This window comes from Motacilla alba, chromosome 5 (assembly GCF_015832195.1).
Source record: "Motacilla alba alba isolate MOTALB_02 chromosome 5, Motacilla_alba_V1.0_pri, whole genome shotgun sequence".
Lineage (NCBI taxonomy): Eukaryota > Metazoa > Chordata > Aves > Passeriformes > Motacillidae > Motacilla > Motacilla alba.
In genome coordinates, this window is record NC_052020.1 from 18,103,627 (window position 1) to 18,391,984 (window position 288,358).

At 41.0% G+C, this 288,358-nt stretch overlaps 3 protein-coding genes across 19 annotated transcripts; all 3 read left to right on the forward strand.

Moving 5' to 3' along the window:
- Positions 1 to 8,199: 8,199 nt before the first annotated feature.
- On the forward strand, positions 8,200 to 28,999 carry C5H11orf24 (chromosome 5 C11orf24 homolog). Of its 3 annotated transcripts, XM_038139061.1 has the most exons (7): positions 8,200 to 8,357; positions 9,156 to 9,276; positions 12,634 to 12,730; positions 13,119 to 13,167; positions 24,678 to 24,916; positions 25,936 to 26,052; positions 27,211 to 28,999. In XM_038139061.1, the coding sequence occupies exons 5-7, from the start codon at positions 24,760 to 24,762 to the stop codon at positions 28,344 to 28,346; spliced, it is 1,410 nt and encodes a 469-aa protein (XP_037994989.1). In that variant the 5' UTR covers positions 8,200 to 8,357; positions 9,156 to 9,276; positions 12,634 to 12,730; positions 13,119 to 13,167; positions 24,678 to 24,759; the 3' UTR covers positions 28,347 to 28,999. The 3 variants fall into 3 exon arrangements, with proteins under 3 accessions (XP_037994989.1, XP_037994988.1, XP_037994990.1); XM_038139060.1 differs by lacking the exon at positions 13,119 to 13,167; XM_038139062.1 differs by lacking the exons at positions 12,634 to 12,730; positions 13,119 to 13,167.
- Positions 29,000 to 66,966: 37,967 nt separating this feature from the next.
- LRP5 (LDL receptor related protein 5) lies at positions 66,967 to 194,575 on the forward strand. Of its 3 annotated transcripts, none has more exons than XM_038136849.1 (23): positions 66,967 to 67,158; positions 97,959 to 98,355; positions 112,489 to 112,686; positions 116,231 to 116,427; positions 118,109 to 118,240; positions 133,424 to 133,820; positions 134,297 to 134,468; positions 167,471 to 167,687; positions 169,146 to 169,435; positions 171,418 to 171,644; positions 171,959 to 172,143; positions 174,383 to 174,706; positions 175,510 to 175,712; positions 176,008 to 176,219; positions 178,087 to 178,277; positions 179,883 to 180,092; positions 182,338 to 182,463; positions 185,417 to 185,653; positions 186,200 to 186,310; positions 189,015 to 189,251; positions 190,534 to 190,673; positions 193,521 to 193,618; positions 194,121 to 194,575. In XM_038136849.1, exons 1-23 carry the CDS (start codon positions 67,065 to 67,067, stop codon positions 194,380 to 194,382), a joined length of 4,857 nt encoding a protein of 1,618 aa, XP_037992777.1. In that variant the 5' UTR covers positions 66,967 to 67,064; the 3' UTR covers positions 194,383 to 194,575. The 3 variants fall into 3 exon arrangements, with proteins under 3 accessions (XP_037992777.1, XP_037992778.1, XP_037992779.1); XM_038136850.1 differs by having other exon boundaries at positions 67,007 to 67,158; positions 97,959 to 98,110; XM_038136851.1 differs by lacking the exons at positions 66,967 to 67,158; positions 97,959 to 98,355; positions 112,489 to 112,686; positions 116,231 to 116,427; positions 118,109 to 118,240 and adding an exon at positions 127,245 to 127,697.
- Positions 194,576 to 220,128: 25,553 nt separating this feature from the next.
- On the forward strand, positions 220,129 to 272,837 carry PPP6R3 (protein phosphatase 6 regulatory subunit 3). 13 transcript variants are annotated; one of them, XM_038137004.1, is made up of 26 exons: positions 220,130 to 220,281; positions 233,907 to 234,078; positions 239,639 to 239,766; positions 241,765 to 241,997; positions 242,998 to 243,184; positions 243,981 to 244,118; positions 244,651 to 244,716; positions 245,570 to 245,682; positions 246,146 to 246,259; positions 246,818 to 246,947; positions 248,049 to 248,201; positions 250,078 to 250,227; positions 250,721 to 250,785; positions 253,273 to 253,388; positions 253,779 to 253,864; positions 255,059 to 255,145; positions 256,738 to 256,835; positions 258,738 to 258,792; positions 259,470 to 259,600; positions 260,238 to 260,356; positions 261,679 to 261,832; positions 262,872 to 262,978; positions 263,909 to 264,059; positions 266,925 to 266,942; positions 267,273 to 267,395; positions 269,369 to 272,837. In XM_038137004.1, exons 3-26 carry the CDS (start codon positions 239,755 to 239,757, stop codon positions 269,418 to 269,420), a joined length of 2,658 nt encoding a protein of 885 aa, XP_037992932.1. In that variant the 5' UTR covers positions 220,130 to 220,281; positions 233,907 to 234,078; positions 239,639 to 239,754; the 3' UTR covers positions 269,421 to 272,837. The 13 variants fall into 13 exon arrangements, 12 of the variants coding, with proteins under 12 accessions (XP_037992945.1, XP_037992932.1, XP_037992940.1 ...); XM_038137012.1 differs by having other exon boundaries at positions 256,789 to 256,835; XM_038137005.1 differs by having other exon boundaries at positions 220,153 to 220,281; positions 233,996 to 234,078.
- The last annotated feature ends 15,521 nt before the right edge of the window (positions 272,838 to 288,358 follow it).

Genomic DNA, 288,358 nt, shown 5'->3' on the forward strand with positions numbered 1-288,358 from the left:
TTGCTGGAGAGCAAACGTGGACCAAAGGAGTTTCCACACTTCTGATCTGGGAAATAGATATTACAAAAGGGGTCAGAGCCCAGAGCAACAAGCAGGAAAGTTTAGCTTTTGACTAGATCTTTTTGACTAGATCTAGATCACACTAGGTCTCCAAAGTGGGGTGTGTGCACGCCATGGGATGCACACAACTATTCAAAACTTTTTTACTGATAGTGGTATGCAAGATCAAAAACATTTGGAGACCATGGATCTACATTTACCACAACAAACTCTCCTTCCATGCTTCTGTCTGGAGGGTCTTAGATCTCCATTTATGTCCAAGGAGCCAACAGGATTAGCCATTGCAAGGGCACTTTAAACTTGGTTATGAACATAAAGACCTCAGAGACAGGATGGCCACATGAAAAAGAGATGTCCAGGGCGATATCTCTGATGACTGAGTTTCTGCATATACACAGGACAGAGGCAATTATTTGCCCTGTGGACAAGCAGATCTCCAAGGGCTGGCAGGAGTCAGTGTTTGCCAAGTGGTTGTTTTCTGTTTTCAGGGTGATTCTCTGAAGACCTGAACATGAATGCTGACAGATGGTGATCTCTGATGTAGTGAATGTGAGTGTTTTTAGCATAAGAACACACATTTCAGTACCACTTAGAAAGCAACCTTCATGCTTATAAAGGGCAACAGATATCTTGCCCCATTAATACGGACATTTTTGCATACTTGTCGTTGGCTGTTGTGTTAGGCAGTACCACATTCTGCATTCACATCAAGTCTGTCATCTTAATGGAAGTAAAAGATGCGAGGCCAAAGAAGACATATATCTGTCCACTGATGATTTAGGGACATGGATGTACTTTAGTGTGGATGGTTTTTGAAAACTTTTCTACTTTTTCTACCATTATCTAGGCGTGTGGTTTCAGGGTAAGAAAATGGGTGCCACCTCTAAACAACTGACATTTTGAAGTGATTACCACTAGGTCTCAGCGTTAAATGACCTAGTTGTAAGGAGGGAGGCAGTGCACACTGTCTGTCAGTTTGAGAGAGGTAGAAGAGACACTGCTATGACCAGAGAATGTAGTGCAGCTGTAAGATCAAGCACTTGGAAGTTCATTGAAAAGCACTTTGCTAGTTCGGAAGGTATCACTATGGAGCAAAGGGGAAGGACACACCAAACCGAAGGAAAGGTAACAGAAGCAGTAGCTGGTGACAGTCTCTTTTTCTGCACTGTTTCTGTGAAGTGGTCTTTGGGAGTGTAGGTAGCAATGGAGGCCCATTTTCTGTGTTTCCAGCAGCACAGGGAACCTTGCAAGCAGCACAAGTTGCAATCTGAAGCTCAGATTTTTTCGGAACAATGTTGCAGGGCAGTGGTGCGACCGGCACAAAACATCCCATCTTTCCTCAGAAATGTGCCACAGTTGGTGGGGCACTGAGCAAGGGTCCCCTGCCAGCTTGCTCCCACATTACACTGGCCCCTTGGACAGCCTCCAAGTACTTATTAGCAGCCGCTCTGTAGTGATGTGCAGGAGATCTGGTGCAGCAGGAGGAGATGGTCTGTCACCAAAGTGGCACGAGGGTGGGCCTTTCTCAAAGACATTCATTTTGTCTGACAGGATGGCAATAGGTTAATCAAGCAGAAAAAGCAGTGAGCAGAAGATACTTTAACCCTTTTCTGCTTCCTTGCAGGCTCTGGAAAGGGGCACCTTCATATGGCAGCATTAGTGGTCAGCTCTCACCTCACTAAGGAGATGATTATTTTGGAAAATAAGCACCAGAAAGTATGCTAATGGCTAACTGCCCTCTCTTGCCCTATCTGTACCTGATCTCAGGAGGAGACTGGCACCATGCTGTCCTCCGGCCCCTGTGGATGCTCCATGGACCCCTGTTTAAAAAATGTGGATGTTCATGCATGTGCTGTATCATTAGAGCAGCTACCTGCTCTTCCATCAGTATTTCTACTATTTGGACTGTTGTGCAGTTTGTTTGGGCTAAGTTTTTTCTTTTTTTAGCAAAACCTACAGATACAGACTGTGATAGCTTGGTAATAATACAGTGCCTCTTTCTATGCAGAGATGTCAAAAGGCTTTATCTTAAAATAACCAGCTTTTTTTTTTTTTTTTTTTTTAGCACAACAAACCAAAACCACATCTGCTCCCCACTGAGTTAATTTGTGTAGGTTCCTCATCACTCATGTTTTAATATCATGCTTTCAAAGCTATAAACCCTGGAATGGAAAGGTGGTGGTCAGAATGGCGATTTGCAGAAATGCTACCAGACACAAGGCTGACAGGAACACTGTGAGGCATTGCTTTGATGATCTTTGTTTCTTTGGGTTGTGCAAATAGCTACAGCCTTTTCCTTATGTGCCTGTCTGAGGCCAGAAGGCTGGTGGCTCAATGGAGGCTGCTAAGGTGGCAAATAGAGAGAAAATGATAGAAAATTCATTGGCAAATCCACAGCTTGCAAACATATAGGCTGAAAATAAAGCAAACAAACACCACCAGCAACATTTGCAGAGTACTCATCCAGTTCTGACTTCACCTGTATATAATCTTCAGATCTTCTTAGTATCAGCTCAAGATCCGGGTTTGTGTTGTGAGGAGGGAGGGAGGAGGAGGAGGAGGGCTGAAGCAGGAAGTCCTGTGTTTGACTTGGATACGTTGGACTCAAAATCAGGTGTGGTGCAGTCTGCCATCTATTCAATTGGGAAAGCAGCATTTGAGCTTGACTCCTTATTATTATTGATGCTCTTTTCAAGCAAGAAAATGCTTTCAGCATAAGGGATATAGGCTCAAGTTCCAGATTATTATTTTTATGGACTCCTAATCCCTCAAGCTAAAAATCCCCCTGGCATAGCTTTAGGCAAAGATTTGGTAACTACAAATCTAATTTGTCTAATTTGACATTATTAAATGTTTTTGTCTTTTCATAATGGCAGTTCCCTGTTCTCTGCCACTCCACCCAAACCCCCACTTTTCCCACTGTATGGATTCTTGCTTCCAGCATTACTTTCTGAAGGGGGTACCTCTTGTTCCCAAATACATTTTTTCCACCAGCTTGGGCTGCTCTGCAAAAAAAGGAAGCAGCCGGTGCAGAGCATTCTAGCGTGAGTCAGAAATCCTTATGGATGAGCTGAATGGAGCGGAGCAGAAACCAGGTCAACAGCAGCTCTCATGAGAATTTAGCTGTATCCCTGGAGTGGCCATTCTGATCTGTCCTCCCAGCCCTTCTACTCCCTGTACGGTCACACCTATGCCTGGAAGGGCGTGCACAGCATCTTGGTATGGACAAGACAGATTGTACTGACCAGCAACAGCACGTTTCACTTTTCCTTAGGAAATAGCCATCAATTTACTTACTGGAGGTGTTTTCCACCCCCATTAGTGAAGCAAAGCCTGTCTACCCCCTTTCAGAATAGTGTTTTGCATGTGAAGACAGATCTTGCGTGTGTCTGTACAATAAGCATGGGACAAGTCGCACATCTCTCTCAGCACGAACATCACAAACCAGAAGCAGAAAACACCACATTCTCCCCCTTGTGGTGATGTTGGAGTCTCTGCGTCAGGAGAAATCCAAATGCTAGGACAGCCAACAGCAATTCCTACAACAATCCCACAAAGTGGATTTGGACACTTGGGAATTGGAATGAATTCATCTGGCAAGCTGCAGTTCTCGTTTATTATATAACCCTACAGGATGTATAGGTATATACAGGATCTATAGGTATAGGATGGCAGAAGTGTGTACCTGGCCACATAAATGGAGCACAGCTGCCAACTGCAGCCCAGAGATGAGCTATAACAGCACTCCCATCCAGACTTCACCACATCTTCCACGGGTGAAGCATGCGTTTGTGCTTGCTTCATAAGAGATTTTCCTGCAGGGTGTTGGCAGGGCAAAACAGTGGGGCTGTGGTTCAAAACTTCTCAAGAGCTGCTTTCTGCCTTGTGCCATGACCCCAAAGCAATTTTAGTTTTTCTGATACCCCCTTTCTGCCCTACCTCTTGTGCAGTTTGTGGCTCTCTTTGGTCCCAGGTTGTCTCCATTTTCAGCCAGACTTAGTTAAAAGATGGAAGAGACAGAAAGACAGCTAAGTAAAGACAGATGAGTGCAGGACATTGCAACACATTGCCCCACGATGTCAGGTACAATGCACATTCTGACAATGCACTGTTAGAAATATCTCTGACTGCTTCTGTGAGGAGGTAATGTATATTTAACTCGGACTTCAGAAATTCCCATGGCGTCCAGGAGGAAGGATTTCTGGCAGAGTGTGATATGCATTTTTCATGGCAAAGCTACAGTAACATGCTGCCAGTGGCACAGCTCTAGGAGTTTGAACATAAACAGGAGCATCCTGATGGGTCCCAAGTAATGTTATAATGTTGTAATGTTCTGTGGGTGCCCAGAGAAGATAATTTGTATCTGTTTGCATGCATTTGATGCTTTACAGTAATTATAAATCCAGGCAACTAGGTGGTCTCTGCTTGTGACCAATTCTTTAATTTGGTGTATATTGTTAAAATTAAATTACATGAGAGTCTTGGCTTTAAAGTAAGTTTAAAAAGAGGATTTGGTATTTAATGATGAAATTTTTAAAGTGACTACTATCAGTGGATGGAAACCCCTCTGCTCAAATATGAGGAGTTAATCTCAGTGAAATTTAGATAAGTTTATCCACATTATCCCTTCTAAGGGCATTTGTTTCACATTTCCATATGTTTTCTCACATACACCAAAACCAACTTAGAATGATAGTCAAGATTTGTATGCAGTATCTTGCTTAAGGAAGCTAGAATGCTCTGAAAAGGCTTAAAAATTAGAAGTGTTTGCCAGACTCATGATTTGGTGGGACTGGATTCAGGGCCGGGAAAGATGTAGGATCAGAAAGAAATCCAGTTCTCTTGAAGATTGTTATACCAAAGCAAGCCATTGTACACTTGGCTGCTGGAGAACAAGGACTCTCTTTCCCCAGCTAAAACGTCTCTTCTGCCAGCCTAGGAAAGCCAGTGCTCCTGCAGTCTGTGCTGCCTCAGTTGCACAGGGCAATAGTGCCTATTCCAGCACTGGTATTTTGCAGAGAATGTAATTCTCAAGGAATGTATTTCCTTATCACACCACTGTCTTTGAAAATAAAAGCTCCAAAGAATCACCATGGAAATTTTTTTTTTTTCATAATGTGATTTTCATTAGTAATTTATTCAGTCTGGCAGATGCCAGCATGCAAACTATGCAAAGAGCAAATCTCTTCCTCCAAATGTAAATATTTATAGATCATATTAAATGGTATTTAGTACTATGCAAACATATTGTCAACAGTTCTAGCCAGATTCTTCCCTAATCGCAGCCTGGGAGTTGGCACAGGCATGTCCTCCATCAGAAGATGGTTATCAGAAAAAAATAATAGCAGACTAAATAGGTTCTTGGCTTAATTAAGACTGGAGTTTATACCAGAGGTGAATCTGGCTTACACCAAGTTAAAACTGTTACAGCAGCTTGTACGTACCACACACAGAGCTGGAAAGATGATGCTCCCCTGGGGGGCAGCTTTCCCAAGCAGGCTGGGAACCTCTCTTGGCACTGGACAAGATGGGCCATTACAATGCAGGGCCAGGAGTTTCAACCTTTTATATATTTTAATGTAGTTCCACATTTTCTTAGACATAATAGATGTATGACTATTCTTTAATTTGCATTAACTGGCTACTTTTATTTGAATAGTCCAGAAGAGCAAATATTCCCCATTCAATCGCCATCTGTTCTTAAAACAGAAAAGTGTTTTTTCTTAAACACAGATCTGCCTTTTGGTCTCCAGCTCAGCCAGTGCAAAGTCCCTAAATGGGTTGATGTCTGGGACACAGCTGGACTATACTGAAGCCATTTGTGTTTAAACTAATATCCTAAAATCTCCTTTCCTGCCCAAAACCCTTTGATAGCATTTTGTTATATCCCATAATCTCTACTCTCCTGACAATCTGGAATAAATGCAAACCAACTGAAAGCTCATTTATATTCCATGAAAACCTGCTATTGCAAGCATGTCTTAGCACCCTGGCTTTTCACATGAGGCATGCTGCAAAGATCTCTAAACACTTCAAGATTGTCCTCTGGGTGTCTCAGACAAAACAGCCCAACTGATTTTCCCCATGCATGGCAGGGAGACAGGCGAGTGAGGGCAGGTTCAGGACATCCCATTCTCTTTGGCTGCATGATCACAGCTTTTTTTCAGTGCCTGTACTTTCCCATTGCACATCTGGACTTCTCTATGGGCATTTTTTTTTCCTCCTGGGACTCTTTTTCCCAGAAATGTGCTTGTTTTCCACTACACTACCCTGAGGGCCACATGCCCTTGTGCTTTGCTCGACAGCTTTACAATATTTCCTCCACCATTGTGCTTGGTCCTGCCAGATAATCTGTTCTACAGCAGAGTCCCCCTCCCCCTTCAACTGTCTCTTCGAATTCTCTTCCATTGCAGAGCTTCCTTCTCCCTTCCTCCTCCTCTGGAAAGGAGAGGAGGGAATATTTCAGTAAATGCTGGTATCCTACATGAATGATAGGATGATATATCTATACAGTGTATACAGACAGACATGCTTTAAATGGACTACTTAATGCCAGCTTTGCATTTTGTCTATTTTTAATTAACTGATGGACCAGGCTTTCAGCTCCTCCGCCTCCTCCTCCTCACTGCTCATTTTGAAAAGCAAATGTTTGTGTTCTAAAATTACATTGGGATGTGGGAATGATTTTGGCATCACTTTCATTTATGGCCAGATTAGCAGTAGCAGACAAATCCATACATGACTTGAAGGAACAAGGATTCCTTCCTCACCTGTTTAATGGTACAGTTACTATGTGAAGCATCCCACAGACTGGACTGTGTCTGTGTGTGCACAAGGCTGGTTTCTGCACGGGTTTTTTTGATGGCTCTTTTTTCATAGCATCACAGAATGGTTTCAGTTGGAAGAGATTTTTAAGATCACCCAGTTCCCACCCCCATGGCATGGACAGGGACACCTTCCACTAGACCAAGCTGCTCAGGGCTCCATCCAGCCTGGCCTTGAACACTGATGGGGATGGGGCATCCACAGCTTCTCTGGGAGAACTGATCCAGTGACTCACCATCCTTACAGCAGAGAATTTCTTCCAGAGTCTAATGCTGCTCTGGGCAATCTGGAAATAACCCAAAGGAGCTGAATTCAGGAAACAGTGAGCTTGCTCAGAAATGGGCCCCCATGGTTTCTTGAAGTCCTGCACCTGATGCCATCTCATGGAGCCAGCTCCATACTTCAGCTCCATATTTATATCATGTATGTGTCTGTATATACATGAGCAGTACATGGTCTATGAAAGATTCAAAGCTCTGTTGCTGGTAGGGTTTGCCCCAAGCAGCTCAGGGCTGCTGATGTGCAAACTTTCGCCACAGAGAGCAACACTAAAACCAACAAAATAATCGTTGAAGAGCTGATTTCTGGTCATTGATTTAGTATTTATTTCAGCAGCAATCTCTGTTTAAGCAATGCTGAGGGCAGTGGACTGGTGTGTCCATAAAGCAAAGCCTTGCAGTGTCGGGGTTACATGAGAACAGGTATGCCTGCAGTGTGGTGGAATGTGTGTTTCTCATACTCCGGGACAGCAAAACGCTGTTAGCCAGTACACTTATCTTTTTTTTTTCCCTGCTGGGTGGTGAAAATGAACCACAGAATGGTTTGGGTTGGAAGGGGCTTTAACGCTCATCCAATTCCAGCCCCGCTGCCACGGGCAGGAACGCCTCCCACCAGACCAGGCTGCTCAGAGCCGCGTCCAGCCCGGCGTCGGAAACGCGCGCAAATCGGGTCGGCACCACCGGCACCACCAAGGCCGCTCCCGCTGCTGTGCCACCACCCGCAGCCGGCGACGCCGGAGTGCACGGGGGGAGAACCCAGGAGAAGGAAAACAGCCCGGTGTGAGCACAGCTTCTCGCCGCTGTGCGCTAGACAGAACTGCACAGACACCCCTTCAGCGTCAGGGCGCGGGTCGCTCACCCCCAGCGGGGCCGCGGTGCCCGTCACTTCCGCGGGCAGCGCCCGCCCCCTGCCCCGGGGCCTTCCCGGGGCCTTCCCGGGGCCTTTCCGGGGCGACCGCCGAGGGGCGGGGCGGGGCCCGCGCGGGCGGGGCGGGGCTCGGACAGCCGGGCCAATGGGGCGCGGGCGGGGCGGGGCCCGGCCGTGGCATGTGGCGGCGCCGCGGGGCTCTGGCGTTCCGTCCCTTCCCTGCCCGGGGCTCTTCCCTGCCTTCCCTGCCCGCGGGGGCCGCGCCAGCGCCGGCCCAGCGCCTCTCCCGCCCCGCGGCCGCCTCCTCCGCCGGACCCCGCCACGTCGTGAGTTACGGGCGGGCGGTGACTCCCGCTGGGCCTGCGGGAGCGCGGGCGGGCGGGCGGGACGCGGTGCGGGCGAGCGGCCGTGCCGGGGGTCTCCGGGGGGCGCGGCGGCCGGGCGGGTGCGGCGGAGCAGGAGCCGCGGCCCGCGAGGGGGAGCGGCGGCTCGGCAGCCGTTCCCGTGAACCGCCACATAAGTTGCGAGTGCGTTTGTGGCACGAGTTGCGAATAAATTTTGCAGCGAGTTGCAGCCCTGCCCCCGCAGCGGCCGACGCTGCGGTCTGTGAACGCTTGTAGGTGGTTTTGTTAGTGGGGAGGCGGGAGCGGGGAAAACTGGGTCTCATTGCGGGGATGAGGTGATTGACTCAGCAAGTAACTCACCGGCCGAGTGTGACATTTTTAGGCCCTACGGGCCACCTCAAAGATCCGGTGTCTGTAGGAGTCGCCACCCTTAGGCACGGCATCACTGATATGTAAATATATCGTGTGTCCGAATAAAGAACGTTGAGCGTGTGCAAGTGAGGTTAGGCTGGTAAGTGGTATCCTGTAGTATTGCACTGAAATCTTTTTCAATTTATCCTACCTGAAGTGAAGGTTTTCAGAAGATTTAACTGTACCTTGTGCAATGTTAGCAAGATGTCAGCTGGTGTCTAGGAAGTGGCAGGAAGAATAAACACCGTTCTTTGACCAAGCTCTCAAATATGGCATTCCGTGGGGATATCCTCTTGCAATGAATCTTCTTCTGGAGGATACAGCAAATTCTTTAACTTTCCCTTCTGTCTCCCAAACTTTGTTTTCTAGGATTGGCAAAGAAATCCTGTCGCGGGATCGTGTCAAGTAATGTGCCTTGGTGTCCTACATGTTAGCTGACTGAATCCCTGCCAGACTTGGTCATGCAACACCACTGCTCATTCCTGATAAAGTGAGTTATCTGACTGCTTACTGGAGGGACAAACCCAAGAAATCCTCCCCACCTTAAGACAGATTGCCATATAGTTTTGATGAGCAATGTAAACTTGCTGATAGTGAACATTTGGTGCCCTTTAGTCCTCAGAGGGTTTATGACTGAACAGTAGCTTTGAAAAGTAGGCTACAGGATGCAGGCTGATGCAATGGTTCTGTCTCAAAAGTGCATGTATTTTTGTATTAATCTAATCTATCTACCATAATCAACCACTACTATGTATGTTAATGCAGTCCATTATGTGGCAATGGATAGTTTAGGAGAAAACCATCAATTTTTATTAGCTTTCATGTCTGTAGTAGATTTGTGCATGTGTTGGGCGTGTTTGCTGCTTGATTCTGGCTTTTATGTATATATAATGCATGCATACACACATGTATTGTTTTAGTACTTTTTTGGAAGAAATTCCAGGTTACATGTCTCTTAACATGTTGGTGAGGACATCTTTATTTTTTGTTTTTAATTGCAAATTCCCTGCCGGATTTGTAAACCCATCTGCCAGGAAACAGACTTTGCATCTGGTTAGCTATTATTGAAATTCTTACTGGCACTTCCACACAACCTGAAGCCTCTGCCTTCTAAGGGAAGGCATTCTAAGGGAAGTCTCCTGGCACAGGCTTTTTGAAGACTTTGGGAGTAATTTGCAAGCAAAATATCAAGCTTTGGTGATGAAAAACTTCAATGCTGAAGACCTGGCAATGTATTTAAAATGTCTGGATGCGTACCCTGGATTACAGGAAATGTACTAGCAGACTTTTCACTTGTGTGTTACTGGCTAAATTTTCAAGTGAGAATGTTGCAGGGACATTAAGGAATGGAGATGTTTGTGCATGGGAAAGCTGGAGGAAAAAGCAGTCAATTCACTGGGACTTTCACGTAGTTCCTCAGCTGCTGTGCATTGCAGAGCAATGAAAACCCACACCAGCTGGCCATTTGTCCTCGTTCCAGTTGGGATGGCATGCTTTTCTGAAGGAGATGTCTGTACCTTTTTCAGGTACAGCTGGTTCAAAGTTCATTTGTGAGGTACATGAGATACCCTTCCCGCCCCTGTCCAAGACAGTAATTGTAGGGTGAAACTCCACAGGTTGTGCTGAACCAGCAGCCAGACCAGTTGATCTTTATGACTTTTTTTTTCCTCCTGCCCTTAAAAGGACTGGGAGGGCAGTATCCCTGCTGTGTGTGCTGTTGCTGGGTGCCATCTGACACTGTGTGCTCTGGCCCAGCAAGGTTGGTTCCCTTCCCAGCTTCCAGCCTGTTCTGCAGGTGTAATCCTTTGTCATATCCCACATGTCAATGACACCCAGCCTGCCTCGGTGTGGGAAAGGCTCCCAGAGAGCTGTTGACTTGGTTGATAGCGGAGCCAAGAAGTCCTGTGAAATAAACTGCTATTGAGCTCTCTCTGGCTTGATGGTAGCAAGCATTTGATGTGTTCATTCCTCCAGTCATTTCTGGTTTCCTTCCTACAGCTTAGACTGGGGGGAGCTAGTGAAGGAGTTGTGAATTGGCAGCTGGAGTCTAAGGATGCTTCTGGCACTGCAGGGACAGTGACAGTGCTGAAAATTAGTGCAGGCAGCACCTGGTTGTGCATTTTGGGTTCACAGCTCCTCCAGCTTTTGACTGCTGGCAATCCAAGAGAGTCCCCATGCAGGTGAGGTGCTCAGGGTGCTTGTGGGGCAGCAGTTCATTCAGGAAAGGACAGCTTATGTCTGCCATGGTATGGAGACTCCCTTCTTGAAGGAATATCTGCACGGACATTTCTGCATGTTCCTGTGAATGACTTTTCCAATGAAAGTAAGTAGCAAGAACTGCAGAAGTGGGCTCTAATGCCCAGTGGAGCCACATTGTCTTGCTGGTGTGTAAAGCTGCTTGCTGTTTTGCTGTCTGGCTTGTGCATTGCTTTGGTTCTGTAGGTGAAAACCTTGCATTTAGCTGAGGGCTCTGCTTTGCTGTTCTTGCGATTTCACTGGAATGAGGTTTCCTGTGGGCAGTTTTCAATGTCCATCGCCATAGGTGCAAAAAGGTCTGAGAGTCTTCCGTTTCCTTTGCTGGCTTTATTTTTCTTTGCTGTTCTGGGCACCGCCTCTTCAAGGCTCATATCTTGGGTTTTAGTGCTGAGAGGTAGGTGTGCTGCTGCACTGGCACCAAGGTGCTGCTGCACAGTGCTGTCAGACTGGATGGGACTGAAACCCTGCCTCCAGTGGTGGGAAGACTGGTCTTTAAACACCCTCTTCAGAATGTGTGGGTCTGGATTCTTCATCACATCCTTTCCTCCTGTCACACATAACTTATCAACCATTTAGAAAGCATGCTGGGTGCTTGTTTGGTTGGTTGATTCCTTGCAGGACGATGTGCTGTGAAGACAGGAACAGAAGGTAGAGAGCCAGGGATACGGGTGCTTGTTTATTGGCAGCCAGCTGGACTGTCCCCCAGGGTGGCAGGACCCACAGTCCATTTGTACATGTTGCACCACCTGCTTGAGGAACCAGCTGGTCCCCCAGCTGAGCAGGAAGTTTGGCCTGTGCTGGGAGTGCAGGTTGCAGGGGTGTGCCTGGATTATCTCTGTGCATCACCACGGCTCCTGGCACCTTTGCTTGGGGAGACTCAGCTGGGCTGTGTCCAGTAAAGGACAGATGTGGCCATGGAGTGTCCAAGCCCCCGCGGCTACCTCTATTATTCCCTAAGTAGACAGAGAGGGAAGGAGGGGTGGTCTGTGTACAAGAGCCTTTTTATTAACTTTTTGAGACATTCAGCAAGTCTCCTTCACTGCTTCTGCTAGCAATGACTGTCCAGGAGGGCATTGGGACTGCCTTCCCTGGCTCCACCTGACTCTGACTTGGTGCCAAGCCCAGAGAACTACTTATGTAATAGTCCAGCAAAGCATGTCAGTATATATTTCTCATATGTCCTGGTTTCAGATTAAAAAAAAAAAAAAGGGGTGAAGGAGAGTGGCTGATAAAATGTGTATTGAATTTTACATGTATGTTTGTGTTGGATTTATATTTGTTCGGCTTGAGGAGACTTTGCAGCACTTTAACTAAATCTGTTTTTAAATCCACTTAAGTTAAACTCCTACTACAACTAGTGTGTGGAGACCAGGATGAAATCTCATTAATTTTAATAGGATTAAGCATGTTCTTTTGCTGAGTCTTGTGCTCTATCTTGTTTTTTTTTTTTTTTGTTCAGCTTTTCTATATAGAAAGCAGGATAAACTTTTCCACTCTTCACCTCTTTGTGAAAATGCTTTGACAGGCTCACAGAAATGTCTCTCTGGTTGCATACAATAACATTTTACACATTTTTTTCCTATGTTTTCAGCTGTAGTCCTACTGTATCCAGGCTTTTATTGGCTTTTGCTTTCCCTAAAGGCGCAATAATTCCTGACAGCAAGAAAACAGTTACAAGTGTTTGCATGGTAAGTTTCTACACTCAAAAGCATTATTTTTGCTTTTGGTCTCTCTGGATAGATTTGAAACTGCTGTAAAACAAGCCAATCAGTAGAGAGAAACTCTGTAGAAGTCAGCAGGAACTGAGCGTGTGCAGATGGGTGAGGGCAAAATTAATTTCTGTTCATCAACCAGGAATAAACTGAAGTACAGGAAATAAAGGTAGAAGTGGTCTGAATGCAAACTTGTTGAAGGGTAATATTTGGGGTCTGTCTAAGATTAAACAACCATTAACTAGAGAGGAGGCTGCTTCATGCATTTGTGTTACCTCTTTACTTCCACATTTCTCAGTGTACATCACGCCCTGAATATCAATAGTGATACAGAAATTTGATTTGTTTGCAATTTATGTTATAGGAACTCTCCTCCTCCCTCTCTCCATCTGAAAAGACAAATCCCACAGCAGGTATTTCTGGATGTTCCTGAGGTGCTCCTAATGACACATTTACTGCATGTGTGCTTTCATAGGGAAAGCTGACTGTCTTGTAGCTAAGCTGGATTTCCAGAGACTTGATTTACCTTTTCACTGCCAGCTCTGATCAGTTCCTCCTATAGCTGTACACAAATGACTCAGTCTTTTCACATCCCTTTTCCCACCCTGTGAGATAAGGGAGGGTTGATCTACCTTGCCTCTGCTCTGCTCTCTTGAGCTGATGCCCTGTTGTGCTATGTACTAACAAAGGTTGGGCTGGTGCTTTTGTGTCAGCAGAACTCCTCTGTACCATCAGTCCTTTTGATGAAACTTTACATCATCAGTGTTGTGTTGTCTTGCTGGCAGTAGCATCTAGATTGTAACTCCTGTATCTAATTAAAAAAGGAGAATGTGGTGGGAGAAAAAGCTTTCTGTTTTTGTTTTTTTTTTCCATTAAGATAAACAGAGATTGGCTTGTTAAGGGGGTTAAAGATGGGGAATTCTGACAGGTGTGAAATGCCCAGTGATATCTTGAAATTCTCTGTGTGCAGGCAAAGAGCATTTATTCCCATCATAAAAGGGTTAGGCTTGGAAGGGACCTTAAATATCATCTAGTTCCCCCCTGCCATGGGCAGAGGTGATAAAGTTGCTCAGGGCTCCTTCCAATGTGGCCTTGAGCACTTTCAGGGAAGGGGTATCTACAGCCTCTCTGAGCAACCTGTGCCAGTGCCTTACCACCCTCACAGTGAAGAACTTATGCCTGGCATCTAATCTAAAGCTCTCCTTGTCCTGTCACTGTCTTCTCCTGTAAAATGTCCATCTCCCTCTTTTTAAAATCCCCCCTTTAAGTGCTGAAAGACCACAGTGAGGTCTCCCCAGAATCTTTTCTCCTCCAGGCTGAACAACCCTGAGTCTCTCAGTTTGTCTTTGTAGGAGAGGTGCTGGACCCAGCACTCCAGGTGAGGTCTCACCAGAGCACAGTAGAGAGGCAGAATTCCTTCCCTTGGCCTACTGGCCATGCTGCTTTTGATGCAGCCCAGGCTTTCTAGGCTGTAAGCATGCATTGCTGAGACATAAATGATATCTTCATTTGTGATAATGACTTAAGGGATTGCCAGCAGTTTATATTGGCACTGTGGAAGTGGCAGGACCCATGTGTTGTGGCTGTAATGACCATCTCTGAGGTGGCTGGAGGAGGCACGTGCTGCGGCTGAAATGGATCACTGAGGATGTCTGGGATATCCCTGACTCCAGTGGGCACATTCTGGGTGGTGAAGCCAGCAAGGGAATGCAGTGTCATGGGCCTGCTGGTGGCTACACAACTCAGTTCTGTGCAGGTCCCACGTTCCATAGGTTCTGCTGGACTTATTCTCACATATAAAATTAAACATGGGCTTTGTGCGTTTGAAGAATCACTGCCTAAGACAGATATGCTAATGTGGAAACAGCTGACAGCATTCTTCAGGGACACTTGCATGAGTTTGAGAAGCACGTGGCCTGGTCTGAGCTCTCATGCAGATGGCTTTTGTTATGAGCTGACTTGGTAAGCAAAAGCATGAACTTGTGTTTGTTCACTGTTCAGCAAATAGCTTTTGACTGAATCCCATGCATTCATAGATTCCTGTTTGTTACTTTTCCGTCCATTGCAAAGGGAGCAAGGATTTCTAGGCTTTGAAAATCTTGTAATCTATAGAAGCTGGATATGGATTGATGCAATGAAATATGTGAATTAACAGCTGTAACAGAAGTGGGTTTCCAGTGCTAGTGATCCATCCTCTTAAGGAATATCTGAATGAAAGAGTTTTAAATTAAAATATAAACAGAAAATGCTGGGGAGTTGGGGGATTTTGGCTTCCTTTTTTATTTCTGCAGGTTTTGGCAATATTAGTAAGCAGTTCTTTCTGGGTGGTATGTTCTGCACTTGGTCTTTGACCCCTCTGAAAGTGGAAACAGATGTAATGCAAACTGTGGAGTAGGCAACCTGTCCCCTGGGAGCTGACTGAAAACAAACCCCTCTACTGAATGAGCTCTTAAGTTATTGCATGTCTTGGGACAAATTTGTTTGCAGTAAATCAGTAAGATAACACCTGTAGAGGTCCCTTCTGGAGTTAAAATACATGCTCCAAAACTATGATGAACAGTTGACTCAGGCAGTCACATTCACCGTTGCTTCTTAGCAAGATGCAGTGAATGCCATCCAGTGAACATTTGGGCTGTAACACAGGATTTCATACAGAGATTCATCTGCATAAAAGATGTCTGGGTGAGGGAGAGAATTTGTAAAGAAAATACATGGACAAATTTATTTCAGTATTTTTCTCTCCTCTCCAGGAATGTTACTGCTGGAGGGAAGTGCTCTAAAAAGCAAGACTGAAATGGTGGGCATGCAGTTTAAATGGTTAGAGATAGTTTGATTTTGTTTATCTGCATAGGTAGAGAGTTTTCTGTCTTGGCCTGTAGGTGCTAGAGGGTTTGTTAAGAAAGATCCTCTTCAGATGGCTGTCAGAAAAAAAGGCATATAAACCCAAAACTAACCCCAAAATCCGCAACACATGATCCTCACTGCAGTGCAGTTGTTCTGCTCTGCTGTCAGCTTGGGCAGATTTTCCTCATGATATAATTCCAGGCAATTGAAGTAAAAGTGCCCTTCTCCATTACATCCTGAGAAGATACTGGTGCTAAACTGACCAAAATAGAGAAGAAACCTGAAGAGAAGACTTCTGGTTCTCTGAACCATTGCTGTCTGGAATTTTCTCTGTTCTCTTCTGGAAACTTTCAGATTTCTGGATGATTTTTGGAAGCAAACACACTTCTCAGCAGTTGACAGTTGTGGTGCCAAATATGCATTTTGTCACTCTGAGATTCCTGATGTTCTGTAGGGATGACTCTAATGCTTATAAGGCAGTTCTTGGTTTACTGCAAACTGCAGCTTTTGAGGGAAGCAGCATTGGTGCCACTTCACCTTGTGTTCTGAGGCACTTCAGTGGTGAGTTTTAACCCCCCTGCTTCCTTAAAATTGACCAGGAGCAAGAGCAGCTGAGAGGCAGGCACAGGTTTATGGGTTTGAGGTCCCTACAACCAGCTGATGGACTCTTGAGCCTTCAAGTTGGATTTGTTAGTCTGGTCTCTAGTTCTGAGGGTCCTAAGCTTTGTTTAAAGGATGGGGCTGAAGAAGTGTTGTACCTCAGTGCTGGCTGCCTGGGTTCTCACTTCTATGCATTTATAGCCATTTCTCATTCCAGTCTTGCAGAGTCTCTAGCAGCAAACAATTTGAAACAAAAGGTGTCGTTTGATAGATAGAAGTGCATGTTAACTCAAGTGTGAGTTCTTTAATTCTTGGCACATCTTTTGTTTTGTATCTGATTTCATTCAGTCACAGTCTGTTCCAGCTGGTGATTCCTGACCTACAATGGTGTTATGCTGATCTGATGAGATTGGACAGGTTTCTACTGGAGTACACTGGAGCCGAAGTCTTCAGAACACCAGTCAGAAGCAAGCAGTGAGAGTTACTGCTTGTAGTATGGTTTTCACCTGCTTGTCCTTTCCCTTATTTTTGTTGTCAGAGCTTGGACAACCTCTCCTGGGGAAACTCTTGGCCTAGATAATTAGTGTATGGTGAGCTCATCTTTGAACCAGGGTCTCTCTTGTTGGTAGTTTGGTTTTTCTAATTCGCTGTTCCCCTCATTACAGGATCGGGGCATCTTTGGCATAAAATCAGTAGCCAGAAGTTTCTAATAGGTTCAGTCTTCCTGCTGCTTCTGGGTCACAGCTTCTGGAGGAGTACAAATAACCTCTTGGTTTTGTTACAAGTTCAGGTGTTAAAACTTGAGAGAGAGGTTTCAACTTTGGGGTTTTTTCTGTGTTTGTTGCTCTGTTGCTGAGCAAAAATTGAAGACTGATATTAGGACAGAGGCATCTGAGATGGCTTCTGAAAATAGCTGTATTTGTGACCCCATCTGTCCAGTCAAATACAGAACACTTTTCACATTCATGTCTGGTACAAGTTAGTTAAATGGATGTTTGTGGTGGTTGTCATCTCTCTTAGTGCGCTGCTCTGCTGACTTTCTGTAGATGCCCATGACATTCAGGTGACCCCCTGGAATAGCTTTGGAGTTCTTGTTAGCCACAAGCAGCAGACAGACAGACCTTTTATATGGAGCTCAGAAAGGTTTGGAAGAACCTGCTGCTGCCTGTGCAGTCCCTCTTCCATGAGTGAGGGGCTCTGGGGTACTGGAAGAGCTTTCAGAAGCTCAAACCAAGCTTATTTTACTTTGATTGATTAATCAGTTTTTGAGTATCAAGACTCAAAACTGTAATGAAGAGTTACTCTGAAATGGAAAAGAGGGAACCCAGAGCAGGGTACGAGAGCACAACTGCTGCCCTGCTGCTTTGTAGGAGATGAGACCCAAGAGCTGGGCTGAGGCACTTCTGCAGATGCTGCCTTGGCAGCTCATGAGGGTAAGGAAGAGGGAAGGATGTTTTTCCTCTAGGTTCTGCTAACAGTTAGGTTTAAATTCAGATTGGTGTATCACCTGGAGACTTGCTGGCTAAGAAGAACCTGCCACAGGGAAGACGAGCAAGGATGAGGAGAGCTGCTACTGCATTTGATTCTTTCTTTGTTTGGAAAAAAATAGATTTGGCTAAGCTTTCCCACCCACCCTGCTTTGTGATTTCCACACCATTCAAGCTGTCAAAATCACAAAGCAGGGATGCATGTGCCAACAAACTTAATTTGGTATTGCTGTTAGTGTATTCCTGGCTTGGAGACTTTAGAAAGAATCTCTTCTTTGTTGTAACATATGTATAGTGAAAACCTCCCCAGTGTCATGTTGCTTTGAGGTAAGCTGGAGTGTCTTTTTGCTGCATCTCACCTGGGAGAACTTCCATATGAAAATACCTTTGTTTTTTAACCCGAGTTGTTTGCTTAAGTAAGGGAAACCTCCTATAATCTAGGAGCCTTCAGGTTGTTTTGCTTGTGAGGATAACTGGAAGTGGAGCCACATATGTTTGGATTTTTTTTTTAAATTTGTATTTATTTTCCATATTTCAGGATATGCCCAAAGATCTTACTTCCTTGAAGAAAGGAGAAATAGCCAAAAATATTTCCCTTTCTTCCAGTTGTTTTAGGGCTGAGCAGACATTCCCTTTCAGTCATAGCACTGGGGTCATGTTTTGGCTGTTTCCAGCCTCTCTGAACTTAGGATTCCTGAGTTTCTGAGCTCCCACAGTTTTGCCTGATGCTTTTTTAATGAAAGGTGACATTTTTGCTGTGTATAACCCTGCTAAAAACTATGCACGGACTTAAATTCTTGATCAAAGATGCAGAACCTTGTTTTCTGGATGGTGGTATGTCCTGTGTTTCCACGGGCCTAAAGTTAGTATTTCAGCTACATGAACCCATAGAGGAACCTAATGATTTCTCAGAAATATCAGGAGTGGAAGATAACATTTCAGTGAAACTTGAGTTGATCTGGATTGCCAGGAATTTACTGACTGTGGTAAAATTCTGCAGGGCAGGAGGTGGGTGACCAGACTTCAACACACTGGCACTTGCTCCAGAAGTAACACTTGGCTATTTGTACCTTCAGGCTGAAGTTGCTGCTTGCTAGGTCTCTGTTAGCTCCACACTTGTCAGTTTTGGATTCAGTAGCACCTCAGGCACAGTTTATTTCTGTCCCTGTGGAATGTGCTGGTTCCATCCGTCAGCAAGCATGAAGCACCTGCACTGCAGAGCACCTGCTTCTGCAGGCACTTGGAGGAACCGACGTCGGGAGCTGGCCTTTCACCCTTCTTGATGAACTTTGCTCTGTGTTAGTTCAAGGGCTGCAGAGTTCATGTGGGAGCCCACTGGGATGGTTCTTTTGAGGGTCTTGTTGAAAGCTGGTTAATTTGAAACACATGGTGTGAAATGTCCTGCATATGATCTCCAGTTCCCATGAGACAGCAACACGTCTGAAAACTTCTATCTGCGTCGGGTGCACACCAGACTAGGGAAGGTTGCAGTTGAGCCACAGTACACATTTTTATTGCTTAAAGGTATTTTTGTTGACAGATTTATTGTTCAGCCACAGCTTTATGCAGTTAGCTTTTGGCAGTTTGCTTTTCTGTATATTAAAACTAGATTGTTTCAGATATTTCAAAACACAGCACATTTTCATAAATCAAATAGCTGTCTGATAATTTTTCACAGGAAAAATGTTTTGCTGAGTAGTACTTCTCAGCATCAGAACTGCAGCACATGGCACTAATATGAGTGAGAAGGAATGATGGATGGGTGGTGCTGGTTTGGGAGTTTTAGACTTTAACATTTATTTCTTCAGAGATGGAGTGTGATGGCCATGAATAGTGGCGGTGTGGATTGTCCTCAGCTGTGTAAGCTGTCTGCCTGGTGCCCTGAGAGAGGAGCCAAGTGAGCAACCAAGGAACAAAGAGATGGAGATGGGTAAAGCTGGTGGGAGCAGCTTTGCAGCTTGTCAATAACTTTGTTGGGCAGCCAAAGGAACGTGATGGCTCTAAAGCTGCTGTTCAGAGAATCATATAACTTCATCTGGTCGTACTCAGCTGGCACTGGGTCAGCCTCATGTGCCTTGGTGTTGCCCCTTCTGTCTCCAAACCTATCTACATGTGCATCTTCAGTCTTGGAGAGAAGCTTGGGAAGTAAAATGCATTTGAGGATTGCAGTGCAGATTCCCTGTCTCCTGAATTCTTGCCTTGATTTGCAAAATGAGATGTGCTTGTCTTGCCTTAGCAAAATCTGGTTTAATTCTGTTTTTCTAAAGAGAGAAATGTTGCACTTGTTCAGACAGCTGACATGTCAAGTGTTTAGCAGCAAATTCAAGTGGGAAACAGGCCTTATGCCTTCTCAGTTTGATGGGAGAGTAGTGTTCTTGTCTGCAAAAGGTATTCCAGCCCTGTTTTCCCTGCTTTGTTTTTATACTGAAGATAGAATATTTCTTTGCAACTCTAACCTTATTTCATACCTAGTCTATGCACACTTGTGAGTATGAATTTTGAGGCAGTGTCTACTGGCTGTTCAGTGACAGCTCAAAGGAGCATGTGTTGCCCTAAATGATTTGCTTTGCACACTTTGTACTTGTGATCTCTAACACCCACATTCCCTCTTTTTGTGATTTTTTGGTCTACTTCTGTATCTCTTCACCCTGGTGCAGTCATTGCATGCACCTTGCAGCTGCTTAACCAGGAACAGCTGAGGCTGCTGGAGGGGGACATGGAGGCAAGGGATTTACATTCCAAGGGCTTCTCTCTGCTCTTGCAACATCATCCCAATAATTGTTATTTGAAATAATGATTTTTTTTATTTGTATAAATTCCTTGCCTTAAGCACTGTGAGATCAGCAAGAAGTGAGGAACTCTTCAGAAACCCAGCAGGCAGTGCCCTCTGGGTATGTGTGTGCATTGCAAGGTCATCAGTCATTCAGTTGTTGACTCAAAGTTATTCTGGTTTGCCAGCATGCTTATTCCCTGCTGAGTTACAGCCACAGATAACAAAAGTGAACTTTGTGTTTTTCGGAATGTAGTCTTTTCCCAGATTTTATTTGTTGCTGTCTTTTGTGGTTTGGTTTTGCTTTGGTTTGGCTTTGAATTTCCTTGGGGATGTTCTGTAGGCAGAGAAGGTAGAGCTTGAGAAGTGAATTTTGCCCCAATTTCTCAAAATTATTTCTGAGGGGAACAGTAGCATTCATCTCTTGCACTGTGCTGTCCAGACAGCTTGAGACGATTTGGACAAGGTTTAGTGAGTGTTGTTTTGGGATGTGGGTGCTCAGAGGGGTCTCTGAGTACAGATGGAGCCATGTGGGACTAGCAGTGTGACAGGAAGTCAGAAATTCAGCTTATTGCTTGTGATAACAGAGGGCAGTTGTGAAGTTGGGAAAAGTGGTCTGCAAGTAGTTGTAACTCCTGTTCTGGATGAATGGAATTGGCTAAGGTGGAGGAGGCCAAAAAAACCCACACTTCTAGCTGGAGTTCCTGATATTTAATACAGCATCCCAAGCCTCATGTGTAGTGCATTAAGGTATGGCTGCAACTGGTTATCCTCTCACTGGTCTTGGAAAGGAGCTATTTCCTTGTCTGATACACTCACAGTCTGTGCATTGTGTTTGTCTGCTTCACACACTTGCTCTGCAGTCTGCAAAGGGATTTTTACAATTGGCTAAGGGATGTTGAAAAGTGTTTTAAGCTTGTAATCTTGTATTGAGTGCCTTAGGGGAGGTGTTTCCAGTTGGTCCCTGAGGAGACCATGTTTAGTGAGAGGCAAAGGAGGGACAAATCTCTTGTGCATGAGCTTGGCATGTCCCCCTAAACCATTGCTGACCTAATCCAGAAAGGCTGCCAGGTAGTTTGGAAGAGGTGAGAGTCATTTTCTGGGGTTTCGTTTTGCTCTGCAGTTGTTGCAGTTAAGCGGAACCAAAGTCAGCTGTGATGGGAAGGACTTCTAGTGAATTGATGTGGCTGGGGACACAAAGCATCTCTTTGCATAGGGGATGCATCTTAATGCAACAGCTTCTAGCTACTGGTGTGATCATTTGATCTTGCAAATATATGTAGTTCTTGGGTTGGTTGAGATTAATATTAATATTTTATTTGTCCTAAAACAGAGATTTTAACAATAATAATAATGATAGTATTTATTTATAGCTATAATCCTGTTATATCTGCAGTTTCAAAATGCAATGCACAATGTTTATTCTTAGAAGGTGGTTATTATAATTTCAAAATGATTACTAAAGGTATGAAAAAAAACTCCTATAATAAATGTTTAGTGTTTTTATTAATTGCTGTTATTCCTTAGTCCTTATTCCTTATTGCAGCCTAGTTTATTTAAAACAGTATTATTACATACATGCAGTTATTGCATATATTATTACACGAGTAATTAATTCTCAGGGTCACTTCTTAGGTTGTAAAATAATGCTGCTTATGAGCCTTGGACCTTGAAAAGGGGCATAAGCTGCACTCTTTAAAATGTGAAATACACTAATGATGGGGTTTTTTTTATTTTATGTTTGTGGGTTAAGTACTGCTTTCTGAATCTCTGCCTATGACCTGTGAACTTTTGAAAAAGTGCACTTTCTTTGGCACAGTGTGGTGGGAGTGCTGGTTGCCAAACAGTGCTCTGAGGTGAAGTACCTGTAGTGTCTTTGAGGGAACCCTGTTCATTTGTTTTAAGTTGAAGGATTTGGGGTTTAAAGGAAGTCCTTGCTGTCTGCTCTAGGAAAATCTCTCGTGGGCAGAATATTTCATGTTTTCCCTTGCTTTCCCCCTTGCTCCCAGTCTTATCAACTGCAGCTTTCAATGGTTAATCTACAACATATGCAAAGAGTGACAGTAAGAGTGTGATAAAGGCTGAGACAAACTTGTAAAAGTGCCCTGCAATTTGGGGCAGCGGGAGAAATATTGGAAGTTGGCTTGACTCAACCCAGATTTGAATCAACCCAAATTAGTATTGCCAATTCCCTGATGAGAATGTGGGGCTGCTTTCCTGAGCAGCCGATGCTGGTGTAGCGTGTTGCAAAGGCTGTGCTGCTATTGCACAGTCATCTCCTCTCCTGTCCTGATCCTTTCAACTTTGCTAAGGTGCACTTGGAAGAAGAAGTGATAAGGAAAGAGCATAGTCAGTCTGTGCTGTGCTTGCGCGGTGTGCAATGGGAGAGAGGCCCCGGTGGAACTGGCACCGGGCGTAGTCGCTGGTACATAGGCCTGTGTGGGGCTGCTGAGCTGCCTTTCGCTGCCAAGACTTCTGTTCTCAGGTCAGATTTAGAAATATTTCCAGCTGCCAGGTGAGATGACCCAGGCTTGAACTTGTGGCTGCACTGAGAAACCTGCTCGCACAAAATGAGCCTGATGCTATGCACACTTCCTCCTTTCCTGGAGAAAGCTGCAGAGGGGTGCAAGGGCCCTACAGTCATTTTGGGCTTCCTATCTCTCTGGGAGAGCAGAAGATCTAAAAACGGTCCATCTGTTTTCAACAGGTAAAATAACTCTTTTTACTAGAATAAATAGGCAGGACGGAGACTCCTCAGTTCCTCAGGGAACTTGAAGGTTGACTAGGAAAACTGAATTTGAGTCACTGCATTTTAGTGTCAAGTTTTGTCCCCATCTTTGGCTCTTTGACAGTCTAGTGTGGACCTGTATATTGTGTGTCCTCTGAGAAGCTTGGGGTAGCTGTTTATATTTAAATTCCTTTTCAGGTAGGGTGGTTTTGAAGCTAAAACGCTGTTGCCCTGTTTGGGGCTTTAGGGTATAGTAGAAGGAAAAATTGGAAGCATAAGTTTGATGGTACAAAGCATCAGAATATTGCAATCTGAGTCACAGCTAACAAACATTATTTGGGGCTTTTTTGGAGGAGAAATAGCTCTTAGATTCTTAAATTCACAAGCATGGTTGAAACTGGAGTTCTCGTGGTTGAAGCTGAGGCTTCTAGCCTGGCTGGCTAAATTAGGGTCTTACGCACATTACTGAGGGCTGTTGGATGTTCTTCACTGTGGTATTTATACCATTCACACATGCTGCTCATTCTGTGTTGGGAACTGCCTTTGCAGTCATCGCATCCATCTCGGAGATGTCACACAAAGCTGAATCTCAGCACTCTTTGAAGGCTGTCACATTTCTCTTCATAACTTTAGGATGGTGACTAAAGCTTGTTTAATTGATGAGGAAGAGGATTGCCCTTAAAAATTAGTTAGAGAAGAGGCTTACCATAGGTCTAGTTCAGACTGAAATGTTTGGAAGTTCATACAAAGCTCCCAAAAACCTCAGAACCAAGAGGGTAAATCCAGATAGGAGCTACTAATTTGCTCTGATGTCAGTGGGAGCTGTTTCAGTGTCTTCAGTGACAAAAGCCCCTCCATTGGGTCAAAGTCACATGCGTGCATTAATAATGAAGGAAATACATTATCTGTTGTTTTATGTGGGGAAATGAAGGCTTACTGTGGGTGTGAATATTCTTCAGTAACAGCTGTGTCTGTGTAATGACTTGGAAGACCAAAAGTACTGGTTTTTGCTTGTTTTCAATAAAAATTTCTTTGAGCTTTTTGTAATGAGCAGGAAAACCAAAGGAGAAATCAACCTTGGTTGCTTGGTTTTGACTGACTTGGTGTAAAGGCAGGACTAGGACTGTAGTTCCCTTTGTTACCAGTGTGCTCAAACTGATGAAAACCCTTCTGCTGAGCCTGGGCACAACATTAAGGGTCCCAGGATGAGTCCAAAGATATATCTGGGCTGCCACATGCTTCTGGGCTTTGAGACTGACTTTTTACACATAGCTTTTGACTTAAGCTGTTCTCCATTGGGACATGAAAGAAGGAGAGCAAAGTACCTTTTCCAAAGAAAGAGCTTCTCGGGCACTTTGGGAAAGGTCTTTACTCCTCCTGCCTCTGAGCCCTTGCTTGTTTATGATGTGTAGTGATGCTTTCCTGCCTGTTGTATGTTTTCATTTTCCATTCCTGCTCATAGGGATATAAATAGTTTTGTTGTTTTTTTAATAGGTATATTGCAGTGGATCTGAAGTTGATATAAGAGAGAATTTCTTCTGGGAAGAGAAGCTTCCCTGTAAGGCCAACCCTGAAGATGTGGACTGCCATTGTGTTCTTCCTGCTGATTTCCATCTGTATCTGTGAACACCGGTTTTCTGTCCTGAAAGGGAGAGGAGTCCATGTAGTGCAAATAAACAGGCTTACAAGTGAAGAGCAATGCAGGCAGGCTTGTCAGAGCCCAGGTGCTTCAGGTGAGGTTCCCTTGGATGGAATTCCAACTGCATTTTCTGCTCCTTGAAGGTCTCTGCTGCTCCTTTGACTTTCTTTTTTAATTCCAGTTGCTTGCAGGCATGTACAGTTACAGCTTCTCTGTGCAGTGCTGTGGTGCTGAATAACTTCTGACAGCTTTGATTAAATTGATTCCAGGACAACTGCTTCCCAGGGCCCTTCAAGCTTCCATAGGAAACAGCATGTGCTGCTGGTGTGCACTGATGGCGTGCAAAGTGTTAGGTCACTTGAATTGAAGAAATTATTCCCTGCTGCCAGATGTTTGCAAGTGAGCAGTGCTGTTGTAGACAGCTGCACTAGAACGAGTAATCTTTGCTCCTTGGCATTTGTGTGTGTTTTCTGCCTTAGAAGAGACCATTTTGTCCTGCAACCAAGTTAAATCTGTTGAGGTAAAAGCCTTCTCACTACATCTGAGATGTCTTTACAAAGAGTTAAACTTCTAATAGTCTTCTAGTTGTCCCTATGAAGGCCCTAATCCTGGCCAGGCAGATGAGAAAGCTTGTAGCTCCTACAGAAAGCTGATGATACTGTGGTGAAGATGAGACCTTGGCTCAGGTGGATGAATATCTGCCATTCAGATGGTTAGCAACCTAATAAAGATGCTGGTTTTAATGGCCATTAATGGTCATTTTCCTCATTAAGACATCTAGATGAATTTACATGGGTCCTAACTGTAGTGCACTTTTTTGTCCCTGTCTGGGTGAGTGAATTGCTGTTGTCAGGAGATGCTGGCACCAGAAGACACAGGTGGGTAGGCTACATTGGCAATATTGGTTTCATTGGCTTTCTTTAGTTATTTTCACTAAGGCTCAGTCAGGATCCTTTAAGGCCAGACCTTCTAGATATTGTGTGGTTTGGGGTTTTTTTTGGTTGTGTTGTTGTTTTTTTTTTCCTTTTTTTTCCCTCAGTTCTTGCATTAGAGCCCCAAAGCAACATCTTTAGTATCCTGTGTGCAGCAATCCATTCTCTCTGCTGTTTTCAGGGAGCCATCACTGTAATTGGTCTGTGCCCTACCAGAATCACTGCCTCCTCCTGCAGTGTCACCAGCTGAGCATGTGCCAGAATGCTGGAGAACAAGACATCAAAGACCTGCTTGCAGGTAAAGCTGAGTTTCAACCTTCTGGGAAATCCAGAATCCTGGTTCTTTTGCTTTAAATGCCTACGTTTAACCCTTGATAGGATTTCAGCTGAGGAAGAGGGGTTGTGAAATGCCTGCAGGGTGATTCTGTAGGTACAGTTCACTGGAATAACTGTTTCACTTTGTCCTAGGGACTCTGGCACTTGCATGAGTGCATGATGTGTCTTTGAATAGCTTTTGTAACACTTACTGAGTAACAGTTTGTCTCCATGTTGAAGACATCATTCATTCAGGCCATTTGCACGCCACACGCTGTCCTAGTGAAAATAAAGGCATAACAGATGTATTTATATCTTTTTTTCAGAGAAAGGAAAATGTCCTGGCATTGTTTTTCTCTCAGATTGCCAGGATTTTGTTCCAGAGTCAACAGACTGCTTCTTTAATCAGAGCAGCAATTGCTCATGGTGACTTTCCAGTGCCAGGGTATTCAGTTTTAATAAAGTGACACAATAACAAAATGGAGCTTATTTATAATTGGGAAATCAATCTTCTAAAGTTGTTTAAAGAGTTCACTGTACCCGAGTTTAAAAAAAAAGTTTGTTCATGGTTCTTTTGGGTTGGCAGAGGTTTCTCTGCAATGTAACAACTGGACTTGTGATAAGCAGATGGGATTTATGTCACTATAAATCTAGCTCACTTAGTAGTGAAGGAAGTTATCCTGATGTATGAAGGTGTAAGTAGAAATTTCTGTTCAGTTTTGACAAGTGAAAATTACGAATCCAGGCACAAAGGCTTTGTCGATGATGTGTAACTTTAAAAGCATGAGTCCTCTTCTCAGGAGCTGTCATTTGTAAGACTGCTCCTGTTGATACTGTGCTTCTGCATTGTAGCTCTCTACTTCATTACTCCCCCTTCTTGAAATTAACTCTCTGGCTAGGCAAATACGAGAGATCTGTGGCACAAAAAAAACAAACCGAAAAACCTCAAAGGGATTATGTGCAGTAAAGGCTGGGGGGTCTTGAGTTCTCATGTTCTTGCTGAATTCAGGACTGATTTATTCCACTTGTACTGTGTGTACTACAGAATATGTGTTCTGGTTTGCATGTTGGGGGTTGAGGTTAGATTTGAGCTTGAGAGTTTTTTATTCTTACAAAAGTAATTTGTTTTGTCTTTTGGAAGAAATTGTCAGCAGCAAATGGGAACCAGCACAGTTTCACCGCCAGAGCCATCCGCAGAAAACAGAGAGGATGCTGATTGACCAACACAGTGTGGAAAACACGTTTTCTTTAATTGCTCAGACTCACAATATTCATTTGAGGCATTTGTCTGGGGTTGAGAATACAGATGTCACAACAAGTACAAGAAAACTAAATGAAACCGATGCTGCCACCGCTGCCCCTGCCATAACAACAAACGTTACAAATGCAACTTTCTCTACCACTTACAAAGCAACTGCCAAAGCCTCAAACACCCCTGGAGGTTCTGATACCTTTACTACAACCATGTCATCCTCTGCCTTTTCTCCCCCTCATGGTAACATCTCTGCTCCTGCTTCCAGCAATGTCACCCAGATGGTGATCACCAGCCAAAAATTAGGAAATAGTAGCTCTGTCCCAGTACTGTCCCCCACTTCTGCTCCTGTCACTGTTCCTTCTAAAGCAGGTACCCAAGCACAGCAGCCTGGGCCGGGTACCACCAGCAGCAGCGCTCCTCACCCTGACAGCCTCACCACTGCTGGAGCTGGCCTGAACATGCTGACCACAGCACTGACCACCCCCGTCCCGCAGGGTGCAGGAACATCTTCCAGCGCTTCCACGCGTGCCACGGCACCCATCCCAACAGAGAGTTCTCACTCTGTGAATCCAGTGCATGCTAGCATGCCACCAGCTCTAAAGCCAGAGGCAAATACAGCCACAGCATCCTTGAATGAATCAGCTTCTCCTCTGGGCTCTACAAGAGGTGCCATAGTTTTAACTACAACCTCTACAGTAGCAACTACGACTGATCATGGGGTAAAGTCAACACCTGATGTCTTTTCAACAACCATGACTCTAACAGATGCAGCCAAAACAACAGCTTCAGGCCTCACAGAAACTCAGGACACAGACAATGAGTATCTTCTCATTGCTGCCGAGCCCCTGACTCAGTACTTAGTGGATAAAAGTTCACTACTTGCAGTGCTTTTAGTTGGTACGTTCTTTTTCCTAACTGTTATAGTTCTTTTCCTCATGCAGGCCTATGAGAGCTACAAGAAGAAAGATTACACACAAGTGGATTACCTGATCAATGGAATGTATGTGGACTCCGAGATGTGAAGAAGTGGGGATAAATAGTAGGCAAGAGATGGAAAGGAGACTCAAAGTCTGCATGACTTGTTTTTCCTTTCTATCTGCCTATAACACAAACTGAAAGTGCTTCCAAATTTATTTCTAGTGCAATTGAGGAGAAATGCCATGTACTGTATTAAGAAAAAATAATAATTTTTTTATCCAACTGTGCAACAGGTTGCTGTAAAACCATAAAAAAGTAATAATTTTTAACAGTTTCATAATGCACAGTAGCTTTGGCCATTATAATTCATCGCAAAGCAAATCTAACAAGGTGTAAGTTGCCATCATCTGAAAATGCTGCAGTGCTTTTCAGCTGTTTACAGTACAGATTGTGTTTCATTTGTTTCACGTGTGCTCCTCTGAAAACAGTGCAAAGGATGCTGTCACCTTTTGTGAAGTGCTCCCAAATAGCCAGATGAGAAGTGTGGAGTACTGTTGCAACAGGGGACTTTTAATCCAGTGTGTGTCATATTTCAATGTGCTTCTTGCTTGTGAAGAGGTCTGTTTACAAGGTATTGTAAACTGTTTACTGCTAACCCAAGGTATCTTTTCACCACGGAGTGGATTACTGTGCCTCTGCACTTAAATGATCTTATTTTTATATTCAGTTAATAAACGGGGCCCTGGAAGGGCAGATCTTCTTGTGTTTCTCATTTCATTGCTGTCCCTGCCAGTTCAGAAGCAAGCAAATGGGCTTTTGGGGCTTAAGTAATTTAGCTCCACTTCAGTATTCTAAGTGTGGGGGCTTTGAAGACCTTGCTGAAAGCATGGGCATGCCACAGAAGATACTGATCATCTTCCAGAGTACTGCTTCTATAATTTAAAACCATTATGCTGTCAGTCTCCCAGGTGTGCAGAATATATGTATCCCACTTACTGCTTATTATCTTTCATACCTAGAGCATCGGCCTCTGGTTTGGTTTTTCTTTTGTATTTAGGACCAGCACAGAGTTGTTAGTATTTTGGAAACTTAATTGCACGTGCAGTTGCAGCTTGGCTCTCAAGATCTACAGCTGAGAGAATGAGTAGAAAACACTTGATTTTTAGGCAAGTATTCTTCAGTGATTAGTGCATCTTATTTGGATGACACGTAAATATCCAAGTGCTGGATTGAGGTGTTGGGGTTTTTGTAACCACATTGATAGTTTGTCTCTCACTTGGAATTAGTTGGCTCTTTTTTAATCCAGCTTGCATGTAGTCTTGAGTGAGAGTTGATAATAAGCAAACCTCAGAATCTGAGTTGCTGAATTTCACTTTGATTATTTATTCAACGTTTTGGGCTGTTTAGAATTTGGAGGGAGCCTTTACCCTGGAAGAGGTTGCTTTGTAGACGACTTCATTGTCAGTTGAGAGTGCTGTGAAAACAGCTGCAGAGAGCACAAGCAGCAGCACAGCCAAGGGGTTGTTTGAACAAAATAGGCTGGAGAGATTTTCCTGAATCTTACCCAACACAAATTTTGAGGGCAAAACTTCAGCAAGTAGAGCGTGTTGAGGAAAGAGACTGCTTTGGAAGCAAGATCACTTGGTTTTCAGCATCAGGGTGCATTTAGCAGTACTTCTGCAGGGACCTCATCTGCATGCCAGTAGGCAATAGGTTAGAGCATCTCTCAGGGTAAAGGGCTAGTGTGGTTTGGGAAATCTACCTCCTTGGAAAGTTTGAAGTCTAAGAAGCATAAGCCACAAAATTTATTCCATGTTTTCCTGAGGGGCGGTGGGGCCAGAATTTTTGAGGGTCTCAGTTTTATTGTATTTTAAGATAACTGTTAATTGGTTTGCCCTGAGCAGAAGGGAACTGAATGCCGATTTCTCCATCTTCCAGGAGCCACCCGTGTAGAGCATCTGTGCAAACAGGGTGCTGGGAACACCCCCAGCACAGCTGGGGAGTTGCACCCTGTTGAGGTGTTGAGGTGCTTGGGATTGTGTTGAGCTGTTAGCATGTCTGGCAGATGCTGTTCTATACCCACCAAGTCCAGAGATTTATCTTTACATAGTGATTTCAGGTTTCACCTTAATTGCAGGTGAGTCACTAACCACAGACCTAAGCATGTGGTCTTGAGCTCTGCTCCTGATACTGTGATAAGAGCTGTCTGCTGGCTCCCTGCCATCTCCCAAGCAGGAAGATGAGCTTTACCTCAGACTTAGCTCACTTCTTTTCCTCCTTGTTTAGGCAGCTTGGATAAATGCATTTTGGTAGGACAAATCCAGGCAGTAGTGCTCTTCCTTCTCTGTCTATGTAGTGAATTCCTGCCTTTGGAAGTTCCTTCGTACATAAAGGGTCAGTGTTGCAGCTTTTCTGCTGGTTCTCTGCAGTATTTTTGGGGTTTCTTTTAAGTTGCCTGAGCCATTTCCACAAACACAAACTATGATCATCAGACTTGTGATTGCTTATCCTGAAAATGGGGAAATTTCAGATGAACTTTGCATTCACTGTGGCCTTTTATCTTTTGGTCTCTGTGGATCTATTCACAGAGCTGAAGTTGGACCCCAGATTCTGTGTAGTGGAAATTTGTGAAGTTGCGTTGGTATTTATTTTCCTCTTTGAAGAGGTATTAGACTCTTGTACTAATTTCTTTGAGAGACTAGGAATGGAAGGGAGAGGAAAGTGACATTACTTAAAAGAAACTCTTGAGTTTTTTTCTAAAACTTGAAGATTGGTATATTAAAAACAAATAAAACCCTTAAGGGATAATTTGCATGGGAATGATATAATTACAAGAGCTGGAATTGAGTTACAGCTCTATTTACAAGAGTCTTGGGGAGTTTCTCATGAACACAGTGAGAATATTACAAATACATCATGGCTAAATGAAACCACCACTATAAAAATCTTTGTGGCCTTTTAGCAGGTCCTTACAGGAAGATGAGTACTCATCAGAATCTTGATGCAGTTCCCACAGCTGTGGTATGTTTACATCCAGGTCTCCTCATCAGATACTGGCACAGCCTGTCTTTTCTGTTCTTACTTGAGTTATTGCACTTCCAGGTCTGAATTACTTTCTCAACAGAAACTGAGCCTTGTAGTGTAAGGATGAGCACCAGAATGAGTCTTGCCTTGTACGCAGAAATGCACTGAGGTGGAGATCTTTTGTTTGCCATGGAGTCATAGAATGATTTGGGTTAGAAAGAACCTTTAAAGGTTGTCTAGTTTTAACCCCCCTGCTGTGTCAGGGATATCTTCAACTAGATCAGGTTGCTTAGAGCCCTGTTTAACCTTTCTATCAAGGTTTCCAGGGATGGGGCAACCACCACCTCTCTGAATAACCTGTTCAAGTGTTTTACCACCCTCATAATGAAAACTTTCTTCTTTATATCTAGTGTGGATCTACCATTTTTAGTTTAAAACCATTACTCCTTGTCCTATCTCAGTGGTGCTCAAATTGCAGTGTCAGCTGGAGTAGGTTTTTCTTTGCAGCCCAATGGTCTCATAATAGCTCAGTTTAGGCACTTAAAAACAAACAAACAAAAAAACCCCAAATAAGGAAGACCTGGGCAGCAGCCTTGCCTCTGGAAGGCTAGGTGCATTTTCTGGCTTGTATGTTGAGACCCAGCTGGAAAGAATTGTGAGCTTTGATGTGTTGTGTCTAGCTACTTGTAAGCCTTGAAGAAGGAGAGCAGTGGGACAGTGAAAGGTGGGGTGCACGTGTAGTTTTCTAAAGGGCTCTTCTGCAGTGGTGACTTGATATGCAAATCTAAAGCTATTAGGATTTCTTTCCTTCTGGCTCTTTGAGCTGGAGGTCACCAGCAGCAAACATCCACTTGGTTGTTTCTACCTCCACGCTGTTGTTTCTCTCTGGGCTAAAATCATCCTCCTGGAATGGCTTCCCTTTTTTTGCTTTTGAGGTCCCCATGGTGGCCCGTCTGCTGCATTTTGTGGTGAGTGTTGAAGTAGTTAATAGTATCTTAAGGGAGAAAATGCAACATCTTTGGAAGTTTGCTTGCAGAATTCACAATGTAACAATAGATAGGGTCCTGCCAGGTAATCTAGCAGACATCTGCCAGGGACCTGCCAAGAACAACATTCTGCTGCTGTGAAGCATATCTGATGCACATTGGGATTCGACCTGTTGTATGGCCTAAAACAGGAACATCCCGGAATTAAATTGAGATTAGATTAATTCTAAATGCCACCTCCTTTTTGTTTAATTACCTGTACTAGAAGGACGTTGCTCTAGACAGAAGAGAAGAAAGGAAATAATGGCGTTTTAAAACATTTAAAGGAATAGTAGGAAAGAAGAAATTTACAATTGCAAATATGAGTTTGCAATATGCCATGTAGTGTCCAGAGAATTAAAGAGCATATGCAGAACTCTTTAGCAGGACCTTTAAATCAGCTATTGCATGTAGTTGGAAAATGCTCAGGAAGGTCTGGAAATGGAGGTGTCATGGAGCTGGTTTCTCTGGATTTGTCTGGTGGCTGCTTATTTTTGGCATCAAAAAAGGAAACCTGAGCCCTTCTCTGCTGAAGCATTTCTGAGGGCTTTTTCCACTGTGGGTTCTCTGGTATGCAGTAAGGGCAAGTGTCCTTAGTTCAGCTGGGTGAGAGTTAATTTTCCTTTAAGTAACTGGTACAGTGCCATGTTTTGGATTTAGTATGACAAAAACATTGACAATACTCTGATATTTTAGTTGTCTCAAGCCAGGGGCTGCTTGGTACTCAGTTGCCAGCTGGAGTTAAGCTGTGACAGCAAGTTCAGATTGCGACATCTCCCTGACCAGTGCAACTCCAGCTGCCTCCTTTCCATGGCCTCTGAGTCTCATGAAACTTAATTTCCTTTGTTGTGCTTGGCTGAAGTTGGCCCGTGGGTTCAAAAGCAAATGCTTTCATCTTGCGTGAAGTATGGGCTCGTAAGATTGTGTTTTTCTAGAAGAAACCAGGCTGAAGAACAGCAGAGCCTAGGGCGGTATTGATTCCTGTCTGCTGGAATTACTAGGTAGTTCAGGGTTAGGCACTGCTTTGGCTTTTTGGGCCTGCTGGATAGCTGGTTATAGTGGGGAAAGCTGGTCTTTGCTCTACAGCGTTTGGGGTCGATGTCCTTGTAGTTTCACGTCCTTGGATCTTGTCTTTCTGTGCTGCTGCTGGGCTGGGCGATGTGTTTAGAGCAGCCCTGCCTTGGCTGAGAAATGCCAGCAGGTTGTGCTGCGGGGCTCCACAAGAGCTTGTCTGTTCAGCCTCCCTCTGGCAGGGAAACCCCAAAGGATCTGGGAAAAAGTCTCCGCCTGATCCGGGGCTTCCTGGTTAGCCCTGGGTGATGTTCAGCTTGTGCTTTGGCTGGAGTTATGTTTGTATTACGATGTTTGAAGAAGAGGTTCTGCAAGCACGCAGAACTTGCCCAGCATCCTGCTGGTCCAAATTAAGAGGACTAAAGCTGTTTGGACTGGATTACACCATCTGTTTGAAAAAGCAAACAAATAACTTGTCTTCACAAAAAGTGGCTAAATTATTTTAACTCTTTCAAGCTGGGACAGGTGAAAACAATTACACTGTTTTTGAGGGTCATGGAATTATGCAACTTGTTCCTGTTCTTTACTGCAGATCATATAGCCAAAGCTTGTAAGTGTTACATGTTACATCTTTCACATAACTCTTGTAACATTGAGGAAAGGAAAAGAAAGGAGGAGGTATTTTTTCATCTGGAAAAAGCTCACATTTAGAAGTGACTATTGTGGCTAGTTAAAACAAAAACAACCAATCAAGATTTAACCACATTCTAAAGTTTAAATTAATCTCTGCTCTCAAATGTTGGGATTGCAGTCACTGCTGCAGATTACAAAGTGGGAATTTTCAAAAGTACCTATGTTGTGATTTCTCACAAGTGCTGCACCCACTATAGGCATTTTCCTGAGCAACTTTGTTCATCCTTGGTCACTGCAGTTAAGCTGAACTCAGCAGCTGACTAATGACCCACATGGGCTGCACCATGGGGCAGAAGTTCCCCTGCTCTTGCAAAACTGAAACCATTTACTGCAGTAGAGGAGTGGGGATGTGCACAGTGGCTGCCAGCTTGTCCTGCACCTTTGTGGCATCAGGCAGTGACAAGACTGTCCTTAGTCTGGTGTGGTGCCTTGTGTGATCCAGGTGATGCCAGGGAGCAGATGAGCCTGTAAAGTACCAGAAAAGAGAGTTTGCTCAGGGAGGAAGCTTTGCTGATATTGGTGCACAGGCAGTGCTGTTAGGGAGCAGCTGAAATCCTTGCTGATGACTTTTATCAGAACTAAGTGAAGCTTGTTACGTAGGGAGGTGCTAATATGGTTGTTCAAGGGACAGGGGGTAAATGGCAGTGACTTTGGATGAACTGTGGTCTTCTGACCAGCTCAGCTATGGGCACTTGCTGCTGGTAGAAGACAGCTCTAGGCTGATTCCTCCTGCATGCATCCTGGTGAGTATTCCCAGCAGAGAGAGCAGCAGCAGGGCTGTGTGTGCTACAGCCAGTGCCTACAACTTCCAGGCAAAAAGCTGTCTGGTCTGCAGGAAAAAAGCCAGCTGTCCTATCTCATTCTCCTGATTGCTGGGTCAAAGTGTACTACAGAGATGTCATAAGAGCTCAAGGCAAGTTGTTTTCAGCTAACCCCCCCCCCCCCCCCCCCCCCCCCAATTGCTTGATTTTTACATATTCCTACATCTTTAGTATTTAGACTGAAGTAGTATTGGGCTAAAGATCTTCAGAGCACCATGAGCTTCCCTGCTAACGGCACCCTGCAGTGGGTCAATTTTCAATGGAGCTTTTCTTAGCTGGAGTTTTAGTCCCCAGCATCTTGCAGAGGGTCAGGCAGATTCCTGTGATCCAAAACTGCCTTGGTAATTTTTGTGGAAAGTTTTATACTTTTCATCCTACTTCAGTCTGCAAGGAGAAGTAGAGAGACTCTTCTGCAGGAAAGAGCAATCTCACACACCAGCAGTTTGTGACATGCAGTGAGCATCCCATTTGGAAGGAAATGGGGAGCCTCATGAACACAGCCTCCATGCCTCTCCCAAGTCACACAGTCCTGGGGCCTTTTTATAGACAAACATAAAATTTTTTCAAAAGATGATCTCACCTGTTGAAAATCACATCCATGTGAATCAAAGCAGGAAGGGGAGCAGTGGCTGAAAGGGATGGAGGGCTCCACGTGGGCAGCACATGCACGTGGCTTGCAGTAGGACAACCCATGTGGTTTTTTCCAGCTGTGAGCCTTGGTTCTGCCATCAGTGTGTGTGAGGCTTGGTAGAGTGTACTTTTTGTTGAGTGTTTGCAGTTTTGTTTGACAGCGGGAAATGCTGGAAAATGTTAGTGAGAGCTGTCAAAGCCTGTAATGATCTCCCTAGGGAAGGAGTAGCATCCCTACAGGAGTTTAAATCCTTACAGACCTTATGTAGCATAGGAAAAATCCTGGCAATGAGAGGATGACCTAAGAACTATTCTGTGGAGAAGTAATGAATGGTGTGAGCTGAAGAGATCTGTGTGTGTGCTAGAGGTAAAGGAAGATCAGGCATTTCCATGAAGAACAGTCCTTCCATAACTGGACTTGGCCATTATTCTTCATGCTTCTGGGTGTACATGATTGCCTTTGAATGCATTTGTACAGAACTGTCTGCAGAGGGAATTAAAAACCAGAACAGAAACATTCTTTGAGATACGTGATATTTGTGGTCAGGTCAATTGTCTTCCCATTGAGTTGCTGGCTGAAAACACTGGGCTGAGTAGATCCAGAGTCACAGAGCCATTTCTGGCCGCAGGACTGGGTAATGTTTTCTACATTACCATGCCCTTCTCTTAACTTAGCTTTAAAGCTGTTCTGATGCCTGCACTAAGGAGAGAGCTCTGCAGCAGTGAGGTGAGGTTGCCTCATGTCCCCGCTATGGTGTGTGGATGCCCACTGTGTATGTTCGTGTGGGCATGTCTCGGTCTAGGAATTTCTCCACAACAGCTTTGAACTATTCTTCACCTATTGCCAACACAAATGTCACAGCTCTTTTCAAAGGAAAGTGCAAAATATCTCCTTTTAAGAAAAAGATCTCTCCTTTAAAAACAAACAAACAAAAAAGTCTGAGATGCCTCCTCCACATCTTGGAATCTGGCTCCAGCCCTGAACTGTGGGGTTTAATATTCCTTCATGGCTTGTCATTTCCTGCCAAAAATGACCAGTAAGGTGCCAGAGGGAGGCTAATTCTTATTCTGAGATTTATTGCACTACAAATCCTTTAGCACTGCTAATTAAGTCTAAGTTCCACTTATCAAATGGCCATGTACCTTTTTCCAGGACTGCCATGTGGTGTCTGTTCTCTCTCCATGGGTTTCCTGGGCATTCCAGTGGGATGAGGAGACCATAATGTAGATGAGACTAATAATAAACCTGCCCTAAAAGCAGCTGCCTTGTGGAGGAACTTTAAACCCCAAAGCAAAGCAGGCAGGGACAGTTTTAATGGCAATGTGCTCTTTAATTGAAACCTGGGCTGGAGCTGACCTGCCTGCCTTGTGATACTCTGTGGGCTGGGTGGGGATGCAGCCTGTGTTGTTAACCTACTGCTACAATATTTACACAGATAAATTTAGCATCTGACATTGAGAAAATGATTTTCTGTACAACCTTTTGGCTTGGGCCACCTATGTACTCTGGGAGAGAGGAGATTGCATGAGTGCGTTTGCATGGGTCCTTTCCCCTGCTCCTGACAGGTAAACTGGGTAGGAGTCAGCAGTACCTCTGGGGTGCGTTTTAAATCACTTCACCTTGTCTTTTGCTCATCCCCCAGCTAGAACAGCCTTGTTGAAGGCTTTTTTCCAGTGCAGACCCCTCTTGTTGGGTGCTTATGAAGGCTTCACAAGAGACCCTTACCATTAGCAGCTGGCTTTGAATTGCACTGCTGGAGCACAAGCAAGGGTGTGGGACAGAGAGAGCAACCTGTGCTGCAAGCTGAGGTGGGGCTGAGGTGCCAAGGCAGGTCAGTGGAAGGCTGAGAGGGACAGGTTTGTGGTTTGGGGTTTTTTTTTTTGCAAGATTTCCAATGTGCCTGCCCAATACATTTTATCTACAGCTGTCCCTTACTGGGAAGTGCTGCAGCATCACCTTTTTGAGCCACCAAAACTCAGAGAGAAAGGGATGTCTTGAGAAAAAGGCCCTGCTAGTAAGGGCTGTGGGCTGATTTGCTGAAACAGCTCAGGCAAATGAAGATGGTGCTGATTTCATTGGGACCTCCTGAGGTGCCTCCTTATTTGTTGGATCTGGACCACAAGCTATAGCAGAAGGTTTCTGGAGCACAGCTGCTGCTCAGCCCCCAGCAGGGGTGAGCAGTAGCTGCCCTACCCAAGCACAGCTGGTTTGTGTTACTGGGGCCTGATAACAACTTCCTCTTCCCCGTGTGTGTGCTGGTGGCCTGGCACTTGTGGGGCCGGAGCTGCTGGCTGTCCTGGGCACTGCTTTCTGGGGCATCTGTGTGTGCAGGCAGCAGAAGGGGGTCACTGGTATTTCAGCTTTGGTGTCAGGGGAGGCTTCCCCTGTTGACTCAGAAGAGAAGGGGCCAGGAGAACTGAAAATAAGTTGATGGGTGGCTGTTCTTTCTCTGTGGCTCCCACAGCTTTATTCGGCAGTCAGGGAGGGCAGAAAAAAGGAGTGTTCAGCAAGCTGTGTAGAACAAGCTGCGTTGAAGTAGGGAACAGAAGGAAGAGGAGACAGGTCCTTGAAGTTTTGTGTCAAGCACCCCATCTGTTCAATTTTGGCTGCCTGCTCAGGAGGAGCAGTCCTTGCATGGACAGGCTGATGAAGAGCACCAGGTTCCCTTGCTTGTGAGACTGGCTGGAGATGTGGGCCTGGACAGCTGGCAAAGCAGCAGCTGTGTGAGAGCGTGGAGGGGTGAGTGGCTGTACCTTGTTCCTCCCAGATACAGGTGTCTGAAAATGAGAAACGTGAGTGACAAGAGCCAGCCTTGCTGCTCCTCATGATCTGAAAAACCTTACTGCTGGGGTCTGTCCTCCATCCTTCTGTGGCTATCACACAAAGGCCCAGAGGTATTTTACATCTGGGGACAAAGGAATAAGAGCTGCTTCCTTAATGTTGCATTCCCAACTTAGCTGGCACAGAATTGTGCTACACAGCATTTACCCTTCAAGTACATAAAAAGAAGAAAAGCTGACCAGCCCCTCCTATACAATATGGGGTTTATTATTTGATGTTTAATTATTGTAAAATTGTAGCCATGGTCCCCATTGCATTAGGCTGGAACCATACATATATTGAGATGCTGCATGGCTTAAAGAGCTTGTGACCTGTACTGCCCAGACAACTTTGGGGTACAACAGAGAGGGAAAGTGGAGAAGTGGCAACAAACTTAGGGAGGCACAGGAGGAGAGTGGTGAAGTCAAGAGAAGTGGCTGGACCTCTCATGTGCAGTTTCCTGCTTCCCACCCCATCCCTGACAATACAGCTTCTCCTGTTTTAACACAAAAAGGATCTGTGGTAAGGGAGAAAGGAAAGAAGTTCTCCTGCTCTAGAGGCAGTATCAATCTGGCATTGCAGCTTTCCACAAGGCACTGGCTCCCCGTCAGAGATGTCAGCCCCAAACAAAGCTGTTCAGGATGTTTGCTCAGTGTGCTGTGCCACAGCAGTCCATGTTGGCCATTAAGCTGAACAGACCACTCAGGGTGGCTTGGAAGAGAAACAAACTGCCTGCCAGGAGACACACCTTTATTTATTTAAACCTTTATTTATTGCCAGGCCAGGTGAAAATGTGTACAGGTTTTGCATTGCAAAAAACAGTGGATACTTCACATTGCAGGAGAGAAAATATGGTACCAAGGCTCAGTGTGCCTTGAAAGGACAAGAGATGGTCTGCTGAGTACAAGGACCTAAAATCCATGGATTTTCATAAAGATCTGTTTCTAACTTTTTCTGGAATGGGGATAGTCATTGCAAAACCAGAGGACTTTTCACTGTTTGACATTCCCTCTCCTTCTGCTAGCTGGATAAGAGTCTTGAACCTGTGGCCTCGAGCTGCTGTTCCTCAGCTGCAGGCCCTTTTTGAGCTGTCACCTCATCGGGTGTTCCCAGGTATTGCTGCCTTATCTGCAGTGCACTGGTTCAGCTGTTTTTGCTGTTCTGTACTGAATTAACAGCAGGATTTTTTGGGGGTAGGTGCTGATTGCTTTTCTTCTTTTGGAAACCAAAATCAGGGACACATTTTCTTCCAGCATCATCTTGATCTCTTCAGGAGCTGGATGCAATATTTCCTTCAAATCACCTTTCTTTGACCTCAAGAACAGGCTTGGAAAAATAGAGAGTCTTTTCTAGCATTCAAGGGCCATGACCTCTATCAGCATTGCTGCAATTGAGTGGTTATTGCCTAAGACACTCATCTCTGGATTTGTTCCTGGATTTTAAGTAGCAGATTCTGGGTTGGTTAGCTCAGTAGGCACTGATGTGATTCAGCTAATTTGAGATGTGTTTTTACTGGAAAACTAACGAGTGCATGTGTGAGCCAACTTTAAGGTTCCCTTTTCTTGGTGAAGTGAGTGATTGCTCAAGACAAGGTGACAGAATATTTATTTTAACTTTTAAATCATAGCAACAGTTGTGCTTTCCCCCACCTACTCGCTGTCTTAAAACTAAAAAACAGCTGAACCAAACTTTCCAAAAAGTTTTCTGGCGGAAACAGGAAGGGCACAATTCCACCTGAAAAGGTTGAAGTTGCTTGTAACTGAAAAGAGCCCCTTGGGAATAGAAGTGAGAGCTGTCCATACGTGCTTCTCTTCTAATATTAACAGTAATGGGAGTCCTAGATGGTCAAGGAGCATTTTATAGGTGCTTTAGCTACCTAAGAAGATGCCAAAAAATCTGTCATGTTGACGGGCCTTGTCAGTATAAGATAGCATTGCACAACAGCTCTTCAGAAGAGGAGAAAACTGGTTTCTGGTGAAAATTGAATTGAGTAAAGGGAACTGTACTTACTGCAGCTGGAATATGGTCTGGCCAGTAAGATTTTTAAAATTTTGCTTGCTGTGACCTCTGTCAAAAGTGGTCTATTCTCTACTTTGCATCTCACACAGGAAAGAAACCTCTGAGAGTAAAGATTAGCTGGCACTGTGGAAAGGTACAGAGTTCAACCTGGGAAGGGAATCATCAAGTAAAATTCAAATGCCACCTTTGACAGCATAAGGTATTTTATTGGCAGCTGTTTATTCAAGTGTTGACTCAGCCCAGCTTTTGAGATCTAACAAGATTGAGAGCCCTGAGGGCTTATGGCCATGGGCATTAATAAGGCAATCTAATTAAGAGATAATTAAGTCACATTTATTAAATTCCTAATTAAGCAGCCAACTGTAAATTTGTTAAGTAAGGAATGCTCAGTTGGGATTATTCCCTTTCCACACCCTAGCAAAAGGTTAAAATGGGGGGAAAAGAACTCCAAAAAAAAAATCCTCCCTCTTCTGAAATATGATTTATAGTTTAGGTGTGGTGCTTGTGAAGGAAGCAAAGACTAAACATCTCTGCCCTGCTGAAGTAGGAGGAGAGCATTTCCAGAAAGATTCCCTCCTCCTAGCAGTGATAGCACAGTGGGAATGGATGTATCTGCATAGGTGCTGCTCCTTGGGAAGACGAGAAATGCAAATCTGAAGATGGGATCTCTGTTTGCTTCCCTCGGTGTTGGGTTAAGCTCAGCTCTACTGTGAACTCATGGCCTCAAGTCTTAACTAAGACCACAACCAGCCCTGAACTTCTCTAGGATATGGTATCTGACAAGGAAAAAAAAAAAAAGATGTACAAAAATAAGAGATTTTTCTATTCCTGTTTCACAGATGAGGAAAAATAGGATGTAAGAACTGATGACATACCTAAAATGACTTCAGGAGACCATAACTGAACACTCAACTGAAGGCTTCTGAGCAGCTTCCCTTAAACAGTAGGTGCTACCTCTGTCGTGAGAGGCCTGGCTTATCCTCTATATGTGACAGTTTTCTGCTCTAACTTTCCACTACTTCAGCTCTTCTCTCCAGGAATCCCAAGCAGGCCAGTTTTTCTCTGCTTAAACTCAACAACAACAAAAAAAGCCAGCTAAATTGGTATCTATGGACTTGGGAATCCAGAAGAAAAATGTGCCAGTATTATCTCAGGTCTTTTGTTTGCTGATTTGGAGAGGAGGATGACGGGAGAGGGCTCCAGCAGTGCCCATGAACCTTGCACAGAGCTGGCGAGGGTGCGGTGATTATGCTGGGTTTGGCCACACCTTGGGGAGTGGATGGGAGGCAGCAGCGTTTGGCCTGGGGCTCTGGGGCAGACTTCTAGCTGGAGCCTCGTAATCTTCCTTTCCTGCTCCTCCTAGCTACTGACAGCAGTCCTGGGAGCTCTTCTGGGTTACTAATTTGCCTCCCAAACTGTGCTTCTTTCCTGAAGGCTCTTTTGGACCATAGCACTAAGATAAATGTCTTGCCACAAGGTTTAGCTTCCCTCGCTCTGGTTTATATTTGAAGGGGTGGACACACTCATGACTGTAGACAGCTGGTGTGTTTGGACTGATTATAGGCATCTCTGAGATTTAGTTTCTCTTGTTTTTCTGTCTGGTTCAGTCTCCTCACTTTTCCAGAGGGAGGTAACAAAAATGCTGATGGACTTAGAGGAATGGTTAATGGTCTAGGGTACTGGCACATGTCCAGGTTTACCAACTGCTAAACTGTGGCTCAGTTTAACTGCCAAACTGGCAGTAAATTCCAGTTTCAAGCTATTTAAACACCTGGCCTGTCTGGGAGTTGTTTCTTTCAGCAGTCAGAGTCAGGAATATGCGATTTCCAGATCAAATGAGGATTATTTTCCTTTCTTGCACACACCATGGCTGGAGATCATATCCCAGGCTAGCACAGATCAAAATAGTGACTGAAGGATAAAAGCATTAGGCATGCAAGCACACAGCAATAACCAGTTTATGAATGGTTTTGTCCCTTCTGCCTTTCCTGGTGCCTCTGTCTTAGCCTCCTACTGTGCTATGGGTTCCTCAGTCTATGGCAGGACCTATAGCTGTAATGATATTTTCAGGCAGAGCTGAGTCTGCTTCTTGCTGTCCTGAGTCCAATAAACTACAGTCATCAAGTTTCAGGCTTTCTTTGGCTTGCCTAATTTTGAGAGGCCCCTTGCTTCTCACAGGCTGGGGTTTAGGGACGGCAGCAACCTCAAGGTGCTCCAGGGCTCTCAAACTCCTAAAGCCCATAGCAGAGAGCCAGTGCTGTGGGTGGGCTTCTGTAAAGCAGGCTGAGCTTACAAATGTAGGGGTTTAGATAAAGTTTCCAGTTAGTTTTATCATTTTTCAGTGTCTTTTGTCCTTCACCATTACAGAGAATACAGGCCAAAGAGAACTGGCCATGCTGCTTTTCTTCACCTTCCCCAGCTTGGGCGGTCTCAAAGAAGATCTAGGTTACAAGGTGAGTTGTGAAGATGATGGATTTGATGATTTTAAAAGTCTTTTCCCAACTGAACAATTCCATCATTTAATGATTAAATCCTGAGGATGGAGCAGAAGCACCATGGCGTGGACACGGTTTATGCTGCTTCATCAGCTGCATCTAGTCCAGCTTTGCATTCACCTTCAGACCTTCTCTAAGGAAAGCAGGTCTGGTCAGATAGGCTGGGTGAGGGACAGAACATGGAACTAGGGACTGAGATGACAAGGTGGATGAATGCAGACAAGGAGGATGTTTTCTTTCATCCTGTCCTTTCCCCCTGTCAAGTAGCAGCACCATCACTCAGAGCAGTATTTTCTTGGCAAAACTGACAGATCATTTTGCTCTCCTCTGTTGAGCTAGGTCCGTGCTTTTGTAGGAAGGGATGGTCTTGGGCAGCAGGCAGGGCGGTCTTTGAAACACCAGGAATGCTATCCAACACCGAAGCCTTCTTTCATATGAACTTGAATTTCCTGATATGAATTTGCACTTTCAGAAGCTGAGAGATTCTTGTCACTTTTGTAGATTTATATTCACTAGCACATACTAAGAGCACATTCTGTCCCACCTTTCCTTTTTGTTTTCTTTCTGTTAGCTTTGCTTTCTCCATATGAATTCTGGTTTCTAATGATACTCTTTCTGGTTATTAAGACTCCTTTTCTGTACACCCTTCCTCCTGCCTCTTTCATAGCCTAAGCCAAAAATATTTGTCTACCACAAGTGATCAATGCCAGATTTGTTGTGTGGGCAGGAATAACAGTGAGGGATAACAAAATAGAGGCAAATTGATGCTTCACTAAAAATAGACCTGCTGCAGAAGGTAGAAACTGTTTCCTCATGTTGAAGCTAAAGGATAATTAATAGAGCAATTGGGACAAATTTGGGAAATGATTCTTGGTGAACCACATCCTTCCTGCACTCTGTAGAGGAGGCAGAGGATGATAGAGATTGGAAGCAAGCACAGCAGTGGTGAGAGAGTCGGTGTTGGCAGCCATCAATAACTAAAGCTGCCTGTCATTTGGCTTTGTTGTAAGTGGCTGGAGCACTACTGCCCACGACAATGCTGGCAATTTTTGGCATCTTCCTTTCTGGATGAGCCAGCATCTATGTGGATCTCAGCCTCAAGTGGAGATGGCAGATTGTGCAGAGAGAGGGACCGTGACAAGGTTTCTTTCTTGCATGCTTGTCTGTTTTACATTCAGTGTTTTACATTCTGGATCAAGCCCTGAGACTTAATCCAGCTATTTAATTGCATTTAATTTAATCTGTTGTCCTGTAAATCATGTTCTCTCCTGTAAACCATCTGACCAAAATGATGTTTTCATCCTTTTAATACAACAGATTATAGCAGCCAATTCCCAAGGCAGCAGCTGTTATTTAATTATACCTAATAGATTATTACCTGCAAGCGCCACTGTTGCCATCATCTGGAAGAAACCTGTGCCAGAAATGAGACATTTCTGATGTTGGGAAACTGGAGGTGGCTGAAGGACAGGGAGAATGTCCACATAAGTCTGGTGCATATTTCTTTGAAGGCAATTCGCAGTGAGAGCAAGAGAGAAATGATGATATAAAAAGTCCTGGGATAATGTTAAAAATGTGCACTCCTTTGCTAGTCAGGTTACTGCATCGGGATATGGCATCTGGGGCCCCCAAAATAGGACCAACCTGCTGGAGTGGGTCCAGAGGAGGGCCACAAAAATGACCAGAGGGCTGGAGCACCTCTCCTGTGAGAGAAGGCTGAGCGACTTGGGGTTGTTCAGCATGGAGAAGAGAAAGCTCCAGGGAGACCTCATTGTGGCCTTTCAATATTAAAAGGGGGCTTATAAGAGAGATGGGGACAGACTGTTTAGTAGGGCCTGTTGCAATAGGACAAAGAGTAGTGGTTTTAAACTAAAAGAGAGGGCAGGTTTAAATTAGATTTTAGGAAAAAAATCTTTAAAGGTGGTGAGACACTGGAGGAGGTTGCTCAAAGAAGCCCCGTCCTAGGCAGTGTTCAAGGCCAGGTTGGATGTGGCTTTGAGCAACCTGGTGTAGTGGAAGGTGTCCCTGCACATGGCAGAGGTGCTCAGTCTAGATGACTGAGGCCCACCCAAACCATTCTAAGATATTAGTATGTGACAACTTGTGTTTATTGTATATGTCAGTAGTAATGACAAGCCCTCTATTTTGAAAAGTAGGTTCATCTAAACTACATCATATCACCCCTTGATCTTCCATTTAACAGCTTAGAGGAAAGCTGGATCCCACTGAAGCTGGTGGGTGAACCAATCACTACTAAAATAATTGATTTCCTATGATGATTCCAGTGATGCCCACTGATGATGAATTGGGCAGAGGGCTTGTAATGAGGGGAATGGTTGAGTGTCTGTGAATGCAGTGACTCTCCTGGGTGGGCAGAAGCAAGGAGCACAGGTTTGTGCCCTGAGCGGGGAGGAGGCCAGCAGGACTCAGCTGTGACACTGCCCAGGATCTGTTTTGCCAAACAAACATGATGTGGGCACATGTGTTAGACAGATGAGCAGCCTACACACAACTCCCAACCAGCAGCAAAGCAATATTTTTTGCTTGGTGGGCATGAAACTGGGGAGGTGAAGGATTTTTAACTGAAAGTATCACAGTGAACACTGGACATACATTACTAGAAAAAGAGTTGTGTCAGTTCTGCTCTTATCAGAGCAGTTTATCATCATCAGTGCAGATTTCCCTCTTCTCCTACCGCTGAGTGTTTATCAAATGAGGTAGAGCAGTTCTTTTGAACATTCTCACAAGGCTTTAGAAATGCCAACGTGATAAAATGTAACATTGTCTAAGGGCAGCTCTGACTCTGCTCCTGTATTGCCTTGTCTATACTTCTCATTCTTTAGTCCTTGCTAATTTCATTCTTGGCATCTTGAATCCATGGGAGTCCTAGACACGTAGGCTGGAAAAGACATGATAAATCATGCAATTCTACCTATGAGCAGAGGTGGGATCAACATACCTGGACCACCCTGTAGCCTTTATCAAGACATCTTGACAATGATTTGTTTGCACCTGTTCCTGAAGATCCGACATGAAGAGGATACTATATCTGTTTCTACTATAATGCTTAATTAACTTTACAATTAAGAAATTTTATTGGAATTATTAACTAAAGTCCTGCTTTTTATAAATGTAGACTTTTATATTCTTCTCCAGGCAGAGAACAATTTGAACAATGTAATTTAGTTTTAAAAGTTTGTAGTTGAAGTGTTTTACCATACAGTCCTAATTTTCTTCCTGTGAGGCAAAACAAGTGTGTTCTTTTGAACTTTTTTCTTTGGTCATAATTCCTCAACTATAAATATTGTTCATTTTCCTTTAACTAGATCACATTTTGAGTGAGAGATTAGAGAGAGGTTAAAACTCTAACGTAGAGATCTATCATTGCAGAAAGACCCTTTAATACCAACTCACACAAAACAGTGGTGAGTGTCTCATATGTCCAGTAATGAATAAGGAAAATTTAAAAATTGGGATAGGCCTCCTCCATAAGGCACACTCAGCTTTCAGCAATCAGTGGTTTAGAAACTTCCTGAACTGGAGGTTGCATTTCTATCACCGCATTTAATAGACCCTGATGGGCTAATTCAATTGACTGGAAAAGAGATTAGACAAATTTTATGGTTAATCTTCAAAGCATCTGGTGACATTGAGTTCCTCAATTTACGTGCTATCCACACGAAAAACATATTTCCCACAGCTTGTCTCAGATGTGTTTGCCTGGCAGCTTAACCACTGCTCCCACCCCTTTTATTCCCCATCAGCTCTTGCAATCCAAGAAACAGCAAGTGTCCTCTATATCATGCATGTTTGCAGAGACCTGTGGCAGCAGTGGCTTTTTTCTGGAAACAAAAGTATATCACTTCTGAAATCCTAGAATAAAATGGACCTTCTCTAGAGAAACTATGACAATTGGACAGCACTCCTGGCTCTCATCTCACAAGATATGCAACCAAAAGTTTGCTTTGGTGTTGTCCACTTCTGCTCAGAGTTGTCCTGTATCTTTGTTTGTTGTAACAGAAGCAGCAGCCTGTCTTCACTAAGGGCCTAAATGGACTCATTGCATCTGTGGCAGGGAATGAGAGCACGGATATTGTGGACAGCTAGTGCACATTCCTGTCACATGGGCCATGAACTTTGGGAAGTTATTCCTGCCTCTACTAGGCTAGACCAAGAACCTCTTTCATCCACTTTGTTTCATGGTTCTACAAGAGAAAGTAAATATTAAATGCTGGTCCCTGGCCAAATTAGTCTGCCAGTTCTTCACCTTAATATTCCATCCAGCTAAACAAAGAAGATGATCACTTAAGGATCAAGGCTTTCATCTGAAAATTTAAGGATGAGTAGATGTGCAGGGAAATATGACCCATAACAATTAAAAAATTGTTGGAAATGTTTGATTTCTTCAAAGCTTAGGGAGGACGTAATGCAAAAAATCGGTTTTTAGTAGTGCATTGTAAATCACTTAAATCCTTCTTTGCGGGGTCTCACAGGAGTGAGTGACTCCTTGGCATATGGGCTGTTGGGTTCCAGCAGCTGGCTGGGAGTTGGATGATAATCTGTCTCCTGGTAGCACCCTCAGCCTTGTGTCCCTGTGCTATGCTGTGCCACCAGAGGAAGATGGAGGGAAAATTTCTTGGTGGATCTCATTTGGGCTCTCCTGCTTGTCTGCAAGCTTTCCAGACCACTGCTGTAGGCTGGGGACTGCCCCTGCATGGTGCTCCAAGGATGGAGGGGTTCTGCTGCAGGTATTGCATGTGTGTGTGTGTATTTGGACATGTCAAGTTCTAAAACTAGATGACCTAAAACTCTTACAGCGTCACAAGGTCTTCAGCAAAGGTTACCATAGTCTCTTGCCTCTCTCCCAAGGATGACCTGAATTAATAGCTTTGGGTGTGACCATATAACCTCTAGCACTTAGTAAAAAGGAGTTCTTGCATCTCAACAAAGCAGCATGGCCGCTGGTGAGAGAAATGTAATAGCCTCTTCTCTTTGCCCCTTCCCTTCCTGAAAATAGTGAGTCTTTGCTGTTGTTTTTGTGTATCTTATCATTCACTCTTACTTGCATGTATTTAATACATACGCTTTTCCGAAACAGCAGAACGGCCAGACCTGGTCCAAGTGTTATCAGGGATGGCTCCGCAGGATTGTGGCTGAACTGAAGTGATCTGCACGTTTAACACTGCTCTGGAAGACTGAAGTGCTATGGAGTTCTGTGCCAGGACAAGTCCTGCTTCATGGACTGTTTTTAGAAGAGCACAGTAAATATATATTATGGGCTTTTAGGAGGTTTTAGAAAAGAGGTTGCACATCTTTTAATTCTTGAGGGTAATGGAAAATCAAGAAGCATATTATGATTATAGTTTGAAATCACCAAAGCTGTCTTTTCCCCCCCCCCCCATCTTGACTATTCCTTGACCTAAAACTTCTTGACCTTGATCTAAAACTTGTTTCCTGCACAGAAGAGTCCCACACACTTTCCTCCCAAAGAAATCCACCCTGACTGTTCTGCTTCAGTAATGTTATAGGTCTGATTCAGTAAAAAAGGAATTGCTGTACAGATGTGTCTATAGATAACATGAAAATGTTTTTCTTCTCTTCCTTTTCCTATTTATTCTCCACAGCTTACTCAGGAAAATGATGAGGAATCTCCCAGAGAGCGCAGCTGGGTGCTGGAGCTGGTAAGTGTAGGGTGGTGTAGAAATCATACAGCGGCCCTGCATCTATACTAAAGGGTAATAAAGTTGTGTGTAAGACAGGAAATCATAGACCAAATATTGGCAACCACATCCTATGTAGATTTTGCCGAGATTGGCTTTGATTGCCAACTGGTGGCCAGAAGCTGTCTCTGATTCAGTTCTTCCCTAAGGCCACCCACCTGGTGGCTCAGAGGCACTGGAGCAGCCAGACTGGTTGTGGCCACAGCAATGCTCTAGCCAAAGGTCAAGTGAGCATCTCCTGCCAACACAGAATGGGCTGATTCTTCTAATTGGTAGATTTGTGTTAGGTAAGAAATTAGGAATGCTGTGTGCGCTGTGGCACTAAAGAGTTGGGTATATTGATTTACCTCTTTCTGCCGGAAGAGTGCAGATATTGGGGTTTGCCAGTAGTTTGTGAAAATATGTTGGGGGAGGAGGGGTAGGAGCAAGTGTTTCCAAACCACTTCTCTGGGGACTTCTGTTAAACAGACTCATCAACTCACTGCAGTAAATTGGCCAAGGACCTTGTTGGGAGGTGGAATTTGAGATGGTGGTGGATGTGGCTGGAATTTCCCTGCTTAACAAAAATAAAGCTGCAGGTACAAGCTCTAGAGAGTCCCATGAAGGCTGGTGTTTTCTACTAATGGCCTGTGGTGAGATGGAGCTTCCTGGGATATCTGAGTGATTTTTGGATCACCTGGAGCAAGGAGGAGGTGGCAGGGGAATGATCTCTCCATAGTACGTGATCTATCATGCTGCTTCTGTAGCAAAGTAGCTGGACTGAGAAGGACAATCAGGTGGGAGTTAAAAAGCAGGAAGCCTTGCTTTTTGGCAGTCAGGCAGACAGAAGATTTTCTAAGCCTCCAGAATCCCAGTGTTATGGAAATTGTTGCCTGAAGACAGCTTGAAGGAGGACAAGCCTTGTGGTGGTAGTCTTAATACATCCTGGCTATTCAAGAAATAATGTTCTTAAAGGTCTGATGGGAGAAGAGGCTGCTTTTTGACCTTCCCCTGCTTTGCTTTGATTTCAGACTTTCCCTTGCTTCTTTGTATAACATTGGAGCAAACCTTGATAACCTAAATTGCTGGCCTGGAGCCCAAACAATTGGCAAAAAAGGTCAGGAAAGAAACTACAGTGCTACCGCTTTCCCCTGCCTGGTGACCACTCCTTCTCCTTATCACTGAGGCCATTGGTAGCTCAGATTGCCCTTGTTCTTGTGACAAAGGTTGCTGGGTAGGAGGAGATTTGAGCAGCAAAAGGCAGACAAGACCTCAGGAGCAATTGGCAGGAGTATGTATTAAAGCTCAGGCTAGACCAAGGGGTGAGCACAGCCTGTATAAGAAACCTTCTCTGCAAAAGGCTGCACAGAGTGTGCCAATATACATCCCTGTGCTCCCCTCGCCATTTCCAGACTGCAGTCTGTGACTGGTGGAGTGGGACCCTGCTCATGAGAGGCTTCCACTAACCTCCATCACCAGCCTCATCCTTGGCAGTGACTGAGAAGAGCTGGGAGAGGGGAGGAAGAGGAGCAGAATGGTGGTGTGGGTACCAGTCATCATCCGTGGAAAGATACCCCATTGGGTATCCTAGGACCTGTCTGGAACCCCTGTGTGGCAGCTGAGGGCTGTGTGGGACTCCATCTAGTCCACTCAGAGATCACTGTGCTACTTAAAGCCACTTCATTACACCAGCACACATAGGCAGGCGCTGCTCGTGCCTGAACTCTTCCTGTATGTCTTGGCTATGTCAGTGGCATATAGTGTTTTTTCCTCCTTGCATGTTTGTCTTCAAGCTTTTCAGAGTGCAATCTACAAAAATCAATTGAATTGCTTTTGTGTGTGCCAAAGCCAAGTTCAAGACCTGTCTCTTTCTTTGCAGTCAAACCAAAGGGGTAAAATGTTCATTGGTTCACAGTACGGCCCCTGTCCCTTTTCTTTGTATTGAAACCCAAGCTGAATTACTCAGACTGCTTCTCTTTGCAGAACCAGGCCTGAAATATCCAAAGTCCAGGCTTTCCCTCTGAATTTTGCCATGCTAGTTTCTGGGAAAAGCTGTCAGGAAACAGAATGCAAAGTAAAAGGCAGGAGAGGAGAGGTGTTTCCACCTGCCTGTTTTTAAACAGGGGTCCACCTGCTGAGAAGGTCCAGTACAGTTCAGAAGATTCTTGTTGTGTCACGGTGATTTTCCTATCTCTACTTCAAACCACCCTCTGCAGTCTTTTTCAGAGAAGGGAAAATGTCCTACTCTGCTCCACAGAAGCTACTTATAGCAATGTTCATGGTGCTGGAGAGCTGTCAACTTCGCTAAGTGGTGAGGCAGGGGGGAAGCAGATACTTGAGATAAGAATAGTAAGTGAAATCTTAAATTTGACAGGCTTGTCAAGGAGGAAATTACAGCTTGGAGGAGGAAAAGTGGTTGTGTTTTGAATTTTCTGTAGTAAATATAAAGTCTGGGGGTTTTGGCGGTGAGGAGGCAGTTCCACCAGGAATGTGTAAAGCTTTGTTTTGGACATGCCTGCCACAGCTGTTTTTCATTATAAGAGAGCAAGAGGAGGACTTGGTGACAAGGAATCCTTATTTGCTATGGTAGAGCTGGTATAGAAGATGCAGGAGATGTGTGGAGGGAGCCTGGAGGACACTGGAAATTTCTTAAGTCCAGGTGGCACCTGAATGAATTTGGCGTAAAGTTACCCTTTCTTCCCCATCTCCACTGAAATAAAAACTTGCTGACCTCACCTGGCAGTAACTGCAGTGCAGTTCCCAGCTGTGCCAGGGGCTGGGCACTTGTTTTTCATGGGCTGTGTTTAAGAATGTGATGCTTGTTTTTCAAATTTTATTCTAAATTCTGCTCTCAGGCCAGCTTGAACTTGTACAGTGGACGAAGTGCTAGTATTCATGGCTGCTCTGCTGGGTTTCCATCAAGATTTCTGCCAGAGGGAGTGGAGGGTAAAAGGGGAGGTGAGAGATGTGCAGGAGAGCTCTGTGAGTCCGATCTAGAAATGTGCCAGCACACAGGCACACACTCTCACCTGCTGCTCACAGGAGACAGAGGTATGAAACAGTGTCTGCAGGGCCAGGCAACAGGCTGCAGTCAAAGCATGAGCAGGGCAGCCACGTCTCAGCCCTTCCTGCTGGACTCTGCACTGTGCTGGATAAGCTGTCCTACTCACTCCCTGCTCCTCCACATGGAGCATCAGCTTCCTCTTCTGCAGGATGTGTTCATGTCAACTGAATGCAATTTGCAATGAAAACAGAAGAGAGATACACCATTCTTTTTTTCCATCCCCTCCAGTTCCTGAAAGGGTTTGGTCCTGTACCAGTAATACCAGTGATGAGTTTGGCAAAGGGAGGGTCTGGGGCACCAGAAATAACACTATTGCACTCACAGGATGTTCTGGTCTCACCTTTGAGGAAAACTCTCAGTGCATTGTCCTAGTGTTGGAACAAAGCTGTCCAGCAGGACTGACACTGAGACCTCCTCTAACTGTGCAGTGCGTTTCCTCCTGGATGGGACCTCTTGGATGAGCTCCTGTGTAGCTCCTGTGTGGCTCCTGTGTTCACTGGATTTCAGTAGTGACCCAGATGTGAGCCATCCTCACCTCAGCAGGTCTGGGCTACTTTGGCTGTTGGAAGGACCTTCCCCTGGGGAAAAGGGGACACTTCCCTGTGCCCCAGTGGAGTCGGGGCAGCTATCCTGATGGTATGAATGCAAAGCAGCTGGGCTCACATTTCTCAAATGTCCCCCAGGACCAATCTGTTAATACTTAGTGCACTCAGATGTTAAAGATACATTTATCTTTATTTTGATGCTTCTCTGACTGCCAGTCTAATTTAAATAGCTGTTCTCAAGAAGTTGATGCTGAAGCACTTCTGAACTTGGCTTGTTCAACTCGTAGCTAGTGGTTTGTAAGAGATTTAGCTTGTAGCTGCCTGGGCAGGTGTCAGAATGAATGTGCTCTCCTATGGATCAGCTGGAGCCTTCAGTGCCTAGTAAGAGAGATGTGATTTGAAAAGTTACCTGGACATGGGAGTCCAGTAAAGACTCTTGACCTCTAGAGATTCTCTGGTGTCTAAGAACAGTTTAGGTTCTGCCCCTTCCTTCTTCTTTGTGGGAATACAAGGCACCTATTTCTATGAACTCATGCAAATTTGGTATCTTTGAGCCCTCATTTCTTCTGTCAAGAAGGACAAAGAGTTTTAAAATATTTCAGGAGGAAAAATAAAGTTATGGGTAGCAACAGGCACAGGTAGAGCCCTGTCATGTAAACTGAACATACAATTCTCTTTCTGAGCACTTATGGCCATTTAAGAGGGCCATGATGCTCCTAGGATTGTTTGTGCAAGATATCAGGATATTTCACTGTTCCTAATTGTCTTCCTATTTAGACAGAAGGAGTGAATGACTTTTGTCACTTCTTGAAGTGACTCTCTTAGCAATGATAATATCCCTACATACAGGGGTATCGTGTTATTGAAAGCTGTTTGCTCCCACCTCTTCCAGAGTGGATTGTGCCCACCATTTCTAAGCTCTGCCAAAATCTTTTTGAATACTTTCTTATTGTTACAGAGCAAATAAAGGGGAGTTCTTAGTGAAGACAGCAGAGAAATAAGGTCAGAGCCCAAAGCTGTTCTGCTCCCTGTGGGCACACTGATGTGATAATGGGGAGCAGGGTAGCCAGTGGATAAACCAGGTCGGTGCCAGAAAACCAGCCTGATGACCACCTCTCCTACCAGGGGTCTGGTGTTGGATCCTTATGGTGCTATCATGATGCCAAGAGCCTGGGTCAGGGGAGCCATGGAGCCAAAGTAAATATTTTAGCAAAGGCTGATGAGCACATACTGCCTCTGTAACATCATGGGTTCTCAGAAATTTGAGTGCTAACACCTTTAGCTTTTTTCATTTCTGCCATAAAAAAAGTCCGCTCAGGTGACCTCTTTCTTTCCTCTCTCTTTTCCCTCATCCCTCGTCTTTCAATCCTTCTTCCCCCCCCAGTTCCCAAATCACCATTATTAATCACTTACAAGGGCTAAAAATAAAGGTGAGAAATGGGAACAAGTATTCTACTTTTCACATTCAGATTCACTTTGGGCTGGAGCACAAGGTAAGCAATGGGCTTTGTGTCTTTGCTCTTGCAGTCAGTGCAGAGGATGTGCCAGCCATGGTGGCAGAGGAGAAGGTGGTGATAAAGCACAGCTCAATTGAACCTGGATGTTGCTTCTCTAAATCTCTCTTCCTTTTGCCTCCCCAGTCTGCAATACTTGCAAAGAAGAGCAGGTCTGGCTTCTGCTTCCCAGCCAGCTGAAATGCCACAGGATGTGGCTTCTCGTTTTTGCCTATCTAGTCCTTTGGGAATAAAACCTTCATGTTCCAAATACAGGCACTTCAGAGAGGAGGCACAGGCAGATTTCCCCACGCATGCCTCTCTGTTTTCCCCCTTTGACCAAGCAGCACTACACTGGGTTCTTTTCACAGTTTCTTGCTTAATTTAACTGTCACAGATTTACCCATCACTTGCCTTCTTTTCACTTCAAATTATTCACAGACTAAAACATACCTTGTAGTTCAAACCCCGGGAGTTCTCGTATTTTATAGTAAGTAGACACATGGTCGTATTTCAGCCTGCAGTTTTTAGAGGTCTGGAAACAAACATTTGGCTTTTCTCAATGCCAAGCTGCTTAATAACCTGTTACAGCCTACACCTACTAATGCTCTCAGACATTATGCCCCTTCATAGATGCTTTTTGCCCCTGGCATGCCTTCTTGAGGTTGATTTTTTAATTTTTTTTTTTTTTTTTAATTTTAGGCTTAGCAGATAAAGTGCAAGGTCTTTTTTTTTGCAAGTAGCCACTTGAAACTTTCCACTTTGGCTTGTTATTGCCCAATTGCTAAGAATCTTACTTCCTGTTGTGTTTTTCTCTTTATTGCCGTTTGGTTTTGGGTACTTCCTGAGTTATGGTGTCTTCTCACAATAGCAGCAGACGTCAGCATGGCTTGTCCTGTGGCACGGACTGCATGGAGCAGAGCAGCATTGCACACTGTGCCCATTCCTATGAGCTGGCAGTGCATCATGAAATTCCTTCAGTGCACAAAAGGTAAAGAGAGGCAGATTTTCATGAGAGGAACTGATGGAACCTGTGTGTAGCTGTTGTGTAGTGGGCTTTACTGGTAGAATTGAGTGCATTTCAGAGATTGCAGATTAATTCCCACCCTTTTATGGGCAGGCAAACCAAAGCTCATACAAAAGTTATTCAGCAGATCAGGTGCTGAACTGAGAATACAATCTGTTTGTGTCAGATGAGGGTGATTTTAACTACCTCCAAATACGGGGTAGATGCTCCCACATGGTTTGTCAGTTTTGTTTTCTCTGAGTTGAAGTTTAACAAAGCAACCCACAATTCTGACTCCTCCCTTTCCCCTTTTCTAAGATGGTCATTGTCTTTACAACTCTTCTAGAAGCATCCTGGTCCTGCACAAGCTGTCAGTGCCACTTCTGATGGCTCTGAGAGTTCTTTTAAATTCCTCTGGATTAATTTTATCCAACTAAAAACTATATAGCTTATCTATTTTGTTCTTTATGAATTCTAACCTGAGGTTAAATATTACTGATATTGCTGGTATTAATTTTGTTGATTGCCTGATCTGTAGAGGCTTTTTAATAGACACTGAAACAAAACAAAAATTATTAAACACTTCCTTGCTTAGTAGAGTTTAATAAGAGCTTGCAATGCCTCTTAATAGATCTGTTCATCCCTTGTTTTCCTTTTACTATTATTGTAAAAATGCAGGCTTTAACATGGTTTTTCTCTGTTAGTTGTGTGTTACTTTCTGCCATGGCCTCTCTGATTTTCATCTCCGTACATCTATACCATCATTGCTTGTAATTTTTATCTCTTTTTCCAGAACCTTCCTCTCTGTGGAGGAGGTTGCTGAAGAACCATAAGGTTTAGTTCCTTTGTCCATGCCATTTATGCATTAGGAGAGTTTGTGAGTTAGATGTGCTTTGTTTAAGGACTGGAGGCTCCTAAGAACTTTTTACCTCACAGGAGCTGAATCATTTTCATTTGATTTCATATTCAACAACTTATTTTGCTCGTCCCCTTTTTCTTCTCCTAAGATTCTGAGACTTTTATAGTTTGCTCCCTTGCTTTTCTGTTTCATTGCATTTCACTACTGTCTGCATCAAATACTCCTCTGAGTGATTTCAGAGATTTTGCATCTACAGTATTTCTTCTTGCATATGGCTGAACAACCTGTGGAGCAGCCTGTGCTCTTGTGTCAGCTCATTCCTTGCTTCCCCTGATTACAACAGGTAACCACTGTCATGTTTCAGTTTGGCTAAAGTTTCATAGTTTGGTTTCTAAATTGTTTTCTTATGGCCTGAATTTACCCCAACCTTCTCTGCCCTCTCTGTCAGATCTTATTCCAATTTACCAGCCACACTGAGGAGTGAAAATGCTTGTTTTACAAAATCCCTCAGGGAAGACAGCAGCAAAGAAAACTCAGAAATGGTGGATGTGTGTGTGGTGGAGGGTTGTGGAAATCAGTTTAGTAAAGTTAACTTCAAGGTTAGCCTGTTTCTGAAGTGAAGTAAACTGAAGATAGAGCTGATAGAAGTTTCTTGCGAAGACCCCATTTTGCTCTTGAGTGAAGAGGATGAAGACATTAACTCAGGCACATCCTCCTTGCCAGCAGTGTTCTGCTGCATTGGCTGAAACAATTGTTTTCATCTCATCGAAGTCCAACAAGTAATGAAACTTTAATCCTTCTGTTTCCTAAGCAGAACATCATGTGTTCTTTATTTTAATTGGATTGGGGCCATGCTGATACTTCATTAGTACAACTATGAACCTTACATAAATTCTTGTGCGTAAGTTCTGATCTCCTGAATGGTGTTTTAGCTTCATGTTCCCATGCCTGTGTGTGCCTGCTGTATTATTCTGTCAAGAATCCTGCCTAACGTGTGCTTGTGTTAGGCAAATATTGTATTTTTGACATGTACTTTTATTATCAGATGAAGATGGGTGGAGGAAAACTATAAGGTCCAGAATATGCCCAGTATCTGATCATAGAATTATTTGGGTTGGAAGGGACCTTTTAAAGATCACGAAGTCCAATGCCTCAGCATTGAGCAGGGGCATCTTCATTAACATCAGGTTGCTCTGAGCCCTAGATGGATCTGTTCCATGACCTTCCCCGGCACAGAGGTGAGGCTGACAGTTCACATGATCTCCCTTTCTACCCTTTCTAAGATGGGTGCAATGTTTCCTTTTTTCACCTGGAACTTCACCTGACTGCCATGACTTTTCAAGTACCATGGGGAATAGCTTCACAACCACATCCACCAAGTCCCCTTGGGACTTTGGGACACATCTTGCCAGGTCCCATAGACTTAGGCATGTTTCAGCTGGTTCTTCAGGTGGTCTCAAACCTGATTTTCTCTTACAGTGGGAGGGACTTTGCTCCCTCAGTCCCTGCCTTGCCCCACTCAAGAGGTGAGGGAAGAGTGATGAGGCAAAAAATTGAGCACCTTGTCTGTTGTTCCCAGTTTGCCGGTCATGTTCATCAGACATAGTACGTTTTTTTAATATTCTTTTCTGGCAGATATACCTGTGGAAGCCCTTCTTAGTATTCTTTGGGCCCCATGCCAAGTTCAGCTCCAGCCACACCTTGGCCTTGCTGACCCCATCTCTACACATACAAGCAATATCCCTCTATTCTTTCCAGGAAACCTCTCTCTGTTTCCACTGACTGTGCATTTCCTTCTTGCCCTTGTACTTTGACCACCAGGTCTTGACTCATGGATGAGTCAAGACCTTTCTGATTTCTCATGTGTGGGGATTGAGAATTCTTGTGCTCTTCTTGTGCTCTGTGGAAAGTGTTCTTAAAGACCTGCCAGCTCTGCTCTGCTCCCTTGTCCCCGAGGGCACTTTCCAGGGGATCTTATTCAACTTAGAAAGCAAAACTCAGGAAATTTGCTTTCCTAAAATACAGTGGCCTGACTTTACTCTGCCTGACCCACATTTCTGAGGACTGTGAACTCCACCAATGCAGGATCACTGCAGCCCAGGCTGACTCCAGTCTTGATGTCACTGATTAGATCAGGAGTGCTGGTGAATAACAGGTCTGGTATCACATCACCTTTGGCAGGGATGTCTATTACCTAGCTTGCCTGGCTTAAGAATTTACCCTCAGTGCATTCCAAGACTTTCCTGGATCACCCACAGCTTGCTCTGCTACTTTTCCAGCAGATGCCATTTGTTGAAGTCCTCCAGGAGGATGATAGTTCTGATCATGACTTTAAGTGTCTCTTCTGGATGCTATAGGTTTGTAAGGTGCAAACTATGTGAAGAACTTAACAGATGCAGAAAATCCAGTCCCAAAACCAATTTGTAAGAATTGATGCTTAGAGGGTAGAGAAGCTCACAGAAATAGTGTTGTTGTGTTTGCTTATCACTGTGCATACAGCTCAACATGTTCAGCTCCCCCATGCTGTTTACAACAGAAATTCATCAGCCACCTGCTGGCACATGAGAGTTTGAAACTCAAATTAACTCTAAAGTGAGAACAGGTTTTGTAGTTCTGTGTGAACAAAAGTTTGTTAATCTTATAATTCATCCTGGACTGTCTGTAAAAGAAAATGAACATTCTTCAAATAGCGTTGACAGGCCAATAGGAGCTCAGGTTTTCATCACTAGAATTATGACTCTTCCAGGAGTAGCAGCAATCCTTATTATAGCTGGATACTGCCCATTGCAGGGAGTTCCTTGTCAATGACCAGAGCTCCCTCGAGCTGCTGACACTGCTCTGATTTGGTTCAATGTGCTTTGTCCAGCAGGGATGAGAAAGGGAAAGCTAAGTATAAAAAAAAAACCAACCAAAACCAAAAACCAACCAAACAAAACAAAAACAAAAACCAACAAAAACTCCAAACCCAAAACCGTGACAAGCAAATGACCGGTGATAAACCCTCAGTGTTCCACCGCGGAAAGCATCTCGATCGCTGGCGGTGCCGCGGCGAAAGCCGGGCTGCGCGGGGCCCGGCGCGGTTCCCAGGCCGCCATCTGCAGGTGCTCGCTCCGGGCCGGCCCTCGGCCCCGCCGCTGCGGCTCGGCCGGGCCCCGCTCCCGGCGGCAGCAGCCCCGGCCACCGGGCTAGCCACGCAGCAATCTCAGCCCCGGCTACGTGCACCCCCAGCCCGGAAAGCCGGAGGTGCCCTGGGCTGCATCCGAAGCAGCGAGTGAGGGAGCGATTGTGCCCCTGTGCCCTGCTCTGGCGAGACCCCGGCTGCGGTGCCATGTGCAGCTCCGGGCTCCTCAGGACTCACAGGACATCAGCCTCTTGGGGCCAGTCCAGGGATGGAGCACCTGTCCTATGGGGAAAGGCTGAGAGAATTGGGGTTTTTCAACCTGGAGATGAGAAGGCTCTGAAGTGACCGAATTCTGGCCTTCCAGTGCCTGAGGGGAGCCTACAGGAAAGATGGAGAGGGATTTTTATGACAGCATATAGTAACAGGACACGGGGGAATAGCTCCAAACTAAAAGATAATAGGTTTAGTTTAGATACTAGGAAAAAAAAATATTGTGAGGGTGGTGAGGCACTGGAACAGGTTGCCCAGAGAAGCTGTGGATGCCCCATCCCTGTCAGTGTTCAAGGCCAGGCTGGACAGGGCTCTGAACAACCTGGTCTAGTGGGAGGCATCCTTACCCATAGCAAGGGCAGTGGTACTAACTCTTCTCTAAGGTCCCTTCCAACCCAGATCATTCTATGATTCTACATACTTTCATTTGTTACGAAGTGCAGACCAGGTACTGTTCAAGAGAATGTTAAATGCAATGAATTTTCCTATGTATTGACATCTAGGAACACATAAATCTTCTAGGAAATTTTATCAGGGATTTTTCCCCTCTGGGTTACACTAGCCTGCAGTGTAACCTTCCCTCACAGGTCACTTTTCTTTTTTTTTTTCCTTGCTTAACTTCTACTTTTGCCTGGTTTGGCAGCCACCAGGAGCATGCAGTATAATCCCAGCAAGAACTGCTCTCAGTGCTGTCAGTGAGCATATGGCAGGTAGGACTGATGTAACTGCAGTCAAGGTTGGTTTCGACACCCACCATTTTAATATCTAAATAGTCATGGCACCGAGCCATATCATAAGGGCCTTTCCCACTAGTGGAAAGATTTCTATCTTGCTGGGACAGAGCAAGTCTTGCCTGGCATCTTAACCACCCACAAAGATTAGTCAGATGGCAACTAGCATGGCTTTACCCCTACTTTACAAGATTTTTTGTGTTTCAAAAAGTAAAAAGTAGCTTTCCAAAGTAAAAGAAACTTCTAATGCTGAAAATGTCATAAAACCTACCTCAGTCTGTGACCTTGTCAATAATCTATTTCAGGGAGCACATCACCACCAGGTTGTTCTGATACTCTTTCTACATCTTCCAGTCCTACTTGGTTGAGGATTTTAATGGTGGAAGTGAGCTTTGTCACTGAAGGTATGAGTGGGTATGACAGTCACTTATTCATGTCATGCACTGCTATTTTACATGTGTAAACCTCATCTGGTTGGGGTGTAAAGTGAGGCAGAACCTGGCAGTTATATGAATTCAAATTGTGTTTATTCTTCCTTCAAAAAAACTTCTTGTTGCTCTCCTCAGTACCCAGACACTTGTGAAGTACAGATACGTTTGGAGCAGTGCAGGGGCATGCAAATGTGCTGCCCTAAATTACATCAATTTTCCATGACCCATTCAGCATGTGTTCTTGTATTCTCAAGGCGGTTCTTGTGATGACCACTGCATTTGGATAAAGCTCCTGGTGCTACCCTTTTTCCTGTGCTGTGGTGAGATTCCACCTGGGGTACTGCATCCAGCTCTGGGCTCCCAGGCACAGGAAAGGCTGTTGGACCTGCTGGAGTGGCTCCAGAAGAGGGCTGCAAAAATTATTAAAGGGCTGAAGCACCTCTGCTACGAGGAAAGGCTGAGAGAATTGGAGTTGTTCAACCTGGAGAAGAAAAGACTGGGCAGCCCTTGTTATAGCCTTTCTTTGTTATTAAAGGGGTCTTCTAAGAGAGGTGGGGCCAGACTGTTTAGCAGGGCCTGTTGCAATAGGACAAGGTTTTAAACTAACAGAGTATCCTCTGTTAGATTCTGTTAGTTATATATATAGATATATATATATGGTTAGATTCTGACTAGTTATAAGCATCCTGATTTCAGCTGGCATAGAGTTCATTTTCTTTCTAGTAGCTGGTACAGTGTTGTGTTTTGGATTTATTATGAGAACAGTGTGATTCCACTGGTATTGTCGTTACTGCTGAACAGTGTGACTCTAACTCAAGGACTTGCTGGTTTCCCATGCTCTGCCAGTGAGGAAGCGCACAAGAGAGGAGGGAGCATGGCCAGGACAGCTGATCCGAACTGGCCAAAGGGATGTTTCATATCTTAATGTCAGGTTCAGTGTAGAAACTGGGAGAAGTTGGCCTGGAGCCACCAATCACTGCTGGAGGACGGGGGAGATGGGCAGTAGTATTGTGCTTCACCTGTGTTTCTTGGGGTTTACTCCTCTCTCTCCTTCTCATTGCTATTATTAGTGTTGTTATTGTTATTATTGTAATGTTTTGTTTTAATTCACTCATTAAACTGTTCTTATCTCAGTCCATGAGTTTTGTTTGTGTTCTGATTCTCCTCCCCACAGGGTGGTGGGAGGGAATGAGCTAGCAGCTGCATGATACTAGTTTCAGGCTGGGGTTAAACCACCACAATATGAGAAAGAAATGTTTTATATTGAGGGTAATAAAACATTGGGACAGGTTGTCCAGAGAGGTGGTAGATACCCAAACCCTGCAACATTCAAGTTTGACTCAGGGTTCTGAGCAGCCTAGTTTAGTTGAAGGTATCCCTGCTTATTACAGGGGTATTGGACTAGATAATTTTAAAAAGATCCCTTCCAACCCAAACAATTCCATTATTAATTTAGTGGGGTTGTTTTGGTGTTTCTTCAATATTTATCTGTGATTACTTCTTTGATTTTTGCTATTGCTTTTGCTACAGAAATATTGATGTTGCTTGTAATAAAAGATAGTCCTTCACGATTTTTTCCTTTTCAGGGTAAAGAAGAGGACTCCTACTTTGAGACACTGAAGATAGTCATCTTCTCTCTCCCCTGCAATAAATTTCCATGTCCCTTCACAATATTTCCTCTTTCTGATACAAAACTTTGATGACTAATAGTTAATTTTGCAAGCAACCTTGCAAAAGTTGCTGTTGTAGAGGTTTTAAAGAAAAACTTTAGCTCATACAGTGCAGGGAAATGCAGTGACTGCTGTTCTGGTAGCTGTAGCAGGGAGTGTAGTTGTAACCAGAAAAGCATTCAGAGTCCAAGAATCACCACCAAAAAAACCCACTGAACTATTTTTATGTTTTCAGAACTTTTTATGGTGACATGTTTCTCAGGCAGTGTCAGCCCCTCTGTTCCTGACGTTGCCAGCCAGCATGAGGTTTTGGGAACAGGCTCTTTACACTCACTGTCTCACTTAAATGTTCTTTAAGTTAGATAGCAGTGGGGCCTCTGTCAGACTTTTTTTTTAATATTAGTTTTCCTCTTGCAAACCTATGTGAGCCATCTCTCTCCTTAAACTCGTACCTGCCAGGAAGCCTCTGTCCTGCAGCACTCTGCTCCCTTGGCTTGCAGTATCTCCTGATTTCCCTGTATTTGAGTTACTAGTGTGTGTGTCCCATTTACCCCTCTTGGAGCAGAAACTGCCGGCAGATGGGCCCTGGGTATTGCAGAAAATCTCATGCAGTGGCAAATGCCAAAAGCTGCCATTCTCTGTCTTGTTCTTTCTGTGCTCCCACCTAGGTTACTTGCAGCACTGTCTTCCCTTAAAACATGCCATAACTAAATGAAAACAACTTTTTTTTTTTTTTTTTTTTTTTTTTTTTTTTTGTAGATCTCCCAGTCCTGTTTGTGACTCCATAACTGACCTTGCTGGGGTCACCACACTGGAAATGCTGGGGTTGCAATTCAGGTGTGGCACTGGAGCCCTCTCTGTGCAGGAAAGTTTTCCAGCTTACCTGTACTCTAAGGTAAGATAACCATGGGCCTAGTGCTCTCCAGTTATACCTATAATACACCTGTGCTCTTTCACATGGCTGCCTGAAAAGTGTAATTTTCTTCAATATTTAACTTTAACCTTTCACTGCGGATCCTAAGAGTTTCAAGCTTTTTCAATCCTAAAGACTTCCCAACAAGCATAAAAAAGTTCTGTATAGAAATTTTAAATGCTATAAAGTTTGACTTCTTTTTCATAGTTTCTTTTAGGACTGCCTTAAAAGGGCCTTACAAGGCACAGGCTGAAAGAGCATTGATTTTAATCTGTCTGCATGGCACACTGTCTTGGTTTAACTGTTAGTTCATGTCAGAGTTGATCTGGGGAAGGGGAGAAAAACTGTCACACAAAGTTGGGTTGCTGGAATATTTCAGGGAATAAATAGTTTGAAAAAATTAAGCTGTTGTCCTTCATGCAGTGCCAGGGAAACTGCATGATACAAACAAAGTTATTTTTCTTACTGTCATTTTCTTTATGGATAAGAAGGTGGTGATGGTGACACTTTCCCTCCCTTTCAGCCAACTTAATGAGTGACAGTGCAGTGATTTAGGTTTAAATGTAAAGTATTATTTGGCACCTAAAAACCCACCTTTTCCAAAACAACACCTAAATGCCCCATGCAGCCTCAGAACCAAACCCACCCCTTCCCAAGACTACTTCAGATTTCTGCTTGGGAGGGGTAATCTTAATGCATAGGCTGAATGCATAGATATGTTTTTCTCAGTGTGTCTATTTTTTGGAGGAGATGAGGGACCTGTATCCAGATAATACTTTCTGCCATAATTTCTGACTTGTTCTAGATTACCTGTAAACCTTTTCTCTTCTGATCCAGGGTGATATAGAATAGAGGTCCCTACACACAATTTTTAACTGGAAGCTGGGAGTGAAAGGGTGAAGAGGTGTACTTGAGACATAAGTAAAGGAAAATTATTTTGTCATATGGCCTTAGAAGTAAAGAAGAAAAATATTTTGATGATGTCTTTGTTTTTTATTGATCACTTTACCTTTTACTTGCAAAGCACCAAAGAGCAGCCTCAGTCTATCTGGGCCTAGTGACTTCATCTTGACTGAACTGCTCTGCCCCAGAGGAATAAAGATGTGTGTCTGGGTACTGATATTCACCATGAAATAAACCTGGGTGTCAGTTGTAAAACAGTAGATTCACTTTAGGGCCTTCTGCAGTTGTCATTAAATGTTAGCTCCACAGGAGCTCAGACAGCTCTGGCAGCTGGGAGAGAAGGATACTGTAAACTGGGGTAGGAAGGAGAAATCCAGGAGGAGTAAACATACAGAAACATCTGGAGCATTTCAGTCAAACCAGGTTTCCCAGCTGTGGTGGGATGGCTACATTATCCTGGTGCTCAGACACAGCTCTTTGTTTTCCCTCCTTTATCTCTGTGTCCTTCCTTTCCCCACCAGGAATGGCAATGGAAGAAGGCAGGAACTGACCTGCTTTTACACCTTGGCAGGGGAGGGCTGGGCTCCTAGTCTGGATTTCCTCCCTTTCCTGCTTCCTACAGTCAGGCTCCAAAGTTGCTGCAGTTTCTGTCAAACTGTAAACAGAAATTATGAAAGTTAGGAAAATTATTCCCTCTGCTCCTTTTATCATAGGAAGAGAAACCAAGGAAATGTTAGAATGTTGCCCTGAATCACACAAGAAATATTAGATGAAACGGGGCCCTGGCTTTTTTTTTTTTTTTTTCATTCTTGGACACTGTGAGATGCAGCAGTATGAAAAGAGATCCCTCTTTCTTCAGTTAAAATAAAGGATAGAATTATGCTTGTGGTATCCTGATATGTGGGGTTTTTTTGTTTGTTTATTTTCATGTTATTTTTTTAATTTCTTGCAAAAATTTGTACATCAGACATTTTGGGAATGTCACAGCTTTGCCTCCCCTGGTTTAGCTGGAGGTATTTTTGCAAGGCTGGAAAATAGATGGAAGGCAGCTTGCTCAGCTCATGACTTCAGATTTGCACAACTTTAACTTCCTCCAAATTCCTCTTACAATATATTGTCTAAATTTAAGATGGTATCTTCTGGGTTGGAGAAAGACTGTGTTCCTGGCTGCCACTGCATTTGCCATTGCTTTAGATGACTGTTTTTAATGGTTTTTTTTTTAGCAGAGGTGTTACGGTCAAAGCCCCAAAGATGTGTTCTGGTAAGATTCTCTTCCCTGGTTCCCTGCCTCCATGGCCTGATCTCTCTTCTCATTTTGTTTTAGACTGTGAGTCAGTCTGTTACCCAATCTGTTAATTGTTCACATGCTGCTATCTCTCCCTTTTGGTACAAACTGCTGCCATTCCTAACTTGACCATGCAGTTTGACAGGGTCAGATAGGGGGATAATCACCTCTTGGATGGAGCAGGGATAGCAGCAGGATATTGCATCCTAGTATAGGACCTTAGGACCCAATTTACCAAGTGCTGGCAGCAGCTGCAGGCTGAAAGAGAGCTTGCTCCTGCCCTCCAGCAGCCTGTGGGCAGTCTCACCCCTTCCACATGGCTTGGCACTGGCACTGGAGCAATGGATAGGTCATGTCAGCAGCTGATCCCTGATCCTGTTAGAGCCAGGGCAGGAAGGGCAGGGAACCCTATTGCTCTGGTGCTGTTGAGGCCATCACAGGACAGCCTGGCTCTCCCTCCAGGCACACAAACCAGTTTTGTATATGGCCCCCAAGCTGCTTAGGGTTTGGGACAACTGCTTCATGCGCCCTTTCTCTGCCTCTAACTTCAATTAACCCCACTTACTGTCATGCCAGGACTGCTGGGTAATTTCCACAATGCAGGAGGTTATGCCCATCAAAAGTAAAGTCCAATCACTGTCTTCAACAAAGAAATCTTTCTTCCCGTTATTTGTCTGGTCTTGGGCAATTTCTTTAAGCAGATGCAAAACAAAACCCTCATTCAGTTGGTGTTCACTCAAAGTTTTTCCATTAATGATTTACAGCAGCCTAGATTTGGGTTCCAGTTTATTACAGATCTATCACCAAAGACCAACTTCTGCTTTTCCTGCCTTCAAGGAAGTTGAGATTTTTCTAGGTTTTAAATGCCCCCTAAAATGAGCCCTCTTTAAAATACATGTTCTCTATGTGTTAAACCAGAAGCAAGAGAGAGAAGAAAACCTTTCCTTTCCCCTTTACAGGTGATCTTTAATGTCAGCACTATAAGTCTTTTGTAACCCCTTGAATTTTTTAACTGCTTTCTGAGCTAAGTTGAATGGTGCTGACTTTAGAAACAAACCAAAACAAAACACTCAGCCTTTTCCCTTGCAGGGGAGGTCTGCAATGGAGTAATCAACAGGAACTAATTCTTGAATACTTGATCCTGGTATTTGAGTTGGATAGGGGTCCATGGGGCACCAAGAAGAAATCTCAGCTGCTGCTCTAGCACCTGCAGCAAGGCAGATAAATTAGTATGTGGCAACAGGGCAACCTGGAAGTCACTAATCTCTGAAATGTAATGAAACTACTAAAATGTGACATCCATTTTCTAAGTGCTTGCTTGTGATTTATGGCCCCTGCTCTGAGATTTGCAAAAACTATTAAAAGGGGATGCTGGGTGGACCCCTGTGATTTCCACCTCTATACAAGGCCATCTAGCAATCCTTTTTCTCATTGTCAGATCAGTGTCAGTACAAGGACACTGATGCCCAAAAATGGACACTTAAATGAAAATTCTGGACTTATGCCGTTTGGTTTTATCCCTGTGAGAGAGACGGGGGCAGTATCTGGCCTGTGAAAGGTGCGGGATGCCTCGGTGTGAGCCGGGTGCTTCCCAGCCCTCTGTACCTGGCCCCGGCACAAACCAAGCCCCATGTCACAGGGCAGTTTCTGCCTCTTTCCTGGCGGTGATGTGTTTATTAGGAGCAGGTGGCATGCTTAACAGAGAGGGGGGGAAAGGCAACAAAAGACTGTTGCTGAATGCATTTTCCTTTGAAAACTAGTGTTTTGTGGAAAAGTGACTTAATAAAACGTTTGTTTTGGTGGGAGGCGAAAGGCAAGAACGAATATCCATTCGGGAAAAAAACAACCACTCTTTTTCCTGGAGACAGAAAAGGGGGCGGGCGTCCCCGCTGTTAACTTCTAAATCCACCAGCGAATGGCTGCTTTTTGAACACGCAGCGAGCCACCTTCTGCAGCCTTCCCGGCTGGTTCTGGAGTGATTGCTCCAGCAGGAACGAGTTAACAAGATGAAGAAAGCCCCGGAGCCCCACCTCCTCCCCGCGCGGCCAGGTGTTCCCACGCGTGGGCCGCGCCGCGGCGGGACGGTGCGCCCCCGCCGGCTCCCGGGATGCGGTGCGAGCCGGGATCCTCCGTCCCAGCCCCCTCCCTGGCGGCGGCGTGAGGAGGAGGAGAAGGAGGGTCGGCTCCAGCGCCTCCCCCCTTCCCCGCCTCCCTGCTCGCCGAGCGCAGCGCCCCGAGCATGGAGCCTGCCTGAGTCGCTCCGTGCGCTCGGCAGCTGCTGCGGCGGCACAACATGGAGGCGGCGGCGGCCCCGCCGCTCCCGCTGCTGCTGCTGCTGCGGCTCCTGGCCGCCTCGGTGCTGCGCTGCGAGCCGGGCTCGGCCGGGGGTAAGCTCGTCGGGGCGTCGCGGGGCCCGGGCGGGCGGGGAGGCGAGCGCCGCTGTCCCTTTTGTTGTCGGACTTGGGCAAAGTTTCCCCCGCGCTCCGCCGGGAGTGCGGCGGGAGGGGCGGGAGCGGGGCCAGGCTCCCGCGGAGGCGCAGGACGCGCACATGGACGAGACGGGCCGGGAGGAGCACGGGAGGCTGCCTGCGCCGCTTTCCCCCCCAAAACTATCGCTCCTCGCCACTCTTTCCCGCAAAAAGGGTGCGCAGGAAAAGGAGGCCTCTCCTCTCTGTTCCCTCGGGACGCATCCCGTTGGGGGGCGAGGCGGTTTTCCCTCAGGGGTGGCTCAGGTAAACGCGCACAGCTGCAAAAAGAGAGACAAAAGTCGCCCACTCCCCTCGCCCCCCCCGCTCCCGTCCTTCCGCGGTCCCGGGCAGGGATTTCTGCGGAGTTTGGAGGGGTCGGTGTCGGGTGTCGCTCAAACTCTTGGCCGGGCCGGGGAGGGGGTGGGGGGAAGGCGAGTTTGGTGTGCGTGCCCTGTGTCTCCCCCTCGCCCCGGCTCCGATGTGAGGCTGCAGGCGGGGGCGGCGCTGCGGCGGGCGGGGGTCCGGCCCGGCCCGGCTCGGCCCCGCGGGCGATGCCGGAGCTGCAGTCCGGCTGCCCCGTCCCGGGCCCGGAGCCTGCCCTCCGCTTTCCCTTGGCCGTCCCGTTTTTAAGTGAGTGTGCTAATCGTTTTAAATCCCAAATAAACGGAGGCGGTGCCGTGCCTGCAGCGTCCGTGGGGAGCGGGACGGTGTCCGTTCCTCCTGCGAGCGGCTTCGCTCCCGACTTTGTCTCGCCCAAGACTTGGAGTTCGGGCTGCATGTGCGAGACTTCTGGTTTTTTGCTGCTGCATGTGGTCTGCCTGGATACATCACCTCTGTGCTTGAGCAAGCCGAAGCCTGGTTGTTGCGATTTCCTAGGTAGTTTAGAAAACTCGACAGTGTGGCCAAGGCTGTCAGAACATCACCTCAGGGCCTCTTTTTATTAGGCCACCCACCTTTTCAAACCTCCTGTAATTATTAGAACTGTCATTTAGAAGAAGAGAACAGACCATATTCTGCTGGCATCATCATTCTATATTTTTAGTTGGAGCCCTGTGTGGGTGTGTATTATGTATTGCTTATTGTGCCTGGATTATATCAAAAAGATACCCTTCGTATCGCAGGGTCCACCTTGTCCATGCACGCTGCCACAATCTTTTAAAAATGTTTCTGAAAACCTGAAATGTGGTTTGTTCCTTTCTGAACACTTCTGTTCGTGTGGAGATGTTCACACTCCTGCTTCACTGAATGAAGCTAATGTAGCTTCTGGGGCGGGGTGGAGGGTGGAAATTGACTTCTAGTTAATATATGAAGGCTCCTTAAAGGATTTCCTTACATTTACTTTAAAGGTTCTAACAGAAAAATCCCTTTTTAAAAAAGGGAGAACTTTGTATTTGGAATTCTGGGGAAAATAAGAGTTCATGATAAAACTAAGGAATAAGTTCTGACTTGGAGTTTGGTTTTCTTTCACCTTGTTTGAGAGACAGGGATTCATTTAATATAGTGTATGTTTGATATGAACAGTCACTTTCCTTAACATGCATGGGAGAACTGGGCTACAAATGTACAGTTTTTAATAATTAGTTAAGGAGTCTTAGTTACAGATCCTAATGACATTGTCTTTGTTCTGCCTACCTATAAGGAAGGTTTTGTTTTGTTGATCCTGACAGTACTTTTAAGGACAGTTCATCTGTCCTTTTAGAAGGAGCATGGATGTACTATGAGAGGCTCTTCATGGATTTAATTCCCTTTCTGAGAATCTCTACTCTGTAAGGAGATGCCTGACTTTTAGCTATTTAAAGTGTTTTGATGTGCTTATCTTACAAATATGTAAATGCATCTCTGCACGATTGGGAATCTGCTGGGAGCTTCTGCAGTGCTACAGCTTCACTGAAGTTTGGCATGTTGCAATAGATCTTGAATACTTTGGCTGTGAAATAATTTTGCTGTAGAGCTCTAAGTTCTTGCTCTGTATGTGGTGGTGTCAGGAGTGGTTTTATTTATGTGGCTTGAAATAATGATAAACCTGTTTCAGATATGGCTTGCACTTGACTCATTTCACTGTGAAAAGACAAAATGATCGTTGCATTTGGTCCTTCCTCGAAGGGAGGAATTTCTTGCTCATGCAAAGTATTTAATGCTTTTTCATTTTTGTGAAAATACTGTAAGTTATGGATTGTTACTATTGCACAGTGGGTATTTCATGTGGAGGTCTTGAAATGTTCAAATAAGTTGAGATAATTCTTGCTTAAGAGCTATCTCAAGCCAAAATTAATTTTACTTAAACTCACAAATGCTTGCTTTACTGTGTCTTGTTATGCACTTGAATGTTTCCCAAAATAGTGAGATTTGTATCTTAGTTTTCTTTAATGTAACAACTATTTGCCTGATACCAACAAACACAGGATACAGAAAGGTGAAGAGAGGAGAGTGACGCAGGGAAGTGTGATGGTTACAAATACTTGAAACTAGGGATGGAGCGTGAAATAAAAAATGCATTTGAGCACAACCAACCCTAAAATGACTTTTAATCCATAGTGTTTACATGAGATAACCTATAGCTAGTGAAACCTGTTGCTGTGGTTAATGTAGAAGGTAGCAGGAAAAATCACTTACTGATTTTATGACAGGGAAATGTGCTGTGTAGGAGTCCTCAAGTGCATTTCAGTGCCATTTCAGTCGGTCTGTAATTGATTTAGGGGGGTTAGTTACTCTTTTTTCCTAGTAGCTATTACTAGCATGATGTGAGGGTCTGTCACAAATTATGGTCATAAATCCACTTGAAATAGTGAGGAAATAATGAAAGTTCAGGTTGACTGTGAAGTTTAAGTTCATACTTTCAAAGCACTGAGTCTTCTTTCTCCAGGGAAAGTTAAGTGGGTTTAACTGTCTGTAGTATGGTATGTAAACTGTTTTGTTACTATTTCATTTTAAATTAAATTATTTAGATTTATCTTAAAGCACACAGAGATGTCCTAAAATCACTCATACTACAGATGCCTGAAATACGTAGATCAGCGTGACACACAAAGTTAGTACATAGAAGAACATGAATGTATTTCATCGACACCAGTGTAAGCTCCACCCTTGCCCCTTGCTGCTTTAGCTTAAGAATTTTTATTTTAGTTGTTTATAATGTAGTTGCTAGTAAAACAGGCTATGGGTTTTGTCCCAGCTGTATGTTTTCTCAGTCCTGCAAGTTTCTCAAATAAGGCAAGCCAAGGTAACTTTTTAGCAAACAGAGATTGTTTCTGGGAACTTGTTATCCTTTAGCATTAAGGTAAGATTTGGCAGGGTAACAAGAAATAAAGGTTACAAAACCTCTCCTGGAATATAGACACACCTGACTTACTATATAAGTGTCTACTGTAACTCTGCTTCTAGTTAAAAATTAACCAGCCCTGTACATTTCAAAGCAATTCTCTCTCTTTTTGTCAAAACAGAAATAAATTTCTCTTGGTGAATTTCAATTGGTGGTGCTCAGAAACAGCTATAATAACAAGGTTTAGTTTCATGTTAGATCAGTATTTCTTGTGAGCTTACTGTATTGTATGAAAGCAGCCTGCCATCTTGAGACTAAGGGCAATAATTAGGTTTAAATTCCTTCTTAGAATGAAGAGAAATAAAGTTACCTACAATACCACCTTCCTAAGAAATCCTCTTATTTTTTTCCTTATGTGTGTAACCGAAGGGCTATGAAACAGTCAAAATGTTTGGCTTTTCAGAATTTCTCTTGGGAGTTGATGTGGCTTGGAAAAATCCCAGAGCACCGAGAGCCCTTGAAAGAAATGGATGCTATTTTCTGCTCAAGACCTCTGTGGAGAACTCAAATAAGTACCAACCTGAGCTTCAGGGGAGGAATGACAGTAGAACAATTATCCCCCCCCCCTCCCAAGTTTGTGGCACAGACCAGCAACAGTGCAGCTCTACTGTGCACAGTGGGAAACAGCATTTTCCTTAGATTTTGTGGCATGTGGATTGTTCTTTTTTTTCATCTTCTTTCTGACAGGACATGTCTAACAACACTGCAAGTTCTCTTAGGACAGGAATAAAGAATTAAGATGACGGCTAGGGATGCTGGCTAGGCAAACCCATGTGCTGTTTGGACGCTGAGGTCTTTCTGAAGAAGACAGAGATGTGCCATCTCCTGATAGCTCTCATCTGGGACTTCTAAACTGGAAAAAGCAGCTCTGGAGAGTCCTACTGCCAACTGAAAGTTAGGCTATGGAAAAGCTTATGATAGAGTCAAAGGATATTTTTAGGAATTCTTGAGATTTTGTGTGATGAAACAGTTGTGGTGAGAGCAGGAAAGAAAATGGGAACTATGTCCCACAAAGTATTGTTCAGTACAGTTGGTTGTTTGGAGCTTATGGGCCAACAATTCTTCTGGTTTCTTCTCTCTCAGAAAAATTGGAATGTGGAGCTTAGCAGTGTCTCATCTTTGTGGTTTCTGTTTACTAAAGATTGAAACTATCTGTTAAGCCACACAATTTGACAGAGAAGCTCCAAAGAGTGTAAGGAATGGGTGATGGGCTGGTAAGGATGTTGAGGGTCTATGTAATAAACAAGATTTTTAATTTAGGTGTTCTTTCCTTTATTCTTGCTTGAGTCACACTTTGCCTGCCAGCACAGACAGATGTAAGGTGTCATTTTGTATTGATGTTAAATCCATGGGCAGCTTTTGCAAGGATGCCAATAAATTGACACATGCTTGATTTAAATTGGTGTGTTTGCTCTGGATGACAAAAGTGTTAAAGCAATTGAAACTGCTTTCAAACCAATAAATAATTTGTGGTGTGTTAGATTAACTTAATGGAAACAGCCTACTGGGAAAAGAGCTTTCTTGACTGTAAATCAGCTACGGAATTGTCTTCATTTCACAGTATGAAGGCTTTTTGGTATTGCAATAAACAGCACTGACAGCAGATGCAGTAGTAAGTTCTTGGTGAGATTGTCAGTGGTCTGAGAAGCTCAGATGTTGGCATGTGTGTTCAAAAAGTGCCTGGTTAATAATATATTAATTGTTGAATTCTGTTTGGCACTTTTAATTTTGTAAATGCTGTATGTATTTTTAGCTAATTTTGAATGTTCTGCAAGGACGGCATCTGTTATTTATCTATTATACATAAGGAAATTGAGCTTCCCCAGTTAAAGTTCATTTACTTTAAACAGTAACAAAAGTTGTCTTTGTGGCAGGCAGAATTTTTGAACTCTGGTCTTCCTGTTGAGACTATAGATGTAAACCAGGTAATTATTCAGTAAATCAAGTGTGGTGTTCCTGAGCTGTCCTGAAAGATGATGCAACTGGAGAAATGAAGTTGCAAGTGGGTTAGGGTGTAACTCTCCCTTCTACTATGGAAAGTAGAAAGATGGAAACTGTATTTCTAGTTTTTATTTGGTTACACAAAGGTCTTGATTTTCATGTTTTTCTCATGAATTCTTGTTAAAGGGCGTATGGTGTTCTGTGAAAGTGCAGTGGTTTTAATTTGGTATCTCTGTCTTACAGGACACCTGCTGGCTCGAGTTTTTTCTGAGAGGGAGATAAACTGAGTTACTTATCTTATATCTCTTCACGTGGCTTAGAATTTGATAACGTTTTGTAATGGTGATTCCAGATGTTCTCTCTTGCCCTTTCTTTAAACGCCATGGCTGTACATTTTGTTTATTTCACCATGTTGTTGCATTAAATGTAATGCATTCTACATTTTTCAATACAGGTTTTTGAACTTGTTGCACATGATTGCTAATGTGATAAATTAACCCTGGGGGATTCTTGATCCTCAGCCTTCAAGAATTAGACTGGAGGAAGGAGGGGGCAGTCAGTAGAGACAGAAGCTTGACCTCTTCTTTCTGTGGTGTTTTTAAGAGTAAAGCAAGGCCAGAGAGTGTGAGTGAGTGTTGTCTGCTTTGTGTTTCTGCACCTCTGGGCTGATGAGGAGTAGCAGTGGATTGAATGAACCTGCCTAGTGAACTTCTTGGCTTTGGGGTTTGGGAATCGAATACTGATGCTATAATGTGATTTAGCAGGTGTTGTTTTTCTTTTCTGCTGTTCAGTGCTGGTTTTAACTAAATTAAAAAAAAAAAAAAGGGAGTAGAGAATCTGAGAAGACTCAGATGATGAAAGTGTACAGTGCTGCTATAATGTATTGGTTGTTGATGCATCATTTGACAACTTTTCTGGAATTCTATATGTATTTATAGCTTAAGTCATATAGTCCATGGCTTGAATTAGGCACAGATTATGCCTAACAGCAGTAATACCCTTAAATCCTGGTCAATAACTTCAACATGCCTTTTCTGGAAATTATGATTCCAGTTTCATGGATGCTTTTTCCAGTTCTTGTACTATTTTTCATTAATTTTGCACAGACATTATTTTCTGTTCTTCCAAATTGAACTTGTCCTAGCTGGGCTTAAGAAGGGGAAAAAAATCTTTAGAACACAAGAAATATAATTAAATGGTGTGATTTGGTTTTGATTGTTTTGGTTTTTTTGTTATCACACGGCATCATGCTGTAGAGTATGGCTATCAAGTTGCTTCCTTTTGGCCCTGCTGTAGGAGATGAAATGCTTTTTTAGTGGACTTTCTATGATCAGAAACTGATCAGAACTACCTTGTTTGTCCTTAGTATGTGCTCCTGAAGTAAACAGCTGGGTTGTGCGTGGGGTAGGTGAACACTTCACCGGGCTCCCAGCACAACACATCTCTGGGGGCTTTCTGGCTTATGCCACCTGTATCTTGATTTCTCGTAGTTGGGATTTTTTCCCCCTTGTTTCTCAGACTTCCTAAATAACACATCCTTTAAATCTGTTCTTTCAGGTAAGACTGAAGAGTATTTTTTGTGACATTGAGTGAGTAGTCTGCCAGCTGCCTTATTGTTATGAGGTTTTGCTGTTCCTTGCACCCAGTGGGGTGCTTGGGCACTTTGTCATGTTGTTTTCTTTCAGCCCACAATTTCTAGGGTGTTGTGAAAGCTGTGGCATGTTCCTGTGTAACCAGACTTTGTCTGAAGAGGCTGTTGAAATCTGTGTGTCAAGTTTAAGAAAGTCTTCTATTTTGTAGTTTTAGTTCTAGAAGTGGAGCATAAATGATACTCAAGGCAATGTGAAAGGCCTTATGTCTTTACTGTAATTATTATTGTTCAAGGGTTATTTTCAAATAACTAATAAGGGGCAGTTTCTACAAGTTTTTGGGCAGATACAAAAATAAGATTTTTGGGGTAAAAAGTGATTGCTTTAGAAGGACAATTGCAAAGCCGTGGCATTTGGAAATATTTCTGCTGCGTATTTGTCTTCACAATACTGTTTTTAGTTCTCTGGTGGTTTGAGCTTGTCTGGATGCCAGGTGCTCACCAAAGCTGCTCTATCTCTCCCCTTTTTGACTGGACAGGGGAGAGAAAGTTGAACAAAAGGTTCACGGGTGGAGGTAAAGACAGGCATAGATCACTCACCAATTACTGTTACGGGCAAAACAAACTCAGCTTGGGGAAATTAGTTCAACTTATTACCCATCAAATCAGAGTAGGATAATGAGAAGTAAAACAAAATCTTAAAAATACCTATCCCTCACCCCTCTTTTCCTGCCTGGCTTATTTAATTTTATTCCTGTTTTTCTCCTTCCTCACTGCCAGCAGTGCAGGGGGACAAGGAAAGGGGGCTGCAGTCAGTTCACCACATGTTGTTATCTACACAATATCTTGTTTTTCCTTGTTAATTTCCCTGGGGACACTCCCACCATCATCCGTGGGCCTGACCTTGGCCAGCAGTGGGTCCATGCTGGAGCTGCCTGGCATTGGCTCTATGGGGCATGGGGGAAACTTCCAGCAGCTTTTCACAGAAGCCACCCCTGTTGCCCCTTCTGTCACCAAAACATTGCCACACCAGCCCAATACATGCTCAGTCACTTATACCAGTGTCTTGCTGATGCCAGGAAAATGTATTCTGAAATGGAGCTATCTTTTTAGCAGTTTTACATTTCATTATACAGGAAGAGAAAAAGTGAGGGTTTGCCTCTTGGATAACCGTTTGTCTCTGGTGATGACAGTGAACAACCCAAGGAAGAAAAGAAATGGGAGGTTATGAGATTTATTCTCTGTAGTATAACTAGGCAATGTCTATATAACATAACTTGGTATTCTTTCTTAGCAGTTGAAGCTAATACAAAAGTCAGCGTGCTGTTTCTTGAATTTCTCAAAGCAGCAGAACTTAAAAACCAAACCCCTAATCCTTTGTTTTATAGAAGGTGTCACCTTTGGCCACTGAATCATAAATTACCCAGTGTTGGATGTGTATTGGTCCCCTCTTATATTGTGTGTATTGTTCCAAGAGCTTTGGAGGTTTTGTGTAGCTAGTTATTTCAAATAAAGTGTCACTTATGTATTCTGTCCCCTTTAAGGAAGTTTACTAATGGCCACCAAGTTTCCTATTTTCTCTGTCACCTTTTGCTTTGTTTTCAGTTGTTGAAAACTTTCTGGTTTTAGAAAAAGCTCAGAGTAGAGTTGCCTGCCCTATAGGAATGAATTTTGACACAAAATATGATATAAATGATGCAAATAGTTTTGCTTTAGATTTTTTTCCTGATTGCTTCCCCTGCTTGAAATTCAGCAGCTTGAAGTATGAGGTGTTTAGGCATCTATGTTTGATTTTTTTTTTCAAAGGGAAAATGTTTTAACCTCAGAAATATATATTGCTGACTTACCTGGATGTGTCTATCCCAAAAGATATAAAAGCAAATTAAACTGCTGAGTTATTTGTGTTCCCAAGTGAGAGCTAAGGCGACGAAAATGTACATGGGTGGCATTTTCCACTTAGAAAGTCTGCCCAACTGTGGATGATTTAAAAAAAATCTATACATTATCTGCATCTTCAAAAGCTGAATAAAAGAAATATGTAGTTAGAGGGAATTTTGGTCTGTCTGGGTTTTAGCAGTATGTTTTTTACTGTCTGAATGTGTTAGATTATTGCTTATGTTCTAAATCTTCAGTTTGCAGGTGTTCAGTGATAGAAGGGGCATACTCAGAAGCAGTCACACATCTGGACTTACTTAGGCAAGCTACATAGTGAGAGTGGGTAGGGTGTGGCTAATGCAGGCACAATTATTGTGGAGCCTCAATATATTGGAATTAAATCATTTGCAGTCCTTCCCTGCCCCTAAAAATGAATTTGGATTTTCATCTCATCTGGCCTATCTTCAACAGCCCTCCCATCCTGAGGCACAAAACCCTCGGCTCGATGTCAGCTGTGGCTTTGGAATCTACACAGAAGGTTTTCTGTGGTGCTGTTAAAAAGGTGCGCTTTTCGATTGCAGAAGCACCTTTTGGTTCCTTCCGTTAGTGACCTTATGGTTACTAACATAAGGATCCATCCTCTGAAGAGTGAGGAAATATTCCTTGAGGCTTTTTGAATAGAGTAACTGAATTCTTAAGAGTTCTCATAACTTAGTTTCTGTGAACATTGTAGGTAATGGTAAAATTTGGAGAAATGCACAGATACCAGCAGAAATGTAAGTGTTGGATATACTTGCAGTGAATAAACCATGATCTGCAGGTGTTTGGTAAGAGTTGCAGACAGCTCAAGTGAGCTCTGTAGCTTGTGTAGCTACCAGACCATTCAGTTCTCCTGAAGCAGAGACAGAGTTGCTCCTAGTTCAGAAAAATGCTGACCTAGGCAGAAGTAATCTTCTTCAAGGTCCTGGCTAGCTTATGGTGAAGTATTTACACAGGGAAGGATGTGAGGCTCTGGAGGGACAGGGTGATGGTGGGGAGCTTTTCCTCATATGTCTGTGTGTGAGCATGTATGCAATAAGTATCCGTGTTCCCACATGCTTACACACTTGGTTAACCAGTTTCTCCTCCTCTGTTTTCCCCCTTTCATTCTAATGGGTGTGTTATTGAATAACCTCCTGTTTCTGAAAAAAAAATTTCCATAAGCTAGAAAACCACAACCATACTTTTTGTGTAGACTTGAATGCCTGATGTTAGTTGTTGACACAGAATTTTAAGGAGGAGAGTTTCACAGTTGCCAGGTATGTGACTGGAATTCAGTATACCTGGATTTGGTTTTGGTGGCGTTACCAAAGCATGCCCTGAAGTCTGTGAACTCTCAGCATTTTGTCTGAGAACAGGTGACAGTGATACAGAAATGGTCTCCGAGTGCATCTTGCAGTGTTTTACACAAGAAGCACCTTAGAGTCATCTTCTCCTGTGCATATGATTTTGAAATAACCATCTAGGAGTGAACCTGCTCTGCTGGACTCCATTGCATTGTTCTCTTAATGACTGTTGTTCCATTAGAGAGGAATGAAGCCTCAATCTAACAGGATCATAGGTAAGGTATTCCTTAAAAGGCAGGGCAATGAGTATTTATTCATCAAAATTGTATGCCTGATCAGTGTTCTGCACCTAAATATTTGACCTTGCATAACTACTTTCCTTCCCTTTTGCAGCCTTTACTTTACAATTTCTGCACGCAGTATCACTTTCCTATATTGGTAGTATTTCTTCTTAACTTCAAAGATCTTCTAGGCAGAGATCTTGTATATTGTTTCTAAAACTTCTACCTGCTTCCTTTGTGTTGTTTTCCCCTCTCCCCCAGCTGTGTGAAGAACCAAGGCTGCTAAAGGCTGAAATGTCTATAGGTGGGTAATTTTTATTGCCCAGTGGTCAAGAGAGCTCTTGGGAACTTCTTAGGTTACTTCCCTAAGTAGGATGGTGAGGCAGCATCATTGAATGAAAGGCAGAAAACCAAACCCTGAGCAAAACGAAAAAGCAGCCCCAAAGCACCCTTCTATTTCTGGCAGTTTGGAAAAGCTGCCTGCTGTCCCTTTAGCATGTGGCTCCACTGACATTGTCTGCCCATGACAGAATTGGTAAAACTGGAGAAGCTGCAGCTGAGTGTGTGTTTGAGGATTGCTGCTTTTCATTCGGTCTAGGGCACAATGGAGAGAGAATGAGCATGTGGAAATACTTTGCTTGTGACCTCTGTTGATGTTATCTCTCAACTTGCATGGTCCAAATGAAGGTTTTCATTGTTACCTGCAAAAGATGTAAGTGATCTAGGATTCATTTACCTTGGGTATTAACCACCCTAGCACATCTGGTCCTTCACCATCTTGTGACAGTAATTAGCTCATGGAAAAGAACTCTGGTTGCTGATTCCCAGGTTGTGGAACTCCTGGCATGTGGAGATAGAGCACATCTGGTGCTGGTCCTCAGAGGCAGAACACAGCCAGCCCAGAGCTTATTGCATGTGGGGAATGATGCAAGTGACTTGTTTTCTCTGAACAATGGCTATGGGATCTTTGTGAGTGTTGGCCTCTTGCCTGTTGGGTGTTTTGGTTTTGTTTTTTTTTTTCCTGAGGAAGTCTGTGTGCAATGAGGGAGGATGTGGAGTACTGTAAGGTCTTGGTACAGCTGACTTGGTCCTCCAAGCAGTCTTTGCTTCTTGACAATGGTGCTCTTATCTATGCAAAATGCCTGCTTCTACCACTGTAGAAAATACTTGGTAGATACAGGTAAAGATTCTGGGGTCCTGTCTTTTGTGCTTTTCTGGCTCCTGGGATTCTGTGCAGTCAGTGTTGCAGGGCCTTAGCAAAAAGTTTTCTTTCTAGAGCAGATGTACTGAAGTGTTCAACTTCGAGGAACTTACTTGGGGCCTGTTAGAATCTCTTTCCTTGTACAGATTATAAGGCTTTTGTAGGGTAACAAAACTTGCTTTGTTTGAGGTAGAATATGAATTCAAAATCTAACAGCTATTCCACAATTACTTCCCCTGAGGCGCTTGTATTTTGGAATGGTTCCCCCACAAAGATTAGTTCTGGAATACTTTATTATGGTCTTATATTTGTCTTGGTCTTGGAACTCATTTCACACTGTGGAGATTGAGAGTGAGTTACAGGCTCATGTTACTGAATCTGAGCATCTGCTGGTCACATCTTGATGTAAACTGTTTCATTATCATGGTTGTTTATAACATGTCACATTTCCATTCACTTGTTGATAGCCTCTTAGGACACTTTTATCCACAAATGGTGGTTTCTGAGGGGGGAAGCCTTCCAAGAGTCTGTGGGAACACTTTGGGTCACACGGCAAGAATATCCTTGAAGACACATTTGGCCCTTGATTGGCAATGAGGCAGAGGTGGGTGGGAGGACTTCTTTGAATGGACAACAGGAAAAATATTGATTTGCTTGGGAAGCCACAGTGTAGGACAGGTACACTCAACTCATGTTTACTAGTGTGGGGTAGGAATTTGTTCTGTTACTTGTAAATTCTGCTGTTCTTTTTTAAATTACTGTTAAATTCTCCAGGTGTTTGGATCCCTGACCATTAGTTGTGAGGAAGCTGCTTTACATATTCTTTCCTGCTTATTTTGAATCTGTAGCAGCAGGTTTGTTTGGTTTTTTGTTGTGTGGGTTGGTGGTTTTTGGGGGTTTTTTTTGGGTTGGGTGGTTTTTTGGGGTTTTTAAACTCATTTATTTTATGAATATGGTCTCTGTTGGAAACTGAAATGCCTACAGGTGTCTCTTTGCTGACGCACAAGGGCCACTGCTGTTGCAATCCACTGTGTTAGCAGGAAGTGATGAGTGGGTCAGTAAAGCATCGCAGCACTGAAGGGACGATGTTCCATTACTAATGAAAAGCTATTGCATGGTTTCTCAAGTCTTGGGCATCAACTGGAGATTGTGAGGAGGTAGTAGGGATAAAAATATAACTTGTCAGCTGCTGTGCTCTGAATTACAGCTGCATGCAGGGCTTTCTCCTGTGTAACTTGTCTTCTGCTTTATTGTGAGGCAGAAGCAGTACACCAAATTCTACAAAAATCTCCAGTTTTCTCCAGGACCTAATATTGATTTTTTTTTCTTTTTAATTGGAAGTGCTTTATATGCAAGAATAGAGCAGTCAAGCACAGTGGGAGATGTTTAAATGTTATGTGCACACACTTAAAACTGCAAAAAGCAATTTTAGCACCAGTTTGTTATTCTAAAGTCTGAATTAATGTTGGCTGTTTATAAAAGGGAATGGACTTCACAGGGTTATTTTGGTATTTAAACTTCAACAGGACACTGGGAACAGATTACTGTGAGTATTTGAGTAACTTGTGTTTGCTCAGTGTGCTTGGCAACATTTCTTTTAATGAAAGTTTAGCTTTTAAGCTATTCAAATTCAATTCCAAAACTTTGGCTTTCCCCAGGAAGGTAAGATGACTGGGAAGAAAAACCAGTGTAGAGTTTATTTGGTTGTTTTTGTTTTGGTTTTTTTTTTTTTTTTTTTTTGTTTGGGTTTTTTTTGGAGGGATTTTTTTGCAGTTATTGATGTGTACGATGTCAGTTGTAAGATCTCTCTTGTGTATGTGGCCAGAAGTGACTGTGTTTTATTATCTTTATTCAGAAACACTTTGAAACATGGAATGTTAATTTATTCAAAGCCTTGTCATAAATATTGCTTAATCCTGAGAGGAAAATTTTTGCTGGGATGATCCCAAAACACTGACAAATAGATGAGTGTACAGCAGATAGGCAGGCAGAGAATGCTCTCTCCCACGTTTGGCTGAGCATGTGCCAAATGGCTGGTCAAACTCTGCTGCATCCTACAGATCTCCCAACTTCAGCTTCACCTGTTGCACTGGCCAAGCAGTAATGGTTTCAAAATTCTTCCCAGTGTCTGAAATGGCACAAAACTTCCTAGTTCTGACAGCTGCAAGTTCATGTTAAAAAAACCCAAGGTTTCCTGAAACTCTTATATTGGCTACCTCAAAGCACATCTCTCTATATCTTTGTAAAATTGGCGCTACCAGAAAAGGCCTGAATTTGATTTATTTGCAGTTTATTTTTTAGGTTTTAGTTATTTTTTTACTCTTCCCCAGTGGCTTATTTGACACAGAACTCAGCAACTGATTCCCTTACTGCTTCTAAATCCTGGAGAATGGTGATGTGGGTTTTTTTCCCCCTCTAATACAATATATAGGCACAGATCATGCAAATGAAGTTACAACAATGGAATGCCACTCAGTGAAGTTACCAATTTTGTATATTTTAGAGCCTACTGGGAACTTTTGGTAACTGATGGTGTTACACTAAGCCAGAAGGAGGTTGTTGGCAACACCTGGTGTAGATTAGGACAAGGCTGTGTCTCAGATGGAGTGTTTTGCCCAGTGGTTTCAGTTGAAGCAGAATTCTGCTTCAATTCTGTGCTCCTTCTAGTGACAGCACAAAAATGTGTGGCCATGTAGTAAACTAGGCCTGAAAGTAACCTGGTTGGTTATCTTCTGGTTTGTGGGGTGTCTTATCCTTACTCATTGTTTTAATTATTATTTTATTTTTTAACTTCCTTCTGTTCCTCTGACACCAGTCTCCCCCATCTATCAAACATAGTATTAATAAATCCCTACATCAGAGAGAGGGAGTCTGATCAATGACATAGGCTAAAATGGGACTTAAATCAAATTTTCTCTAGTCTAATAAAACTGTGATACTGAAAGATCAAGGATTTGATGGGTCTAACATATCCAGCTTTGAAGGAAGGATGATGCCACATGTTTCTATGCAATTCACATGTTGCACAGCCTGTGGCGTTGGGGGTGTCGGGAGGTTCTTTTTTAAATAAAAAAAAATCTAATCTCTGTGTGTTATTTTTGCAAGTCTTTAATTGTTTGTGCTGCACCTCATTAGTGACGAGATTAGCATCTTGGAGAATCTTCTGAGCAATGCAGAAACGGAGCATGTGTTCGCATTTATAGTGCGATGTGATGTGAAGGAGGGTTAATTGTATGGATTAACTGTTCTCTGGAGTAGATAGATGTTTTCTCCTTTGATGTTGTGGTGTCCTTGGACAATTAATGTATGAGCTGAAGTTTTTGGTTTGAAAATTTCAGCTTAAGTAGCCTTTAGAAATGTTTGGTGTCATTTGATGTCAAGTCTTATTATCTCATTAGCATATATATATGTGTGTGTGTATGGATGTGTATACCTACATAAAAATGCCCTTTGCATTATGAGGTTTTATAAAAGAAACAACTTAATGCTATAATCAGTGGAAAACATTCTTGAGAGGTTTTAGATGCCCTAACTTCCTCCAAGTAAAACTCAAGAAAGCTGATGGTTCTCATATGTTGATAATAACATTGGGGAAATAAAGCATCATCTCATTACATAGCTTCTTGATGCACAACAGCGAATTGGTGATAATGGCTTGTAGTTACTGGCCCCTGGGTGGCTTTTATAAAGTAAGTTGGTGGTTTTGAATCTCCTTGCTGCAGAGGTGATAACATATATTGCATAGTGCTGCTCTACGTTGCAAGTACTGGTCACAGCAAAGGAGACACAAACCTCTGAACAGTCCTCAAAAGTGAATTACTTCCTTCACCCAAGTGAAGTCTGTTGATAACAAGGGTGTCCCATATTGCCCATGGTAATTAATAGAAGACTGACATAAGTAGGGAGTTCTGGATTTTAGGTCCCCTTTTTAAAGGAGAAAAAGTTTTCATTTTCATTTTCATCTTAGTTCATTTCTGTACCAGATGAGCTTGATAAAAGATTTTCCTGTTTCCACGTGGTGCTACTATTGTTGCAATATTACAGTATTTTCTGTAGGGACAAGGTGATTGCTGCCTTAACTCTGAGCAATTACTTAGTTACAGGAGCTACCTAAGTTTAGTATAGAAGGGCTTTTGTCAACTGTGCTTCGAGTTAGTGTTTGTTTGGTGTGGCTTGGGATGTTGTTGTTGTTGGTAGGTGCTTTTTTTGAGGAGAAAGCAGTTTTTCATAAAAAGTGAATGCTTTTGTGGTCTAGTTTACATCTAGTTTTTAGTGAAGGTAGGTTTTTGCTCTAGTTTAACAACACTCTGGCTGTCCAGCCTTCTCTTTCAGGCAGTACATCAAAGGTTAGGTGAATGCAGACAACATGTTCAATTTTCTTGCATTTCACAAATGAAATTTAAGATTTAAGATTAAGTCTTCTATTTGCTTTTAAAACTATTCACATAAGCCTTACATTTGGGGCATAATATATTTTTAAGCAAATCTTCCATCTTCAGTATGTAGGAAAAAAAAGCCCTTCCCTTTGCATGTAAAACTGTGGGTTAAATTTGGTTTATAAGCCCCTATTGTATTATAAGAGGGCACATGTTTGTTTTGTATTTAGTCATTGTCATTCATACCTGGAGGGAGTTACTTAAATTCAAATGCTCATTTCTTGTGTGCATTTCATGTTTATTAACAGTCTGCTGCACAGTCTTGGTTAAAAAATGTTAACATGCAGTTGGTACTTGACAGTGTGCTGGTGTCTGACATTTCTGGATTGGAAACATGAGTTTAGGCTGTGGGTCATACACAGCTTTTTGTATTAACAGTTGTATTTTGTGGTATTTTTAATAAGTAAAAGGATATGCACGTGTTTAATAGGGAGGATGGGATCCAGGACATTTTAACTCCAAACCAGTCTGCAACAGCTGGAAATAGAAGAGGTGCAAAACTGGTTGTAATAAGCTTGCTGTGCTAAAAGGCTTTCACCAGACAGAGGACAAATGGCACTGCTCCTTAGTCCAGCTGCGTGTTCAGTGCTGGGCAGAGCATTGCAGTGGTGAGTGTGTTGCTTGAGCTCTGCCTCAGACTCCCAGGCTGCTCTCTGAAGGACTGCAGTATTTGCTCGTTTTTCTCAACTGTTGTGTGTGGTTGAAATAGTTGTTTGGAATACCATTCTCTGAAATGCCCTGGATGTTTTCCAGATACTAAGAGAGAAACGTTCCTGCTGTGAAAGTCCTGGGTCATGTCTTCATTGCTGAAACAGGTGTTATTACTACACTGATACTGCAATCTTGATGTGAAATTCCTGATAGAGTCAGTGCAATTCTGTGCAGCTTATGAAATCTTGGGTGAGGAGTGAAATAATGCTGCTGACTTTTTACTTGATGTAAAATTTCCAGTTCTCCTCAGGCACCTTTACATTAAAATAGCTATCTCAATGGAAAATTTACATCTTTAGCAATGAAGGCACAGCCAAGCAGTGCAAATGAAGGGTGGAGAAAGGCAATATGGTGCATGAAACAGGATGATCAGATCACTCATGGCCATACATTGCTGGAGTTAGTTTTGTTATAGTATAAACAAATGCATTTCGTTCTGCCCTCCATGATACTGCTTCCTTCTGTAATGCTAACAGGCTTGTGCTCTTCCTTCTGCAGAAATCCTGTTGCTGTTTATCAGAAATCCTGTTTCTTATTTGCAGTACGCCTTGTCTAGGCTGCAAAGGAATGGGAGATTTGGGGTGGCTGAGATCATTCCTAAACCATTCATCGTAGTAAAATCTGTGCCTTTTTTACAAAAAAAAATGCAAGGTAGCTTGAGGTATGAAAAAAATATAAGTTACTCTGGCTGGAAAAATTACACTGGCTATGGTTCTACTGTGGTCCTGATTAGCACACTGGGCTCTTGCCTTGTATGTGCTGTGGACTGCATGACCCTTAATCCTGGTCCTCTGTGGGTTTCCTTTCATTCTTTGCCTTGTGTTTCTAGACAGCAGATTTGTCAGCTGTGACAGTCCTTCCCAGTGTGTCCACATGGAGTCTTTCAGGGTGCAAATCACAATTCTGGCTTGTAGGTGTCTCCCTAGTATGAATGACCACAGCTCATGTTGTGTAAAATTTGTTGTTTCCTTTTTTTCCCCCCACCTTGTTTCTCTGGAGGGACAAATTTGACTTTCTTCTGATCCCCCCTTCCCCCCTTTTATAATGAATTTCAGGTTTATTTAGACATTCATTTCCTTTCTTCTTTGGGAAAGGCAGATATGTGTTGGGTTAAAACAATAATTAGGCTTGGCTGTTTATACAGGTGGGGAAATCCTGTAGAAGGAAAAGGAAGAATTAAGTCTTGAAATGACCTGGGAAGAAAACATTATTTTTTTTCTGTTTTATTTCTTAACTCTCTCTGGAGTTAACCTGCTGTTGAAGTTGAGGTGCACCATGGTTTTCTAGTACCTCTCCTACTCTGTGTTTCTGTAATATGAGTGTATTCTACAACACTGTGGCAGCTTCTCTTGCCTGTGCAGTGCAGACAGTTAACTTCTTATGCCACTAGGATGTTATTGACACTCACATGAAAATTTCAAGAGGCAAATAAGGCTAACTTGAAAAATAGCTAATAATTTGTCGTAGCTCTGCATGGAAATATTTAAAAATATTTAGTTTGGGAGTTTGTGCATGGCTAGGTTTATGCATAAAGGAGTACAGCAGACCTGTGCATACCAATGTATTCCTTTTTATAAGCACAACACCTCTTCTAAAGCTCCTTCCCCTGAGCACTGTGTGGACAAGACACAGCAGCACAAGAGAAGGTGCTCTGCAGGTCGTGTGCAATATTCTGTCTGCAGCTAAGCTGGGCAAAGTAGTTGCCTTATTTCTTTTTATAAAAATCTATGTGCTTTTTGAAACCAAGATCCTTTCGACAGGATCAGCTCAAGGAAAGCAACTGTGTGTGCAGTCAAATGGGCAGATTTCAGGACACCAAAAGATCTGTGGTGTAGTGGGAGACTGGGGGATGGGGAGTAACATGCCGCTGGGGAGGGGCAGGAATGGGTGGCAAATTCAATCAGACAGCAGAACAAAACCCATCTGACCCAGCCCAATGCAAAGGGCGTATTTAAATCAAGATTGCTCCTAACACAGTGTAGCTGCAGTTTGATTTGCACAGTTTCTGGTTTTTTTTGCAGTTTTACAGCCTTCTCTTGGTTCACCATGCCAGCACTTCTTTAATATTGTTTTTAGTTTCTTTTTTTTGGGTTCTTCATCCTTGATTACACGCCACAGTATCAACAGATGCATGTCACACAATTCTGCAGACACCAAGGAGAGTGACTAGTTAATAATCTTGAGATGATACAGAGCAGTAATTAGCTGTAAAAACCACAGAACAAAAATGTTAAACAGTTCCTGTGTAACTTACCTTTTAAAGCCCCAAATTTCCATTGCCACTCAGTAATTATCTAGACTCAAAACCTTTTCCAAAATCCAAATGAGGTGTTCTGGGGCTGAATTTAAACCATGTTTCCCATCTTGCACAAACTACGTGTCTATAGATTTAGGTACAGAACTAATGCAATTTGCTTTCTTTTGAATATTATCAACACTTCTCAAAACTCTGGAGACTCTTTTATTCTGAAGGATTTGAACTGACAACTATTTTCTGGAAATGTCCTTAAATTCTTCGTTGTGGAGAGACAAATAACATAGATGATTGTTTTATATTTCTTCAGCTAAACTACCAGAAGATCTTATTTTTTGTAGTTCCATCGGTACAAACACTCCAGAAAACTTGGATGAAAAATACTGACCTTAAAAAGATAAAAGGAGCCATAAGGAATTGATTTGGTTGCATCTATGTTCTTGGCTAAAGCAGAGTCATCTTCTGCAAGGAGTGATCTGCAGAGCTTGGAACAGGTTGTTCCGTTTGCTGCTTTTGAGGTGGTAAATTAGGTGTTACCAGTGATATAAGTACAAGCACAAGGTTACAGATTTCATTATCTGAAATAACCTTTTTCACCTCATCCTCTTTTTTTTTCCTCCTTCCTAACACGCTCTCACAAAGCCTAAATCTTGAATATTTGACTGGAACGTAGTCTGCACAAAAACCAGAAGTTGTGTCTACAACTTGGCACTAAAAACTCCTCTTAACTTTACACCCTCTAAAGCTCAGTATCATGTAGCAGGTTCCATTTAACAAAGTGGTTTTATTTGGAATATTCTTAACTGTTAGAAGAAAACCATGACAAATTGTGGAACCTGCATTTGAGACTTGACTGCATTTTTGTTCCAATGAGTAACATTTGTCAGCAGCTGAATCCAGCACATGCTATTTCTGAGTCTCTTTTTCTGCAATTTGCAAATACAGTACATATTGTACCTTTGGTGGAAATAGAAATAAAATATCTTTTTTTCAGCTTTCTAAAGATTTGTGTTTTTTGGAGTTAACATGACATCTGGAATTGGAACTAAAAATTGGAAACAATTCAGATCAGAAACAAGCATACCTTTGTCAAGCCTGTATTTGTTTAAGTCCTGGATAAAATTTGCAAGCCAAATTTTCCAAATTATATAGAACCACTATTTTATCCATTAAAAGTTTGGAACCCTCATCACTGTGTAATCTACTATTATTGGCCAGACAGCTGTCTGCCAAACCGAGGAGGAATACTGAAAAAGAAAAAACAACAGAAAAGAACCTTGCTCCCTTTGACATCCAGAATCTAAAAAGGGGACACTGCAGGGTTTTTTTCCATTCATGGATTGACCTGAACTGTTGTTCCTAGAAAAAGCCATGTTTAGATGTTCAAGGAAGTCACCCTCTTGTCCGCATTCTTCTAAACCAGTTTATGCAGAGGTAGGACAAATCTTCAGTTTCCTCTGCAGTTTTAAAATTGTGGAGCCTATCATGGGGGTGGGGGGAAATCCACGCCTATTGCATTTAGAATAACAACAGGAAAATTGTTGCCATGTACTCTGCATCACAGAATGTGAAACATCCGAGTATATTTTTTTCCTGTCACATCCCCCAACCCTATTTTTAAGCACTGCCTTCGGCACTTACCCATTTTGGCAAAGCCCAACAGCAGTATCGTGTAAGAGACTACTTCAGTGCCACTTCTGCTTATTCTAAAATCAGAAAATACCAGAAATCTCAATGGACAGGGCTGTATCCCACTTTTGTGGGTACAAGCAGAGTGACATATTAATTCTCACAAAAAAAACTGTTGTGAGTTCTGTGTGGAATATGATGAACATTGTTATGGAATTGGAGCTATTGTTGGTGAAACTAATGGTATCAGGCAAAATGCATGTTTGTCCTTCAAAGAATCCTTAATCAAAATGTGAAACCTTACTGACAAAACAATGAACCTGCTGTTGAAGTGAATGTGCCTCTGATAAGAATCTCTCTTTCACTGATGATATCTTGTCAGTGACTTGCTGAGTGATTTGCCTCAGAACATGGTTGTCAGAGACTTCTGAACTGAGCTTCTGGCAGAGGTAGGGGCACTATGGGCTTTTGCATGAGAAACACTATAAAGCAATACTCCTCTTCCTTCAGTGCAAGTAATTTGTCATTAAAAGTTACCCATACCATTAGTTTTCTTGGCCCAGAGTTATAAGCTGTAAATGCTTAGCACATCTTCCACTCTTAGGGGCAGCAGCACCCAGACCGTAGCTTTGTACAGCTGGAGGAGGTGAACATCCAGTGCAGTATTCTGTGACAGCTCTGCAGACGTTGCTTGGTTCATCTTGAAATAGCAGGCGGTGTGTGGGAACTGTGACAGCCTTCCTTGTGTCACACTGTTCTTAATTTAATACCGAGGAGGGCTGGAGGCTGGCTGTGGTGCCAGTGGATCACCCGTGTGTGTGCGATGGGTCTCTGCTTTCCAGTTCCTCTGCTTCGACACCGTGTTGGACTCAAACATCCCAATGCAGACCTGTGAAGTACTGCTGCCTACCTGTTCTTGGAGAAGGGAAGTTTTCACCTTTCTTGTGAGGTTTACTGTCTTCACCTAAAGTGGGATTTTCAGCGTACCTTGGGAGCTTTGACCATCATCATTGACGTTTCATGGAAATTGTCACTTGAAGCTCCCGTGGAGTTCAGTGCTGGTTCTAATCTCCAACCAGCATCAAACTCAAAAGCTGATTTGTAAGATTGGAGAATGCTCAGTTTAGCAGCCATTTTCAAAGTATTAGTTTCCAGAGCTTGTTGGTGGTGTCTGTCTGAAGCCAATTCCCTAATCTCCAGTAGATGGTATATTTGTATTTAAGCTGTCATGTGCATTGTGGTTGTTGAATAGCAAATTGCAGCAGAAGCCTCAGAAGAACAAACAAGTGGTTGTGAACTGTATGCTGCTTTTGGGAAAATCTCATGTATATTTTAATCTCTGTAAAAAGCTGAGGTGAGAACTTTCCTGAGGTCAGGAAGATGTGGGGGTTCAGACTGCAGAGATTTTATCTGCTTAACATTAGCTAGTCGGGGTTGCATGAGCTGCAATCCTCAACACTGTTTGGCTGAACACCAGTTGTGCATTGCGCAGAGAGATTGCCAAGAACCAGTTTTGTAATAATGGTTAGAAATTTCCTCTAACAATACAGACCAAATAAAAATTGCTTTATGATCTAGTGAATCATGTTCCTCGCTAAATGTTTAAAGTGCTTGCAAGTCTTATCTGATGAGTATCTCGCTGTAAGTTGATGTGTCCCCAAATCACAGCTGATATTTTGGGTTTTGTTTAGTTTTCCAGTGGATCTTTAAATATGTTCTGTATGCTGCTTGGTGGTCCTTGTAGTTGTTGTCAGCTCACATGGGCTTGGCTGTCATCCTTTCCAGCTGCTAAAGCTGTGTTAGGAGATGAAATACGCTGTCCTATGTAACCAATTTCAGTATTTGCTACAGCAGTACTAAGGGCAGTCTGAGACAGCCATTGCCTGGTACACCAGGAGAGGCATTTGTGTGGTGTGCTTAATGGGTGGTCTTGGGAAAAGATAGAGAGTTTGAGAAACCTTCCTTTAAAATAATGTGTCCACATAAAAGTGGTCTTGAACACATGTAGCTTGCTTCCAGGATCTGCAGAGATGCAAGTGCACTGAAGTATGCACACTGAATCCACTAACTTGGCTTTTTTGACACGTGAATCTGTTTTTTACTTGAAGTAGGCAATATAACTAGTAACAGGACAGAAGAATAATGAATAAGTTCAGAGCCTGCTGTTGGATATTTTAAAAATATGTAACTGCCACCCACCTAAGTAGAACAAATCCTAAATTTCATAATTTGCGTAGAACACCTTTGCTGGACCTCTTCAGAGCATGCTCTTCAGGGACGTCCTTTGGCATCTCTTGACCAAGGGAAATGAACTAATTTCGGCCAGTGGAGATGAAATGGTATACAATCAGGGCTATATTTTGTTGTTACTGCTAACATTATTATTTAAAAACTAGGCTGCCAAGCAAAACCAGTGGTCTGAAGTAACTCTCATCCTCCTAAAACCCTGTCATTATTGTGTGTGTGGGAACCCTATGCAATGTGAAAAATATAACAGAATCTTCAAAAGGCTTGCTGCTCGTTTGTTTGAAAAATAAATCAAAAGTAGCTCAAAGTTTATTTAACAATATTTTAACATTATTAACTGTTTGATAAAGCTACTAAATTCATCTGTGAAATAGTGATGTGAGTTACTGGGAAGTTCAAAACTATTTTATGTAAAACCTGACATAAACACAATCAATCCCAAACCCCCTTAATCAAGATTTTTGGAGAAGCAGTGTGGGGAGTGCAGTCCACTGAGCTATTCTAAATTTTTTTCTTTAAATTTTTTAAATTAGTTTTTGATTTCAAGGTATGTAAAAGAAACTGCTTTCCTGAGGCAGGAATTAACTGTACGAAAACCATACCTGAGGAATGGCTATCCAACTGCTTTTAAAATTCACCTTTTGCAAGCAGTTTTGTGACTTGTCTAGTATGCTCCAGTATCTTCAGAGCATGTTCCTCTCTGCATTGTGTCTGCAATCTCTTCCCCATCAATGAAAGCCACAAAATCCTAACCTGATCTAGTTTCTTCAGTGTGTCTTTTCTCCACTGGCTAAGAAAAACTGAACTTCAGCCTCTCGTAAAAGTGTTTGCTGATTGGTCTGTTTTACTACATTTTTATCTCACAGCCTTCCCAGCTCCTCTTCTTGATGAGAACAAGCTTTATATGTTTTCTAAACCCCTTAAACCTTTTTTGTGTACTTTCTGTGGACCCTTTCCAGCTTGCTGCTGCTAAACCAGATGTCCTTTAAACTTGCGTAATTTATTTACTTAACCCACTTCCAATATTTGTGGCTAAAGCCATGTCACTTCTTGTAGGTACATTAGTGCATGAACAGCCCTGCTTCTACCTTAGCCTGATAGCAAACAGATCTGAGCGCTGAGATCCTGTCTGTCTTGTGGTATTCTGCAATGATACTCAAGATAATACTTAGCATATATAAACAAAACTTTTACCAAATATGTTTTATAATATGGGATATTAGCGTGGACTGGATTACTGCACACCATTGTATGCCTGGTGTGACCATGTGAATAATTTAAAATAGAGGCTGGTAAAGAGGAAAGTTTACATGTGTAAATGTGTGATATTCTTAGTGGTCACAACATGTGTAAATGTATGATATTCTTAGAGGTCTCATCCTGATTTTCAGACCTTGATTCTAAGTAAAATCCGATAAAATGGAAATGAATTCTTATTTGATAACTAGAACACCTCATGGTTTGAAAAGCAAAACTCCTATCAAATGAATGCAACAGGAAGGGTTAGAGGAATGGGATGTAATTTGGAGAAGCAGTGTATTTTCATCTTCAAGTATTGCTATAAACCAGCCATCACTGAGAGGATCAGCTCACAGAGAGAAGTCGTAGCTATTCAGGAATGAAAAGCTGAGTGCATCACTGAGCCTTTTGTTGGAATATCTTCAAGTGCCTTACTTGAGCATGAGTGGCTTCACTGCAGCCCTTTGAGATAATTAATAGCAGAGGGAAGGGTATGTTTGTAGCAGGAGGAATGAGTTTTACAGATTATTGGGCTGAGATTCCTGTTCAAGTTCTTTGCTAAAGGGGAAGAAATGTGTGGGAGTGAAACCAGGGAGTCCTGATTTTTTTTTGATTTTTTTTTTCGGTCTTGTGTCCTAAAACTGCTACCACCTACCTCTGTGTTGAAACAAGAATATTCTGTAATTTATTTATTACACTGGGAATTCACTTTATTTTCAATAATGTGTTTTGAGGATGACAGCCATAGCCCTGTGTTCTTCAGAGGACTCTACCTGGCAAGCTGAGACTTGGATTGAGTCTGTGCAGTTAGGACAGGAAGATCAACATTCAGTCTTCTCTTTTGACGTTGATGATTTCCCAGCACAGGAAGGATCTTGACCTGCTGCAGAGTCCAGAGGAGGGCACCAGGGTGATTAGAGGGATGGAGGAGCACTCCTACAAGGACAGGCAGTGAGAATTGGGGTTGTTCAACATGGAGAAAAGAAGGTATTGAGTTGACCTAGCTGTACCTGAAGGGGCCTACAAGCAAGATGGAGAGAGACTTTTTATGAGAACATGTAGTGACAGAAAAAGAGGAATGGCTTCAAACTGAAAGAGAGTGGGCTTAGATTGGATATTAAGCAGAAATTTCTTTACTGTGAGGGTGGTGAGACCTGTAACAGGTTGCCCAGAGAAGCTGTGGGTGCCCCATCCCTGTCAGTGTTCAAGGCCAGGCTGGATGAGGCTTTGAGAGACCTATTCAAAGGTCTCCCTGCCCATGGTAGGGGGAGTTGAAAATCGATGATCCATAAGGTCTCTTCCAACCCAAACCATTCTGTGATTCTATGACATTCAAGGTCTAAGCTTCCATATGCTCCAGAGAGCTAGAGCTGGACAAGAGGGATCACTTTGTGTTGTAGAAGTGGTTTCTGCAATTAATTTATGGCTTAGGACCCTACTTACACAGTCTTGTTTCTGTATAGCAGCTATTTTTAAGTGCAGAGAGCTGATGCATGCTAATTCCGTATCCTGCCTAAGAGTTTCCATAACATGGTGCAGCCTTGGGTGCAAAAGTTTTGACATGTTTGTTTTTTACCATCTTGCATGCCTGTGGTAGGGGTGTGTGGGGTTTTTTTCCTCTTTGGTAATAAATGTTTTTGTGGTTTGGGACATTGACTGCTGCAAGAATTATGCTATTCTCTCTGTCCAGCCATACAGATGGCTTAACCACAGAGATCTCCATTGCAATTGTCCTGTTAAGGTTTGAAATAATATTTAAAATATAAGTTGGTGCACATGCTATAATTTTGGATGGCTATTTTTGCTTGTATGCTTATTAAAATGAGACCCTTGTTTTGTGTTGTGTGCCAGGCTCCCAAGATCCTCAGTTGCTTTTCTTAAAATCACAGTTAAACCTTTCCATGAACTTCAGCCTAGTTAACCAGTTTAAGAACTGGTAAGTTAGGCTTTTCTCCTGTGCTATACATAGGATTTGTGTTTGTTCTGTGCTTCTGGTGCTTTCAAGAGTAGAAATCATGCATGTGCCTCAGTATTCTCATGTCTTTCTATTTTGGCTTTAAGGGGAAGGAGACAAAATGTAGGCATGTCAACAAATATGAAGCAGTAGTATAAATATAACTTTTTTAAGCTATTGCTCAACTTGTCTTAGAAGTGTTGCAGCTTTGCAAAAAACCAACAACTGATGACAAATACACTGTTGATTATCATTCATGATCATCTTAGTCTCAATATGTATGTTGAGCCCTGTCAAACTGGTTTTTAGAAAGCTATTACTGAAACTAATAGTAAAGACTATATAGCGCATTTTTTAGTTATTTGTTCCATGTCAGTTTACTGAGGCTAACAGGTACCCCTGAAGCACTCAGTAAAATTCAAGTGCTCTAAATAAGCATAATTAAAACAATGGAAGTTAATGACTGAATTCAGAAACTGATACTGTTTATGGTGGTGAACCAAATAAATTATACAAAAGTGTACAAGTCCTCCAGTCTTAAGTTATGTCTGCACAAAACAACTTTCCTGATGCAGGTGAAACAATTAAAACTTAGTAAGTGGCCACAGACAAGGAATGAGCATTTAAAGGATCAAAAGCAAAGCTGGAAATTGAACCCTTGCTTGATTCCTACCCTGCCTGATCAGGAGTGTTTCCTTTTCTGCAGTTAATGGACTGATGAGAAGCTCTGTTTTCACACAGTTGTACAATAGGCTTCTGTGTAGATAGCTCACTACATTGTCGAGTCAAGGGTGTTTTCCACTTAGCAGAAAACCACAGGAAAATTGGTGGGTTTTTGCACAGAAATAATATGTCTTTATAGAATGAAGTGGTTTTGATCAAGTACTGCACGATCCAAGTAAGATTGTAGAATTGCTGCAAGAACAAATTCTGTAGCTTTGTGTAGTTCAGGCTGTTATCTGTTTACAGTTTATTTGAAAATGTGTGGGATTTCAGGTTTTTTCTTCTGTTTTGACCAAAGACTGTGAACTGCAGCTATGTACAGATGTTTTAAATATTGCCTGTTATGGAAAAATATGAAGCGTTCTAATTTTACTGAAAAAGAATACTTTTTTTTTGTGACTACATTAAAATGTCATTTCAATTGGGTGGTAATAGACTGCATATAAACAGTTTATCCTCCGCATTCAGCGTTCATCCTTTCACTCTTTATTCTTCTATTTTTTCAAAATAGAAATGGTGTTTCCCTCTTCAAGCAATATGCAGTTGTCAAGAGTATTGCTGATCAAAATAGAGCATAACATTCAGTGTTCCTTTGAGTCTCTTAACCTTCTAAACGTGGAATACCTTCTCAAGGAAGGGATATGTCCTCCTGTGAAAGAAATAAGCTCACTTGAAGGTTAATGGTAGTCAGTTATTGCTGCTTTTTTTGGGTCTCCCCCATCCCTCTCCTCAGAAACTCTCATTAACTTGCTTTCCAGTTTGCTTTGCCTTGTCAAGAGTTGTGCAGTAAAGAATTAAATGCATCAAGGATAACAGTGTTCTGTGGATCATCAAGCTTAGTTCAGGACTGAGAAGACAGCATGATTTAGAAGGACATCGGTCTTCATATTCTTGAAATTAAGTTTTGATTGTCCCTTCATGTGGGATTCAAAATAGACTTGTACCATGTATGGGTGGGATGACCTTGGATCTCTAGCATGGTTTATTGATAGCACAGCAAATCAAGTGTTTTATCAATGCCATTTGTTTTTATGCTTTTTGAGCCTTGTTTCTCATTCTCATGCCTTAAAAACCCTGTTGGTTGTCATTTTGGAGAGTATGAATATATCTTTTGAATTGCTAAATTGTTGAGTTTAGTAATTTTATGAAACTAAATGCTATGTGTCTATCTTTCTAGAAACACATGTGTTGTCTCAGCTGCCTCTTTCAGATTTACTGCTTATTAACTGGGAAAGTTGAGAATTTGAAAAGTTCTGTGGACTTTTCTTGGGACATCTTGGAAACTGTATTTCCAAGCTGCAGAGTTACTATAACTAACTTTGCCTGCTCATGAGCCATCACATTCTGACCTAAAGTGATACATACAAGATGGTGAAAGCAGAGCATTTAAGTACTTTTCTGGCTTCAACGGCTTTCTTCAGCAGCATTTCAGGCAAGAATTATGGTAGAGAAGCAGATCACTGGTTTTTGTTGGAGTTTTTGTCTTTTTCTCATTTGTTTGCTTGGTTTTTTTCCCAACCAGTATTGCTCTAAAAGGGCTCTGTAGCCATTTAAAAATAAAAGTAATTTAAATAATATTAAATATAATAAATTTAAAAATAATAATATATTTAATATAATTTAATAAAATAGGCTGGTGGGGAGGAACAGAGAAGTGAATATAGTTTTCAGAATCAGAGTTCTGCCTTCTCTTTTTGTCTTTCCTAAAGGAAGTGGACTACTTGTTCTTAAAGGGAATAAAGCCTGGTCATTTTCAATAATCCATCAATTTACAGGAGTATAGTGCAGTGAAGTTCTGACACTCTTGCAAACAGGGCAGTGTGATTTCCCTGCTGGGTGCTCATGGCCAGCACAATGTGGCTGCACTTCAGTTGGGACATCTCTGAAGGACAGAAGTGACAGAGAGCACAGCAGTTAATGCCTTATCTGCCTGCTGCTGCCCCACTGTGTACATCAGTGGGGAGGAAATCCGTTGAAAGGGATGAGGAGCTGGGATAATGTTGATACTGATTGGATTAGACATTTTTCATGTCTGATCTTTAGTTAAGAAGCTGTTAAGTTCCTCTGCTGTTATCGGACTTGATATTTCAGGTTCGTTTTTCCTTTGTAGTAGCATTAATAATGCCTTCAGCATGAAAATGTCTAGATGAAAATCTATCTATTCAGATTCCTCTAAACATGTTTTTGGGAAAATATTAAAAAAAAATTGTACATAGTCTTTTTACAGCTTTGATCTATGACTGGATGTGGGGCTGGTTTTGTGAGGCAGTGTGCATAATTTGAGAAGGTTTCTGCCCCAAAGAATTTGTGACTTAGAGCCTTCTAACATGAAACTTCCCAAGTGTTCAAATGGTTTGATAGAGTGCCACTTAAAACAGACTTGGCTATGGGGAACCAATGAGCTGCAGAGAAGAAAACAAGCACTTGGTATTTTAGACTTTTTTTGTCTGTTTGCAATAACCTGTTGGATTTTCCTGATACTATTCCTAATGTTTTTAAAGATGACTGAGAGAAGGACTTGGCAAGCCAGCAAAATTAAATAGGAGGAATACTGAGACATCATTTCTCAACAAGTAATTCTCCTCAAGCTGTATGAACTTTTCTTGAGTTATATATTGTAGAGAAAAAAAGATACTACATCTTCAGTGAAACATTAATGATAACAATGGGTTCTCTTTGCTGTCCAAGACGCTCACTAAAACCACCAGGTGATGTAAATTACATCAGCACACTCTTCCTTCAAAAAGCAAAATAAAACAATGTCTTTACTGGCTTAGGGAAAAAAAAAAAACAAACATGGAGAATAATAATAAAAATTCTGAATTTTTATGCATGGTTTTGAGTTCTTCTGAAGTTGTGTTGTGTATTCTGACTGAGGTCCTTGGCCTGCACATAGACACGTTAGCTGTTACCAAAGATGTGCAGAGGCACACTCTCCAGTGAGAATGTGGTCAGAGCCAGAATTCATGAGATTGGCAATAGCATCTGACAGGGCTGCCAGCATTGCAGACCTGCAATTCAGACACTGTATAAACTCTTCTTTTTTAAGAAGTGCAGGAGAAATTGAATCTGAAAGGCAATATCAAGAAGTAACTCTTACATATTACATACAGTAACATGAATTTAAAACTGAAGGTATTTGTATGACAGGCTGAACCATAGGAGATATAATATATGCTGCTCTCTTTTTATGTGTTGTTCCTTGAGTAGCAAGGGATTGGACCTGTGCTGACTGTGCATTGGAGGCAGCACATGGAATGCAATGGTTGCCTGTCAAGCTGGGAGTCAGCAGGTGACTGACTGGTGTAGAGCTTCAGCAGCTACTGCTTGAGTTAGAAAAATTGGGATGAGACTGGGGAAGCTGGGAAACCTTTGTGCTTTTGCTCTCGCTGCCTGTTTCAGATAACAGTAGTCTTCACAAACACCCACAACCCATACCATTGTCTGCCTTCAAACTCTGTCTTGAATTTCTCTTGCTGTGGTGCAGGAGAGAAGACAGAAGTTCTGAAACTGTCATGGTTTTTGCTGTTTGGGAGGGTGCTTGGTAGGAGCATTTCAGGGTGTTGTGTCGAGTGCTGTTGGCTTTCAGCCTGCTGCTACAAGGCAGCAGAGCATGCTTTCTGCGTGTTGTTACTAATTCAGCTGGTTGAACCAAGCTTTTAAACCATAAACACTTCATTTCTTCTAATTGGTCTGTTGTTAGAACGACAGACAGAAGGTGTTGTTGAAGGTGTTGTTGAAAGGTCTTGATGTGAACTCCTGTGTGGAAGATGCTTCTCAAACCCCTCGATAAAGAATTGAGCCTGCTCTTCCATCTCTCTTTTACACCCTTGTCTGACAAAGGGAAGGAAGAGGTTTTTAGATACGGTGGCACTTCTCTACTCCCTGCCCTGCTGGTCTGGGAGAGGAAATCCTCCTGTGCCACATCCATAGTCAGCTCTTGAACATCTGTAGGTGCCTGCAATGCTAACGTGTTTTCATTTTTCCCTTCTGTAGCATCTCCCTTTCTGCTGTTTGCCAACCGGCGGGACGTTCGGCTCGTGGATGCCGGAGGCACGAAGCTGGAGTCCACGGTGGTGGTCAGTGGTTTAGAGGATGCTGCTGCGGTTGACTTCCAGTATTCACAAGGCATCGTTTTCTGGACAGATGTGAGTGAAGAAGCCATCAAGCAAACTTACATTAACCAAACTGGGAATGTGGTGCAGAATGTCATCATTTCTGGTCTGGTTTCCCCGGACGGCCTGGCGTGTGATTGGATTGGGAAAAAACTTTACTGGACGGATTCAGAAACCAATAGGATAGAAGTAGCTAATCTCAATGGAACATCTAGAAAAGTCCTCTTCTGGCAAGACCTTGATCAGCCCAGGGCAATAGCTTTGGATCCGGCTCATGGGTAAATATTAATTTGGCTTAAATGCTTAAATGGATACTGTGGTGATTTATGTTGAGTTATTACTTCTGAAAAGAAAAGGAACACATAGTCTTTTGTTTCACTTAACATTTTCCCGAGGTATTTTTCTCAAGATCTGTAACAGAACATATGTTTGAGCTTAAATATTTTGTGGCAAGAAATGGCAGCCCAGACCTTGAGCCAAAAAAAAAAAAATACAGCTGGTTCTTAGGTGCCCAGCCAAATATTCAACCAGTATAATTACCTGGCTTATCCTGTTGCACTTTGGAAAAGTAATTAATTTTCCAGGCATTTTATTATTATTATTTTCTCAGTTGTCTTGTTTAGTAAGTTAACTTTGATTTTATACGTGATGTCTATTTAATGCAGACAGCAACATGTGCAAGTCTGCATGCGTTGAAACAGGAATTCTTACTTACTATGCTCTGGTAAACAAAATTAGGATATTTTTAAGTGATGATGTTGAATAATAATGTTTGTGCCAGCAAGGGAAAGAATCCAGGTGAAACTGGATTCTCAATGCTGTGAAGTGACCATGTTAAGAAGCAGTAAGAGTGCAGGCTGCATGTGTCACTTTTAATGGTCTTAAAAATACTCAGGTATGTGCATGGTTCCTCCCTCCCTCTTCAATCCTCCCCAGGGTTTCACATGTGCTGTTTGCTCTCCCTGTGCACAAGCAGTGCTGGTGTTGTGTCCTTTGGGCCTGGCATTTATTGCAATGATGACTGAAGATGTGCTGTGCTAGATGGACCCTCATGAAAACAAGGAAAGAGAGCTCAAGTGCGTTTCTGTTGTGTGCAGGGATCCACACAAGTGCGCTGGTTTGCCACTGATCTGCTGCCATTTTCACAACACTTTCTCAGAGGTCACTTTATGTTCCTCTAGGGTATACATAGGTAGGTTTCTCATCTGTAGGAAAATCTGGTATTAACTGATATTTTCACTGAGTCTCCCCTCGTTGCAAAATGATGCTGAATAAATGCAAGGGCTTAGTATAAATCATAAAGTATTTGGTGGTTTATCCTGCTCTGGGAGATGGGCAGTTTCTTGACAAACTACCTGCTTCAAGTGTGTGAGCAGTGAAGATGGAAGCTAGGCAACAGAGGGCAATTTAAGATCACATGTCAGCACCTTCCGTGCCACAGGCTGGAGCTGTGGCTGTTTTTACAGTGTTTCCTGCGTAAGATTTTCCAGATGAATGTGAGGTGTGACAGGTACATTTATGATTAATACATAAAGGGCATACAAAGGCTAAATGAAACTGTGTGTACCCAAAGAAACAAAATCCCTAGTTTTGTTGACATGTCAAATGCTGGAGCTGCCTGTATCCTTCAGATAATGGCTGGAAAGGTACAGCCATTACCAGTGAAAGGGGAAGTGGAGTGACTTTGTTGGGCCAAAGGACTTTTCCAGAGGGGCCCTTATCCTCCTAATCCTGCCTTCCTTACAGGTGCCTTTAGGTGAAAGGAATTCTCCCCACAGCAAATTGTTATATAGAGGGGTTTTAAACAAATTAACAGGAATCCTGTTGTATCCTGACAGCAAGTAATATATGCAGAATTAATTAACTAATGTTGATTAATTAGATGTTGAGTTCATTAGTATATTTAAAGAGAGAATATGATGTTAAATTGAGTATTTCATGGGGAGGTGGATTACAGAGAGTGGTATGGCACTTTGCATGAAATGCCAATGCCAAGTTTACTTCTCCTAAGTGGATGCAGTTCCTTGCCTTTTGAGTGATTCTTTAAGCATTGAATCAGACAAGTTTGCCTGAAAAACTAATACATTAAACTTTAAAGATAATTTTAAAAATCAGACATCACATATATTTCTGGAATAAAACATTCAGGTTTGCTTTTACAACCATGTCGTTTCACCTGGTTGCTCTGAAATATTTCCTAGGTGCATCTGTGAAATAGTGATCATGACATTTGATTTTGGCACAGCAGGCTCTGGGGTTATCTCACACAGAACCATGTGTTCCTTGTTCCAAGTATTCTCCTGGGAAGAAACGTGGGCAACAGTAGGAGAAAAGAATAATTTAGTAATACCTTTTTATTTTTGTCTTTTTGTTAATAAATTTTTGAAATCAGGTGGCTAGTACTGATCCTACAACTGTCAGAACAGTATTAGATCAGAGCACCTGAGTAAGTCTGTGGGATTTTTTTCTGGATCGTGAAATGTGATGCAGCTCGGACTAGGGTTCTTAAAACTGGTTGAGGCAATCTGCCAGTGGCTAGTCATTTGCTTTGAGTTTGGAAGAATTTCCATTCCATAGATGTGATTTTGTCCTTTTAGCAGCTTCTACTAGAGAAGTGGGGGTGGGAAGCTTAGAAAATGAGGAAGAAAACTTTATTAGTCAACTTTGGTTTCCAGAGGCAAAATGGGACAAATAAGCAGTTTGCAATTGCTTAGCTGATGCTATTAGTATCCAAACATGGGTTTTTCTAGAATGCTCCAAGTCAAAGAAATCTAATCTCTCTTGAGATAATAACATGTGGTTGTGCAGAATGGTGACACCTTCTCTTGTCTTTTAGCCTTAGTAAGGCTGTTCTGCAGAGGTGGATGGAGGACTGTATGTTGTGGGGTGTTATGCCCAGAGTGGTGTTTGCTTAATCAGTAGATTTTATTCCATTTTGAGTGTGATTCTTCAAGACATAGACTCATTTGAGAGAATATTGAAAATACCGTCATCATCTCTCAGGAGCACCAGAAGTGTAATGACCAAGCCTTGGGAGAGGGAGAGGGATGGGGGAGGGGCTAAGCTGACTTCTGGAGTTTCCTTTGGAAGACTGTTTTTCTGTGATTTCCAATTGACATTCAGGGGTATGATTTTTTAGATGTTCTCATGGGCTTCCTAAGTACTAAGTCAGATGATTGTGGTGTAGTTACATTTTTTTTAAAGAGAGCTGCATCTTTTGCACACTCAGCCTATCTTCCTTCTTTAAGGGCAGTGATTATCTCATGGTTATGACTGAGACAGAGAGATTCCTCTCCCCTAACGATCATTCAGTGCATTCCTAAAATTTCATTTTTTAAGGCAAGCTGTGGGACATTTAAAGCTTGTCTGTGGGTCTCTCTTCTTCCCAGAGCTAGTGAAAATCATTCATTGTACAGGGTCTTCTGATACTCTTAAAGAGTATCATGATTAACAAGAGTTGGCTTAATATGTAACATCATTCTTTCCCATACACATTAGAATTTTCTTGCTGAATTCACTGTATATTCTAGGAATTAAAGGAAACAGACTATGTGATAGAGTTTATCCTTCATGTCAGGGAAGAATAATTGCACTAAGACAGAGGACAGTACAAAACATTTTTCTATAAATTTACTGATGCTTTGTTTTGAACAATTAGATCCCAGTTCTGCTGTAGGGTATGTTAAGCTGAGTTTATATAATGAAGGACATTAGGCTAAATTCTTGGTATTGCTTTGTAGAATATTAACATTTATGTAAATTCTTGATAGGTAGACCCTGATGGGGAATTCAGTAGTGTTGGTGTTATTAACTTGGAGTTTGACACCGTTGCATAAGTATTTACATGTTTTCAGGATAGCAACTTCTAACAAATCTGAATTTATTATATGTAAAGATTTTACTCAAGCCCAGCTAAAAGAGGTAGCTCAAATTCCCTGCAATGCCATGCCAAAAACTTAAGTGTCGTGAACGTTGTCTGAAGAAGGAGGAATGTATTTGAAAAACAAGTTTTTATCACGTGTCGTGGCAAGAAACTTCAGTTTCCTGAAAAGAAGTCTTCAAAAGAATGCATGAATGAGTAGCCAAAACAAATGGTTGAATTCTCAGTCCTGTGGTGAAGGTCTTAGATCTGAACACCCTACAATGTGTGTTGACAAGGGTCATTAAATCTGTGACATAAAAATCTCAATGCTTGCTACCTTCTCCATTTTACACAGGATTCTGAGGGTCTGTAGCATATCCATAATCCTCATACCTGATTTTCACTAAGTGCTTAATGAAGTAGTTAGCTCACATTAATAAAGTCTACAATGTATTAGAGATACTTACTTTGGTTAATATAAATCTTGAATTTGTTCCTACTTGTGTGATGGCTGCTGTATTGCCTTCTGCAGTGAGCTTACTGTCCAAGTCCAGGCTGTATTTTCTACAGCTTGCCTTGCTCAGCAGACAATAATGCTTGGGAAATTTCTGCCCCCTCTGTTTGCTGAAAGCACAAAGAGCTAAATGAGACATCTGTGAAATGTTTGTGAAATCATTATTTTAAGGAAAGATAAAAACTGCTTGCCTCAAGAAAAGGTGTGCTGTCTTGTGGGTTTTTTGGTGTGGGTATAACTTGGTGTGGTCACTGGGGTTGTTGAATTTGCCATGCCTGAGCTGGCCTGCTGACTCTGGTGGGATCTGTAGAAATCGTGTTTGTGAAAGAGGAGAATGAGGACTTTTGGACTGGTTTGACAGACTGAAGAAAAGCTGCAAACTGCTGTCTACATTTCCTCCCTCATTTTAATTCTTAAAAAATCTTCCATGGCATAGTGTGGGGCTGTTGGGCAGAGACAGTGCTGGTGCCAGTGGACCACCCCAGAAGCTGACTTCATTTATGGAGCAATCTTCCCCTTCTGGAATAGCAAAGCTTCGGGGGAAGGAAATAAGATATGAATTAGAATGCAGCAATAAGAAAAAAATTACTGAGTACTAAAAATAAATGATCTGTTTTGGCATTCTGCAGAATGGCTATTAGTTCAGAGATTAAAACATGTCTAATCGTGTCAGAACAGCATTAAGGGATTGTATGCCATAGCCTGGCTTAGCCATTGCCTCAGGTTGCTTATGGCAAATTAGCCAAAATCTGCAAGCGGTGGCTGTCATTGACCTAAAGAATATTTGGCACCAAAGAAAGGATTAGGTGGTAAATGCACCAAATGGGATACTTAAAAATGGATATGGAAGGGACGGCTATCACAATCAGAAAGCATTCAGCTCATAGTCTAAAACTAAAAGCCTCAGACATTCCTAGTTGTTAATCCAGTGCTTCCTCAGTGTCACAGCAAAGCCATGAACAAGACCTGGAGCTGTTGTAACTCACAACTGTGCTTATGTCAGCACTTCAAACTGCACTGGTGTTTGCTGATGGCTCACCAGGACCTTGGTCCACACAGCGGCATGGCAGGTACTAAAGGTTAAGCATGTTGGCCTGCTGTGTTGGAATTATTGGGATCTGTATGAGCTGCAGTAGACTGAAGCTTCCGATACAAGTAAGGGTGAATGATGACATCTTTTAAGCAGTGTATCTTCTGGTCTTAATCTCCTCTGGAATAGTTGAGAGGAGAGGGAATACTGAAGAAAAACTTGTGACTGTTGCAAGTAGTGTAGAAGAAAAGCAAGGAACATCCTCTGAGTAAAGAAGCCTGTGCTTTTTCGAGACCCTAACTTGTGTCTGCTTGGTTAAAATGCAGAAGATGCCCGGGTTTTGAGTGAAACATGCTTATTGCTGCCTGAAAGATAGAGATTACTTTATATCCTGTGTGCTTCTAGTTAGTAATTAATTGCAAGTATAAAATTATTTTGAAGCTTTTGGTTAGTTATTTGAAACTCTGTAATATATGAGTAGCACGATTATTATCTTAAAATGAAAGAAAAGTATTCAACTGTAAAATTGGTTCACAGTCATATCCAGTATCTTGGTATGGCAGTAATTTCTGGGATTTGGAAGGCTTTTGATATGTGCCTCCAAATAGCTGCAAATAGTCTCATGCATAAGAAACTTGAGGTTTTTGTGGGAATTGTTATTTACTCTAATTTTCAGATGATTGTCCTTGATGGTGACAGCCTTTCTTTAAATAGTTCATTAGTCTCCTCTGCTTATTTCTCCCTTTTCCTGCTCATAGATATGACTAAAGGGCATATGTTGTTCAAAGACCTTTTGCTTCATTTGAGAGCAGACCTGCCTGTTCAGAGATGATGGGGTAAAAGTAATTTACTTCTTCCCTACCCCCCAAAATTGCATGGGAAAGGGGTGGAAATGTGTAGACTTCTTTAAAAACCCCATTGAACTCCCTCCCCTGTTTGCACTCTTCTTTTGCTGCAGTTTCTGTGACTCCTCATATCCTGAGTCCTGGATATATATACTTCTTTGCCCTGTACACATTCACTCTTTTAAGTTTGGGAATTGTATTTTTATCTTCTAAATTTCTATACCATTTCTTGTGGGAACAGAAGGAACAACAGGATGGCTTTAGTTGTCACAGTGCCAGTGTGTGTTGCAGTGGTTTCTTGGGTGAAGTCAGGAATGCACTGGCACCAAAGAGGTGATGGAAGCTCTTTGATTAGATGATGTAGTTGGGTGCATTTTATAGCTGCATAATGTGGCACATACAACATGTTGGTCCACCTGGACTGGCACTATTCTGCTTGTCATGAATGAGTTGCTTTGGTTTAACTCAAAACATGTTTCAATTTTTTTTTTTTCACGTAAAATTAAGCATTAGTATGAGCTGAAGTAAGAATTTTTCCATGTAACCTGCTGAGGGTGTTCTCAGGGTTTTGTTTTTTACTGTGTTTGAAATTACAAGGGTGCAAATGAACACGCTTAAGTTCTGTGCCTTGACAGATTCCTGTCTTTAGAGTACCTTGGAGTGTACCTTTCCCTAAACATTTAGTTAAAGTGCATCAGCACAGTGAAACATAAAATGCCTTGGTTTGAACTAAACATTTAAGCAGTTGTGAGATCTGTGGATAAGAGAACCACCAGCACCTGACTTACACAGTTGGATTACTGTTGTTCAATAAATTTGCTGCACCCCATCTTCCATTAAGTCAGTCCAATGTGTAGATACAATCTTTCTTGACTGTCCAAATATGTTTTAATTCAGTGTTTTCTTATGAAGAGAGGAAGAAATCTAGGTTTTACTTCAGGTAAATGTAGTTAAGTAATGACTGGGTCTAGCTCACCAGCTGATGGAGAGTTCAGCAGTTCATTCTGCACTTTTTCATGTGAGGATACCCTGAATTTTGAGTGTCTGCAGTGTGTCTTAAAATGAGTTGAATGTATTTAGATTTGGACTATTTTTCCCATTTCTAAAATAAATCACATTTTATGAAAGAAGCAGGGCACCTGGGGTCAATGCACTGACTGTGAGACAGGCCTTGGTGTCAAGAAAGCCAACAGCACTCCTGGGCTTCATCAGGAGGAGTGCTGCCATCAGATCAGGAGCCTCCCTTTCTACTCAGCTGAAAGGACTCTTGAAGTGCTGTGCCCATTTCTGGCTTCTCAGCAGGAGAGAGACATGGACGTGCTGCTGTGAGCTGATCAGAGGGCCACAGAGGTCATTAAGAGCACCTTACCAGTGTGTGTTTTCAAAGAATAAATCAGAATAAAAGACGTTGTAGGAAAACTGTAGTGGAGAAGAAGGCTGTTTCTCAAGGGTTTTGTTTGCTTTATACACATTTTTGAATACAATGGGATTAGTTGTAATGGTTACCTGCTGTGGCATATTTTTGGGTTTAATGTAATGATTTTGTCAAGGACATCCAGGTCTCAAAATTCAGTGCTTGAAAAAAAGAAAAAAAAAGGTAATTGGGAAAAAAAAGAAGTAATTTGCAGCTTAATGCTATGGGAGATACACATTCTTTTCTCCTCTAAACAGTTGGGGATATTTAATTTCACAGTGGAGTTTTTGTAGTTTTAAAGGTGGGATGGGGAAGTAAGTTTTAAATGTGCAGGAATCTAAACTTCATAGCAATTTCCTGTAAACTCCTCTTTTATGCCATGGGCTTGTATAAGTTCAAGAGCATTGTTGAAATTGGAGAAGTTTGTACTGATTTATATCATCTGTACAACTGGCCCCTTTTGTGTAAGCAGGTTATGTAAGGTTTGGCAACTGTACTGCATTTTGGGAGATGGAAAAAGTGTTTGGGCAACGTTGGCTGCTTTTTATTTTGTCTGTGATACCTTCCAGCTCAGATGGCTGATTGGATACTCTTGGAGGGCACAGCCCTGATTTCTAATCTTTGTGAAAATGATGACCAGAGACATAAAGCACTGGGAAATAAGAAATGACCTGCAGCTTTAAGACTGAGGGGAAATGGGTCTTCATCCTGGTTTTGCTCCTGCACCTGGAATTTTAAAATGAGTTAAGCACGGGAAAGAAAACAAACCAACCAACCAAACAAAAAAAAAACCCACCCAAAAACAAAGCCAACAAAAACCCCACTGGGGTGCAGTTTGCCAACTTCAAAATCTGTTTGTTTTTACGAGGTGGTTTTCAGTCCCATTCTTCTGATAGGAGGGAAGCACCATTTAAGCCCTGATTCAATGTGGTAATTTATATGCCAAAACCCAAGGACTTGTTGGCTGCAGTTGAACTGCATTTAATTAAGTTCTGACTAGAAAGCTTGGTTGTGAAGCTTGCAGCTTACATATAGAGCTTACGTATTTGTAATGTATGTTACATATTTGTAATATATGTTACATATTTGTAATATATGTAACACATTACATGTATGTGCTTACATACAGAGCAGTAACTGAGTTTTATGTACTCTCTTGGGTCTGGTGCTTCTGGCCACTGGACTGGATGGACTGTTGGTGGCTGTGTGTTCAGAACAAAGTGTACATTTCCATCATAGCTTTGATGGAGCTTTGGCTTTTGCTCTGCTTTGTTCCAGCTCGTTTCTTTGGTGTAGCAGATCAGTTTAGGGACAGAATTGGTGCAAGTGCTGTGAAATTATTATTTGATGTTAGTTTCTTTATCGCCCTGCCTCTCCTTCCTTTCTGACTTGGAAGTCTGGAGTTAAGGTTTAAAACCAGTGATGGGGAGAGACACTTTAGCATCTCTGAAGAACTAAATAAAGTAACCCACGAGTTTGTCCAAGGTCTGCTTTTTGTTTAGAGCTTATGTAGTGCTGCTTGGTTACTTTTTTTTTTTTTTTTTTTAAGGATATTGATTTGCAATAGCTGCTTAGCAGTGGACTTTGCTCACAAGGGCTTTTTTTTTTCTCTCATTAGCTCTTTAGGAATTCATGTTTTCATTTTCTTTGACAGCCTCAGTGCTGTTAGACTTTTGTTGACCTGTTGCCATGCAAGGAGGATATAAAACTCCTCAGATGCCAGTCCTAAAATGTGATCAATCTAATGTGTACAAAGATACTGGTTTTGATATTTTTAGTTTCTTACAGTTGTTATGGTGTGCCCTGGCCCAGAGGTATTTAAAACTCTGGAATTTACATTTAAAAACACCACCGCTACCATCAAGAAAATCAACCAGACAAAAAAACTGCCCAAATGCTTGCCTTAGGCTCTTCATTGTTATTCAGTGTGCATTTCTTCAGCTGGCTTCAAAAACTGGGAGGCATAATAGCACAGGTAGTGCCAGACTGAGATTCTTTGCTTAGTCTACTTATTTTTCTGAAATGTTATCTGGGCTAAATACTGGGTTTCTTTTTTAAATGGGGAAATAAAAACGGTAGGGATTGTTAATATACTGGACACATGGAAAATAGGTTCTATTTGAAAAACAAAAAACCCCAGTCCTGAACCATCATTTGTCCCAGAAACATTGATGATGTCTGGACTGTTTGAAAGTGCTTGTTTTATATTGAGGTGGACTTTAAGCATTCTCTTAATAAGAGATGTGGACTTTTGAGCATTCTTTAAAACAGAAATTCAGGAAAGCCTTCCACCCACCTCACCCCCACCCCCACCCCCCACCCCCCCCCCCCCGAAATAATAAGTCAATTATCACTCCAGGCTCCTGAATGAAGGTTAATTTAAATCAGGATGAATCAAAATCAGTTCCTACATATAAACTGTATAAACTGTTAAAGCATGCAGATTGATTCCTTTCTCTGAGAAGCCACTTGGAAGCTTTTGCCATATTCTTCCCCTGCCCATGAAGTTCCAAACCAAAAGTGTCTGCTTTTGTGTAAGAATTGATCCTGTAGACTGGAGGCATTTGGAAGATGCAACCTGTAAGGCCTAATTACTTCAGGACATTACTAAAATCTTTAATTTCTCCACTGTTTTTCCTGTATTCCTCTTTCTCTGATGAACCAACTATTGCAAGCAGATTTCAGTACTTTTGACAGGAGACTAATACTTTTAATCAGATCCATGGGTTATTTCAAGGATAGTTAACCTTTGTCTTTTTCTTCATCACAAATCATAGCAAGGAGGTTTTCCCCCTGCCCCAGAAATTTCTCTTATTACTGTTCCAGTTAAGTTTGCAGTGCTGGTGTAGCTAAGCTTGTGTCATTCTTTCCATAATAACCATGGATGTTTCTTTTATTTAGGATTTATAATTTATGCAAAAAAATTTCTGTCTTCAGGTGACTCTGTGTTCCAGCCAGAACACTGCATTTTTACCTTAGTTTGAACTAGCTTTGTCACTCAAAATAGAAGAGGGCAAAAAAGGGAAAGCTTGACACTTTGTGCATTCTTGAAAATCCCTCACAGGCATGCAGTTAAAACGTGACATTGTATGGCCTGTTAGAATCTCACGTCCAGTGCTCTGTTGTGCCTTGTGCTGCAACAAAAAAAAAGTCAAAAGAGCCTAGATGTTAGGCTAGAGAAAAGTGGAAGAAGAGGGATGGGAAGGACTGCCCTAGCTAATTGCAGACTCAAAGATGAGTGATTGGCCATGGGGGAGTTTATGAGAAATGCCTCTTTCTCTGGGCAAGCTTCACAGGTGCCTTCAGCTGGCTGGTTGCTGCCATTCTTTGCTCCTTCTGTTTAAGCACCACTGCTGCAGAAACATTGGGAAGACTGATTATTTGCTAAGGTAACTGAAAGGTTTTGGTTTTTTTTCATTTTTTTCCTTGTAGAATGCTAATGTCAACACCAGGGGTGGGCACCGGGGAAGAGGTGCTTCATTTGGCAGTGGTATGGTTTTAAATGGGCTCACTTAGAGTAGAGAAGATCAGTCCTGCTGTAGGAGCAGCTTCTTACATTGATTTCCAGACTCCAAATTCAGTGTCTTGATGTGCTGAGAGATGCCCAAACCAGAGCAAATTTCCTAGAATTCTTGGCAATTCAGCACCTGCTGCCTGATAAAAGGACGGAAACCTCTTTGAAAAAGAGGCAAAAATTGTATTTGCCACTCCATGGCTTGGTGTGTGCTCCTGTGATGGACCATGGGATTCTGTGGAGCACACAGAGGGAAGGAAACCTTTACCTCTTTAGGTGTTTGATTAGTGCAGAGACTCAGTATACTCAGAAAAGTTCACTGAGATCAGCTTTATGATACTTGAGGGATTGCAGAGACACCCTGTTGTCAGGACAAGGTGGTGACAGGACATGTTGCTTTAGAAAAGTCCACCTGAGAGAGAAGCGCTTTGAAGAAAGGCTGCCTGCATTCAGATTGTTGTCCATGTTGCCTTAAATGCATCTTCATACTGCTGACCCTTCCTTTGGGGTGCAGCTACTTTGCTAATACCACGTAGTATTAAACCTTTGAGTAACACTGAGCTTGGTGCCTGCTAATGAGCTGAAATGTAGAGATGCAATTTTCCTGTAACAAATTTGTGTAGGAATTTGAAAGTACTAGTTTTGTACATCAGTCTCTGTGAGGCCAAGGGTAAACGCACATCACCTATGAAATTAACAACACTATTTTTTTGAGGAAGAGGCTCCTTTAATATCACAGAAAACCCGTGAGGGCCCTTTGGTTTACAGATTTTTTTTTTTTCCTTCATCTGAATGCATTGAGAGTGCAGGCTGAAATTCTAATGGAAGGTCTGAGGAGAGGAATTTTATTCCATGATAATTTAAGGGATGTTTTCTTATCCTTTTAACGTGCTTTAAGGGTTTAATTGGACTTAGCTAGTTTTGTCTCTTTTGTTTTTTCTTTTAGGTAACTTTTTTTTTAATTTTGGGATTTTTAATTTTGGTCTAAGCTCCTTTTTAGTCTGCACTTACGCATTTCAATAGCCACATGCTATGGCCCAAAGTCACTTCTAATAGCCACATTTTTCTTCATTCAACAGTCTATCTTTTGTCTGTCTTTATTCCTGTAGAGTTGGATGCTGGTGGTGCAAGTTAGTGCAGATGAGCTGGATCAGACAACTGATTTGACCTGACCAAAAATGAGTATTTGGCCATATCAGTTTCACATTGTGATTCAGCAGCTGGTTGTGCAGACAGGTTTTTTAAGTCTGCTTTTCTCTGTCTTCAGTTGTTTGTCAATAGCTGCTTCCCCACACAGTCTGAGTTGCCACAAATTACAGCCTGACTTGTTAAGGAAAACCAAAATGAGTGGCAATTTACATTCATAGGTTGTCCTCTGAACTGGGGCAGCTCTCAGCTACTGCTGCTGCTTTTTCAGGATCTGTCAATCTGTCCTGGTTGCTAGAGCCGAGGAAGCTTTGGGAAGGCATCTGGGGACATGATTGTGCCTCAGCCACTCTAATGTGAGCTATCTCAGAAACCTGTGGACTCACCTGCATGGAAGTCTTTTATTTCAGCTAGAAAACTTGTTTGACCTCACACTCAGGTGTACGTGTATTGCAATACAAGTGAGCAATTGCTATCTGTCTCCATCTGCATGGTTATCTACATTTCCCTCTTTAGTGGGGTAAACTGCTCATGATTGTATATGCTGCTGTGTTCGGTGCTGTGACTGCCCTGGAACTGGAGAGCTGCCTCACTTGGGGTGGAGGATGCCCATGGAGATCAGAACATTTTAAGGTTAAGTGTGTTGTGAGGGACATTTGCTGGTGATAGCTGTAGAGCTGCCTGTTCCTCCTTGGCTGAAATGATGGCCCAGCTGCAGGTAAAGCAGCTCCAGAGCCTCTGCAGTTTTCAGGGGGCTCTTGCTCTGCAAAGGGGAGAGCATGATCCCCCTGTAGAGGAACATGACAGCAATTACAAATGTAGTCCCTGCATCACCCCTGAAGTATGGACAGGATTCTCTCCCATAAAATAAAGCATAAAGCTTAAGTGTGTTTTCACAGTCCACATTCGTCTTCCTTCGTGGCTCCTACTGTGATTGCGCAGCGAGTGCTGTCTTCTCAGGGGAGCTGAGGGTCTGAGATAAGCCAGGTTATGAAACATCTGGCTAAGCATAGTGCAGGACTGAATAGATGTCTCTTTACCATGCTTTTCTGGAGCACCAGTGTTAGGAGGACTTAGCTCAGATGCAGTTCAGTGCTCTTGCCCAGCTGGTGCCCATCTGGAGCTCCTGTTGGTCTAATAGTGTGCGGGGAGCCTGGGGAGGTGATGGGTCCGGTGAACAGATCCCTGGTTATGTTTGAGAGCTTCCTCAGGGCAAAGGCTTTCTCACACAGACCCATGGCCCAAAAGGCTGCCATGGCATTGGGAAAGCAGCGTGTTTCTCTGAGCACCCCGAGGCAGCTGTGCTAGGAGCTGGCTGTGTTGTGTTTGCATGTGGAACTTGCAGGCTGCCTGTGTGGTGCTGGGTGATGTTTACCAGCTGTGAACTGGTTGTCCTCTTCTCACCAGACCATTTCTCTTGTAACTGTACAATCTCAGCTTTTCATGCAGATGTTGTGTGATTTGCCCCACTTTGATCTGGTCCTTTCCAATCGGTATGTGCTGTTAATCTATTGCGAGTCTATTCAGGCTACTTACATTGCCTGTAGGTGGAGTGACAGGGAAACTGGGACATGGATAGGAATGGGGGAAAAAATTCCAAAAATTTAATGTCTTTCTAATTCTTCATGGATTTGTGATTTATTTTTTGATAGAAACAAATTTCAGTACACTTGATTTTATTCTTTTTTTCTCCATGAATTTGCAAAAGGAGGTTAAGTTGTAGTCATTGCCTGCTTGGATAGGTAATAGTTGCTTCAGAATGTGATATAGGATATTAACTTGTAGTAACTGACCACACAAGGATAATACTCAGTTGTAAGTGCTTGTAACTATCAGGTACTGCTCAGCATTGGAAGAGAATGGTAAATACACAGAGGCAAAACTTGTGAGATGGTTTCATGAAGGACTTACTTTGTGCCCTGTGGGCCTGGGGTTTGATTTGCTGTAATAAGTGTGTGAAAGTTTTGGGAGTAAACACCGGTGTCTGTACCCTGCTGTACGTATGCACCATTACAGGCTTTGCAAAGAGCTGCTATCCCAGCATGTCTTGTGGCCTCATTCGTGTGTGTGTGTGTGTCTCTTTCAGGTACATGTACTGGACTGACTGGGGTGAAACACCTCGAATAGAACGGGCAGGAATGGACAGCAGCATGCGGAAGATAATTGTAGATTCTGATATTTACTGGCCAAATGGACTCACGATAGATCTCGACGAGCAGAAACTCTACTGGGCTGATGCAAAACTGAGTTTCATTCACAGGGCAAATCTGGATGGTTCCTTTAGGTAAGTTCTCTTTGATCTATAATAAGGTATAAGTTATTTCTCACTTTCTGTGTTCATCTTGAAATGGACTTTTTTCTCCCCAGTAGTCTAGGATAATGCAAATACCTTATTGGTTTTTTTAAACTGCAGTTCTTAATAGGCTTACAAAAATAACCTTACATACTATAAACTGGTTTTAAAAGCAAGAGTGTTTGTATCAGTATTTCACTATGGACTGTTCACAGCCTTCTTGTGCAGCAGGATTCTTCTTTTTTTCTTACTTGTCTTGAAAATAGTTGGAAATGCTTATTCTTGACCCTAGACAATATAACATTTAACTTGTGACTGGGATTTTACAGTATTGTTAATGTTTTGATTTTTTACCAACAAGAAATACACATTGAGGACCATTGGGTCCATGGCCCCATCCAGAGATGTTCTTTATGTCATGCCTATTAATTAAGCAAATTTGGGTTATTTCAAACAACAAGCAGTTAGGAAGCAGATTTTCCTAAAGCTTGCCGGAAAGCACAGTGTGGAAGTTTTTTGGTGGCTGCTGTCCAAGTGTGCTGTTAAGTTTTGGCTTCTGTAGACGTGGAGAAGTGACACTTCAGGCAGGGCAGACTTCGGCATTTGAGATTGCATCTTCAATTCTGTGTGGTGCTCAATGGGCTGGTTTTGTTGGTCCTGAAGGGTGAGTGTCACATGCAGTAAAATGTCCTGCCAAAGTAATCTCTGCATGTTGTCTGGCTTTGGTCTTCAGGTAGTTTTAAATTACATTTTCATGATTTCATAACATTTTAAATGCCTGTGTCAATAAATTTTTTTGCCTTGGTAAAAAGTTGGAGGAGCTCTATTTTATGCATTTCTGTGTAATAGAATAATATGCCTTCCCCCCAAAAATAATTTTCCATTGTGTTTTTCAATTTTTTTTTCTGAGTTACAGTCTATGCCTGATTTTCACAGTCATAAAAGAGCAATAGCAATATTGACATCCTTTATAAAACACTCTCAAGTTCCTTTGAGAGCTCTGTGTAAGAGCTGGATAATGGTGGCATTGTAGTGACAAGTATTGACTGACAGTCCAGAGTGGAGACGAGGGAAAAGGCCTTTGTGGAAGGCAGTGGTAGCTCCAAGTCTGGCTGCAGGTTTGTAGACAGAAAGAAAGATTTTCATACGATTCAGCATGAATGTTTGTCTGATTTGGGGGCAGAGTGGCAGAGTTTGAGGTTTCCAGGCTGTTTCTGGGGTTTTCATGCACATACAAATTGTACAGACTTTACTTGCATGTGTGTGTAAATGTTGAAGTTGTAATTGGCAAGCAAAATCTATTCTGTTCATTTCAAGGTAGAGAAAAAAAGCCACCTGAAAGGGAGCAAGACTTTGAATACACTAATTCCAGCAATCTATCCAAATTACTTTGTGATAGATCAATGCCCCACCTCCCAAACAGATTTCCGTTGAACCATAAATCAAATAGTGTTTTAGGAAAAAATAATGTGTTTTTCATTAAGAAAAAATTGGCTCACCCTTGCATATTTTACTGAGCTGCTAGAGCATGTAAATACACACTTCAGGTCAGATTATCCCTATACAGGGTGCATTCTGGAGGTTCCTGATGTCTGACTGCACGTGAACTTTTAGGTATTGTCCAACATAATAACTCTGAACATGTTACACATATTGATATAATGCCATGAAGATTGATCTTAATCATAACTCCTTTTAAATGAAATTTTTATTTATTCACTTTTCTATTCCACTGATCAATGTTGAAACAGATGTCTGTGAAGTTGGGACTCCTGGATTCTGGTGTTAAGGTGTATTTCAGTGAGGACTCAGACTAGATGGTAACTTTTGAAGTTCTTTCTGTTCCTTAAACATGGAGTAAGTTTCACTCATCCATGACAATAAAGAAATCTGTGATGTTTCAAATGCTTCCACCACTCCCATCCCAGAATCCATTCAGGATTACCTCAAAATCTAAATAAAAAGGAAATTTGCATTCTGTGTGGTGGATTAATGTTACTGGAGCAATCTGCCTCTTAGCAAGCTTCAATTTGCAACCACATTTTCTGGAACTATTTCAAGGGATGTAATTACAGGAGAAAGGGAGACTTGATATCTAAGAATGATGGAAATAGGGGCAATACATAGTGGAAAGCAGCTGTTACGATATTAGGATACAGCCACTGCTGTTATTAGTTAAGAGGAAAGAGCAATGATGAGAGTGGAAAGAGAAAGTGAAATTAGTATTTGTATTTATTATGTTGTGTTTTATGGTAAGAAGTAGAGGTAATTAGACAGAATTTCTAGAACAGTTTCAATTTTATCTGTAGAAGAGAAAGATTATTAATAATTTTGTTTTCTCATGTGTATGCCAATACTTTTCTGTATGTGTCAGTCTGTTTTAAACTTGTCCATGTCTGAATATATATCAAGAATTTTGGGGGTGTTTTTTATTCCCTTCTACCTTGGAAAATGCAGATAATTACCAAATTATGCTGCTCAAAATGAAACCGAGTCCTTTCCCTGCCAAATGTTAGCTGTTTTTTGTTTTTCCTGAAATATCTTCAGCGGAAAAAAAATAGAATATAGATTTAATAGAGGTAAAAGAAAATTAAGTTCCTTATTTTCCTTCAAGATGACCCTGAGACTTCAGCTTTCTCAAAGTCATATGATGAAAAATTTTGAATAATGCTTTGCTGTGTCACTGCACTGTTTGAAAGGTGTGTGCATACCTTTGTGTATACATAAAATGCATGGGTTTTGTGAAACTGAGTACCTAGTGGTTTGACTGAGGTATTGTCCAGTGTCTTTTCTCTGACTTAGTAAATATCTTCAAAACTACTGAATCTAAATATATACATAAATTATATACATTTATTGCAGCAGGTGTAAATTTTGGGATCCTGTGAAAGCATGTTAGAAATGTCATGTGTTTTATGGATTCCAGTTCATCTATTCTCGGAGGTGTGGCTATATGTCATTGAAAAACCACCTCATATGTTTCTGATTTGTATTAATTATAAATATTTAGTTTTAGGAAGAGTATAACTGACCTTTGCTCTACATTAAAAATTAATCTAAAAATACTTATTTCTGCTGTGGACAAAGTTAAGGGGGGGTCGTTTAGTGGGATTCATAGGTAATTTCTGCCTTTTTCTGCTAGAAGAAAAGACTGAGCGCAACTGAAGTTCTGGGCAAAGATGTCATATACTGCTGTAATCAAAGGAGGACTCTTTGGACCTAAGTTTCCTTGAAAAGTCACTTGTGTTTGGGTATTTGCACAGCTCCTGAAGTTAAGGAACTTAAGGGGTCAGTGTAGAGCCTGAATCAGATACTTTGATGCTCTGAAACCCAATATATTTGTGTCCTTATTACTGTGAAGGGGTAAAACCTTATTTTATATTTTTCAGCCTGCTTGTCACTTTTATCACCAGGTGAATCTCTTGAAAGACAACAATTCCTACATGAGTTTCTAAAGAGCCAATTTTTTTTCATGTGTGTATGGTAACAAGTGGAAGCAATCCATTTCTTAATCCTTACTTTTTCTCCCAAAAAGGCAAAAAGTTGTTGAAGGTAGCCTTACTCATCCCTTCGCGCTGACGTTGTCTGGGGACACTCTGTACTGGACGGACTGGCAGACGCGCTCCATCCACGCCTGCAACAAACGGACGGGAGAGAAGAGGAGAGAGATCCTGTCTGCCCTCTACTCGCCCATGGACATCCAGGTCCTGAGCCCGGAGCGGCAGCCCTACTGTACGTCCTGCTTGCCCTCAAACCCCTGCTTGACTGCTGCTTCTCTGTCAGGGGAAACGTCAGTCAGAAAGGTGGTCAGTGTGGAGTTTAATGTTTTGCACACTTGTCAAGGGATTGGTTGCTAAAGGCAGAAGTGCTTGAATGCTGTGCCTTGCTTTGAGTATTTAGGCTCGAGTTGGTGTGAACTCACTCACTGTCCTAGTTGGTAGCAAAATCCAAAATCCAGTGCAGTACTTCAGTGACTTTTTTTGGTTTGGAATATTTGAACAAGAATGGTACCAACTTACCTGGCATCTTTTTAATGCCATTGCTTTAAAGACATCTGTAATAAATGCTTATAATTACTTTTTTAAAAAAAGTAAAATTGCCACAATATATATTATCTTCATGTTGTACTTATAAGTGCCATTTTTGCAGTCCAAACTTGATCATGGTTATCTTCAATACATATCAAGTAGCTTGTGCACATCTTTGTATGGAAGAGTTTTAGTTTTGAGCTTTCATGTGAGCACACATGTGCCTCTGTTTTTATGTATATTCTCTGGTATTACTTCAAAGGAAGTAGAGTATTGAAAATTCAGTAGAGCTGCATGTATTTTGTATGTTCATGTGATTCCATGTGGCAGCTGGTTTTGGAGGTTTTGGAGTTTTTTTAGGATTGTGAGAATGGGACTTAAAATCAGTGTTGTAAAATGTGTATAGAGTAGCTCTGGGAAGAATTTACTCTTGTCCAGAGGAAATACTCTTGGCATTTGGACTGCTCCTTTCTTTATGCCAGCTGTAAAATCTGCTTCCCTAAAGATAACGTTTGTTATTCCAATGAAGTTAACAGGATGTGAGTAAACAGGCCTGAAAGTAAGCAAAAGGAGTTTGGAGATCATCTTGGGGATGGAACATGTGCAAGTTTTCCTTGAGGTTACTGGGTATGCACAGCACCCTGCTCTATCTCACAGCTCCAGATAAGAGTTTGTCTGTGCTGAATTCTTGTCATTGCTTTTAGCTCCAGGAATGTCCCAGCCTTAGGTCATATTATTTGAGTCAGTCACAAAGAAAATACAGCACACAGAGAAAGAGCATATGCTGAAAATAGCTCAGATGCCATTGACTTCATTAAGATCAGGCTTGGATTCCTTCCTCACCATTTTTTTTTTGCTCTGTGAGTGTCAGTGGAAATAACAAAAGTCAAATTAGCCAGACATTTTGTGCTTTTATATTAAAGTAAAGTAGTAGTAAAGTAGTTCATATAATGATTCAAACAACGGTTTTGCAGAAATCTTGCAAAAGATTTCTTGCAAGTATTTTTTATAAATGGCAATTTTTACCAATAATTACTTGTTATTACAGTTCCATGTCCTTTTTTCCCCATCTAAAGTAGAAAAGAGTGTTCAGTTGTCATATGTCCATCCTTGTCCTGTACATGCAGCAGTACTGTAATGTAGGAATTGTACAATTTGTTGTTTTCTTTTCTTTCATTGAACTGGTCATCCCATCAGTTGCATACATCTCAATTTAGGTCCCCCTAGAGTTAAGATGCCAGGGAGGGGATGAAATCAAGCATTTTATATTGTGATTCCTCTAAAGCTTATGCCGGTCATTTGGGATCTGTAATTTCTTCCTCATGGAGAAAACAGAGCTTAGGGGCTTCTAAAAAATTAAACTAAATCTGCTTTGTTTCTTGAAGTTCACACTCCATGTGAAGAAAACAACGGTGGTTGCTCCCATCTGTGCCTGCTGTCTCCAAGGGACCCCTTCTACAGCTGTGCCTGTCCCACTGGTGTGCAGCTGGAAGACGATGGCAGGACGTGCAAAGCAGGTAGGAACTTGGCTTTTTTCTACAGTCACGGTGTTGGTGTCGTTTGGGTTCACTGCTTCAGAGCTGATCCTTGAAGAATTGAGTTGAGAGGAGCTGCCTGATAAACTGAAATGTCATTTTGCGTACAGACCTCCCACCAAGCTACCAAAGGCAGTGGTTTTCATGAACTAAATAATCCCTTGTTGTAGAAATCAGAGCATTTTGTCTGTATTAGGGTTGCCAGTTCTCTGTAGGAATGAAGTAGTATGTGGAACCCATTGCTGAAGGATTTTATTAGAAGTAAGTTAATGTAGGACATCTTTCCATTTGGACAGTGGAGAAACTTCTGCTCCCTCCCATTCATCCTCCAGAACAGGTCTGTGATAAAGTGGTGGTGGCTGAGTTGTTAAGAGAACTGAGAAAATACTGTTCTAGGTGAGTTGTCCATGTCCCTCAGAAGTAGGAGAGGGTTGTTTATCACCAATAAAAGCTGTTTAGAAAAAAATAGCTAGAGTATACCTTTTAATTAGACAGTGTAACTAGATGCATATTTTGTATCCGCAGGTTGAATGAGCCTTGTGGTATACTTTGAAAACTTGTTGTTTTCATTGATTGAGAAGTGTTTTTTAAAGATGCATCTTAGAAAAGCAGGCAACTAACACTGATATGGTGATAGAACACTAGGAGGCAAGGTTTTGGAGAGTGTTCTGCTGACTCTGCTGCCTGTCTCCAGTGTGCTTTTGAGTCTAGTCAAATGATATAATCATTTTCTGATGTGGCTTGATTCCTCTGTGTACTAGAGCATGCTTAAGAGATGCCTTTCATTTGTAAACCAGAAGCACAGTTTAAACACTGAATCTCCAGGGTTTAAGGGCTGGTTTTATTAGCTCATCCTACTCTAATTGAAAGGCTTAGAAGGTAGTTTTGCAGCTGCTAAGAGACTTTTCCCTTTACTCCTTCCAGCTTTGGAAATTTTCCCTTTCACAGCTTTTAAAAACCCCTCACTGAATGCTCAGGACAGCCTTTTTAGACATTCATATTGACCTCATGTTTCTGACAGTGGGAATGAAGGTCAGCCTGCTTTTGGCATTTTGGCAGATAGCACAAGCAGGACCAACTGCTTATACTGTGCTTTCACCTTTCCATTGTCAGGCCAGACAGTCTGCCAAGGGTTTTCTGTCAAAGGAGGGCAAAAAAGTGGGATGAGAACAGGAAATCTGGTTTTGCATAAGAATGTAGCTTTTTCGTTCAGTTTTATGGATTATTTCTTTCCCAAGCCCCACATCTTTTGTTTCCCTGTCTGCCTCATGCCAACATCCATGTGCTTCTCTTTCCCATCTTGCTCATTAACTCCTTGGTTGCAAGGAACTGACTTTTTGCTCTCCACACGAGCCCTTTGTAGTGATCATGTAGCAGGAGCTGCAGACCCACGGGTGTTGACCACCTCTTCATTTTGTTCCCTGTTGGCTTGGGCAGAGGTGCAAAAGTACAGAGTCACTTGGGCATATGAGCTGCTTTGATTTCAGGCTGTTAAGTGAATCGCACAAAAGCTGCTGGGGGTTTATCTGCAGAAGGGAAAAGCATTCTGTTCTCAAAATCCCTGTCCACATGGGGAATTTACTGGTGCAAATATAACTATAGAATGTTACTGTGTATGTCTGTCAGAAAGAATTCTTGAGCGGAAAAGCCCTGGGGTGCTTAGGTGATTTTAGCTCTCTTGAATATTGAAGTTTACATACATTGGTAATGTTCAGAGATGAGAGCACTCTGTAGCTGTTTACAAATGGTAAAGGGCCTAGGTAATTAACAAAAAATATGAATTCAAGGACAGTCTGTGCCAGTATTTGCTTTGCTGAGTTACACCTGTATGTAATGAAACTCTGAAACTCTGGATTTTTTTACTTTGACTAAACTAATCATTGATATGATATTGCTTTCTCTCTGTTTCTAAAGAGTTGCTCTGAATAAATTTTTAAAAATTACCTTTACAGTGAATATCCATCACTAATAATAGATAGATAGATAGATGGAAAGAAACTGGCATCAAGTGTATGTTCTCCTCTGGGAATGTGTACATCTTTTGTGCAGGTAAATTTATTGTTTTGCAGACCTGTGGTGCTAGGTCTGTTTTCCTCTCTTGGCTTGAAAATGTTCTGCACTACCTTGAAGTTTCCATATCAACAAGCAAGGGAGTTAAAACTTTGGAAGGTAAATCAGCTGCTTCTGACCACATATTCCTAGCAAAGTGAACGTGCAAGCTCTGGTCTTTGAAGTGACTTAGGAGTTTGTGTTGGACCGCTGTGGTCTTGTTGGATGTGTCAAATACATGATTTTAGGTGGGTGTCTGAACCTGATCTTGCTGGCATAGAAGGTAATGAAGTCACAGTTTGTAAAGCCTGTCAGAGCCTGATGGTTCTGGTTGTGCCTGTGGAGAGTGGCCTCCTACTCAGCAGGAACTGGTGACACCTTGTAACTTTCAAGAATAACTGACTAGTGAAATTTCATGTCTCCAAATGGAGCTTCAGTTCTTAGACTAGGTAGTTTTCTTGATTTGTGTTTTGTTTGGTTGTTTGTTTTGTTAATTTGTTTGAAAGCCTTTCCTAAGCTGACTTGAGCAATTGCATGAATATTTGAGAAAGGAACCAAAATTTGGTTGCAGTCATTTAGAAGGGTTGTGTAATTGTACCAGCAAATAGGCCAGTTAAAAGCAGAGCAAAAGGGGGGGAGTTTCACAAGCTTTGGGAGCCTTCTTTTAGTAATTTTGCTGATTTAGGACTATCCTGAATTTTTTCTTGCTTTCATTGCTTAAGGATCAAATTTATTTTCTTTATGAACAGAATTATTTTGATTTATGAGTCTTCTGTTTGTGTGCAATGTCTCCTTTCAATAAGCTGTTCTTTCTCCTCTCCTGGGGTTCCCTTCCTAGGAGTTAGTGAGTTCTGTTGTTGGCCATGTGCTAGTTTGTAGTGTTGTGAGAAAGACAAATGTTTTAATGGCTAACTGCCTTGTCTCCAACAGTAAATTATTTGCTCCATTTTTACCCAGCAGGGCAGACAGGTGATACCTGTCACCTCTTTTGAGCAGATTGACCTTCCTCATGCTTCTCATTGTGCACAGTGAATGGCATGAATTTGTCTGTTTCTCACTCCAACTCCTGGTGCACCTTTGCTGTAATTTATACCCCTTAAAGTGAATGTTTCCAGATGAAATGGAGCCAGATCTTTGCACCCTGTTCTGCCTTTGTGGACCAGGTTTGTTTTGCTTTGCTGGGTGAAGCTGCAGTCTCAGAATATTGGATGACTCCCCCTGCTTTTTCCTTCCTTCTGTGAATTGGCCATGTGGTTCAGGTCAGTCACATTTGGGGAAGTCTAGATGTTTTTTGTGCATCTTGCCAGCTAACTGTGATTAAACCCTGATCCCAGTCTCTCCTACAGCAGCCACGTGTCTGCATCCTTCCAAGACTGAGCTGGTTTTTGTAAACAGCATTCAGCAGCATGGTTCTCTTGTGTTTCTGGAAAATATATAATTTCTTTCTGCTGTGTTCAGTGTCACTGGCATACAGCTATCACTGCAGGCCTTCTAAAGGAATGTCAAAATCTTCGTGTTTTTTCTATGTGGATATATTTCCTGTAAGCAGTCACTTGACTTCCTAAATTCCCTCTGCCTTTCAGAGCTGCATTCCCAAAGGTTCTTACTCTCATTGCACATAATTTTCTGATATCATAGTATCAAGTTAGTCAAAGTATATGAATTGGAATTAGTTGGATAGCATTTTAAAACCTATTACCCAGGGCTGATACCTGCAAGATATTTTCAGTATTCCATACCTCGCTCTCCCAAGTCTTTACTAGCATGGCTCTATTGCAATGAAGCTGTAATAGGTAGGATAAACTGGGACTTCAGCTAATGTTCTTTTTTATTCTATTTTTTTAACTTCAGCAAGGACACTCAGAGCTACACATTATCAGAATTAGTCCAGATCCATGCAGCTTCTGGAAGCTTCTGGACCTCTAGTTTTAAAAGATATATTTTTCAGGATTTTGTTTTGCTTCTCATTAAGTATGTAATGCTTGCTGCAGTATATAGATAAAATGTTTCAGTAAATGGTACAGAATTTTACTTTACTCATTATGCAAATTCATTGCAGCAATTCCACATGGCCTGGATATCATTAATTCTTGATATATTTTAGATATTTAAATTCCTCTCTAACCAAATTTAAATGTCTATTAAGAGGAACCTTTTTTTTACTTGCTCCCACATAAAAACACAAACCAAAACAAGCCAAGCCTTTCTGTGATGCTGGAATCTCTTTCTTGGAGATTTAATTTTACTCTGATTTATTGTTTTTCCATTTGTGTTGGGAAAGGTCACGATTCTGTTCCCTTTCTTGTGTTTGAAAGCAGTGTGAGAGGCCTCTTGGTAAGAAGGCATAAGCGTGGTTGAGGTATAGATGTATTTGCATGCCATGCAAAGAGTAGATGACAAATGTAACATCCAAGTTTGCCGTAGTTTTGGAGAAATACTTTTGATATTTTGAATTTTGCACAAAGAAGTGATGCCTGGAAGTAAGGGCAGTGCTAACTAAAGTATGTTCCTTTAATACACTAGGCATTGGTTCAGTAGAGATCTGAGCTGGGGGTGTCTGGGCAATGTTCTTGATCACAGGGTTTAGTTTTAGGTGGTCCTGCAAAGAGCAGGGAGTTGGACTCAGTAGTCCTTTACAGCTTGAGATATTCTGTGATTTTAATTAGACCAAGCAAAACTGTATCCAGGAAGGGCTATAAAAACATAAATGATCCTCTGCCATAGCTGAAGACAAAGAATTTGGCTGCAGAAGCAACTATATCAAAATGGTACTTTAGATTCTGCTCACACTGATGTTACTGAACTCAGGAAAAATGAATGCCCGTGTGCTGGGGCACAGATTTGTGAGCTGATGCTATCCATGCAATGCTTGGTAATGGATTGCTCCTGTAAAGGGTCTTTTCCTAAAGGCTATGCAAAAAATATATTAGGGATAAATATCCACGATTGCATCAAATCCTGCTAGTGGCTTGCTTACTGCTGAGGTAGCCGGCAGGTTTCACAGTGAGACAAATACCTGAATTCACAATTATTATGGTGGCTTCTTTACCACTGCAAATCTACCCTTACAGAGAAGAGAGTTTGCACTGCTTGAGATGCAGAAATTGAACTCTTGCTGTGCATCAGCATGAGCATTCCTTAAAGCCAGCATGAGAACCGCTGCGTATATTGAGCTTTAAGCATAATCTGAGTCAAATGAAAAAGTTACTCATTTTTAGAACCTTTTATATATTCAGTGGCAGGAGTTTTGCTTGTTTTGAAGTGGTAACGTGGAGAATTTCTTCCCTCTTCTGCTCCTGCTCCTCAAATGTACCTCAGCTGATAGGTACTTTGTAGAAATCTGGTTCCTTTTAGATGTTTCAGTCTAGATGTTGTAACTAGCCAGCTGCTTTTTGCAATAATATTGTCCCTGCTATGTCAGAATGTAAGTGGCCATTTGAGACATGGTTCATTGACCTCAGCTCACCAGAGGCATTTCTCCAGTGGAAGGCAACTGTTCTTTGCTTGAAAATGGGAGAGTTTGGCTGTGAGTTAGTCTTGTGTGGTCTTAGAAGTTGTAGGGTTCCTGCCAGGAAGGTGTGACAGCTGCAGTTTCTCAAGTAAGTGAGGAAATTCTGTTCTCCCAAATGAAAACCAGAAAAAAGCCCCCACATTTTCATAACTGGAAAAGAAAATACTTGCTTCAGGTGTTTGAAGAGTCAGCTACCCTTTTCTGTCCTTGATCCTGTTATTGAGGCAGTTGATCAGGGTTGGCTACTATTCCCAGTGTCTTATTTCTCTTTGCCGTTCTGCACGTTGCAGAATAGAAAACTGCTGGCTAATACTGCATAACATGTACATTGGTTTTTTAATATGCAGGAGATTGAAGAGTATTGAAGGAAGAAATGCTAAGGCACTTTCTTCTCATCTCCTGTGTATTTCTGGTACACATCATATGTTTTAAAAGTTTTGTCTGTGGTTCCTTGGTGAGCAATCATGAATTTATTACAGCAACTAAGCCTCCAAGCGAGACAGGCTGGCAGACAAATACCTTCATGGTGAAGCACTTATTTCATGCCATTTAACCACCAGAGAAGGTTTCTTTGCTAGCATGTCTTCCTGATAAATAAGAGGAACAGTGTGGATTAATCCAGGCTTTCTGATGAAGTAGATCAACCACCAATTTGAGCGAAACAGCCCTTTTGAGAAAGAGAAGGGTTGGAGAGATACTTGTTATTTGGGATAACTGCTATTGATTCAGTTCTTTCAAATACCTGATAAAACTTCTGCTGGCATTGTGTGAGTAACTAGCACTTAGAAGATGCTGGAAGAGAAACCTGGTGTATCAGTAGATAAACTCTGATTACATTCTGTTGTTGATTTGGAGCTGTATTGAGAAGCAGCACTCATGTCCTAATTTGTTTGTCATGAGATACAAAAGCAAAAAGAAAACTGTGTTTTACCTTATTGCCTAGACTGGATATCTGTCTCTCCCTGTTGACAGCTCTGTGATTGAAATGCAACTGTGGAAACCATCGGCTTTTGGTTGCAAGGTGCTTTGATTTCTTAGCTGTCTTCTGCCCTGTGCCTGGTGTTTGACTACTGCAGGGAGACATTATCCAGAAGCTGTATGACTTTTTCTTCACTCCCTCTCTCTCCCTATTGCACTCCCAAAGATGTATTGTACTTCCTTTGCTTATCCAGGAATTGTTGAAACTGCAAGTTTGTAATTAAAAACATTTCAGTAATGGATACCTGAGAGTCTGGGAAATGTAGAGGGAAATCTGTCTCTTCTTGTTCTACTCCATGTAGTGAGTGGATTTTTCCCTTTCATTCATGTGTAGATCTTTGTTTTGAGTCTATTTTCCCCTTGCTTTATTTAGTGTGTTATGTTTATGAGTTAATTTGATTTATATGAAAAGATTACATTATTTTCTATTCATAGCAACTTTTATGCTTCTGGATGGGGACTACTTTGTGTAGCGACAAAATGAAATAGCCTCATATGGAAATGGCCTTATTTATAATTTCACTGGATAAAAGCCATTAGAAACATGCCATAAGGGACAAACCTGGAGGGAGTGAGGAGCATTCTTGAAGGTCTGCCACATCATCTTCTAGTTCTGTTGTCGGTGGTTTTCCTGGGCTATGGTGAATGAAACTTTCTTTTCAAGCTTTGTTGGTGCATGTTTCAAATTGATGACTACTTTCCAGGGCTCTGAAACACTGTCTAGTTAGAGCTTATTTTTGTGGTTAGGGGGTTTTTTGGTTTTTGGTGGGTTTTTTTTGTTTTGTTTTGGTGGGGTTTTTTTGGTTTGGTGTTTTTTTTTGTTTTGTTTTTGTTTTTGTTTTTGTTTTTTTTGGTGTGTGCATATAAAGGAAATAGCAATGCTCTCCCTTTTCAGCACTGTTGAGTCTCTGGATTGAATCTGGTTTTGTGCTGCAAAAGAACCACACCCTGGGTCTGTACTGAAAAGGTTTACATGTAAACTTTGTTATCTTGTGTTCTCTTTGTGCTGGGAACATACACAGGCAAAGTCACCAAGACCCAGTGATAACTGCCTAAGCTGCTAGGGCTTGACTGCTTCTTCCAGCCCTGGGTGGCTGTCTCTCTGTTTTACTGCATCATTGTGAGTTTGAGACTCTTCCTAGATCTGCAAACCCTAATTTGCAGCTGTTTATGTCTTTTTTGTCTGTTTTGTTTTGCTGTTTTGCTTTTTCCTTGATTGTGTCAGCTCAGAATTGAATTTTCTGGGCCTTCATCAGACTTGGCACATAGTAAATAATGCTTAAATTTCAAAGCATTGCACAGTTTTCAGCCTCAGAGAGGGCTCGTGGGGTGTAAATATTTATTTCTGTTTGTGTAAAGGATGACAGCAGTGCAAAGAAACTTAATTTGTTCAAGGTCTCTTGCTGAATGGGAAACATCTGCAATTAGAGAAGAGGGATTGTAGAAAACCTACTGTATTTCTGTTCATTTTTGAAATATACTAATTATGTATCTTGTTGAATTGTAATGAATTTTTTATTCTTGTCTCTGTGCATTTGCAGTGTTACTGCCAAAACTCTGTTTAACAGAAACTAGGTGGTAAAATGGATGTCAGTTCCAAAGTCAGTGACTCCTTACTCTGAGCCAGTGGAATTGTGTATCTCCAGCAGAGAGCAGGTACACGTAAACTTTAAAACCTTGCTTTGTGAGGAAACACCACAATCCAAAGCCTACCCTTTTTTCTAGCAGTAGGGATTTTTGGCAGACTTTTTCTTGGCCCATCCTTCTTCCTATGGCTTGCAGTGAGCTGTTATTAAGAATTCTGTACAAAGGGATTTTTGTTTTTGTTTTCTGGGTTTTTTTTTGGGTTTTTTTTTTTTGCTAATAAAGAGTAGAAGCTGGGAATATGATATCCATAAGGTAAAAGATTTACCACTTAACATTTCCAACTTTCTCTTCTCCTTTTTTAAAGCACACAGAGAATATACAGACCCCAGGGCAGGGTAAGACTTAGTTGTTCAAGTGCTTTGAGCTCTTTGGATGAAAGCTGTTTGTAAGGGCAGCTCCTTTGCTTGGTACAGCAGTAGGCAGATGGCTGTGCTGACCTTTGAGTCTGGCTAATACCAATGCATTTATGACTTATATTAATGCTGTTTTGAGTAAATCTTCCTAAGAGTTGTCTTCTCCTCTGTCAGTAGTAACTTCTCAAACCTTTGTGCTCACAAGTATAGTACTGGGCATGTAAAACTGAGTGTGTCTCATAGAAGCTCCATTCTAAACTAGAACAGGGTAACTGTGATTTCTGTCTTGCAACAGCTTTTTCTGGAAGAAACATTACTTTTGTCCTAGTCAGCTGCTTTGTGCTAATGATCTTATCAGCTGTGCAGTTTAACTAATATTCCATTTGTGGGATTTCATTTTGATGGCTGTGTGAATGTGTCAGAACTCTGATTTGTAGGTGTTTTTTCTGGTTCAGGCAAAGCTAGAAGCCTGCTGCTATGATAGTGGAAGAAACAGGAGACAATAGCTTTTCCCTGTAACATGCAGACAGAAATGATGTAATTTATGAGTTACGTAAGTGCTCTGGTATTTCCGTTCTTTGTCACAATTGTTAGTTTTCCTTATGCTTACTTACCTTTCAATTAAATCAAGTCCTGTCTGAATGTGGCCACTCAAAACATTCTTTCAAAGAAGCCTTTCCTGTTGCTATTTTGCTGGTTGCACACTCCCACTGCATGCAGTCCTTGGCTTTAAATTGCATGTTCAGTGTCCAGTTGGAGAGGACATGGACAGAGCCTTTCCCAGCCCATCACTGCCACACAGTAAGAAGAAGCAGTCCCGTCTTCCTCTCAGACTGAAAGATAAATAAAGGCCTGGACTGGAATGCGTAGTGCTGTTCATGTTGCAACTGGCTCTAGTAAGGTAACCAAGGGGAAGGTATAAAAAGATTTTCCACTTATTTCTAGGTATTGCTAAAGTTTGTTTTAACTCCTTAAATATTACTGTTTTCTGGGAAGGTTGAGGAACAAGAAGGGGGTTTTACAGAGTTTTGTTGATTTATATCCAGTCAGTTTCATGACATCATTTTTCTTTTGGTGAAGAGTGACTAATGTTAAACCCTTGTGCAAGGTGTCGTAGTTGTTTTGAATATTGGAAAGCTTATTAAACAGCATGGCAGTGTTACCAGTATTCATACACACCATGTTTTCTCCCAAAACCATACTCTGGCCCTCATTTGCCATACACTGAAAGTTTGCCAGGTAATTCACTGTATTGCAGCAACCAACAAAATCCCTTGCTTTTTTGATAAATCTTTTTCGTTTATCAAGAGTGCTGAGGTAGCTGCGCTCAAACAGTTTGTAAGGGAGTTGCCTGCAGTCAAAGTACTTGTAACACGCTCTTTTCAAAAAGCACTTACCATTTTGTTCTTTGGAGCGGAGCTAAAACCTTTCCTGTTTTTACAGTGTAACTGATTTTCTCCCCGCGAGTCTAGAGATGGCCAGAGCTGTTTGTAATGAGACCGAGTCTGTGCGTGCAGGTGCATGCTCATGCATATACATAAAACTGGGGGATGAGTCCTACAATAGGTCATTGTTCTAGCCTAATTAGCAGACAGACAAATGGGAAAGGAATAGCGTGGCCTTTTCTGGCAAAGATTAACAGAGGCAGCCACTGCAGTCCGCATGTTTAGGTTGGGTGAATAAAATTGAGCATTTGTTACTGTGTTATAGATGTCTTGTTACTTGTCAAACATGAAGTGGGCCAAGGGAAGAATAAAAAAGGGTCTTGTCAAGCTGGTGAGATGGCCTGTTTTGCTGCTGTCAGCTCTGATTGCAGTTAGTTTTGCAAATAGGATACAGTTGCCATTTCCAGCAGCGAAGCATGAATTTTTAATAACAAAAGCCCAAACCAACCAAATCAAAGCAAGAATGATATGCTAGCTTAGATATTAAAAATACTGATTTCTGAGTATGGCAGGAAAGCATCTTGTGTAAGTGCCAAAAAAAAAAAAAAGGTCTCCTAACCTGTTTCTCTAGGATTTATTAATTGAAAATAGAGTTTAGAGTCTTCTTATTTGTTTCTTTTTGTAAACTCACGTATTGTTCTGATGCCACATCCGTGGAAGAGTTCAAGGCCAGGTTGGATGGGACTCTGAGCAACCTGATATAGTGGGCGGCATCCCTGCCTGTGACAGAGGGCTTGGAATTAGATGATCTTCAAAGTCCCTTCCAACCCAAACCTTTCTGTGATTGTGCATCAACCAGAACAGCTTGTCAGCTCTTATGGTTATTAGATCTACTAAAAATTTCTCTTGAAGGTCTGCAGAAAGCTTGAGATGAATAGAGTAGAGAAAAATAAACAGTTCAAAATTTAAACCAGTTGAAAAAAATAAAACAATTTGAATTTGGGTATTTTAAAATGCATTCTAAATGAAGATTTTAGATTGATCTAGTTCCTCCTGGTTTTCTATTTATGGTTTGCATAGAAGACTTCTCATAAACTTCTGCTGAAGTGTTTGGTTGCTGCAGTTGTCGTGTTGGAATAGCTTGCATTTCCCACTCCCCTCCAAAAAGGCTTTTGTTCATTGTGTGGTGTTATAAATGACCATGTTGTAACAGTTAGCAGTTCTTTTGGGAATCTCTTGATCATGTGGTTAGAGAAGTGACTGCAGTGAGAGAGGTTTTGAAGATGAAGTTAATTAAATGTATGTTACAGCACTTTAGGTAAATAGCTGGCTGTAATGTGTTAAGCAGATTCTAGGGTATCTAGGATAACACTGGGCAAGTCACAGCACAGCACTTCTGCAGCCTTGAAAACATTCCTACCAACATTAATAATCAAAATATCTCCATGATACAGATAAAACTAATGAGCCAGACAAGCGTGTTTGTCCAGGTTTTTAGAGAGAACCAGTGTCAAGTTCTCACCTCTTGGTGTTGTGCTCAGAGCCTGCTGCCAATTCTCTCTAGCAGAAATTTGTCAATGGAGTCAAATACAGTTATAACCAACTGTAATTTTAAACTGTTTTGTAATAAAAGACAGGACTTTTTGAACCTATCAAAAATTACCTCTGATAACAATCCATTACAGGCTTTCAAGTGGCGGGGTGTAACGTCGTGATACATGCTGTGGTAACATTTTCTCTGTTCACGTGTATTTTATTGTTCAAGTGTATTATTCAAGTTGTATATTTTGTGTAATATTTGACTTAATTTTAAGCATCCCTACAGAATTAGCCAGGTAGCTCATTCCCCATATTTCTTTTCCCCCACAAGCCTTAGTTAAAGATATGTTAGAAGAAATTACCAAGAGGCATCTCATTCAACTACCAACAAAATGTCCCACTTGTCAACTGAAGATTTTCGTTTTGTTTGCTAGATCAGCAGGGAGAAGTTTTCTTCTTCCTGTTTATTTTTAGCTGTGTATGTCCATGGGACAGAACTGAGGTTGGGGCTATGTCTGCAGTAGTGATTGCTTGGAGAAAAAGTCACAGCAGCTGAACGTGTCAGAAACAAATTGTTTCTTTTGATTTGGAAGAAGATTCTAGTCATGTAGCTGATTCAAGGTGTCTGGGCTGTCCTGTTCCTGGTCAAAATAATACTTGGCGTGCAAATATGTACATAGTCTTATGCAGAGGTGAACCTATCACAGAGATGGATGAGATAAATCTGAGTCTAATTATTGCTGCTGTGAGGAAGTGAAGGCTGTTTTTGGGTACTGCTTGTGAGTAGTACCCCCTTTAGTTACTCCCCTAACAGTGAGTACTGTTAGGGGATGCTAACAGTGTCTTTCAGCCTGTTGCCTAGTCAGCATTTCTAGACGGAATCTGGGCCTTAGACTGATGGTTGCTTCCTCTGAACTTGTTTATGGTGAACCAAGGTGACCCTGCAATCCCTTGTGTAAAGAAGCAAAACATATGCATTTGATTCTTATCTGTTTGTTCCCATGCAATGAGGCTTGTAATGTTGGTTATCCTAGAAATACATGTAATGTTGGTAATTGCTGTGTTATCACTTGCTAGGCATGTATTTGATGGTCCTCTGCTTCACAGTACTTGTACTTCAGTATTAAGATTATGATTGCAGACACATTGATGTAGCAGAAATTCAGAGGTTAAGGTGGATATAAACTTGAGTGCTCTTGGTGTATGAACAGCTGCCATGCTATTCCTTGAGTATTAGCCACCTCTCTTGGACCCCTCTTCCTTCTAGGGCATGTTCCCACAAGATTGTTTCAAGAAGATGCCTGAAGAGATCAGTTATCTCTTCGGGACCTTACTCAGGACGCTGTTTCTTTGCAGGATCCTGTGCTGCACTATGTCATTGTCACTGCAGCCAAGGTTGCCCCCAACATTCACATCCCAGCCAGTTCTTTGTTGTTAGTTAGTACAAGGTCCAGCAGCACATCCTTTCCTCTGGCCTCTCCATCACCTGTGTTAGAAAGTTGACTTCAGTGCTCTGCAGGAGCCTCGTACACTGTGTGTGCTCAGCTTGCCCAGCAGAGATGGGGGTGGCTGAAGTTACCCATAAGAATCAGGGTGTGTGACTGTGAGGCTCCTTCCCGCTGTCTGCAAAAGACCTCATCCACTTGCTCCTCCTCATCTGGTGTCCTGTAACAAACACCCACAGCAGCGTCACCCTGCATGGTCTGCTCTTTAATCCGAACCCATAAACTCTTGACTTGCTTATCATCCTCCCTGAGACAGAGGGCCATGTATTCCAGGTATTCTCTTAAATAAAAAGCAACTCCAACATCTCAACTGTTTTTAAGTGTATAATTGAAAACCTTTCTGTGTCTGTACAACACTTAGATGACCAGATACATCACTCTTTCCATGTTGAGTTCTGAGGCCTGAATTTTTACTTAACTTGCACTAAACAGTTTTCATTTTGACTCCCATTAGGAAATATTTCAGAAGCATAGAAGCTAGACATGAAACTTTGTTGCATGAGGTATTTGGTTCTGCTGTAGTTGCTGTGTCTCTCTTGCTTTGCTGCCATGAATGCATGGGCTTTCATTCCTCCCTTTTCTCCTGGGGGTTTTTCAGCTCTGAGTTGTTGTTTCTCTCTTCTGCCTAAGCCTTGTCTCAAAGTGATGCTGTCCTTATCAGACCTTGCCAGCTGACGCTGACTGGGAGAAGCATTCTTGCTGGAGCCCCTCACTGTGCCAGCACAGGTGTTTGTGGAGCTCTGCAGGTTTGGTTGTTAACTTAGGCTGATGGCTTCATTTCTACTGAGTTAGTTTTTGTTTGGATCAGCTCTTTGGTGTGGTTTGCAGCACACAGCCATGGTACAAGGCCATGCTGTGCTTGCATGTGAGACCGGGTGATACAGAAGTGAGAACACGCAGCCCTTGGCAAGGAGGAGAGCAGCACTGCTTCATCCAAGAGTTTTGATGGCTTGAGGTAGTTTGAAGTGCTTAAATTATATTTAAATACTGCTCTTTTATATCCTTTCTGACATTGTACACTTGTGCCCTGAACACTATTTCTTTTCAGAGCTTCTGAGATGATATGTGGAGGCTAAACCCTGATTTCCAAACTCAAATCCAGCACCCATAGTGAATGTAAATTTGGTTGTGTTGTACAATAGATTCAACTTCTCTGTCTCCAGAACTACATAAGCATGTCTAGGTGTGAAGTATTTCTAGAAGAATGTTCTCATGAGCATTTGAATTTCTGTTATTTTTAGATATGTTCCCATGATGGCCATTTTCATTCAATCTCAGCTGTTGGAGGAAACTGGAAATTGCCACCTCCTAGTGGTGTTTGCTGGTCTGGATGAAATACAACAAATGACTTTTATTTAGGTTTCCAGTTTTGGAGTATTGCTAAACAATAAAATTTCTTTGTCAGTTTTCAAAATACCCAGCATAAACTTGGTAACAAGGAAAAGCCTCACATACTTCTATTTTTGTACTGAAGCATACATGGGTGGATGTAGGAAAACTTTATTAAGCAACTGCACATTTGCTGTCTGTCCCCTTTTTTGCATTAATAAAAGAAGCTGCCACTTCAGTGTCAGTCAACTGAAGATGCCATTTGTCCTTGAAATGTACTCCAAATTGTTGTTTGGCACCCTTTCCACAAGCAGGAAAACTTTGCAGTGGGGAGAAAGAATAGGGGAGAGAAAAGAACAACAATCCTATTGCCTTAGAATTGTTTTGCGTCATCTGTGGCCAAATGATAAATACTTGCTGTGGTTGTGACTTGTTTTCTTGTTGGACTGTCTGGAGTAAATCATTAATGGAATTTGTTTACAAAATACTCCAGTCTTCTGTTAGCCCCTGTCATTTACTGTGTAGGGCATGTGTGAAAACTTGTCTAGTGTGCTGACAGACCTTGTGAGACATTTGGCTGAGCAAGTCTCTATAATGTGATGAAATATTTGGACCTGCACCCACCAAATTTTTTATTTTTTTTTTAGATTCTAGAGGCAGCTTGCTATGGTCTGTATTAGTTTAAAAGGCTGGGAGAAATTGTCATCTAAAATACAAGCAAGTCTATATTTTCATGAACGCTTGATGTCCTTATTTAAGGAAATCTCTTCTTGTTACAGCGACAGTAGCAGTTCACAGCCTGCTGTGCTCTACTGAAATCTTCACATCAGTAGCAATGGAAATGATGCCATGAATGCTTTTCTTCCCAGGTGCTGAGGAAGTCTTGCTGCTTGCCAGAAGAACTGACTTGAGGAGGATTTCCCTGGACATGCCGGATTTCACCGACATTATTCTGCAGATAGACAACATCAGACATGCAATTGCCATTGACTATGACCCTGTGGAAGGCTACATCTACTGGACTGATGATGATGTCCGGGCAATTCGTCGGGCCTATCTTGATGGCACTGGAGCCCAAACTCTGGTGACCACGGAGATCAACCATCCAGATGGTATTGCTGTGGACTGGGTGGCCAGGAACCTGTACTGGACTGATACTGGCACAGACCGCATCGAAGTGACCCGGCTGAACGGGACATCGAGGAAGATTCTTATCTCAGAAAACCTAGATGAACCTCGAGCCATAGTGCTCAATCCTGTCATGGGGTAAGTTTGGTGTTTAGGGAGAGTCCTGTGGTAGGTCTTGGGATCCAGCTTATGGTCTCCTGAAAGTGAAAACGTGCAAATTGCAGGGTGATGCCTGTACCGTTTGTCAGATATTCAGGAAATTACTGATTTTCCCTTGATTCATCCCTTTAGTAACTGTGTACATAAAAGGTGACTTCTAAATATAGTGTTCCTCAATGAACCTATACATTGGGTGTTTGGTTGAATTTTCTGTTCTTTGCATCTTCAGTGTTATCCCAACTATGAAGGAATTGGGCCACTGCATATTTTCAGTAGTTTGATTTATTTACTGCTCAAACTTTTTATTGTCTTCACTGATTAGTGTTTAAGCTGGTTTGTTTGCTGCTGTTGGGGTAGCAAAAAGCAAATTCTTTCAAAAGCGATACAGACTTTAACTCTTGTCTTGCCTGTTGCATGCATTAATTGTTCCCCCTTTTTTTTAAATTTATTTACAGCTACATGTATTGGACGGACTGGGGTGAAAGTCCAAAGATAGAATGTGCTTATTTGGATGGCTCAGAAAGGCGAGTTCTGGTGAATACTTCTCTTGGGTGGCCTAATGGCTTGGCACTGGATCTTGAAAAAAACAAGCTTTACTGGGGAGATGCAAAAACAGATAAAATTGAGGTGAGTAACAGAGCCATACTTGGATGCATTTGTCGAAAACAAGTGCAGTTCTCATATGCAGTTTTGTCTTGGGTACATTTACCCATTTTTGGAGGAGTCTGTTGTTTCATTAATATTAAAATGATACTTAAAATAACAAGACATATTTGAGAAGAAAGGAAGTACATTCATGTGGTTCCGAAAATTTCTGCAAGAAATGGTGTGTTTGTTATGCCTACATTGCTCCAAGTGTAATTTAATTGCTTGAAATCTCAGGTTTTACCTGAGGCTTTTGCAACAAATTGGGACACTCAGGTAAAATTTGTTTAAAAGATGTTTTGACTTGTCTGTGGTGCTTGGAACTGCTATCTAAAATTGCTGGCTGCAAAAGACAGTGCAAGGTTCATGTACAGGAGCCAGTGGATATGGAAGCCCTGGAAAGCCATATTTCAGGATGTTAATGATTATGTGATGTCCAGATTTGTGGACAATAAGTAAATTTTAATGTACCTACTACTTTGAAAACAGGCAGTCTGTGCCTGAATTTGAGGAGGGAAATTTCTACCTTGGTCACGGCCTGTGAAACTAATTGAGTTTTAATGTTGTTTGGGGTTGTAGCATATGCAACATTTTTTGATAAATAATTTAGATAAATAGACTTTGAGGAATGGCAGCTTTCTAAAGATTTTGCCATCAGGAAGAGAGGAAACTAGACTGTGTGCTAGCTCCAGAAATTTAATTTCAGTATTTGGCAGTAGCTAATACTGAGTTTGATGACTACCAGAGAGATCCTGTCTCCCCTTACCTTTCAGCTTGCAGGACAGGGAACATTCCAGATGCCACCTTTTATAGCTGGGGCTGCCTTGGGTTTCATGGGGTTAAACAATCTGTTCAAACTGTCTTACTTCACTGCCAGGCAGCAAATCCAGCAGTCCTGTTTGGTTTGACATCAAAGTCTAGGAAAACCAGAGAAACCAATGTAAGGGCTTTTTATTCACTCTGTTTTTCTTTCATGCTACTCTACTGGCCCTAATACGCACGAAACCTCACTGTATGTCATTTGAGGTGGGGCATTTCCAGTTTCACTTGCTGCTGCAGTCATTCAGCATAAACTCATTTTCCCGTGCTTGTGTTTTGTTGCCAAGAACATGGCATTTTAGTAGCAGCCACTGTGTCTCAGTGATTTGTTCTGTATGTATGTATGTTGCATCTGCAGCTTGTCAGAAACAAAAATCAGCTGACTTCAAGTTGAGGATACATATTTTTATTTTGTACTGTAGTTGACCCAGCTGGGTATTATAAAAAGGATTTCCCTTTTTTCCCAATGGACGCCTAAAACTACCTTGAAGCATGTTACTGGATAAATTTAATTTCTGTTATCACCTAAAATCAGCATAAATGGGATGGCAGGTAGTAGGCTCTAACTATTTTGTAGCTCATTAGGTAGCAAAAGAAAAAAAAAGCTGATGATGTTTTGGGTGGTTTACTGTCTTGCTACACTTCAAGGAGGGAGTGCTTGCTTCATCTTAAATGATGTTCAGATTTATGCTGAGCACTCCTGAAGAAGGAAGTCTTCAACCAAGTATTTTGCCCCTACACAGTTCAGAAAGTTGCACTCTGCAGCTGCATTGTACTGCAGAAGGCAAAGAAGGTGCTGCCTTGTCTGTGCTGAAGATGGGATCCCAAATTGCTGTTAGATGGTACTTGAGAATTGCTTTCATCAATGGCATGCCTTCAACTGCTTTCTACACAGAACAAAACACGAGAGTTAATATAGCTTGTGCATATTTGTGTGTATCTCTGTTTGGTATTCCACTCTGGTTTCTGGTATTCTAGATCTGCAGGGAGTCATCTTACTCTCACTGGGAAGGCCTGTTTGAATTCAAAGTTCTTAAACAGTGAATGAACTTTGTACAGCTTGGAAATTTGATAGGCTGATGGCATCTGTCCTGTTTTTCCTGGACCTCGGGTCTGAAATGCCCTGTGAATGCCCCTGGGTGGGTTGGTTGGATTCAGGGGTGGTTTTGTTCAGCTCTGGTAACACACTGTGACATTGCGTTTGGGTGCACTCTTCCTCAGTTAGAAAATACTCTCTGCAGAGCTGTTGAGGCTACACCAAGCATCACCCTGTACCAGGAGACCTTGTTTTATCTGTGCATGGAGAGCTCCACAGGGTGAAAACAGCAGTTACCCTTTCCTGTCAAAACCCTTTGCTAACCTTCCCATCTGCAGCATTCAACTGCCACACAAAGGGCTAAGTCACTTTGCAAGTAGTTTGCATCCTGGAGAAACCACTTGGCAAGGCTTGTCAAAATTTTGTGTGACAGGAGGCTATGGGGCTTTTGCTGCAAATTTGGCACCCTGTGGTAACACTGTTCCCAGGTTCTGAGTTTATTTTTTTAAATTACTTTGACAAAGAGTATGGCAAATAGAAAATAGATAGCAAATTTTGAGTCGTGTCTGTCAAAATCGTGTGTTTGTCCGCACAGCTTCAGCTACAAGTAAAGGGCATGGATTAATCCAACTGAACTTTGGATTTTACTGACAGAGAAAAGTTACTTTCCAGGAACAAACAGCAGATTAATAAGGATTACAGGATTCCAGCAGAGAGAGAAGCAAAGGCCCACGTGTATAGTTTCCCAATTCTTCTTTTAAAAAATTTATGGCAAGCCAGGTTTTCCCTTGTATTATTTCTTCAATATTTGCTTCAAGTGCCTAAGGTATAGTTGCACAATGTGCAATTATGAAATTTTCAGCTGCCTGTCATTGTGTATGCATTTTAGTTGAGCTTGTGCAATATTCTTGGAATAAGCATTCAGCAGACTATCCCTTTTGGCAGCTTCCCTTCCCTTTCCCCTCTGTTGACAAATGTCCTTTGTTTGTTTTTTTTTGTGGGAGATCCACAATCACATAACTATCACATACCCAATAACTTATCACATACAGTGAGTCTGTGCAAGTTTATGGGGTGTTTTAAGTGTAAGTCAGCACTAGATGATGATCATGGAGCTCACTGGAATTTCTTTCCTGGGTGCAGTTGTGTGGGCTGCCCTTGAGTTTTCAGGAAACAAGCTTTATAATTAGTGTGTTGTTGATCACATTCTGCATAAATAATGTAAAAGGCTATTTGGAGCAATTTAGAACTTAACTATCGGAGTAGGATTTGTAGAAGTCAGTTTTGCTGGGGAGAAAAAATAATAATAAACTTAAAGTTGCTTTTTCTAAACAAGTCCAAGTATACTTCACATATTACACTTTATTTTCCAGTTATTTGACCTAAAAGATGCAGTATTTAGTTTATACATTTTCTCATAAATGATACATTTTTGTGTGTGTGTGTTTCATTTTCCAGCAAAGGCTTAAAAAGAAGTATGCAACGTAATAAACTACTTAAAAGATTATCTGTACTGGTTTACTGAAACAGGCAAATCTTATAGGGAGAACAACTAATTTAAACTTATTGTCAAGTGCTAATTAGCTGTAAAAATCTCAAAGCATTGTTTTTCTATAAATATAAATGCATTTCAGAAGACCTAGTTTATACTTATTTTAATGTAAATAATTCCCACACTGCATATTTCTATTAATATATGAGAACAGAAAAGTTCAATGGATATAGAAATAAGAAATGCAGGGTCCCCTTAATTGAAAGAACAGATCTACAATCTTAGATCAGTCTAAATAGGCAGGTGCATTAATAAAATTATTTTGATTTATAATAGTGAGGGAGCCTTAATTTCAGTGGGGTTTTTTAGAAACTTTTCAGTGACATTCAATTAAATTCAATTTAAAACTGTGGCAAAGAAATGTTATGAATTGAAACTTACACGGTGGTCCTTAGATGAATGAGATATGTATCTCCTATACTTTTCATTGCATCCTATATTTTTTACTTCTGATAAATTGGTAGATGACATCCTTTCCAGCTGCCAATGCTACATATCTGAAGTGATATGCACCACATGATGTTGGCCTACAGTGTGTTAATGTTGAATAGCACATGTCAGAATTGGGCTGGCAAACCTCGTGCTCGTCCCTGCAGTTCACAGAGCTCTGTTCAGCTCTGTATTCCTGCAGCTCCTTTGGATGATGCCACTTCTGCTTTTTCTGTTTGCAATGCACTGCTCTTCTGACTGGCATCAAGCTGTGCTGTTGGAGGAGTGACGTGTGTGCATGTGCGTGGCTGTTGGGTATGTTTTTTTGTTGGGGATTGTCTGTGTGGTTTGTGAGCATTATACACCTCTGTGCTTTATTAATCTGAAGTAGCTGTCAGGCCTCTGTATTGCTCTGCCTTTCGCTTGAGGAACCAGCAAGCATGAATGCTGTTGTAGGTGGATGGGGATTTTTTTGTTTTGCCTGAAGGGAGCTGCTCAGCAAACTCCTATCACATGAGAGCTCTGTTTGTAGCAGTGTTCAAAGACCTGCTGTATAACCAACTGTCTTTTAAGCTTCTGGAGGGGTATAATCTGTACTGGTGAGCTTGAGACCAGATTTAGACCAGGAGCCACACAGCCATTGTAGAATGGATAGGAGGAGTCGTTTGGAGGAAGGACTACCTTGAAATGTTGTTACAGGGTTCTTTTTTTACTGAAGGAGTGATAAAGTACTGGAATTGTCTGCCTGGGTAGCTGGTGGAGTCACCATCCCTGAATGTGTTTAAAAAAAGACTGGATGTGGCACTCGGTGCTGTGGTTTAGTTGAGGTGCTAGGGCATGGGTTGGACTCCATGATCTTGAAGGTCTCTTCCAATCTAGTGAGTCTGTGAATTCTGTGACAGTTCTTAGACTTTGATAAGACTGATGATAAATCAGTTATGTTTGCTTTTCCTAGAGGGACTATGCTGGGATGGAACACAGACTTTCAGGGAGGGAAGAGAGCTGTATCTTTGACTAAAACAAATTCTATTTCTACAGAATTATGTACAGCCTCACAGGGTTATGCACCTGTAGGAAGAAGAAGGAAACCAGGCAGCCAGGGGAAGAGGATCTTAATTCTCTCTTGTTTAAGAATCCCTACTCTCTCATCTGTCTGTTAGCTGTGTTCTGCTTGCAGCACCAGATGCATCACCAGATTTGGGGTCAGGAGTAAGCACCTCAGTTCAGGCTCTCAGGGATGTCTCAACTTCCTCTGCAAGGAAGAATTTTCTGCACATGCTTATTTGGAACGATCTTAACTAATTTGCTATCATAGAAATGATGTTGCAGTTTGCCCAGCCTTGTAGACACAAGTCTGTGGTGTGGAACAGAGTGCTGAGATGACACACAATGATCTGTAATGTTCAGCAGGTCAGACTGGTGAATGATTTCAGATCTCAATAGCTTTTTGTGAATTAAACTCTTCTGAGTCTGTTACATGTTTCTGAACCCTGAACTGTGGTTCAGGATTTCCTGATGTGATACTACCTCTTTCTGGAACACAGAAATAAAGCCAGCCATGCCAACCAGCAATGCACATATCCTGTTCAGGAGCATAGAGCCTTCTGGCTCCATTCTTCTAATTACAAGATCATTTGTCTGTGTTTTGCTTACTGCTTAATTAGGCATTTCAATATATTATTTTATACCTTGCACCACATGAGCGTTGTTTACTTCTGAGAGGACTTTTTCCAAGTGTGGGAGCTGTTGAAGAAAGTGATATCCAGTTTCACAGAATTAGATGTTTTAGATCAGAACAGAAGGATCACACCTTTCTGCTCTAAGCTAAGTAGAAAGGAAGTGTTCACAGAGCAGAGAGACTCATTGACCAAAGGGAAGAAGATAAACTTATGAAAATGAATTTCCTCCTGTCCCTTTTCAGTGTTAGTTGCCAAGTGAACTTGTATCTGAGCCCTGAGCAAGTGAAAGGTATGACAGTGTTGAAGAAGAAAGTGTTTATTATAAGGAACACACCCAAGCTGTGGCTGGTTCCATCCTGTGTTCATCAGTGCTCTTGGAGATACATAAAACTTTCTATTCTTCAGCAAAATTTTCTTGAGAAAATGTTTTTCTGCTGTTCTGGATGGGATAGGATGGGGAGGGATGGTGGAGTGCCTCTGCAGATGAATGATGGCTTAGGCTCAATTAGTCTGGTCTTTATCACCTTTTGGCTGAAATGCAGCAGCCCAGTTGACAGGGGTGTGGGGGCTTCAGTCCTCAAGGTATGGACCATGTCTCCTTGGCAGCAAGAGGTGCCATGAGCACATTCTTAATTCTTTAAGCTGACATTTCCCAGATAACTAACTACAAATCAAATTCAAGATGCAAGTTCTTTTCTTCACTGCCTAGGCCATACATATGGAAAAGGCAGCTACGTGTCTGAAGTGAAGACTGTTGTCTGGGCTACTGTTGAGCATAAATGGATTTTCCATAATAAAGGCGAATCTCTTCTGTAGTAAAGAGAATTTTTTCTTAGAGGTTGTGCTGCGATGCTGGATTAGCCTTCTCTCTTTCCCCCTTCCCCAATTTTCAGGAACTGAAAAACATCAAGGAGTTCTGGTTCTCTGTTCCAAGTGCAAGGTTCATATTGTTGACCTTGCCTTCAGCATCATAAATAACCAGAAATTCTCGTCTGTAAAGAAGTAGAGCAAAACCAACCTTGCAGCAAAACCCCGCTGTGTAGAAGCAGATGCAGCAGGGACTTGTCCCACCTAGATGATACAGGAGATGATGTGGCCTGTGTTAGTCCTGTCACATAATGCACTAGTAGAAAACTCTCAAATAATGGGTTGATTGAATGAGATCCTTCCATAGGATAGTTTTGATCAGACATTCTCTTAAACTTTTATATGCCCTGCTTGATACTGTATCAAGTAGCTTCAAAGGGAAAAACATATACAGTTTAAATACGCCTTTGAGTCTTTCCATACTCAAAATTTCTACCACTGTGAACTTACATTAATCTATAACAATTTGTGATTTATTAGAGCTGCTGAATTGCCATAAAACCCTTTATATCTTGTGTAATTATCCGGGAAGTCTTTTGTTTTGTTGTTACTACTCTTTTAAAGGGACAACTTAAAAAAGAAGCAACTGACAGGCAGCTTCTAAATTTGGTCTTTGTGGAGTGCCCAGGAATTACTTCTGTATGTGCAGCTTTTGCCATATTTATCGAGAGGAAATCCTGAGGATGTATTAAACTACAAAGTTGAAGAATTATTTGAGTTTTGCATGTTTGGAGCTCTCCTTTCTCCCTGGAGAATTATTTTAGGTTATCTGATATCAAATCACCCTTTTCCTCTTGCTAGGGAGAGAATTCTGCTTTACTTCTATTGCTGGGATCAGCTTCCTGTATTTAAAAAAGGGATTTTGTGTGTGGTGGCACAAAGGCTTCTGTACCTAGGAAGTGTGGAAATGAGCCCCCCTTTAAGAGAGCCTGATGTATATTCTAGCACAGAACAAGTATGTGTATTTCCAATTGCTGCGAAAATGTTGGCTTCTATGGAAGTTGGAGTAATTTTGAGTTTGTCAGACTAGCAGGTAGGATAGTAGAGAGAGGTTTTAACTTGGTAACCTTCTCGAAGTTACTGGCTATATTGTTTGTCAATAGCTGTGAGTGAATTCCTTTAAATACTGTTACCTTTTACGATTTCATTTTTGTACTTTGTTCTGCATTTTCCCAAGAAAAATGCTGAATTTGCCATAGAGCTCACCTCTAACCTAGAGGGAAGGTGGTTTTTGCTGCCCAGGAGTTGAGATCTCATGAATAATGTCTTATAGCAGGTTGAAAGAGACTTCTTTCTCTGGTGTTTTGAAGATACTTGTGCCAATATGCACAGTTTGTGAACGAACTTTTCACTGGGAAAAAATTCCTCCCCCTTCTCTTGTTTGAACCCTTTCTTGGTGTTTAGTGACCTTAGGTGTAAACTTCTTAAATGAAGAATACAGAAATATTTTTTTCCACAAACACAAATTCCAGCCTCGTATTTCAGCTTTGTTGGGTCATATTTTAAGGCCATCTGTATTGGTGACGGTATTTCCCAACACCACAGAATATCATATTGGAATGTTCCAGATGGATTGTCTTGAGCAATGCTGGGAGGGCAGGTGATGGTACCACAGGTGCCTGTCAGCACAAATTTCTGCAGTTTTTGCTTGTGAAACACATGGAACGTGGATGCTGTAGGAAACAGGAAACCTGGCGTGCTGGGCTGGCCTGGTGAGGTTCCCATGCTTCTGAAGAGCTCCCTCTACAAATAAAGGTGCGGAGCTTGCTTTTCATGCCACATCTTATTAGTGAAATTTTGAAAGCTGTCAGTACCATTTTTAGAGTCATATCATCCAGGCCTAACGAGAGAGAAATCTAACAGACACACATGACAGCCACCAGCAGCCTACCCTAGTTTCTCCCAAGGTTGCTTGAAGTGGTGGGAAATTTTTCTGATAAATGTCGGTAGTGTGGATGAGACCAAAGGTTTTTGTGTCTATTTATCCTTTCTAAAAATTCTTCAGTGCACTGATGGGATAGCAGTCACTCAAAGGAAGACTTCCTTTGCTTGGCTTGATTGACCAGAGTCATTCTGTGGGAAAGGATGCTAACTTATTCTAAACTGGAGGTGACCCTGGCCTTTTTGTGAGCAATAAAGACATAATAGAGGCCCAGTTAGGGTTCAGCGGAACCCCCACAGCCATCTGCACACTTCATTGGCAGAAGTGGCTTTCACTTGAACTTGCATTTGACAAGTGTTTTCTGTCTCTTTCTCATTCAGAAGGGTCCTTCAAAGCCAAGTAATTGAAATGCTTTCACCCCTCACTCCTTTTTCTCCTTCCCCCAGACTTGCTTAAATTGCAGGGCAACTGGCATTCAGTGTTAAATGAGTAAAAATGCATCTACTTCCAAAGCAGCTCCCACTTTCTTTCCCTTCCCATAGGGAAATTTCTAAATAAAAACTCACCCTCTTTTCCACACTCTCCAGCACCAGCTTCATAAAGGAAAAGTTGGGAGGAAAAAGTGTTTCTGTTGCAAGACGCGTACATTTTTCTCCCTCCCTCTTTTTTTTTCCCCCCTAGTTTTTGTTGGTTTTTTTTTTTTCCCTCATCGGGCTGGACTTTTTGAAATGAAACACAAATCAGGTCTCTGGAATAAAAGGTTGTGAGTATGCCTTGTGGCATTTGGAATGAGGCTATTCACTGCCTGAATGACTATAAATAGAAAGCAAGGAGCTGCGTATTTCTCAGTTCAGACTCCCTGCAAAGAAGCGCCCTTCCCAGTTAAAGGGTGACTTTTTGAAAGAAGCCTTGTTCCTTGAGCTGAATTGAATTGCTCCAGGAATTCTTCTCCTTGCAGCTTGCATAAAAGGCGTTAATCTCTAATTTATTTCTCCTTTTAAAAGGCAGTGTACTCCATCATAAATGTATATTCTTAGCCATGTTGCCAGATATGCCTGTCATGTCTGTACAGAGTTGCAAGTAAAAAAATTCTGAGTGCAGAACATTGTTCTGGGCAATTTTTGTGCCTGAAAGCCTTCTTTTTGGCTCTGGGCCAGCTGTCGGCTCCCTTTTTATCTGGTATTCATTCTTTAGTGAGAAGGCTAAATTAGCAGCACTCAGGTTTTTGTGGCTTTTTTTTTTTTTTAAGGGATCGAGGAACAGAATGGGAATTGTGATTGATTTTTATAATAAAAGATTTGATTCTCCCCACACACTTGTGATGTTGCCGATGGTAAGAGCTCCAATAGGTTACTGTTGCAGTTCTGCAGACAATTTCTTTGGCTGATTTGGCTGTTAAAAAATGCTGATAAATCTCCCGTGTTGTGCAGTTATGTAAATGTAGTGCAATCATTTTTCTTCTGCCTCCCCTTTTCAGAAAGACTGTAGTATTGAAGAAAGACACATAGTAGATGGGAGGAAAATGTTTGACAGGTTTGTGAGTTGGCAGCTTTAAAGATCCTAGCACTCAAGCTGTTGGATTGGCTTTTTTTCTCTTTTTCACCCCTTTTTTCTTCCCCCCCCCTTCTTTTTTCTTTTTCTCCTCTCCTTTTTTCTTCCACCCTTTCCCCTTCTTTTTCTCCTAACACAGTGGTGTTTTGTGTGGTGTTATTTTGAAAGCTGCTTCTTATTTTCTCCTCAGACCTTTTGTTTCACATTTTTTTCTAGTTTCAAAAACTAGCAAGGGCAGCCTTTTTCATAGTCTTCTTTTCCCTGTTCATAGTTTTTAAGAATGGGTCTATGGATTCTTTGCATTGTTTTTTCCATTACTTATGGAAACCTAGTTGTGTGAGTGTTTTTTCTCTTCCTTTGTTTAACAGAGGAATTAAAAGCTTGACAAATACCTTGTTTTTTTAAAGCCCAGCCTGTGCATGGTTTCCAGTGGTTTTTGCATTAGTGCTAATGTAAAAATGAGAGCAGCAGCAGACAGGAAATAAGGAGAGCAGTATGTCAGTGCTGTTCACATTTCTAGTAGAAGAGAGGAAAAGCAGAAAAAGAAATGTGCTCTTCAGCAAGACCAAGAAAGTAGTTTTTAAACAGTTGCCAATCGGACTAAGGAGATAAGAGATTCTATAATATTTAATTTCTTTGTAGTTTTCTAAACTGTAAATTTCTTGGCTTAAAACTGATGGTCAACGTCAGTTGATTTTTTCATAGCTGGACAAATGAATAACAAACTTTGCAGAGAAATATAGTCAAGTTGGTAGTTTCCTTCTCTTGATTCCAACTATTTGGGACATCTTGATCCTTGTTATTTCTCATTATCATTTTACCTTTGTAAATCTCCTTGAGCAGAGCTCTTAGTTTAGAAAGACAAGTGATTGGTCAGGTTATATTTTGCCAGTTATTCATCTGAGTTGCCTTTGAGTTCTTCACTTGACTTAGGGTTACTTTCCAGATAAAAAAAAAACATGCATTTTTTCCTAGATCAGATATTGCATTGGTTTATTTTTAATTATGTTGCCCACTAGTTCATGGTTATATGAAATTTTGGATCATGTGTTTTTAAATTTATTGGTAAGATTATTTTATGTGTTTAAAAGTAAAACATCATGATTTGTAAAATGGGTGGCAAGGACAGAGTGCATTTTTTTCCTAGTTATGGATCTGGTTTTATTCCTTGTTAAAATATCAAACCTTTTTGGCAAATTTAACGCAAGATGAAACTTTTTAGGAAGGACATCATTAGAACCTAGGTAGTTGCTTCTAATGTAAAACTGGCCTCCTTTTGTCAAATACTTTAATATTTTAGTCTTATTTTGAAAACTGCAATGCTGTCACCTAGCAGGTGAAGCACTAGAGAGGCCCTAGTCACAAAAGCTGTGTCCTTGGAGAGAAGTCAGGTGAGATCTGTCTCTAGGAAAGTAGAACTGGTTTTTGTTCCTCTTCCCTGGGTTCCTCCTTATGAGGCTGGTTCTAGCAGTGAGGCTGTGGGCCCAGCTACCCTGCTGTCACCTTCCATTCCTGTAGCCTGTCCATCTCTTTAAGGCCCCAGCTGTTAACACAGTTCTGCATGGGCAAAGTCCCCACTCAAACCCCATGCCTCTTGAGAACATCTCAGAATGGATCTTTGTTTTATCAGATAATCAGAACTGACAAACTCCAATGCTCAATTTCACCAGTGTGATGAACGATCTGGTTTGGTTTCAGGTCTTGCTTCCCTTAGCAGTTAGAAGAGTTTTACAAATTGTGCTCAAACCATGTGGATGGTCAGTCCTCTAATTTACCTTCTGATCCTCTCTGTTTCGTATGTGAGTGTTTCTTAACCCAGAAACCATGGCTGTTTGTCTCATCCAAATTCTCTGCTACCTGTGAAAAATAAAAGTGATGTCATTGCCTTTTCCAGTGAGGTAAGATATAAATAAAAATGTTTCTTTTATTTTACCGCTGTTTTTACTAGATCTTTTTGTGTTCCTTTGGTTTTGTCTTTGCTTTACTTTTCTTCAGTCTGACCCTAGGAGGTAGCAGTATTGTTAGCTCTCATGGCTCCTGCTGTGATCCTGCAGGAGTCAGAAGTTTTCTGAGTCTTGTGTGTAACCGAGAAGACCTATTCACCTTGGCCACATCTGGAGGCATGACACTTTTGTCTGAGGTGATACAGAAAATCCTTTCTTAAGAGGTGCTTGATGTGCCTTGTATGTGTATGCAGACTCAGAAGGATCTGGGATTAGGAAGGGATATTCCCTGTAATTTGCTGTCCAGCCTGATGTATGGTCCTGTTCTTGTTAGCAGGGTACAGAAGTGGGAGCTGTGCATCTTTGTGGCAGTGTAGGTGTCATCCACTTTGCCTGTGGCATGTGGATAGGTGACATTCAGTGCCACTAGAGGGACCTCAGTGTGAAACAGTGTATGAATTTACCTGTACCCTCTGGTCTTAAATGGTTTTGAGATGGACATCTGTGAACCATTTGATGAGTTGGTGATTTGGCAGGTGTCAGGATTTTTGTTGGAAGAGAAAACAGTTGTGTTTCTTTTTTGAAAAGCAGTTCTGTGCTTTCCACTGATAAATGGTCTTGTCATACGGCAGCATAGGATAATCTACATATACCTTGTTCTAACTGTATAACCCTTTCTAAACACTCCAGTTTCTGGTGCAGGTTCATCCTCACTAGGAATAATAAAACTACCCAAGTCTGTTGTCAGATCAGAATATTAATGGATGGCATGTTATTAAATCAAAGCAGTAAAAATGGTTTAAAGAGAAGCAGCAACCAGCAGCTGAATGTAGAGCCAGTACTCCCTGCATGTAGCAACATGAAGCAGGACGTGGACGGAAAGCACAGAAATATGTCTTTGATATAATGCAAATGAAATATTTGTCATGAGCATTAAAAAGAGAATTGTTTGGGTTTGTTTGCACAGCTCCCACAAAAATAATGTCAACTTAATCAAATTTTCAACACCGAGCTTGTCACTGCCTGGACAGCTTGTGTAGAAACCACTGCAGCTGGGAAATCTCATGCCTGTGAATTTATGCTTAGATTGGAAGTTACTCTTGAAGGCTGTGCTGGGCTTTGGAAATTTCTGCTAGTCCAAACTAAAAAAAAAAAAAAAAAAAAAAGTACAAGAAATGTACATTGCCCTGCTGAATTCCTACTTAAAAATGGAAAGACCAGCCTAAGGTCTGACATTACCATAGCGATTCAGAAATGTTGGGCACAGAAGAATGAGCAATTAATGTCAGATTCCCTGGGGAATCTTGGAGGTGACAGAGGTCAGAACCAGAACTTCCTGAAGATTCTCCCAGAGGAGTATTTGCAATACTCCTGGGTTTGGGGTGTGGTTTTGTTGTTTGTTTGTTTTTTTTCTTACAGGCTGGTTGTGTTTAGCAGAGGTTTAATAAGGTCCAGCCTTGGATTTGTTCCCCTAGGGAGAGACTGTGTTTTGCAGCAACTTTCTAGAGCATCTTGTGAGGCAGTGAAACATAAGTACTTCCCATTAAGAGACGGATTAAAGTTTGTACCACACAGTTCTACAAAGTTAAAGAGCTCTTGTGAAGGGCAGTGATGTTCCCTGCTTAACTTCACAGATTATTAAATTGAGACATTAAGTGAACTGCTGGGAGATGGTCAGATTTGGGTCTTGGGCCAGGTCTAGGAGTTGGGCAGGTTAGGAGTGTAGAAGAAGTTGTGTCCCTCAGTCTGTGCAGGGGCCAGGAAGGTCATTTGCTCAGAGCACTTGTTATCCTGAGAGCACCATCACTCCTCCTTCCTTCAGCGTGAGATGTTCCTCTGCTAGTGGGTGTTTCTGACAGAGCTGCACTGGGGAAATCTTCCAGCATAAAGTAGATCCCCAGGGGACAAAAGTAGGTGGTACTTGTACTGACTTGCTGCAAGACCTTTGGCTGAGTGTTCCAGCATCTTGTGCCCCTGTGGTGGAAGGTTAGTGTTTTCCAGCTTGTTAAAGCCTTTCTAATTTAAGGCTTATGAAATGCTACATAAATGCAAACTTACTGTTGCCAGCAGATGAGATTTAAGGCATCTTTGCAGAGTGCCACAGCCTCTTCTTTGGGCTCTGCTCTTTCTCCTGTATGGGTTGACTTACGCTTTTAATGTTCTGATCTTGTGAATCAACCTTAGAGGATCCAGCCGCAGAGCAAATGTCAAGATTGTTCTCAGTAGAAGCATTTGCCTTTTGCTTCTGGCATGGCCACACAGGCTAGAAAAGCAACATTGTGTTCTCCTTGTCTTTGACATTTTGTAGTCATGCCATTATGGAATGTGGGCCTGTGGACGTTGTATGGTGCTTATGCATGAGTGGGGTTTCGTTTTGGTGTGGCCATAACACCCTTGGGACAGTTGTACCTTGCCTGTCACCTGTTTGTTCCCACTGTGGAGACAGTTCACAGGGAGGAGGAATCCATGTGTTCCACAGAACTAGTGCACCTGATGTCATCCCTGTGTGGTCAAGAGCTGCTCATCCTTGGTTTTTGTTGTCTTCTACTTGTGAGATCTGTAAGACAACTGTCCTTTTATTTTCCCTTCCCTTCATTTTCATAGTTATCAGTTACCTGTTGATTGTGCTACAATGTATGAAAATCAGTGCTGGCTGTTACCATTTTTAAGAACATAGTAAAGGTCATATCAGTCTGTGCCTTCATTATCTATTTCCTGGCTTTTAAAAGTTTGGATCTGTGATTGTAATAAAGCACCCAGTAGCACAGGACAGCTTTGGTAGTGCAAAGTTCAAGCTGGTTTTGTTGGTGGGAATCCCATCTTGACAAAAGAAATTGAAAACACATAACAAATGAATCTCAAAGGATTAAAAGATTGCCAGTGAGGTTTGGGAAGGGGAAGGTGGCTGAGGTCAAAGCTAATTTGCTGCTATAGATTGATAATAAAACACAAATAATTTAGTGATGGAGCAGCGGACAGACTACTTAAACATGTCTTGTCTCCAAAGTGGAGTGTGATACTCATGCTATGAGTTAATTTCTTTCTCTCCAGATTAAACTTGGTACAAATGCACATTTTTCTGTGCCAAAACAAGCATTTGTACAAAGGATGAAGAGGCTCTTTGGATTTGTATGCTGTTAATATCTGACAGGTTTGTGTCAGCACGTGAGACTCCAACAGTTTATTCCAGTAACTTCCAGGTCCTTGAGTTCTTGAGCAACAAATCCATTGGCGAATCAACTTGAGAACCATTGTCTTTTTCAACCTTGGTGATTTAAAGTAAATTGACTCGAGCTTTTCCATTGAGAGTCCATCAAAGAGTGAAATGAAATTCATTTCAATAAGTTCTCAGATATGTTCTGCTTTGGAGAGGTGAGTACTAGACAAGCCAAAAGCATCTCGCTTGTCAACTTCTCACCCTGGTACCTTTCCAAAAAAAAATGGGTTGAAGTTTTCACCCTAGCATTTTGCAATTACTTTTGTGTCCATGTTGCAGCTTCTTTTGACTGCTCGTTAGAGAATCAATGGAGTAGGCAGTGCCAGCTGCTCACGCTCAGGGGGTAAAAAAGAGTTTCATGTGTTGAATATGGAGTTGGAACTCTGACATAGGCATTGAGATACAGGCAGTGGAAGGTCATGGGAAGTCTCCTATCTATGATCAAACCAGCTTTCAGCTTCTTTTTTGAGAGGAATTTCCTCTAGTATCTAATAGTTTACTGCATAACAGCTGCATAGTCCAAGCGTTTCCAAAACTTGAAATATTTTTTGTGTGGAAATGGCCAATTCTTTTATAAAAAGAATCAGGGTTGGATATACTGAACAAATTCACCACAGGCAGTCTTTGAGTAAATTAGTTGATTTTTTCAGTCACAATTGACATGAAATTGGCAAATATAAACACTGTGATCCAAGTCAGGAAACTCTGTTATCCTTAATATAAACAAACAAACCAACCTTCCCTATATCCAGAGAAACTTCTCAGACGATAAGCCATCAAGTCTAAATACAGTCCCAGATTTAAACAGGAAACTGATATTTTTCTAATCACAGTGGCTGCCTCCTCCCATGTCCTCATGCTCAACCCCCAAACATTTCCAATAGATATGTGGAATCCTTGTTGAAAATGCTGTTCTTTTAAGTCAGCTTGGTATCTAGGGGTAAAACTTTCATTATTTTGGTCTGTTTCGATGCTCTCTCTTGCTTTCAGCTGCATATAATAAAACCAGGGGAAGAGGTTCTCCATGAGTCTGTACCTCTGCTGACACACAGAGTTCTCTGTGCATCCCTGTGACCAGGCTTGTCATTCCTGCTGCCAGTGAGATGGGAGCTCAGGCTTAGACATGGCCTTGAGCCATTTTCTGTAGCAGGTAAAATGTGTTTTATGTGTTCAGCTGGGGCAGTGCCAGGCACACAGGACTGGGGGGTGCCTGTCTGTCCTTACCCTCTGCTCCAGAGAGGCGCTGTGCCACTTCACCATGGTCCCTTGGGTGGTGGGAGAATGATTCAGATGAGTCCTGTCACCCAACAGTGCCGTGAGGTTTTGTTCAGGTGGTGTTTGCAGTCCCTAAATAAAGGAGCAATTGCAGGAGCTTTCTTAGTGACTGATGAGGATGTGTGCTGCTCTCACTGGTTCAGAGGAAAAGGCTTTCTCACACACCCATGAGTGGAGAGCACAGTTCTGGCACCCAGGGGCATCCAGGTTCCCCATGTATTGTCCATGAGCCTCTTCCTCCCGTAGTTCTGTAGTGTATCCGACTGAGGGTGCTGAAAGGTCGGTAAAAGTGCCTTTTCTGCCAGACCCGGAGTGTTGTCACACCATTGCTTTCTCTTCTCTCTACTTTCACCCTCATGACTTCTTTCCACCAGAATATTTTGAGTAACTAAACTGGTAAAAACTTAGTGTTGAATAAATATGAAGAGACAAAGCTATACCCCAAGCAGATCTGCCCTGAAAAGGAGGTTCTAAAGAGTCCACAAAGTATTCTGAAAAGGTCTTCTCCCCTTGTAAATGGGGTAATTTTAAAAGATCCTCATGTTAAAAGTAAATGGTTAAATGACACTGAGAGGAATTTGTGAAGCTGAGATGATAAAAGCCCCTGCAGCTGGGAAGCAAAACTCGGTTTAGCAAGACAGGTTTATTTTCCAGGCTTTTGTACAGTAAGACCTGGTACACAGTTATGCTTAAATTTACATGGGAGTTAGCTGTGTCAGAAACTTCATTTAGTGGTGAATTTGTTTCTATTTTCCAGAGCAGTTATCTCTATTTTGGGTACTAAGTACTTGACCCTGATGACTAGCACTGAGCTATCATTTTTCTATATTGTGGAGATGCAGTTTCATTTTTGCCTCTGGCATAAATGCCTAATTTCAAGATTAAATAATTGCAATAATTTGTATGTTGACTTTGAGCTTCTGAAGGGAGAAAATAGTAGTGCTGCAGTTTTGTGGTCTCAGCATTCAGAATAAGAAGGAGTAACAGGGGAGCCATACATAGTCCCTTGGTTAAATATCTTGTATTCCTTTTAAAAACATGTTCAGCCAACCCTTCCCTTCAACTTCATCCTTTCTACCCTCTTATCCACCATCTGTCAAGGATGTAAAACTTACATCCTTATTTTTGTTAGTTCCTGTGTGGTTTTTTAAAAATGTGTGCGTGGCAGTGTCAATCTGCAGGCAGCAGTGGCTCCTGTGACTTCACAAATGCTGCATTTACCACCCATGTGAGCTACAGCAGTGTGTGGTGCTGTCCTGACTGTTCTCTTGCATGCAACGTGGGGATAACTGATAGCTTTCTGTACAAAGTGTTTGGATCCGTGGATGGAAAGAACTGAGAGAGAGGCTAAGCACTGTAGTTTGTGAGTGGAAAATTGACCTCTAGTTAGCCTCCCCCTTCTTCTAAGTATACACTGTGTTTTGTTTGATAGTGGAAATCTAATCCTTTGGGAAGCACAAATTCCTATAACAGCTCTGATATGTATAAATAAACCCATATTCCTCATTACAAACAACATCAAAGCAATCACAGTATGGATTAAAATACACAACCCACCCTCCTCCGTACTAATATGCAGCAATGCAGAGTTCAAATGAAGCCATTAGCAGTATCTCCAAGTATTTGGCAAAAGCAACCACACTTGTGTAGCTACAGGCGATGAAAGTCCCTACTACAAAAAGGGAGGGACAGGGGGAGTAGCCTGCATTGATCTAATTAGTCAATGAAGCACAAAGAATGTAAAATCTCATTATATATCACCAGGAAAATTTGGCTTGAGAAGTAAAGACTGTGAAACTGATTTGTCCATGGGTGGGTTATTCGTGTCTTTGAATCTTCCAACAGGAAACAGGATTTCTGAGAACATCTTAGAAACACGCACATGCACATACATGCACACACAGAGAAATATATACATATATTAAAAAAAAAAAAAAAAAAAAAAATCTGTGTGGATATATAGGCACATGCATACATATAGCCAGATCCTGAAACTTCTCAGCCCTTACCCAAGGTGTGTTTTTATGAGACAGTTCCTGATAGGGAGAAATTGAAAAAAATTATTTTTTTTTTTAAATTTGGATTGCTGATGCCAGTCACAGCCTGAAAACACAGTGTGTGGGTGTTCCAGTGTTACTAAACCCAGACCTGGGGTTTGTCCCATTGCCCCAGGCAGTGCAGCTCATGCATGTAACAGCTCTTCTTCCTAAATATCTGCTTAAAAACGGGGACTTAAAATGACTTTTTGTAGCTTGCTTTTTGCCCTTATCTTTGAAGCCTTTCAGGGGATTCATGTTACATTTTTGGAATTTCTCTGAAACCCAGAGTAACTTAAAACATTTATATTTCAATTTAGGCCAAGTTTCTGTCCCAGTCATTGTCTCCCAAGAGCTGAAGATACAAGTAAAGTGCCAAATAAAAACTACAACACATTCCCCCCCCCCCCCAAAGATTTTAAAAACAGGAAAAACAACCCCAAAAACCCACAAACCTAACACAATACACAAGCAGCCACCCACAAAGCCCCAAAGCTAATAGCTAAATAGACAAAACAAAAGAGGAGAAGAAGAGACACAAGCACTGAAATGAAGAGAGAAGTCATCCTACTTCTTCCTCACAGAGTAAAACAAAAAGGTTTATGAGTCTCCAGAATTTGTAGAATCAGGAGGGGTGGCATTTGGAGAAAATAAATGTTAACACTGCAGGTGCAATTAGTGATTTGGCTCTCAATGGCTTATTTTTTAATAAATATTTAATATTGGCTGTGTTCCAGTTGCATTCTGCTCTGCCCCAACCAGACTAGTAGGCTCATTTTTGTTGGCCACTTTTTCATCTGTCCACACTGGTTCTGCTTTGCTTCTTTCCCTTGAGCTCTGCTGTGACAAAAGTTCCCTACTTCACTCATCTTTTACTCTGGTTGAGGGTGTAATGTGGATTGTGGTCATATCAGCAGTGACTTGATGAAGAGGAGAAAGATCTTGTGACTCTCAGCAGTCAAGGTGAGCACAGTCAGATCCCACAGTTCTGACTGGGTGCTGCGTGCAGTAAACTGGCAAAAAGATCTTCCTTTCTCCCCAAAACAAGCAGCACATAATCTGCTGGTCCCTCTCAGATACTGCAAACCATCCAGGTCCCATCCTGAGCTATTTCTGAGCAGTGACTACATCTGCCATGTTTGAATAGAGTCTAAAATCAGCAAAACTTTGTGTTTAAGTCCAGATCTGCACAAAGAAAAAATGTCCATCTCCACTGCTGACAGTGGCATTGGACTACCCAGGGGTTGTTGATGCTTCACAGCTACTTTGGGGATTCTCTGCTCGGTGGGGAAGGACGCACTGGAACACAGAGCAGCTCCAGTGCAAGGTATTTTCTCTTTTCTGGAACTAAATCCCTGGTCACCATTGCCCTATGCCTGTCCACAGATCATTTGTTTCTGAACACACAAGTCTGCTTTCTCTTTCCAAAAGTCAGGTGATTGGAGATAACTCTCAGAGTTGGAAGACGGCTGGTTTTTCAGTCTGTGTCAGAGTAGAAGTCTGTTAGGTGGTTTTTAGCTTACTGCTCCCCATTGCCATTGTTCTGTCAGCAATGCTGAAGGCACTGGGAGTGCCTCAGTGGGAGATTCTGCACAAAGGAAACTGATGAATTGGTATGTAGAAATTAATCCTTTTCACCAAGTTATAAATAAATAAAAATAAAACATGAGGACACAGAAAAACACATGTGCAGGTGGATGTCCAAGGACCAGGTTTTTGATGAGGCAAGTCTCATCCCTGAAACACACCCTTTCATCCGTGCTTTCCATAAAGCTGGGAGTGCTGTGCAAGGTGTAAGATTAAAAGGATAGCTGGAGCTAAAGCAGGAATGCTGAGCCCTTTCTGGAACAGGACTAGAATGCTTCACAAGTGTGGGATCCTGCCATTTCAACCAAAGTCTAAACCTAACTTCAGAAAAGAAGTTGAATATTTGTGTCCATCTGCAGGCCTGCAAACTTGGTGGTGATTATAATGAAAATAAAAACCATTGGCAATTACTGAGATTGCTAAATGAGAAATTACTTAAACATGATGCTGAGTTGGCAGAGGTCTGTGGTAAAGGGTGGAGGGGGAGGGTATCTCCATAGCCCAATCATGTTTTAGCTGGTACTGGCAGCTTAATACCTAGACCCCTGCGGGTGCCACATTTTCAAGACCTGGATCTCAGCCATTGTTCTCTGGAGCTCAACTTGACCCTTGAGTGAGAGGCTGGAGGGAATGGTTTATACTTATGAACTATGAATGCAGCACAGCGTCTCATTCTGAGTATCTGCTGTGCTCTTGCAGCAGACTTCTTAAATGAAAAGGCAGAAGGTAGCTAAAATAGACTGTCTAGCCTTTTTATGAGCTGCTTTGTTTTAAAGTTGGCTGTAGGAGTGAGTGGAATATTAGCTGTGGTATGTTGAGGTAGACTGCATCTTGACCACACCGCCGAAAAAGTGTGTTCAAATACTTAGTTCAGTTTGCAAAGAGAAGACAGTGACTGCAACATGAAAATCAGATGTTGCACTTCTTTTTTTGTTGTTTATTCCATTGCAAAAAGTGACCTCTTAGAGGAGCAGCACTTTTGCGTTGCCCATGTGTGTACTCATAGAGGAGATGCGTGAGCCTGCAGACACTGAGGGAAATAAGGAGTGCCATGGACAGGGCACTGGGAGCCACTGAAACCATGGCTTTGGTTAGGAAGCTCTCCCTGCCCCCCAGTTGTGTGCTTTTTCAATAATTCAAATGACAAGGCAGCTAAGTCATTTGCTTTCATTAACCACAAGCTCTGGGAAGAACAAATTTAAAGTATGCAAGTGCTTTCCTGAAATTAATATAAAATAAGAGGATGGTAATAATATATCTGAGGAACATTTGTTAACTAGTAGTCTCTTCTCCTGATATTCCAGAATCTGGGTCTGATAGCCATGTCTCAAACTCACAAGATCACAAGAGTTTCCTGAACCCGTGTAGTACTGAGTGAGAGAAATATATTTGTTTTTCTCTTTGGTAACAGTCTGTTGTTGTCAAGAACTTTTTTTTCATTACTGTGTCAAAATGACTTTTAGATCCAGGACATCCTTGGTGTGAAGTCTCGTGCTAGTCTGACATGTGGCATGCAGGTTTGCCCAACTACAACAATTCCTCACATTTTTCTAATGTGTTACAGTGAGGGTTTTTTAATTGAATTAAACCACATAGATATGACAAAAAGTCTTCTGTAATCTGTGATGATACTGCAGATGCTTTTCCTCTTCCACTATTAAATATTTTGTCAAGTGTATGAAAAGGTGTGGGGCTATGGAGAGAAAAAAGATTTCAGAGTGTGTTGTCATCTATTTTTACTTCAGAATATGCTTACAAAGACTATCTAGAAAGATGCAGCTTTAGGCTACATGTGGGAGACTTTAATCCTATGGAGGAGTAATTACCTCTAGATAGCAAAACCAGACAGAAATTTTACATTGTTAACTATTCATAAGCTTTAAACAACACTTGGAAATATATCTAAGTTTACCCTGTAAGTCTAAGTTCTGAAGTACTTTTGTTTTTTAACCTGGAAAAGAAATTAGAAGTTCTGTAATTTGCCACGGTGCAGCTTTTTTCCCCTTAATCTAATTATATCAATCTTAACAAAAAAAAAAAAAATTTAAAGGCTTATTTTTTTCCTCTTATGGTTATGTTTGAGACTTACTAACATAATTGTGCCAAAACCAGGGTTGAAGTTTCTTGTTTTATAACAGCGTTGCTGTTTTCAGGGCTGGCAGATTGTGTGTCCACAATGGATTCCATATGTGCTGGAGACCACAACGTGGAGGGATTTACAGAGTACAAGTTGGAGAGCAGCTAGTGGAGGTGGGAAGCCACCACCCTCATCTCCTTGTTTTTTAGTTTAAAAGGGCTTTATTAAACAGCAGTCACACAGAATCCCAGAATGGTTGATGCAGGAAGGGACCTCTGGAGGCCATGTCTAGCCCCCACACTCCAGCAAGGCCACCTAGAACTGGCTGCCCAGAGCACATAACTTGTGAGTATCTCCAAGGATGGAGACTCCACAGCTTCCCTGGGCAACCTGTGCTGTGGCTTGGTCAGTCTCACAGTGAAAAAGTATTTCCTGATGTTCAGGGGTATCACCTGGGTTTGAGTCTGAGTTCGTTGCCGCTGGTGCTGTCACTGGGTACTACTGAGAAGTGGTGTAGCTCTGTATTTTTGACTCCTTTCCTGCAGGTATTTACATACATTCATGAGATTTCCCCCTGAGCCTTCTCCAGGCTAAACAGACGCATCCCCTTCAGCTTTTTTTTCATAGGAAAGATGTTAATCACCTTAGTAGCCTTTTGCTATACTCACACCAGCACCTCCACGTTTTTTGTGCTGAGGAGCGTGGAACTGGACACAGTACTCCCAGGGAAACCTCATCAGTGCTGAGTAGAGGAGGATTGGCTCCCTTGCCCTGCTGGGCACTCCTCCTGATGCAGTCCAGATTACCATCACCTTCCTTGCAGCAAGGGCACGCGTTCAGCTTGGTCTCCACCAGGAGCCCCAGATCCTTCTCTGCCAAGCTGCTTTCCACCTTGGTGGCACCCAGCACGTGCAGGTGCCTTGGCATCCTTCCTCCCCTACTGCAGGATGTTTGATACAGTCTGTGTTGATTGTCATTGACATTGCCACAGAAAAGGCTAAATGAAAAAGTACTGTTCTATGGGCCTCAAGTTCTGCACAAATGCATTGTCCAAGGGTAATCAAACTACCTGTGTTCATAAGATGTAGTGTGCATTACACCCACAAAAATAAATGAATGAATGACCAATAGATGTAGTTCTTTACCGTATTTCTGTCATTTTAAGCAGTTTACAGCTTTCAATTGTTTTGGAAGTTTGAAACTGGAATGCAGGAGAAGAATGTGCTGTTCTTGTGTTTGAGAGTGGCTCAGTCTTAGGTTGCTTTGCTTCACCTGGACTTTAGGACAGGACAAGTTCCAGGTTTTACTCTAAATCAAATTCTTTGTCTGGCTGTACAGCCACAGAAAGGCATGTGCTGGCAGAGGAGGAAATGAGAGCAAGCTGCAAAGTTTGATGTGTAGGAAAGGTTTGTGAACTGTGTATTCCAGTTGCTAAAAATGATCATGAAGTTCTGTTGTGTAATAAATTTATAATCTCAGCTGTGTTAAGAGAGGCAAACGAGCATCTTAAATCTTTACTGCTGGCTTCAGTTTTCTCAAGTAAAGTCAAGCATTCACCTGGGGAAAAGAAGATTTAACACTTCTTTTAGATACCTGTGGAGCAACACTGACTTTGGTAGCTTTTAATCCAAAGCTAGAGGAGAACCAAATTAAGAACTTTTTTTCCTAGGCATATCAAATAGTGTTGTGCTGGTAGCAATGAGATCCAGGAGAAACAGTTTCTTGAATTTACATACCCCTCGAGAAGCAAGCAAAGAGAGCTGCAAGTCTTTATATGCATTTCTAGAAGTACTAAGTCGAGAAGAAATAACACTGTTCGAATTGCCACGCTTCAGTTTATCTTGGCTGAAAAATCCTAAGATTCCTCTTTCTTTTTACACAAAAATATTTTCAGGAAACATTCTTTGATTATGTAACTGTTTTCACAGAAACTGCTTTAAACTAATTTTCCAGTAGAATATGATTTCTAATATTGGGTATCTGACTTCTGAGGAGACTTCTGTGAATACCCTTGCAACATCTTCCGTTTCTGCCATTGGCTTCTTCTAAGCTGAGAATAGACTTGTCTCTAATTCCTTAAGAAATGAGAAAAAAGTTTGCATTGCCTTCATTCTGTGTTACTGAGATGAACTGCTTTTTTTGTTTTGTTTTATTTTGTTTTGTTTTGTTTAAGCCTTAGTTCAGGATTTCAGGAATTTCATGCAGAATTTTAGAATTTTTTTTTGTGTGTTCTTATAGGCAGCTTACCAGTGATTCCTTTTTGTTGCCAGGAAGACCATCACTTTTAAATAAAGCTTTAGTATGTGTTTCTGATTAACTGAAAACTTTCTTTACAAGTATTGGCAAGTAGACTGATAACATGACTGCAAGTAGTTTTGTTTAATTTTGAATACATGATTTTATAATGCTTTAAAAAAAATCAGCAGTGTTATGTCATAGATAATGACATGAACAAGTGCATAGTAGGGTTTATGTGTTTATGTTCCAGCCCTTAACATTCTGTGATTTTGAGTTGCTTTAACAGATGAAATTTGTATCCAGGCTGGATGCTGTTGTGCTCACTGCTGCATGTGGATGTCATATTTGGTGGAGTTCCTTCAAAGCCTGGAGTATTGGACAGCATTGGCTTGGCCTTTTCACCTCTTATTTCTCTATCTCTTGAAAGTATTAAGAACCAGAAATGTCATGTCCAGTCTAGAAGCAAACTCTGTCTACTGTTAATGTGAGTTTTGGGTTGACATGAATCAGTTCAAGCTTTCTCTCCTCTTGCACTTGAATTGTATTGTTTAAAGAGATGTTTGTAAGACCTCGGCAAGGAGCATTGGGTGTAGCTGGTGATCTCCTGTGATCCCTCTCTTTCCTGTAAGAGCCTGAGTACTGCTGAAGTCATATTTGACCTCAGGGGCCTTAAGGATTCCGATTTGGAGATTCTTCTCCTCCCAGTTAGCATCAGAGGATAGGAAATACTTTCCTCAGATGATCATTTCTTGCCTTTCTTTCTAAGTTAGCTTTGCTTCTTGCTCCTTTCAGGACTTCCTATTAAATTATTGAGTTACAACTTTAAAAGGGCATGTGGGCTGAGGCCAAAGTCCATCTGGTCCTAGTTTCTAACTCTAACAGTGAACCAAACCAGGTATCTATAGAAGAAGAGAGGCTGGGTGTGCACATGCTATTTGCCAGAATAGCTCTCTCATATTTAAATTATTTTTAAGCTCAGGGCTTGCTTTCCCTTGACATGGCAGGGCAACAATTGATCCATATAGTTTGGGTGCCTGGGAGATACGAGTTGAGTCACCAGCATTTCTGCCTTTGCCCTTTACCCATATTAAAATACACTGTTAGAGGAGTGTGTTCATGGCTCACACGAAATGCTTTATTAGTTTCATCACTCTTGCTCTAGCCTGAGCTGCCATGGGAGCAGGTGCTTGTCTGCTACAGAAAGAACTCCTTTAGAAATAAACATCCTTAAAAGAGCAAGCGCTCCAATCCAAAACAGTGAAAATGTTACTGGTTTCAGTTACTGGTGTTTCATTGTCCTTCTCTTGTAAGCTCAGTCTCCTGTAGTAACAGGTTTTCAGTTGTGCTGCCCTTCAGGGAGAGAAATACTGCCATTAATTAATAATTTTTAAAATGCAGATTTCCCATCCCCACCTATTTAAAACTGAATCCTGGTTTTCTGCTGGTAGGTTGTTAAATGAGGATAAAAGCATCCATTCTTCCAGCTGTAGTGCCGTAAATGGACATACCAGCCAATCTAGGGTCCATTGTTTAACCTTTGGCTTCCAGTGGAATTTCTGTGCATGACACTTGCGGTGACTTAGAGCACAAGGGATCATTGCTGTGCTCTTTGAAGCACTGTACGTGCCTGGCACGGTGTGAAGAGCTACAAGTGACTTCAGATAATTGCACTGCGGTGAGGCTGAGAAAAATAATATGTTATGATTCTCCAGGGCAATGCTAAGAAGCTGAGTTCTGAGCAAGAGGTCCCACTGTGCTGGACAAAACAGCAGCAGCTGAATCTCAGTTTGCTGTGGGCAGAGGCTGACTGCAGGAGACCTTGCATTGTAAGGCCTCTGGAGGGGGGCATGACTCAACCAGTGTTTCTCAATCAATTGCTCAGGAACCTCTCACTGGCTGTGACATAAAAAATTATTTTTGAAAAAAACCCCACTAAAATCCACGTATTGTGGGGTAAGGAAACAAAAAGGATTAAAATAGCAGTAGTACATACTAAATTTATCTTACTTTATATTTCGTTGCAAGTTAATGTTAAGCATGGTAACATTGGACAGAAGACAGGTTTTTTCTTTGGAAAGATTGACCAGTATTGGTGCCATTTTCTATGCCAAGATCTATTGTATCTGCTATTTTTGGCATCCTTTTGACTTTTTAAGAAATTCCAGTTGGCTGCTGAAATTGCTGATTGGTTTTTTGGACTCAAAAGTTTACCACAAATTTTTTTTCATATCAAGCTCATTGTGTTTCTTTTCATGTCTTTCCTCCATGTTGTACATGTACATTATAGATGTCCTTGCAGTCCCAGTATCACCAGCAGAAGAACAGCATGGTAGATATTTACATGATGTGCTCTGTCTTTAGACTTCTAGTGGTCTTTTGAGTTGAGAGAATGTTTGAATTTGGAAAGGAGAGAAGATGTTACTGGATTATTCCAGTTCCTTTGAAGAAATGGGAAATCAGGAGAGATGCTGGGAAAAATTAAGATACATGAGTTTTAAAAATATTCCTCTAAAAATTTAAATTCTTCTTCATTTTTCCCAGACTAGTTATCTAGAAGTTGGAAAGGCATATTGTTTTCATAATGGGTGTTAGCTAAATTTCAGAGTTGTTGCATGCCTCTTTAAACTCACGGTGGCCAGAATTTGAGAATGAAAAAGTATTTACAAAAGGTAAAATTTCCTTCAGGTCTGTCAAATAAGCGATTTCTACCTAAAAATAAAACTGGAATACTAATTCAGTAGTTTCTGCATGCTTTAGGGGCTAGCCAGCAGTTGCCATAAATTATTTTTGTGTTTAATTTTTTCCCTTTTTAAGTAGTTTTTAAGTATGTGATCATGTTCCTGCCTATGAGAAGTAAGTTACAGAATTGACCAGCTGCACCTTTAATCCTCTGATATCCTGCAAGCAGAAAAAAGTTCTGGAAATGTCAGGCTGATGTAACTCATGGAGAACATTAGCTACTCCTAGAAGAGGCTTATGAAACATAAGCAGGTTCAAAATCACAATCTTGTTAATACAGCCTTTTCAACAAGAAGATCATCCATCTATCAGTGTCCGCTAGAGCCTATTTCATGTGCTCATCTTTTGGAAAGTCTGTCTGAAAATGCAATACTCTCTGTGGAACTAAGAAATGTTGTGAAGTCCTAAGAGAACACTAGGTGTGATGGTGATTTCTTATGGAAAAATATGAACAGATCAACACTGCAGATAAATAACTGCTTCACATTCTGATAATATGAACACAAGGATAAGAATATGTTTTGTTTATATTATTCCCAGAGAAAATGGGAGATCACTATAAAGTACCACTTTTTATTCTGTAGATTTATATTCTGATGCTTTGCAGGTGGTTGGGTTGGTTTGTGGGTTATTAACAAGTCACTACTTAACTGTCTTACATTCATTTATAAGTGTAGATTTTATTTTGCATGAGTCAGAACAAAGTAATAAAGAAAATATGTTGGAGTCATTGCCTTTGAAGCAAAGTTTTAGAGTATTCTGTCAAGAAGCTGACATTGCTAGATTGTCGAGAATTTTGTAAGACTGTCAGAAAAATGTTTGAGTGTGGGCTCTTTTACCAATGGCTATACTTTGGTATTTCACAACACCTAGTTTGCTTTGCCTGTCTAAGGACTGGCACGTCTGCCCTGACAGCTGTGGCAGGCCACCACCAGAGCTTCAAGAGAGAGCCAAGCATCAGGGATGGTTTGCCACCACTGCTGTGCTTTACTCTAGGAGACTGCAAAGATACTTCTGAAGGGAAATTGTCCATAAAAAAGAGTATTGGCATTCAGTGATCCTCTTCGGAATTTTCTTTGCTGAGCATGTCAAAGTGGCTTTTGTATTATGAGTAAAAATATGGCCCATCTGTGTAGCCATAGAGAAGTATGTTGAGATGCTGTGTCTTCAGCAAGGTAAAATGACAAGTGTGAAGTGTCTCCTAAAGAAAGGAAAAGAATATGAGAGAAAAGGGTGGTGATGGGTCGCTACATGTATTTGCAAACAACAAATGGTTATTCACAGTTCAACAGGGATGTTGTACTCACAGTATTGTAGGGATTCATTCTCTGTGTTCTCTTGGTTCATAGCTTGCCCCGAATGTAGGTGGGTGATGATAGTTTGGAGCTGCAACCAACCAAGCAATGTAAGAATTCAGAAAATAATGAAATATAATAAAATATTTATATATTTATCTATATATATATAATATAATAAAATATAGATGTATGCTCTCATCAAAACTTGTCTGAAGGAAGAGCAACAATAGTACATGTAGGACTAATGCATGAAATGTAGTAGCAATAGAAACCTGATGAATGTTTATGAGGCAGCTTTTACCAGGTAGCCAAGATATTGTCAAGTGGGACAGAACTATGGACAATGATGAGAGAGTGCTTTACAAATTCTTCAGTATACTCAAGTGTGGGAGGCAGCAGCTTGCTAAGAGGCTCAAGCAGCCCATCTTTGTGGAAAATGACCAGATATGTCTGTTGTCCATCCATCTCTTTTAATATATGGGTTCTGGTACTGTTTGGTCGACTGTTATTCCCTTTTCTGCTTGCCAGTATCTGCCAATACAGGCCTGACATTACCCCCTTCAGACATTTAAAAAAAAAAAAAAAAAAGAAAAAAAAAAAGCTGTTCCCTTTTATCCCAAAGCATTGATGAAAGGTGGCTGTGTTTCAGCTGTTGGAAATATTAATGAATGGCTTACACTCAGCTGAATATAGACTGTGGTATAGACTGCTCGCAGCTGCTTCACTCTTTTCTTTTTGGGGCAAGCTTCTTTACCCATAGGAGTTTTCTATGTCATTCAATTTTACTTTGTATTTTTCTTTCCCTGCTGACTTTCCTGTTTTCTTTTCCATGCTACCTACCCAGTCTGTCTCACAAGTTCTTTCTTGAGCTAGAGAAGGCAGGGTATGTTCACTTGAGGTGCCATTCCAGAGTCTGCTGGTGAAAATCATTAGAAGCCATTCAGAGAAGGGTTGAGGTTGGAAGGGACCTGAAGCTCAGCTGGCCCAAGCCCTGCTCAGGCAGGGTCACCTGGAGGTGGGTGCTTGGGGCCATGACCAGATCACTTTGGAATAGCTCCAACACTGGAGATTCCACAACCTTGAGCAACTTGTTCCAGTTCTCAGGCATCCTCACAGCAAAAGTGCAGCTTCCCACAAGATTCACAGAGCTACAAGCCCACCACATGAGTCTCCTGAATATGCCAGTCATGTCACTTTACTGTTGCCAACCTGCTATGTCTGCTCACGTAGTGATTTAGCTCAGCCCAAGAATTAATTTCCATTTGACTGCATCTTTGTCTTTAGCAATGGAATAAATTTTGTTTTATCTTAGTGACTGAAATAGAGGGGTCAGGTCTTAGAGGTCTCTTTGTTGTTCTGTCAAAAGATGTCCTGTATCTATGCTGAATAGCTGTTTTTTTCATAGATGCACCTGAAATACAGCTTGACTACATGAATCATGCTGATGTGTAGAATTTAATTGCATTGTTTTACTTTAATCTTCTTCAAAGAGCCAAGAGCTTTTGAGTGTTATATTTAGAAATATTTGTAAAATCATTTTGCATACATTGCAGCAGCATCTAAAAAAAATCACACCTTAGCACCTTCTTGTGTTTTTTGTGTAATTCAGTTCATTAAGGCGTTTGATGTTGATTTCACTTTGCCCACAACAGATTTTAGCTGAGCTTGGCAAGGCCTCATTAGGACATTTGTCATTGAAGTCTTGAGACTAATCAGGGGTTTTCAGTGTGTGACGCTGTTCAAGGGGAGCTTTCAGTGTTTCATGTGTAAAGCCTAACACATTTAGTGTTTCATTTATCCTTTGAGATCCATTTATCACTTACAGAGAGGGAAAGAAAACCCTGAGTAGAGTAAAGCCTATTCTAGTCAATTTGTGCTAAATCATAAGGATTGCACCTTAAAGTCTTCCCTTTTGTCTGCAGTCAGCAGATCTTAGTTGTCAGATATTAAAAGATGAGTTAATGTGGTATTTTATTATCTTTTCTTGTCTTTCCTCCATGTTGTACATGTACATTATAAAGGTTCTTGCAGTCCCAATATCACCAGCAGAAGAGCAGCATGGTAAATATTTACATGATGTGCTACTTCCACAGACTTCTAGTGGTCTGTTGAGTTGAGAAGATATTTGAATTTGGAAAGGAGAGGGTAAAGATCTTACAGGATTATTCCAGTCCCCTGGAAGAAATGAGAACTGCTGATTTCGTATCAGGAGTTGTGCTTTTGGCCATATTGTGAGGCCTGTTTGCAGATTTTTACTTTGAATCCTCGTGGTTTCATTTGATATGCTAAAGTGGAGCTGGATCTCTGGGAAAGTGGATGGCAGCAAAATTTGAAGTAAAGATTGTGTAAGTGTACCTGTATTGACCTGCATGTGACACCTCCCTGTTCAAGCTTTGCCCTGGCTCCTAGTATGATATCATCTCAGGGAGAGAGTTAGCATTTCCTGCTTCCTAAACTACTATTTAGAGGGCCCAATTGCTCTCAGCACAGAAAAATCCTCCAAGTCAGAGCTGCCCTTTCTGCATCCAAGGGAAACCTTCTTGGATTTGTAGGTGATCTGCCCATAGTATTGGGAAGGAATGTTTGGGAGAAGGAGACAGCAAACATTTACTCCATCATTTTCTTAACCAAAATACAAGCTATTAAACTGATTGCTATTGCTGCCTGATTCCACATTTTGGACCTCCTTTCCCAAATATGTTGAGCAGTGTATAATTTGGGAGTGCTGCAGTAAGGTCTTACCAGTAAGGTCTCTCTTTTCTTCCCCAGCCTGAGCAACACCCACTCACTCAGCCTTTCTTCATAGCAGAAGTCTTGCAGCCTCCTGATGATTTTTGTGGCCCTCCTCTGAACTGGCTCTCAGTCTCTCTTGTACTGGGACCCCAGAGCTGGCTGCAGCACTCCAGGTGGGGCCTCCCCAGAGCAGAGTAGAGGGGGAGAATCATCTCTCTCTGCTGCTGACCATGCTGCTTTGGATCCAGCCCCGAATATGAGTGACTTTCCAGGCCATGAGCACACGTGGCTGGCCCATGGAGATTTTTTCCACCCACCAGCATGCCCTTATCTTCAGCAGGGCTGCTTTCAATCCCATCATACCCCAGCCTGTGTCAATACCAGGGTTTGCCCATCTTACCAGGTGCAGCATCTTGCACTTGGCCTTGTTGAGCCTCATGAGATTCCTGAAGTTCAACAGCTTGGTGTTGCCTGCAACATCCACTGATGCGCATGGGTTTCAGTACATGCGTCTGCATCCTTGGATTCAATCTTCGCTTGTACATTTTAGTCAGCAGCTCTAGTGTTTGGGTTATACTTCTGCTGTTCATTTCTGTAAAAGTCGATGGAAATGTGGAAGCTTCATCCTCATCCTGCTGATGCACTGTTGTAAGGGAAATGCTGTCCTGTTTACTAAGTGTGGCACCAGTTTGGCTCCAGCACCTGAGTATGTGTGACGAACTTTTGAACCTGCAGTATTGCCTGTGGGACTGATAGTGTTCTAAATAAGTGAGCATTTGGAGTTTGCCTGGACAAGATGTAATGACATAATTGCAGAACCATTTGGCTTTTAACCACCGATCCAGCTTTTTTTTTTTTAATATGTACTCTATTTGGCTTAACAGAATAAAAAGATACTAATCTTCAGTCTCTGCTACTCCATCAAGTAAGTTGATGGGCAGATACAAAGCTCCCTTGAAATTTAGTTTGCAGGAATGCCAGTGTTATTTTTAACTGTCTCCAGCAGGAGGCTTTTTGTCTGGAAGGAGTCCAGAGGTGTACATTGTAGCCTCTGTTCAAATTCACTGCTCTTATAGGGATGATTTTTGTGCAGGGCACAGGTGGGTACAGTTGTAGCAGTGGCTGACTGCTCACCTCTGCTTTTTGGCTGATCCAGGGCATGTCCCTCGTGTGGGTTGGCCTTGGCTGGATGCCAGGTGTCCACCAAAGCAGCTCTGTCACTCCACTCCCCAGCAAGACAGAGCAGAGAAAATGCAATGAAAGGCTTGTGGATCAAGATAAGGACAGACAGAGATCACTCAACAGTTATAGGCAGTTATTTGTCATGGGCAAAATAGGCTCAGCTTGGGGAAATTACTTTCATTTATGGCCAATCAAATCAAAATGCATACTGTTTTCACAAATCTGTAGAGTATTGCAAGGCTTTAAAGTGGAGATTTCATTCTTAAATTTATTTGGATTTAAAATAAACTTACTGAAATGTATACATGAATGTACTGAAATTCACATGCTAGTTTAGAAAGATGTGGTAATTGTCATTGGTCATGTTAAAAAATTAATTTTAGATGCTTCTGCTGATTGTTGTATATGAACAGAGCCTTACAACTCTATTAAAATTGTGGTAAAAGTGATGGTTGATTTTGACTGCCAGAATTCAGGCATTTAATGGTTTAATATTGCACTACAATGGAGTTACACATATTTGTAATAAAACATAATTATTGCTCAAACACTTAGAAATTTAAAAGTTAGATCCTTAAATCACAAGAAAATAGAAGCACTGCATGGTGAAGGGAGCATAATCACCTACGAGGTACAGGTTTAATATGAGTCTGAATAAACAATTCAAAAAGAGGAGGCTATTTAAAATCTCAATCACAGATCATGGAAAGGACATGCTGGGAATTTCAAGAGCTACTTGCATAGCAGTAGCTATTCAAAACTCTATTGATATTGCTGTTTTAATTGTACCCACATTAGAGAAGATTGTTTTTTACCTTTTTTATTTTTTTTGGGCATCCCACAGGTCATAAACGTTGACGGGACAATGAGAAAAACCCTCTTAGAAGACAAGCTTCCACATATATTTGGGTTCACACTGCTGGGGGACTACATCTACTGGACTGACTGGCAGAGACGAAGCATTGAAAGAGTTCACAAGATAAAGGCCAGCAGAGACATCATTATTGATCAGCTGCCAGATTTAATGGGCCTTAAGGCAACGAGTGTCACCAAGGCATTTGGTAAGCATGGGCAACATAGCATGGGACTGTAGGAGCCTTTAAATGGCCTTGCTTTCATTAAGCAGCTGTTGATCACTTGTAATGAGAATAACTGTGATCTGATGGGTTTGAAAGGAAAATGACACCTATTGTTCCTAAAGTTGGGAAAATACAGTGTTGCAGAGGAAGTTGCTTCCAGTTTTTAGTGACATAAATCTTCCACGGCTTTCATTGCACTCTGAATTTTTATGAGGATTTTATTGCTCTATGCTACAGGAATCATTATTCTCACAGAAATGCTCTGTTTCCTGCTGCTCTTTCCTTCCAGAGCAAAGTGTCATGATGTTAGCAGAATGCTTTTCACTGTTGGGTGGTATAGGCACAGTCAGTCACCATTACAACGCTGCCCCAAAGCATGAGGCTCTTAATATTAACTCTTAACATCTCAGTTGTACCTAAATCTTAACAACTAAAACTTGCCCTTAGCAAAGTATCAGCAGCTGGATCTCCATGTCCTTCCATTGCATCTCTGAAAGGTGGAGCCAGTGTTTTGGGTCTTCTGCTGGCACTGTGCAGCAAGTGTCACATGACCTCCTGGCTTCAGTGCACCACAGATTTTCCAGCTACCTGGAACACCGGAATTTGGGCATAGCAATAAACAGATTCATTAGTCAGCTGTTAAAATTACTGAGAAGAGTCACAATGGAGTAGTGGCATCAGTCTGAAATACATATGCCCTAAAATAGGGAAAATGAAAAGAACCCTGGTTGAGACTGATCTTTGAGAATTTCTTTTGTGTGTATGCTAACATTCTTAAAATACCTAAATCCTTGGTTCCAGCAGATGGAGAGAGGCAGTCATTTATGTGCTGGTCCTTACTTTCCCCTACACATTCCATCCCCATCACATGAAAAAATAAGTGTGAGATTGTGGTGATCTTGTTGGAACTGCTTCTGCTAATGACTCTTCTCAGCTTTAAATTAAACAGGTGGGAAAGAACTGCGATTATCCAGCTCTTTTCTCACCCTTTTGTATCACTGAACATTTGTAAAAACTGGTGGTTTCAAAGAGATACAAAGATGGAGTACTTGGTGAAAAGTAGCTAATTAATCATCTGTCTTCAGTGAACAAATTTAATCTTTGGGGAGACAAGAAAGATCTGTTTGTAGATGGTATTTGTACAATAGGAGGGATAGGTCCAGCTTTGTAATCCTGGGTAGACAGGAAGAATCCACTTGGAGTACCTTTTTTTGTTTTTTAAGAATTTCACTGCTGACAACTCATAGTGTTAACTTATTTTGGAAAATTATGCTATGTTTTTGCTCAACCTCCTGTGCTCCCCTTTCCCTTTTACCTTCACAATGCACTAATATGTGTTTTGTTATAGTTGTTGGTTTTTTTTGTTTTTTTTTTAAGGAACTAATTCAATGCACTAATATCTGTTCTGGTTTGTTGTTTTGTTTATTTATTTTTTCAAAGGAACTAATTCATGTGCAGAGAACAATGGAGGCTGCAGCCATCTGTGTTTCTTTACACCCCAGGAGGCCAGGTGTGCCTGTCCCATTGGCCTTGAGCTGTTGAGTGACATGAAGACTTGCATCATTCCTGAAGCCTTCTTAGTTTTCACAAGCAGAGCAGCAATTCATAGGATTTCCCTTGAAACCAATAATAATGATGTTGCTATTCCTCTTACTGGAGTCAAGGAAGCATCTGCTCTGGATTTTGATGTCTCTGATAACAGAATCTATTGGACTGATGTTAGTTTGAAGGTATTACTGACGCGTGAATTCCTTGAATATAAAGCCACAGAGCAGTTACTTTGATCTAACAAAGGTCTCTGTTACATGATCTGTCCTGCAGTTGCCAGTGTTGTCATTGAATTGCATCCAAGGAGACCCTTGGAGATGAAGACAGTTGCGTTGCTGAATGCACAGTAGGGTGACTGGCATCTTCCTGCTTCAAATAAAAATCCAGAGTGATATCTGCCCGTACCAAATGCCTAAATCTTGGATGCTGGATGTGTTGCATCCATATATGTACCTGCTGTAGAAAAGCTGACTTTATGTCACAGTAGAGTAATTCAAACATTGAGCTCAGCAGCCCCTTGAGTTTTCTATCCTCTTCCAGTTTTGACTTGGAAGACAATTGTATTCAGTATTAACATTTGACAAGTGAACTTTGGATTGTTTGCTGGTAGTCTGTGGCTTCAGCTTGGCACAGAAAAAGCCAGGGAACTTGTCCAGTCTCCTCCACACTGTGTTAAGGGCCCAGTTCTATCTCAATGTGTTCCCCAGAACACATTTCCTCTAATGTTTGGTACACATGCAGGTGCATGCTAAAGTGAGGGTTGTGCTCTTCATCAGCATTACTTGGCCTTTTGAAGTGAACTAAGTATTTGGTAGAAAATAACAGATTCACTTCACTGGAACTAAATTAATCAATTTAGACTCTTAGTAGGTTTTCCAAGAGCAATCAGTGTTCCCTTGCCAGTGTGCCCAAAGCTCACTTTTGGAGCCTGGAGGCCTCAGGCAGTTTCTGTAGCCTCTCTGTAAGGACTAATGAGGGCTGTGCTTCAGAGTTAGCAGTGCTGCCTGTGCTGTGGATACCATTCCTTCAGGAAGAGTGCCTATGTAATAAATCAGTGCAGTGTAGACACAGTTGCTAAATAAATCTCACACAGACAGGCAGAGAGCAGAGTTATGGACATCTTAACCATTTGCACTGGAAAGCATATCACTTCAGCTGCATCAGTGAGAAGATCTCAGTCTCACTCTGTACAGGACTGGAAAACGTTTTACTTGTTTGTTGCCTCCCAAATTTTCCAGCATACTGTATTTTCATATACATACCAGGTATCTTCCAGCACCTCTGGGTTGTCATTCCCCTTGTCCCCCACATCTAGCTGCTTAGGAGCAGGTATTATAACTTCAGAGCTTACCGTGATCTCCCTTCCTTCAGTGCCCACCACTTCCTTGATCTCTGCGTGCTTCTGGTTATAGGAGAACACATTTTCAAAAACTACGCTACGTGATTTCAGGGTTTGACATTTACCTTTAAAAGTGAAAAATGTCTCTGACCCTTACACATCCATGTACCAAATTATTAAGACGTCAATAGCTGAAATATTGGCAGGCATGTAGACTGATTGCTCAGTGCTGATAAGCAAGGGTGGGTATTTGGTCCTGGAAGTTACTATTTACCTGGGGGTTGTTTCCTTGCTGTTAGCAATGACTTATTGATCTGTGTGCAGTCCTTGCCCTATGACTTATTTTGATGAGTGTGCATAACTGAAATGTAGATGGGATCAGCAGATGTGCTCTGATGTAGACATGCTCCAGGTGACTGATTATGAGAAACAATTTCATTTAGATGCCACTGAGATGTGTTTCTGAAACTTAAAACATGACAGGGAATTAAGTCATTCTTAAAAACCAGCTTCTGGTGTGCAAACAGAAGAGAGGGAGAGGGTTCAAGGAAGAATCTGCAGCTACATACTGCTTTCTGAAAATCATGTCCTTTTCAGATGTCTTGGCCATCAGAAACCACTAGCTTTCTGAAAATTCAGGTGTTTTTCTCCTGAGAATTTCTATGTCTTTTTTGACAACAGAAATGAGTTGTTTTAAAAAGTAACAATGACTGTGGTTTTTTGTATTAATTTCTTTTTGCACACCAAACTTCATGATAATTATTCCTTTTTATTTCACCGGGGTATCCATAAGCACTGTCATATTTTTACACCATTGTTTTCCAGACCATAAGCCGAGCTTTCATGAATGGGAGCTCTGTTGAACATGTGATTGAGTTTGGGCTAGATTATCCTGAGGGAATGGCTGTGGACTGGATGGGCAAGAACCTTTACTGGGCAGATACTGGAACCAACCGCATTGAAGTCGCCCGCCTGGATGGACAGTATAGGCAGGTCCTTGTGTGGAAGGACTTGGACAACCCAAGGTCTCTGGCTCTTGATCCCACCAAAGGGTAAGGGACTCTGTTGTTCTTCAAAGCTTTGTGTGCGTGTTCTTGTATGTAACAAGTTATTTGGCACAACTCTTTTTCTTCAGAGTCTTTGAAAAGGCAATAAACCTTCCACAATCCTGTGGGTTACAATGAAAAATTAATAATTGTCAACAATACTATTCTGCCATCGTGTTTAAAAAAGGAGTATTGTGATGCTGCACATAACTATGTGGGTTTTGGGTTTTTTTTCCCAAGTGCTGCAAAGAAATTCAGAAAGGCAAAGCATGCAGCTGTACCTGGCTGATGTCCTGTTTTTGTTACACTTCTCATTGCAGATACATGTACTGGACTGAGTGGGGAGGCAAACCCAGGATCGTTCGAGCCTACATGGATGGGACAAACAGCATCACTTTGGTGGACAAAGTGGGGCGTGCCAATGACCTCACTATTGATTATGTGGACCAAAGGCTCTACTGGACTGACTTAGACACAAGCATGATTGAGTCATCAAATATGCTGGGTAATCTAATGTTATATTACAGCAGCCAGTACAGAAATATGCACTGGGATAGTAAAGTAGTTGAATAATATGAAATTTGAGTAATATAAGTGATAGTAAATCTGTGTGCATATTTTCTTATGAAAGGAAATGGAGAGTTAAGTGTTTGAGAAAATTTTAAAAACCTTCATAAATTAATAATAAAGGGTGGTGAGATGTCATTTCTCTCTATTGGTGTGAAACTGTCTGTGTTGTACCAAAGCAGAGATAGCCTCTGAGTTACCCAAGTGAGGACAACTTACGGGTTCATTGTAAATCATCCCTGATGTTTTAGCCTGGACACTAATATTCTGTTGAAGTACTGTCTCTTATTTCTGACTTCAGGCCAGTTGTATTAGTTCTAAACCAAAATACTTCTTATGTTTCGTGGAGGCTGAAAGACTGTGCAACTACTTCTGCAGTGTATGTTTCAGATACAGCTTCATACATTCTCATGTTTTCCATTGGAATTTCATTTATACATACAAGGGGTGTGCCCTGATTGACAATATACATAATTTCACTGCAACTAGGTTTTTTATTTGTTTTTTTGGTTTTTTTTTTATTCCATGAAAAGATACTTTTAGAGAGTGGGTGTGTTTTTTAAGGTGTGATTGTGTGTGCATATCTTCAGAATTCTGAGATTCTGAAGTCACTCCATCAGAGAGTGCCACCAGGGTGGTCAGGCTCGATTTGCCCTTAGTGAAGCCATGCTGGCTGTGTCAGATCATCCCTTCATCTTGCACGTGCCTTAGCACTGCCTCCATGAGGATCTGTTCCATGATCTTCCCAGCCACAGAGGTGAGGCTCACTGATCTGTAGTTCTCTGAGCCCTCCTTTTAAAAATAGGGAGTCATGTTTCCCTTTTTTTCAGTCACTGTCAACTTCATGGCTTTTCAAATATGATGGACAGTGGCGTGCCAGCCTCATCAGCCAGTTGCCTCAGGACCCTGGGATGCATCCCATCAGGCCCCATACACTTGTGCCCATTCATTTTTATGTTGGGCAATGTCTTTGTAGTCAGCAGATTATAAAGACTCAGGTAGACTTGTAACAAGTGGGCTCACCAGTTAAGGGATGAACAAAGCACTCTGAAGTGGATAAGTGAATGCTGCTCCAGCTTAATCTTGGACTTTATAAACAGCAGGGAAAAGAACATCACACTTTTGGGAGCTTTTCTTCCATCTACTATGAAAATTCAATTATACAGCTTATCTGCTTCCTTCAAAAGAGTCTTTCTCCTGAATTTATCACTATGGATCAGAATTACTCTAAGAAATACCTGAGAGCGTGTAGGATATCTGTACCCCTAACTTGGAGGATTTAGATGCCTAAAAGTTACATGGGAAGATTGCCTCTGTATTTAGATCTGCTGGCTTATAAGGAAGCGGCCTCATGTTCTGGTTTATGGTTATTTTATTTTTTCTCAAGTCTTGGTGAAATAGAAAGTAGGGTAGAGGAAGAAAATGAGGTGTTCTGTAGAGTCTAGCATTGGATGTTTGAGACAGGAGGAGATGGTGCTGCTAAAGGCTACATCTTCATTTGATGGCAGAGATTCATAGAGGTTTATGCTTGAAAATGTTCAGGAAGGTGGGTTGCAGTAAGACTTTTATCTACTTCAGTAATGCATCTCTGTCAGAGACCATGCTCTAGAAGGTGTTAAATCTGTTGTAAATGTTGCTAACTTAGCTGCTGAATGTGGGAGTATTGAGATTTCTGCCAAACAAATGGTTTCCTAAACTCCTGGGATAGCTGTATGTTAAATTGTACAGCAAAAGATTTGTTTCTTGAGTGAAGCACCATTATTTCTCATAGTAGTTTCTCTGTGAATCTCAAGTTTGTTGTTGCTTTCATGCACATTAATGGGCTTTCTTATTGGCCTAAATGATTACTGCAGCTGACAGTATTATTGGATATGTTTTCCCATGTCTATTTGTGTTGATAAGCATGAGACATACAAAGTAGTATTTATTTGGATTACAATACAGTGGCATCATTTCAAATTGCTCTGTGGGCAAGAGGGTATCAAGGTAGGGCTTTTGAATGCAACTGTATATGTTACCTCTTGAGCAGATACTACTTAATAAAGAATCCCATGATGCTGATTTGGAAAATTAGGTTTTATTTTTAAAAGAAGAAAAATATTTTTCTGCATGCCAGTTGCACTCTTTATTTTATGCCATGGGAATTGTCCTTTAGCTGGTTATCCTTGTTTTTGCAGGACAAGAACGAGAAATCATAGCAGATGATCTACCTCATCCATTTGGATTAACCCAGTACAGTGACTACATCTACTGGACAGACTGGAATCTTCACAGCATAGAAAGAGCCGACAAGACCAGTGGGAAGAACAGGACACTTATTCAGGGCCATCTGGATTTTGTGATGGATATATTGGTCTTCCATTCTTCTCGTCAGGACGGCTTGAATGATTGTGTGCAGAATAATGGCCATTGTGGTCACTTGTGCCTTGCCATCCCAAATGGATTTAGGTGTGGCTGTGCTGCTCATTACACCTTGGATCCCAACAGCAGGAACTGTAGTTGTAAGCCTTTTTATTTGCTATTGTGTTCTTCAGTGCTTGTGGCTCCCAGGTGCAAAAGGAAAGGGGTCCCAAGTGTGTTTCAAAGGTTCTTGCTTTAAAAGTGATCTTTGAATATGACAACAGAGTATGGAATTTTATATCCATTTTTGTGACATATGCTAGGCATAAAGATTTGTATTTCAAGTCTTAGAAATGACAGCGCTGTCAAATCTGGTCTTTCTTGTTTTACCAGAAGTGCTTTCTAGGTGATTCAGCTGTGAGAGTGAAGCTTTCCTACTCCTTACCTAAGTGTGTAGGTGGTGGAAAATAAATTACCAGCAGAAAATGTCTTTTTCTCTTACATGCTTGATAAAGTCAGCTAAAATAACAGTCAATTAAGTAGTCTAACTCCTAAGTAGTCTGCTCAACTTGCAGATGCACTTGAAATACATACAAGTTTGTTTTCTCCCTGCATGTGATATTATGAGCCTGCCAATTGACTGGTTGTCCAATAGGAACTTAAGTTTCCAGTAAAAATGGCACATTAATAGAAAATGGATGCATAGTAGCATATAAGGCAATTGTAACTGAATGAAAGGGTGAATTTTTGAAAGACAGGTCCTGCAGATTTAACCTGATCTCCTTCTACAACTATAGAAAGAAACATTTCAACTTTATAGCAGAAATCTCCAGTTATGAGTTATTTAATTTTCATTGTGAATATTAGTGTCTCTTTGTGACTTTATTCTAAATATTCTTTCTTCTGTGGAGATATATTTTTGGGAATTGTACTTTCTCATGCATTCTGTTTTGGCTTGTTTCAGCCCCAGCCAGTTTCCTGCTATTTAGCCAGAAATCTGCCATCAGCAGGATGATACCTGATGATCAGCAAAGCCCGGATATCATCCTACCTATGCATGGTCTGAGGAATGTCAAGGCTATTGATTATGATCCCTTAGATAAATTGATCTACTGGGTGGATGGACGCCAGAATATTATAAAAAGAGCCAAAGATGATGGCACCCAGGCAAGTGTACATCTTGTATATAGTTTTGTTTCAGTCTTTTTGTGTGCTTTTACTTTATGCTTGACCTTCCTCTTCTATCTGCCACACCAAGGGATCGTCATTGCCAACTGCTCTAGTCAGCACTTACTCATGGATATTCTATTCATATATGAGAATTACTGAACGTTTTTAGGATTGTGGTTCTAGGGCTTTCTAAACCATCAGGCGGGTAAACCATGCTTTCTGTGCAATCAGTGTTCTTCAGTCCATCATCAGAGTAATGGCTGGAAATCATTGCCCATGTGTTGTCTTGCAGCCTTTCACTGTAATGAGTACCCCAAACCAAAGTCAGAACCCGGAGAAGCAGCCCCACGACCTCAGCATTGATATATACAGCCACACCTTGTACTGGACCTGTGAGGCTACAAATTCCATCAATGTGCACCGGCTGAACGGCGAATCCATCGGGATGGTGCTGCGCGGGGAGCACGACAGGCCCAGAGCCATCGTAGTGAACGCAGAGCGCGGGTGAGCTTCCATCCTGCCCCTGTGCACAGCGCTCCTGGAGCGCTCCGTGTGCCAGCTCTGTGCACGGCAATCTTGTGCCGCATCTGTCTGTTTGTACAAAGAGAAGTTTTGAATTTTGCTCAGGGTGTAGGTGACTGCTTATCCAGTTCTGGGTTCTGGAGGTATCCAGCTTTCTTTTCCTGTTCTCTCGTTTGCCTCTGTTCTCACAGACACGTGTGAGGCACTAACCCAGGTGGTGACAGCAAAGTAAAACCACCTTGTACTGTTCTCTGTGTGGATACACAGCCCTGCCACCCGATAGCAAAACCAAGAGTCTGTATCACTCAGAATCTGGGTCATAAATGTTTAGTCATCATAAAACAAATGTTTGCACGGGTAAAGAAAGAAGCCTCAAATTTGATACAACCATTCCTGCTAATGTAGTAGTATAAACCTTAAACACTTGAACCCCTTATGTTCTATACATTCTTAAGTTAGTTCTGATGTAATGTGTATCTTAAAAACCTCTGAAATGAATTGAAGCAGGTGGGATGAACTAGAGTGATTTCCCACAGGAGGAAAATACGTTGTTCTGCTGCAAAGCAGCTTTGGTTAGATTCAGCAGACACTCTCTCTGTTTCTGGTAGTTAGTAGCTTCCTTCTTAGGTGTCAAAGATGGATGGTGCTTTACTGTTCTCTTGAATAAGTGAGATGCTTAAATCCCAGTTTACTGCTAAATGGTTTACCATGTGCTTGACGGATGTTGAATGACAATGTTTCACAAATGTATGGATACAGTAGTACCCAGAGACTCTGTCTGGAGTGTTAATAGGACTGGTGTTCTATACCAGTGTGCTCTGCACTGTTCAAAAGCTGTTGTGGGGAGAGGGGGATTAGAGGAAAGATTCTGATCTTATTGGGACTAAGTCACTTGGATATAGTTTGTGTTTATAAAAGCTTATCTGCTTTCTCCATTAAAATGGGAGTTTGGGTTTGTTGATCTCTAAAACTCTTAACTTTTCTGGTCAGATTTTCAAGAGATTTAACGCTAAATGCGTTTCAAAATTAGAGGAGGAGAAATGAAGAAGACAGTATGTTAAACACTGTGGCTGTCTGGGAGAGCTGAATGAGTGATCTTCAATGGCTTCTGCCATGATTACAGAAATTCCTTCCTCCACCTCTCCCCTGGGTGCATGTTCTGACTGCTGCCTCCCTTCCTTGTGCTATAAGGGAAGGCTGTGCAGCAATGCAGCCCATGCTATTTGAGAGTTTGCCCATGTTACTCACCACTGAAAAAACAGTGGAATTTTCCTTTAAAGAGGTCTCAGTTCATCGTAGGGGTACACAAACCCTTTTTTCTCTGTCCATGAGGATGACAGAGATTGCTTTTGTTTGCAACTGAACTGGCTTAGACAAATATAAAGAATTCATGGAACTAAGATGTCAGGAACATGCCATCCTCAGTTGTTCTTCTGTAATCTTGTCTCAAGTTTAGTAGGAAATTTTACTTGCTGAGAAGGAAAAGTTACCTAGAAGGAGAAGAGATAGTGGCTAATGGTTTTTTTGTCAGAAAGAACTTCTGGCCTTTGATTTGTAAGTGGGGACAGCTTTACCCAGGGAGAGTTGCAGAAGGTCTGTGCTAGTCTCTTACAACCCCCAGCTCCGTGCAGGAGCAGTGCTGCTGGTGCAGCAGTGCTCAGGCACTTTATGGCCTGGAGAGAAATCCTGTTAATTTCAGGCTGAGTGTGAAGTTAGCAGATGTTTGTTTCTGGATCTTTGCACCTGGGGGCAGCCACCACAGCCATGCCTGTTGAAACCATTCCCTCTTAGCAGAAGGGAATGGCCTGTCCCTGCAGCTCCCGTTCAGCGATGCTGTCTGTGTTCTCAGGTACATGTACTTCACCAACATGCAGGAGAGAGCTCCCAAGATTGAGCGTGCAGCCCTGGATGGCACAGAGAGAGAAGTGCTTTTTACAACTGGCTTGATCCGACCCGTAGCACTGGTGGTTGACAACAAACTTGGAAAGCTTTTCTGGGTGGATGCAGATCTGAAGCGCATCGAGAGCTGTGACCTGTCAGGTATGTGGTATGAAGTTAAACATTTGCAGCACAGTGTCAGCATGTACAGGACATCGTTCCCTCTTTGATGCTGAGCCTGGTGACTTTCATCTCCACCGCTGCCAGTTCTGTGTAGTCAGTCACAGACAGCAATTGCTGGTGGGCTCCCATCTTTGATGTAATTAGAATAGACATGACTGTAATGATTGACACCCTCCAAGACAGCCATTTGACTTTTGATGTGTTCTGAAAGTGTTGTTAGTCATGGAACCCCTAAATAACCTCCTCTGTGTCCCTTTTTTTTCCTTACTGTTTTGAAAAGTTTGCATACTTTTCCATTTTTCTTTCTCTGGAGCTTACAGCTTAGTAAATCAAGGTAGCTTGAAAAAAAACAAACACAGGAAAGGGCAATGTTTGGTTTTTTTCTAATCTGGTCATCTTCATGACTCTCCTCTGGCACTGTTCTAACAACAAAACAAATAGAACCTGCTCATGCTTGGCTGAGTTCTGCATAATTTATGCAGCAAATTAGTTGAATTCAGTTCTCATAGCACTTTTATTATATGGATTCTATTATCTCGTTTTATGTAGATACTAAAAACTTACATTTTTTGTATACAAGCAGACATAAGGTCATAGTTCCAAAATTAATTATGAGAGCAGAAGCAGCACCAAATTATGATTTTGTTTTAAATTTTAATTTTTTAATCAAATATATCCAGTTACATAGGCATACAGGGTCAGAATGGTTTCAGTGAATTAATGGAATAATTTCTAATATCTTCACCCTAGAAAAGAATAATAAAAGCAATAACTAAATTACTTTAAGTGTTGGGCATTACGCAGTAGAAGACTGCATAAGAAGACACAAGTAATTAAAGTGAAAACTGATAATAAATGCATTTTTACTTGACCTCTTTTTTACTCACTGGCTTAAAGCAGATTTTCACACATTTTTATAAAGCAGAGAGCCTGAACCTTTGACAGTGTTCCTATTTAGGAGCATATTGAGTCATTTAAAGTTTGGGTTTTCTGGTGGGTAACTCAATAAAAAAGTTGGGTTTTTTTAAGACCTTTTCTTTTTTGATCATATATCTGTGGCTGTCACATAGGCTGTGACGAGTTTTGGTACTTGCCTCTTGCTTTGCATGGTGAATATGTTCTATCTGAGTAACAGCAGTGAAACTAAAGTAGTTGTATTTTGCTCTTGCTTACATATTCCAGAAAAAATGTACAGCTCCGTGTGTGAGTGCACTGTAAAACCTTTGGCCCAAGAGCTGAGTCTGTATCAGCTTTTGGGAGTGCTCACAGCTGCACATCACAGAGATGTCAGTGTGGGGCTGAGCATGGCTGGCTGACCAGCCAGGCTGTGCAGGGATGAGCTGGGTTTCGTGTTGTATCTGCTTGCCCTCCAAACGTGGCACTGGTAGCATTTACCTGAGATGAGACTGAGCAAGCAGAGCCTTGGTCTGCAGAGACAGATGAAGTCAATGATCTTGTAGCTCACTGTCTCCAAGGTTTGGTTTGGTTTGGTTTTAGCTGGGATGTTGCTTTGTGATGTTTTTTTTAAGGAATAACTTAGAAGTTGACTGGTGTAAAACTAGTCTTTGTTTTTGTTGGTCTCAGGTGCCAACCGTGTTACCCTGGAGGACTCCAACATTCTTCAGCCCATGGGACTCACTGTGCTGGGGAATCACCTGTATTGGATTGATCGTCAGCAGCAGATGATTGAGAGAGTGGAGAAAGTGAATGGGTACAAAAGGACTAGAATTCAAGGCCGGATTGCTCACCTAACAGGCATTCATGCTGTGGAAGAGCTTGATATGGAAGAATTCTGTGAGTTTCAGTATCTGATGTCTTGGTCATTGTATCTCAAAAGTCCTCATCCGGCTGGATATTGTAATGATGTTGCCCATGGCTTTCACATAAGCCATGGAATGCTTTCAACTTTACCAGTGGGGTTTCAGGAGAGGAAGATAAACCAATTTCTCCTTCTTATTGATGGGAGTATTGCTGCACAGCTAGAATATGTGGTATCGTGGCACTGAGTTACCTGCTTTGTGCAAGCTCACACGACACTGAATTCAGTCTAAAAGCTACTTAAAATTCTGGTTGTTCATTTTTAAAGTACAATCAAGTAATAGGTCTTGGAAAAAACTCTAACAAGAACCAAAAGGGTTGTACTTGCCTTGTCTCCAGGTGCTTCAGACTCCCATGTAAAGGTGTGTCTGGTTTGGCTCAGCACAGTGGATGATGTAAAAGCCTGCAAAATGGGGAGGAAGGTCCCACAATGAGTTGTACTGTGGATGTGGAATTTTTCTCCCAACAGAGGTGGAACATTTTAGGTGCTCACATCTGAAAGGGGTCATGCATGCAGGATGTTCTTTTTCGGGAGTAGTGGTCCAAAGTACTGTGGTTTGGTGGAGAGTGCAGAAACCTCTTCAAGTAGTCACTCCTCAAAGTGACAACCTGCAGCTCCTCCTGCTTAACAGGATTGTAAAAGAGAATACAAAATCACAAACAAAATGTGGGAAATGCAGGTCTCTGTTGCCTGTGATGAGTTGTCTTATATAGGGAGGGTACAGGCTTTAATTTTCAGAAGAAATTATTCAACTTCACAGCAAACACTGTGTCACATACATTGTGATGTCACATACTGTGATGGCTGGAAGTATTTTTGAACTTGTGTATGTGGGTAAGCTGTTACAAATCAGATAACATAAGCATTTAAACTGTAGTAGATTCTATGGAGTAATTATGACCTAGAGGTTCTTTTTTCTTTCACAACACCCAGCTCCTCCTCTTCTTCTGTGCCACTTCACACATTTCACATATATTGGTATATTTCAAAGGTAATACTAACTGAAGCAAAAGGATTTTTTTTCTTTAATTCTCAACAGTGTTAAAAAAGAGGTTTGCTTTTCCCCCATGTGTTTATTTAAGATAGGGAAAAGGAATCCTCTTTTGCAGCTGAAAAATTTCTACATAGGTGATTTCTGTTGCAAAAGGGGAGTAAATATACATATGCACATGCAGGTATATATGCATGCACTTCTGTGAGCAACTCATGCCTGAAACATTGTATAAACTGGTAAATTTCTTAAAGGTAGAAAGAAGGTTGCTGAGAAGCCTGGACAGTTGGAAAACAACTTTGGCAGAGAAATTATGATATCTAAACAATTTCTTCCCCATGTAAATTCTTGGTGCTGACCAGTAGGAAAGAATGCACTGTTCAGCAGCATCACAAATAACACAGGCTGTAGCCCCACAGATTGCTGCAGCAGATGCTCAGCTATCAGCCTGAATAAGCAGGCAAGAGACTGAGTCTCTTTTGATTCCTTTGGGCTGGGGTCATCAGACAGTGACCTCCCATCTCTGTGCCTGTTTCTTATCCACCTATTGTTCATTAGAAATCATTCTTTTAGGACCTCTCAGTGCTTCTGGGTAACTGACTGGCAACACAAACGCCTAGCTTCCTGTCTTAAACAAAGACCCCAAAATCTTTGTGCCCGTATTGCAGTTTTGTGAGGAATAGGGAAGTTGAAGCATTAGATACTAAGAGGTCTTGAAAGGAGAAATCTTGAGGGTTTTGCAGGTTGGCATTCTGCAGCGACATACATTGTTTCTTGATGCCTACCCTAGAAATGCAGGAAGGGTATCTAGGTAAGATGTGAATGCAGCCTTCTCAAATCTGCCTTTTCAGTGCTCTTCACCTCAGCTCCCAAATTCTTTTTAGAAGTTCTTGAAAGGTCTCCATATGATAGAATCATAGAATGGTTTGGGTTGGAAGAGACCTTTTGAAGGTCATCCAGTTCCAGCCCCCTGCAATGGGCTGGGACATCTTCAGCTTAATCAGGTTGCTCTATTACTATGACTGGGAGAAATTTTGTCCTTATGAAGTAATAAATCAGCATTCAAGCATTAAACTGAAAAATCCTACATGTATCTTCCTAATAATTTGTAGTGAAATCTTGGTTACTTAGACAGAAGTTGTTTGTGAGTAGTTTTTCATTTTGCCCTATTGAGGAATAGTTATAACTTCTGTTATGCTACATAATATTATTTTTGTGTGTTTCACCAGCTCTGCATCCATGCTCCCGTGACAATGGTGGGTGTTCGCACATCTGCATTGCCAAAGGGGATGGAACTCCAAGATGTTCATGCCCTGAGCACCTTGTGCTTCTGCAGAATCTCTTAACATGTGGAGGTGAGTTATGTTTAACAGCACTGCTAATCAATTTGTATCAAAAATGTCGTGGCTGAGTTTGCATTCCAATCCAAAATGTGGATTTACACACAGTTTTTCTGTACATGTTGTGCTGCATCACGTGTTAAATTAGTCTTTGGTAGTTCTACCAGTTGTTTTCTGCTTGAGGTTTTGGGTGCATGTGACTTCTCATTCTGAGCAGAATATTTTTCTTTGACCTTAAAATACTTGCATCTTCTACTGAGATTTTTATAATTGTGTGATGTGACAGGTTTGTGCTTTTAACAAGTGTTTATAAGATGATGTTGCATCAACCTGTGATGACTTAGCAGCAGAAATCGTGCCTATGATTCCCAGAGTATGAGACTCCAGTCTTTGAAATTAATTTGGCCTTGTAATGTGAATCACTGTCCTGGCTACTTATCAAATGTAGGCTCTATTGAGATTCTTTTTAATTCAGGTTGCTCTCCTCTTTCCACATGGTAGACTTTTCCTTTAGCCTTCTCTTTTACCATCCTAGCATTTTTAAAAACTGTTAACATTACACTTGCAGAGGGAATTCAAAACAAAATAGTGTTTCTTTTTGGGAGGCATTATATCTTAAGTTGTTCAGCTCTGTTGGTCCTTTTGACTTCTCATGTATTTATTTTGCTGTGGATTTCATTTTCTGGCTGAACTCTGAACTCCCATGGGACAGTCATTTCCATGATAAACTGTTTTCTTTCCCATGACCACAACAAGTTATGTGGCTTTAGAGTAGTGGTGGTTACATGGGGAGGGCAGGGTGGATCAATCTAATTATACTTCTTGCTGTAGTGTTGTTGCACAACATGGACAGTGAGAGAGTCTCACATTCCACTCCTTTGGGTCTTCAACTATAAATCTGAAAATTCAGGGGCCTCCATTTTTTATTTTTTGTGTCTTTTTTTTTTTTTTATTCTAATCTTTCACTAAGCCTGCAACAGCTTTTTAACCCATATCGTCTGTCTTAGTAACAGCCACTACCCAGTGTTTCAAAATAGCTTATTTGGCTGGAGAACATTTGTCCATGTTCTGGACATCCTTATGAATGCTTTTGTCAAGTTTTTTAATGCAAGCTTGTTGTTGCCAAGTGCAATCACAGCACAACATTAAATGTGCCTTTAAATGCAGAAGTAGTGATCTGTCTGTTGGATTATCCAGACAGCACACTTGTATCAAAATAAAATTCACCTTAATGTGTGTGTCTGGCATCTTTATCTTATCTACAGCTGTCAGGTCACTGGCTACATTTGTCATTCTCATATTACTCCTCCAAATAATCATAAATGAAGAACTTAAAAAAAAAAATCATCATTTTTTCCAAGACTCAAGCACATTTTTTTGATTTTATTTGCATTTTGTTTTTCAAGCTCTTGATTATACTTTTGTCTCATTCTTGAACTTTTTCTCCCTAATGAAGAAAGGACCAGCAGCACTTTAAAAACTGTTTGCGTGTAATTCTAGAATTTTTAACACCACCCTCAGGAGAAAAAATACCCATACAACTAAGAAACTTTCCTTATGCTGGGTTCTTTGTGAAGTCCATTCCTGAGCCTGAATCTTAAGAAAAGCCCACTGGGCTTCCAGAGGAGTGTTACCATCCAGTGCCAGAGCACACCTCTAGCTTGATCGTACTGTTGTTTTAGGCAGGGTATGATGTTCTCTCTTAATCCAAGTGCTGAATATCTACTCAGAGCATTACTGGGCAACAGCAGCTGTGGGGAGGAGTGGCTGCCTCTGCTAAATGATGTCATTATGTCACTGTGTTTTGACCCAGCAGCTTTTCAAATCAGTGGAAATGTATGTGATTGCTGCAGGGCTGTTTTGAGATGGCTCCCTTTTTTTGACTGTAATTGCTACTAAGAACAACTTAGTGGACTTGCCCATTGTCTGTTTCTTTCATTGATAACAGTGGTGGAAAATTGCATGCTAACTCGTTGTAGGTAAGAATTTGAAGCATTTTTTGGAATAGATTCTTGACCTGGATTGTGTTTGTCTCCTGACATTCTGAAAAAGCAACTATGGATGCCTTATAAGAGCATAATTGTTGCATCTCTATATAGGGTTGTAGCTGCTGTCTAATGCTATCAGTGCCTCACTGCAACTTGAACAACAGTATGGATGTGAAAAGGAGTCATACCAGAGTCTTGGGGTCCATGAAAAGTCAAACTAGAAGGAAGTCCCAGCTTTTTTAGGTCCAACAAATATAAAAATGGCCGTGCACAAGTTAAAGTGGTCTGTGTCAGTTGTGAGAGAATATAAGATTAGGGCAGGTCTGCAGAGCTCTTTATACTGCTCTCTGAACCTTCACTGACCTGCAGCCCAGATACTTTCCAGCAAGAGAGCTTAGCTTAATGTTTACCAGTCCTATAAAGATTTTTTTTTCTTCATTTGTATTTTTCAATTCATAACTGACTCAGGAATTTTTTTGTGGAAAAACCAGTGGAAAAATAATGAAACAGATACTTTAGAAGCTACATGTTGATGTGTCAGTTTTTTTAATGAAGAATTGGTCCAGGCTAATATAACTGCAGGATTAGAATTGTTTAGAATCTGGTTTGCAATCAGAAATTGAGTATTCCTTTGAATTTATGTATATGACAGTGTCTTCCAAAAGGTGATTGTTAAAGACAAAGCAAGTATTGGTAGAGTAAGTATTTGTAGCTCCTTTGTCCTTAGTTCAGTGCTTGACTGCTAAAGCAAACTTCTTCTATCAGCATGCATCCAGTTTTTATTATGAAGTTGGTAAAATTTCATTCCCTATGCAAAATCATGTTTTCCACTAAGCTGGAATCTTAGTGTAGTCACAGAAGAACTCCAGGGAAAGAATAAGTGCTTTTCTTGACAAACTCAAGAAAATCTGTCATACTTTTACTCTGTTGAAAGGGATAAGGTTGAATATACAAATCTGATCTGTTTTCTCTTTCTCCAGAACCTCCAACTTGTTCCCCAGACCAGTTTACGTGTGCAACTGGAGAGATTGACTGTATCCCAATGGCATGGAGGTGTGATGGGTTTCCTGAATGTGATGACCAGAGTGATGAAGATAGCTGCCCCATATGCTCTGCATCCCAGTTCCAGTGTGAGAAGGGACAGTGCATTGATGCCCACCTGCGGTGTAATGGAGAAATCGACTGTCAAGATAAATCTGATGAAGCAGATTGTGATAGTAAGATCAGTTTTTCCTGAACTCATGGTTCTAACACAAGCATCCCTTTGGGATTCTGACTGTTCTTGAAATGTAGAGATACAAGTCTTTTTTGTTAAGTCCGAAGTTCCTGGATACAGATAAGAAATCTAGCAGTTACTTTGCAAGGACATAATATATCTATTATGTATACATAATCTAAGTATGGAGTACATAAGGTTTTATAATATGCCACATTGCTACATTTTGTTAACATGTCAGGTGATCAGCTACACTTTGTTAGGTAATGTAAGAGATTCTTGCTGATTTGATCTTAGTTTTGCCCCAGCAGGACTGATTTGAGAAAGGATTGGGAGTTATTGTGGCCAGAATTTCATTTTAGCTCCGCTGAGTAAGAGGTATAACAGCAAGGGGGAAGAACCAGAGATACACAGGCTTGCAATTTACCCACAGCACTATTCTGGCACCTACCTGATCATAATATGAAACTCACTTGTTTCAGTTTTCTCAAAAGGCTCGAATGCTCCTGTGCTGTCAGTAGTTGATTTTCCCTTTCTTTCCCTGCAGCCATTTGTCTGCCCAACCAGTTCCGATGTGCGAGCGGGCAGTGCATCCTCCTGAAGCAGCAGTGTGACTCCTTCCCAGATTGCATCGACGGCTCTGACGAGCTCATTTGTGGTGAGATGGCTTTTCTTGGCATGCAGGCGCCGTGTTTGGGCACGTTCTGCGCCTCCGTGCAGAGCCCTGCTCTTTGCAGAGCAATATTCTTTCAGAGAAGAATACTGCAAAAGGGCCTTCAGAACCATCCTTAGGGAATCCTGATTTGACTGTGCTCAGTGGCTTGGAACTTGCTGAGCTGCTGCTAAACTCAGAGTGGCTTTTAAAAATGTGCAGCCCTATCCACTGTAGTAACAGGGCCAAACTGGAGGCTAATTATGTAGAGGAGCTAACATGCAATGAGCAAGTGTCCACAAGAGACCGCAAACTGGTCTCTTACAGTGCAGGTGTGAAAAGAATATATGGGAGAGATGTTGATTTTTCTGGGAAAAATGTAACTTTGAATTCTCATGGCAGTAGGTATATACAAGTTACAGACATGCTGATGGCAGTTGTAGTGTTAGTCCTTAGAGAGTCTGTTATTTTGCAGTTCAAAGTGGACAGTAAAATTCACTTACTTTTGCTCTTGCAATTTCTGTTGTTTTGTTGTTGTGGTGACTAGAGCATGAAATATTCAGGCAATGGGGCAGATGGAGGGAGTGTTTAGAATCACACAAGTGGTTTAGCAAAATAGTTGAAACAAAGCATTTTAGAATAAAAGCAAATAGATGTGCTGCTCTATCTGTAGCTCATTCTGAACAAATAGCTTGCACTGGGTTTGTGTAGAGAAATGCTGCACTTGTATTGCCTATAGGACCAGCCTTGGTGGATTGTGAAGTTTTTAATATCTTAGATTTGTCATGTTTTGAAGCACCAGTTGTCAGAAGCTGTATCACTGCTGGGATGAGAGGAGGGTTTGCCAGGTTTGGTCCAAGGTAGCCTTGTTTCTTCCTTCCACCTTCATGGTGGATACTGCAAGGAAAAGTTTATTAATGAGTAAGAATGGTGAAAGGAGCCATTCTAGTTGTGAATAGAAAAAAATGCTAAAAGAATGGAGACAGAAACTGTTGGAAATTTCAAACTGAACATGCTTCTCCCACATCTTACATTTATCTCTTGAGCTTTCATCCAGTTCTTCCAGTTTCCTGGATAATATAAGGCCACTTCTTCCTGGGTTTTTTTTTTGTTTTTGTTTTTGTTGGGGTTTTTTTGTTGGTTTTTTTTGTTTGTTGGTTTTGGGGTTTTTGTTGGTTTTTTTCCCCTGGGTTTCTTTATGCTCTTGGCAAACTTTCTTGCTGCCAAGTTAATGCAGCTGTTTCCTTTTGGGTCCAGTCCTGCAATTAGGTCTTAACTGATTTAAATGTGTCTTTATGTAGACATAGGATTATGAGGTCCAGATAGATCTGGACCTTTTGTGGAACAGAGCATTCTGTGCTTTCCCACTTGACTGAGGCAAAGAACTCAAGTAGGGAATAAAAATGATTGCTACCTTTTAGATAAGGATCTTGCATTCAAAAGAAGCTAGGTTTGACCAAAATGAGAATTATGTGTTTTAAAATAGCTGATTTGGGAACATGGTTTAATTTTGGCTTTGCTTTTTTTATGGTATCATGGCTGAACTAATCTGACTATTTGAAAATTAGGACCTTAGTTGACATAAATGTTGTTATGCACTTGTAAGTGTGAAAAAAACATAATGACTTTTAAGACAGAAATAAGTTCTGGATGCTGAGCTGTTAAGAGTTTATTCCTAGATCTTTGTATTTTCTTATCCTCCTTCTCCAATTTCAGTTGTTTTTCATTCCCTTCCACTGAAGTGGAAACCAGAACCACTGAAGAAAAATTTTATGAAGTGAAGGCCTGAATCTTATATGAACCCTTTCACTTCTTACAACCTCATCAAGGGGGAAGGGGTCTGTAGTTAGAACTGAGCATGTAAAATTTGGACAAGTTTATTTTGATTTCTTCACTTTTTAAAATGTATCTATTAGTGTATGTTAAAGAATGAAATTATAAATGTCTGAATCCCATGGGAAAAATTGCTTTCCCTGAAGACCATCACATATGTGAAAAACAGAGAGGTGCCAGGTTTATCTGGCAAGAATTTTGAATACCCATAATCAGGGAGAGATGTGAGGTGTAGCTCATCTCAAATACTGCAGCACCTTTTATTATTTAACATTCGGCTACATAAGGGAAAAATAATGAGAAAGTATTTGAGATAATTTGGACTGTGTTTTCCTTCCAATTTGTAAGGTGGGGTTTCTTTGAAAGCAAGTAATATTTTAGGAAGGAAAAGTATTCTGTTTTAAGACCTGTAATAGCTAGGAAGACATACACTGCTTAGCATATATGGTAGCTTCCCTACTGGTAAATTTTCTTGATTTTTCATGTTATTGCTAGCCCAAATGGCTTTTGAGAGGGCAGTCCTCTCTGATTAAGGACTTAATATTTATAAGTATTCTCTATCTTTGACTCATTGACTTTGGAGGGGAGGGAAGAAAGGAAACTTTCTAGACTGTTGTTCTGTCAAATAATCCTGTTTCAAGATAAATTGCTAGACAAAAAGAAGAGTACTTATGGAGGGGAAGAGGAAGCATGAAGTCTTGTGTACTGAATCAGAATATCTGGAGTCACAGATGCCTGAGTGTGATGCAGATGCTTTTAAAGGCACTGTGTGAATGGCTGTGTGCTGCCTGATTTGCTGAATGAGCTCCATGACAGCAGCATGTACGCTGCTCCATGTTTAACGACCATGTTTAATTTTCTTCTCTTCTCTTTCCAGAAAAATCAAAGCCAGCCTCAGACGAGTCCCAGCAACACAGCAGTGCCATTGGTCCTGTCATTGGGATAATACTGTCCCTTTTTGTCATGGGAGGAATGTACTTTGTGTGCCAGCGGGTGGTGTGCCAGCGCTACGCCGGGCCCAATAGTCCCTTTCCACATGAGTATGTCAGTGGTACCCCCCACGTCCCTCTCAATTTTATTGCTCCAGGAAGTTCTCAACATGGCACTTTTACTGGTAAGGGTGCTTGCATCCAATCAGTACCACTCCATTGTCTAGATTTCGAGTTCACGCATGATAAAGGCTGCTGGATGTGGAGTTTTCAAAGAGCAGAAATTAGATGTTGGTCTGCTCAGTGGTTTTGGGATGAATCTGTCATTTGAATCAAATATGTAAAATCTATTAGCTTTTCTTGCACTTTAATGGCTATGGTCAGCTATTCCTGCTTGAATTATGTTACTATGGTTATCAAGAGGTTTTTTTTGTGGTAGGAAATAAAATTAGAGGATGAAATAATTGCAGGTGAAATCTTTGCAGGGATGTTTTAAATTGGACTTCACACTAAAGCTTTTTTAATTAAAGCAAGTATCAGTGGGTTTCATCTGTACTTCTGTAGGTGCTAAACCAAGCTATCATTTTGAGTCTCATCCACATTTGTTATCTTTTTCTAATCCATATTGTTGTGACAAGTTACAACAGCTGAAAATCTTATTATTTATGCCAACTCTAAAGAAAAGACAGGTTTCTAATACTATGGAATTTCCAAAAAGGATATATATCATCATGAATGATGATTACAAATACTTAATCTGCATGTAATAAATATTTCCTGCATTTAAAAAAAAAAGTTCTGAAAACTTCCCAGACTTAACTCTTACATTAGCACTGAATAGTCTGACAGGAAGCTGAAAATGAATTGTCTGAGTTAAGAGTATATTGTAGTAAAACAGCTGGGAGAATGATGTCTTCCATTTTCCTCTAACTCAGGTTCCCTTCCTTTTGTCTTTGCCGATTTTCAATTTCCGTGGTAATTATTTTTAATAAAAATATTTGAGTTTTGCAGTTTTTCATTTACTTGCAATTGAATTTCTTGCAATGGAAATTGAAACTTTGGAGGTCTCAAGCTTGGTTTTTTTGGGGCCTTGTATAATGTTTTTTGGTTGATTTTTTTTTTTTTTTTTTGCAACTGCCTAAGTTTGTTTAATTGGAAAATTTCTTTATTAATTTGGGTGAGCAGTTTGGATCAGCTGTTCTGAAGATTCCTTTCTCGGCAGTGTGATAGTAGGTTGTGAGTTCAGTGCTGCAGTGAGACAATACATGGTCTGAGGCTGAAATGTTTTCTTTACAAAAAGTGTCTGTTCCTTGTAATCCTGAAGTTTTCACATAAAGCTCTCTTCCCAAGGTGTGACAACCATTATCATTGCATGGGTTTGCAAAGCTAGGGATTTGGTTTCTGTTTGGCATTGATAGATAACACTGTGGTTTATCTAACCGTGTCTTCCTCTCCGTTTTGATGCAGGCATCTCTTGTGGAAAGTCCATGATTAGCTCCATGAGTCTCATGGGAGGAAGCAGTGGTGCCCCATTGTATGACAGAAACCATGTTACTGGAGCATCTTCAAGCAGCTCATCCAGCACTAAAGCCACTTTCTATCCACAGGTATGTCTGGGAAATGCACCAATGAGTTAGCTATCTCCTCCTTCTGAAGAAAGGAAAGGTGAAACTTTGTGCTTACTAAGTAGATGTTAACAACTGTTAACAGCTCTGGGGTGTTACTGTTTATGATATGCAGGCCCATTTTGACACTCACTGAACTTCACAAAAGGGCCTTGTTGTAGTCCATCAGGATTATACAGTGCTCTGTGATGTCCAAAATGTTTTGTTATCAGAGTGATACTCAGCTGGTTTGTTCCTGGATACTTCTGTTCTTCCCTTGGAGATGCCACCTCCTTTGTTCACTCTGATGGCCGTGGCCCAATGACATTTTGCACTGCCTAATGTTGCAGGCACACATGGAATAATAAGGCAAGCAAAATGAAAGGGGACTGGAATACAAACATGTATGAAATAAGCTTGACTTGCTGTTGAGATCAAGTGTTTGTTGATTCAGAAAACCAAGTGCATGCACTGGGGGATAACACTGGTGCAGCAGGGTGAGGCAGAGGTTACTCTGCTTGCATTTTTTCCAGCTATAATTTAGCTCCATTTCTGACTTTTGAGTGTTAGAACTGACAGAATTCTTGTCCCCATATCACAGTTTCACAAATTCCAACATGTATATTCTGAATGGGAGGAGTCCTCTCTGAATATGTAGGAGAGACACACAAAGGTTCCTGTTTGCCAGCATATTTTGTCATGAGTTTTTTTCCATTGTGCTTCTGAACGATACATCCATTGGATTTTAGGCACACACAGGAAGCTGCCTGAGTTGATCTGCCAGCTATGGAGGGGATTTTTGTGTAGTATTGAATCAGGAGCCCACACACTGTGTGGGTATACATGCATTTGTGTTTACACATAAGCTGTTATGCTCTGTGTAGGCATTTTGGCCAGTTACAGAGGAACTTTCTCTCCCTTTAAGAAGGGCAAAACTGGAGAAGAGAGGCTTGTGAGCTTATCTGTTGGTAAGGTAAAATTGGGTATGTACTTCTTGCATTGTGAAGCCATCAAGAAGCAGATGAACTCAGCAGCCCTCCTAATTTAGCTTGTCTCATGCATCACCGGTGTCTCTGTAATGCACTGAACAATTTCATGCTAGACCTGATTGATGTGTCAGTACCACGCTAAAAAGGATGAACAGAAAAAACACTTAACTAAATAAAGCTTGAAAGAGAAAAGAAGCCCAAGAGCTGATCTGCCTGTGGGATCTGTGCTGGCCAAAAGATCAACTCTTCCATTTGACTTCTGGCCTAAGTTAATCTGACTGTTGTTGGGAATTCTTTTTCCACACTTTGGAAAGGGCCTGCAGGGATGATACCAGCATTTCCTTCATGAAAGGCATGCTGGGTTCTCAGAAGGAAGTTATTGCAAGGGCTTTGTTGCATTAAGGTACTGCTTAATCCAAATCTTTTGCTGAGTTCTGCCTGGTAGCTAATTACCCAGCTTTATGATAATAATCAAAAGGACAGATCTGAGCACCTTCATTTTCTTGGCTTTTTTGGTTTGTTTAACACATCTTAGTGGTACTGAGAGGTGCTCCAGTGAACAGAGACTGGGAAAGAATCAGTGTCAATGAAGTTATGCCAGTTTACATACCTGAGAACCTGGCTACAGGCATCCTGGCTGACATGTTTGTTGTATTTAGTCTCAACATGAAGTGGTACTGATGCAGCTCAGGGTGTCAATAGCAGTGAATCCACAAGTAACATGCAGTGCTCCTCCAAGAAAGATTTCTGAAAGATGGCCTTGGGGTAGTTACTCATCACTCCCCACAACTGGCAAAGGTTGTCTGCCTTCACATGAATCTGGGTGCAGGGCTTGTCAGTATAAGTAACAGTGAGCTCAACTCAAAGGCCAGGAATCACTTTGCTGGATGCTGCACAGTGAAGACCCAAACAATGATCTCCACTCAGTGATTTTAGAGTGTTTTTGTGGGAGAAGAGCAAAGGCAGAGGAATGATGGTCAATGGGGCAGGCCATGAGTTGGTTGAATGCCCAGGGCAGGCAGTGTACAAGATGCACACATCAGTAGCAAGGCTCAATCAACAGCAGTGGTGTAATTTTCCGCACTGGAAGAGATACAATGCTCTTCTTAGGTTTAGGCCAATGCCCTAATGGCTGTGTCAGAGGTTCAACTTCCTGATGGTGGAAGAATCCTAAATAATTTTGAAGCCTGCTAAACTTCCTCCTGTGTAAAGGCTACCAGTAACCTTCACATGGCTCAACTATGAGTGTGTAAGCACCCATAGCTGAACCATACATATGTGTGTGCTGTCTATATGCACACACAGGCTATAAATATTTTTTAGCTCATAGGCTTTTTGCATTGTGAACTCTGCCAAAATGAAATGTTTACAGAACAAGAGTAAAAATGAAGTGTTCAGGGAAGGATGGGGTTTTATTAATTACAGTAAAGGAACTTGGCTTCTTGACCCTGCTATTGACTGGGGACATGCTTAGGGTCTGGGAGTGGAACATACTTTATTTCCAATAGCATCTGCTGAGGATGCTATCAGTCCTTATGTCCGAGGAAGTGCACTCAAATTCAGCCAAACTGGGTCTCATTTCCATCTTTATTCCAGCCTTCCAGCATAATAACAGATGTGGCAAGGAAGAAAATTCCTGGTACTGAGAACTTCGAAAACCTGCACAGTACCTAAGTCCAAAATAAAGTCTTGTAATGAACATCTGTGATCTTTAAAAATGCATTAACACATTCCAAGCAGCTAGGAGAGCAAACTAGAATAAGGATGAATGACAGGGTGAAGGCATCAATACTATTTTCAATCTAAGTAAAATTGTATAATTAACCCAAAAAGTCACACTTCTTTTTCCTGTTGTTTCTAGATTTTGAACCCTCCTCCTTCCCCAGCTACCGATCGTTCCTTATACAATGCAGAGATGTTTTATTCCTCAAACATTCCTTCAAACACAAGATCTTACAGGTACAGTTCATAAAAAGAGTTGCTGAATCTTCTATTTATCTGCCTTTAGTTCTGGATCTTGTTCAGACTTCATTTAAAATTCTCTTCCTCTCTTAATAAATGACCATTCAAATTATGTACATTATATTGCTATGTAACAGTCCCTGATCATCCTGTATAGAGGTTGGTGTTTTCTGCTCATTCTCTCAAGCTTGTCTTAAAACTCTTGCATGAGTAAACCTGTTTGTTAGTGACTGGGTTAAATGGTCATGGTAGTCTCCTCTGGTAGGTTAGGGGCTGGAAGAATGTGCTGCTGGCTGAGGGTAGTTGTGCCATTCAAAATTGACACAGTTCAGGTACTTCTTGTTGGATTTCTCTGGGAGTCTGAATTAAGGCTCACACAGTATTAATGAGCAGGCATCTTGGCTGAACACACAGAGCTGTTCAATCTCTTTGTTTTTCTTTCTTTTCTCCCCAGATTGCAACTAACGCGTGTGCTTTGTTCTTTTTTGTTTCCGTGCAGGCCGTACCTGATACGAGGGATAGCTCCACCCACAACCCCATGCAGCACAGATGTCTGTGACAGTGACTATACCACGAGTCGATGGAAGGCCAACAAATACTATATAGATTTAAATTCAGACTCAGACCCTTATCCCCCTCCACCCACACCTCGCAGTCAGTACATGTCGGCAGAAGAAAGTTGCCCTCCATCTCCTGCCACGGAACGAAGCTATTTTCACCTCTACCCCCCTCCACCCTCTCCTTGTACAGACTCTTCATGACCTCAACAGAAGGAACTTTTCCTGTAAATATTTTAAAATATGAACAGATTTAAAATATATATTTTATGATTTAAAAATAAATCTGGGTGGGAATTAAACAAAACTAAATGTGAATAAAAATGGGTGGGAGGGGTGGGGCTGTGAAAAATTGTACAGAGGAAGAATATTTATAAAATTGATTTTTTTAACTTAATTTCCATTCTTTTGTGCCATATTTGCCTTTTTGAAGTCATGTAACTGACTCGGTCTCCAAAGGATTTGGGGAGGGAATGTTGAAACTGTCTTCATTTTTAAGTCACCCTTTTACATGCAAAAAGTGTTTGTAGTTATTTTTGTTAACATGAGACAAGAAAACTAAGTGGCTTGTGGGAGGGGGGTCATTTAAAGAAAGATGCAAGATTATTCCTAGAGGAAAAAAAACATTTAAATACAATTGTCAGTATCATCCCTGCCCCACCACTGGAAGAAAACGTGCAGGATCACAACCCTTAGATGCTCGTATTTGCAAGTGAGCTTGCAGAGTTCCCAGCAGAACTTGAGTGCCAAGACCTGAATTTCAAACCTCCCTCTCCATCTGCTTAGCATTGAACTGAAAGAACACTTCTCTTGGCCAAACCTTCCAGGTTAACTAAACCCACAGGCACCACGTCCTACCTCATGGCAGTGGCACTCTGCACGTGGCCAATTCTGTAACTGATTCACGCTAAATAAGATCAGTCCCAAAAAACTTGGTTTAGGCCCAACCAGATCCCTCCTGACTGGGTGAATTGTAGCAGAAGCAGTTGTACTGACCTGTGGGAGACAGCAAGGGTCAAGTTTGAAGTGGTATTTAGGATAAGAGAAAGGCCCAACAAACTGCAGATTTGGTCAGACTCACCATTTTAACAGTGATGCAACCAAGCTCCTTCATCCTTCCTTGTGAAGCTTTGGAAGTCTGGGAAGAAGCTGTAATGGGTCAGCTGCTTCTTAAAACACAGTTTTCTTTTTCTCAAAAGTCCTGTAATCACTGTGTTAGGTTTCTGAGGTGTTCACCCGTGTTGACTTGGTCAGAGAATTGCTTCATCTCTCAATATTCATTTTCCAAAGTGCAACAAAATGGTCACTTGTATTCAAATGAGGAAAGTTTGGGTTTTAACTGGTGTTTGTAAAAAAATGGTATCTGCATAGCCCAAATCAAAAATCAGTTTAGTCATATCTCATAAAAATTTGCCGCATTATTCAGATTTACAAATAGGTAGAAAAAAAAAAGAAGGAGAAAAGACAAATACTTCTTTTCTGTTCATGTTGATATAAGAATGATTAACTCGTACAAACTGCTGTAACCTCAAGATCAAGTGCTTGTTCCCATTTCTACAAAAAAAAAAATTAGGGAATGGGGGAGCTAGAATCAGTCCCTTTCAAATTCAGAAGACAGTTTTTTGCTTTAATTGCTCTTTCTCTGTAGCAAAAGGGATTGGGTATTGTATGACACGTTATAAATTCAGCACTGGAGATGATAATTTGAGTGCCTGCTTGGGACATCTGAGGGACGTTCTGAATATGCAAACTTGCACCTGTTTCTGCAGCTGCTCAGTAACAGATGTGTTGGGCCTTCAACAGCTTTAATATTGATGGCAACAATGAACATTTTTTCTTGTTTGAACTAAAATTGTACTTTTCTTTGAGTCTTTTTAACAAGTTATTTGAGAGCACATCAGAGGAACCCTACAACTCCAGGAGAGAGGTCTTTGTTGTGGTGGTGGAAGGGCTGGGACCACAGTGTTCTGATCCACTTTGTGTTTTTAGATTTATTAGTCCAGATCTGTTCTTCCTGTCTGCATAGTTCAAGAATAGGATTTGTGCTGTCACTGGTGTGACTATAACTACTAAAGTAGCTTTTACTACCTTCATGTCTAAATTTTTACTTGAGAAATTAAGCACAAAGAGGATGATTTTTCATAGAGAAGAGTACAGAAATGGAGTTGAAGAAAGGGTTCTTTCCTTATCCCCTATCAACATTAGCCATTTTGTACTATGCTGGGATGGGCAAGGTCACAGTTTGTTACTCTTGGTGTGACTTAGCCAATCTCTGAACTGATGGTTTGGTGAAAGAAGGCAATTCTCATGTGATCATGTTTCAATTAACTAAATTAGGAATATACATCCACAGGATATTTTATGTGCCACATGAGTTGTATAAAAGAGTATTTGTTCTGCATTACAGCAGTTGATTGTCCAATTTCATATCATACATAATTTTCTGCTTGATAACTATTCACTATTTATAATGAATTCATTAGTTGTTTCATGTCATAGTTCTAGCTTAGAGATATACCACATTAATTTTCCTCTATTCCTGTGATTACACAGGAATGGATGCACAATTATTTAATTTTTTTTTCATTAAACCACTGATCTTTTTTAAGAGCCATAACTATAAGAAACCTAACCATTTCATTTGAAGATTTGTATCTTATTAGAAACATTGGAATTGAGTCCAAGAAAATTAGCATTTTTACTGAGCTAAACTATCTTAAGAGTCATATTCTTTTGGAGCTTAGGTCTTAAGAAGGAAGGAAGCATTTGCTGGATTGGGCAAATTAAGTGTACATTTTTATTTCAGTTGAACATTCATGGCCTCTTGCTGTTGATGTTTACTGAGGAATTGCCTTCTCTGAGGCACTTGAAGTTTGGTCCTGAAAATCAAAGCCCCATGCTGCTCCATATTACTGACACTAAAAGCCTTCTCCAAAAAAGATTGTATACAAATTTAGCATCTTAACAATTAAATACTGAATATTATTTTTGATTGCTGTAGACTATATACTTTAAAAGGATTACTGCGCTCCAGGTGTTAGAAAAGCCCAGGAAGAAAATCTGAGCAACAGGAACTACTTCTTTCCAAAATATCCCCACTGGTTTTCTTAGTGGTTTCCATCCTGTGAACTTTCAGGCTAAAACAAAATCGGTGCTGTTTTCTTCTAGATAAGGATGAGAGGAGAACTTGCAGGGAATTAGAGAGTGCATGTGAGAAATTCTGGCATGAGAACTTCTCTGCATGTGAGAAGTTCAGGGAGGAATAGGAAATGTGTGGGGAAAAGTTGCATTTTGGTGAGGCTTAAGCATGGTTTTAATAACTCAGAAGTTTTCTGTGAGAAAGCTGACTGAAACATTTTAAAGAGTTCTACCCTAATAACCTGCAGAGGGCTACATGTAATTGCTGTGTGAGCTTGTGAGTACTTGAATCAGTGTTTTCAACCACTACCTTCCAAGCCCACTGTGACTGCATATTAGCACTTGAAACAACTCAGGGTGTAACAAGGAATGGTGTTTGGAGAGCAGCCAGTAATGGGCAAATGATATGGCTGATTCTGTGTTAGATTTAAAGGACAGATGGCCCAGCAGAGAGCAGCTTACCAGTGCTGCCATGAAAGCAGCCACTTGGGTCTCCCCTCCTGTAGAATTTGTCCCGTCTGCAGGGCAGGTGTAGCAGCAGTGTGAGGCTGTAAGGTAAATGGACAAGTAATCATCTTTGACAGCCAAGGATTCCTTCATTTCAAGGAACAGTTTGTGCAAATTATAGCTTGACTTGAGCTAGACTGGTCTATAGCCACTGTACCTTTAAATTTTAATAGGTAAAGTAGTGAATTTGTTCTGGATGAGTCTGAGGAAACTTCATGAGCACTATCCCAGCTGCCTTACTTAGATTTCTTACTCAGATTTCTTCTGTCTGGACAGATCACTAGAGAGCACTTAGGGTAAGATTAAGCTAAATCCATATGTATGAGAAATAATAATTTTGTCAGGATAGTGCTATAGTACAAAATGCTCTGTGTCTAAAAATGAGATTATGCCATTATCAGCATATTCTAAAGAGGAAGGCAGAAATGAGTGGGAAACAAAATTCTTTTGGAAAAATGGAAATGATTTTGTCTATGGTTTTCAAAGGTGCAGGCTCATCCCTAAAAGTTCCGATTCCTTTCAAAGTAGCAACAAAATTCCCTGTTCCCTCAATACCTGTTTTACAGACCTAGGATGGGCTTTCTGGAAATCTCCAGTCTTGTTTACCCTAGATCTGTTTTCCACCTGGTATCTAGAAAGTCATGTGCAAGGTCCAGGGCTCATGATGTTCTCACCATTTTTATGCCAACTGGTGCCTTTGGATTCTGGGGCTTTTGACATTCTGATGCTGTGTGCACAGCAGTGGAAAAGGATTTGGAAGCAGGAGCACTCAAATAAGAGCTGGTAACTCTGGGCTGATGTCACTCCTTGGTGGCCTGCAGGGTCAGATCCCTTTGCTGGGGAGGGCTCTTGTGCTGCCCTTCCTCAGAGCCTCTCCAGCATGTTGTGCTACTTCACAAGTGTGCTCAGTTAAACATCACAGAAGTTGTGTGTCCTGTTGGCCTCAAGCATTTTTGGAAGCAGATCTGTTCTGTAATTTTGTTGGGGTTTATGTTGAGTCAGTCCAAATGAGTAACTGTGCTTACCATTGTACTACAAATTATATCCATTAATGTTGGGAAATGAAAACAGAAGGCAAGCATGTTCCCAATAATTAATACCATGCACTCCACGCTTGGCACAGAGCCCTGAATTGGAAGCAGCATATTTGCCCTTACCGTGCTGAAGGACATTTTATAAAGGTCCATGCATGGACAGAGCCTGAGACAAGCCACAGTCAAAGATAACTGTTTACAGCTCAGTCATTTGGTGGTTGTTGTGTGTTGTGACTCAGTTATGAATTACAAGTAGAGTCGTCCTTGTAAGTTTGCCTTGTCTATAAGAGGTTAATGGAAGGCTGAATCCTATGCTCTGAGAGGTGTCTGCTGTTTCTGCTGCTGTTCCCTTAGGTACTGCAACACTTTCTGTTCATTGTTGTATATAAAGTTCCCTTTCTACAGAAGTTGTAAGTTTAGCTAAACAGCTTAAGGTATTTACTACACATTAAAAGAAATATTTAATAGGCATGGATATTTTCAATCCTTTTAGGTCTTCTACCTCTCCTTCCTGAGAACTTACTCTAGATTTTCTAAAGGGTGATTTTCTTTCATTTGTTTATTTTGAGGTTGGTCAGCTATACTGTGGGCTTTTTCACATAAAATCATACTCCCTGTAAGGAAAAAATACAAAAGGAAAAATTTGCTTTAAATCAATGTTAAGCCTGATGTTAGGAATGATGGAAACCAGTCTGATATATATATGTCTTCTGCATTTCATAACAAAATCCTTCAAAATGCCATGTCCTGACATGCTGACAGTGCTCCCAACCACCTGTGACAAGCTGCAACATCCTGGCTGTTCCCAGCATGAACCACAGCCCTTGTGCAGCCCACCTCTGGAATCAGGGCTATGTCCTCACCCAGCCAACACAGAATCCTGGCGGATAAAGATCACAATAACAATTCTTAAACGGGTTGGTTTATATTGACAAAATGCATGCAGAGAATGTGCTTAGAAGGACTTGTCAGAGGAGAAAAGCAAGTTTGACAGCTCCAGTGACACCTCTGAAAAGCGAGTGCTCCCACCTTTCTGTAAATAAGAATGAGGCCGCTGGTGACAGCATTCCTGGGCTGGCTGCTTGACAAAGGGAGCCACATTCCTGTTAGATTTGTACAGAGATCCTGCAGCCTGTAAATAGTTGTACATGGAATTCATCAGCCTGTGGAGGTAAAACAAAGTGTTGAAAGCGGGAGGACAGCTGTGTGAAATTTGGGGGGTATCATAAACACGACTCTAACCCAGAGAGCTTTCCTACTCACCTACTTGTATCGCAATTGCTGCTATTGTTAATGTACAGGAATATACAAAGAGTACCAAGAACTTTTATATAACCCACACGTAATCTTTTTATATTTATATTAAATTGTGTATTCTGCAAACAGCCTAATAATTACAGCTTTACATGTGTATCATTTTGTAGCATTTGTTACCTCAAAAGACAACCAAACCCAATACTTCAGTGCCTTGTGTATTTTAAACAGACTAACATATAAACTGGGGAAAAAAAAGTAGATTGTACTCTGCTGGTTTTAACAAAGCTTTGTATTATTGTTAGGGTTCTGTTCAGTTAAAATACATACAGCCACAAGTTGTGGAACTAACTGAAAGCTTACCGTTTTGGAGGTTTTTTTAGAGCATGCATGTTTTGAATTTGTAATATATTGGAGTTTCTCTCAAATGCAATCTTTCAAGTTAACTGTGATTTATGTATTGATATCTATTTCAACAGACATCCCAATACCTGTCAAAAATACATAACATTTTTTTTAAATGCCAGTAACTGATATTTACATGTTTGGGGATTAAATTAATGTTGTTTTTAGTATGTCACAATTTTCATTAGTGCCATAAAATCTTTATTGCATTACAGGAAGTCTTTATCAATTAATTTTCCAAGCATGGCCTTCTAACACACAAATTACTTGGTAATACTGTTGTGAAAAAATCTTTGAGGCTGTCATCACTTCAGACCATTGTACATTAACAATTTTCTGGTCATGAAACTGCAATGTTTCTTTATGTTAACAAAACCAAAGGCTTGTTTGAAGTAACTGGTATTTTGTATAAATATTTGTACAGATAACAGACTGTGCTTTTGTACTATAGATTATGTGGATTTTGTTTTATAATAAATGCTTTTAAAAGAAATGCTTAGCAGCTATTTTATGAGCAAAGCTGTTTCATCACCTACAGCAGAGACAACCAGCCAGTATCACAACTGTTATAGAGACTATTTAAGATAAGGACAGTGCTGTCTCCTTGGCTTTAATTTTAAAATGTACAACAACAGTGAGAGCTGGAAAGCAAATCACCTTTAGAATTAGAGTTGTTAGCTACAGAACTTACCACAAGTTTGTCAGCATCATGACCTTATAAAAATTGTTACACTATATAGGAACAATCTCAATTGTTCTGGCTAGGCCAGATCTGATCTGTGTTTCTTTTTTAATTGTATGATATCTTTTAAACAGATGCTATAGGATGTCAAAGTAAACTTTTTAAATAATGACTTCTTTTTTTTTTTATGGTAAACATACTTGAAAACCAGTTCCATTGAGTTTAGTTTTGTCTTGATTTGTGCAGTCAATATTGGTGATCTCAGATTTGTGAGCTTTAACCTAGAAGTCAAAATGATTTTTAGTGGAGATACCCCTTCCCCTGCATGCTTAGATGGGGAAGTGTTCCTGAGCAGTCATCAGCAGTGGTGATGAAGTCCAGTTCTGTTTCTTCTGCTTTTTCCAGGCTAGAAAAAAAAATAGAGCATACACATTCAGAGATCTGCTTCTTTCCTACAAAATTCTTCCAAGTTTTGCATTATACTGAACCAGAAAATATCAGAAGATTTTCCTCTTAGCCACATTATCATTGCTAATAATGCTTAATATAAATGGACCCTGGAGCAGCCATATGATGACAGCCTACACCTGGTGATTTATACCATCACTGATTAGGATGGATTCGTAGCTTGAAGGAAAATGACAAATCAGAACTTCTGGTGCTCTACTGGAACAGGCCTTCCATCATCCTATTGTGTTAGAAAAGTTGGACCAAATCACCCAGAAGTACAGAAAGATTTTTAGGATTTCATATGGCATGAAGCAGAACAGCCCCACTCTTCTTTCTGGAACTCCTGGCTGTAGCTAGGCTTTCTCTCCTGTAAGATGCACAAGGTCCTCTTGGAGCAGACTCTGTCTGACACTGGCTGGTTGCAGGGAGGTGTCTGATACATGTATCCCACACAAGCACACAGATTTCTGCACAGCATACCTATCATTCCAACTCCTCCAGTGCCTTAATCCCAGATGTTTCTTGAAACCAGAGGACACAGTCTTTTCTTTTTGCTCTAGAAAAGCTTGCTCACCTATCTGGATGGTGAGCTTACACTCCCACCTTACACTCCCACAGCTTACAGATTTCTTATTGTTGTAATTGAGAAATAAAGCTCTGATACATCATTTGTCTGAATGGAATCTGAATACATTCCCAGGGCTGAACCTGTGGTCACAGGGAAGGGTGCCTAATTCCAATCCACTTGATCTTTTATGAAATTGCCCTAGCTGTTGCTGTCTGTGGTGGGGCAGAGCAAAGTGTTTGGGTGATTTTGTGCAGCATCACTGACGATTGAACTGAAAAACTGTGTCGGGATGTGCTAGGAAGTGGCTAAAGCGGTTGAAATGCATTCTGCCACAGCATGGGTAGCTCACAGCTGCACTCAAGAACAGCCTGGTCCTAAACTATTCAGCTCCATGGATCTCCTTCTATGCTTTATGCCAGCCTCAAAGCTTCCATAGACATGGTTGCTCCAAAAGACAAACATCGTAAGTAACTAATGTCCTTCCTTTGTCCTCCTTTCTCCTAGCTTTTATTGCTGAGCTGACATTGTGTCACATGGAATATATCCCTTCGGTCACTGTGGGGGATGTCCCCTCCCAAGATCCTCCTCACCCACCCTCCAACCTGCTGGTGAGGGGTTACTGCTGGAGAGACAGCACTGGTGCTGTGGGAGTGCTGCTCAGGAGCAGCCAAAACACCAGGGTGTTACCAACAATGCAAAGCACAGCACCATGAGAGCTGACCTGGGACCATGAGCTCCATGCCAGGCAGACCCAATAAAGGGAGCCAACTGTGCCCACACGCTGCCAAAAAGCCCATGTAGAGTTATGGGGAGGAGTTCATGTGAAACTAATGCTTTTTAGGACAGATATGGTTCTTTTCACCCACCTGTGCCCTGAGAGATTTAGTGCAGGTTGTCTTTTGAGTCAAAGGCTAGGGAATGGTGGGGCAGCCTTTGAGGCCATGGGTGGTGCAGTGGAGAGCAGGGTGGAGGGAAGGTAGTGCATGCTGTGTGGTTTCTGCAGGAGCAGCACTGCAGCAGGCTGCCCACATCCCTGCTGACAGCACAGAGCTGCACACAACCTTCCACTGAGGAGGGCAGGTGGTTGCTGGAATCTGCTCAGAAAGCACAGATAGAATGAGGGTTGGTGTGCACAGGAGCCAATGCTGTTGTGGTTTTAGGCATCACAAAAAGGCACTTGTCTATAATTAAGACTGAACACAAAGGTACAATGCTACAAAGGTAGCATCTGAGAAATGGAGGCTTGATGAGCCAGGCTAATTGCTGGACTCTTGAGAATATAGAAGAAATGAAGTGAGGATCGTAACTGCAAGGGGTATTGCCAGATCAGCTGGCTAATATCACAGCTACAGTGAAGATTAGGACAAGCAATTTACTTGGGTCTGCCCAGTTTGAGTTTTGATGGATTCTTCACAGAACACAACAGCTGGAAGAGGCATGGCAAGGGCAGGATAAGGTCTTGAATTTCCTCTTGCAATTAGAGACTAGTCACTTGTCTGTAATTAACATGAATAGTAAATAGGCTTGAAGCTGGAGTAGCTTTTGGAACAGAAAAATGTCAACAGTTTACATATATTCTGGACAGCCGGCAAATACAGGATCTGGGCTTGCCCTAATTGGGGTTAATGCCTTCTGTTACAGTTTCCCCAAGGCAAAGCTACTTTGGCAATAAATCTGATTTAAGGGCTAGCAACAGCTTTGACAATCTATTACTTGAGGACTGATTTCTGTTACTGAACTTTGCATGGCCTAGAGGGGTATAAGAAAGACTCATGAGAACAGGGACAATGCTTTCCATTGTATTTTAATTTGGCTTACCAGGCTATTGTTACAGGTTTAATTAGGACTTAATTCTTGGGCAATTTCTCTCATAGCTATCTGAATTCCTGCTAGGTTGTAAGGACACAGATTTAGTGCTTGTGCTCATTTTACTGTAGTCATTGTACATAGGCACTCACTAAAAATGAGACTAGAATTTGGGCATCAGGCTTCAAAGGTTTGTCAATTCCAATGCTATACATAGCCTGCAGCATTTGGAAGGGTTGATGTCCTTAGCTTCTCTTTCCTGTTGTAGGTGGTTGTACCAAAAGCCCAGGTGCTGGGAACAACAGAGTGGCAAGTGTTCAGAAGTTGGATTCCCTGGATCCAGACTAGACAGAAATGCTCAGGTAGGGGGGAGCTCATGAGCTGAGGTGCTGCCCTGGTTTAGAGATGGTACTCTCCAATTCAGTGCCCCCACTGAGACAGCAAAAATAGTGTAACAAAAGTGTAAAACAGCGGACAAAGAGGGGGTGATTTACATGCACAATGCTCGCCAAGGTGGAAGGCTTCCCTCTGCCTGCCACACTTTTTCCCCAACTGGAAAAGAAACCCTTTCTTCCCAGAAGTGAAGGAAAAAGGGAAAAAGGTTCCCTTCCCATACAGTTTCCATTCCTCCTTGTTAATGCCTGAAATGCTACAGGAGCCTGCTATAAACTGAAGCCCTGGTGTTTTACATTTCTCATCCTGATTATTAAACTTAGCCCTTATAAGAAGGTTAACGAGGAATCCTGGCAGGTATGTGAGCATTTTATGGATTTTAGTCCTCATTCTTACCCCTTTCCTCTGCAGCTTTGGCTGCTCTATCCATGAAACACTGATAAAGTTAGAGGCAAGGTAAGCAGGTGGTCAGAGGACCTGCTTGTTACACCCAGTTCCCGGGGAACAATGTTACCTGGGGGATGAATGCTGTGTGTGAACAAACTCAGGAAGAATTAAACAGGGTTCAGGGAAGTTCCAAGTTTGAGAATCTAAAATGTAGAAAGCTGACTGCTGTATCTGTACAGGATGAAGCAGCACACGTCAATTGAAATCTGAATGGGAACCCACTTGTCTTTATTTGTAAACTTGCTTGGAGGACCAGACCTGAAAAACCAGGAATTGATGACTGAGATTGAGGAATATGTGCATCCTGTCCTAAATTGGGCCTTGTGAGGGATACTGTATTTTGTCTCATTTTATATGTTGGTATCTTGTTTCCATCTAGAACTGAGGGTTAGTTTTGTGAATTGAGCACTTGAAGAGTCTAGTTTATTTCCAGATCCTGCTGGATGTCTAGAGATGCAGCCAACAAGAAAACATTTAGAATCCCATCTTCACTCTTGTTCCAGAAGTACTTCTCAGAGGTTAGGCCTTGTAAAGACAGTAGCAGGTGTAGGGGCAAAATCTTCTCAGTCTTACAACAGAGGATTGGATTTCATTGCCATGAGTGCATTTAAGGTTGTTTAAGGTTGGGGAAGAAATACCTGAAGAAGCACAGGATGGCTTTTCAGCTTACTCACAAAAAAAAAAAAAAAAAAAAAAAAAAAAAAAAAAAAAAAAAAAAAAAAAAGAGAGAGGGCAGATGTCAAAGGAACATTATCTTTTCTTCCAATTTTGCTAAAAGGTTATTTTTTTTCTCTGGCTAGAGAAAAATAAACGACAGTCATTTTAAAAGAAATTAAAATTAATTTATTTATTTATTTTAATTGGAGTGGCATGTTCTACCCTCACATTTTTATGTCAACCACTTCTGGTTTTTGGAACCTGTCAAATTATATGCAGCCTCCTCAGTGCCCAATACAGGGGGGACAACCACTGCCCTAATCCTCTTGGCCACATCTGACATTATGGGGACACCTCCATGTAAAATATGCATAAATACTTCAGAGCTTAGTACTAAGCAAAGCCACAAGGTGGCACAGTCATCTGCTCTGAAGAATTGCTCACCAAACTTCATTTCCCAAAGTTAACACAGTTCCAGGGCTTCCCTTTTCAAGGGGGAATCACCCAGCCTCTCTCCACCCCTGCATTCGATTTCACAGAGTAAACACTGATGGTGGGTGTAGCTTTCCTGAGAGTGAGATTTTTACTGTATCATAAAACCCTACTATGGAAATACTTACATGGCAATATTTTGCTGCTGCCACTAATTTTTCTCAGCCTTAGAAAATCTGTAACAGTAAACCCCCTTTTTTTGCTGGTGGAAGTAGCATCTCTGCTAGGCAACAGTTTGTTTGGTGCCTGATTTCAGCATTAATATCATAAGGCTTATGCAGGTTTTCAGAACCTGTTAATCTATTTATCAATCCCCTCATTTTCTTCTTTGGAGGGAAATGTGGAAGGTGTGGAAATCCTGAGATGAGAATCTGGGAAAGGCAAATGCCCAGAGAGAACAAATGATCTTTTTGGGGGAGAAAAAAAAAGAAAATAATGTCCTTATAGCACTTGTTTGCAGAGACACCTGCATTTGTCGGGGGCTTAGGGAGGATTTAGCATCACCAGGAAAAAGCAGAGCAGTAAAGGGAATCATCAGCATATCTGTCATTTTATCTTTTCTTCTTGCCTACCATGGAGTAAGTGCAGACACTTGGAACTACTTCTGTTTGCTGACTGAGTGTTGTTTGACACTAGGTGGAAACAACTTCTCTCATGTAGACAGTTTTGTTTGTCTTTGTCCAGGTTTAGGGCAAGTTTGGGAGAGAACAAGAAATAACTTGTCTCTAGTAAAAAATATGACCATGCCCAACCTGTGCACAGATATCCTGGTCCTCTGGGCTGGAAGAGCCAGTGTTTTGCTGTTTACTTCTGAAAGATACCCAGCAATGATGCATCTCCTCTTGGTGTTAAAAAGTTCTGACAACTGATCCTTTTGGTGTTGTTGAAAATAGTTATTTGTCTATACACATATATATGCACAAATTTTCTTTCCTGTCCCTCACTTCTGTACTGTCCCTTTTTGGAGGTTATGTATATAAAATTGCTATGTGTATTATATCTCTCTAGATATATATTTATCATTTCTACATACACTTAGATATGAGTGCTTGGGAATCCTGAGGAATTAACTAACTATCCTTGACTCTGTTGAACTGAAATTAACTCAAGCCAGATTCCCGTGTAGAAAATGTACATTTATTGCCCTGTTCATCACTTCCTCTCTTTGAGCTTTGCTCTGTGCCACAGGCTTAAATGGCTGTGCTGAGCCTCCTGTCCTTTGTGAAGGCTTTGCTCATGGGGCAGATCAAACCTCAGGGACACAAGTATGATTCTCTAGGGACCCAAGGCTGCTGCAGGAGCAGGCAGAGCTGGAAAGAGCCAGACTCAGGGCTGGGTGTTTGCAAATAAAGTGTCCAAGCAAAGCCTGCTCCAAACTGTGCTATTTATCAGTTGCAGAAGTCCAGAGTTTAATTCAACAAGAATGAGATCAAACTTCTAGAACTGCTTTGCTTTTCCTGTCCAGAGGGCAGAGATTTACTTTGGGTGGCCTTTCTCACTGTAGTTGATGAAATACCTGAAGACCACCTCCTCCTTGCATGGGAAATCAGAAGTTTGAAATGTCTGTGAACTAACACCCTGTACGTGAGGCATACGGGAGTGCAGCAACTGATGGCCTAAATGAGAACATGTAAGTAGTTAAAACTCAGTGTCTACTCCTGGCCCCTGCTGTGAATTCCTTCTGTACATTGTGTGAGCTTGCACCACTGAACCTCACCAAATGTCTAAAATGCAGCAGCAGTGTGTCAGCATGGCATATTATATTCTCAGTCCCTCCCACAGGCTGGGCTGCTGCAAGGGGAAGCACTACACTTCCCCTCCTGTAGGACCATCACTAGGAAGGTAGGACTGCCTCAAGAGAATGGATCTTTCTTGTGGCAGCTTGAAATTAAGATGAAAAATTAGTGAAAGGGCATCTCCACTGCATCATTTTTCTCCCAATCACTGTGCATCTTCCCCTGCCCTGTCAGAGTCTGACAGAGCAATTATATTCTTGATCAAAACATGCCACCTGCTGTTTGTCAGAAGGGAGACATGCATCGTCAATAAAGCCAGTGCATAAACTAACCAAACTGGAAATGTATTTGCATTGCAAAACCAGTCAAAAGTCCTGGGTGCCACAGGTTAGAGTCTGATCTCAGCCACCGTACAAAATCACCTGGCAACACTGCACTCCTAGAATTGTAGAATCATTAAGGTTGGAAATAACCTACAAGTAATAGACTTGAACCATTACCATAGAAGTATCATGTTCACCACTAAACCTTATCCCAAATTACTGCATCCTCATGCCTTCTGACCTCTCCCAGGGATGGTGATTCCAGCACTTGCCTGAGCAGCTTGTTCCAATGCCTGACAACTTATTCAGTGAAGACATTTTTCCCAACATTCAGTCTAAACCTTCCCTGTTGCAACTTGAAGCAGTTTTTTCTTGTCCTGTCACTTGTTACTTGGGAGAAGACATCAACTTCCACCTTGTGACAACCTCTCTAGACTGATAAGATCCCCCTGAGCCTCCTTTTCTCCAGGCTGACCATCCCCATCCCCCTCAGCTACTCCTCAGAAGACTTATGTTCCAGACCCTTCTCCAGCCTTTTTGCCCTTCTCTGGACTCATTCCAGTGCCTCAATGTCTTTTTTTGGAGTGAGGGGCCCAAAACTGAACTCAGGATTCAAAGTGTGACCTCACCAGTGCTGAGTACAGATCCTTTCCCTAATCCTGCTAGGCACACTGTTTCTGATGGCCAGGATGCCATTGGCCTTCTTGGCCACCTGGGCACTGCTGGCTCATGCTGTCATGAGCCAGCAGTGAGCTGCTGTCAACCAGCACCCCCAGGTACTTTTCTACCTGACAGTTTTTCAGCTGCTTTCCCCCCAGCCTGTAGCATTACATGGGTTTTTGGTCACCCAAGGGCTGAGCCTGGCACTTCACCTTGAACCTCATGCAATTGGCTTTGTCCCATCGATCCAGCCTGTCCAGGTTCCTCTGCAGAACTTTCCTACCCTCTAGGAGGTCAATGCTCCCACCCAGCCTGGTGTCATCTGTGGACTGACTGAGGGTACTCAATCCCCTCATCCAGATAATTGATAAAGATATGAAACAGCATTGGCCTCAACACTGAGCCTTGTGGAACACCCCCTCTGAACAGTCACCATCTGGATTTAACTTCAGTCACCACCATCTCTGGGCCCAGCCATCCAGCAAATTTTCTACTGAGCAAAGAATGCACACTTCCAAGCCATGAACAGCCAGTTACCTCAGGCAATGCTGTGGAAAATGCTGCCAGAAGTTTTATTAAAGTCCAGGCATACAACATACACAGCTCATCCCTCATCCACTAAGTGGGTCACCTGGTCACAGAGGCAGATCAGGTTGGTCAAGCAGCAGATGGGTTTCACAAACCCATCCTGTCTGATGCCCTGGCTGTCCAGTATGTGCCACATGCTGGCACTCAAGACAATCTGCTCCGTGACCTTCCCTGGCACCAAGGTCAGGCTGACAGGTCTGTCCTTCCCCAAATCCTCCTTCTGACCCTTCTCTAGATGGGCATTACAGTTGCTGACTGCAGTCAGCTGGGAGCCCCCTGGTTCACCAGGACAGCTGATAAATGGTTGGCAGTGGCTTGGCAAACTCTTCCAGCAGCTCCCTCAGTGCCCTTGGGTGGATCCTATCAGGGCTTGTGTACGTCTAGATGTGTAGCAGGTCACTGACCTGTTCTCCTGAATTATGAGGGCTTCATTCTGCTCCCCATCTCTGCCTTCCAGCTCAGAGGGCTGGGTACCTGGAGAACAACTGATCTTGTTATTAAAGACTGAGGCAAAGAAGGCATTAAGTAGCACAGTCTTTTCCACATCCTATGTCACTATTGATCTCCAAATCTGCAAATGCTGTGGGCCAGCAAGGCCAGAGCCTGGACAACCTTGCAGGTTACTGCCTTCCATCCAGAGCCAAAGCACGAAACTGGCACTGTCTAAAAAAGCCACAGTGCAAGCAAACACCCCTGCTGCCTCCAGCTGAAAGTTCCTAACACAGGGCAAGGAAGGGTCTAGCCAGGACAGCAAAACTGCTGTTGAAGCAGATTACAAGGCAACGCCCAATATGCTTCATAAGAGCAGCGATAACAGAGGAGGCCCCTGGGAGGAACCACTGCCTCTGTGAAAGGGAAAATTCCCAATGGAGACACCATAACATGCTTTAACTTTTGGTCAGCCGTGAAGTGGTTGAGTGGCTGCGTGAAGGAGGTGAGGTGTCCTGGGACTTTTCAGCTGGTACCTGGGCCTGGACGGCTTTTGGGATGCTGTTGAGATGACATTCTGTAGCACAGAGGCAGAACTGCAACCCTCTTTGATGTTGTGTATGCAGTCCTGCCCCAGCACTGCCTCCTAGATTGTCTGCCTGTTGCTGAAGAGCGGTCCCCACGGTCCTAAAGGAGTCTGCAGGACAGCCACAGGTCCCTGGAAGGGCTGGGAGACACCATATGCCCTGCAGGGAGGCAAGAAGGGGTTAAAGGACAGAGGGAGGGACGGCTACATTAGCAGATGTCCAGGGCTGAAAACTAGGTCACCTATTTCTGCCTCGGGGGGGTGATTGAAAATCGACACTACATCAATGCACAAACAAAGCCGAGTAATACAGCAAGGAATGAGCCTTAGAAGCCTGACAGAAATCCTCCAAGTACACACACAGCTCTTCTAACATACCATACAGAGCTATTAATTGCGACTAATTAAAAATATATATTTTCCCCCACATAAATGTATATACAATCACATAAGAGGAGGAGCTAATGAAAAAGAAAAGAATGGAATGAAAAACACCCAATAACACCAGAATTTCTCTTATTATCCATGTGAAAGGCTTGGACAGATGTTCCAGGTTTTTCTTAGCAGCCTTATGCACATTATTTCGGCCTAGACTCTCAAGGCTAAGTACTAACTCCTGTTGATGCCTTTGTGAGTCCTTGTAAGACAGACACTTGCAAATACTTCTGAGCTTGAGGTCCTCAATGTGCCTGTGTCTCTCTGAACAGGAAAGGTTTCCATAGCATGACTTAAGCAGGCCAGGTGGTCTCTGCAAGGCACTTCCTTCCTCAGATGTTGAAATTACAAGAACAGCTAACTGCAATCACCTACACTTTTCAGGAGCCTAATCCAATGCCGTGAGGGCAAGAAGGTCAGGACAGATGGAATGAGAAGGAGATGAGATACAGGAAATTAGGTGGATTTCTCCAGTCAGGTAAGGGTAGAGTCATTTGGTATTTATATACTCTAATTTATTAAAAAAAAAAATTCTGATGGACATAAAATCAGCCCTAACACATAGTGATCACTCCTGATCCACATTATCCCCAAAGGATAAAAGCTATTGGACTCACAGTAACATGAAAGATCTTTCAGGTATTAAAAAACAATGGACTCATTATTTTGTACAATTTGTTCAGAAAACAGAATATTTCTGAACGTTTATAGATTTTTAAATGCCTTAATGAGAAACTTCTGAAATACTTTAAATGCTGCAGAAAACATATAGGTGGGGGGTTTATCTGTTTGGGGTATCACAGTTACCAGGCACTATTCAGAGCTCTCTGGTGCGGGATGTTCTAAGCACAGTTTAACAACTCTTATTCGTTGATGTCTTATTTCTTTTACACCAAAAGTGAAATAACTTTTTGGAAAGAAGTTGTCAGATTAAATCCTCAAACACGATGAATTAAATCAGCCATCCAAAATTCAGACTTGGAGGGTGACTCAGGGAGTGTTACACATTTGCTACAGTCAAGTCCTTGGTGAGATCAATTGAGTTTGGGGATATTTGCTCTCAAGCAGGGGCTGAAGAACTACCCTTGCATTCTGGCATTTGTCCTGACCCATCCTAGGGTTAGTTCAAGTTCTGTTCAGCCTGGATATGGCATCCTCAGTGTGCCTGTTTTTTTGTTCCTAATTTAAAAAGGCTTAGAAAGCACTGTCAAGTGGGTCATGAGGTCTCTGCAAGGCATTTCCTATCTTAAAGGTGGGAACTACCTGCAGAGATAATTGCACTCACCCAGACTTTTTAGGAGCCTAATCCCTTTGACAGGCACTCCTCATCTTTGCATACATGTTTCACATCATTAGGGCAGCAGGTCAGGACAGATGGGAAGAGAATGGGGCTGAGATAAAGAAAGTATCTTAATTTTCCTTGAAGTACTGTGAAAGTAATTTTTCCACCTTGTTTTTTCTTTGCTCATTTAGTCATTGTAGTTCTCAAAACATGGGTCAGCTGATCATAGTGGTCCTTCCCGGCACTGATACAGGGAAACATCTTCCTTTGTTGCTTCCTACCCAGTGGAACAATGGGTTAAAACCAGAGTTTGGCCCTGTATTTCAAGGTTGCAGTACTTAAACTATGTACAAGTTTTCATCTTGACCAGTTTGGGGGAGTGACACACCCTTTTTCACAGTGGAGTTGAAGGGGAAGAAAGAAAAGAGAAAGGAAAAGCTTAAAGCAAAAATAACCTGCAACTTATGCTGCTTATGGCATGCACCTGATTAGATGACTGTGTTCACAAGTTCGCCTGGGTAATCCAGCCTGTTTCTATCATTTCTTTCAGTCCCCTGCTACCATTTCACAGAAACTCAGCAGTTACTAGGCAGCTGTATCACGGCTGGTTGGGAAATGACACAATATATGCACTTTGCACGCTTGAAAAGCACCTTAATTTTCCTAGGAGAAGTACCATGAAGGTAATTTCTCTAACTTGTTTTTCCTCTGTGCTAGTTTAATCAGCTTAGCTATTAAAAGATAACACGGGCTTAGGACTATCATTAGACCAGAGTGGTCATGTGGTTATGCTGGTAATTAGTGCTGTTGCTGAACAGTGTGACATTTTTTTAATAGGTAACTACATAATAAAACCAGTACCTAGTGCACATCTAATGAAGCAAAAGAAAAATGAACACTCTCTCTCCTGGGATCTGTATTCAAGTACTTGTCTAGCAGCTTTCTTCTCTCTTTTCTCCTCTGTCATATTAGTATCTCTATCAAAAGCATTTAAGTGCTTGAAATGGGATTAAGACACTGCAGTCTAAAATTGCAATCCTGCAATCCTCCTGCTCAGCTGCTCTGTAAGCTTTAAGGTATCAAAAAATCCCTGGGAGGGCCCTGAGAGGGTCAGACAGGTGACATCTGAATCATGGCGCAGAAGCTCTGTATCATTTGGCCTGAGTCCTCGGGAGTTCAGTTTGGTCAGCATCCCAAATCCTAGCCCTGCTTCCAGGATACCGGACTCTTTACAGCTCAAGAGCCCTTCGGTATGTTTTCCTTTGAAGCACAGCCAGAGGGAAAAGAAATGGAGATGGGTGCTCCTTTTATACAACAGTCTTAATGATAGCTGTGATATAGCTCTCTTTGCCATGGAAATTTCAACCTGCACCTCCCAAATGTACCCGTAATCAGCAGATTACAAACTCCCCTGGGGTGGGAAGGTGCTGCCAGGCTCCTGTCAGGTCAGTTAGGACCAGAGAAGGATGAGCAGTGCTGTACACCAGTCATCCAAGCTAATTTCTCTGTACCTGCACTGGGTGCTGCACGTGTATGTTGTTTAATGGATATTAAATTAAATTCTGCTTACTTTATGCCTAGACTTAGGTTTCAACCTCAGATGCTTGTTGGAAACGATATATTATTTCTTCTGCTTACAGTACACACTCTATTTTATTACTAGAGCATAATTTGCTTCTGATGTTAATAACTGATGTACCCAGGTCTTCCTCTGTTCCCCATGATTCCTAAGTGTTATGTTTGGATGGGAGATAACCTCCAACCCTTTTATCTGGACAAAATAACTAAAAGGCTCAGGAGAAACCACCCTGCATATGTGCGGGGACAGTAGTAGCACCAGGACCTAATGTTCAGGATCATTAGGCTTTCACTTCTTCACCCATTTTCCCATGTAATAAGGCTTATGGAGTTTCCAACAACTTATGTCTAATTGCCTTTTGACCATGCCCTCACCAATCACTCTTCCCTCTGCTCTTTTAGAAAATGGATGAGAAGAAATCGGTGCTTTGCCCATAGTGCTGGCACACCTTGCCAGCCTTCAGCATCCTCTCAGAAAAAGAGAGGATCCATCCCAAGAGGGATGGGGTTGATTAGTCAGGACAGCTTTCCTGCGCAGCCACCCAGCAGGTTCCCATACCTGCCTGCTGGGCCCACACTGTGCACTTTGCTGGCAGGTCAGCAAAGTTAACAGGTTCTGTCTGCTTTTTGCTCCCAGGTGATATGCCATTGATTGCTGGGCAGGTGGGAGAAAAGGATGACCAACATTGATATCTGGTCTCCCATAGAGATGGAAGGGGGCTGGCCAAAGCTCTCAAGTGACAACAAAATGGGTTGGTGCCAAAACCTCCCTCCACGCCTATGTTCTTTCCAGCAGGGCCACAAGTATGGTATGGAGGTCCAACCCTACTCCCCAGCAGCTTTGCCTTAGAAATGCTAATAGGATCAATGCTTGAAATGAGATTAGAAAACTGAACTTGAACATTTTGTTTCAACTAAATGGATTAACTTGTGGGTCTGGTGCAGTCAAACATCCATGTTCACCCTCAGGAGCATAACCATGAAGTTATTGTTCAGAAATGCCCCTTCTCTCTTCTTAAAGCTAATTAGTTTTCACAATTTTAATAAGAGGTTGAGCTAAACATTAAATCATTAAAATTCTTTAATAGGCTTTATTCTCTCCTGAACTATAAGATGAACAATGGATTTTGTAAGGGCTGTGTTTAAACCAGAGGTGTTTCTGGCTTGGCTGACCTTACTCTACAAATATCCTTTCAGTGTTAACAGAGATGGGGACTCTTGTGCAAGGCACCCAATTGTCCCTCTTTTTCTACGTCTGTTTCCCACATGTAACTTGTCAGTGCTCAGAAGAGTGAACCTCAACCAGATTAAAAGAGGTTAAGCTATGACTTCATTTTATGCCTGAGCTGACTGAGCAGCCAGATATCACCACTGGGGAGGCTCAGCTCCAGACCTGTACAGGTGTTCCCGTTGCCTTGCAGGCACTGGTACTTCCCTATGCCCGTGGGAAACCCAAGTCTGCAAGCTGGGTAAACTGGAAACAAATAACCCCTCACAGAGTCCCTCAGCTGCCCTGGGGGGACAAAGGGAAGACAACATGTTGGTAGGGACAGGACTATGGTTGTCATGGCAGAGCTGAAGCAGAAACACAGCTCAAATGCTCATGGTTTGACATTATGGTTCCATAAGAGCAGCAGCAGCAGCTAATGGTGAAATGCTGCTGAAAGGCTACAGTCCTGCCTGCCCTCCTTTGCTCTCACATCCAGCAATTGCAGAGTCACAGGACAAGCTAGCTTGGCAGGCTGTGCCACTCTTGGGAAGACAAGTTTGTTCTCCAAGGTGTGGCAGAGCTGCTGAGTCACAGCAAGCCCTAAGAAATGGTTCCCCTGGCATGTGCAGGGAGCCCACCCGAGCCCAGCAGCTCCTGGAGGGAGCATAACTATGGCTGAGGGTTTAAAGGTGCACATTGAGGAAACACGCTCAGCATCCTTTGATGGGGTGACAGTGACTGAGCAGGCTGATTATTTGTAATTTTTTATTTGCCTATCACTTTATGCTGCGGAAGTGGCTTCCTTGAGGGAGTAGAGGAATTAATCAGAAGTGCTGTCTCTCAAAGTGCCATGGGCAGCAGCCATCACCAAGTTAAGATACTGACACTTGAAACCCTATCCTAGTGATTTAGTAAAACACCATCAAGCTTCAGGTCCATTGCCTAAAAGTTAGAGTTCCCCTGCCAGCAGTAAAATACTACAGTCGCCTGAAGCAGGCTAGGTTTTAGTTTCTGATTTGCCTGTGATCACAGGCACAGGAATGGTGTGGAGATCTTCATATTTGCACATAACTCCCAGGGATAAAGGACTGGGATTTCACTCTTTTGCCTCTGGTCAGCTTACTGTGTGCTGTTGGGCAAGTCACATAACCTCCCCACTGCCCCCAGCTGTTCAGTAGTGTTTTGAGATCCTCTTTGTAGACATGAAGTGTTTCTACCTTGAGGTAGTAGTGCCCTGGCATTAGCAACTTATATGGGTAATGGCAGTTCCACCTGGACAGTTGTAGTTTTAAAAAACAATTGCACAAAATCAAGATTTAGAAATATATTGATAGGAAATCTCTAAGATAAAAACAGGGCCTATGAAGTCCCAAACTTTTCTGGAATTGTGATGGTGGTGACGGGACCCTTGAAAATCAGATATGTGCCAGGGCAAATATCCTGCCTCTTCTCAGTAGAGATGCATCCCTTGCTGCCAGGACACATTTGCTCACAATATAGGATGTGTCCACAGCAGCACAGTTTAACACTTCGTTATCTGTGAGGACATGCTTAATATTTACAGGAACTATACTAGGTACCTAACTATTTTACTGTTGTAGCTGTTCTGCACTCAAGCTATTAATCCCCTCTCCAGATACCACTTCTGGCGCTTGCTATATTATATATATATATATATATATATATATATATATATATATAATAATCTCATTATCCTTTTAACAACCCACCTGCTTGTCCTGGGGATGCCATTTAACATGGTACACTCATCCATCCATTGTTTAGACCCATTCTTTCCTGTTAAGTCTCTACTCACAATTTCCAGCATCTTTCCTACACACTGTCATTGACAACACAACTAGAACTGCCTCTACACACTTTACATTGTGAAGTCTCCATTTGTTGTAGGTAGTGTCAGTACTCTCTGCTGGAACATACAAGTGGCATGACATAAACAAAACCACCCCACAAAAAAACCAGACACAGTGAAAGGAAAGAAAACAAAAAGACGACAGCTAAAATAAATGTGGAACAAATACAGTCTAGAGAGCTTTCTGGACTGACCACCAGCTGAAATGATGAATAAAAAACCAATATCCTATTTCATGTCAATTGTTTTGAAGATAATCCTTTTTTTCCCCCATACATTTTACTAAATAAATCTGCTTTAATGAAAAAGAAAGCAAAAATCAGGCAGTACACTCAGAGACCTAACTGTGTAACTCTGTGCAGTAGATATCAGCAAATACATTTCATGCTGCTGAGTTTTTACCATGTGTTTGTGATACATTAAGATCACATGTATCCATAACTGCTGCAGCTCCACTGACTTATTCAGGCAGAATGAGACGATCATGTGTCTGTGCTGGCAGCCAACAATATCCTATTAACAGAAACAACCCACCAGGCTCACAGCTTGGGGAGGGCTTCTGTTCACAGGGGTTGTGTAGAACAGGGATGTTTTACTGAGCAGTAATATACTGATATACTGAAGGGTGGCAAGCACAAGCACAGCTCTTAGCAGGGTAAATGCACGCTGCAGCTCAGTCTTTGGGAGAAGCAGTAATGCCTGCAGAGAGGACAGGAGCCAAAGCTTGGTCAACTGGTAGGAAAGACACTGGAACACAAAGAAGGCTGACACTGTGGCCAGCTTTTTATGCAATAAGCATTATGAAACCAAGCACCTGAGCAGCTGGCAAGAGTTTCCTGGACAAAGCACAAAGGCCATGCCACATTAGCCTGTTTGCAGCTATTGTAAATCCGGTAGCTACCTTGTCCTTAGAATCAAGTCTCTTAACCTATCTTTGTGTATTTAGAGAAACCTCAAGCAGCCTATATCCTGTTTTGAAAATCTTGAACAGAATTGTGAAGGAGAAGATGTGGAGTCCCTCTCATCTGACAAGGACACACAGAGAAGGGTAAGCAAAGGCTGTAAATCATTTACACTGCTATTACACTGTCCCTCTGTCCAAACCCCAAGATGTTTTACATAGAGACACGCTCCCATTAGCACCTTATTCTTGTAGACCAAGGTTTGAGCCCATTTCTAGCTTGGATCACTGAAAAAGGTGCTGCTTTCTGCAGCAGCACCCTCAATATTTGTCTCCCTGTAATATCACTAGCTTTGTCTTAATGGGAGCAGACCTGCTGGTTGTTTTCCAGTAGGATGTAAGTACAGCTGTACTGAGCTTAACTTTGTCAGATGAGCATGTGAGAGATGTGAAGATACATTATTCCAGTGGAGTTGCTTTATCCTAGACTGCTGATTCTAAATGAAGTTAAAGAAATATATTGTTTTCCTCTCCCTTTGGTACATGAAATTAACACAGTGCTACCCTTCAGTTTTAATGTCCTCTACTCGAGAGGCCTTCAAGAACTACGCTAACCCTAAACTATCATTTCAGTTCTGTTGTGTCTTTCTCCAGTGTAACTACATAAATTGAGTCCTTGCCTTAAGTAGCCCATGCCCTCTTAACAAGAAACCTGTCAAAACCACGTTGAAACCTGACAAAATCCCATTAAAGCCAAGCAAAAGCCCACCAAAACCAGACAAAACCAGGGGACACCAGGCAGGACAGGTACCTGATGGTAACCTGCTGCCCACAGGCGATGTGCTGCTGACTGTGATGGGGTGGTATCTAACAGGGACATGGATGTCATCCTGGCAGTGATGTTCTGAAAGCAGGGAGGCTGCCCTGAGGGGCCAAGGCACCAAGGAGCCAGAGGGGTCACCACCTTTTTGGGCAGAGGTGATTCGGGAGGCTTTGTGAGGGAAGGCCAAAAGCATCCTGGCTGGCCAGAATTTGTTCATGCCTTTAAGACACAGGGCACTCAATGTGCACCGTGGGTGACTTGTGCCGCTTGTGGGGCACAAGGTGCCTGTTCAGGTGAGTGCCACCTGAGCTTTCCAGCAGAGGCCCTTGCCCGCCGTGCTCAGCCAAGCAGGGCTGCAGAGCAGCAGCCATACCAGCGGCTCCGCAGGTGGCAGACACGGAGGTTTGCCAAGGCTGAGGCACAGCACCCACTCTGGATCTCACACACATTCATTCTGGAGCGCTTCAGGCTGTGTCGGGAATTGTGTGACCACAGCACCAGGGCAGTGATTGTCCTCCTGTACTGGGCACTGGTGAGGCCACACCTTGAGTGCTGTGTCCAGTTCTGGAACCCTCAGTGCAGGAAAGACACTGAGGTGCTGGAGTGAGGGCAGAGAAGGACAATGGGGAAGGGTCGGGAGCACAAGTCCTGTGAGGAGCAGCTGAGAGAGCTGAGGTGTTCAGCCTGGGGAAAAGGAGGCTCAGGGGTGACCTTATCACTCTCTGCAACTGCCTGAAAGGCGGCTGGAGCCATGTGGGGGTTGGCCGCATCTTCCAGCCAACAAGCAGGATGGCAGGAAATGGCCTGAAGTTGCACCAGAGGAGGTTTAGGTTGGATATTAGGAAAAATGTCTTCACTCAAGAAATTGCCATGAATTAAGAACAGGCTTCCCAAGAAGTGGTGCAATCAACATCCCTGAAAGTGTTCAAAAGGCAGGTGGAATTTGGGGACATGCTTAAGTGATAAGCAAGGCGGCGCTGCTGGTTGACGCCTGGACTTGATCACCTTAAAGTAGGTCATTTCTCGCCTTAACGTGTGTTAAGTTTTTTACAAAACACGCTCTGCCGCATCGCAGGCAGCGCTGGAGGCCTCAGGGGCACCCGCACGGTGGCAGGCTCAGGATAAAAGCGAGTCCCGCCGGTGCAGGAGGCGGCACGGCCGCCGCCACCCGCGCACCCCGGGCGGGCGCTGTGACACCGCGACACCGCGACACCGCGGCCCCGGGCCCCCCCGCGGCCCCTCGCGCGCCGCCGCCCTGTTGTCAGGCAGTTTGGCGCCCGCGCGCGCCCCGGGGGCGTGGCCCCGCGCGCTGGCCAATGGCGAGGCGCGGCGGGTGAAGCTGCGGGACGGACGCCACCGCTGGCTCCCGCCCCCCTCCGCCGCGGCCTCCGAGCGCCCCGGCTCCGGATTGGACAGAAGGGGTTTATTTTTAAAAGGAATCTGCTTTCTCTATTGGTCGAAGGAGACGCCTATCAGAGTGACGTTCCCTTGTTGCTAGGCTGGGAAGGTGGGAATCGAGGTGCACCCGCCCCATGCGCCAATTGGCCAACGGGAAGCCGAGAGCCCACCGCCATCCGCGTCCCACCCTGTCGCAGTCGCGCAGCCGGGTGACTGACGTTGGCCAGACGACCAATGAGAGACCGAGCTCCGCACAGCGCCCAATAGAAAGGGGCGAACCGGGAAGGAGGGCGGTGCCGGGTTGAGGTGATTGGCAGGTGGGCGGAGGCAGAGGAGGGCTCGCCGGAGCTGCCATGTCCGCCATCTTGGAGCGTCGGTGATGGTGGCGAGCGGAGGTTTTCCCGCCTGAGCGGAGGCACCCGGGGCCTGTGGCGGGGGACGCGCTGCCGAGGTAGGGCCGGGACGGCGCCGTGATCTCCGCTCCGCCGCTTCCACGAGAGCGGCGCTCCGGCCGCGGCTCCTCCGCGGCGGCGCGGGCCTGGCGCCCGCTCACGGCCGTGCGGGGGCTCCGGGCGCTGCTCGGGCGGCACCGGGCCGGGGCCGCCGGGGCCGGTCGTGCGCGGCCTCCCGCAGCCGCGGCGCGGGGCCCGGGGCGGCCGGGGCGCGGCGGCGGGGCGCGGGGCCGGGGCGCGGCGGGGAGGCCGGGCCGCGCGGCGGAGCCCTCCTGGCCGCCGCCACTCGCGCCCGGGCTGCCGCGCGGGGCTCGCTGTGGCACCGCGGGGCTGCTCTGCGCCTGTAGCAAGGCGGCTTCTTGGAACTGGAATGGTTTAGGAGCGTAGCAGTGTTTGGGTAAGCTTTAACTGCTGTTAAACGCGTTTGGCAAAATCTCGCCTTGAACCTGCCAGTTTTTCTGGTTTTGTTTTTTGTTGGTTGCTAAGAACTTTCCAAAGTGTAAGAGGGAATTAGTGTTTTAGTCTAGTTAGTGTCATACGAGACTATCTTGTATGACATAAGTGCAATTGAGGCTAAAGATCATTTCTGTCAGCATAAATGTTGTTTAAGTCAGAACAGTGAGATACTTTGAATGGGTGTGTTGCTATTTTAAAAAAGTGTTCTGAGTGGAGAAAACTTAGGAGTAGGTGGATAGCTTTTGAAAGGAATCCTTTGAGATGTTGACAACTTAAAAATGAAAGATTCTGTTACTTACTGGTGATGGTATTACTTAGGTTTTGAATGTCTTTCAGTGGAATGAGTCTATGTACTCTTAACAGTGCAGTGTGTTTTTGGATTGCACAAATACAAATACCTGTGTGGTTTTTTTTCTGGGATGCTGAAAGATGGGAAGTCTCTCTGTTTCAGTGTTCCAGAAAGATTGCTGAAGTTATTTGAACTGAATGGTCTATTTCCAGTGCATCAGACATTCAAATAAGACTCTGATTACTTAGCTCTGTGTTATTTATGTTTTCAGTAACAAGACATGGACTAACTGAAGCTTGCAAGAGTTTCTTTATTATACAAGTAGAAAATAACACTGCAGAATTACCTTTCAATATGTAAATTGTTAATGAGACACCATGTAAAAGTGATATCCAGTTGACAGTTTTTTTTAAAGTACGATTTAAGGTTCACTTAAATTACTTGTTTTGTCCATCTATGATATTATTTGAACATAAGGGATTAATCTTATTTGCTTTCTTTTTGAAAAGCAGAACGTATAGGCATTGAATCCTGCGCTGTCTGGAGTTACTAAAGGAATTTATTTTCTAAAACTGCTTGGAAATACTGTTTTGGCCAGAAGAACTGTTGATGAGATCTGTTTACCATGATCAAGGAAAACATTGAGTGGAGTGAAAGGTGCAGTTTAGAAATTCCAGAAAAGCAACCTGTTTAGCAGGAATGCCTTTAAGTAGGGTAGTGCATTACAGCTTCTTTACAAGTCAGTTAGATTTGTATGTAAAACTGCTGTAAGCATCACGGCTTCGGATTTTTTAAAAACACAATTCAGGTAGCTGTTAGTCCCTTAAGGAATTAAAGATACTGAGTAGTTCATGTGTCTCTTTGCAGCTGCTCACTTCTGCTGAGTTGCTGAAGTGAGCAAAAGTGACTTTTTCCTTTGGATTGCTTCTGTCTTGCACTTGAGGGAGGTGATGCTATAGCCTGTGTACCACTCAGAGAATCAGATCGTGTTCCAAGAGTGGAATTCAAGTGAATTAGTAGATGGAACCTGAATGTAGCAGAACTAGAGCAGAAATCTGTGTATGAAGCTTTAGTATTGACAGATGTTTAGAGAGTGAACTCTGTTGTTTTGGCTCAACACCTTCGCTTATTTACTCAGCTTAAGCTTGACGTGCATGTACTGAGAAATGCTAAAGAGCTGGCTCAAAACCAACCTGCCAGGAGGTTGGGACAGTCAGAAGAGAGAAACGTGTTGAAGAAGTGTCTGGTCCTCTCTCTTTTCTGTCCATTAATGTCCTGTTTTGTCCAAGTGCTTAAAAAGCCTTGAAGTATGTACTTAACTCCACAGTTAAGGGTGGAAGCTAAAAAATGGGTTATTGCAATATGGTTGCAAAGAGCAGTGTTTCAGCACAGTACACAACATCTTTGTAGGTGGGAGACTTTTGTATTCACTTTTCTTGGGTAACTGAGTCAATTTATGGCCTTTGGGACTATGGTGGAAACCATGGCTTTTGTGCTTGGGCAGAACAGGTGCTGGTGTGAGCATAGTGATCTCTCTCTGTGGTAAGGCAGGATGGCTTCAGCACATTGTGTGCCCTCTAGATGAGTCTTCTGTATTAGCACCTTCACCTGTGGTCCTTAAACTTGCTGTGTACTCCACTGTCTCATAGCCAGCTTTAGGAATACTGTGTTAGCTCAGGTTAGTATCTCACACCCAGATTCTAGAAGACCACATTTCTGGTTGGGTTGTCCTAAGAGCAAGATGCAGAGCCATTGTTTTTGGCAAAACTTTTCACAATAATAAAACAAGTATGGGTAAATGAGAAATAATACCTTGCTTGTGTCTTCTTATTTTGGTCAGTTGGAGGAAGGGAGCCAAGAACTTGAGAAACCAGTGATCCTGGTATTTTTTGGGGTGGGAAGCAAGTCTGAAAGATCAAGGAGAAGACGCACAGAGAACATGAACATCATGTTGAAAGCTCTGCATAGCATGTTTAATTGTTTCTGTAGCGTGTCAGGGTGCCAGCATCTGTTTTAGAAACCATATGCTACTAAGCAACTGAAGTAAAATATTTTTCTACTCTTGGATATTATATGTAGCTTTATAGCTAGTTTGGGACACTTCTCAGGAAGTGGACTAGACTGACTTGAAAAGATTGGGAGGACACGTGGTTTAAGCTTGCCGGTTTATGGAATAGCTCTTCACATAATATTGGCAAAAAAATTGTTGGTATGAAATACAAGACTTTTTGTGACCCTTGATTATTCAATAGCTTACATAACATGCCAAGAAGCATGTTTGAAATGGTATCTGTGATTTGGAATAGGTGAAAAAGTTCCTGCCTGACCCTTTGACTTTTTTTTTTTCTTCTTGCTGTTCATATAGTCATCCCTTAATTCTGTTAAATGGATGTATGTTTTCCTCTTACACTTGAAATGCTCAGTGTCAAATCTGTGGGATGTGTTGCATGCCAGCTGTGGAAAAGACTAGCGAAAGCACCTTAGCATACAACCTTATGGACCAGTGAAGCTGTAACACTCCACTGGAGGGGAGATTTATGTTGTTAGGCCTGTAGGCAGAATGGCAGAGAAGCGTGCTTGGGAAATGCAAAGTGGGGATTTGATTAATGAAGGGTAGGAGAGAAAAAAAGGAGAATAAAAAATGTATATGTGCACAAGCAGAAACTGCCCAGTGGTGAGATTTGAGGATGGATTAGTTTCCTTGAAAGGTTCTTAAAACTTTATCTGATTTTGTTTTAGATTAGATGGTTCCAAACATTTATGCAGTTTAAGTTGTGTGTCTCTGTGGAGGTGGAGTACATGGCCAGTGGTCTCTTGCCTGTGTCAACTGGCCCTTCTTGAAAATGAGTGCAGGAGCACCATAGGCCATCTCTTGTCACCCGTGCCAAAAGATGCTTTTAAACATGGAGAAATCTCTAAAGCTCTTTTAGGATGCCCAAGCCTGTCCTAGGGGAGGCTTCAGAGATGGCCGTGTGATTTCCAGTTTGGTAATAAAGCACAGGATGGAGGATGAAAACTTGAAATTTTTTAGTAAAAAGTAGTTTCTGAGTTAATTATGTTCTAGAATAGCTATTTCAGTACTAAAAGTATTCTGATTAATTACAGAAGTGAATCCCAGGCTTCCCACCCCTGTTACACAGTGGGAGAGTTCCCTTCTTGAGTGACCATTGGCACGATTTCTTACTGGATACCAGTATATAAAATAAGATTTTGTTGTACAAATTTAACTTCTGCTGTGGGTTTTTGAAGTGAATCCCATTATTTCCTAAACTATTCTGTAAATGTACATGATGCTCCTTTAGAAGGGCAAAGCCCAAGACTAATCCTCAGTTGTGTTGCACATTTCTCTCTTGTGGGAGTAACCTAATTGATAGATTAAAAGCTTCAAGTAGTGCTTTGTGCAGTGGCTGTAGGCAATGCTAGTGCAGGTGTGATTGCATTTTCCATTGTATTGTTTGAGCCTTTGTTACAGCAGAAAACCAGGGAGTAGTAGATACTCTCAAGGCTTGCCTTGCTACGAGTTGATATTATTTCAGTTCTTTTTGCATTGTGAAAGGAGTGTAAACCACTGCCTCCACAGGGTGGATTTCTGCTTCTTTGTCGCAGAGTGCTTATGCAATTACTGATCCTCATAGAAATGGTGGAAATACAGTGCTATTTGCTTTTTTTATAAGTGTAGTGGAAACCAAATCTTGTGTTTCCAATACACTTAGTGCAGGGGGGAAAAAAAAAAGGGGTTTTGTGTGGGGTGTTGTTTTTTTGGGGGTTTTTTGGGGGGTTTTTTTGTGTGTGTGGTTTTTTTTTCCAATTACTCTTAAGTGTCATTAAGGCAAAAATTGTAGGTTAGGTATTGGTGAAAAAAGTCATTCTTTCTGTGATTTGCAGAGGTAGGGCTCTGCATGTTCTGTTCTTGCTTACCATGTACCTACTGCTCAGACCAGTTACTAATCTTAAGAGTTCAGCTGTAAACTTTAGGTCTGATGTGAACTGCAGAATTTGAATTCATGTTATTTCCTCTGCTTCTGTCTTGACGGACTCGCTGGATGTCCATGTAACTGAAAGCTAAATCTTCTAGAAACTAAAAAGTAGTAGGTTACTTTTGTCAACTTAGCTGTTGTCACCAAAATTCTTGGAAAAGGATGGAAAGTTTAGAGACAGCTAAAACAAAGCTGTGGTGGTGGCAGGAACAGACCCGCTTTTTTTAGTAAGGGGATTCCTGTGAGGAAGTTAAAGTCCATGTGATGTCAATGTTGGTCAGTCCAGGTGGAAGTGCACCTAGAAGTTGGAACAGCACAGGGGTTTTGTTCCCATCAGCCATGTTTGTTTTTCTCTGTTCTTTCTGGCTCTTACAAAGGAGGAGTTTGTCACTGCTCATGGCAGCTCTGAGGGGTGATGACATGTAGGAGTCTTTTCCTGTCTGTGAGGGACAGCTGTAGAAGGTACAGTGAGCTGGCTGTGAAGTATCAGTTCTTCCTTTTGGCTGTGACAAGCAAACATCCATCAAAGGATCCTTCTCTGTGTGTACTTGATGCTGATGATGGGCTCTTTGTTACAGCTTTAATCCACATCCAAGTAGCAGAAAATTGTTCACTGAACTCTGTTTAGCGAAATGTGATAAAGGAGATGGTAAAGGTAACAGCCATGAGAGATCTGCATTTCTTAATGATCAACATAAAAAACCCAATGTGTCTTTTCAGGCTGCTTGCCTGTACTCCAAGGGCTAATGCTCTCTTCTAGAGTCACAGTATGAAAGTTTATACATTCTTCTGATACAAGTAATATGTGATTGAAGACTGAACTTTACAACTTCTCAACCCATTCATGCTTCATTGCTGTGGATACTCAGTAGTTGTGCCAGGTGCAGTTGTCTTAATATGACTTCAGTCATAGATTGGCACGTACTTTTTTTTCCTGTGTCTGCCTCATCCAGTGTGCCCTCCTGCTGTACTTAAATATGACTTATTTTGAGAACAAAAACCAAAGAATTTTAACATAGCTGAACTGAGTACCAGCTATACTTGGCTTTGATGCTCTGCTTCAAAAATGCAAATTTATTATATGCACAAATGCAAGTTATACTTATAAATTAATCCCTAATGCTTTGGTTATTGACTAGGGAATTTAGTTGCCCAGACTGGAATTGGAGAGATAGGATATTGAAGGCATACAAGAATAATTCTGAATCTTTTATGTATGAGAGTGTCTGTAGAAAAAGATTCAAAGTCTGAAAAACCCATGGGGTTTATGTATTTACTTATTTATATATTTATTTATTATAGGAAACACCTGCAGATGTTTTTCACTATGGGAAACTGGATGTCTTTTAGGGCATAACAGAAAGCAATGATGTTAATACTTGTACAAGATTTTTTTCTTTGAAATGCACTGGTCCAGTCTTCTCCTATTCTGGGTTTGGGAATTATGAAGTTTAATTTGTAATCCTAGCTGTTAGGCTGGAGATTAGAATGCAGTGGGGTTGGGTTTTTTTTCCTCCCATGTTGAAGCTGTAGTGCTGTGCAGCCAGGAATGAAATTATTTACAGAGACAATAAAAGTTTGTAATGCGGTGCTGATTTCATAAGAAGAAGGGTTTATCGATTATCCACATGTGTAATTAAAAAAAATAATTATTGTAGTTAGTGAACATTGAGTGAAACCACCTAAGAAGTCTTGTTATAGACTTCAAGGCATTTCAGACTAAGTTAATTTCTGTGCCACTTGGCATAGCAGTAACTTGACTTTTTGGAATGGTAATAAGACTGTCTTGACAAAAGTCTGTGTGGAACCCTAAATGTTACTGTAAAGAATAGAAGACTTAAGTTCAGGTCTTAAGTAAATTGATTTACAAGTCTTTGGCTCAGCAGGGTATTTCTCTTTAGGGCTTTATCATGTAATGCTGTAATAAATACCATTTTAAATTCTGAGCTTGCATTTTAAATAGCTTGGTTTCTTTGAAACTTTATGCTTTAAATCCCTTGAGTAGGCGTAGGGCAGAGAAGTATCACTGTAGTTTTGTGTAACTATAACCTATCAGTGCTGTTTCCAGTCTTGCTTTGGGATTAGTTTTAACAGTATGTGTTCAGTAATTCTTGAAGTAACTCTTGGTGAGAGTTGAGGCTCTTCTTGCAGCAGGAGAGAAAACTGTTGGCAGATAGATTGGTAGTGAAGAGAAAAACTTGTGGGAAGGAATGGATGCTGAAAGTACCATGGTGAGTTACTGTGTGGTAGCCCTCCCTTGAAAGGGCACAAAGAAAATTAAAGAGAAAACCACCAGTTCAAGGAAGGGTCATTTCAGAAGGACACTGTGTCCCTTAACTGTGGCATATTGCTTGCGTGGGTTTTTAAAACTCTGTTTGCAAGTACATACTAGTGCCCTTCTGGTATTGCTCAGCTGATGATCACTTCAGTGTAAAAATTGAGACTAATCACCCTTTGGAAACAGTATCATTAAGAACTGCTGCTAAATCTTTGAGACAGACTTGCCCCACAGTTGTCACTTGCAACTGCAATAGAATTCTGGAAGGCATTCACATCTGCTTCTCTGATGTGTTTGAGTCTTAATTAGGAAGCATTGAAGTAGAATTTAAAAAAAATTATTTTGAAGATGACAGAGAAAATAGTAGGTTTGCTTTTTTTTTTTAATGGAACTTGAGGGTTTTTTTTCATTAAACTAGGGTGAGTGTTGCACTTGGAAGAAGGTGTCTTATTCTGTTAGGCAGTCTTCATTTCTGTGCTGTTGTCCAACAAAATAGAAGAGTTCCATGGGGAAGGCATTACTTTTCTTCAGTTGAGACACCAGAGGCACCTGTGTGTAAAAAAATGTGTGATTGCTCTGTGTGTGTGGTTTGCAAAAGGACAGCATGGCAAAACTCTGTTACTGGAGTCTCCAAAATATAAATTGCCTGTGGGAGTGGGGAATGGGAAAGAAAGCATTAGCTTAATAGCCACTTCATGCTTCACTGGGAAGGCTTTTTGCACTGAAGTTTCATGATTTTGCTGGGTTTCCAATTTCTTTTCTGAAACATATTTTTGCACGTACCTAAATAAAAATGAGGCTAGTTCATTAAACTTATGTAGGTGAGAATTGATGAAATCTTCCTATTTAAAAGCATTATTTTCTTAGTTTTCTAAGATGAGTCTCAGAAAAGTCACGCTGGTCATGTTTTTTTAAAGCTTGTTGTTTAAGTAACAGCTCTGTATTACAGAAGGAGGATATTGAGCCACTGTCTTAGTCTTTGAGTGATAAGTTAGTCTGACTGTTCAGCATCAAATATTTGACATTTCATATGTATTAGAATATTTTTCTTTTCTAAGTACTTAGCTTCATCCTCAGGATACCTGCAGAGGTGGGGAAACTGTTGTGTAGGCTGTTTTCCCTGGATATATAATATAGGGTATGTTCTGTGAAGGAAAGCAGTGTTCTTGTTTGGTTAAAGGGTCAAATAAAGCTGTGAGATTGGCACCAGGCTGGGGAGATTCCAGGTGGCACTAAAGCATTTTGGTAATGCAGATACCAAAATCTAGAGAAGTGAATATGCTAAAGTAGCATCACTCCCCTTGAGCACTTCTGTGTTTTATTTCTCTTGCTTGGCATTGGAAAAACTTTTCTAGTAGAAAAGTGTCTTCATTGGAAGAACTTTCTAGTAGAAAAGTTGTACTTGGAAGTTTTTTTCTATAGTCCTAGGGATTGTATTGTTAAACTTGAAAATGCTGCTATTGTGGAAAAAAGTATAGATGGGGATTAAGCTCTTTGGGAAATCAAGTCAATTTAGTAGTCTTTGCCCATGAGCAAATCAAAATAAAAGATGTTCTAATTCACTTAAATTTAAAATTAGAAGAAGAAATGTCTTCAACTGTTCACGATGTTGGATTTGAACACCCTTTGAAGAGTGTTAGGGATTCTAACTTTCATTCTGAAAAGCAAAACATGCTTATGATACTGTCATTAAGGGACTATTTAGCTTATGTGTTCATTTAGGGTGGGTTGAATAGTTCTGTCATTTTTTTCAGGATATGGTAGCATTTCTTGATATCCTCATTAAAAGAACTTGAGAACTTAAAACTGTCAAAACTTACGACTTTGTAAAGCTTAGAATGAGGAAAAGCAGGAATATACTCTTGTCCACAGCCTTTAACTAGTGCAGTTCATGTAATTTACAATGAAAATTGAGGCTACCTGAACAACAGGTCCCAGAAACTTTGAATGAAAGTGAAGAGTTAAGCAAGAAGTTACAAATTGCTTTGGATTTAATTTTGAAGTTGCTATCTTCATGCGAGAGTCCACTCCAGTTCTGGCAGCAGCTGTAGCTGACTGGAGCTTCAGGGGACAAAACATTGATATGCTCCTAGAGGCTGCTGATTTCCATTTCTGAACTGCAAATGGTCTTTAAGTATTCTTTTTTGCAAGACTGGGATTTTGCATGAAAAAAATAAAGCAAATAATAGAAATGAATGCACTGTCTATACAGAAAGAACACTGGCGTCCTGGTTAGAAGTTGCTGAAATAGCTTTCTTTTACCTCCATGTATTTTTCATGTGCCTCAAAATTTGATTGATGTCCAACTTTCAAGGCCTAATCCACAAAGGGAATAGGAGGATGAACTTGAGAAAAAAAAATAATTCCAAACTCACGCTGTCTTTGAACTAATGCAGTGAACAGAATGAAACACATGCTTGTAAAAGAAACCTCTGGTAAAATTCATGCCTTTCAAAGTAAGACTGTGTCTTTAAGTTACAGTAGTTGTTTCTAAAATGTTCAAACAAAAAAGTTAAGTTTACTGCTAAAGCAGTAAGTTAGTGTTACTGGGGTTTTTTGCATTTCCAGAGTAGCAGTACAGGAATTCGGGACTCATGTACGCTTGCAGATTATCAGCTGGTTGAGACAACAGTAGAACTGATGCTGAATTGTCCAAATTCAACATCACCCATCTTATTTATTGGATTCAGGAGAGCTTTTACTCTGTCATCCTGAGCAGAGGTGATATAATTTAGGGCAAACATGAGGTGATATAATTTAGGGCAAAGATGGAAGAGTCACATCCTGTTTGCACTGTCCCTAATGGTGTGTTCCCTCTTCCTTGGCTGCAGTGGCCCTGGTGATTGATAGACCCTTTGAGTTGTTCCATCCCATGGACATGGCAGAAAAACTCTTCTCCCTTCTTCTTCCTCCTTCATTTGCCATTTTGAAGTAGGTTTTCTCATTTGGAAATGTCTTGGCAGAAGTTTCATTGCTGTGGTGGAGCCAACAAAGGGTGACTGCACAGCAAGGGGTAGAACAAAGCTGCTTTGCCTAAGCTAATTTAGCATCCTAAAGCACTCCTGTGAGAGACCATGAGGAATTTTAGTCCTTATCCTCATTCTAAGTGTGGATGGTGACATTTCAGCATACAAGTATATCCTCTAAGCAAGGTGTTGGGAACTGATAGCCAAAGCATTCAAAGTTTAAATCCTGACCTAAGTGAGGTGCTTCATAGGGTTTAAAAATTGCCTTGGTTGTCATGAAGATTTTTCTATAATCCTGATTAGTTCACATATGAGAATTCTAGACTCGTTCAGATGCGCCTGTCTTGGCCCTTCAGCTCTCACCACTACCAAATTGATGGTTGTGGACAACACTTTCAGGTCAAGTTTCTTTGAGAACCATCTGTTCAAGGGGTTGCTTGAAAGCTTTTGGGAAGAGCTGTTTGTGATTGTGTGGTAACACGAGTGTTATAAGGAGGAGTGCCCATTACTTGGGTTTTTTTCACCTGACATCTGGAGAGGTGTGGTAGGGAGCAATGCTGAGTCTTAAATTACGCTTTCACAGTGCTCTGCTGAAATGTTACTTTAAACAGTTTTGTGTTGCTAGCCTGTAATTTCACTGGGGGATCTTTCTGGGCCGGTAAGCCAGTGGAAGAAGGGAGAAGATTCTACTCTTTTGTGCTTCAGCTGCTTTTCATGTGTGTTGCATAAAAATTCTTGGACTTTTTCTGGCCTAGAGAGGTGATAGAACTAAACCATCCCATGTCCTGTGCTTCCCTTTATTAATTGTAGTCCAGGCCATTACGTTCCAGAAGAGATGCTGGTGTTCTAGTGGTTTTGTCAAGCTTATGTAACAACTTTATTTTAGATATATGAAGTTATATAAGTTAATGCATGCAGAGAATTACTGTAAGAGCAGCGTTATTCAGGAGCTTGCAGTTCTTGCACAAATGTTAATGTTGGTTTCTATTAGTAGAGACACTTATTTCATTTCTGTGCTGGAGATGCATGGGCCAATGGAGATGCATGGGAATGGTTTTAGAAACAGACAAGGCCCAGTTCATGCAGCATTAATAAAATTGGTTTAGTTCTCTTTATGGCAACTGATCACATAGTGGTTAACTTTTATCTAAAAATGTGTGAATAAAGTTTGTTAGGTAATACTTAAAGCAGACTTTGCCATGCTATTGTATTTTATGTGAAGATGGATCCTACCCTGGGTAGTTGTGCCTTGCTTTATTTTCTGGGTATATCACATAAAACATGAACATGGGTGTGGTCCTGGTTGTGATGAGTCTTCGTAGTTCTGTGTTTGAATGTAATCTGTCTGTACACATGCCAATACTTCCATCCTGCCTTTGCATGTTACCTCAGGTCTAAGGTTTTAACCTTCCATCATTGGGTGCTTCTTCGTGACAGAACTGTATTAACTTGGCTGAACTATTGCTGAATGTAAGCCATCCCTGGATGTAGGAAAGTCAGATTTAAAGAGACTTGAACCTCATCCAGATCCAGTCAGATGATTCTTTTTTTATATTGTTTTATGGAAAGAAGTCCTGTGGGTTTTTGGAGGTGGGGGTTTGTCCCTTTTTTCATAATGCAGTACCTAATCTGTCCTGCAGAGAGGAGCAGTTTGAGTTTATAAACCATATGAACCAGTAAGTGTAACTCAGTCTTTAGACCGTCCTCTATACTCTTGTAGATTCTGAGGTGGACTGAAAAAGTCCTGATTGACCAGAGCAGGGTTCTGGGCACACCCTTTACAGGTTATGCTATAATACATGCACTCCAAGTGTCTTGCTAATTTTGATTACACTGGTGTCTCTAATTTGCTATGTGATCCTACTGTGTTGAATTCAGAAGCCAACTGTTCTGGTGCTAGACAAGGGTATTTAGACACTGAAGTCTTCAAACAGAAAGCAGAGTAGAGAAATAACAAAGACATCCTTGTAAGGGGAGTAATAATAGTGGTTCTCATTTGGATAGTTCCACTAGCAATTGAAATCTGTGGATGTTAAGAATGTGTAAACTCTTCTAAAAGCACATTAAGCTAAGCAGACTTTGTTTCCACATAGCCGAAGAAGTGATGTTTTCTCCCTTTTTGGACCTCGCTTTGGAACATAGGTACAGTTTTAAAATGCAGAAACAATAATCTAGAAAACTTCAGTGAAGTGAACTGAGTCCAGAAAGTTTGTTTACTTTTTCTGCTCTGGTTCATCACTGGACTCACAGGGTATTGGCAGGTCTGTGAGGCATGGAGATCTGAAGGTCTGCTGGTGAAAAAATGCCCTTAAAAGACTTATAAGAGAATTATGGTCAGTGTATTACACTGAGCTTCATTTCATGTGTATGTTGCTAAAATAACCTAAGAAATAATTTTAAGGTCCTTTCCAACCTATTTCCAACCTAGTCTTTGAATCTGTGATCTTTAGGTTGACACAGCCATCTGTTAAATCACCTGCAAAGATCAAAAACCAGCTTTGAAGACACAGCTCCTTACCTGTAACATGGAAGGTGTGAAATTAAATCATTCTTCTCTTTGGCAGAATACTTGAAATGCTATTGAGATGAATAGTTCGGGTTTTTTAGCTGAAGATGCCAAATGCTGGGTAGTCACTGATCTGAGTTAATAAACATGCCACTAATTTTGCGACTCTTCTTAGTTGCTAGTACTTTTATTTTCCATAAATAGTATTACCCCCTTCCCAAAAGAAACCAAAGTATTGCGTTGCTTGAAACCTGTGTTAAAAAGCAAAACCAAAAAGCCCCTCAAAGTGCTGGAAAGTGAAGGTGAATTTTTATTTTAGAAATTCTTCCTGCAACTACTACAAACAGCTCATTGGAAAGAAAAATCAGTTCGTAGGGTGCCTTTTCTTGCCTGTGTGTTGTTGACTAGAGCACAGACAGGTAAGTGTCAGTCTGAAACCAGTTAAAGATACCTAATAGGGCTCATTAATTCTTCTAGTGTAAAGCAAAGTAATATTAAACTTTCAAAAGTAGAGATTTTCATAATGGTGACTGAATCCTGTCTTAATGCAGCTTGTTAGTTTGGAAGCCTGGATGTGGTCTGTGTTGGTTCTTTTGAAGTTGGCCTGTTTTCAAATTGAAACTGGCTGAATTCTTTATAGACTTTTGCTAACAGAACAGGCATTCTTAATGCTTCTTAGTTTATTTCTATGCAGGTTTGTGGATAAATGACATTAATATAAGGGAATAGTTATGAAGATAGGAAAAAAAACCTACTGCAGAAAGCTCTAGTAATGGGTATTTCAGATCTTCCAGATCTGAAGATGTTATTTTTAAGTCTGGATTTGTGTTAGATTTCAGTGAATTGCAGATTATAAAGGCAGTTTCGTTTCAGAGAGACAAAGAAGTTTCTTCCTTTGACTCCCAAAAATGGAGGGAAATGGTAAAATTGGTTTAAAAGTAAATAGGTATTTCAGATGACATGCTGCTTTTCATTTTATTTTCAGTGTATGTTGCGCTGAACTGACATTTTTCTTCCTAGCAAATTGGTTTTTTCCTCTATTCACTTGTTATATTTGTTGCAAAACAGTCCTTAGTATTTATGCAGTTGTCAAGCTATTGAATAGAACCTATTAACAATATTAAATTATACAATTTTTTTTTGTCGTTGTAGGAAGAAATCTGCTTCATCTAATTCAATGCTAATTCAGTCCTGCTAATCTGCTAGTACTGTAGATTGAAAGATTTTTTTGCTGTTGCCAGGATACCCTGTAATGGGCAAGAAGCCTGAGAGAATACAAAACGTTCTGATTTTTTAACTTTTAAAAACTTTTGTGTTTTAACAGGTAAGAAACTATTAAACTTCACCTACAGCAGTAGATTTAGCTTCTGCATCTATAAAACTTTACCCTAAAGCATTCAGAAACCACTTAAATTTTAAGCTTTTCATGTCCCTGATGTCCACTAAAGTCACCTGATTTTATAGGTTCACATTTAACACTTTCTAAGCTGCAGTTTCTTCTTCAGTTCAGGCTTTGTGGCCAAGTCTTCCCTTTTCTTGCAGCCTTTTTCTGACTACCTTCTAGCTGGCTGATTCTAACTTTGTCTTTTAACCTACCCTGCCCTTGCACTATCTTTTTTCACCCTGCTTTGGGGGAGAAATCAATCAGGGGTGTTCCAGACACACAGTTGTGGATATTCTGTTTGTTTTACCATGTTTTGCTTTTGTGCCAGGAAGTGTGTCTGCTGCCCAACCTTTTTGAAAGAGTTTCAAAGCAAATGTGTTTGTGAACTGACATACAGTAGATATGAGTGACGCTTACAGATTATTATACTGAAGTAATACTGTCTTCTGCAACATAATTTTTTGGTACTAAACCAAATTTTTTGGTCATGTTTCAGTGCAGAAGTGTTCTGGGTAGCTATCTATTGTTGAGCTTGCACTTTATATTATTATGGAATCATGGGCATTTCTTGATGTTCATTTTGAAGCTAATTGGAAGAATTCATACTAGGAAAAATCTAACTGAATTCTGTGAACAGTGGATATTTTAAATTTGCAATTAGCAGTTGATGTGAAATGACTAGAAAATGATGTATCTTCTCTACTTGGGCAGGAGAGATTAGTGCCTTAATTTGTAATTATTGCAGAAAATTAACATCTTTATTAACACTTAGGTACCTGTGGTTTGAGATCGTGTAGGAATTGATGAGGATATAGTTGTTGCTTGGTATGAAATTGCTCTTGAAAATTCACTGCAGACTATAGATTTCATCTGATTTTTGTACTTCTGTTGAACAGTTATGACCTCTTGAGTTTTAGGGGATTGGTGCCTTGGAGTAAAACTTGAACTAGTTTGGATTTATTTACACACTTCATGTCAAAGCTGTAGATTATTGGAGCATTCAGTCATAAGGAGGGGTGTATATGCATATGCATATGATATGTGTGTGTGTATATGTATATATATATGTGTGTGTGTATATATATATATGTATATATATAATGTATTATATAAAAAGTGATAGGAACCTCTGGAAATCATCTAGTTCACCCTCCTGCCAAGGAAGGCAGGGTCACCGAGAGTAGCTGACACAGGAGCATAATCAGATAGGGTTTGATTGTCTCCAGACCTCCCTGGGCAGCCTGTTCCAGTGCTCAGACACAGTCAGTTGTAAAGAAGTTGTTCTTGTGTTGAGGTGGAATTTCTTGTCATTTAGTTTATGGCCTTTGCTCCTTATCCTGTTGCTGGGCACCATGCCAAAGAGTTCAACACCATCATCTTGGCACCCAGCTTAGGTATTTGTATGCAAGAATGAGATGCCCTCTCAGTCTTTTCTTCTCTGGGCGAAGGAGGCCCAGCTCCCACAGTCTCTCCTCATAAGTGATGCTCCAGACCTCGAGTTCATCATTGTGGCCTCTGCTGGACCCCTCTCCAGTAACTCATTTTCTTGCTTGAACCGTGGAGGCTAGATTGGCCATAGCACTCCATTCCGGATGTGGCCTCCCTAGGGCTGATTAGAGGGGCAGGATCTGCTCCCTCCACCTGCTGGCCACACTTCCTGATGCACCCTAGGATACCATTGTCCCTCCTGGCCACAAGGGTACACTGCTGACTCATCCACAGATGTGTTTTTATAGTTCTCATCTAGATAGGTGTGCAGCTGGGATTGATAAATAAGGGTAAAAGTGATTTCACTTCACTTCTTAACTGTTCTGTAGCAATAGCAGGCTCCTCCTTCTCATGTCTGATAGGGGAGTGGAAGTCCCTGCTTAATAACTTGCCTCAGTAGGAGGTGGCACATCGTTCAAGAGCATGTTAGGAGATCACTGTCTTCATCCACTTTTCTGTCATGTTTTTCTCACAGTCAGAGAAAAACTGTTGCATGGCATCTCCTGCATTTCTCTCAGGAGGAGGTAGTTACCCTCTGAAAGTGTAGTAGTAGTTAGCAGAGGAGCCATACCTGCTGTGAATGAGTATAGTGTCTGGAAGGAATCCTGTTCTGACATCAGGAGGCCACTGTGGCAGCAGTGTATGTGGCCAGCTATGGCTGTCCTGGGAGCTGGGGAGGCTGTGGCCTGAGAGATGCACTCATGTGGATGGAGGAGGCTTAGGTAGACTGAGGTCTCCTTTTTGGGGATCACTCCCTGTTCCTGTTGCTCCTTGGGCACAGGGCCTGCCCTCGGCCTCCCCTCTTGTGCCTAAGCTTCAGCCTGCTCTTCATCCTGTGTCTGGGCTCCCCTGCATGAGACAGTGGCAGCAGTTTTGCAGGAAGGTCAGAGATCCTTGGTAACCTCCCTCTCTGCATCCCCTGTGCCCATCTGTGGCTGAGAAGAGGGTGAAGCATCCAGAAATCCTGCTGTGAGGAATGAAGTGCAGCCAGCCTGCACAGGATCTCCTAGTCTTCTGTGAAGGAATTGTTGGTTTTGTTTCCTTTTTAGTATCACTTCTAGTTTGTTACGCCTGTGGACTAGGAAGGAATGTGCATGGGATTAGAATTATGTATTAAACTGTTGAGGTATAGGTGTTTCTATTTTCTCTTCTATTTAATTCCTCTTAATTTCAAACCATTTATTCATTCCTTTCTCCACAGAGTTTCTTTGAAACTTTAGTAGGTTATTATAAGTAATGAAGTATTTCTTTTCCACTAGATCTTGGGTTTGTGGTGTGAATAGGCTGTTCTGACACTGAAGAAGCAGCTGTGTGTTATTTTGTATTCACTTGAGACTTGTATTCTATGTCAAATTGATCTTACATTTTGTTTAAAAAATGTAGCAACTGTACCATGAAAGTTTATTACTGCCTTTTTTTTTTTGTGATTGCTGGATGTAATTGTAAAGTACTGTAATTAAATCTAGGGATTTTGAACACCAGCTTACATATTTCTAGCTATAGTACTCAGTGAACCTCAGTGCTCTGATTGAAAATAAATTTATTCCAAATAGGTTAGGACAGGCAGCTGTAGACAGCAAGTTTACAATGGGTGATGCTCTGCTGAGTACAACAGGCAGTTTAAAAAGTAGCAGCTAGAGTGTCTTCTGTCATTTTTGTTCACTGGTAATTCTCTTCAGCTCTAAATTTTTTTCAGAATTGCATTCATGCTTAGTTTTGTTTTGAACAGATAATCTACTTTCAGTGTCAAAATAAGCACTTTATAAAGGCTAGAACAGTGTCAAAGTCCATTGACTGGAGAAAGGGGATCCCCTGCCCTAAGCTGGAATGTCACTGAACATACCTAGATAGTAACTAGGTGAGGTTATTTGAGGCTGGCAGAAGGGCATGCTTGGCATTTGAAATAAATCTCTAGTGTTTAAAGGCCTTAGAAGATAATCTACCAAAAATTTTTATGATAAAAGCTTAATTAATGATTTTCATCATTACTTTATCCTTCCTTAAACTTACCTACCTACTTGGTTTTTAGGATCAAGGTGTTCTTTGCACTGGAAATGCTTTTATCATTAAGAAATGCAAGACCATCCTAAAATCAAGAACTCCTTTGGTAGTTGCTCTACTTGCATCCAGCAGCTAGGTTGGCTTTGGCTAGTTGCTGCACAGAAATTATAAATCCTGTAGGCTGCATCTCTTAGGATGTGTTTCAATTGTGGAAATGTTTGTTGGTGCAAAAGTAACTAATTTTCTTTTCCATCTGTGTGCTTGAACTCTATAGTAAGAAGATACAGTCGTGCACAAAGAAAAGTGACAGATTCTGAGGTTTTTTTAATAATGCAGTAATTGCTACAACTCTGTAGCATTTCTCATAATTTCACATGCTACAGAATCTTCAGTTTGACACTGAAAGTTTCTCTTGCTTGAAAAATGAAACTGGGCATTGCAGAAAAATCTGTGAAATTCCTACTTGAAGCTCTGTGTATATGCCTTTGGCATCTCTGTAGTTATCAGGTAAAGAGCCTTCAGCTGGCTGCTGAAATCCTTCTGGTTTTCCTTCTGCACTGGTCTAGATGCCCATGTCTGCTTGGAGCTGCCAATTACTCACTTTTATATGGAAATCTGAGGTACTGAGTTGGAAGGAACTCGGTGTAAAACGCCCTTCTCATGTTTGTTTAACCTAAGTATGATGCTTAAAAGTTCAACTCAAAGGAGCAGCTTACTTTAGTTTTCTTATTTACTGAAAAGACTTCTGGATGCCTTCAAGACTTGTTAGTCTGTTCTGTAAAAGGTTCAGTATAGGAGACGTCCAAAATTAAACCGTATGCTTCTCTGACTGGAATTCACATCTTAGTCTGGTAGCTTGAAAACACGATTGTGTCTGTTCAGGAAAGGTGTGTGGCAGCTACCATCACCTGAAGCTACAGAGAGACTTTGTGATACAACTGTTACCAACTTTTTTGGATGGAAATGACATTTAAGCATACAACCTCCAAAAAGGAGCTACTGATTAGTTACTGTTAAAAATATTTGTGTGGTTTTCTTTCCCTGTAACAGACAGAAGATTTAATTTTCCTTCTTGGTCTGAAAGGATTATTTCTAAGCATTATTTCTTCCCTTTAGCACATAATTAAAGTGAGAATTTCAGTAACCTGTATGCCAACAATTGAAAGCAGGCTTTCTTTGCTTTGAACTTTTTTCTTTTCAGATTTAAGTCAAGTGTTCATTACCTGTAATGCTATTCAGCATTCATTCAGAGAAGAATCTGTTAACAATATTAATTAAGAAAACAAAGCAATATTTTTATTGATATTAGATGTAACTCAATCTTGATTGTCGTAAGTTGAACTTGCTGATCAAGTTCATGTAAACTTTTGTAAGTAATGTTTAATGAACTGAATGTCAGTCTTGCTTACTGGAAACTTTCAGAGATTATAGAAAACTAACATGTTAAAAAAGACAGTCAAATATATGCAGTATCTTTACCAACTTTAACACATTTTGTCTTTCCACATGTGAGTTTTTAACATCACCTTGGGTTATTTTGCTTCTTGTAGTTTCTAATCTTGAGCATGTCTCGTATTTGGAAGTCTTTTATATCTTGCATTTAGTCTAAATGTCTTTTTCTGCTCTGGCTGAAAATGAAGTGATACTAGGAGTAATACAACCCATTTGATCCATTGAGTTTTTTTATAAATTTGCAGGTAGTGAAGTTTTGGAAGGAGCACACTTGTGAGTTTTGAACAGAAGGCCTAATGCCAACTCTGTTAATGGGACTGAAATTTGAAAAAGCATGGTGATAATTCAGAATAGTAGATTTTGGGAGGGAGGGTAGAACAGTAGGCTTTGAGAAAAATAGCAATCACATGTTTTGATTTTAAAACTTCCAATCAAAACTATGCTAGGCTGATTCTAGATTACTGTCAGTAATAATGCCTGAGAAAATTCTCTTCTCTTCAGGGTTCCTTGACTTTCCCTTTGGCACAGTTTATGTTGTTTATTTTTCCTTATTTCAAAGGACCTGGGCTCCTGTTGAGAAGTGATGGAATAATCTGTGGCCGGCACCTGACATATAGAGGGAGCAGCCCCTAAAGGAGCTTGCCTGGGAGACAGTTTGTGAAATAACGCAGTAACATGTTTGCAGTAGTATGCCTCTTTTTTTTTGTTATTGCTCTTTTCCATTGTTGAATTTCTCTTGAAATAACTGACTGAGAAATACACTGAAGCTACTGAAATGAGCGTTAATCACTACAGAGGTATTTACGTCTCGAATTAGCATTGATAGTGATTACTTATGAGCATTATACTTTCACTAATTGGGGCAAGGGGAGGGATTTGATCTACTTTCTAGAGGTTTAAAAATCCCAATCAAAAAATATCCTCTGGCTTTAGTAATGCATTAATGTGTTTTCACTTCCTTATGGTTAGTTTGTGTGCAGCTTGCATTACCCACAAGCTAGTGTTTTTCATAGCTGTATAAATTGATTTAAGCTAATTTGTAAGAACAGGTGTGTTAAACCCTGCTTGAGAGTTTACTAATACTTCTAGTACAAAATAGGGGTTTTTTCCTGCTTCCTAATCTTTTAATACTTGCATGGGGTGTTAGATTAGTACCAGTACTGCAGTCAAATAAATCTGTACATTGCCGGATTGGTTTTGTTTGAACCCCATATCTTTATAAACAGAAAGCTATGTAATCTAGGGCCAGTTGTGAATGTTACAGCTTCTGAAAAAAGGTCAAGCAGAGTAAGGTGATCAGTATGTGTTGGTTAAAGCAAAAAACCCTCAAAGCAATTAAAATGTCTCCATAGTGAATATACCAAGCTTTATAATATTTAGACTGAATACTGAAATCTTGCTGGTGGGAAGACTGTGCACACAAGAGTTTTGCTAGATCCTTGAGGTTGTTTCTGTTTCCAAACTACTCAATTACTAAACTTGACACAATGCTGTTCTAGTGTAGTTAGCTGTAGTGTGCATGCTGAATCAGTTTCAACTTGGAAGTAGTGCTTAAATGCTGCCTCTTAGTTGCAAAAGAATTGGGTATTTCTGTTATATATTTATGGGGTGTTTTGAGTGTATGACAACAGCATAGTTGCATTATTGCCTTTAAGCTTGCTCCTGTATACAGCCTACAGTTTACAGAAGTATTCTTGCCAAAATAATACTGTTCACTGAAGTTCCCTGCCTTAACTGTATGTCCTCACAGCTGATATTGCTAATGCGGAGCAGTAACTAATATATTGATAGAATCTTTCACATTAGGAAGATTTTTACTAAAGGAGTCTTTCTTTCTTTCTTTCTTTAAGTGTGCTGCTCAAAACCGCTGTTTTCAATTGTAAGGAAAGGAAAGTTTTTCTTAGTTTGTTCTAGTATCTCTTTTCAGTCCACTTAAAATCTGCATTCATATAAGCCTGGTTACAGTGTCAGAGGTCAAATGTGATGTAAAAGCCCTGTTTTCATCGCTGGAGGGAAATGAAATGTTTGTATGGAGCTTAATGAGAGGTGAAAGCAAGAATTTATTTGATATATTGTAGACTGAAATACTCTCTTCTGATAGCACAGTTGTCTCAGTAGCAACTGTTCTAAAGGTGTCTTAGAGAAACAGAATTAATATAGAGGTGCCAAAGCATTTTATAGGAAAAGGTGAAGTTGTTAATTTTTACAGATCTGTTACAGCCTCTTAGAGTGTTTGAGTGGTTGGGGCCACTGCCCTTGACATGTTTGTGTAACACACTTTGGCCTTTGATATTCCTCCTTGTCAAGTTTGTGGAGGCAGGGACAATTAGCATAGTGTTGAAATTGGCTCCTGCACTCTGAAGTGTGCTCCCTGCAAGCTAAAATTCTTTTAATTCCTCTACCTTTATAGATGTTTTCTTCGGTGGTGGTGGTGGTGGTATTTCAGTGCAGTTACTCCCTGTCCATTTCATCTTCACCCAGCTCGATTAATTGCTGAGCAAATAGTTCTGAATCTCTGACTCAATGCATAGATTAAAAACAAGGAATGGGAAAAGCAAATTTCATACCTTTTTCTTTAATGCAAATTAGCATGTTCCTTTCATGTAAGTAAAACCCTACCTAACTCTTAGCTTTGGATGTTAGAATAATGGCTACTGCTGATATACTGCTATTCTTCTTACACAGACCAGCATGTTTTGGAAATTTGATCTCCATTCGTCATCGCACATAGATACACTTCTAGAGAGAGAAGATGTAACACTGAAGGAATTGATGGATGAAGAGGATGTTCTACAGGAGTGCAAGGCTCAGAATCGCAAACTTATAGAGTTTCTGCTGAAGTCAGAATGTTTGGAAGACTTAGTTTCATTTATTATTGAAGAGCCACCTCAAGACATGGATGAAAAAATTCGATATAAGTAGGAAAACTTTTGGGGTTGGGGGAGATTTGGAAGGTGGAAAGAGGACTAAATAAATCTAGTTAATTTGATAGTGTGAATCCCTGTGTGGTGGTATATAGTACAGTATTGGTGTGTTTTAGATTAGGTATGTTTTCAAGAGGCTTCACAGAACTTCTAAGTAAATCATTCTAATATATGCATAGTTTTCAAATGGAAGCCTCTTATCCACAAATGCTTCCAAAACTGGTTCATGTCCAAAGGAGATGCTAAAAAAAGGTCCAGCCAGGACTCACATTAAGTTTCCTGCAGCTGTGTTTAAGAAAATAGTTGAATGAAAAACCCTTTTTGAGTAGTATAACTGTATGGTTAGCTTTGTTTTGTTTATTTGTGAGATGTTTTGAAGATGCCTCTTTGAAGATTCGTGATAATCCTTGGAACAATGTCCTTAGGGTCCCAATGCTGGTGTTTTCCTTTCCAGAGTATGGCCATGACTTCTGGCTTGCTGAGAGGGTTCAAGCTCAAAATCCATCCAGCAGTTTGTAGAAAAGCACTTCTACTGCTTTTGGCTTATTTTAGTGTCTGTACAGAAAGGTGCTTTTTTTTCTTAAAATGGTGTGTTAAAATAATGTGAAAGAAGTTACACTGTTAGTTGCAGAACTTCACCATTTCTTAAAAACCAAGCCTCCTGTAAATGTTTTTAGTAGTGTTGGAAATTGAAGCAAATAAGAAGTCAGTACTTGAAGAGATGGATTTAACAATAGTTCTTGAAATGAAAGCTTACTCTTTCCTTTTTCAGCTTTCCTACTGGTGTTCTATGCCTACTGAAGATTGAAGTAGTGCCCTTCTTAAATGAAAACAGAGCTTATAGGCTGAATGTGCAGTTTTATTACTTTGTGTTTTAGTATAGACCAAGCCTGCTTGAAAATTTAGTCAGATGCATTACCAGGTTCTGAATTCAGAGCTGCAAGTACGAGAATTCCAAAGTATAGAGTGATGGATAATTTTTTCTTTTCCCCAGATACCCGAACATATCATGTGAGCTGCTTACATCAGATGTCTCACAGATCAATGATAGGTTGGGAGAAGAAGAATCCTTACTCCTGAAACTGTACAGCTTCCTCTTAAATGAATCTCCTCTAAACCCTCTACTGGCCAGTTTCTTCAGCAAGGTGTTAAGTATTCTTATCAGCAGAAAACCAGAACAGGTAACTATTTGCAAATTCACCAGTTTTAGAAGTGCTCTCATAAAGCTGTGGTACTCAGCCTTAAGGTACACAATTGAGGGATAGTAGCAGAGTCAAAAGAGAGCATTCAGGTTCCACCCTAGCTGAAGACACCTTTTCCTTATGCACATGATTAAAAATGCACTTGGATAGGATGTATTTGATTCAGATTTGCCTGAGCTATTTATGCGATCAGTGTGTGAGTGCCTACTTTTTGGCTTAGCTCAGCGTTTTATATGATCATATTTGCATTTATTGCTGTTAAAAACAAACGTAAATTACTTGAATCAGTAATAGTGATTCTGACTTGATGTGAAGAATTATTTAGAGCAGGGAGAGATTTGGAGTCCTTGTCCAGAAATGCTCTTGTACTCAGTGTATGTGGTTCAATACTGTAAACAGCATCAATGACTTGACTTTCAAACCTGAGGTACTGTTTGTATTAAGAGTTTTGCTGTGTCGAGCTTTGCCTGCTAAGCAGAGATGAGACTGATTCATATCAAAAAGAAAACCTGACTCTGGTTTGGATTATAAGTAGGTTATGGTCAGCAAGTTGGGTTTGAGAGGAAACCCAGGACGCACTGCAAGTATTATGGATCTGCCCTCTGCCTGGGTTTTATTTTATCTTGTCTTGTGCTGCAGGCTTTAAGTGGCAGAAGTGTTTAAGAAGTTCTCATCTATTTTATCAATTTGATAGGAGAGTGAAATGATAAGTGATTGGTGTAATTTATCACATAAAATATATGAAGCAAATATAAACTTACTTTTTCATTTCCAGATTGTAGATTTTTTAAAGAGGAAGCATGATTTTGTAGACCTCATTATTAAGCACATAGGGACCTCTGCTATCATGGACTTGTTGCTCAGGCTACTGACTTGCATAGAACCTCCACAGCCCCGGCAGGAAGTGCTAAATGTAAGTAAAATATCGCACAGCTTTTGTCTGACATGTGTGAACTCTAAGCTGGCTTAACTTCTGCTGGCTTTGCTAAATTAATTTCTTGAATATGCTGAAATTAGATGTGTGGGGTTTTGTTTGTGTTTTTTGTTTGTTCTTGGTTTTGGTTTTTTTTCCCTAGTTGCCAGTATTTTTCCAGTGAAACCCCACTGCTGCTGGGGACAACTTAGAGCCTGGGTGGCTGGTCTCTTCCCCAGTCTTTGGTATCTAACTCACATCTGATAGATGCAATTTTTAAATTGTTTTGAACCTTACCAAACATACTTTGGCATCAAAGTTTGTTGACATTAACCTAAGATTTTCTTTTTTACTGTGGCTAAGAAATGTTCATTTTACTTTTTCTTTTTTCTGAAGTACTGTTAATCCTTATTTAGAAGTATTGACATTATGACTTGTGACAGTTGTCAGAGGGCTACTTTCAGTTTCATGAGTTCATTTAATTAATTCACTTGGGAAAAATTCTTATTAACATCCACAAACATTTTTGCAGTGGCTGAATGAGGAGAGAATTATCCAGCGGCTTGTGGAAATCGTACACCCATCTCAAGATGAAGATGTAAGTACTGATGATGCCTTAGACTGGCTACCTAGAACAGAGGCTAGACAGAGTTAGAGTATAAAGTGGGTGTTTATTAGAGGCCTTTAACAGATACACCTTGGGCAGTGCAGGCTCCATCCAAGATGGATGGCAGTCACGAGTTTTCTCAGACATATGTAAGTTTGGTCTGTTTGCATATTAGAGGTTAATTGTCCAATTACAGCTTCAGGTAATGAAGTCACGTGGCCCTGGTTTGCTTCTCCCCCACTTCACTTTTGTTTATACTTTTCAGGCCTGAGGCTGTGATGGTGACCTTGGTTCTCAGGTCTGGAAGGATTTGGTCTGACCAAACTGTGAATAGAGCTTACTAACACTCTATATGAAGTTCAGTTATACACTAATGCAGTACAGGATCTTAAAAATGTAAAAGCTAAAACTTAAGGCATCACTGGCTCTATCTGTTCAGCTGTACATGGTGTAATATGGTGTTAGAACTTTTATGTTTTCTGCTTGCTTTTTTCAGAAAGCTGATTTTTGTATTGTGTGGTTATTTGAAGAAGGTTATGTGGGTTTGTTCATCTCCTTGCCCCCTTTTTGAGATCCATATCAAAGCCTTAGGCATACTTGGAGTTCTTGGAAGATTCAGTTCTCATATTTTGCCACCTTAATGTTGCTAATAGATTCTTGCCTCATGCTTTAAGATTTTTTTTTGTTAAGGGTTAGTTATGGCATAAAGCTACTGCCTGAATATTCTTTGGGTAGGAGAGCTCTTGTTCGTGTTGAAATTTTTACCTTTTTTAACTGAAGAATTAGAGTCCAGCATATTCTTGTTATTATTCTTGTAGTGCTGAGTGCTGTTTTTCTGTTTCAGAGGCATTCAAATGCATCACAGTCACTCTGTGAAATTATTCGTCTAAGCAGAGACCAGATGCTACAAGTACAGAACAGTTCAGAACCAGATCCACTGCTTGCAAGTTTAGAGAAGTAAGTTGGTTTGAATTTTTTATTTTATTCTCACTTCATAAGAAACTAGTTTTAATTTTTGACCTTGAAAACTTTAAGAAAATGGCAAGCTCTTTTCAGGTTAATTTTCTTGACTACCCATCTTTTGTTTGTGTTGTGAAAAATAACTTGGCAAGTAAGCAGAGGACACCTGGAGGATTTTCTAGTGGGGAATGTGGGAATGTCTCATTAAATTATTTCCTGTGCTGCCCAATTGAATGATATCTTATGTATGGAGGTCAGCTTGATACTGTGCAGACTAAATATGGGAAACTTCAGCTTTGTTCTGTTACTTGTTTTAAGTTAATCTAAGTGTATGTTTCTGCCAGACAAGATTCTCCTGTATTCCATTTTCCCCTTTTTTTATGTGAGCAAATGGGAGTTACTTCTGCTAACAGCTGTGTCCTGAAGTGGTTTCATCTGTTACCAATGCTTTTCTTTTCAGACAAGAAATCATAGAGCAGCTTCTGTCTAATATTTTTCATAAAGAAAAAAATGAATCTGCAATTGTCAGTGCAATCCAAATCCTATTGACCTTACTTGAGACAAGGCGACAGACGTAAGTGTTATTATTTCACTTGGTTTATGCCTGCAGTAGCAAATGCCTTCCTTGTGCTTGTGACCAAACATTTCTGTGACCTGCTGTACCTAGAAGGAGTAAAAATGCAAATCAAGTGATTGTGGTTGACATTACTGCACTTTCACCAAATGACCGGTCTTTCTCCAGCTTTTTCTGGTGTGAGTACCAATAGACAGATCCGACTAAATGCATTTCATCAGTTGGTTTCTGGATACAGGGAGTAGAGTAAATAGGTGTAGTGCAGTGACTGAATATATTTATCTGCTTTAATGAAACAAATTAAAATGTAATTTTTAATCTCAAAACTATTTTGGGGATTTCAAGCACAATAAACCTAGAAATACTAGGGCTAGTGTTTGGGAAAATCTCTTGTTAACCGTTATGTCAGACTTAAGTTTTATGTGTGTGTAACCCTAGGCTTTTGCAGTTTTTACCTCTTTGTTATTTTCACATCCTTTCAGAGCTGTTACATACCTCAGAGATGTTATACAACTAGTTTTGGTACTAATTATCAAATTTTGCTTATGTGCGTTTTAGATTTGAAGGTCATATAGAGATCTGTCCTCCAGGCATGAGCAATTCCACATATTCTGTCAACAAAAGTGTTTTAGAAGCCATAAAAGCACGACTTTCATCCTTCCATGAGCTCCTACTTGAGCCTCCAAAAGTAAGTGAAATCTTGTGTTAACAAATTAATTGAAGCAAAACTTACCATGTGTCTGTTTTAGGCAGATTATAATAAACAAAACCCAGTCTGACAACTTTCAGGCAAGCACCCAGGCTACTTCCTAGCCTGTTGTGAGCTTTGGCTCAGGCAAACAGTAATAATGAACAGCAGTGCTTTGTGCTTTTCCAGCACAAACTTGGTTTAATTAGCAAGGTAACCTTGGAGCAGTTACTTCTTCCTAAAAGCAACAAAAAGAGATTTGCTATATATTTTGTGCTTGGAAGTCCAGTCTGGATAGGAAACATCTTGGACTAAGATGCTGCAGTTGTTTGGAACTTTGGAATGGCCCACATTAGGCTCATGCAATTCTCTTGACTTTCCCAGGACCCAAGTAGATTACATCCATGACATATCTCTGCACCCTAGGCGTGTTAAATTCCTTGGGTTTTTAAACTGATGTAAGCAACTTACCTCTGTCATGCTCTTACCAAAGATAAAAAAAAGTATAAATTTTGTATAAATGTAAATCCTCCAATACATTTATACAAAATTTTTACCTGTGATCCATTTGTATTTTCTACTCACATTTTCACTGGCAGAATTTCCCTTGGAGCACTGCACCCTGCTGCGGATTTTAACAGAGAAATAAACATGAAATTGTTTTTAAATATATGAAGTTAGGGTTGCTGAGGCATTATGATATATTTACACTGTCCACCTAGCTGTTCTGTGTACATTGCAGTAATGTAGAATATAACTGGCTTGAGTGAGAATTATTTCTGAGGAACTATTTCGTAATTCCTGTCAAGGTTTAGTAGACTTCATCTACTTTGAGATCCTGTCTGTAGTTAGCAATCTTTTTTTACCAAGTTGTAGCTTTCATGTGACTGGTTTTAGTGCTTCCTTTCTGTGGAATTAAAATAAGCTACAGTATTTGGAATTAAAAATAGGGGGTTTTTTTAGGATGAAGGTAAGACAGATACATTTAGTCCTTGAGCAACTATTTTTAAGCACTACTCAGCTATTGTATGTAGAAATGATAAGCTGAATTTTTAAAAGATTTTTTAATGGGTTTATATATTAAATTTTTTTCTATTTCAGAAAAGTGTCATGAAGACAACCTGGGGTGTACTGGATCCACCTGTAGGAAATACACGTTTAAATGTAATTAGATTAATATCTAGCCTTTTACAGACAAATACAAGCAGTGTGAATCAGGAGCTTATAGAACTTAACAGCATAGGAGTCATACTGGTAAGAACTTTATACTGTTTTCATTTTTTTTGTCTGCTTTTTCTGACTCTGCAGATAAGTTAGACTGGAAAATTATTTTCCAGCCTAACTTTTCAGCACTTTTGTATTGTGATGTCTATTGTTTGGTTTAAGAACTTTTAATACAGGATTTTACTGTAATCTGTCTGAGGGAAGTGTTTCCTTGTGACCACTTGAATGGTTCTTACTTGTTACACCTTCATAAATACACAAAGTGGTTTTCTTAATAAGCTTATTTTCAACTGGATGTTCTTGAGTTTTCAGCCATGTTCAAGGCTTCATTGCTATTTCCATTTTTTCTCTAAGTTGTTTCCTCAAAGCCCCTTTTTCTTGCTTAATGTATGGCCTACAAAATGGTATCTCAGCAGTTTCCTGTAAAGGAGCAGTTATTCTTGGTACCTTGTACTCCTTCGAACTTCAAAACAAGGTGGTATCCAACAAACTCAGTTACCTAACTCATTGCTCTTTGCTGATGTGAGCATGGATTTTCAGTACTTCCACCTCATACTTCCACTAGAGCAGATGTATTCTTTGTGTTTCAGTTCACCCAAGAAATCCAAATGTTGGTTGATGAAAAAATAACTTGAAATAATGTAGAACGTAAGCTAGTTACTGAATAACAATATGTAAACTTCTAAGTTGGCAGTTGCAAGCTTAAAGTGTAAATACCTTCTCTTTGCTGATTTTAGTCCAAATCCCCTTTTTCCTGTGAGTGATTATTACAGTGTGTTTGAAATGTTTTCATCTCAAATTTTCTTCACAGTTGGGTTTGCAGACAGGTACTTTTACACAAATAGCTGACTTCACTGTAGCTGCAGTTTTTCCTAGATCCGTAGTCTGAGGGAGCATACACACTGAATGCTTGCATGTTCTTGTAAATAGATTATTTTGTGAACTGTGTTCAATGAGGTTTGAACACACTTTCCTGTTGCAGGTTTTACGTAAGGAAAAAATTAATTGTATCCATGGAAACCTGAGTGTTTCATGCTGTTGGCTGAAACAGCACATGTTTTACTGGGCAGACTTGACTTCAGAACAGTTATGGGTGAATGTCATTAGTTTAAGAGGACTGAAGACAGATTGAAGACCTTTAGCTGTATTTTGAATGAGACTGAAAGTGTTCAATACTGTTCCAATCACTGCAGATATTTCCAGAACTCACTACATTTTACCAGTTACAGCAATCATTTGAATTTTTCAGTGAGTAGCCCAGAAGACAAAAATCTTAATTGTGTTTAGGAGAAAAAAATGTGGAGAAGCAGGAATTTGACTAAATGGAAGCTGTTTATTGTATTTCAACCTCAGTATTTATGTTGTACTTCGTTAATGATCTTAAACTGCTTCTAGATTATCTGAGGTAGTGGATGATGGGTTTGGAACAGGTAGATACAATTTCATAAGGAATCTCACTGAACTGAGGAGCACATTTATAAAAGGGTATTATAGACACTAGGAAGTTAAGTGAACTCAAAAAAGTCAAGGACTTCTAAGATCATAAATAACACTTCTGACTGTGGGACTTTCTGAGTTGCAGCTGGCAGAAGGAATGTAAATAGGGAGCACTATTTCTCCCCGTCTTCATAGTCTGGAAGTGCATTACTTGTGACCCCTGCAATAAATCCAGTTAGTTGCATTCTTGTTCTGATCCAGTATAGTATTCCTTGCATTCAGAAAATGGCAAGCACAAAAGTTACTGGTTTTGTGGGTCACAAACTTTTTCTTGTACAATAATATTTAATGTAAAACTTAAAAGATTTCTTCCAATGTAGTTATTCAAATGATTAGGTGAGTGAGACTGTTGGTTATGTTTAATGAAAAGATCTTGGTTTGTGTAAACCTCGGTGAATTTGTTTTTCAGGACATGTTTTTTAAGTATACGTGGAATAACTTTTTGCATACTCAAGTAGAAATCTGTATTGCATTGATTCTTGCAAGTCCTCTTGAAAACACGGAAAATGGCACAATTACAGATCAGGATTCCAGTGGGGACAATCTCTTACTGAAACATGTAAGTTATGTTTTGCAAGTCTCTTGAATTTTCCTGTTTTTGTGCACTTAATTCTGCATAAAACACACCCCTTTCTACTTAATGTATAGAATGAAAAAAAAGTCTTTCTGGTTTTACTTAAAATGTTAGTTCAGGGTGGTAAGCCTGAAGCTGCCATAGAGTAGCCTTTTTTTTTGTTGCTCCAAAGTGAGCATGGTGAAGAGCTGCAAGTATTCATTTTCCCTGAAGTTCTTCCAATTTTAAGGCTTAAAATCACTATTTCAGTAGCTTTTTGCTACTACAACAACACAGCACTTCGAAAGAGGAGTAGAATTAATACAGGTTTGTCTTTTAGGTTTCTGGTTGGTATCTGACTGCTGGACTTTGAACCCTTTAATGAAAGTATATATCCTGAATGTGAAAATTAAAGTCTTGCAGACTTTAGTAGCAACTGTAAAATGCCTAAATAGTGTTCCATTTTACTGCTAGTAAGCATATTTTGCTTTTTTGACAGCTCTTCCTTAAGTGCCAATTAATAGAAAGAATACTTGAAGCATGGGAGATGAATGAGAAGAAACAGTGAGTAATTAGTTTCCCCATTCCTTGTAATTGTCCAAATGAGGCTTGAGTTGTGAAAGGAATGTAAAACCAATTCAAAAGCGATCTAGTGAGTTCTAAAATCTTTGTATGTTAATATTTGAATTAAAGCTTTCTCTTGTACTTTTTAGTAGCATTCTAATTCTTTTTCCTGTGGCCATTTGGGAGCACAAGAGTTGTCATTCTTGCCATTTATAAGATATTACTATGATCTTTAAAGTTTAACCATGTTCGAGTTAAAAAATAAGTATACTGTAAGTTTTGAGGGGACAGGAGATACTTTCCCCCAGTAAGCAGTTGGGAATTACTTGTGAACACATCAAAGCTTATCACATACTGGGGAGCATCAGACTCCTAAATAGTAAAAATGAATTCCTCAGCAGTAGAATACCTTCTAAAATTATGTGTTTGAAAGGATGTAAGTAGCTAATATAGTGTATTCAAGTAGCTAATATAGTATATTAGTATAGTAGAAACTGGTTTTGTATCAGAAAAAAAATCTTCAGTTGTCACCTGAGGTGGTAGAATGTTCTCATGAAGCCCAAATAATTTTAGCTCTGGAGGTACTGAACAGTACATGTTAGTTCTGACCAGTCAAAAATATTGAATTGACTAGCTGGGGTAGTGCTGCTGGTTTGATGGAATGCTGAGACGTTCCACTCACGGGAACATTAGTATCTGAAGTGAATCAGATAGTTAATATATGGCTAGTGTAACTGACCTGGAAAAAAGGATGGTGCAGAGGGGAATAATAGAAAAAGGAATGTGCTAAATTTAACTGTAGAAAACATGCTCTCCTGAATGTCTTCCATTTTATATCAATTCTCCTGAGGTTATAGAGAATTGCCAAATTTACTGGCAATTAGATTCTTGTAGGAGAGAAATAGGAAAAGTTTTCTCTGTAATTCCAACCTAAAACTTAAGTTTTACTTGGATAAAACGGTTCTCGATCCAGTGCTTACCATATGAATGGTTTAATTAAGTATTTAGTCTCACGTTTGGGAATACTAATGAAGAAAATAGTGTTTCAAACCTTAGGTAGTGCTTTTATCTGGAAACAAACTTATAATGAATTCACTCCTTTATCCAGTTTTGTAGAGGTGTGGCTCCAGCTGTAAAAGATAAAGCTTTAAGGGTATTTTAGCTTAGCTGTTTCAGGAAGTGGATATTTGTTAGTCCATTTGTATTCTGTCACTTAATGTTATTTCAAACAGCTCTAGAAGCTTAAGGGTGACTGCTTTCTGCTGGTAAAAATCTGACATAGTAAAAGTGGTTTGGTTGGCTGGGATTAATAAGCATTTGCTAACAGAAGATACGCTTGTATTCCAGACTTTCTGGCTAGGCAATGTCAAGTCAGTCTAGTTTGTCAAATAGAAGTGCTCTGTGTCATATCCTGTATTAGAAACTATAACCTTTGCTGTTATCATGTGCTGCTTATTTTGAATGTGCTTGTTACCTAAGCAAGCTGTAAACACTGTCGTAGTTTATTCGTGATATCTTGCATAGACATAACATAATTTCAGTTACCTCATATGTTAGATGAGGATGGTGGAAAATAAAATCATGTGATCTGTGTTTGCATAACATAAGGTACTTCATGAGCTGCTGTCACTTTACAAACATTTCAGTCATGGGAGGTTTGTCTAGCTGGGTGAGGGGGTCTTTCTTGATTTTTGTTTAAAACAAAACCGTAAATTGATGCAGCAAAAGTTTGGTTGGCTTGCAGCCAGATGCTAGAGAATCAGTTCAGGCTGGATCTCTCATGATTGCTATTTGGTCAGATTTACAATGGTTCCAGCTGGCAGTAGGTGTTCAGAGCACTACTCTAATAACATCTGGTCATTCCTGTTTCTGCAGAGCAGTTCTGTGTGAAATATTTAAGTGGCTTTGTAATTTTAGCTTTGGTAAGCATGTAAATGTTGTTCCTAAATTTCAGGAAAGCAATGACCCTAACTGAAATACTATGCTACATGTAATGCTAAGAAGCCCTGAAATACTCTAAAGCATACTTCAGAATGCTTTTCCCTTTTGATCATAGGCTGAAAGCTCTGAGGGAATATTTGGTGTGTTTGGGTTTTGCGAAATACTCTCAGCAGCAGAAATTTCCTAAAAACTCTGGATCAGTTGCTAATTCTGTCATTATTTTTCTAATACATTTTGTTTATTTTGTGTGCATTTTGCTTTCTACACACACACACACACACAGACAAAAGCAGTACAAACACTTGTACGTCCTTCTTGGTACTTCATGTGCTTGTTAACTCTCCTAAACTGGCTCTGTGAAGTCAAACCAGTTGATACCTTAAATTCTTAAGTGTTTTTGTGAACCTGTGGTTTTAGGATGCAAGTCTAACTTGAGAACCCCAGTTCATTGTCTTGTGTGCCCCCTTGACTCTGGCAGTGTTTTGCAGCAGCCTGCGGTATCAGAGTTGCTCTGAGTGCAGCAGATGAACTCTTGGTCTCTTGCAGGGCTGAAGGAGGAAGAAGGCACGGCTACATGGGTCACCTGACAAGGATAGCAAACTGCATTGTGCACAGTACAGATAAGGGGCCAAACAGCACACTAGTCCAGCAGCTCATCAAAGGTATTCATTCATGGTCCTACCTTTATCTTTAGGGCTTTTATTATCAAATGCTGAGGATATTAAGCAAACTTAAATTAGAAGGCAGCTGTTTGATTAAATAAGAAAAGAACTGGATTACTTCTGAAGTATTCAATTTAAAGCAGTCATCCTTAAACAAATGCTTAAGTATTTTCATTTCAAACAGTGTTAAAGCTCCCTGAAATAGATGGAAAGAGGTGCTGACCTGCTTTGTTTGGACTTGTTTGCTAGGTGAAGTTATATTTATGGATTTAGGAGGATGTATATTTCCTTACCAGTATTGTTGATATAGCAGAAAAAATATTTGAAAATTAAGTGATGCTTCATTGTTGATAGTTTCTAATTTTTTTGGTGTTTTGTTATCTGTGCTAGAGCTTCCAGAGGAGGTGAGAGAGCGATGGGAAACATTCTGCACAAGCTCTTTAGGAGAAACCAACAAGAGGAATACAGTGGATCTGGTAAGTAGTGATGGGTAAGGTATGAAAATTGCTGCTGCTTTACTTGGACAGTTTCTTTTTGTCAGCAGCATTGTCAGTCTTCCAAAATGCAGTGTACTTTTAAGGAGTCCCTCTAGTTGCTGAGTTATAGACCTGATAATTCTTTAGTTTACTTTTCAACTAAAGCCGTATCATTAATATTTGTGCAGGCATAATGCAGACAATCAGCTTGTAATAGCTAACTGGCTCCATTACCTAGTGTAGCTAATCCCAGACAAGGAGGAGGATTTCTTTACCTCTTCAAGGTCATGTCCTTGAAAACTCCAGTCTGCTTGAGAGTACAAACTAAAAGTGCAGGAGCTGGTGCTGATTGCTTTCTCTAGAGGATGTAAATGACCCAGTACAAGTTCAATAGAAGACTGCTACCTGCATTCCGCTGCCTGTGTTACTGTGTTACCTTGCTTAAGTAACTTTGCTTATTGTTGTGCACCTGCCACGTTTCTTCTGAATGCAGTTGTAGCGATTACACTTTTGGAAAAATACTTAACTCAAGTAGAAGAGGTGTGTGTAATCATGTTAAAAATACAATCTAAGAGCAATCACTTGGAGACTTTAATAAGTAGAGGCAGTTTCTGATGTCAGCAGGTAAATTTGTGAATTTTATTTTACCTGTCTTCTCCAGGAACGTGTACTTTGCATGTGGCTTCATTAACTTCTGCTAGTCTTCTGTTGTTTGGACTATAATTAATTGTTGAATTTGCTATTTTAACAAATATTAACTGGAGCAAGGTGTTAACAGGTGTCAATAGAAGCAATAGGAAATTCATCTGAAACTCTGCAACTTGCGAACATGACTAAAAGATGTACATAAGGCATTTTTTCTTGAGCCTGTGAATGCAAAGAAGTGTGTAGGGCTTGCAGATGAATGTTATTTTTCCTCTTGGTAGAAAATAAATCTTGGTCAAGACCAAAAGAAGGATCATGTAAAGAGGAAGAATTTTAGGTTTATGAAAAATGGCACTAATTGGCTCTTTAGATACATAATCATGTGCTTTGAGGTACTTGATGTAATAACAGTAAAACGTAATTGAAAACTTGCCTCCAAACTCTGCAGTTTTCAGTAGGATAGAAAGACAAAGCATTAAAACAATTTCTTTTATCTGAAATAAACAAATGCATTATCTACTATGCCAATGACCCAATTTATTTGTCTAGGTTACTACCTGCCACATTCATTCTTCCAGTGATGATGAAATAGACTTTAAAGAAACTGGGTTCTCACAGGATTCTTCTTTGCAGCAGGTGAGTTGAATTCTTTTAACAGCTTAAGTTGCTCTTTCTGTAAAAGTAAATTAAGTAATTTTTTAAAAAGCAGTGGAACTTTTATTTTCTCTCACAAGCAAATATAAATCTAGAAAGTTTAAATTAAAACCTAGGCATGTGTGCATGCACACAACTGTGTCTTACCAGACTCATAAGCATCTCTTTGAGCTCTTTTGCTGGTAGTGAGAGTGGGATCCTTGTGGCACAAGATTGCCAGTAGATCACTTAGATGGAATCACATGCTTTAGATGCATTATTTGTCGGGGTTACTAACCAGAATCTTTCAGATTACACTAACAGCTGTGTAGTAACTGCCTAATCTGATATTGGCTTTGGTATTTTATGCATTTTCTATAGTTTTTATAGTAAGTAATTGCTTGTCTAAGTTTCAGTTGTGGGTGGTGGCTCAATCTTAAAATCTTGATGCATTTTTATCTGATTAAGTGCTTTTGTACCTATAAGGTGCACCTGTACAAAAACTTGATAAGTTGGGTGCTATCTTTAGCAGCTTTAGTGAGAAAGTAAGATCTTCTAATGTCTCTGTGCTTTTCATGCATCCCCTTAGTGACCTGCTGTGCCTAGGCAATCCCAGCAGTTCCAGGTAGTTAATCTGGAGAAATGCAGATGGTCCAGTGCTGCTTCTTTCAAGTTTGTCTTGCTGTATACCTCCTCCTTTTATATATATATTTTCTTTTTCCTTCAATTTTCATAATTCCTTGATCTAAACTTGGGGTTTTTTGATTGTTCTTTTGTTTTCTTTCCATATTCACTTTGTTCAACTTTACCACCGTACTGTGTCCCCTCAGCTACCTGGGCAAGAAACCAAGAGTTGACATGACAGCTTTATTTCATAGAATATCTTAGCATTGACTGACATTATATATGGAAATAATGTTATTAAAAGTCCCTAGAGGATGTGTAGTAATTTATAATTTAATGATAGTCCTGGGAAATAAGAGACAAAAGCTATTGTTAGGGGTAGATGATGCCCACATGTACCTTAGTGTATATACCGATCTGCTGGCAGTTGACACTCATCTTTATTTAAAACACCAGCACAGTTGTGTCAGTGACACTGCACTGAGATGTAAAATGTTCAATGGTTTCATTCTTGTAATATTTAATAGATGCTGCTGGTGTGTGTGCCTGAGACTGATTTTGCTAGTGATACCTGCATAGTAAATATGCAACTGTGCTGTAATATCTATATATAATTTACTTTTCTGGTTCTTACTATTTATGACTTCATGTTATTTTGAGCAAAGACAGCTTTTTCTTTTATATAATGTTGTTCCTCTGTTTCTTTGGGGTGCATTTGGAAAGGTGCTGGTTAAGGTTAACAGATTCAACTTCTTTATTGAAAGCTGTTAGATTGGCTTTCAAATCAATAAATGTGAGTAGAGTTGGAGTTGATGCTGCCTTTCAAAATTCAGAGGTTAAGACAAATCCTTTTCCTGTCCTTTTATGTTTAGCTTAGATAGACTTTTATCTCTTTGAAGCAAAATGGGCAAATAGATTTTAGAGTATTAGTAGAATCATTATATCACTGTCGTTGGTCCTGGGGTTGCCAGGCCTTTTCTGATTATCAGATGCAACAAATGACGTCCAATTTTATTGACCAGTTTGGCTTCAACGATGAGAAGTTTGCTGATCAAGATGACATTGGCAAGTGAGTATAATATTACACTGAATTTGGCTATAGTCTTGTGAGTTTTCTTTCTGACTGTGTTTTTGGCTGTGGTTTTGCTGGTGATAAATACAAGCATTTACTGATGTGAAGCAGTTGCCAATCAGTCCTGTCTTTTTGTGCCATCTGTGTGCATTGATAGAAGCCTCCCTGAGGGATGCTGAAGCTTCTCTTCATCTAATTTTTTGGTTGTACTTATCTTGAGAACACTGTGCTTGTGAACAAAAAACTGAATTATAACTCTGCTTTTTAACAGTCTTTTTGACAGACAGCCATGGCTGTTGACCTAACATTGTTTGGGTCACTTTCACTTTGTCTCAAAGTGGGTTTTTTTCCCTGCTGATGACCAGATAAATAGCTCTACTTCTGAGTTTTCCTGGAAAGGATGACAGGAACAACCTGTTTCTGAGTGTACTTTTCTGTAGGGGAGAGTAAGGAAGGGCATTGTAAATCTGCCTTTGTTTATAAGATCAAGGCAGTTAAGACTGATTTCTACAAATAGTGTTAGTGAAAGATGAGGAAATGAGAACAGTCTAGGTCAGGTTAAAAAACCCCAAACTAAACAAAAACCAGCACATAACAGAAAACACCCCTCAGAAAAGCTAGTATCTTTCTTCGTAAGTGAATGTATGCATTAAAGGGAAAAGGGGAGAATAGGGGTTCTTGCAGATGGTAAAGCTCATCATTGTTTTTATAAGATTTCATGGCTTGGGATGCCAGAACATGCAGGTAGGAATAAGAAGAATTACTTCAAGATGGTTTTTAGAAGGATGCTTCTATAATAATCTCAGTGCTCTTCTGTAAGACATGTTTAGTAAGTGATGTCTGACTGAAGCTTGTGTCTTCCATTCAAGAAGCATTGCTGCATTTTTCCACCACAGAACCTGCTGAGATTAGAGATTAAGATATGATAGATGAAGTAACACAGGATGCTCTTTAACTTTGTTAGAAGCAAGTGGATTTTGGGGAGGATAGGAATTGTAATTCCCTAAAGTTTGTGCCTTTGGAAGTCTGTTCTGTTGGTAGAAAGAAGATGACTACTTACATAAAGAGGTCCCAAGACTTTTGACAGGTACACTGATAATGTACTCACAAAGTTGAATTAAGCTGTAGGTGAAGTTACTTTGAAGTTATGCCTTCTGTACAAGAATCAGTTACACTCTAAGTTACCTGCATAGCATCATGCAGTAATGCAGTCACACTCACAACTTAGGTTCCATTAGACCACTTACCTTTTCCCTACTTTGGAATGCAATGAATATTAGAGGAAGTGTCATGTGTGCTCTGCTGAATGCACTCATGGCTAGACAAAGAACATATGAGCTCTTCTGATATGTAAAGATGTGTCAAGCCTAATATATAGTGTTATGTTTGGGAAAATGTTTCAGTGATTGGTTAAAAAATGTTTGTGGGGTTCCTTTGTTAAGAAACAGAACTTTATACTATTTTACATTTTGTTCCTTCCTGTTGAAAAGGTCCTTTGATAGAAGGGTGAAATTTGCAGGATTTTGAGATATATCATGGTAGAGCATAGTCGGGTTAGGCATTCTTTAGGCCTAGGTTTTCTCCAGTGCATAGCAATACATGCTGTGTATGAGATTTGGGTATATAGTTTCAGTTATGCTTGTTTAGACTTGTTGCATACACCTAACTGTAGATGGCAATGTTCTGTGTTTTTGTTAAAAATATTTAGCGGTTAAAAAAAAAAAAAATCACAGGAATGCCTGGTCTCCTTGGTGCATAATTTTGAGTGTTTTGTGTTGGAGACTGTCTTTTATCTTTTATTTTTAGATTATTGTAATATAAGAAACCAAACAGAAATTGTGTCTTCACGTCACAATAGAAAGTCCTGTTTTATTGAGTACCTTTCTTTTTTTCTTGTAGTGTTTCTTTTGATCGGGTTTCAGACATCAACTTTACCCTCAATACAAATGAAAGTGTAAGTATGTGTTCCCATATTATCAGAAAAATTACTGTCTTTTAAGCTTTGGCATGACCTCAAAGTTTTGGCAATGGTTATGTTTTTTTCCTTTTATGTGGAAACCACTGGGAAATAATTACCCTGCCTTATTCTCATATCATGAGATTTGCTAATTGGAAGACTCTGTTGTTCTTTCTGATCAGTATTAAGCAGAATTGCTTCTAATTTGTATAGCTGGGTTTAAGATTGGGCTTAGGTCTGATTTGTGCATACTGCGCACTTGCATTTTATGATTTAGAAGCTATTTAAATCTTCAGTGAGATTGTAGTGATAGGAAAGTAAGGACAGAGCTTCTGAACCTCAGTATTATTTGTTGGTTGAGCTAAAATGACCCCCCACTACAGAAAATAAAGCTGGAGTACTTTGTGCCCTGGTTGTCTGGAAAGCTCTTTGGGGTCACTCCCATATCCCATTTTTAAGTATGATGGAAGCTCTGAAGTGTTCTTTGGTCCACTCAGTTTGTTGCTAGCCAAGTAAAACAGGCAGCACTGTGTATTTTCTAGACAAGCTTTAAATTAAGACATTCTGGATTTCTGCTGCTTTTAGAGAAATGCTTAAGATTCTCTTCAGAATAGTCATGTATTTTCAAGATGTTTACTAATATAATATGGATTTTATACTTTTGCTGTATTTAGGGCAATATAGCCTTGTTTGAGGCATGCTGTAAGGAGCGGATACAGCAGTTTGATGATGGTGGCTCTGATGAAGAAGACATCTGGGAAGAAAAACATATTGCATTTGCACCGGAGTCCCAGCGGCGTTCCAGGTGAGAAGGGTGTTTCTCATCCAAATAGCAGTATAGCGAGCCTGCAGTAATACACCTGTCCTCTGGTTCAGTCTGTCTGTCAGTACAGACTGTCCAGCAGAACTAGGTATTCCCATTCTGTGGAGAAATGAGTGGAGATGTGGCTCTAGTGATTTGTTTTCCAGCCATAATTTGCAGAAGATACACTTTGGCTTTCATAGGTTGTTGGCTTTGGGTTTTTTTTCCCTGCTGTATGTTCTTTCCTTCTGCTTTAAACTGGCCTGGCTGTCCTTGCTTTGGACAAGGCAGCCCAGCTCCACACCTCTATTAAAAGATCTTGCTGTCCTCACTACAGTACCAGTATGGCTGTGAACAAAGGAAAATGCATTGAGTGGAAGGAGCACCTAGGCCCCAAAACTCAGGGCTGTGCAGCCTCCCTCAGTATCTGCTGAAAGCCTCTTCATGTGATCAAGTGAAAAATCTTAAACCTTGTTTCTTTGAGAGAGAAATGAGGGGAATACTAAGAGCTGAAAATTATACCTCAAGTAATCTGTCAGAAATAATTGTAATTCTCTCTAGCCTGCAACTCTGCAGTATTTCATTGTGCCCAGGGTGTTATACCAAAACCACAGCGTAAACTCTCTCTTTGTATTTAAAGCTCGGGCAGTACAGACAGTGAAGAAAGTACAGATTCTGAAGAAGAGGATGGAACTAAACAAGACTTGTTTGAATCCCACACCAATACAGAGGACAAAATGGAAGTAGACTTAAGTGAACGTACGTCACTTTTTTCCCTGCTGCTTTGGGTTATAGAAAATTGTTAGATCTAGCAGCCTGATTTTATAAGAGTTTCCTTGTTGACTGCTTTTATTCCAACTGTCTTTCCACTTGCTACAGAGCATGCACATATTGGGAAGTTTGAATTCCTTACATGTCTTAAATTACGTACTCTCTCTAAAATTCATGTTTCTACTCTTCAAGAGTTAAAAAAGGATGAGTAGTCAGAAAGGGGAGGATTAAATGCTCCTTTATAAATATTGAGTGCCTACAAAAACTTGGTATGTTATTATCCGAACCCAAAAGATGGTATTTTTTACTGGAAGCCTTTCAGACCAGTTTTTTGTCTAACAGTGCTCTTTTAGAAGACTTCCTACAGAAGATCAGTGAACTTGCATTGTTCTGGTTTCAAATGTGAGTGAAAGATACACATCAGGGGACTCTTATATGGAATCTTAACTGATGTAATAGGTTGAAAAGTTTTCACATTCAAGTCAGACTAAAATGGCTTTTGTTAAACTCCAATGTCTGTAGGTAAAAGCCCTGTGTTTATCTAGACTGTAAGGAATTAAATTAGAAGGAAAAGTTAAGGGTTTTCTTTTCTTTTGTCAGATTGGTGTCGTTGGCATCTGTGTGTCAAACAAGTTTTGATCCATGTGGGTCTCCTCCCATATCTGCCTGGGTTGGAATTTCTAATTGCTAGTCAGAGCTTCCTTTTCAGCCTGTTTTTTTGTATGTAAGTGTTAATGAAAAACATGTTTCCCTTGGGTAGGTGAAGTTTTTTGAATTGACCTATCCTAAATTAGATGCTATTCACAGTTGCTCCCAAATTTACAATATCAATAAGTATTTTAAGTTGTAAGAAGCCTTGAACATTTCTGAAATTTAGCAGTGGTGTTAGTGCATGAGAAGTTATTTGAAGAAATTGAAAAAGGGATAAAAACTTTTGTGATTTATATTATTATAGAAATTAGTTTGAAAAATGGTAATATTGAGGTTAATTTAAAGGGTAAAGCAGGATTGTACTTGTGATTTAATACGTTTTATTAGTTTTGTTCTTCAGATAAACTTTTTATTTATTTTTTTTTTAGCAGAGTACTCTGAATTACTGATATTCTGCCTTATTAGCAGATTTTTCCTTTTAGGGAATACATTAATTTTTTAACAGGATGTACAGGATTTTTCTGCATGTGCTTTCAAGTCTAGTTATGAATCTTGCTTCTCTTTATGAAATGTACATAGAGGGAATCAGTGTTAGGCATATGTGCACTCATGTTCTTTATAAAAATTTGTTCCTAATGACCCTGGTGATGGTTTTTCAGCACCTAACTGGTCAGCGAACTTTGATGTACCCATGGAGACTGCACACGGTGCCAGTCTGGATTCTGTTGGCTCTGCTGTGTGGAGTACTGAAGCATCTGTGCCAGCTAAAGAAACTGGCTGGGCTTCTTTTTCTGACTTCACATCCTCTTTGAGGTAAGAATGCCAGTTATTCAGGGTGAGTTTGGTTTTCTTGGGGTGTCCATCTCTACACAAGCCTGTGTTGCTGGTGTCTGTAAAGTGTTGTGTGTTCCAGCAGCATGTGTCTGTATGATCTTCCTTTCCAGGATGGGTGGGTACTAGTGCTTTAGGTTTTTTTAAATTTTGTATTGTTATGTAGCTGTGATAACTAGGTTAAGCAGTTCTGCATGATTTTGAGAAAACCCAAGATAATGCTGGTTTTTTTTTTATTGAACTCTACACTCTACTTAAGTCTTGTGTATGTACCTAATTAAATAGATGTAAATTTTGAGTTGCCAAATATTGGCAGTCAAGAACTAATTCCTTCTCATATTGGAAGACTTTGCTTTTATACATTTGGCTCTTGACTTTCTGCCTGGGCATTAAAACAGCTCAGCTATAAAAGTATGATTTTTTTTTCCCCCAACATAAAACTGTGTTGTTTCATGATTGAGGCAGGTAAATTAAGAAAATGAAGACTTGGAGTTGCCACATTACTGGATAGAAGAGACATTCTGTAAATGGTGACATGTTTTTCAAGTGGCCAAATCTTGTCATCTGAGTTCCTTTAAAATGAAAAACTTGTAGCTTTACTGTATATAAAATTAAGAAGTGAAATCACTTTTGTAGTGGTTCATGACTGCACTGACAGTCTCGACAGAGAACTATCAAATTGGAAAAATACATTTAGCAAAACAGTTAAAAATATTTGGAAACACTGCAAGGAGCTGGTGATACCTGTATGCCTTAGTTACCGGGGAAATGTCCACTAGTACTTGTCATGTAACAAAATCAAGAGAAAATAAGAATACCATCAAACATCCTCAGCTCAGTTCTGGTGCATTTTGCATTACTTCTATTTAGCATGTCTTTCCAGCACTCTTAGAACAAACTTGCATAATTCAGTTTCAGTATAGTTCTAGGCCTTACGGCTTTCAGAGAACTAATACTGTTTTAAGGACACTTTATTTTGCTATTCAGAAATGTTTCTAAAGGTTTTTTATTCTACTTGAAGCTCAAAAGACTCCTTAAGAAGCAATTCTCCTGTGGAAATGGAAACAAACACAGATGCAGGTGATCCCTTGAGTGCAAATGCAACTACTGTTACAACACAGCTAGAGAGTAAGTAAACTGCACTGCATTTCCAAACGCAAATGGCTTGATCATGGGAGTTGTACAAAAGAAAAATCTCCATAGACTTTAAAATTTTAGGTTTAGACTCCTCTCTGGCTCTGCTGCTGTTCTGACAGGTATTAAAAGTGACTGTTCAAAAGAATTTATAAACTATTTAAAATAGTTTCCAATTTAAAACAAGAGCCATTGTTACCGATATCTCTAAAAAGTTTGCTCATCATGAGCAGAAAAGCCATTACAAAGAAACAAAGTTTGTTTTGTTAGAGGATCTTCTCACTTGTGTCAGCATTTAGCTGAGCTGATGGCCAAAAAGAATGGTAGCCTCCAGTCTTGACCTGTGTGGTAATGGGCCAGCAGCCTCAATGTGTTCAAATTTCTCCTTCCTGCTCATTTTTTTCTAAGGCCATCTTCACTGTACATGCCCTAATTGCTTATTCTACATGTATGAACTGGTAAAAGGACAAAAATATTTTGATGAGCTTTTTTTGTATATATTATTACCAGAGAGAGCAAGAAGTGCAGGTGAGAAATCCAGGCACACTGGACATCCCAAAGATTTGTCAGTACTCAGAAGCTTAAAGTCTTAAGCTTAAATTTGTACTGTGTAGACTTGTCATGAATTTGACTGTACACACTATAATCCTACTAAGGCCTTGTTTAGGCAAAACTGTTGCAGTAACCACTGTCAGTCAAAATAAAAAAAGCTACAGACTATGGCTTTTCCTTAAACCATCTGTAAATAATCCTGATGCTCTCCATGCAGCACTTGCAGAAAGGTGACATTCTCTCTGTAAGGAAGAATTCGAGAAGTGTGCAAAGCTGCAAAAATACCATTCTTGATATATTAGCTTATGTGCTTGCACATGAAATAGAAACATAACCAGCCATATGCTAAATTGCTTCTATTTCTACTTGCAGCCCCAGGAAGTGTTGCTATGGAGGCAAGCTCAGATGGAGAGGATGATGTGGAAAATGCAGACAAGGTAACCGAGACAGTCATGAATGGCAGCATGAAGGAGACACTGAGCCTAACTGTAGATGCTAAAACTGAAACTGCTGTTTTCAAAAGGTAAGAATGCCTGTTTGTCTTCTCACCATGTAAATAGAACACTGTTGATGGAACACTGTATCATCAAAGAGAGTTTAAGTGATAATTCCTGAGGCATACTAGAAACCTTTCAGAGTAACTGTTTTGAAATTTGACTTTTAGTTAGTTACTATAACATGCGACCTTACTTATCAAGCCTTAGTTTCAGTGCAAGGTTATTAGCAGAGGACTGACTCAGCTTTTGTCCTTGGGGCACATTATTGTGCATTTTTCATGTACAGTTCTTTTAACATTGCACATCAAAACTAAGCTTTTAAAATTTTGCACAGAATTCTTAGATTTGGATTGGAATTTCATTCTCCTCATTCAGGAGGATGGAAGGCCAGCCAGGCACTGCTTTTGAGTGTAGCTCCTCAGACACTTTGGGTGATCACTGTTGGTGGTATGCATGATGGTGTTAAATCTGTTCTAGACTACAGGTGACACATGTAATTCTAGAATAATTGGAAGAACAACTTCCTAATTTTGCTGTCTTCTGATCCAGAGATTCAGGAATAAGTGTCTTACAACATGGTCAAATTGTATATTATATCAACACTGTGATCCTTTTATGAGAATAAAGCACATTTCAGTGTTGTCTACTCCATCCCATCTGCTAAGATATTGTGATCTCAGATTTAATGGTTGAGTGCGTTTTGTTTAGTATCAAATATTTCTGTAGGGAAACAGAAGCTACAAAGAGTATGACATGCAAAAATTTCTCCTTTATTGAAGCTGACGTGTTCTGGCTCCACTCTGATGTTGACAAATTGGAACACGCTGCTAGAGCATTTTGACATGCAGCCCTCTTCTCGTTCTTCTAGAACAGCTTTCTAGTATCTGTCCCTATTCTAGCTTTAAATACTAAAAAGAAATTGTCAGTATGTCTTGGAAATTGCTTTAAAAAAACCAACCCTAAATCTATTGCAGTATATGAAACTTCTCCAGTGTTATTCCTTACACTGCCTGTTGTTTAAATTAATTTACTTCATTAGGAGAAGTGGTCAGAGATAATTCCTGAACTATCCAAAATGAATAGACCTTGAAAACCGAACAGCCTTCCGCCACTCTTGATTCCATCCTTTTGGTTATCTGAGTGACTTAACTTCTGATGGTCTTCAGCACAGAGGAGGGAAAATTTGTGCCTGCACAGTGCTTCTTAATCAAATGGCATTGGCGTTGGAGTGAACCACAGCACTTTAGAGAGGTGTTGGGACTCTGTGCAGATAGATGTCACGTGAAGCCATCCCATAGTGCATTGCTGATGTAGTAAATGATGTGTCTGCTCTCCAGTTTGTTGTCTTTTGCACAATGCTTTTACATGGTCTTCACTATTAGATGTTCACAAATTTGGTTTAGTTATCCGTGGTGTCTTTAAACTTCTCCTTAAACTAGTTTAGCTCACATGCACTTTTAAGTTGTGTGATACTGGTGCAAAAACTAACGTGAGGAGGCAGCATCTGGTGACAGTTCCTGCCTCCCTTCATGGAATTACCTGCTAGAACTGCAGTTAAAAGGACACAGAGGTGCAAAGGGAAGCAATATCATAGAATTGCCCCAGTCAGAAGGGACCTTGAAAGTTTATCTGGTCCAATCTTTTATGGGAAATGGAGCCCAGATGAGATTACCAGGCACTCTGGCCTATGGTATATTGAAAACTCGGATCTTGATTTGTAAGGTAAATGTCAAAGGAACATACAAGGGAGCTCAAAGATGAGGTCTTAAATGTAGAGACTGTTCTACTCTGATAGACATGTGCAGCTTCATAGTGAGTCAGTGCTCAAGTGGCATTTTTTTAAACCAGCTTGCTGGGAAAAGGTCTAAAGTAATGGACATTTAGAATAGCGAGGGGAATCCTACTCTGGCCTGTTTGCCTTTCAAAGTGGATGCTTCCAGACTTCAGCTTTATGTAGGTTTCTGTCAATAGAAAGTTGATGGTGTTGAAGTCAACATTGAGGGGATTTATAAGCGCGGTAGTTAATTTGTGGAAAGCTGCAAAGGACAAAAATGTGATTTCTGAACTTAGTTCAGAGTGGAGATCAAGTAGGAAGAGTGCCAGCAGAGACTGCCTCTTTAAAAAATAAAAATAACTAGGACATCACTTTCGATGGTGATGGTGACAAGTATTTTATTTGGAAGGAATGCGAAGAGTATCAAGGCAAATGAGATGGGGAGATTAGATGGGGAAACTTGATGAGAGATTGCAATGCAAAAGACAGTATTTTTGCAGGCTCTGCAGGATAGAAGGAGAAAAGAGAAGGATTCATTGAAATTTAAAGGATCCATGGAAAGGAGAACTGTGAGAATAGGAAGAAAACCAGCAGAGGAGATTGGCACTTCTTGAATAAATAGATTTGTTGCTACAGAGGTATAAGATTAATGTTTGTCTACTTCAGAGCTACTTTATAACTATCTCTTGCAGGTATATTTGCTCAAATATTTATTTTAGTTCGGTCATAATGGTGTGATTGAGGTGGAAGAGGGTGGAATAGAGAGGCAGAAAAGTTTGGGTTTAGAGGCAAACCAGAAGATTTGTTCGCTAATGACTTTTGAGGCTGCCTGGTTACATGGTACTGTCTTACACAGTGTGAGTGTACAGCTTTTTCGCTGAACTTTTTTTTGTCAACAAGAGGAAGTTTGTGAAGTAGATTGGGCTGCAGTCTTTGTACCCCATTAACCATAGATAGTATTCACTGTGGAGTTACTAGGGAGTTTATTATGTAAGATAGTGATGAGTTAATTATTTTGCTGGTATGTTTCGTGGACAGACTTCATTAATGCCGGTTTCTGAGGGAATCTTGAATTTCTTTTATACTTTCTTCCATTTTTGCATTCTTCTGGCTTCAGAGTGTTGAAATCCTATCGGTATGTATAGTAAAAGCTCGTGATTGTTACCACTTCAGGCATCACATACATTCCTTTTTTCCTTTCTGATCTTATTTGCAATCACTGTGTTTCCTGCCCTTTTATCCGGTCAAGTTTTAATGGATGTGAACACCAGTGCATCATTAGGTGTTTGTGAAGTCTAGAGCCATGTGCTTGATCTTCATATTGCAGTCATAACTTAAAATCCATTTGCATGTGAAGTATGGACCCGTCTCAGTTTTCTCCTGTTGCCTGAAATTCCCTATAAATAATCTTCAAAGTTAAATACATTACATAACAACTTGCCTTTGTTTTGTTTTGTTTTTTAAGTGAGGAAGGAAAATTAACTACCTCGCAGGATCCTTCTTGTAAATATGTAGTAGAAGAGAATACAGAGGTTGCAGAAGAGGTCCCTTCAGGTCTTCAGCCTACTAACAGCAGTCCAGAACAGAGGTAACTGCATTCAAGGATGCTTTCAATTCCCTAAATAGCAGTTTGTGTGCTTTTCTAACAGGGTTGATCTAAAGAGATTGAGTTTAGCTCAATCTAAAAATGTGCTTGCTTTTATTTTATGAAATTCTCACAAGTTGAATTTTCAGTTGTTTCTAAGACTCTTGAGCCATCAAAGGTGTATTTTTCTTGCAGGGAGTTATAAATATCCCTGTTCTGTTCTGGGACAATGTTACCAAGTTAGAACAGTGAATTGATGCACAGAAGTCTACTGTGTGTTCTGATTGTACTCTAGGTAGATTAAAAAGATGTAAACATGTTTGACAAATTTAGATTCTGTTTTTAAGACTTATTTATGAGCTAGTATTTAACTAGCTCCTTTCCTCTAACTTCCTGCTCTGCATAAATCTCAGACTTGTTCAAGAAGGGGATTCTAATCAGAAAAAACAACCCTGTATACCTAAAGTGGGAGACCCAAAAACTCTTTCACAGTGTCTTCTAGAGATGCTGTCTTTATCAACACAACAATATTTTTCTTAATGTTGATAAGCATTACATTGTAGGGAAAAAGTCCTTGGGTGCTAGGTGATTATCTTTTGAGTAAAGATGCTTGTCTCAACCAACAGAGGGTTTTCAGAGGTAGCAGTTTGCTAGATTGCCTTTAGGTTGTGGGAAATCTCAAGGAGCTCCTTTCACTGAATTCTGCTGGCTTCAGCAAAGCTCAGAACTTTCTCTAAAGGTGGCTGTTGCAGTAGATCCTCATAAGCACAGGATTAATACCAAGATAAACCTAATGGTGCTTTTGGGGCTCCATGTATATATGACTAGTAGAAGGAGTCCCCTAGGTAGGTCTCTGGCTGGTGGCTAGCAGGAGTAATCTCTGCTGGGAGCCCTGTTCTGTCATGGACTTTTTTGCAGCTAATAAGTGAGTGACGGTTGTGCAGACTGTCACACTTCTGTCCATGCAGCCTTTGTTTCTTACCTTCCCAGTTTCTCTAAAAAGTGTTTGCTTTTGTCTAGTGCTGTCTGTCTTTTCTCTAATGTTTACATATGTTTTTTAAAAAGTGTTTTTAGAGCTTAGCAGCCAAAGACTTAGCTAGGGGGCTTCTGCTGGTCATGTGCATGTAGAGCACGGACCCCAGAGTGGCTTCTCTGTGATGTCCACCATCAGAGAACAGCAGTTACAGGTAACTTTCCTCATCTGTAGTTTCAAGCAGTATTTGCTTTCTTTTAGAGAATCTTCAAATGTATTCCATAGACTTGCACTGAATGGAAACTGAGATTTTTTTTGCCTTTGTTCTTTGCATATTTTTGATATCCTCATGCATTGGTTTGATCTCTTTGTGCCAGTCCAGAGCAACTAAGCCCATGTTTACACTAAACTTTTATCTAGAAATGTATATACTGTTACTGTTTTCACTCTTGTAGGTTTGCTCTCCATTTTCCTTCATACTTCATGAACGTTTCATCCTAATGGACTGACTTTCAAAGTATTTGTGAAAGGCTCTTTGTAGATTAGATTAATAACTAAAGCAAATTTTTAAGATGCTGTTGTTTTTTCCTGTTGTGTCTTAGCTGCTGGCTTTTCCAGTGCAACCTTAAGTACTCCTGGTATCACATTTTGCCTCAGAATAAGATTTGGATAAGTATCAGAAATGTGCTCTTTATTAGTAATTCTGAATACCACATCTCTGGAGATCACTTATTAGATCAGTTAGTGAAGACCACACATTCTTCAGTGGTGTGCTCAGTTAATTGAGTGCTATGCCTAATTAGGAAATAAGGACTCCAGAAATGCTGGACTGCAGAAGATAATTGGGATGAGCATGTTATTAGCACATGTTTCCTTCATTCACTTCATGGGTTTTGCTACACAGGATCCAGGGTTCTTAGTTTTTGGTTTGGTTTTTATTGCACCTGCTTGAATTTGCTTTGATCTTTTTTGTATACTTACATCTCTTTTTTTGGCCTCTTAGGACTGATCAACACACCCATTTAGGAGAGGCATCTGTTAATGGCCCTGTATGATATGTGATGTCTACTGCCTTGGCTGAAGAGAAAGAACTGATGTCCAGGTGTTTGAGTATTTCTTGAGGATATCATCTTGACCCTGTTGAAGCCAGTCACTGCTGCACTAATTTCGCAAGGAATCAGGACCAGCAACATTTATATTCTAGATTTTAAGACATTGTACAGAAATTCATAAGTGTAAAAATATTGCACATTGAGAAATACCAATAATTTTTGCGTATGTTTATATTGTATTGTTCTAAATAATGGGGGGCCTGTGAAATAAGATCCTGCTACCCATGTAATGATGACAGTAGTGTTACTATAGTTAAAATGGCTGTAAGAATAGTTTTATAAAAAAGTGAATACAAAAATCTAATGTATTTGAGACATAACTATTTGACGATTAGTGTGACCAAAGTATTTAGCAGTTTTCTTACATTTTTCACCTTGTAAAAAAGAAAAAGAAAATTCATGTTTTTTCTGAAACTGAAATGCCCTATAAATGTTATTTTGGTTGGTTTAGCTTACAAAAGTGATTTAAATAAGAATTTTTTGGTGTTCAACATTTTACAACAGGTTTTTTAATTGGTAATTGTTTTCTGTATTGTTCTAAACAGATCAAAAAATGTAAGTCTATTGGTAGAGATTTTAAGTATTTATTGCAACAGCTTAGTTGACAAATTGATGTTACTGTAAAGCCATATGTTCTGTTAAGTCTAGTTTGCTTGAAACAATACCTTCCAGGTGAAACACTAGAATCTTTGGAGTGCACATGGCTTGTTGTGTTTAAGTGGTTCACCTGCCTTTAAACAGTTCACCAAGATTTAGTTTAATACCAAGCATTATACAATGGAACATTTCAGAACAATCTGCGTATTTAAAACGCTATAATCCTTTTAGACAAGTCAAGTAAAAGAAATGCTCATGCTGCTAATGTAATTTCAGTACCTGCATTTTAAAAGTAAATAGTGTTTTTAATACAAATTTTGGCAGCAGAGCATGTTAATTGGTAATTTCACTGTACTGATCTGTGTGAGGCTTTCATTTGTATGTTCTGAACCAGTTTTTTCACAGCTGGTTTGTGTATATATATAGTGATTATGGAAACTAATTCTGTGTAATTTATAATTTTCTATGTCAGTGTAAAATTCCAACAGCCTTCTCAAACAAACAGAAGCAATATACTGTATATTGCCACATTGTCTGGTGAAAGGGTTAAAATACTCCTGCACTTTTAGACGCAAAACCATTTTTCTTTCTGTAATAGTCATATTCATTTATTTTTTACATAATTTGTTTTCCTGACCAGTATTTAAAGCCAAAAGGATATTCGAAACAATGGCCAATAATTTCTTTTAGAAGGCGTCCCAAACAACGTGCCTAAACATTACACTGCATACAGAAATAAAAAACCCACATGTATGTCACTGCCCTTATTGCTTTCTCTTTTGCATTTTTGGCAAGGTTCAGTGCACTTGTCCTGGGAAGTTTTTGCAAAGTGATCAGTTGTGTGAAAAAGAAGGGGTAAAACCATAATATCATAAGTGGAATTGGTAACTATAGTTGCCCTTTTATTTGTACTTTATAAGTGATGGAATCCAGTCAGTTTCTAAGTTTTCTTTATCAGTTCAGAATTACTTTCAGATCAGCTTGACCAAAACCATTTTGTGTGTTAGCTTTAAGGTTGCCAGCTGTCCTCTTGTCACTTTGATCTGTCAGCGAACAAGCAGCTTTGGAAACAAAACTGCTCATTTTGACACATGAATTGGAGTTAAGTAGAAATTCCAAATACAAGCAAGCAGCAAGTTGGTTTGCATAAGTTTGATGCTTGTAAGGAGAAAAACTTGCATCCTTTCCAGTGCAGCTATTTGTCCCGTGCTAAAAAGTTGATTTATTTAGCTCTGTAGCCAGGAAAATTGGAGAACACAGTAGATGAAATTGAGTCTGGGCCCTGTTTCCTTCACTTCAGCAATCTTGTACTTGTCCTTCTGTTCACAAACTGTCATATCAGTCCACTGTTCTGAGGAAGTGTAGGGTGTGTTTTACCCACTCACTCTATTCCTTGCACAAGGAATCTGAACTTGAAAGCATTGGAGGTGTGTTTGGGGAGGGGAGGGAGGGTCTATGGGTGGGTGTAAATACTCCTCTTCTGCCATCCTTCATCAACACTGCTGCTGATCTGCTGCTCACATAGCCTTACAAAGGTTTGAACGTACTGCAGGAATCCTGAATGGCTCTTACCCGGCCTATTTAATCAGATTGGACTTGCATGCAATGGAATTTGAGTCTTCTTTAAGAAAAGGTATTTTAATGCATTTGCAGCATGGACTGAAGTCTAATACCTTTGTACAGGTTTGAATTCCTACAGTGTTTTTAGCAGCAATTAGAAGGAAATGAGCTTGCTTTGAAAGGCTTGTCCACTGCCACATTCCACAGTGCTCTTTGAAATGACTAAAGGCTCAGTCACTTGAAACTGAGGAATAATGATGTTGGTTGATGTCAATGGGCAGTGGATTTAACCCTTAGGATTTCTCTGGAAAAGGATTTTTACTCAAGCAAGAGTATGTTTCAAAAGTGGCTAGACCAGTAATATCTGTAGTAGCTCATTGCCTCTTCCCATCTGGCAGAGTGGATGAATCATGCCTTCTTGACCAGTGAAACCGTTATTTTTAAGTGTAAGCCCTGAATTAGTTTTATAGCAAGATTGTTCCATTTAAGTAAAAGCATAAGTCATTATCTTGACTAACATTACTATTAATTCACTGAAAAGATAACAGGATAGTGGAAACAATCTCATTATGTGGTTGTACATGGAATCCCGTGTGACCATGCTCTTGAGTGAAGTCTACATTTTTGCACCTATTAAACCTTGTATCTACCTCTTGAAAACAGTGACTTCTGTGTTGTCATCTGCATACTTCTGTAGAAACTTACAGTGACATTCATGCTTTGTGTGAAATCTATTGAGGAGACTTGTGAGGAAGGTGAATCAGATTCTTACTGTCATTCATTATAAGCTTACCTTTCTGTTTAAATTTTAAAGCATTAATTTCCTTGGAGATTTTGTTTTCTGACATATGTCTCATACAGTTATATCAGGAAGTACTTACTGTATATAACTGGCTCTATTAATAGACTTAATCACCTCTGACTGTCTCAGAATAAATAGTGCTTTCTCTAGTGTAGTGTAAGTGCTTTGAGTTTCATTATGAAAGTGTCTGTATTGTTTTCCAAACCAAGATGGAAAATGGCTGTTATTGTGGCAGCAAAATGCCCTTTATTGCTAAAGATTTTAACATCTGTATTTTAGCTTCTGCATCTTACTTGCTAGCAAGGTAAGGATTTGGCATCTTCCTGTTCCATTATTGTTTGAGTATGTAAGGTTACAGCATGGAAGGAGATTAAGGTAATAAAATTAAAATAAAAAATGTTCTTACTGTAAAGATAGATGCATTTTTCTGTCTCCTTTAGGTAGGACAGTTCATGACATTTTTTGGACTTGCTCATACAAGGTTCTGTTACTTGTTTCAAATTATGATTTGTCCTGTGTTTATGGTCTTGGTTAATGACTTGGATGTAATCACACTTCTAATGATATCCAAGGGAAATCTGTATACTTCTTATTCTGCTGCCACAAGCTAAAGCAATGAGACCCAAACTTTAACTTGTGTTTTGCTGATAGCACCTTCCAGAATTTCTCTTTTAGATGAGTCTGGGCTTAGTATTTGCCTGTTTTTTGTTGGAGAGGAGAACTTTTTCTGAATTTATCTTCTCTAAGTACCTTGCAAAATGAGGGGGGATTCCCTTTATCTTTCTGGCCATAGCTTAAATACTGTAATTCTGATTCTTGGGCCTCATTCTGGATTTGAGTTGTGTATGGTACGAGTGCTTTCCTGTGATATGTGTTTTTTGTGTCTTAAATCGTGATTCTGAAGACTGATTTAGATGATTATTTTTCTGTTGCCATACAGCCACCCAGAGTGAGAAAGCTACACCTTGCCTAGATGTGACTGTGTAGATTTTGTTGCTCATGTCCCATGAGATATAATGCTTGCCCATTTGGGGAAGCATTATAACAGGGGAAGTTTATCTGGTTGTCTCACTGCTTTGATACGTAGATGATATTTAGGTAGATAGGTGTTTGATTCTCAAGGATCTAATAGACATCATTTTTTCAGATGGAACTTGGACCTGTTAGGAATCAGTTGAGTCTGCTTTTAAACTCCACTATGTGCCACATTTCTATCTTTGTTACCTGGGAATGGTTCTTCGATTCTCCTTATCTACACCAATTATCTGTCAAAGGTTGTCACAATTTCACCTTGGGTAGTGCACTAGCCTGGCTCTTTTGCAAGAGCACTGAAACTTGACTGCAGATGATGCAAATAAAACCTGCTTTTCCTTACACCAAACAATTAAATGTTTGGGAAATCCCTCTGCTATTTTTTCAAATGAAAGAAAAAAAGTGTTGACTGTCTTTCGCTGATTCTCATATCAGAAGACAAGATTGCTAAAATAAGATTGCTGAAACTCAAGTGATGTTATATCTGTTGTTGGGAGTTCTCCAAAGCACTTTTCCTCCTACATCTTCAGTGAAACATTTGTTAATGCTCTGTTTGTTAAGATGGGTTGTTTTTCTTTAGTCACTGCTAAACTTACAGTTCTGAGATGTGCTTTCAGATGAGAAGGGCTCTGCTTTGGAGTGAGCCGTGGAGGACTGTGCATATTGACCGACAACGTAGTAACAAGGAATTGAGAGATATTGATGGGACTGTGGGCCCCTATTGTTTCTCTTTAGTCCCTTCAGAATAAAGTAGCTTGAAAAGATAAAAGGGCTGATGAAATGTGCCACTTTTCTTTTTAATGCTAGTACTTTGCTTGTCTAGTTTGGACTACTTTAAAGACAAATCTCTGAACTTGGAAAGTAGTGGGTGACTTCCTGGTAAGTAATTGTTTCAAGCTTTAGTTACACGATTCACGTGGAATTCATACTTATTTCTATGTACAAGCACTGAAAACCATTTTTAACTGAACTATTTAAATAAATCTCTCTAGATTCACAGCTGTGTGCATGCACATCAGTGTGTCGGATACATTCTCTTAACATGGCTGGTGCCGTGCCCATGGTGCATTTCCAGAGTGCCCTGAACTGTAGAATACCAGGAAGAACGAATAGGTACTTGTGCACAGGTTACAGCCCATCCTAAAGCATTTCAGGCTTGTGTCTGCATGTATAGACATTGTCAGTGGTCTCTGATCTGCCTGAAGGTATCTTGACGGGAAGAGGAACTGTGGTGTCAGGCAGGCTTCAGCTTTTGTCTGATCCTCTCTTAGTCCAGCCACTTAATACATCTGAGCCTGTGGTAAAGCGTATGCAACTGGAAGTCTCTTTTACAATCTCAATGACGATCTAGAAGGGAGTAACTCAGGAGAGGACTTGGATTGTAAAACTTAAGTGCAGGCAAGGGTTATGTTAAGCATGAGTTTGTACATGTGCATGCTTGGTGCTCTTCTGTCTGAGCTGTCTTCCAATATCCTTTTTTGGTCATATGAAGAGGTATGGACTATGTGTTAAATTACTAACCAGTTCTTTCAGTGAACAGAGTAGATGTTACTTCTGGGTACATTTTTGTGCCAAGTGTCTGAAAAGGATTCAAGAAAGAGATGGTGGTGTAGTGTGACACTTGTACAGAAAGCAGATCATCTAGTCACACTAAAACATTATTGGGAGCAAGAAGTCTTTGTGTTCACAAGTGTGCAAAAAGGCTATAGGTAGGCAACACTCAAATGGAAAGGTAATTGCTTTCAAGTATCAAGATACTGGCTTGAAGGAAAAAGCAGGGAACTAGCAAAGCTTTGATTGCAGGGGAAGGCCATTTGGAGTCCTTAATCTCACCGCAAGGCCTTGTTTCACTTTTTAGTCATTGCAGTGCTTCAGTGAGCTAGAAGATGAAATCTTTCTGGCTGGCTGTCTGCTTTTGGAATAATGGATTGCTCTAAACAAGAATCCTCAAATGGCCTTGGGTTCCTGGGAGAATTATTTTTCATAGTTCATGACAGTGATGTCGGTGGCACATTATTCATGAAGGGAAAAGACTGAAGTTGTGTGTTGCAGTGGGAGAAGAAAATACACGCTAATGAAATCCTCTGAATAAGTTGTGTAATGAAGTCAGAACTGATACTTGTGGTGTGGCTGTGTGTTATGTAGTGATATCTGGCCCTCTGGAATGTGAAGATTCAGAAACTTGAATGATTGCTGCTGCTGGACAAAATCAGAATGTTTTGTGTTAACATCAGTTGTCTTATTAGAGGAAACCTTCCTCTGTCTAAACCTGCTGTGAGGACTGTGAATTTAGTCTTCATTTACTCATAAAAGATATGACTGATAATACGGCAGGTTTGAAAGAGTAACTAGTTAATTTTAAAGATTATTTTTGTGACTGTCATAATGTCCAGCCATGTGTATCATCAAGGTATTCCACAGGCACTTATGTGACTGTAGGCCTCTGGATGTTTGATTTGCTCCAGCTTTGACGCAAAGCAGTATTTCTCTGCTTGAATACTGCCATCTCTGACAATCTTCATTGTATGTTTTTATGACAAAAAAGCTTTTCTGGCCTCAGAGCAGAAAGGCTAATGGAGCAAGAATGACTTGTTTATAAACAGTCTATGGTCTTCATGTGTGCTACAAACCTCCAAGGATGTCTTAGAAACTCAAGTATAAGCATTTCTGTTAGCTACAGCTTTTTTTGTTGAGGAGAAATAAAGGTAATGAGGCTGACTGCTATGCTTACAGGCATTTATTAGGTGTTCAGTTTACTGAATGTGTCTAAGAGTCACTCTCTGCTGCTGCCATAGCAGCTTCTGTGGTGGCTGAGGACGGAAGGGAAGAAATCCTACAGTAATAATACTTGAACCTTGAAACAAACTGCTCTTAGTCTAAGAAGCAAAGGGGAGAGCAGAATCCATGTTAGTATTTCCCACTGCTTTTCAGTAGAAAGGGTTTGTATCCTTTTTCTCCAAATGTTTTATCAGGATAATTTCTTACAGAAATAAAGGAAAAGGAACCAGTGCTAGAAATGTTTATCTTTTTTTACAGTCAAAGGATGAAAATAACAAATAGGGTGACAGATAAACGTTTGAAGGTTTTGAATTATTTACAGAAAGCTCTTCCTTACTCTCCATTAAAAATCCTGGCAGTATTACGTTTGTCGATCTCTTTTGCCTGATGTCTCGTGGAAGATTTCACAGAACTATTTGGGATTGTGGGGAAAATAGAATGCACTGTTATCAGGACTGCAAAAATCACGTACTAGAGATATAGTTGTTTATGAAGGAAAAGTTCTTTTTTCATAGATGTTATGAGTTAAATAGATGTGATGGCTGCTAAGTAATAGCTGAAAGAGGTAATTTAAAATTTCTCTTATACAAATCTTTGTAACAAAGACTAGAATTTCACTTCATTCTAGATCAGCTTGAACTCTGGGTCTGTCACATGCTCTGTGGAAAGCTCAGTTGACTTCATACAGCATAATTAGGATAATTGATGCTAAATTCTTACTCTCTTTCTCCTCCCTGCCCTCACTAACTTCTTGAGAAATGACAAAATGCTAGAAATCCAAATGGGATGTATTTTTCCCCTATAGGAGATTGAAGATAAGTAAAACTTACCAAAATTCTAGTTACTGAGATGCTGGAATCAGGGAAGAATATGAAACTTAGAGTCAGGAGAAGAAATTGAAGAAATCAAATGCTAAAAAAGAAGAAAAAATTCTGAACCAAAGGGAAATCAATAAAATGGAGTGGGATGACGTGAAGTTCAGTGAGGTTTTGTACAGTTTAATTTGCTTAGATAGCAATAGCCAATTCTTCAAAACCTTCTGAGCTGCACAGTCAAGTTGCCATACAATGAGATGAGAACATGACCACACATCTCACCCATGGCATTTTTTTCCCCATGATGCATATCTACACACGTTATAAGTATTTGAAAGAGTCCAGATCAGTTTCTGTAATATATTTTACTACTGTCAGTATCTTTAAAGGAAGGCATTTGTTTAGTTAAAAGATACAAACTTTTTTGTAATAGGTTAGTGCTGTTAAATAAAAATATGAATGCTTAAATGTTTTTTAAATCAAAGCTTTTGTTATTTTCATCAAGTTTTAGAGCTATTTACAACTTGAGATGATCAGTATTAGTGGTATGTTCTCCAACAGCTGTTAATGGCATATTGAAAGACACAGCCATCCTTCCAAAACCAGGAAAGGGGAGAAAATGGCCCCTTCTCAAAATTTGAGCACACACAGTAAACAGAATAGTAAAACTCCTCAATTGCACATCACACTGCAATCACTAATATAAAATCTGACTGTTGTGGCTGTGAAATTATAAGGAAGACAAAGATAAACAGTTTTGTCTTACAATAATTAAAAAAAATCCTTAATGAAGTACACTAGAGTAATCTTACGAACTCCATAATTAAAAGAAAACAAAAACTCAGCAGTCTTGGCTGTAGTACTGAAGTACTGCCAGGAAATTTGTAATGCTCCCCATATGTTAAAATTTAAAAGGTCTGACAAGTCATTAAACTGAGATTTGGTCAGAACTGGGCACTTCCATACTGGTGAAAAATTTTCTGCAGAAAACATATGAACAGTGACCAGAATAACACTCTTTGTGAATGATTGGTGTGTTGTTGGCATCAGCAAACATTATTAGTTGATGTGAGATTAACATCTAAAACCTTGATTGTCTGTATTCATGTGTTAATGCCTTGTCATATTTTTTTAGTCTGAGAGAAGTGACTTCACTGGTTTTTATGTTTGAGAAGGCAGCATTCCTGAGCCACACAAAGTAGATCCTGAGTGATCCTCTAGAGGAACCTGTTTCTGCAATGGATATCAGGAAAGCCTAGGGGAATATGTGTCATGTGTAATGGTGTAATTATGTTAACTAACACTGAATGATGCAGACAGTCCTTTCACAAAAACAGTTTTGAGTTTTCTCTCCCTAGAATGTTCTTTACTCCCATTCCTCCAAATAGATTGATTTCGTGTTGGGGAAGGCAAGAGAAAGACCTTCAAAATTACACTTTCAAATGTCCTGCTTCCTAGTCACCAGAACATTAAGTACAAATAAAATGTAAGTGATATTCTTTAGCACTGAACAGCACTTACATAAGAAGCGGTGTGCTGCATTTCCTCCTCGGGTAGGTTAACTTGCCCCTTACTGCACTACTTACCTGTTAGGCTGGTGGCTAACTTTGTAGAATGTGAAATCCAAAGTGAGGGCAAGAACCTTAAAGCTTTCAAACTGAGAAGGGTAACAAGATGAACCAGTGACTAGAAAAGTTTAAAGGAATTAAGTAACTATCCCATGACACCTTAAAGTAGCACCAGACAAATCAAGTGCCTCAGATGTGTATGAATTCTGATCGGTAATTTAAAAAAATTAATTTAAATATCTATGTTCTGTTTGTATTGTTAGGATTTAGCTTTAAAGGTCACAACCCCATTTGTATACTGAATCTCACAGTTGTGAGTCACAACTTATCTTTAACTTTCCTTGTTTGCCAAGAAGATTGCATTTATCTTATTTTCTAATTTTATTTCTTATTACAATCTATGCTTACTAGTTATTAGCTTAGTCCCCTTAAAGCCCCATAAAAATAGGACCTATTTTATGGTTTTCCACTCCTCTAGTATAAAGTAGTATTTATCAACCAAAACCAGTTACTCTTTATTCTGCCCTTGACAGGCAGCCCAGATATCAGAGGAGTTTTGACCCTCTTGAAGGCAGATTACAGCAAATATATCACTGGATTAACCACTGCAGAGTATCCACCTAAACCCCCTGAAAGCAAACATGAGAAACTTAAACTTTTTCCTGTAATTGCAGTGTCTCCTTTGCTTACAGACTAAGTAGTTTCTCTTCATAATCAGTCCCAACATCAGTTATTTTTGTGGTTGCATTATATTTGACCACGTGCATTCCCTTTGTCTTTTCAATCACAGTAAACTTCTGTAACAGAGAGCATCTGAACTTGGGTGCTAAGGTCTTCAGTTATAAAACATTCTTGCTAACCACCTGTGCCCAGTCACTCACAAGACCAGGAGTCCTAGCTGTGCTCTCTGGACGGTGTTTGTAAGTAACTGAGTTCACCATATTGGAAAGAAAGAGTGAACTCTTTCTTTAGTGGTGTTTAGTGGTGCTGATGAGCTCAAAAAACAAATGCTGGGTACTCTTGGGTATACATGGGTGAAACCTTGGTGTTTTTTGCAGATATTTCACAGAGGTAGATTACTGATTTTGTGTGCCCAAGCAAACAGGATTACTATTTCCTAAAATACAAGTACTCTGTCGTTACAAAGGCTCTGGGAACTTGCAAAGTTATCCAAGCTGTCAAAAATCAGAAAAACTGCAGTCATTGGCTCTGTCATGGCTTAACCTCAGCCAGCAACTAAATACCATACAGCTGCTCACTCACATAGGTAAAAGTGAGCCATATGATAACTGTCCTCTGAGCTCACAAACAAGTTACTTAAATAATTTTAAAAATATATAATGAAGTTGATGTTGTAATCTGATAAAATGAAAGTTAATACCTGCAGTTCTAGGTGTGATTTCAAATGTGTATTCTTGATTTTTATGGGACCTCTTAAAAACCCAACAAAATGAAACCATTTGTGGTTTACATAAACAAAAACAATCCAAGAAATTGAAGCTGATTCAAAACGGGATGTTTTGTTATGGGTTAAGATTTCCCTCTTTACAGTTAAGTTAGATTGCAAAACAAGATTCTTCTATTAATGAGTGCTGATACTATCATCACATTAACCACAGAGCTGGGTCACAGTGATGCATATGAGTACAATCATGTCAAATTCCAAATTTATGAGGATTTTTATGAGTATGTCTGGGACTTAGTCTTAGAAAATGAAAAATTATGAAAAAAAGCCATGGCCTGATCATATTCTGAAATGGGATAAAAAAAAAGAAATTGCAATCAGCTGGGTAACATTCTGATAATGGACCTAGAACTGAAATCTGAAGTGGAAAAAGGTAAATTTCTGTCAAAAACGAGAAAAAGAGGGATCACCAGAGTTGTTCATAGAGCACATGTTCTCTTTACTTCCCTTGAGGTACCTCTCTGTGTGGTGGGGTGGGTTGGTTTGCCTTTGCTGATGCTGAGGTGACAGGATAGCTCCGCATCCGTACGTGTGAGCCATAATGTTGAACATAACTAAACATAGATCAATACATCCAAGCAGCTGGACAAAAGCAAACTAAGAACTGTAGCAAACAGATTAATGCACGAAATATTAATTCACCACAGGGAAGAAACTCAGCTGGAGAACTGGAGAACAATTCTGCGTTTCTGTAAAAATGTACCCATTTGGACAGAGAACTTACAAAGCTATGCAAATTGGAGACGTCTAGTAAATGTAACTCATGAAAAACACTTGTATGAATTCTTGGATAATTTTGGTCTCTGAAACCCCATTTTCAGGCCCCTGATTCTTGATAATTTAATATTTACCTTTCTGGATAGACACAGCAAATAATTATTGTTCTATTTACAGCTAAGAGTTACTGTGTGGTGCAAAAGGTTATTCTTGATAATGATTACTTGCAAATTTCCAAAGCAAATACAAAATGGATCTTTTGACTCATCCATTTTATGGGAAATACAGTGTGCGGTCTAAATTGAGAAAATGAATGTTCTGTTGCAAATAATCTACGTTCTGTTGAAGGGAGTATCAGACTATATGCAAAAGAAGGAAAATGCAGATTTGCTAATGTAACTGAAATCAAGCACTTATTTCAGAATAAATTACTTTAGGCTGAAGGCTTCATATCTTATTCTCTACCACACAGTTCTTTCTTTGAAAAAAGAAAATCAACTTTTTTATCATCTATTGTAGTAAAAGAATCTCTGATTTAATACTGGAAAGAACACCAATGCAGGCAACAGACAAGTGATTTAAAACAGATGTGAAATTCCCTCTGTGTAGAAAATTATAGGCACTGGTGATGACATTAGATGCATATGACTAATCACAGTTAATGCTTGCTGTTGCCAATTAGCTTTATTAGCACAAGCAATTTGAGCACAGCATGACATTACTTTAATTACTGTAAGCAGCTTGTTCATTTATTGAGCAGTATGCATTTAGAAAAGGGGTATTCTATCTGCAAATTAATCATAACCCTCTTTGTCATTAGAATTTCAGGAACACTGAGGAAAAAGAATTTACCATGCAAACAGAAAAAATGGGTGATGAAAGTCTGGCAGTAATTTTAGTATTTTACTACTATTCTACTTTTTTATAAAAAGACAAAAGCTATTGTGTGATTTCTGTCTGAAAGCTGGACATGAGTGAGACAAAATTACTACCATTAGAGTTAAGACAAGACATTATGACCATTAGGTGGTAGCACTGCAAAAAAAATCTTGTAAAAGTGTACAGGAAAAATAAGGCTAAAGATACCTTGGACAGAAAAACCCCAATCCAGACTCCAAGCTGCACAAGAAGCTTATTTTCTCCTTTTCATATCATATGAAGATAGCTTTGTTATCTGTGACATAGGTAAAAATTTGCATATCGGAATACAGTCTTCAGAGGGTGGAGGATGCATAATTTCATTAGGAAAATGCAAAGAGTCATTGTGCAATTATGTTCTCAAAATTGCTGTAGCACATGAAACAGAGCTGCATTATGAGCTGATGGCATTGGCACCACTGCACTGGCTCACAAAACTATTGCAGAAATGAAAATCATGATGTTGTGGAAACAAGAACTCAAAATAAGATTTTTTTTTTTCTTTGTAGTTTCTCCTAAGACTTTAGAATATCTCACAAATTTATATTTCTTAATTCAAAAACTAATAGACTCAAGAAACAGAAGATACCTCTCCTGTATTTTAGGTCTGTAGATATTTTGAACTTGGATCAGGTATCACATTCCCCATGTTTTACAATAACTACTTACAATCTTTCTTTTAATCCTCCTGTCTCAAATCTTGTTTTGGACAACATGCTTGTTGTTCGAAAGTTAATTTAGAGAGGTCTTAAGGAGGGTCCTTATCAGTTGCTGGCTTTTGTGCTGCTGTCTTTCTTCTGTTCATCCACAGGTCTTGCAGAAGCAGTACTGCTAGAGGAACTAACAGGAGCTAACAGAGTCTGTGGCTTGTGCTGTGTGGAAGAGGTTGCACTGAGATGTGCAAGTGTCTGGCTGCGTGGAGCTTTGAGCTCCATTTGATCTATTGGAAGCTCACAGTAGGGAGATTGGAGCAAGGTGTTCATTAAAGTCCTTTCCAAACCATTCTGTGAGTTACAGGCTCATTCTACAGTGGTGTGAAGGGACTCCTCGGGGACCATTCTCTCCTTTTGTGTGAATGTCACCCCATTTTGGGTTACACAGGGCAGGAAATCAGGTAAAAATGAAAGAGGGTTCAGTACTGGTGCCAAGGATTGTTGACTTTTACATCCCAACATATTGTTTAGAAATACTCAATGTGTACCAACAGTACTAGGATTTAGAGCACCTGGAGGGGATCCGAGTCTAAATCCTTACTTATTCAATACAGAGTAAAGATGAGCTTCTATGACAGGAATATGCCTGTGACAGAACAGGCAAAGTTTTAAAACATACAAAGGTACTGAAAAAACCCCCAAGCAAAAGAATAAACAAAAATTACAGAAAGAGAAATATATCCAGCAAATAATGAAAGGTGTAGAGTAAGGGCAGTTTTAAGGGAATGGCTGCCATACAGCTTGGAGGGAAGTCAAGACCATATAACCTGCACAACATCTGTAGTCAAGGTACCTGGAGAGCTTCATACCTGACACCCACTGCAAGGCAAAAAGCTGCAGCTCGACTGCCTGCTGGGGCTGTGCCCAGCACTGGGCAGGCAGTGAGAGAGGAGGAGCTCCTGTGGCTGGGTTCCCAAATGAGCCGTTCTGTGTGCCTGCACTCATCAACATCTCATAATACTCATTGCATGAATGCACCACAGATTTCTGTGCTGTGTTCAAAGGCCAGTCTGGTAATTATAATTTATCCCCATTTTCCTGTTTTCACTCAGATATGGTTGTCTGTAGCCTAACAAAGATATGAAACATGAAATTATGTGCTTTTATTCATGTGCTGCGTCACAATGAATGTCATGGTTGAAAAAGCAACACCAGTGAATGCAATTTATTAACAGTGTTGTTAAGGTTGGAAAAGACCCTAAGATGATCAGGTCCAGCTGTTCACCCAGCACCACTAAACCAGGTCCCCAAGTGCTACCTTCACATATTTTTTGAATGTTTCCAGGAGCCATGTTTCTACTACTTCCCTGGGTAGCTGTGGTAAAATGCTGACAAACAAAGTTCAGTAAGAGGGCATTCTTGGGCTGGCTGTGGTTCACCAAGGACAAACTGTCTGCACACCTTAGGAGCAGAAACACAGAAGGAGCTTTGTGTACCATGAAAAGGGAGATGTGGAACGGGGGATGGAGTGGCACTGAGGTGTTGTGGTCACGCTCTGTTGAAAACAATGCAGCAAATGGGAACTAAGCCACAGGAATGATCCCAACAGTAACTGAGACTGGAAAACACATATTAATTTTCATGACCCTATACATGATAGTAGCTAAATACATTCTTCCTTATTTGTCTTAAAAATCCCCTAAAGAGGGAAAGTGAGAATGAATGGGAGATTGTTATGATGGGTGTAATTCCAAAATAATATTTAGGGGAGGAACAGTAATCTTATGTTTTTTTTCTTAAATCTGACTGCAGCAGTTTTAAAGTGCATGAATTATAAATGCTTGATGAATGTTATAAGGTAAAGCTATTTGGAGATACTTTCTAAATAAGGTTGGATATAGTTTGGACTTTTTTAGTCAACTAAACTAAATGCGGCGCTGCAAAGACTAAGCATCACAAATTTACAAAAACATACTATTTCTTGCAAGTGGATGCAAAGAAGGTAATTAGAATTCACAGGTAATCAAATAATATATTAAGGTTTCCTAATACAGAGTTAGAACCCCAAATTTAGGAATTTATTTTTTTGAAGTCTGTTTAAACATGGCTTAATAAGGAAGTCTGCAGGTAACACCTCCCCATAGTGCATTTGCTGTAAAGGTAAGGCTTATTTAAAAGCAGCTACTGATGTATGACTGGGAGAAGGGTTCTGCACCCCAAGGAGTGTTAATACAGTCTTCAGCCAAGTCCTGAAGCTTTGTGAGCGGTTTCATTGCCAGGGTGGGGTTGCAGAGTGGAGAGGGAGAAGTTCAGAACAAACAAAAGGGAAGCAAAAAGGCAAAGGGTGAGAACTATTTCAGGAAAACTCAATATGGAGACTATGCAATGAATCAGACTGAGCAATAAAGCAGTGTCCAGAAAACAGTGATCAGGATGCATGGAAGGGCACAAAAACAAATGTAATTCACATTCCTTATAGTGGGATTATTTTGCAAATGAGAGGGCTATTTTGCTATTTAGTGTTTTCTGCATATTCTATGAATTAGTACTTTGTTTTAAAAATACTGTCTTGAGAAAAGATAAATCTGCTTCTTAATGGCCCAGAATGACTCACAAGGCTTCATGGTTGACACCAATTGCATTTTAAAGGTCTTAGTTTACAAAAGTCTAATAAAAAATATTCTAGACCACTCTAAATATTGAAATGTCTTTCAAAGCATTAAAATTTCCCTAAATATCACATACATTTTTCAAATAGGAGTTAATGCAGGAATAAAATGCTAATAAAATAAGCAAGCTAACCATAAATATATACAAAACGAGTAAATTTCATTTATATAAACCATGAATGTAATTTTCTAACTGTAGGCCACACAGTGAAGACTGACAGAAAAATGTGATGCTCCTTAATGAAACCAAGAGGAAGATCTCTGTGGTGACAGAAATCATAGAAGAGAAAATTATCTAGCTATTTCTGATATCTGTGGTTCATGTGAGAAAAAAACACAACTGCCATTTCAAAGGGTAAGCTTTTTTATAGCCTTCAAAAATGATGGTAAAAACATTTTAACAATATTATGCACACAGTATCTGTAGGACCTTTGCAATAGAAGAAACCAGCTCTAATATGTGTTGTACTCTTTTATGCACAATTTTTCAGCTTTTTTTTTTCATTAACTGACTTTTTCTTACCTGGGTTACAAGTGAAAAAGGAAAACCACATTTTAACTAGCACAGCTTGAAATTTTTGAACCGCATTTATGAATGGAAAAAATAAAATTAATTTTTCAACTTAATGGTTAGGGAGTTTATTTTATTAACAAACCAGTTTTCTTCAGTCTGTAACAGAAAAAGGATAATCAAAAGTAATATTCTTCAGAATCACTTGGCAAAGGTATAACTTATTTTTGCATTTTCAGTTTGCTTGCATGGTAAAGAATTAAAATAAGGAAAACACTGTCCTTTTGATAGGTGTCTAATCAAAGACACCGTGCCATTTAACAGATGGGACAGTGATCCTTCTTCCATTCTGTTCCTCCTCTTGAAGCATTTATTTTTCCCAGTGGAAATCTGGAATGACCTGATTCAAAGCTGAGGCATCTTGGTTTATGTGAGAGGAGCAAAGGAAGAGGGGGTTGTCTCATTTTCCCCTGCAGGAAGGTGAAAGGAAGTTCTCCAATCACTCAGATGTCTGCTGCTAAATAAGGCAGAGAAAGCACTTGCTTTGTTTCCCCACAGCACACAGAGAAATCTTGCAACTACTGATGTTTCAAGTTTAGCTCCCAATACACAAACAGCAACTCTTTACCAGCTGTTTGCCTGTGGGACTCTAGATAACATTTTAATGTTAGTTCAAAAAAACTTGAAAGATTATAAGCTAAATTGTGACAGCATTCTTTGCAAATTTGTTACTTCATCTTATTTCTCTACATTCAGCTGAAGTCCAATTTCACCTGTCTTGAGTTCATCAGTGAGGATAAATGCCTGCTCACAAAACATGCAGAATGTGCTTCCTGTCACAGCTGACTGCTGTGCTGATCCTGCTGTGCTGATCCTGCCCAGAATACCAGTGACCAGCACAAAGTTTTGAACGGAGGCTGCATTTCCATGACAAAAACAAAGTTGCTGACCAAGTCAGTGAGGAACCCAGAGCAGACAGGCTGCCACGCCAATCAGATACTAAGAATATTGACATAGATTGAACATATATTGAAGGGACTGGTATCCCAACTGGGCCCTCTCCTGGCTTCTTGTACACTCCCATGGGAAGCACAGAAAGCCTGGATGCTGTGCAGGCTGTTCAGCAATAGCTGAAACACTGGTGTGCTTTCAAACATATGAGCAGCTGTGAAGGAAATGAAATCTATCCCAGCCCAAAGCAGTGCACCTACGAAGATGACAAGTCAGAACAGACAACCCAGAGCTGGTGGAGCACAAAAGTCCTCGCCTTCCAAACAAGTGTGATATTCTCATTTTCCATAAAGTAACTACAATTGGCATGTTGTTTTCACCATGGGGTAAGTAAATAACTTTCCATGTCCACCCTGCAGGGTATTTATATAAGAAATTGCTGTTCAAAGTGGCATATTTGAAAGACAACAAGCCAGTGGAGTTAGAAAATGATCCATCTCATCCTGAAGCGCACTGTTATCTTGAGATGGATTTGCACTCTAAGTTCCTGTGTTGAAGCAGTCCCTTTAGTGGAGCTGAGGTAACTGACCAGCTCAGCACAGCTGCCTAAAGGTAAATGGGCAAAATGAATTTTACTCCTGTTTAAATGCCTTTTTCTGTAGCCTAGAGAGACATTTGCAAGTAAAAAGACAACTTTATCTATTCTTACCCTGCCCCAATCTACCTTTCTTTACCTACCTGTTGTTCCTAATTCAAAATACCAGATACAACCTTTAAAATTTTCAGTATTTTGAAACCTTCTTAAGGCAAAACACTCTTCTTGCCACAGAATATCATCTTGCAACTGAGTTGTCTGTCAAAACATGTAGTTGTTCAATATTAGGGCTTTAATTATGAAACATTTCCTTATAACCTTTACCAGAGTGTGTATTTACCAACTTCCAAAGACTAGAAAAAGCCATTTTGGTTAGCCAAAGACAGAAAAGCAAAAGTCTGTTTTATGCATGTGTGCATATCTTACCCAACAGTGGAGACAAAGCTTTAGACCACCCATATTCATTTATTTGTTAACACGTGGGTCATGCCAGACTCTGCAGCTACTGATATGAGTTCTTTTTGCAATGATATATTAATGATACCCAGGACACACAGAGAAAAACCAACTGCAAAAAGAATAAGCATAATAATTCCTGCTTTTATCATGCTGGGAAAGTCTACATTGATACAAGTGTTCATTATCAAAACCTTTATGAAATTTCTGTAGATTCATAATGAAGAACAGGTAAACTATTTTCACAGTTTATAATACTTCTTCTTTTTTCAGTGTCTACAAAGCTTATTTGATAAATATTATTAAATTATTCATGAAAACTAGTAAGGTAGCTGCCTGACAGGCATATTTCTGATTTATTTTTTCTGTTTTATTTAATTTGCTTTATTCAGTTATTTAATTGAGCCTGTAAATTTTCAGTAATAATTGAACTGCTGTGCTGAAAGAAGGAAAGAGATAAAGAAAAAATAAACAAACAGAAGTAATCTAAAGAAAAACTATCCTTTTTTTTACCTCAGCATTTGTACATTTAGAGAATTAAATTTTGAGGTGAATAATGAACTACTTCTACTATTTGTCAAAAGGGAAGAGGCATAATCTTTCAGTGAAGATTGATTTATAAAGTCAGGCATTGGTGGCTGAAGTTCTGAAGAACAAATTAATCTGTACTTAAAAGCTTCTAGGTAATATAGGCAAGTGATTTTTTTTTTTTTAATAAAGAGGCATTTACACCATCAATCTTTAGAATCTAACCAAGACTCTCAATACAAGTTCTTAGCACCTTGTGTTTTCAG

Bases quoted from the DNA above. Each gene is read 5' to 3' on its own strand.
- LRP5 (XM_038136849.1), top strand. From the start codon at position 67,065: ATGGAGGCGGCGGCGGCCCCGCCGCTCCCGCTGCTGCTGCTGCTGCGG. The intron at 186,311-189,014 runs GTGAGATGGCTT...TTCTCTTTCCAG, and splicing joins CTCTGACGAGCTCATTTGTG to AAAAATCAAAGCCAGCCTCA. The intron at 190,674-193,520 runs GTATGTCTGGGA...TGTTGTTTCTAG, and splicing joins AAGCCACTTTCTATCCACAG to ATTTTGAACCCTCCTCCTTC.
- PPP6R3 (XM_038137004.1), top strand. The intron at 248,202-250,077 runs GTAAGAACTTTA...TTTGTTTTTCAG, and splicing joins ACAGCATAGGAGTCATACTG to GACATGTTTTTTAAGTATAC. The intron at 267,396-269,368 runs GTAACTGCATTC...TTGGCCTCTTAG, and splicing joins AACAGCAGTCCAGAACAGAG to GACTGATCAACACACCCATT.
- C5H11orf24 (XM_038139061.1), top strand. From the start codon at position 24,760: ATGTGGACTGCCATTGTGTTCTTCCTGCTGATTTCCATCTGTATCTGT. The intron at 24,917-25,935 runs GTGAGGTTCCCT...TGCTGTTTTCAG, and splicing joins TCAGAGCCCAGGTGCTTCAG to GGAGCCATCACTGTAATTGG. The intron at 26,053-27,210 runs GTAAAGCTGAGT...GTCTTTTGGAAG, and splicing joins CATCAAAGACCTGCTTGCAG to AAATTGTCAGCAGCAAATGG.